The sequence below is a fragment of the Salmo trutta genome, chromosome 3 (assembly GCF_901001165.1).
Source record: "Salmo trutta chromosome 3, fSalTru1.1, whole genome shotgun sequence".
NCBI classification, from domain to species: Eukaryota; Metazoa; Chordata; class Actinopteri; order Salmoniformes; family Salmonidae; genus Salmo; species Salmo trutta.
Window position 1 is genome coordinate 6,783,592 of NC_042959.1, and position 255,956 is coordinate 7,039,547.

Below are 255,956 nucleotides of genomic sequence, written 5' to 3' on the forward strand. Positions count from 1 at the left end.
ATGTAATAATGCTGGTCATTGACTATAACTCTGCATTCAACACCAGAGTACCCTCCAAGCTCATCATTAAGCTCGGGGCCCTGGGTCTGAACCCCGTCCTGTGCAGCTGGGTCCTGGACTTCCTGACGCCCCCAGGTGGGGAAGGTAGAAAACAACACCTCCACTTCACTAATCCTCAACACAGGGGCCCCACAAGGGTGCGTGCTCAGCTCCCTCCTGTACTCCCTGTTCACCCATGACTGCGTGGCCACACATGCCTCCAACTCAATCATCAAGTTTGCAGACAACACAACAGTAGTAGACCTGATTATGAACAATGACAAGACAGCCTACAGGGAGCAGGTGAGGGCCCTGGGAGTGTGGTGCCAGGAAAAAAACCTCTCACTCAACGTCAGCAAAACAGAGGAGCTGATCGTGGAGTTCAGGAAACATCAGAGGGAGCACGCCCCCATCCACATCGACGGGACCGCAGTGGAGAAGGTGGAAAGCTTCAAATTCCTGGGTGTACACATCACTGACGATCTGAAATGGTCCACCCACACAGACAGTGTGGTGAAGAAGGCGCAACAGCGCCTCTTCAACCACAGGAGGCTGAAGAATTTTGGCTTGGCACCTAAAACCCTCACAAACTTTAACAGATGCACAATTGAGAGCATCCTGTCAGGCTGTATCACCGCCTGGTATGGCAACTGCACAGCCTGCATCCGCAGGGCTCTCCAGTGGGTGGTGCGGTCTGCACAACGGGGGCAAACTACATACCCTCCAGGACACCTACAGCACCCGATGTCACAGGAAGGTCAAAAAGATCATCAAGGACAACAACCACCCGAGCCTCTGCCTGTTCACCCCGCAATCATCCAGAAGGCGAGGTCAGTACAGGTTCATCAAAGCTGGGACCGAGAGACTGAAAAACAGCTTCTATCTCAAGGCCATCAGACTGTTAAATAGCCATCAGTAACCGGCTTCCACCTGGTTACGTAACCCTGCACCTTAGAGGCTGCTGCCTTATATAGACTTAGAATCCCTGGGCACGTCAATAACTAGTCACATTAATAATGTTTAAATAATGTTTACATACTGCTTTACTCATCTCATATGTATTGTATTCTACTGTATTTTAGTCAATGCCACTCCGACATTGCTCGATCTAATATTTATATATTTCTTAATTCCATTATTTTATTTTTAGATTAGTGTGTATTGTTATGAACTGTTAGATACCACTGCAGTGTTGGAGCTAGGAAAACAAGCATTTATCTAGATACTACTGCACTGTTGGAGCTGGGAACACAAGCATTTATCTAGATACTACTGCACTGTTGGAGCTGGGAAAACAAGCATTTAACTAGATACTACTGCACTGTTGGAGCTAGGAAAACAAGCATTTCGCTACACCCGCAATAACATCTACTAAATATGTGTATGTGACCAATAAAATTAGATTAGGCTTTTTATAGATTTTTTTTACTCACCTCACTTTGATCGACCAATTGAAAGAAGTTCAACGACAAGTTGAAACTGAAAACATGGTTCTTGTGGGTGTATTATATTGTTATTGATTATTGTTGGGTTTTTTGAGTTGAGTTTGCAAGAAAGGCATTTCACTGTACTTATGCATGTGACATTAAAACTTGAAAGTTGTTTCAAAGCCGAACACAACGAAATGTACAGTGCCTTCTAAGGTGATGATTAATTCAAAACAGCCATACAAATATTATATACTGCTCAAAAAAATAAAGGGAACACTTAAAAAACACATCCTAGATCTGAATGAAAGAAATAATCTTATTAAATACTTTTTTCTTTACATAGTTGAATGTGCTTACAACAAAATCACACAAAAATAATCAATAGAAATGCAATTTATCAACCCATGGAGGTCTGGATTTGGAGTCACACTCAAAATTAAAGTGGAAAACCACACTACAGGCTGATCCAACTTTGATGTAATGTCCTTAAAACAAGTCAAAATGAGGCTCGGGAGTGTGTGTGGCCTCCACGTGCCTGTATGACCTCCCTACAACGCCTGGGCATGCTCCTGATGAGGTGGCGGATGGTCTCCTGAGGGATCTCCTCCCAGACCTGGACTAAAGCATCCGCCAACTCCTGGACAGTCTGTGGTCCAACGTGGCGTTGGTGGATGGAGCGAGACATGATGTCCCAGATGTGCTCAATTGGATTCAGGTCTGGGGAACGGGTGGGCCAGTCCATAGCATAAATGCCTTCCTCTTGCAGGAACTGCTGACACACTCCAGCCACATGAGGTCTAGCATTGTCTTGCATTAGGAGGAACCCAGGGCCAACCGCATCAGCATATGGTCTCACAAGGGGTCTGAGGATCTCATCTCGGTACCTAATGGCAGTCAGGCTACCTCTGGCGAGCACATGGAGGGCTGTGCGGCCCCCCAAAGAAATGCCACCCCACACCATGACTGACCCACCACCAAACCGGTCATGCTGGAGGATGTTGCAGGCAGCAGAACGTTCTCCACGGCATCTCCAGACTCTGTCACGTCTGTCACGTGCTCAGTGTGAACCTGCTTTCATCTCTGAAGAGCACAGGGCGCCAGTGGCGAATTTGCCAATCTTGGTGTTCTCTGGCAAATGCCAAACGTCCTGCACGGTGTTGGGCTGTAAGCACAACCCCCACCTGTGGACGTCGGGCCCTCATACCACCCTCATGGAGTCTGTTTCTGACCGTTTGAGCAAGCACATGCACATTTGTGGCCTGCTGGAGGTCATTTTGCAGGGCTCTGGCAGTGCTTCTCCTGCTCCTCCTTGCACAAAGGCGGAGGTAGCGGTCCTGCTGCTGGGTTGTTGCCCTCCTACGGCCTCCTCCACGTCTCCTGATGTACTGGCCTGTCTCCTGGTAGCGCCTCCATGCTCTGGACACTACGCTGACAGACACAGCAAACCTTCTTGCCACAGCTCGCATTGATGTGCCATCCTGGATGAGCTGCACTACCTGAGCCATTTGTGTGGGTTGTAGACTCCGTCTCATGCTACCACTAGAGTGAAAGCACCGCCAGCATTCAAAAGTGATCAAAACATCAGCCAGGAAGCATAGGAACTGATAAGTGGTCTGTGGTCCCCACCTGCAGAACCACTCCTTTATTGGGGGTGTCTTGCTAATTGCCTATAATTTCCACCTGTTGTCTATTCCATTTGCACAACAGCATGTGAAATTTATTGTCAGTCAGTGTTGCTTCCTAAGTGGACAGTTTGATTTCACAGAAGTGTGATTGACTTGGAGTTACATTGTGTTGTTTAAGTGTTCCCTTTATTTTTTTGAGCAGTGTATATTATAATATAAATAGGCCTATATATGAGACCAAGCCTGAATTTTTTTATTATTAAAATGATTATGCCAATACATCGCATACTGCATATTATGCATGGCAGAAAAATATTTTAAAAAACTGATTTAAGAAGTCTTTGGTACATAATTGGACTGTATTATTATGCATTATTATCTATCTCTCTCTCTCTCTCTTTCGGTGGACCTGTGCCTTAGGACCATGCCTCAGGACTACCTGGCCTGATGATTCCTTCAACTGTTCTGCCTTCGGCAATGGAACCCTGACCTGTTCACCGGACGTGCTGCCTTGTCCCAGACCTGCTGTTTTCAACTCTCTAGAGACAGCAGGATGGGTAGAGATACTCTTAATGATCAGCTATGAAAAGCCAACTGACATTTACTCCTGAGGTGCTGACTTGTTGCACCCTCGACAACTACTGTGATTATTATTACTTGACCCTGCTGGTCATCTATGAACATTTGAACATCTTGGCCATGTTCTGTTATAATCTCTACCCGGCACAGCCAGCAGAGGACAGGACACCCCTCATAGCCTGGTTCCTCTCTAGGTTTCTTCCTAGGTTCTGGCCTTTCTAGGGAGTTTTTCCTAGCCACCGTGCTTCTACACCTGCATTGCTTGCTGTTTGGGGATTTAGGCTGGGTTTCTGTACAGCACTTTGTGACATCAGCTGATGTAAGAAGGGCTTTATAAATACATTTGATTGGTACTGGATGGACTAGTTACCTTATTCTACTCTCCAAACTGTCTATGCATGAGTCTGGGACAGAACATATAGACCTAGGCGATACTGTTGGTTCATTGATTGTGTAGGGCATGTTACAGTTAGCCTACAATTGCAGTGAATTTGTATTTGAAAACCTAGTAATAGGACATGTTTTATATTTTCATTATTAAATAGGCAGACATTACCTTTATTTACAGAATGTCCTCCCCTCTCTCCTTCATTACTTTCTCCAGCGGACAGAGGTGTCAACATTTTTAATTAAACATGTTACTATGGATGTTCCCGAACATTTTTCACTTGGTTTCCCAAGTCCAACCCAGGAAAAAAAAAAACATTTTTTAAAAAATGTTAAGAAAGCCCATAACATGCAGCTACTCCTGTCACGCAGCACAGGCTGTATGCTGCTCAACCTGTGGTTGATGCAGGAGGTAAATATAGAAAGTAGCCTATCTGGTGGGAAAGGCCTCCGTTCGCTATTTGAGTGCATGTGGATAACACTTATTTTTGATCTTGCCCCTTTTCCTGCCCCTTTGATAATGGGCCGTTCTAAATCGAAACAAATGTTACATATTAGCAGTTCTGGAAAAAGTACCCAATTGTGATATTTGAGTAAAAGTATAGATACCTTAATAAAAAAGTTACTCAAGTAAAAGTCAACCAGTAAAATACTACTTGGGTAAAAGTCTAAAAGTATTTTCCTGTCCTGCTAAGCATTCGAAATGTAACGAGTACTTTGGGTTGCCAGGGAAATTGTATGGAGTAAAAAGTACAATATTTTCTGTAGGAATTTAGTGAAGATTAAAAGTTGTCAAAAAATATAAATAGTAAAATAAAGCACAGATACCCCCAAATACAACTTAAGTAGTACTTTAAAGTATTTTTTACTTAAGTACTTTACACCACTGCATATTAGTAAAGACAAGATTAAATTGAAAATAGTCTGATTATATTCTTCTTACTATACAATCATAATATAAAATAATGGCACAGGATTTAAGCATATCTTGTCTGCTAAATGAACAACCCTACGGCATGGCTCAAAGCCAGATAACATACAGTAGACCAACTCTTATTCTGTTCTTTTGAAATACATTTTCATCGTATCGTGTTTCTTTAGAATAGGTATTGTGATGGTGTATATTAAATGGATTTATTTATCTTCCAAAGGTGCGCATCGGCAGCTTGTATGTGAATTATATGTGTGAATTCCTGCCGATGCTTAACGTGTTGATGTTAATTAACGGTCAATTACTGTAAGACCAGCTGGCTTTTGCATGACAAAAAGTCATGACCACCACAGTCCTTGTAGTAAGTAACACACCGTTTCAACCCTAATATACTAAGATACTCTACATGACCAAAAGTATGTGGACATCTGCTCCCTGAACATCTCATTACAAAATCATGGGCATTAATATGGAGTTGGTCCTCCCCTCTGCTGCTATAACAGCCTCCACTCTTCTGGGAAGGATTTCTACTAGATGTTGGAACATTGCTGCTATAACAGCCTCCACTCTTCTGGGAAGGTTTTCCACTAGATGTTGGAACATTGCTGCTATAACAGCCTCCACTCTTCTGGGAAGGTTTTCCACTAGATGTTGGAACATTGCTGCGGGGACTTGCTTCCATTCAGCCACAAGAGCATTAGTGAGGTCAGATCACAGATGTTGGCCGATTAAGTCTGGCTCGCAGTCAGCGGTCCAACGTTGGGGCGGCAGGTAGCCTAGCGGTTAGTGTTGGATCAATAACTGAAAGGTGCTCAGATCGGATCACCGAGCTGACAAGGTAAAAATCTGTCGTTCTGAACAAGGCAGTTAGCCCACTAGGGTGTCATTGTAAATAACAATTTGTTCTTAACTGACTTTCCTAGTTAAATAAAAGTTTAAAAAAATTCATCCCAAAGGTGTTTGATGCGGTTGAGGTCAGGGCTCTGTGCAGGCCAGTCAAGTTCTTCCAAACTCAACAAAACATTTCTCAACAAAGCAACAGTTCTTGTGCTGACGTTGCTTCCAGAGGCAGTTTGGAACTCGGTAGTGAGTGTTGTAACTGAGGACAGATAATTTTTTACTTGCTTCAGCACTCTGCAGTTTCGTTCTGTGAGCTTGTGGCCTACCACTTAGCCGTTGATGCTCCTAGACATTTCCACTCCAAAATAAAAGCACTTACAGTTGACCGGGGCAGCTCCTGCAGGGCAGAAATTCGACAAACTTACTTGTTGGAAAGGTGGCATCCTATGACAGTATCACATTGAAAGTCACAGAACTGTTCAGTATGGTCCATTCTACTGCCAGTGTTTGTCTATGGAGATTGCATGGCGGTGTGCTCGATTTTATACACTTGTCTGCAACGGGTGTGGCTGAAATATATACTTGTGTAAATATAGTGTAGGTTGACTTATTCAATTATAGTCAAGGTAGTCCCAAAGAGGGTGTTGGCCTGACAATGGTGTGCCCTTTGAAACCCTATGATAGATACTGATGCTCCTGAATAGCACTAGAATATACTGTTATAATACTGATTTTAAACCATGCCATGGCTGTAGTGTACTGTACTAAAGCATCTGTCTGTTTTGATGAAGTCTTCCAGAGCCATATGTCGTCCATTGCAGCCGGTAATTTCCTCTTCCGTCTGGTGCCGCTCCTAAACTAGTCCACGTGATCTCTAGTTCACATGACCATGCTGTTAGTATGGAAATCAATGTTAACCCTTTTATCTAGGAAACACCATGCTGACCTACAAGAGAAGGAAAACTACTTGTTGTACATCTGTTTTCCGTCTCATTTACATCTTGGCAATACATTTGCTCGGTGTTAAAGAATGACTTCCTTAATCCTCTTGGTTCCTGTGTGGAACACAAGGCATCGACTACAGGAGTGCCACTGCTTCCAATCTGCTGCCTTTTTTGGGGATGGCATCTCTTTCATGGTTCGTGGCCAGGTTTCCTTTTCTCATAATAAATAAGGGCCAGTTTCCTGGACACAGATTAAGCCTCACGTTGCACTAAAAAGCAAGCTCATTGGACATCTCCAGACATGCTTTATAGTCCAGAAGTAGGACTAATCTGTGTCCAGGAAACCAGCCCATAAAGATCAACTCAATGTATAGACTACAGAAGTCAGGTTCAAAACAGTAAAACATGTTTATTCAGTTCTCTCTCAGCTGATTGGTCATGATGAAGTGCATCAGTAGTGAAAGGCAGACAGGATTTGTTACATGCTCGATAATAACCATTTACAAACATGATTCAACTGCACAATTTAAAATAAAACCATTACTTGCATTTGACCTGAAAAGACAGTGGTGGTAATACACAGGACCGCCCAAGAAGTACATACACGTTCCTTTAAGAAACAGGGAGAGAACGCCAAAACCAAACTGGGTTGTTCCAATTCAAGTAGTTTAAGACCCTTTTTTCAAAAACATTTTTTTTTACTTTCAACAAATTCAAGTTCAGGATGATGTAAAAGACGAGGAGAAAAGTCCAGATCATGTCAACGTCAGGAGAGATTCCACATTCCAGAAACCCAAGGAACAAAACAAAAAGCGAAGGGAGGGAGGGATTGAGAAGCCATCTTTGTTTTACAATACTCAAGAGTCGGGGCAACTGACATCAGTAGTAGTAACTGGCATGGTAGTAGGGCATCAGACCAACTTCAGAGTGACATTCACTGACGAGGTCCCATGTAGCGACCTCCCTCGTTGGGTCCAGTGCCTCGTCCAGAGCCAAAGCTGGGTTTCTGTGCCATGCCACCCCTGGTGGGGGGGCCTCTGGGCCCTCCTATCCTCTCTCGGGGCCCTCCGGGGCCACCTGGACCTCTGGGGCGAATGTCTCGGCGGTCCCCTTCCCGGGCGGAGCGCGTCTTCTTTTCCTCCACGTTCAGTCGGACATCTCCTCTGAACTTAATGGGCTACAAATGAAAGAGGACTGTTAGTATATTAATTCATTTAAATGATCAAAAACAACTAAAGATCAGAGTGGGCTATTAGAAAGGATTGTGTCTGTACATGCATTAAAAAAATGGAATGACATGTACTGCTTCCAAACAAACATTTATGGGACTGTGAAGCACCTTTCTATCATCATCATCATTGAAATGGAGCCGAAGGCTTTGCAAAATGGAGCCGAGTTCATCAAATCAGCATGTTGGTAATTAAAACACTCAGACTTAACATATGTTTAAAATAATTATTACCCGGTTGCTTAGGATTTTCTGTACAGGTTCCGAATCGTCAAACACCACAAATCCAAAGTTAGGAAGCTTTCCTCCGCTGTTGATCCGCAGCTCAAGCACAGTACCATACTCTGTAGGAAGAACCAGATCGTATTAAAATGACTTTCAACCAATCGATTACTTCCATCAGTTGCTGCAAAGCGTTCCGTGTTCTGTTGCAGACCATTTAAAATGAGAAAGATCAATGATGTCTAACTCTTTTACAGGTCATTTGGGGACTATGATCAATTAAGACTAGCCATCTAAATCTGGTACTACTGCACCCCAGTACTGTCAGAGTTGTTGATTACCATGTGCTGTCCCTATTTAATCAATTATTTGCCAGTTGAAACTATAAAGCTATTAATTCAAAAGCTTTTTTGCAGACCATTAAAAAAAAAAAGCGACATACGTTGGAAAAAGTCCTTGAGCTCTGCCTTGTCCACATCATGGGGAACGTTCCCCACAAAGAGCTGGTGAGCGTCTGGATACCTCACCACACGGCCAACCTCCGAAGACTCTCCCTGCTCTCCTTCCCGCACTGCAGACCAAGAGCAGACCCGACAGAGGCATGAGAGGAGATCACTTTATTAACGGTCACGCATACACGTCTGATGTTTCTTTAAAGAATAAGCACTACACACGCACACCACACACCAACCGAGTTCAGACTAACAGACAGGTTTACATCCAACATAGACAGCAAACTGTAGAAAAACATTTTTTACAACGGAAAATTTAAATCTGTGTTCTTATTGGACAAGGTCAGGTAGTACATCCAAGTTGCACTTCATTTCGATACATTTTCTACCTCCTGAACATGATCCAGCTTCCTGGTGGATGGTACCGTGTGTTAGGGTGAGATGCTATCTGGTGGATCATACCTCCTGGTCGGGGTCCTCTGTTGACTGGTGGGGGGCCTGGCCTTGCTTCTCGTGGTCTCTGGTCTCCTCTCGGTTGTGTTCTCTGTGCTGCGGCTTCTGTTTTCACCTCCACCCTGGGCTAAAGCATCAAGACAAGACCCTGAGAAACCAGGCTGGAAGACCAAGACAACAAGACTCCAAGCTAAATCACTAGTTGATTGTGTTCGTTGTCCTTTAAGAGGAACGTTGATTTAAAGTCACATGAAAATGTTAATTATACCGAATCATCAATATAGTACATGTGGTCTTTCAACTGGTAGGATACATGTGTAATAGGTGATTTTATCCCCTTAGTAATCAATATAGTATGTGTAGTTGTTTCTTCTGCTGGTATTTAATACATCATGTAGGCTACAGGAAGAGTGTTTTTGTATGTTAACGTACCGGTGCCGATGGGACTTTGACTACGTGTGGGGGGATGCCTGAGACGGGGACAACTCCGCTAGGGGGAAGGTTCTTACTGGTGACAGACGCCCAGGAGAAAGGCTGGAGCAGAGACGAAACAGACGTTATTAAATCAAGCTGAATGAGGTCTGGTAGCTGTACAGGGAAACCACTAGAAGCTAGGTAAACCTAATGAAGAACAGCAAGGGCCAAAGGAAGGAATTTCTCAGCAATAGTACTTAATCTACAAAATTAGTTATCAAAGCTGATGCAACCAAAATGGTTCTTAAACCAAAATGGAATAACCAGAGGTGTAGTGACCTCGACAGTGGATAACCAGCCAAAACACAGCATCCAGAGAGGAATATAGAGCCAGGTCACACAAGGAATCACAACCACCATGTTGACATGACCACAGCGTAGACAACATAAGGGTTGAGACCTACCCGGTTTTCTTCAGCGGGTGCGGGGGCAGGGTCAGCAGTGGCAGAGGGCAGGGGTGAGGAAACGGGACACTTTTCTCCCTGCTCCTCTGTGGTGTGTTCCTGCTGCTGCTGGGTCTCTGGCTCCAGGTTCCGTTTTCCATCCACCACGTCTGGCTCCGCCTCAGGTTCTGCCTCAGGCTCTGGGGTTAAAGCCACCTCCTCCTCTGGCCTCTTGACCTCGGTGCTGATATAACCCAGACACACATCTAATATTAACCCAAGCATAGACTACAACGAAGTGGTACTAAATAAGTGGCAAGTAATTTATTGGGTAAACCACCAATGTTTCGCATCACAGAAAAGACAAATTAAATTTGACATCCAAATTGTCTGGGGGGGTGCAATGCAAAATGGGTTATCAAAGTTTCCAGTGTACCTGCCGAGAGGGGATTGTTTCTCCAAAACAGTCAAGACTAGAGGTCGACCGATTATGATTTTTCCACACCGATACCGATTATTTGAGGGCCAAAAAAAAAGCCCAAACAGATTCATCTGATTTGTTATATCAATCAATCAATAATGACAATTACAACAATACCAAATGAACACTTAACATAATACATACATAAAAATCTATTTAGTCTCAAATAATGAAACATGTTCAATTTGGTTTAAATAATGCAAAAAACAGTGTTGGAGAAGAAAGTAAAAGTGCAATATGTGCCATGTAAAAAAGCTAACGTTTATGTTCCTTGCTCAGAACCTATGAAAGCTGGTGGTTCCTTTTAACATGAGTCTTCAATATTCCCAGGTAAGAAGTTTTAGGTTGTAGTTATTATAGGAATTATAGGACTATTTCTCTCTATACGATTTGTATTTCATATACCTTTGACTATTGGATGTTCTTATAGGCACTTTAGTATTGCCAGTGTAACAGTATAGCTTCCGTCCCTCTCCTCGCTCCTACCTGGGCTCCTACCTGGGCTCGAACCAGGAACACATCGACAACAGCCACCCTCGAAGCAGCGTTACCCATGTAGAGGAAGGGGAACAACTACTCCAAGTCTCAGCGCGAGTGACGTTTGAAATGCTATTAGCGCGTACCCGGCTAACTAGCTAGCCATTCACATCGGTTACACCAGCCTCATCTTGGGAGTTGATAAGCTTGAAGTCATAAACAGCGCAATACATTGCGAAGGGCTGCTGGCAAAACGCACGAAAGTGCTATTTTGAATGAATGCTTACGAGCCTGCTGCTGCCTACCATCGCTCAGTCAGACTGCACTATTAAATCATAGACTTAACTATAACATAACACACAGAAACACGAGCCTTAGATCATTAATATGGTCGAATCCGGAAACTATCATCTCGAAAACAAAACGTTATTCCTGTTACATTGCACAACCTTCAATGTTATGTCATAATTACGTAAAATTCTGGCAAATTAGTTCGCCCAAACTGTTGCATATACCCTGACTGCGTGCAATGAACGCAAAATGACAATTTTACCTGGTTAATATTGCCTGCTAACCTGGATTTCTTTTAGCTAAATATGCAGGTTTAAAAATATACTTCTGTGTATTGATTTTAAGAAAGGCATTGATGTTTATGGGTAGGTACATTCGTGCAACAATTGTGCTTTTTTCGCAAATGCGCTTTTGTTAAATCATCCCCCGTTTGGCGAAGTCGGCTGTCTTTGTTAGGAAGAAATAGTCTTCACAGTTCACAACGAGCCAGGCGGCCCAAACTGCTGCATATACCCTGACTCTGTTTGCAAGAGAAGTGGCACATTTTCCCTAGTTAAAAGAAATTCATGTTAGCAGGCAATATTAACTAAATATGCAGGTTTAAAATATATACTTGTGTATTGATTTTAAGAAAGGCATTGATGTTTATGGTTGGAGCAATGTGTACCTAAGCAACTATATGCAACGCAGGACAGGCTAGATAAACTAGTAATATCAACCATGTGTAGTTAACTAGTGATTATGATTGATTGATTTTTATAAGATAAGTTTAATGCTAGCTAGCAACTTACCATGGCTTCTTACAGCATTCGCGTAACCTCGTGGAGTGCAATGTAAAGCAGGTGGTTAGAGCGTTGGACTAGTTAACCGTAAGGTTGCAAGATTGAATCCCTGAGCTGACAAGGTAAAAATTTGTCGTTCTGCCCCTGAACAAGGCAGTTAACCCACCGTTCCTAGGCCATCATTGAAAATAAGAATGTGTTCTTAACTGACTTGCCTAGTTAAATAAAGGTTTATATATATATATATTTATATATAAAAACGGCCAAATCGGTGTCCAAAATACCGATTGTTATGAAAACGTGAAATCGGCCATTCCGATTAATCGGTCAACCTCTACTATGGTGGATATGTTTCCTTACCAAGGTGTCTGTTTGTAGAAGGTTGCAGCCTCTTCCTGGACCACCTCAGGTGATGGTACTCTCTCTTCCATCTCCTCCACATCCTCATCAGACTCTGAAACACCAAGAACATGACTGAGTCCCAATTACAGCAGTTTTAGAGCGGAATGAAATACCCGTTACATTTTAGTCATTTAGCAGATACGGTGATATTATTCATAATAGTAGCATTGACCCAGAGGTACAAAGCACCGCAATGGAGTTCAATAAGAGCAACACCTCTAACCATTATGTATTAGTCACGTGACATAAATTACATATGAAACCAAACAAGCCAAATGTAAAGAAGCTTCCTAATCTTTAACATGCTCACCTTCAGGGGGTTCTGAGTCAGAATCCCCAAACACTTCGTCTTGGTAACGGAATACATCGTTGTGAACGTAGAACTTGTTTGTTACAGTGCCCTGAAACAACAACGACATTGAGTTTAAAACAATCAACCCTTTAACTGAACTGGACACTAATACATAAATGAAAACATTTCAAGGACAAATTTCCAATGTCCATCTATACAGTTGAAGGACCTACCTCAGGGGCCAGCACGAATGTCTGCATGAATTTGCGCATGGGCTGCATGTCGTTGGACAGCTCCCCCATCACTTGCACCACCACGCCCTCGTTCAAGGTCGCATGGGCGTCCACATGTCTGATCTTGGTGTGGCAGTCACGAAAGTTCAGCGCCAACACTTTTTTATGGATCTCCTTTATACGGAAATAAAAGACCTTGATGAGAATCTCAAACTTCAAATGTGTTAGCCTTGTATCAGAAAGCCTAACTGACAATATATTACCCATCTTTAATATGAACATACTGAGATCTTCGCCATAAAAATCGTGTGGATGTGTCGCGTTGGATATTTTATAAAGGAAACGTATAATACTGCTTCATGAAGTAATGAAAACTGTATTGCAGTACTCACCGACTGGCCGTAGACTGACTCAACCGGTTTGCCATTGTTGTCCAGACCTCCATGTACATAGGATGAATTTTTCCCATAAAACCTAAAACAAGAGTAAAATCAGTTACTTCTCGTCTTTGTAGTAGAGGCATAGATAGCCTATTAATATATTAAAGCAGATCACAATAGAACAGATAGTGTTTGGGAAGAATTTTCTAGAACTGTACTGGTTTTACCTGTGCAGGTAGTCGGGTGCCTGGTTGAGTAGTGTGTAATACTGTCGGACAAACTCCCGCCCGACGAGCTGGGCACTTGGCTTCTCCATCACCATTTCTTTGGTCAGCTGGAGAAAACTGAAACAAGGTGTGGTTGTCATGGTGTGGATAATGGAGTCTGATTTGTACCAGTCACCATCCGTGTCTGTTCTGTCTGATAAACCCGACAAGCCTTAGCCATATCACCCAGCTATTTATTAAGCCAATCATGGCGACAAGTACCATTAGCGCCAACTTTACAGGAGGCTGTGCAAGAGCACAATTAGCATTCAATCTAATCTGTGGATGACTAGCTCGCTAGATATCTAGTCAATTCTACCAATAATAGGTTTCAGTTCATAGTAGTATGAAATTAAATTGTAGGAGACAAATGAGTCGCCCAGACCCACCCAGATAAACGGTCTAACGTTATTTAGCTAAGTTGTGCTTCAAGGGTCTATGTCTAGAAAGGCCGAATTGCAACACCGGTCACATCATAGACAGAATATCAATTTTATCGAAATGTAACGATTTTGGCATGCCCGTTATGTCGCTGGCTAGACAACTATATCTTATAACCCAATCAACTCGGACAGCTGGAAATAACTAACTACGATAGATTGTATAACCAACACGTGTGGTAAATACAACGCTGGCTAACTAGTTAATTTCCTAGACTAGCCACGTCTCCTTTCCGCTCCGTTAATTTACCGAGCTACCGTTAGTTACCTAACGTAGCAGACTAAACAAACAGTCGACTGATAATCTTCGACATCAAACTGATATCATAAACATTTTTAACAGACAAACAAACATCGCTAACTGGGCAGCCATGGTTCGCTAGCCATTCCAGCTAGTTAGCTAAAGCCGGGAAAAGGCCAGTCTTTTAACCACCCCGTCGGATTAGTTGAACATTTCGACGGTCCACTCGGGCATTAACTGACTGATTTAACCCACATCATCCGATTTAAGTCTCATTCGTGACACATTTAATAATTTAAGGAAATAATTAACTGGCTAGCTAGCACAACTAAAATGACTTAGATTTATCATGCTAACAAGCGTTAGCTTACTAGTTAGCATCAAACAACGGCCTAAGATTACGAATATTACTACAGCGGATATTTATTCAATAATTTCAAACAGGGTAATGTACTTACCAGGAGGCAATCGTTAAAATTATTTATTTATAATAAATTTAAAAAATCCCCTCCGCTCTGCCAGGCGGTAGATAGAAAGATTGTTCTAGCAGGGCAGCGAACAACGTGTTCGGCTGCTCTTTTACCGGTCTCAAACGTGGGACACGGACAACCTAAACACAATTTACAGTCTTAAGATGCATGAACCAATGAATTTACTGCGAGAGGAAATATGTCGCCAATCAAATGTATGTACTCTGAGCAGTTTAGTGTACAACCAATCGTTGTGGAGTATGTGTAGACCTGTCAGTCTAAATGTAGCCAATAGGAAACGAGTGTGGTGGGATTCCGATTGTGGGTATGATTGGTTAAACATTTTACGGAGCGGCCCACGTTGGATCATGCCCCTATCGATATTAATGGGGGCGTTTTTCGTTGCATTGATTTATCACTCCCACCACACATTTATTTATTTATTTATTGAACCTTTATTTTAACAGGAGGTCGTGCTGAAATGAGCCCTGTATACACACCAATACACACCAAACACATCAATATATATTTTATTATATTATATTTTATTATATAATATTTTATATTTTAAAAATGCCTTCCTCTCCATCTTAAATAAGCATGCCCCTTTCAAGAAATTTAGAACCAGGAACAGATATAGCCCTTGGTTCTCCCCAGACCTGACTGCCCTTAACCAACACAAAAATATCCTGTGGCGTTCTGCATTAGCATCGAACTGCCCCCGCGATATGCAACTTTTTAGGGAAGTTAGAAACCAATACACACAGGCAGTTAGAAACGCCAAGGCTAGCTTTTTCAAACAAAAATTTGCTTCGTGCAACTCCAACTCTAAAAAGTTCTGGGACATTGTAAAGTCCATGGAGAATAAGAACACCTCCTCCCAACTGCCCACTGCACTGAGGATAGGAAACTCTGTCACCACCGATAAGCCCACTATAATTGAGAATTTCAATAAGCATTTTTCTACGGCTGGCCATGCTTTCCACCTAACTACCCCTACTGCATTCAACAGCACTGCACCCCCCACAGCTACTCGCCCAAACCTCCCCCATTTCTCCTTCTCCCAAATCCATTCAGCTGATGTTCTGAAAGAGCTGCAAAATCTGGACCCCTACAAATCAGCTGGGCTTGACAATCTGGACCCTTTCTTTCTAAAATTATCTGCCGAAATTATTGCAACCCCTATTACTAGCCTGTTCAACCTCTCTTTCGTGTCGTCTGAGATTCCCATAGATTGGAAAGCAGCTGCTGTCATCCCCCTCTTCAAAGGAGGTGACACTCTTGACCCAAATTGCTACAGACCTATATCCATCCTACCCTGCCTTTCTAAGGTCTTCGAAAGCCAAGTCAACAAACAGATTACCGACTATTTCGAATCCCACCGCACCCTCTCCGCTATGCAATCTGGTTTCAGAGCTGGTCATGGGTGCACCTCAGCCACGCTCAAGGTCCTAAACGACATCGTAACCGCCATCGATAAGAAACAATACTGTGCTGCCGTATTCATTGACCTGGCCAAAGCTTTCGACTCTGTTAATCACCACATCCTCATCGGCAGACTTAGTAGCCTTGGTTTCTCAAACGATTGCGTCGCCTGGTTCACCAACTACTTCTCTGACAGAGTTCAGTGTGTCAAATCGGAGGGCCTACTGTCTGGACCTCTGGCAGTCTCTATGGGGGTACCACAGGGTTCAATTCTTGGGCCAACTCTTTTCTCTGTATACATAAATGATGTCGCTCTTGCTGCTGGTGAATCTCTGATCCACCTCTACGCAGACGACACCATTCTGTATACTTCTGGCCCTTCTTTGGACACTGTGTTAACAACCCTCCAGACGAGCTTCAATGCCATTCAACTCTCCTTCCGTGGCCTCCAACTGCTCCTAAACACAAGTAAAACTAAATGCATGCTCTTCAACCGATCGCTGCCTGCACCTGCCCGCCCATCCAGCATAACTTCTCTGGACGGTTCTAACTTAGAATTTGTGGACAACTACAAATACCTAGGTGTCTGGTTAGACTGCAAACTCTCCTTCCAGACTCACATCAATCATCTCCAATCCAAAGTGAAATCTAGAATTGGCTTCCTATTTCGCAACAAAGCATCCTTCACTCATGCTGCCAAACATACCCTCGTAAAACTGACCATCCTACCAATCCTCGACTTCGGCGATGTCATTTACAAAATAGCCTCCAATACCCTACTCAACAAGCTGGATGCAGTCTATCACAGTGCCATCCGTTTTGTCACCAAAGCCCCATATACAACCCACCACTGCGATCTGTATGCTCTCGTTGGCTGGCCTTCACTTCATAATCGTCGCCAAACACATTGGCTCCAGGTCATCTACAAGACCCTGCTAGGTAAAGTCCCCCCTTATCTCCGCTCACTGGTCACCATAGCAGCACCCACCTGTAGCACGCGCTCCAGCAGGTATATCTCTCTGGTCACCCCTAAAGCCAACTCCTCCTTTGGTCGTCTCTCCTTCCAGTTCTCTGCTGCCAACGACTGGAACGAACTACAAAAATCTCTGAAATTGGAAACACTTATCTCCCTCACTAGCTTTAAGCACCAGCTGTCAGAGCAGCTCACAGATCACTGCACCTGTACATAGCCCATCTATAATTTAGCCCAAACTACTACCTCTTCCCCTACTGTATTTATTTATTTTATTTATTTTGCTCATTTGCACCATATTATTTATATTTGAACTTTGAACTTTCTTCAAACTACAAATCTACCATTCCAGTGTTTTTCTTGCTATACTTTATTTACTTTGCCACCATGGCATTTTTTGCTTTTACCTCCCTTATCTCACATCATTTGCTCACATTGTATATAGTCTTATTTTTTTTCTACTGTATTATTGACTGTATGTTGTTTACTCCATGTGTAACTCTGTGTTGTTGTATGTTGTCGAACTGCTTTGCTTTATCTTGGCCAGGTCGCAATTGTAAATGAGAACTTGTTCTCAACTTGCCTACCTGGTTAAATAAAGGTGAAATAAAAATAAAATAAAAAATAGGCTGGCTATACATTCTGTATATACACATTTAACATTTTAGTCGTGTTAAGATTGCTAGGTGGGACAACCGCATTTCACAGTCATTGTAAGTAAATCTTTCCTCAATAAAGTAACTATCTGCAATGTCTGAGCTGGTAAAGGGGGAAAAAAAGTCAAGTGCAAGTTGTAGACCACAATAATATTTTTGTTTTGGGGGGTGCTGTGGGTTTATTTAAGAGGTAGGGTTTCAGCTGTTTTCAGAGGATGGGCAGGGAGCGTGATAATGCATGAAGGGCACATGAACCTGCAGGAGCGAGTCACTTCTTCAGTGTTTGCATAGAACGACAGGGTGTTTTACAGGTTCACGCCAAAGTTCATTGCACTCTGGGAGTGGGACATCGTGGAGTTGTCAATCATGATGGAAAGGTCTTGGAGCTGGAAGGCCTTCCCCAGGAGGAAGAGCAGCTCTGTTTATTTTAGGTTGAGCTTAAGGTGGTGGGCTGACATCCTAGCTGAGATATCTGCCAGGCACGAAGAGATGCGTGTTGCCACCTGGGCATAGCTGCGTGAAGTAGGAGTGCTGACGGTGCTGCAGCACCCGCTGAAAAATAAGAAATTGCACTGGGCCTTTAATAGTCCTATATTAGTGGACCTATATAGCAGTCTGCAGCGCTGGGCCTTTAATAGTCCTATATTAGTGGACCTACTGTATATAGCAGTCTGCAGCGCTGGGCCTTTAATAGTCCTATATTAGTGGACCTATATAGCAGTCTGCAGCGCTGGGCCTTTAATAGTCCTATATTAGTGGACCTATACAGCAGTCTGCAGCGCTGGGCCTTTAATAGTCCTATATTAGTGGACCTACTGTATATAGCAGTCTGCAGCGCTGGGCCTTTAATAGTCCTATATTAGTGGACCTACTGTATATAGCAGTCTGCAGCGCTGGGCCTTTAATAGTCCTATATTAGTGGACCTACTGTATATAGCAGTCTGCAGCGCTGGGCCTTTAATAGTCCTATATTAGTGGACCTATATAGCAGTCTGCAGCGCTGGGCCTTTAATAGTCCTATATTAGTGGACCTATACAGCAGTCTGCAGCGCTGGGCCTTTAATAGTCCTATATTAGTGGACCTACTGTATATAGCAGTCTGCAGCGCTGGGCCTTTAATAGTCCTATATTAGTGGACCTACTGTATATAGCAGTCTGCAGCGCTGGGCCTTTAATAGTCCTATATTAGTGGACCTAGAAAAGATTCTAACAAAATTTGGAAAGGAGAAAAGTAATTGAGTGTTATCCGCATAGCAATGATCGGAGAGACCATGTGAGGATATGACAGCCGAGTGACTTGGTGTATAGAGAAAAGAGAAGAGGGGGGCCTAGAACCGAGCCCTGAGTATTTGGTGCAGAAAGATCATCTCCATGTCACCTGGTAGGACAGGCCTGCCAGGTAGGATGAAATCCAAGAGTGTGCAGAGCCTGAGACACCCAGCTCTGAGAGGGTGGAGAGGAGGATCTGATGGTTCACGGTGTCGAAGCCAGTGCATAGATTAAGGAGGACGAGGAGATAGGACTCTGCTTTGGCAGAGCCAAGAGCCTCCGTGACCTTGGGAAGAACAGTCTCATCAATATTCACATAAATATTCACATCAATAAATGAAAAAATCAAAACACAATCATAGAAAACAAACACATTCTTCAGTCAAAAAAAAAAAGGTTTTGAATCAGTCTTTTGAATAGTGCTACAGGCACTAAGTCATCCAACTATAGAGATCCTTTGGAGATCATTTTACATATAAGGTGCAAAAAAATCTAAAAGCAGATTTACTCAGATTTCACAGATTTCTCATTGGACATCGTAGGGATCTCCAGAGTTAGCTATCCCTGAGACCAGGTCTAGTATCTCGTACGTCTGTAACGATGTAGTAAGGTACAGCGGAACTTTATGCAGGAGGGCTTTATAAACAAAAAGAGTACAATGGAATGATCTACGAGACTTTAAAGATGGCCAGCCTACTTTCAGAAGAGGACTGGCCACCCCTCATAGCCTGGTTCCTCTCTAGGTTTCTTCCTAGGTTTTTGGCCTTTCTCAGGAGTTTTTCCTAGGGAGTTTTTCCCAGCCACCGTGCTTCTTTCACATGCATTGCTTGCTGTTTGGGGTTTTAGGCTGGGTTTCTGTACAGCACTTTGAGATTTCAGCTGATGTACGAAGGGCTATATAAATAAATTTGATTTGATTTGATTTGATTTCTGATACAGGATACATTGATGTGTTCTGAACCCATCCATTCATTGGCTGAACCCATCACCCGTAATAAAGCGTGTTGCGCAAAGATGAACTGCATCCAATGGCTTCAATACAGTGGCAGCTTCACCTGGTGGGCAGCGTTCTCTTTCAGCACCGATGGAATGAACCCAAAACTGAAACTTCTGACCAACCGGTGCGACAGGCGAGTTAAATCAAGCGTTACCTATATAGTCTAGAGAAGTTATGCGTTCATCCACTAGGGGGCGACACAAATACACACAGACCTCTTCATATCACATGATGTCTGGACTGAATTGTAGCCAGTCGGGGTTATTCTCAATCCCTAATTGCACGATAATGAGTTTGTGTTCATCTGACGGTTGACCACTCATATGGAACCTTACTGTATCAGAACTTTTGCCCAACATCTATCAAATTTTCACTGGTCATCTTCCCTCCATTCTTTTGACTGTCATGATCTAATTCTTGAAGATTTTGCAAAAACGTTATGGGTTGTGTTCAAAACATAGAATTGTCATATGGGGGATACAACCTTCCCAGCTCTGCAGATTTTGCTGCGAAGAGACAGAATCATTAGATAATTTGTTCTGGTACTGTCCATATGTAGCTTGTTTTTGGTCACAGGTCCAGGAATGGCTGAAGAATTGCAACATTTACCTGGAGCTAACCGCAAATAGCAATACTGGGTGATTTAAAAAGTCATAGTCAATCAATCAATAATATAATAATACTTTTAGCAAAAAATGTTCTCTTTCATTTACAATCTGTAGAAACTATGAGAATAGAATGGTTCAGAACTTTTGTGAAACTTCACAGCACAGTTGAAAAATATAGTGCAAAGAGAAATCCAACATGGATGGTGTTCAGAGATAGATTGGAGAGGTTGAATGGATCTGAAGGGTGGGACTAATAACAACAAGATAACTCATGTAAAATGTACTGTGTCCGCAAACTGTATATAGGCTCAGAACTTTTGTGAAACAGCACATTTTAAAATATATGGCAAATTAAAATCTAGCTGGATGGACATGAGAAATAGATGGGAGTGGTTGAAGGTAGTGGAAGGACAGGACTAAAAACAAAACATATATAACTATTGTAAAATAGACTGTCCATAAAATGTATATAGTATGTATAAGCTGGAAGTGTTTACTCCACTAGTGTTTACTCCAATTAAGGGAGGGTTAGTGGAAAATAATAAAGGAAAATATATTTTAAAAAGATATGTATATCTATAAGGTACTAGTCAAAATTTTGGACACACCTACTCATTCCAGGGTTTTTCTTTATTTTTACTTTTTTCTACATTGTAGAATAGCAGTGAAGACATCAAAACTATGAAATAACGCATATGGAATCATACAGTAACCAAAAAAGTGTTAAACAAATAAAAATGTATTTTAGATTTTAGATTCTTCAAAGTAGCCACAATTTGCCTTGATGACAGCTTTGCATACTCTTGGCATTCTCTCAACCAGCTTCATGAGGAATGCTTTTCCACCAGTGTTGAACGAGTTCCCACATATACTGAGCACTTGACGGCTGCTTTTTTGTCACTCTGCGGTCCAACTCATCCCAAACAATGTCAATTAGGTTGAGATCGGGTGATTGTGGAGGCCAGGTCATCTGATGCAGTACTCCATCACTCTTCTTGGTCAAATAGCCCTTACACAGCCTGGAGGTGTGTTTTGGGTCATTGGCCTGTTGAAAAACAAATGATAGAGCAAACCAGATGGGATGGCGTATCGCTGCAGAATCCTGTGGTAGCCATGCTGGTTAAGTGTGCCTTGAATTAAAAATAAATCACAGACAGTGTCACAAGCAAAGCACCCCCACACTATCACACCTCCTCCTCCATGCTTCACGGTGGGAACCACACATGCAGAGATCATCCGTTCACCTACTCTGCATCCCACAAAGACACGGCGGTTGGAACCAAAAATCTCAAATTTGGACTCATCAGACCAAAGGACAGATTTCCACTGGTCTGATGTCCATTGCTCGTGTTTCTTTGCCCAAGCAAGTCTCTTCTTATTATTGGCGTCCTTTAGTAGTGGTTTCTTTGCAGCAATTCGACCATGAAGGCCTGATTCACGCAGTCTCTGAACAGTTGATGTTGAGATGTGTCTGTTACTTGAACTCTGTGAAGCATTTATTTGGGCTGTAATTTCTGAGGCTGGTAACTCTATTGAACTTATCCTCTGAGGCAGAGGTAACTATGGGTCTTCCTTTCCTGTGGCGGTCCTCATGAGAGCCAGTTTCATCATAGCGCTTGATGTTTTTTGCGACTGCAATTGAATAAACTTTTGCCAGATTGACTGCCCTTCATGTCTTTAAGTAATGATGGACTGTCGTTTGTCTTTGCTTATTTGAGCTGTTCTTGCCGTAATATGGACTTGGTCTTTTACCAAATAGGGCTCTATTCTGTATACTAACCCTACCTTGTCACAACACAACTGATTGGCTCAAATGCTTTAAGAAGGAAAGAAATTCCACAAAATAACTTTTAACAAGGCACACTTGTTAATTGAAATGTATTCCAGGTGACTACCTCATGAAGCTGGTTGAGAGAATGCCAAGCGTGTGCAAAGCTGTCATCATGGCAAATGATGGCTACTTTGAAGACTCTAGAATATAAAATATATTTTGATTCATTTAACACTTTTTTTGGTTACTACATGATTCCGTATGTGTTATTTCATAGTTTTGATGTTTTCACTATTATTCTACAATGTAGAAAATAGTACAAATAAAATAAAACCCTTGAATGAGTAGGTGTATCCAAAGTTTTGACTGGTACTGTATATGTATGTATGTATGTATGTATGTATGTATGTATGTATGTATGTATGTATGTATGTATGTATGTATGTATGTGTGTGTGTATGTGTGTGTGTGTGTGTGTGTGTGTGTGTGTGTGTGTGTGTGTGTGTGTGTGTGTGTGTGTGTGTGTGTATGTATGTATGTATGTGTGTGTATATGTATGTATGTATGTATGTATGTATGTATGTATGTATGTATGTATGTATGTATGTATGTATGTATGTATGTGTATATATATATATATATATATATATATATATATATATATATATATATTTACAAAAACATATATGGGGGATTGGAAATGATGCAGACAATCTATTTGCAATATTAATGCTAAAAACACTTTCTGGGTTGTTAGTTCATCGTGTGAACGATCAGTATCTCACCAGAACGATACAAATGATCTGTGGTCGATTCAACACTGAACATCACAATAAAGGTGAACACATTTTCTTCTAGTCAGAGAAATTAAGAATATGCCAAAGCATTTATTTAATTCACGTTGTTTATTAATCCCCCCCAAAACCTGTGAGAATTGTTGTCAAGTGTATCATTGTATTCAACTGTTATTTCCACCGTTTGTCTTGGAGAGAAGGGAAGATATTTTCCCCTTATGGAAGAAGGGGCGGTGCCTCTGGCTGAGTCTTTGTGGGTGAGGCTCTCCAGCTGTCCAGAGTTCCTGCCTCCCTGTACTGTCTGGCTGAACGGGTGGAGATGGTAACAGGGTGCTGTAGTAATGCCCTACAGGCTTCTTTCCTCTCTCTCATGGGACCTTTCTTAGATTCTCTCAAGAGGAAACTCTGAGCTTGTTCTAGTTTTAGACCAAATATGGAAAGTATGGCTATTTGATCTTCTTTCTCTTGCTTTAGAGGATACATTTAATTAACTTCTCTGATTATAATATATAATAATGTTATTATATCTCTAACGATTATAGAAAACTAAACTAGCCTTGTCCTGGCTAATCTATTCATCTGGGTTCACTGGGACAGGGTGTCCAGCTGGTTTTACAAATACAATGCAATTCTATGGTACAGTATTTTTCTCATTGCATGCATGACAACAGAAGCAGACAGGACATTTTATTAACTGCACAAGGTTATTGGTCTAATAAAGAAGTTGTTAGATATGATAGCTTCAAGTGTATGCAAAGTGCTGGTTTGAACTTTTCAAAATAGACTTAAATATAGGGTTAGAAAACGTTTGCTATCTGGTATACCAATGTTTTGACAAAACATACTGGACTCAAGGGCCAGGATTACACTCTGGGTTTCTGAAACTTGAACGTGTTAGTCGTTACCAGATGAGTCATCACAGGATGTTGAGACGTGTACTGAGCCTGTACTCATAAGACTAAGGCGTAGCCTACCATGCAGTACAGAACACCTTGTACATGTGGCTTTTGTTTTTTAGGGATAGGTGATTCTTTAAAAAATGTGAATGAATTGATACTTCATGATGATACGTATCTATGATATGGACACTTTAGAGGTCTTTTTTTCAAAACTACCAGGTAAATACAACTAATTCCCATGAAATGTTCTAAGTCAGTGTTAAGATGTTTTCCATTTGTTCCGGTTGAAATGTTTCAACGTTGTGAGGATTGTGAAGAATTGCAGATATGAAAGCATGCAACAGTGTTGGACATTTCAGATCATTTTTATTTGAGGAAAGAGTTCTATTGTGTTCACACGGTATCAAAAAAGTATCCGAACGTCAGTAAACATGCTACGGTATATAGTGTGAGGAAAAACGCTCAACCTGCAAGATGCTTTCCTCGTAGAGTTTAAACAATATTTCCTTTTATTGTCTCAATCATTTTTCAGTACACTTATGCCCTTGTTGTGTGACAGAATCTATGTCAGAAAACCAACCTGTGGATAGTCAGGCCTTAACTTAAAGCAGTAGTCAAAGTCAATGAACTAACAAACAAAACAATAGAGATGACAAAATGAGTCCACCACCAAAAGAGTGAAAACAACTAAATATGTTTAAAAAGCGAAAGGAGCGTTTATTTAGAATTGATTTGATTTTACAAATTTGTCTCCTTCAAAGAATTTTCAAATTGAAGTTATTAAATCACAGCCCTGATTAAGTGAAAAAAAGATAAATGTTGTGATCAACAACCATTATCACAACCTGTTCAACATACATTTATATCTCCCTCTCGTCACAAGTCTCTTTCTGTTACTAATCTATCTGGTTTAAAAAATGCTTATTTATTAGCCCAAAAACAAGACAAATTTGAAGTTGCATCATGGTCACGTTTTGTGATTGTTAGTTCAGACGGTGCACATCTCTTTTTTCCATCAATGTTAGTGGTATAGGTCGGTCGTTAATTAGTTACAGTTAGCACCGTTACTGTGTTTCTTTCATTTAGGGATCAGTTTAGCACCTCGTCCCAATAGAGACTAGTTTTCATACTGTAGGTCAGCGGGTGAGTTTAGATGACAAGGTCCTTGTTGACATCCTCTGAAAACAGAAAAAACAAGCCCAGCATTAACAAGCAGTAATGAAATGGCCATGCTCTGAACCATTTTTAAAATCAAAAACAGTCAAATTAAAGGACGGGAAGACATGGCTACGTCTGAAATGGCACCCTGTGCCCTATGTAGCCCAAAGGGTGCTGGTCAAAAGTAGTGCACTGTATAGGGAATAGGCTGCAATTTCAGACGCAGACAATGAAGGCATTTTAACAGCCCAAAGTGTGCCTTGGTCCTCCTGGTTTCTTTGAGGCAGTGAAATAACGAGTGTAAACTATGAACGAGGTGTTTTAAAACTACTCACCCTCCTTGATGCTGAAGCAGTTGGCCCACTCCTCCAGGGCGATGTACTTGTCATTGTCAGCGTCGCACTGCTCGAAGAAACGAGTGGTGCAGTGCTCCATGGGGATGAGAGGGGCGCGCAGGGGGGCCAGCTCTGTGTGGGACAGGAACCTACAACACCACAGAAAACATATTACGAAGCATCTATGTAGGCCTTATAAAGGATTTATAAAGGCTTTAGAGAAGACTTTCTAAGATGTAGTTTTAGACCCTAGAAAACCCATATGATCCTTTAAATAGTGTTATGAAGAACGTAGCATTGTCAGGTGCTTTTTTGCTCATAAAACAATAGATTCAGGCATGCTGCCAATATCCTTTCTGAGACGTTGTAGAAATGTTTCATTATTGATGTCCTGACTGGTACAGAGCTGAATCAAAGGTATAGCCCAAGCAAGCCTGTATTTGTGTGATGTTGAAACAATCCAGCTGAAGCAGAAGACAGGAAACTCTTCTTCTTCTTCTCAACCTACCCATCGACGGGGTGCTGGTCCAGCTGACCGAACTGCCAGTGGACGGGGAAAATGTACATGTTGTAGTTCTTCTCAAAGTCGTGGGCCAGCAGGTCCAGGGTGTGCTCTCCAGCCTGCAGTCTCTTCTCATTCTCATAGATCTTCTTCACCTGCAAGGCAATTCACATTTGTTTTGCAAACATTAGTTTGTCTAATATTCTTTCGAATTGAACCAAGTGATAAATAATTCCCAGTAGGATTGGATGCACAAAAGGAGTCAACTTCATAGTGAGAGCAGACCATCAAATCCTATAATCATATTTGACTTGCCTAGTGAAATAAAGGTTAAATGAAGAAAAATAATAATACAAAAAATATATATATATTTTGACCCATCCGCGGAGTTCGTTAAATGAACGCAAGCAAAATTAATTGGTTCTATGCTGTGTTTATTAATGATTTTGACCCATCCTCAGTAGGCAAACAGTAAATGGTTTCTGTGCTGTGTTTATAGAAATTGATAATTGGACTTACTCTGAGCGTCTGCTTCTCAGTCAGGAGGTTGTTCTCCTCATCGCGCTCGTACAAGGAGACAAGAACGTTCTTCAGCCAGTCCCTCATACGCAGGGGGAACTCATTCAGCTCAGCATCCATGCAGGCCTCGATGACTGGAGAATAAACAGGAAGGAGAAAAAGTTATACTATATTTTAGAGCTATTCTGTCCACACAAGCCTCAGTGACTGGAGAATAAACAGGAAGAAACATTAGGTATGGTCAGAGAGAGAAAAAGGAAACGGGGAATACCCAGGAACAATTGGAAAAGGTATGTTCAATGACCTATGGTCCACAAGGAGCCAAAGGGTTTCTTTTAATTAAGTCAAGTAAGTCATGGTCAGAAAGTTGTTTTGCAAGTATGACATTCAAGTCAAAATCCATTCTCAAACCGCCTTTTGTCATGGAACATAAAACCCACAACTCACACAAAATATGACATTTGTGTCCATTGATATGTATGGTTGATGCACACAGCCCCTAAGGCAATGATTTTGTACCTTTTGTTTTATTCCTTGGTTGAATACAGTACCTGACATTTAGAGGCCAATAGTTAAAAGAAAGTGTTATTTTAAGTTTTTGGGTCCACAACATGATCTCCATCTGTGCCCTTCAGTCCTAAGGTACTCATCACCAACAGTGAGAGATGCATGGGCTTGGTTCTGTTATTTAATGACAGACATTTAGCTGCAGATTCAGCGGTAAATCGAGAAGTGCAGCGATGCAGTGAGCATGCTACAGCCTGCCCTCCACTCTATGTGTTGGAGTCCTTAAGGCAAGGTCCCTCTAGTTCAGCCCATTAATCATTCCCTGGAGAAGCTTTCAGCAGGGCTTCAGCTCGAAGACAGCATAACCAATTACACTGGGAACGGAGTCTCAGAGGAAAATATGTCTAAAGGGGATTCTCAAAAAGGTGAGAATTATTGCACTGAATTGAATGGTTGGATTAAAACATTCTCAATGGCCCCTGGGAGGGTTAATACATTGAATTGATATTAATTAAATACAATTTGTAACTATAAAGCATAGCTCACCTTTGCATGGCCCGATGTAGTCCAGGTGCAGCTTGTGGCCCTTCTTGGTTCCCTCCAAACTGCACTTCTGGGCAAAGAAGTGGCAGGAAGAGTCGTAGGTTGTATTGTCGGTGGCGCAAACCTGAGATACACAGATTACATTCATGAATCAGATATAAATCAGAATTTATATCAAGAATGAGCCAATGATGCCTATCAGTAGTAGCGTTACTGTACAGGTCAAGGTTCTACTGTATTAGGAACAGGGTTGTGTATATGTCTAGGACATGTCTAGGACTACTTGATGTTGATCTGAACAGATTAGAATATAATTTCTGTGATGATAACTCACATGCTCAAACTCTCCAACAGCAGCAGGGCAGGTAGTGGGGTCCTGGCAGACACACATGGGGGTGTTCTCCTCATCGACCTCACACACCTTTCCTTTCTTGCAGTGGTGGTTCAAACAGGGGTCTAACAAAGGAAAGTGTTTAAAAAAATTCTGGAACATTAAAAACGGAACATATCAGAAATGTTCTTTTGCCCTTGAATTTCCTGCTCAGCTATTCAACAGATACAGTGCATTTGGAAAGTATTCAAACCCCTTGACTTTTTCCATATTTTGTTACCGTACAGCCTTATTCTAAAATCTCAGCAATCTACACACAATATCCCAAAATGACTAAGCGAAAGCAGGTTTTAGAAATGCAAATTTATTAAAAATAAAAACAGAAATACCTTATTTACATAAATATTCAGACCCTTTGCTATGAGACTCGAAATTGAGCTCAGGTGAATCCTGTCTCCATAGATCATCCTTGATATGTTTCTACAACTTGAGTGAAATCCACCTGTGGTAAATTTAATTGATTGGACATGATTTGGAAAGGCACACACCTGTCTATATAAGGTCCCACAGTTGACAGTGCATGTCAGAGCAAAAATCAAGCCATGAGGTCGAAGGAATTGTCCGAAGAGCTCTGAGGAAAATATCTGGGGAAGGGTACCAAAAATGTTCTGCAGTATTGAAGGTCCCTAAGAACACAGTGGCCTCCATCATTCTTAAATGGAAGAAGTTTGGAACCACCAAAACTTTTCCTAGAGATGGCCGCCCGGCCAAACTGAGTATTCGGGGGAGAAGGGCCTTGGTCAGGGAGGTGACCAAGAACCCGATGGTCACTCTGACAGAGCTCCAGTTCCACTGTAGAGTGGCTAGATGAAAGCCACTCCTCAGTAAAAGAGTTTGCTTGGAGTTTGCCAAAATGCACCTAAAGACTCCCAGCCCATGAGAAACAAGATTCTTTGGTTTGATGAAACCAAGATAGAACTCTTTGGCTGAATGCCAAGCATCATGTCTGGAGGCAACCTGGCACCATCCCTACAGTGAAGCATAGTGATGGCAGCATCATGCTGTGTGGATGTTTTACAGCGGCAGGGACTGGGTGACTAGTCAGGGTCAAGGCAAAGATGAACGGAGCAAAGTACAGAGAGATCCTTGATGGAAACCTGCTCCAGAGCTCTCAGGACATCAGACTGGGGCGAAGGTTCACCTTTCAACAGGACAATGACCCTAAGCACACAGCTAAGACAACGCAGGAGTGGCTTCGGGACAAGTCTCTGAATGTCCTTGAGTGGCCCAGCCAGAGACTTGAACCCGATCAAACATCTCTGGAGAGACCTGAAAATAGCTGTGCAGGGATGCTCCCCATCCAACCAGACAGTGCTTGAGAGGATCTGCAGAGAGGAATGGGACAAACTCCCCAAATACAGATGTGCCAAGCTTGTAGCGTCATACCCAAGAAGACTCAAGGCTTTAACCGCTACCAAAGGGGCTTCAACAAAGTACTGAGTAAAGAGTCTGAATACTTATGTAAATGTGATATTTACATTTTTTATTTTATACATTTGCAAAAATGTCTAAAAAACAGTTTTTGCTTTGTCATTATGGGGTAATGTGTGTAGATTGATCAGGAGAAAAAAAACAATTTCATCCATTTTAGAATACGGCTGTAACATAACAAAATGTGGAAAAAGTCAAGGGGTCTGAATACTTTCCAAATTAATTATATATATATATATATATATTATCCTGGCGGTAGTTAGCAAAGGAGTGTGGCGGAGCCCCTGCCAATTAGGAGAAGGGTTTATTTTCCGTTTCCAGGAAGCTTGGTGGAACCATTGGATGGAACACATAATGATAGGTCTGTCTTTTGAGACAGAAGCACTCTGTCATTACCAACGTGCCCCCCCCCCTCTCTCTCTACCATCTAGCCAACATCTCACAACACAGCTGCTGCAAAGGATTGATGTTGTCACACCTTTACTAAAGCTAATGGCTCCCAAGCAGCTTAAAAGATATACTAGCCCAGGGATCATCATCTACATTCAGCCGCGGGACAATCTTTTCCTGAGCGGATGGTCAGGAGACTGGTACATAATTACAAATCATTTGTAGACTGCAAATTGACCACAAGAAGCCCAAACTGATATAATATTTGACTAAAACATAATCATTTCAAACCTTTCTTACATTTTTAGATGATCACATAGTACCAGTCAAAAGTCATTCAAGGGTTTTTCTTTATTTTTACTATTTTCTACATTGTAGAATAGTAGTGAAGACATCAAAACTATGAAATAACACATATGAAATCATGTAGTAACCAAAAAAGTGTTTGTCAAAAATAAGAGATTCTTCAAAGTAGCCACCCTTTGCCTTGACGACAGCTTTGCACACTCTTGACATTCTCTCAACCAGCTTCTCTCAACCAGCTGCAATGTCTATTTACTCACTCTCAGTGATGTCCTCTTCTTCCTCCACAACATCAATGGCCTCATCAAAGTCTCCGATCTCTACCTGCACTGGGTTGGCTCCCACTTCTGGCTGTGCCTGAGACAAACCAAGTCACAACATGGAGTCAATAGAGACATAGTACTTCCAACAGTTTGACTCATCACATTTAAAGTGAATATACCATATCAAAGATGACAGTATTGTTCGTAAGCTATGGGCAATGGGCATGATTTGGTAGCACAACTTCAGTACCAGAAAATTAACCTGTAGCTAAATATCTTTAGTTATCAAGGTGCAGAAGGAAGTGTAGCCAACGTCTGTACTTCAGACAGGTCTAGAGAGAGGTCTAACAGAGATCTGTACTTCAGACAGGCCTTGAGAGGTCTAGCAGTTGTCTATACTTCAGACAGGTCTAGAGAGAGGTCTAGCAGCCTGCAGCTGGATGGGATGGATAGAGTCTGAGCCACATGTGGTGAAGCCATTAAAACGTCATGGTTTCCTGTCCGCTGTATTTATAACCTGTGGGATTCTACTCTCTCGCTCTTTCTTGTACTCTTTCCACCTCTCTCTCTCGCTTTGGCTTCATTGCAGGAAATGGTCAACATTCAAGAGAAAAGTCCTCTGCCACAAAATGGTGGAGATAAATTATTTTAGTCAAATTGGTACTGTTCTGTTTTAGTTTGTTAATTTGTCAAAAGACACAGAGAGAATAAAGAATATAAATGTAGAGTCATTGCTTTTAATCTGGCTGTGTTTTAATTCCTACACTACAATATTTCTAATCATTTTAATCTGGCTGTGTTTTAATTCCTACACTACAATATTTCTAATCATTTTAATCTGGCTGTGTTTTAATTCCTACACTACAATATTTCTAATCATTTTAATCTGGCTGTGTTTTAATTCCTACACTACAATATTTCTAATCATTTTAATCTGGCTGTGTTTTAATTCCTACACTACAATATTTCTAATCATTTTAATCTGGCTGTGTTTTAATTCCTACACTACAATATTTCTAATCATTTTAATCTGGCTGTGTTTTAATTCCTACACTACAATATTTCTAATCATTTTAATCTGGCTGTGTTTTAATTCCTACACTACAATATTTCTAATCATTTTAATCTGGCTGTGTTTTAATTCCTACACTACAATATTTCTAATCATTTTAATCTGGCTGTGTTTTAATTCCTACACTACAATATTTCTAATCATTTTAATCTGGCTGTGTTTTAATTCCTACACTACAATATTTCTAATCATTTTAATCTGGCTGTGTTTTAATTCCTACACTACAATATTTCTAATCATTTTAATCTGGCTGTGTTTTAATTCCTACACTACAATATTTCTAATCATTTTAATCTGGCTGTGTTTTAATTCATACACTACAATATTCCTAACTATTTTCATCTGGCTGTGTTTTTATTCCTACAGTACACTATTCCTAATTCGCTCCCACTGGGCACAGACATCAATTCAAAATCTAATCCACGTAAATGACGTGGAAACAATGTTGATTCAACCAAACCAGTGTGTGCCCAGTGGGTATGTTCAAGCTGTTTAATGTTGTTTTCCCCTTTATTTAGCACACCTGTCCATAGAATTCTGTAAACAAGTCAATGGCCTTACCTCCTCAACGACATCATCAATGATGGGCTCCTCCTCCGTCTGAAATGGTTATGATGATGGTGTTATTGTGATTGTTTGCAATGCTTTTTCAGTGACAATACAAGTGAACACACACACACACACACGCAGACACACACACGCAGACACACACACACACGCAGACACACACACACACGCAGACACACACACACACACACACACACACACACACCAAAGGGACACTTACAATGGAAGCGGTGAATGCCTGGCCAGCTAGGCACAGGAGGAAGACAATACACACCCTCATCGTTCAGTCTAGAGAGAGACACAAAGATGAACATTTAATACACATTAAACACATTCAATTCAACTGACGTTTGGTTTATAATGAGGTGCAGGTAAGGTCATACTCCTTTCCAGTTTACCGCCTGTCTAGATTGCAGCACTATGTACTTTATTATACACAGTGTATAAAGTGTATGGGCCAGACACAGTCCAGACATTTACTCAGGTGTGGTCAAACAAGTCATGCAGGGACAATACAAGATGCTTCTTCAAGAATCACAAAGACTCATGGGTAGTGTTTGGTTCCAGACAAACCGTTCACTGTCCTGTCTGATTATAGGGAGATGGCTACGTATGACATTCTTTGTGAATAGCTCAAATTTCTCTCTCCAAATTCAATCACCGGAGCTAAATTCAATCTCCTGATCGACAGGCACCTCACTGGGTACACCACGTCATTTGTGGAAATGTGGGTAATATTTGGTTGAGACGTTTCAACCTTTACTCACCCACTCAAAAAGACTGATATTTATCAATGAGATTCCAACCTATTTTCACACACTCAAAAAGACAACCAGAAATGTGTTGAATTCCCAATGTGTTATCACTATGCTTTCAACCATTCCAACGGAAAAACAATTTCAATTTTTTTGGTTTAGTTGTCATTTAAATGTGTTTTCACTGCACTTTCAATGTCAGATATTTTTACATTTTATAACAACAACTTATTGTGTTATTACTGTGCTTCATCTCATAGAACAATCAAATGACCTGGATTCCAGTTGAGATTACATCAATAGTACAGTAAAAGTACATGATCAATGCTGTTTGAGATTCTGCACAGCTTACTATAGCAATTGTGAAGCTCTCCACGGACCTGAAACGTTTCGCATGCTTTCGTAAACATGCACGCCTTCTATGATTACATTTATAGTTACAGTAAACTCCTGACCATGGATGTGTTACTCATTTTAAAGTGAATAAATACATTTGTTGTAAGATAGCCTTAAAGTAATCTTGAATTGTGTTTGGTTGACAACCCAACCAAATATCAACTAGGTATGTAATGCTTGGATAGTTTCAATCCTTTTCTTTAACTTGTATTGTTTGGTTTAGTTGGAGACTTAAATCCAACATATCATTTCTTAACCCTATCAGTCCTGAGATCCCAGCTAAAAATCGGCTTTTCATTGGTCTGCATGTCCAGCCGTTATATTTAGCCTCACAATGAAGTGTTTTACCATTTGATTTTCAGGATAACAAGGGATACAAGTAGAACACAAAATAATTTGACATGAACAGTTGCATTCATGAGTTTTAATGACCAATGTCAATAAAAAAAACAAGTTGTGCCAAAGCAAAAACCTGAAAAAAATGAATTGATATATATATTTTTCTCAGTGGGAAATTATTGTCCAACTAGTCAGTGACAACTGTGTGGAGTTTGGAGTTTGTGACAGCAACTATGTGAGTTTATTACAGTATTATAGACACTCAATGTGTGTTCGTGAGATTCTCAGCTTTTCATAGATAACTTTTAATAGTTTGTAGCTCAAACCATTCAAACTTTACAGACGTTTTTGTAAAAAGACCTGGCCCCTTCGGGATCTATCCTTGTCTCACAAATACCGCTCTAGCTCAGCCCCCCCCCCCCCCCACACACACACACATGCACCCGCACACATGCCCCCCCCACACACACACACACATGCACCTGCACACACACACACACACACACACACACACACACACACACACACACACACACACACACACACACACACACACACACACACACACACACACACACACATCAAAGGGACATTTACAATGGAAGGAGGCCAGCCAGACAGTGAGCCACTAGATCATGGATAAAGGAATAAAAGGGACTATATCTTTGTCCTGTAGAGCAAAACCCCTGTCTTCCCTCTCTCTCTTCCCTCTCTCTCTTCCCTCTCTCTCTTCCCTCTCTCTCTTCCCTCTCTCTCTTCCCTCTCTCTCTTCCCTCTCTCTCTTCCCTCTCTCTCTTCCGTCTCTCTCTTCCCTCTCTCTCTTCCCTCTCTCTCTTCCGTCTCTCTCTCTGTGAAGAGTTTGATCTGTGCTTCAAAACAAGGGCCCTTTGTCTCACAGGTGCACTTTACTGACTTCTCTCTCCATCTCTCTCTGTTTCTCTCTCCATCTCTCTCTCAGTTTCTCTCTCCATCTCTCTCTCAGTTTCTCTCTCCATCTCTCTCTCAGTTTCTCTCTCCATCTCTCTCTCAGTTTCTCTCTCCATCTCTCTCTCAGTTTCTCTCTCCATCTCTCTCTCTGTTTCTCTCTCCATCTCTCTCTCTGTTTCTCTCTCCATCTCTCTCTCTGTTTCTCTCTCCATCTCTCTCTCTGTTTCTCTCTCCATCTCTCTCCATCTCTCTCTGTTTCTCTCAGTTTCTCTCTCCATCTCTCTCAGTTTCTCTCTCCATCTCTCTCTGTTTCTCTCTCCATCTCTCTCTCAGTTTCTCTCTCCATCTCTCTCTGTTTCTCTCTCCATCTCTCTCTCAGTTTCTCTCTCCATCTCTCTCTGTTTCTCTCTCCATCTCTCTCTCAGTTTCTCTCTCCATCTCTCTCTGTTTCTCTCTCCATCTCTCTCTCAGTTTCTCTCTCCATCTCTCTCTCAGTTTCTCTCTCCATCTCTCTCTCAGTTTCTCTCTCCATCTCTCTCTGTTTCTCTCTCCATCTCTCTCTGTTTCTCTCTCTATCTCTCTCTCAGTTTCTCTCTCCATCTCTCTCTGTTTCTCTCTCCATCTCTCTCTGTTTCTCTCTCTATCTCTCTCTCAGTTTCTCTCTCCATCTCTCTCTGTTTCTCTCTCCATCTCTCTCAGTTTCTCTCTCCATCTCTCTCAGTTTCTCTCTCCATCTCTCTCTGTTTCTCTCTCTATCTCTCACTCTCTATCTATTTCTATTTATTCTCATTTCCTAAAGGAAATCAGTCAATTTAAATGAATTCATTAGGTCCTAATCTATGGATTTCACATGACTGAGAACACAGATATCAGGGTTGAAAGTAGATGATATGTCTTCCAGGTACGGGACCTTCTTTGTCTGTGTGCACGTGAACCCCCAAAAAATGGTTGGCAGAACGGCCCTGTTCACCTTCCTATCCCCACTAAACTAGAATAGTGTACAGCAAGGCTCGGCGATAGGTTTGACCTTGGGCAAATATGTTTCTAAAATAGTCGGCAGAACATAACAGCAGTCCAATTCAGAGGCCTACACCGCAAATTAAACACCTTTACCACATCTGGTTAGTAGGCTATATAATCAGTTCAAATGTTAATAACATAGCCTAATATTTTCCTTCTGATTGCATTGATAAAAATCACAATGCCTCAATTAAATTCGTTTTTTATATGAGGACATGTCCCTCTGAGAATGTCTCAAAAGAAAGGTGGACAATGAACATAAAGTTTCAGGGAAGAATGGACGGAGGAATAGGCGTTCTTACCATATTTCTCCATGTCAAACCAGAGAGTCTTGTTTGCAACGAAACGGTTCCTATTAGCAAATAATGAAATATTAGACATCCTTATGGATCTAAGCATGGCACTTCCAAAAGTTATATCTTTCAAACCCAGACAGAGGCTCGATCGACACAGAACATTTTAAGCTTCAACTGCTGACTACTCGTCTGTTGATAAAGCCAACAGCAGAAGTGCTTCCCTAAAAGCTGCCTGGGTTTAAACATCTCTTTTCAGAAAGTGAAAAGCTCAATTAATAGGGACAGAATAGAAAATTCCTTTTTTTTTTGTCTCCTCGAATATTGAAGGCCGCAGCTCAGCTTCAGATTGTTATAGAGATTAATCAATATATCCCCATACGCATCAGAGTCACGTCTTTCGCAGGCATTTTAAAGCTTTTTTGTAGCATAAGGCATCACGGAGTTAAACACAGTTACAGAACACTTTATATTATCTGGATACTTTTTATTTATTTATTTCAAAATATAAAGCTAACAATAGGCATCTCACAGTACAGACATTGCAATTTATTGCCCTGGCCACATCTGCAGTCCTCATGCCTCCTTGCAGCTTGCCTAAGGCACGTTCACGCAGATGAGCAGGGACCCTGGGCATCTTTCTTTTGGTGTTTTTCAGAGTCAGTCGAAAGGCCTCTTTAGTGTCCTAAGTTTTCATAATTGTGACCTTAATTGCCTACCGTCTGTAAGCTGTTAGTGTCTTAAAACGACCGTTCCACAGGTGCATGTTCATTAATTGTTCTTGGTTCATTGAACAAGCATGGGAAACAGTGTTTAAACCCTTTACAATGAAGATCTGTGAAGTTATTTTGATTTTTACGAATTGTCTTTGAAAGACAGGGCCCTGAAAAAGGGAACTTTCTTTTTTTTTGCCGAGTTTAGTAATGATAAAAAGTGGTATAATGGCCTACAGTTTTCTGGACATTTTGTTTGAATTATTGCGATAGGCTCATGTTTTACCGGTATGGCGTACCCCCACTATGTCTTTTGCTCGGATGATGAACCGGACTGTACCGCCTAACTTTTACCCCTGACAGATACTCATGTGTTGGTCACAGATACCTAAAAAAAAAAAGGTCAGGGCGTGGATCAGAAAACCCGTCAGTATCTGGTGTGACCACAATTTGCCTCATGGAGATCCACACATCTCCTTTGCATAGAGTTAATCAGGCTGTTGATTGTGGCCTGTGGAATGTTGTCCCAATCCTATTCAAAGGCTGTGCTAAGTTGCTGGATATTGGTGGGAACTGGAACACACATCGATCCAGAGAATCCCAAACATGCTCAATGGGTGACATGTCTGGTGAGTATGCAGGCCATGGAAGAACTGAGACATTTTCAGCTTCCAGGAATTGTGTACAGATCCTTGAGACATGGGGCCGTACATCATGCTGAAACATGAGGTGATGGCGGTGGATGAATGGCACGATAATGGGCCTCAGGATCTCATCATGGTATCTCTGTGCATTCAAATTGCTATTGGTAAAATGCAATTGTGTTCGTTGTCCGTAGGTTATGCTTGCCCATACCCCCACCCCACCATGGGGCACTGTTCACAACGTTGACATCAGCAAACCGCTAGCCCACATGCAAACCGCTAGCCCACATGCAAACCGCTTCTGCCCAGTACAGTTGAAACCGGGATTCATCCATGAAGATCACACTTCTCCAGCGTGCCAGTGGCCATCGAAGGTGAGCATTTGTCCACTGAAGTCAGTTACTACCACGAACTGCAGTCAGGTCAAGACCCTGGTGAGGACAATGAGCTTCTCTGAGACGGTTTCTGACAGTTTGTGAAGAATTTCTTTGGTTGTGCAAATCCACAGTTTTATCAGCTGTCTTGGGTTGCTGGTCTCAGACGATCCCGCGGGTCAAGAAGCTGGATGTGGAGGTCCTGGGCTGGTGTGGTTTCATGTGCTCTGCGATTTTGAGGCCAGTTGGACGTCCTGACAAATTCTCTAAAGCGATGTTGGAGGCGGCTTATGGTAGAGAAATGAACATTCAATTATCTGGCAACAGCTCTGGTGGACATTTCTGCAGTCAGAATGCCAATTGCACGCTCCCTCAAAACATGAGACATCTGTGGTTGTGTGACAAAACGGCACATTTTAGACTGGCTTTCACAACAGGCTACATTGTGTCAGGGGGTTCACTGCTCTCACAACAGGCTACATTGTGTCAGGAGGGTCACTGCTATCACAACAGGCCACTGCTGATGAGGACCATATGCAGTTTGGGTCATGTTCCCGCAAAAGTTGAGTGACAATGTAAGCAGCCAATCACAATGGCCTAAGATGTCACAACAACCAATCATGCCAAGCCTGTTTAGTCTGTTCAATCCCCATTCACATTTTTGATTGGACAGGGAGGAAAACTACTCAGTAGGAGAAGGGATCAAGGCCCTGGTCTAGAGATGAGCCGTGTCAAGCTATGTGTTCCTCTGCTGCGTCTGGAACTCTGGATGTGGAAAAAACAGTGACTCTGGCAGAAGTTGCGGATGATGACGTCTCAAAATACTGTGCACAAGGAAAGTTCTCTCTGCTTTGAAAAATAAAAAACGTGTTTATTCACTGAGAACTTGGACTACCACCTCTAACAAACATATAGCTAGGTAGTGTCTGAGAGGAAGCTAGAGATGTGAGAACCGACAGTGAAAACAAAGATACTGGTATCATCTCCAAGAAATGTCCATATTTAGCTTGGAGGGCTACTGTGTTCCCAAACTTCCTATTTAATGATATTTTAACATATTCATACTTAGTCTTGTTTTCTTAAATTATGTGGAAGTCAATCAGTTCATTGGGAGGATGACTGACGTAACAGCAAAACAAATTATTTTATTTGGAAAGCGGTGCTCATAATCAAACAGGGTAGAGGTAGAGGAAACTGTGATATAAAGAGGCCCTTTTTCAGCTAGGTATTTCATTTGGATGTTTGTTGGGTAAGCAAGTTGGGTTGGGGCGTAAACTCGACTATGAGGGAAACAGCCCAGGCAGATCTAAACGGTTTTCAAAGAGGATTTAAAGGCTGCAGGATTAGTGAATTCTTTCTGCTTATCCAGGGTGATATAAGCAGTGGTTAAATGTCTTGGAAAAGAAGTCTGGTGGCTAAACGGGGACTAGAGGCTCAGCCTCTGTGCATGTCGGTCAGAAAAGGACCTCAGCATGGTAAATAGACAAACATTTACCGGCATTAAATGTACATTCTGAAAAACACTGGAAAAGTCCCTCTCAAAGACTCAATGCACTTTTGAACTCATGCACTTATTTAGAAATAAAATCTAAAAAGAATTGAATAAATTAATCTAGTCATACGTTGTTAGTCTTGAGAAATATACTAACAAAATATTTTCTGAATTAGCTGTGTTTCTCTGGACAACTAGGTCCAATGAGATACCACCTGTTTCCTGTACTGAATCATGTATCTGTCACAGGACACACATGTCCATTCCATTCCAGAACCTTTACTGCAAATCTCATAACATGTCAAATGTTGAGAACCTATTCCAGAACCTTCGGAATAGGTATGTCCACAATGTATATCACTATCTTGATGTTATCGTTCTTTGAATAGCAAGCTATTTGAATAGCAAGCATATTTTACCATGCTTTAAATGACACCTTTTCACAACAAATCAAAGTGCTCCATCTGAGAAAAAAATCTCAGGAGGGGCAAATAAAATATATTTTGAAAAGGTTTTTATATTGACACACATGGGCCATTCATAACACATGGAACCTCTAAGGTACACAAAAGAGAACGGGAGAAAAGTCAAGGAATGATATACGGAGTCCATGTAACCCAAGTTAAGACTTAGTCACCTGACCCGTTTAAATCATCCCTATCCCACCATCTCTCTCTTTCTTTGTCTCTTTTCTCACAGGGTTAACCTTAAAGCAGTGGGTTGAAACATGTGACTAAGATACATATCTGAATGGAATTTCTGAGTACTATAACTTAAATGTGTGTTAAACCTTTTCTCTGTCATTCTCTCTGGACTTAAATCCTCTCAGTTTGTCTACTGCTCCCAAACTTCAAACACACACCTGTCTCACATTTAAAAAAAAAACTGCAATCAGCTTCCTATTCCTCCAGTTACATCATTTAACAATTTACCACAAGCTGTAACTAATACAACATCTGTGCCAATCAGGTGTTTGAGTTCGTGTTGAGCATGGAGTTTGCTGTACATGTGTTTCTTTAATAAACACATTTCACTCTGAAGTCTGGCATGATGTGGTATGGAGTATGTCAGCCATTTACTATGTAACACAGAAGCTCTTTTGTCATCTACAGTGGGCTAGCCAGTCTGCAACGCTGGATACAGGCCTTCAGACCCTCATCGCTCTAGCTGTACTGGCACGGAGCCAGAAGAGTGTCGCTAGACAATACGCTCCTGCTTCCTGTAAATCTAAACCTCTCTCCTCTCTCCTCCTCTGAGTCGCTCCTGCTCTCTCACAGCCATCCCCTTGTGATTCTGTACATTTGCTCAGTGGTTAAAGAAGTGAAGGAGTGAGATCAGGCATTCCTGGTCTAGCTAAGACTCTATGGTTAATTCCATTGTTTTTTTTTTTTTTAATGCTGACTCGAGTTTAGATTTTCACCATGTCCACGTCAGACTTTTGGTGAAGAGATGGAATGAGGACAATAACTTCCTTCCTGTCGAGGATTAGAGCTTTCTTAGGGTTGCCATGCAGCCAATTCAAAATGTCCACAGTCCTTTCTCTCTTTCTTGAATTGGTTTAAACTTTAAACTCTGCACAACAGTAGCTACCCTTCAGCACATCGAACCAAACAACTAGAGGAGGGAAATGCGACCTCCTCTCATACTAAGTTAGACAATTAAATAGAGTATTTAAATTCACCAAAAGGGAAGAGGATGTGTGAAGAAAAAACCATTCCATTGCGTAAACAGTTTGCCATTCTTTAGTTGTTAACTCAAACCTGAATACTTCATTTAGTTCACTGCTAGACTGAAAAAAAGATAAATAGATATTTTAAGCCAGCTTTGATTTCTCAATGGGTGAAATGTGCTTTTCTTGAAAAGCTGACAACTTCATAACATGAGGAAAAAATATTAAAACATTGACTCATATCCTAATAGAGTTATATCATTGTACAAAAAGGCAATTGAGAATAGATGGTTATCACTTTTCTTTGTTTTAAAAGTATTTATTTGTATTAAAAGTTGCAGTTCTTCTCAGACAGAACAGTGGACAGAGAGTTTGTCAAACCCAGAGTCCATCAGACAGACATCTGCAAGATCTCACAAAGCCCCTAAACAGCTGGTGGGGATTGCCATGGTAACATGCATTCCTTTTGATGGAAGTAATTGGGAGTGGAGGGAGGGATCTGTGTTGAAAATAGCTCCCCTCTCTCTGTCTATTTGTCTCTCTCTCTCTCTGTCTCTCTGTCTCTCGCTCTCTCTCAATTCAATTCAATTTCAATTTCAATGTAAGGGCTTTATTGGCATGGGGAACATATGTTAACATTGCCAAAGCAAGTGAAGTAGAAAATAAACAAAGTGAAATAAACAATAAAAATTAACAGTAAACATCTCTCTCTCTCTCTCTCTCTCTCTCTCTCACTCTCTCTCTGTCTCTCTCTGTCTCTCTGTCTCTCTGTCTCTCTCAGGCTTTGTGGAGCCCCATCCCCCTCCACCACTCCTCCCAGTGACTATGTGGCACACAATAGTTCTGGAACATTGTGCTGTTCCAAAAGAGAATCAATGAAAAAGGATATTAATTGTTTGACTATAACTTTTCTATATTCTGTTGAACTAAATATTCTATTAACAATAGTTTCAAAATAAATATTTACTCATTTCAAATTTTGCACTAAAACCTTAACTTATGCACCATTCAAATATAATAGATATTTTGTCGTGTCATTACTCTCTCACACAATATACTTTAACTTTCAAGGTGTGGTCAAGAAAAAAACTATGATTTTCAAGCATAACTTGAATATAACTGCTCTTTTTTACAACCACAGGAAAGCCTCCAATCACTGTTGTGCATATAAACACTGTGAAAACCCTAACGGAGTTCAAGTATCACAGCAACTCAAAACACTGCACAGCATTTCCACTGCCACGTTAGCTGAGAAGTCCTTACTGGCTAAATCACAGCAAGTCCTTCTGGAGGATACTCAATCTTACCTTCAGAACACCAACAAGCAGAAAAGACAGAAGAGAAGTCAGCTGTGCAGGCTCCTGGGTCAATCTAACTGCTACACAAGTTCACACAGAAGACATTTACAGTGGGCTGGCCCAAGCAGCCCCCCGACCCCCTCCCTTCCTCAGGGGGTAGGAGGGACTGACAGACGCTCCTAAATTTAACTCTATGCTGCCTTCTAGACAGAAGATACTCTGAGGTTTGCTTTTGACTTTCTTTTTTGTTGTTGTTGACATTATTTAGAGACTGGGAGGATATGCATTTTCAGAAGTGATTCCAATGTTTTTATTTTACAGTAAATAGCAGATATTTTACTGTGTATACATTTTACTTGACAGCAATAACGTTTTGAAAAACATGAAACCAGTCCTGTGTTCAGCTTCTATGTTGTCTGACGAAGTGTCTGGGAAACCAGGGAGATGATCTAATGACTGTTATTACTGTGATGTAACCGTCCTGCCCAGGGCCATGTCATCGTGGTTCAACCCTAACCAATTAGGCCTACAGGTTTCCATCCTCGGTATGATATACACAACCACTAGATGACATTTCACAGTGACTCCACAGGGCAAATGATATAACTACTGAAAGAAGCCGCTGAAATACAGAACACACCCATTGTCAAATTGTCATGTGTTTCACTCTCAATTTCAATGTCAGATGAGATTAAATATTGATTTATATTATTGTTTCTATAAGTTTAAAACGTAGTTTCAAATATTTCTCATAAACCTCAAGGGAACAAATTGAGAGGCAACGTGGAGATCAGTAATCTGATTGACCTGCTGCAACAATTTCTCTATTGTTGGGGGAGTCAGTGACTGGTGCAACGTTGAACCATCAGACAGAAATAATCAATCTCAAATCACATTTTTGTGAAGTGGGTTATAGGAGTGTTTTTCCGAACTCCAGTCCTCCAGTACCCTCAACAGACCACATTTGTGTTGTAGCCCTGGACAAACTCACCGGATTGAACTCATTGAGGACTTGACGATTAGTTGACAAGTTGAATCAGGTGTGTCCGGGGCAGAAATAAAAATGTGTACTGTTGGGGGAACTGGAGGACTGGAGTTGGGAAACACTGGGTTACATACAAATGCATATATATCGGATGGTGCCTCTCTATAGTGGATAACTAATGTCTGTTTCCCAGTCAGACCAGTGTGGACGGAGAACAACATCTGGATCAGACAAGGGGAAAATAGTTGCAATGCAACGTGGCATTTTCCATTCTGGCCGGGAACAGATTCTTAAACCCCAGACCCAATGCATGCGATGGAGAGAGAGAGAGAGGAGGCGGTGTAATTATACAGAGTTAAACTGAGTCTCACGGTTCCCTGTAGACGTGGCAGCAGTACTGTCTGTACAGGCTGCTGTGTCTAAAATGGCCCCCTATTCCCTATACGGGCTCTGGTCAAAAGTAGTGCACTATAGGAAATAGGGGGCCATTTAGTACACAGCCGTATCTGAGGCAACAAATCCTCACAGATTTAGTTATACAGAAGGGCTGGAAGATGGAATCTGATGTAGACAGTGGTGATTTTAGCATGTAAATCTTGGTGGGGAAAAAACATAAATATATATTTATATATATATTTTTTGCATTGTTTGCAAACTGATATGTGACGCGTATTAATGCCAAAATAACATGCAAAACAGGCAACCCAGCTGCCTGCCTGCAGTACAGATTACTAGCTGTGTGTGAGCCTCAGATTACTATATACCCCTTCATTCTCAAAATGATTATCTGAGAAAGAAAGAATTAGTTGGAAAAAGTTGGCAGCAATCACTTGTAGACGGACATCTATAGCTAGGTTTCCATCCAATCGGTGACAGATTTTCCTGTGAATATCCTACAATCCAGTGGTAGGTTTTCACAAAATGTACTTATAAAAATCTGTGTGTGATGAGGTAGTCCACATACCGTAAATTGTACTTCTTCGCTAAAATGTTCATGTACCGAAACAAAATCTAAAGTTCGATGTGTTTCCATCGCATTTTCAACTCTACCGATAGTTTTGTCACAAAAACTGTTGTGTTAAATAGCAAATGTATCTACTCTGGTTATGGCACCTGCGCTCTAGCCAACAGCTCGCAGATACAGTGTGGGTAGGCTGTGCGGGTTGTCTAGTTTAGTTTAGTTTATTAGGATCCCCATTTCCTACTGCACATGCAGCAGCTACTCTTCCTGGGACCACATAAAACATACAAATACATGACAAAATACAGAACAGTAATAGACAAGAACAACATACTGTAAGATATTACACTAACTTCTACTATAAAATACTATCTAGTATACAATAAAAATACTATTTAGTATACTATAAAAATTATATCTAGTATCCTATAAAATACTGTCTAGTATACTATAAAAGTACTATGTAGTATACTATAAAAATACTATCTGGTATACTATAAAAATACTATCTATTATACTACAAAAATACTATCTAGTATTACAAAATATAAAAAAATACTATCTAGTATACTATGCAAATACTATCTAGTATACAATAAAAAATTATACCTAGGTAATGAGGTTGCGAACTGGCGGCAGAGTAGTCAGGCGCAGGAGAGCGAAAACTGATTTACAACGGTGTCGTTTTAATAAACATAAAACCACCGTCAACAGAACAATACATGAAATGGGTCAAACAAAACCCGGCAATAACCAGCATACCGTGCACAAGCACTACAAGAAACAATTACGGACAAGTACATGGGGGGGAACAGAGGGTTAAATACACAACATGTAATTGATGGAATTGGAACCAGGTGTGATGGAAGACAAGACAAAACCAATGGAAAATGAAAAGTGGATCGGCGATGGCTAGAAGGTCGGTGACGTCGACCGCCGAACGCCGCCCGAACAAGGAGAGGGACCAACTTCGGCGGAAGTCGTGACAATCTAGTATACTTTAAAAAATACTATCTAGTATACTATAAAAATACTATCTAGTATACTTTAAAAAATACTATCTAGTATACTATAAAAATACTATCTAGTATACTATAAAAAATACTATCTAGTATACTATAAAAAATACTATCTAGTATACTATAAAAAATACTATTTAGTATACTATAAAAATACTATCTAGTATACTATAAAAATACGATATAGCATACTATGAAAATACTATCTAGTATACTATGAAAATACTATCTAGTATAGTATAAAAATACTATCTAGTCTACATGATGAGATTATTATGGACAAAAGAGCAAGATTATTTTTATTTGTCAAATGGCAGCCAAGCATTGATGATCATGTCAACAGAATAAGACCCTCGATATTTATTGAAAAGAGCATCAAGCTCATCACCTTGCTCTTTCACTACCCTGTGAAGTTCATCATCATTTATTTAATCTGTAGCTTAATAAACTGCATGCTTTCCTGAGTCGTAGTGGGAGGACCACACAACATGTCATCGCGTGACTCCAAATTTACTTCAGTATGATGGTTATTATATCAATATTTGTGCATAAAAGCGTTTCCACCGACATTTCTCGCATAATAATTTTTACCAACACAAAAAGATCCCATCTTGTCTAGCATATTTTGTTTTGTCAATATTTGGAAAGTTTACTGACAAATGTTCTGTTTCCATCAAGCCTGTCATTACATTTTTTATTCGACATGTACTTTACATAAAAGGATGGAAACCTGCTTAGTGATGTGATTTTTCAGTTTCTACAGTTTTTATATTTCACTTCTGGCAGACCTGCATGCGAATTAATAAAGTATACTAAATAAATCCTTCAGCATGAGTGAATTAGTAAAGTATACTAAGTAAATCCTTCAGCATGAGGGAATTCGTAAAGTATATAAATAAATCCTTCAGCATGAGGGAATTAGTAAAGTATATAAGTAAATCCTTCAGCATGAGTGAATTAGGAAAGTATACTAAATAAATCCTTCAGCATGAGTGAATTAGTAAAGTATAGTAAGTAAATACTTCAGAATGAGGGAGTAAGTAAAGTATATAAGTCAATTCTTCAGCATGAGTGAATTAGTAAAGTATAGAAGTAAATTCTTCAGCATGAGTGCATACCACGGGGAAGCTGGGAAATCTAAAAAGGGGAGAGGGGAGGTTTGAACATTAAATGGTGCTGGAAAGATCAAACACCTCAGCCTCATTTTCTCTATTAAGCCCCACTGAGTCCTAAAACAATGACTACTGCACTGGGAGGGACAGAGTTCCATTTATATGATAGATGTTTGGCTTTATGCTAACCGCTACAAATGGTCAAAACTGCAACCTATGGGCCCTGGTCAAAAGTAGCGCACTACCCTATGGGTCCTGGTCAAAAGTAGTGCACTACATTGCCATTCGGGATGCAACTCCAACAGCAGCACAAACACGGACTGGAATAAATGAAAGCCTAGTGAGTTAGTTTTGGGTTTTACTCTTTAGTTAAAGTGTAAATTATAGGTTCTTGATTGTCCTCTGCTTGTCCCTCTCTGGTACAATAATCCATAACAAGACTTTTGTGAACACCCACAATGATGGCAGGCTGATGCAGCCCTATGCTAAATCCCTTGTTGTTACCTTAGACTGTACACTGTCATGGTCAAAACATATAGATTCAATGGTTGTAAAGATGGGGAGAGGTCTGTCCGTAATAAAGAGATACTTTGCTTTTTTGACACCACACTCCACAAAGCAAGTCCTGCAGGCAGGAAGAAGTTAGAGGAAAAACTAAAAGAAATGGAGGAACTTATTCAAGAACGATTAAGTGTACTACATTAAAAAAATAGAGCAAACTGGATGGAATATGGGGGAAAATGCACCAAATTAATTTTTAATCTTCAACATAGAAATATAACTGAATCTTTTTACAAATGACGGAGTCACCCATGATTCACCAAATTATATTTTGAAAGAGGAAGCAAAGGACTTTAACCAGTCTCCTCTAACTGAAGCTAATTGTATGGATTTTTTTCTATTAATAATGTAAAATTAACAAAATTACAGAAAGACTCATGTGGAGGCGAAATTACAGAGGGGAAACTTCTTGATGCAATTAAAGCCTTTAAGTTGGGGAAAACTCCAGGGCTGGATGGCATACCAGTTGAGGTATACCAAACTTTTTTTGATATACTCAGAGGACCGTTATTAGCATGTTTTAACCACTCCTATGTAAATGGTAGATTATCAGACACTCAACAAGAAGGTCTGATTTCATTATTACTGAAACAGGATCCAAGCGGGAAATATAAAGATGCAGTCCATTTAAAAAATTGGAGATCCCTTACACTTCAGTGTTGTGATGCAAAAATTCTAGCAAAATGTATAGTGCATAGAATTAAAAATGTATTGTCGGACATTATTCATTCTCATCAGACAGGTTTTTCCATGGACGATGCATTGGAGATACTGCAAGTACTGTAAACAATAGAACACTATGAAAAATCTGGGAAACCAGGCCTGCTATTCAAAGTTTTTGATAAAGTACGACTTGAGTTTATATATAAATGCCTGGAATATTTCAATTTTGAAGAATTTCATAAAATGGGTTAAAATCATGTATAGTACCCCGAGGTGTAAAATAGTAAATAATGGCTACTTCTCAGAAAGTTTTAAACTGTCAAGAGGAGTTAAACAAGGTTGTCCACTATCGGCATATCTTTTTATTATGGCCATCACATTGTTAGCTTTTAAAATCAGATCCAACAATAGAATCAAGGGATTAGAAATCCATGGCTTAAAAACAAAGGTGTCATTGTACGCTGATGATTCATGTTTTCTTTTAAATCCACAATTTGGATCCCTCCAAAGCCTCATAGAGGATCTAGACACATTTTCTAACCTCTCTGGATTACAACCAAATGATGATCAGTGTACTATATTACGTATTGTATCACTAAAAAATACAACTTTTACATTATCGTGTAGTTTAACAATAAAATGGCTGATGGTGATGTGGATATAATCGGTATTCATATTCCAAAATAAATAACTGATCTTACTCCAATACATTTTAATAGAAAGTTAGCAAAAATAGACAAGATCTTGCTACCATGGAAAGGTAAATACCTGTCTATTTTTGGAAAAATCACCCTGTGTCACACCCTGACCTTAGAGAGACGTTTTATTTCCTCTAGTTTGGTTAGGTCAGGGTGTGAGGTGGGGTGGGCAATCTAGTTTTTGTATTTCTTTGTGTTTGGCCGAGTATGGTTCCTAATCAGAGGCAGCTGTCTATCGTTGTCTCTGATTGGGAATCATACTTAGGCAGCCCTTTTTCCCTCCTTCAGTTGTGGGATCTTGTTTTTGTACAGCTCAGTAAAGCCTGCAGAACGTGACGTTCGGTTTCCTTTGTTTGTTGTTTTGATTTAGTGTTCTGAGTTATAATAAATATTAATCATGAGCACTTACCACGCTGCACCTTGGTCTCTACTCTACGACGAACGTCACACCCTGATTAACTCTTTAGTCATATCCAAGTTTACCTATTTGCTCATGATCCTAGTGAACAGTTTTTTTAATTATTTGAGGAAAAATTATTCAATTTTATTTGGAACGGCAAGTCAGACAAAATTAAACTGGCCTATTTATATAATGAATATGAATTCGGAGGGCAGAAATGATATTAAAGCATTAGACATTTCACTAAAGGCTTCAGTCATACAAAAGTTATACTTAAATTCAAACTGGTTCTTTAGCAAATTTATTCAGATTACAACCTCTCACTTTCAGTTATTTGAAAAGGAAATCATCTCCCAAATATCGCAATTTTTAAAACAAGCCATAGAAAGTTGGTTGCAATTTCAATTCAATCCACCAGAAAAGACAGAACAAATATTACAACAAATATTGTGGTTAAACTCAAATATACTAATTGATTAAAAAAACAGTATTTAAAAAAAATCAAAAATAAGGTATAATCTTCATAAATTATATCATAAATAGGACTGATGCAGTTATGTCACACATGCAGCTAACAAAGACATATGGAAATGTCTGCTCTACCCAAAATTACAACCAACATTACTGCAAAAATTACAGCATTACTGCAAAAATGGAAGAGGAAAGTGGAAGGGGGAAAAAGTAGGTAACTGGTCTGTCGGCCCTGCATTAAATGCCATAATTGGTTAAAGAAAATTGTGATAAATAAAAAGTATACCAGTTTCATTTAAGGACCATAAAATTGACAGCTGTGCCATATAGATCGCAAAATAGTTGGGAAGAGATTTTTGATGTACCAATTCCATGACACATGGTTTATGAACTGTTACACAAAATTACGGCGGATTCAAAACGTATAATTTTTTATTTTGCTTATTATACAAAAGGCTTACAATGAATATAATGTTATTTATATGAAGTATACAACCTTCCCAGCTCTGCAGATTTCGCTGCAAAGAGACAGAATCATTAGATCATTTGTTTTGGTACTGTCCATCCATATGTGTTATTTCATAGTTTTGATGTCTTCACTATTATTCTACAATGTAAAAATAAAGAAAAACCCTTGAATGAGTAGGTGGGTCCAAACTTTTGACTGGTACTCTACATATACATACATACATATATATTTATTTATTTATTTATATATATATATATATCAGAACTCAGGATAAGACCCAGATGCAGACAGCTAGAATCACAGATGTTTATTGACCCAAATATGGGGCAGGCAAAAGACAGGTCAAGGGCAGGCAGCGGTCCGTAATCCAGGGCAGAGTCAATAAGGTACAGAACAGCAGGCAGGCTCGGGGTCATGACAGGCAGAATGGTCAGAACCGGGGAAACAGAAACTTGAGAAAGCAGGAAGACGGAAAAGCACACTGGTAAGACCTGACAATACAAGATGAACTGGCAACAGACAAACAGAGAACACAGGTATAAATACACAGGGGATAATGGAGAAGATACGTTACACCTGGACGGGGTGGAGACAAGCACAAAGACAGGTGAAACCAGGAAGACAAAGGACAGTGAGACACAGGTTTTATCTTGGACACATGAAACGTAGGATGGATATGGACTGTGGGGGGCAACAGTTGGCGAACAGCAGAGGGGCTAAGGATTTTAGAGATGGGGAATGGGCCGATGAAACAGGGGAAAGTTTACGGGACTCCACCCGGAGGGGCAGGTCCCAGGTGGAGAGCCTGGGATGTGGTCTTCAAAAGAGTGGCCCGAGCTCTCTTTCAGGTACTGCGACAGCGGCGGATGAACATCTGGGCAGAGGGAATGCTGACTTCTTCCTCTAGCTCAGGGAAGAGCGGTGGCTGATATCCCAAGTAACACTCGAAGAGCGAGAGACCAGTGGCCGAGCAGGGAAGGGTGTTGCGGGCGTATTCCTCCCAAACGAGTTGCTTGCTCCAGGTGGTGGGGTTGGCGGAGACGAGGCAAACCAGAGGACAGGCTGGCCGACAACCCAATAAAGAGACAGAACGTCTTCCAGAATCGGGACGAGAACTGGGGACCCTATCAGAGAGCAAGTTGACTGGAAGTCCATGGATCCGGAAGACGTGCTGCATCATGAGCTGAGCTGTCTCCTTGGCTGAGGGTAACTTGGGAAGTGGAATAAAATGGGCGGCTTTAGAAAACCTATCCACCACCGTCATTATAGTAGTGTTGCCGTCTGACGGGGGAAGCCCAGTAGCAAAGTCCAGGTATATATGGGACCAGGGGCGGTGAGGAACAGAGAGTGGTTGGAGAAAGCCAGCCGGAATCTTTTTTTGTGCACACACCGCGCAGGCAGCGACAAATGCGGAAACATCCGGCACCATTGAAGGCCACCAAATGCTCCATCGAACCCCTCCGGCTGGGAACGCTGCGCCTTACGGACCAGGCTCTCTATACCCCAGACGACTGCAGCTGCCAGACAGGAGGTGGGGAGGATGGTCTTGGGGTCAGACGAAGTAGCAGCGTGGCAACACAACTGTGAGAGTATGTCCGGCTTCAAGTTCTTGGACCTGGCGGTAGGAGAGAGTGAAATTGAATCGGGTAAATAACAGGGCCCAACGAGCCTGCCTAGAGTTGAGGCACTTGGCAGTGCGGAGATATTCCAGGTTCTTATGGTCAGTCCACACTAAGAATGGGTGTTCCGCCCCTTCCAACCAGTGCCTCGACTCCTCCAACGCCAATTTGATGGCGAGGAGTTCTCGATTTCCCACATCATATTTGCGTCTGGGGTCCAGCTTTTGGTCCTGGGCAGAACACTGGGAAAGGACGGCCCCCACTCTGACATCCGAGGCGTCGACCTCCACCACAAACTGATGGGACGGGTCCGGATGGACTAAGATGGGGGCTGTAGTGAATCGACATTTGAGGTCCGAGAACGCCTGGTCAGCTGCTGGCGACCATGTGAAGGGAAACTTGGGAGAGGTGAGTGCTGAAAGGGGGGAAGCCAGGATGCTGTAACCCCGGATGAAGCGGCGGTAGAAGTTAGCAAACCCTAGGAAACGTTGCAGCTGCACTCTGGATGTTGGATGAGGACCTTCCACCACCGCTCTCACCTTGTCTGGATCAATTTGTATATGTCCGGCTGCTATGACGTATCCAAAGAAAGAGATAGTGGAGCGATAGAACTCACACTTCTCAGCTTTAACAAAAAGCTGGTACTCCCGGAGGTGCTGAAGGACTTGGAGGACGTGTTCTTGAGCTGACCGGGAAAAGACCAGGATGTTGTCGAGGTACACAAACACAAACCGGTTCAGCATGTCCTAGAGCGCATCGTTGACCAGGGCCTGGAACACAACGGGAGTGTTGGTCAGCCCAAATGGCATAACTAAGTACTCACAGTGCCCACTAGCCATGTTAAAGGCAGTCTTCCACTCATGTCCTCTGAACCAGATGGTAGGCGTTCTGAAGATCCAACTTGGAGAAGATGGTCGCTCCCTGAAGAGGTTAGAAAGCCGAGGAGATGAGTGGTAGAGAATAACGTTTTTTACCGTGATGTCATTAAGGCCCACTGTAGTCGATACACAGGCACTGGCGGGGGAGGCCGATGGGCAAATACTCCCTGCAACAAGTGAGTTCTCAATGTACTCCTCCATAGCCTTGGTCTCCGGCCCCAACAGGGAGTAAAGTTGCCCGAGGGGGTGTAGTGCCCGGGAGAAGGTCAATGGCGCAGTCATAGGGTCGATACGGAGGGAGAGAAGTAGCACAGGCCTTGTTGAAGACCTCCCTGAATGCGGAGAGGTCCGAGGCCTCTCTCAAGCCTGCAGGTTGACATCCCAAAGCAGGCTGGGCTGACTTGAGACAATGAGCATGGCAGAACGGGATACAACCCACAATAGCACCAATAGCCCAGTTGATCAGGGGATTGTGCTTCTGGAGTCATGAATATCCCAAAACCATGGGTACATGGGGAGATTCGATGAGCAGGAACTGCACACTCTGATTCCCTGATACTCGTAGGTTGATATGAATCGTATTGCGGGTGACTCGGCCAATAGAGCGCCCATCCAGCGCTCTGATGTCCATGGGAATGGAGAGGGGCTGAGTGGTAATACCAAGCTCCGACACCAAGTTAGCATCGATAAAGCTTTCGTCGGCCCCAGAGTCAATGAGCACCCAGAGTGATTTGGCCTGGTCACCCCATATTAGGGTGACTTGGAGAGAGGTGCGAGTAATGGGAGATTGGAAAATCCCCGTACGGGTCACCAGAGTACTCATGCCTACTGATGAGCCTGGTCTTTTCAATGAACACGTGGAAATATAATGTCCTGTAGTGCCACAATACAGACAGCTCCTGGAGTTCAGTCTGCGTAAACGTTCATTCTGAGACAACCGAGCCCTTCCCACAAGCTGGGGCTCTGGAGGAGGCGAGTCGACCACCCTCAGCGATTCCTGTGAGCACTCGGGTGACGTCGGAGTCTCTCGGAAATGCCTTCGGGGGTTGTTGTCGAGGTGGGAATCGAGGGCAAGCGAAGACAACAGGGGACAGATTCCCTCTCCCTCATATGTTCTCATAGCCGCCCATCGATCCGGATGGTCAAGGCTATGAGGGAGTTAAGGTCCATGGGCAACTCCCGGGCTGCGAGCTCATCTTTGATCACCTCTGATAATCCGTGAAGGAACATATCAAACAATGCTTCCGGGTTCCAGGCACTCCGCCAACGTGTGTAATTCCACTGCGTAGTCTGCCACACTACGGGCATCTTGACGTAGCTGGAGCAGTTTATGAGCAGCCTCTCTCCCGGAAAATGGAGACTCAAACACCTTCCGTACTTTCCACGAGCTCCTCCAAACTGACGCAGACAGCGGACTGTAGGGAGCACTGGAAGAGAAAGGCCCAGCAGGATCCAGAATCTCCAGTGTAATGCTCCGGAGAAGGTAAGTGGGGTTCTCGGGACACTGGGCTAGGCTGCGAAGAAGCGCCGCTGGTGGCGGGTTGCTGAGAGTCTGGGGAATTACCGGTGTGGCTTGCCGCCTTATAGGGAATCCATGGAATTGCTCCAGCAATGTATCGAACGCCTGGTCATGGCATTCCGCCAGGGTATGGAGTCCCTCCATAAGGCATTGCGGTAACTCCTCGTGTCTTCCAATGGTGGCTCCTTGCTGGGAGACAACATTGTGGGGCTGGTCTGAGTCTGCTGGGTCACTCATGGCCAGTTCATACTATCAGAACTCAGGATAAGACCCAGATGCAGACAGCTAGAATCACAGATGTTTATTGACCCAAACAGGGGGCAGGCAAAAGACAGGTCAAGGGCAGGCAGAGGTTCGTAATCTGGTCAGAGTCAGGCAGGTACAGAACGGCAGGCAGGCTCGGGGTCATGGCAGGCAGAATGGTCAGAACCGGGGAAACTAGGAAACAGAAACTTGAGAAAGCAGGAAAGCACGCTGGTAAGACCTGACAAGACAAACTGGCAACAGACAAACAGAGAACACAGGTATAAATACACAGGGGATAATGGGGAAGATAGTCGACACCTGGAGGGAGGTGGAGACAAGTACAAAAACAGGTGAAACCGATCAGGGTGTGACAATATGGGGGATTGGAAGTGATGCAGACAATTACATTGATGGAAGCTACAATCTATCTGCAATTGTAACGGTCGTCGTAGTAAGTGGACCAAAGCGCAGCGGGTTGAGTGCTTATTATATATTTATTTAGAACACTTAAGAGAACAAAACAAGAAAAACGTACGAACGAACAGGATTACAGGCTAAACACAGCTATGCAATCACAACTTCCCACAAAGGGACAGGTGAAACAAGGCTCCCTAAGTATGACTCTCAATCAGCAACAACGATGTACAGCTGTTCCTGATTGAGAGCCATACCAGGCCAACACAAAGAAATACACAACATAGAAAACCATAGAAATACAAAACAAGAACATATCCCAAAAACCCCGGAACACATAAATCAAACACCCCTCTTACATAAATACATAGCCCATAAAACCCCGAACCACATAAAACAAATACCCCCTGCCACGTCCTGACCAAACTACAATAACCAATAGCCCCTTATACTGGTCAGGACGTGACAGCAATATTAAAGCTGATCTACCCCCCCCCCCAAAAAAATAAAAAAAAATAAAAAAATATATATATATATATATATATATATATATATATATATATATATATATATACAGTTGAAGTCGGAAGTTTACATACACTTAGGTTGGAGTCATAGAAACTCGTTTTTCAACCACTCCACAAATTTCTTGTTAACAAACTATAGTTTTGGCAAGTTGGTTAGGACATCTACTTTGTGCATGACACAAGTAATTGTTCCAACAATTGTTTATAGAAAGATTATTTCACTTATAATTATCTGTATCACAATTCCAGTGGGTCAGAAGTTTACATACACTAATTTGACTGTGCCTTTAAACAGATTGGAAAATTCCAGAAAATGATGTCATGGCTTTAGAAGCTTCTGCTAGGCTAATTGACATCATTTGAGTCAATTGGAGGTGTACCTGTGGATGTATTTCAAGGCCCACCTTCAAACTCAGTGCCTCTTTGCTTGACATCATGGAAAATCAAAGGAAATCAGCCAAGACCTCAGAAAAAAAATTGTAGACCTCCACAAGTCTGGTTCATCCTTGGGAGCAATTTCCAAACGCCTGAAGGTACTACGTTCATCTGTACAAACAACAGTACGCAAGTATAAACACCATTGGACCATGCAGCCGTCATACCGCTCTGGAAGGAGACGCGTTCTGTCTCCTGGAGATGAACATACTGTCAGGTGGTGGGTAACTGGTGCAGTGAATCAGGAGCAGGAGAGCAGAAATGAGTGTACAAGGTATTTAATTCCACGACAGCACCAGTATACAGACAATACTCAAAGTGCGGAGAAATACCGGTCACTCGAAAATAACGGGCGTAAATACATAACCCGGCAAACATAACCAGCCGACAAGTACCGACATGAACAATCAATAAACACGCACACTAACATGTGGGAAACAGAGGGTTCAATAATGAACATGTAATTGGGGAATAGAAACCAGTTGTGTAGAAAACAAAGACAAAACAAATGGAAATGAAAAGTGGATCGGCGATGGCTAGAAGACCGGTGACGTCGACCGCCGAACGCCGCCCGAACAAGGAGAGGGACCGACTTCGGCAGAAGTCGTGACACGTACTTTGGTGCGAAAAGTGCAAATCAATCCCAGAACAACAGCAAAAGACCTTGTGAAGATGCTGGAGGAAACAAGTACAAAAGTATCTATATCCACATTAAAACGAGTCCTATATCGGCATAACTTGAAAGGCCGCTCAGCAAGGAAGGAGCCACTGTTCCAAAACAGCCATAAAAAAAGCCAGACTACGGTTTGCAACTGCACATGGGGACAAAGATCATACTTTTTGGAGAAATGTCCTCTGGTCTGATGAAACAAAAATAGAACTGTTTGGCTATAATGACCATCGTTATGTTTGGAGGAAAAGGGGGGAGGTTTGCAAGCCGAAGAACACCATCCGAAACCGTGAAGCACGGGGGTGGCAGCATCATGTTGTGGGGGTGCTTTGCTGCAGGATGGACTGGTGCATTTCACAAAATAGATGGCATCATGAGGATGGAAAATTATGTGGATATATTGAAGCAACATCTCAAGACATCATTCAGGAAGTTAAAGCTTGTTGAAGACCTCACACACACACACACACACACACACACACACACACACACACACACACACACACACACACACACACACACACACACACACACACACACACACTATATGTTAATGTTTTAAATATGTGTCAGCTGTAAAGTATTTTGTCTGTAATGTATTTTTTAGTTATGTGTCAGACCCCATTAAGACTAGCTGTCACCATTTGCATCGGCTAATGGGGATCCTAATATATCAAAACAAATCAAATGCATGAATGTTGTTATGCAGAATGTTTTCCCCCACCCCTCATATGTTCTTTGTTCTTGCTCTGTGGCACCAACCTGGTCCCATGTCTGTGTGTGATGTCTTGCACAAACAAATCCAGTCCAGGCTATCGTAACTGTCTGTCTGACCACATGGTAACCCTGGAGATTTATACTGATTGGCAGTTAGTTGTACTCTGTAATTACACAGAGACACACAGAGGACACCAGGTGACGCTGATGGTAATGCCATGTTGTGGAGCAGTTTTTAGGCCCATCCATGATGTCTTTTAGGCTTCACTAGCCTACAGATGTCAAATTGTTAATATTGAGAGAGTAAGTGTATTTGATTATCTTGAAATAAAAGTACCTCTTTTGGCAGGATGCAGAGAAGAAGACCTATTTTGGCAGTATGCAGAGAAGAAGATCTATTTTGGCAGTATGCAGAGAAGAAGACCTATTTTGTCAGGATGCAGAGAAGAAGACCTATTTTGGCAGTATGCAGAGAAGAAGACCTATTTTGGCAGTATGCAGAGAAGAAGACCTATTTTGGCAGGATGCAGAGAAGAAGACCTATTTTGGCAGGATGCAGAGAAGAAGACTTATTTTGCCAGTTCTTTCATTCTCCCATTAACTGACTTTGGGATAATAGCTAGGACGAATACATTACTTAAAATTACTATCAAGGACAGTGAAGTACAGTGAAGGACAGTGAAGGACAGTGAAGGACAGTGAAGAACAGTGAAGGACAGTGAAGAACAGTGAAGGACAGTGCAGAACAGTGAAGCCCTATGAACTGTCTGACAGATCTACTAGCTACATTAATATAGCTAATAGTAGACGTTATCCATTCTTTAAATAGGACAGTATCTTTTACGACAGTCCAACAGGTGAAGAGACCTTTCAACAGGCTATAACTGAAGAATAGCTGCCTGCATGGCAGCCGACTAGTCCCGCTGAGTAGTGAAATGTCTGCAGACGTAGCCCACTGTTTAAAACTCTGATGACGTGGTGTATGGGAGTACTGAATCACAGCCTGTGCTTGGTGTTCTGGTCTGGCCAGGCACTTTGGCTCACATCCTGCCTAGCTGGACAGAGGAGATGAAACAGGGGTGTTCTGGTCTGGCCAGGCACTTTGGCTCACGTCCTGCCTAGCTGGACAGAGGAGATGAAACAGGGATGTTCAGGCCGTAAAGAAGAGTTAAGCACATTGGTCATTATTTGAGTTTCCACAGAAATGTTACTTTACTGAAACTTTCACTAAATCTTAAAAATGGCTTAGTAAATTTGAGCATAAACCTGTCTGTTTATTGTTAACAAAATTAAAGGGTACAGTGTTCTTAATTCCATTTTAGGATGACTCCAATGTCTTTCAGTCACAGAACATGTGGCTTCAACTCTCTCAAATAAACACATCGTCCATTTTGGGTTCATCCTAGAGGGTAGTATTATTTTATTTGAAGGTCTGATAGGGTTTATGTGTCTGTTATGTTAGTGTCTGCATGAGCATGAGAGGATAATCTGTCTGTAGTTGTCTTGTGTCTGAAGGTGTGTTTTTCTATGAGGCTTGGATAGAGGCTGAGTCTGTTACAGTCTTCTGTTTGAGCAGTAGAGCAGTCTGCGTCTCTGTCTGTAAATGTCTCTGTGTCTCTAAATGTCTCTGTCTCTTAATGTCTCTGTGTCTCTAAATGTCTCTGTCTCTTAATGTCTCTGTGTCTCGGGGTCTATAAATGTCTCTGTGTCTGTAAACATCTCTGTCTCTATGTTTCAAAATGTCTCTGTGTCTCTGAATGTCTCTGTGTCTCTAAATTGCTGTCTCTAAATTTCGCTGTGTCTCTAAATGTCACTGTCTCTATGCCGCTAAATGTCTCTGTCTCTAAATGTCTCTGTATCTCCAAATGTCTCTGTCTCAAAATGTCTCCATGTAACTAAATGTCTCTGTCTCAAAATGTCTCCATGTAACTAAATGTCTCTGTGTCTCTAAATGTCTCTATATCTCCAAATGTCTCTGTGTCTCTAAATGTCTTTGTGTCTTTAAATGTCTCGGTCTCTGTGCCTCCAAATGTCCCTGTCTCTGTCTCTAAATACCTCTGTCTCTAAATGTTTCTGTGTCTCTAAATGTCTCTTTGTCTTTAAATGTTGCTTTGTCTCTAAATGTCTATATGTCTCTAAATGTCTCTGTCTCTCTAAATGTCTCTGTCTCTCTAAATGTCTCTGTATCTCTAAATGTCTCTGTATCTCTAAATGTCTCTCTATCTCTAAAAGTCTCTGTGTTTCTAAATTTCTCTGTGTATAAATTTCTCTGTCTCTAAATGTCTCTGTCTCTAAATGTCTCTGTGTCTCTAAATGTCTCTGTGTCTTTAAATGTCTCTGTATCTATGTCTCTAAATGTCTGTCTCTAAATGTCTATATGTCTCAAAATGTCTCTGTCTCTAAATGTCTCTGTGTCTTTAAATGTCTCTGTGTCTCTAAATGTCTCTGTGTCTTTAAATGTCTCTGTGTCTCTAAATGTCTCTTTGTCTCCATATGTCTCTATGTCTATAAATGTCTCTGTCTCTGTTTCAAAATGTCCCTGTGTCTCTAAAAGTCTCGGTGTCAGTGTCTCTGTGTCTCTGTGTCTCTAAATGTCTGTGTCTCTAAATGTCTCCATGTCTCTAAATGTCTCTGTGTCTCTAAATATCACCACGTCTCTAAATGTTTCTGTTTCTCTAAATGTCTCTTTGTCTTTAAATGTTGCTTTGTCTCTAAATGTCTATATGTCTCTAAATGTCTCTGTCTCTGTGTCTCTAAATGTCTCTATCTCTAAATGTCTACGTTACTCTAAATGTCTCTATGTCTCTAAATGTCTATATGTTTCTAAATGTCTCTGTGTCTCCAAATGTCTCTGTGTCTCCAAATGTATCTGTGTCTCTAAATGTATCTGTGTCTCTTAATGTCCCTAAATGTCTCTATGTCTATAAATGTCTCTGTCTCTATGTTTCAAAATGTCTCTGTATATCTAAAAGTCTCTGTGTCAGTGTCTCTGTGTCTCTAAATGTCTGTGTCTCCAAATATCACCACGTCTCTAAATGTCTCTGTATTTCTAAATGTTTCTGTCTCTAAATGTCTCTATGTCTCTAAATGTCTCTGTCTCCAAATGTCATTGTGTCTCTAAATGTCTCTATGTCTCCAAATGTCTTTGTGTCTCTAAATGTCTCTGTCACTAAATGTCTCTGTGCCACTAAATGTCTCTATGTCTCCAAATGTCTCTATGTCTCCAAATGTCTCTATGTCTCCAAATGGTTCTGTGTCTCTAAATGTCGCTGTCTCTAAATGTCTATGTGTCTAAATGTCTCTGTCTCTATGTTTCTAAATGTCTCTGTGTCTCTAAATGTCTCTGTGTCTCTAAATGTCTCTATGTTTCTAAATGTCTCTATGTCTCCAAACGTCTCTATGTTTCCAAATGTTTGTGTCTCGAAATATCACCACGTCTCTAAATGTTTCTGTGCCTCTAAATGTCTCTTTGTCTTTAAATGTCGTTTTGTCTCTAAATGTCTCTGTATCTCTAAATTTCTCTGTCTATAAATGTCTTTGTGTCTCTAAATGTCTCTATGTCTGTAAATGTCTCTAAATTTTACATTACATTTACATTTTAGTCATTTAGCAGATGCTCTTATCCAGAGCAACTTACAGTAGTGAATGCATACATTTCATACATTTTTTTCCCGTACTGGTCCCCTGTGGGAATTGAACCCACAACCCTGGCGTTGCAAACACCATGCTCTACCAACTGAGCCAAATGTCTCTTTATCTCCAAATGTCTGTGTCTCTAAATGTCTGTGTCTCTAAATGTCTCTATGTCTCCAAATGTCTCTGTGCCTCTAAATGTCTCCATGTCTCTAAATATCTCTGTGTCTCTAAATGTCCCTTTGTCTTTAAATGTCGCATTGTCTCTAAATGTCTATATGTCTCTAAATGTCTCTATCTCTAAATGTCTCTGTCTCCAACTGTCTTTGTGTCTCTAAATGTCTCTATGTCTGTAAATGTCTCTGTCTCTAAATGTCGCTGTCTCTAAATGTCTATGTGTCTAAATGTCTCTGTCTCTATGTTTCTAAATGTATCTGTGTCTCTAAATGTCTGTGTCTCTAAATGTCTCTATGTCTCTAAATGGGTCTGTCTCTATGTTTCTAAATGTCTCAATGTCTCTTAATGTTGCTATGTCTACAAATGTCTCTGTCTCTAAATGTCCCTATGTCTCCAAATGTTTCTGTGTCTCTAAATGTTGCTGTCTCTAAATGTCTGTGTCTAAATGTCTCTGTCTCTATGTTTCTAAATGTCTCTGTGTCTCTTAATGTTGCTATGTCTACAAATGTCTCTGTCTCTAAATGTCTCTATGTCTCTAAATGGGTCTGTCTCTATGTTTCTAAATGTCTCTATTTCTCTTAATGTTGCTATGTCTACAAACGTCTCTGTGTCTCTAAATGTCTCTGTGTCTCCAAATTGTTCTGTCTCTAAATGTCTCTGTCTCTATGCCACTAAATGTCTCTGTGACTCTAAATGTCTCCATGTCTCTAAATGTCTCTGTCTCCAAATGTCTCTGTGTCTCTAAATGTCTTTGTCTTTAAATGTCTCTGTGTCTCTTAATGTCTCTGTGTCTGTGTCTCTAAATGTCTTTGTGTCTGTGTCTCTAAATGTCTCTGTCTCTGTGTCTCTAAATGTCTCTGTCTCTGTGTCTCTAAATGTCTCTGTGTCTGTGTCTCAAATGTCTCTGTCTCTGTGTCTCTAAATGTCTCTGTGTCTCTAAATGTCTCTGTTTCTAAATGTCTCTGTGTCTCCAAATGTCTTTGTCTCTAAATGTCTCTGTGTCTCTAAAAGTCTCTGTGTTTCTAAATTGCTCTGTCTCTAAAATTCACTGTGTCTAAATGTGTCAGTCTTTATTCCGCTAAATATCTCTGTCTCCAAATGTCTCTGTGTCTCTAAATGTCTCTGTTTCTAAATGTCTCTGTATCTCTAAATGTGTCTGGTCTCTAAATGTCTCCATGTCACTAAATGTGTCTGTATCTCTAAATGTCTCTATGTCTCTAAATGTCTCTGTCTCGGTGTCGCTAAATGTCTCTGAATCTCTAAATGTCTCTAAATGTCTCTGTCTCTACATTTCTCTTTCTCTAAATGTTTCTGTCTCTAAATGTCTCTGTCTCTGTTTCTGTCTCTAAATGTCTAAAAATTTCTCTGTCTTGAAATGTCTCGAAATGTCTCTGTGTCTTGAAATGTCTCCTTGTCTCTGAATGTCTCTGTGTCTTTAAATGTCTCTGTGTCTCTAAATGTTACTGTCTCTAAATGTCTCCGTGTCTCTAAATGTCTCTGTATCTGTGTCTGTATCCGGCTCTGTGTCATGTCTGCAGGTGAGAGAGCTGCCATTTTTATAGATGGAGCCCTGATTTTAGAAGAGGAGAAGTCTCAACAAACCATAGATGTGTGATAAGTCTATCTGCTCCATGTTATCAGCAGCACTATCAGCCCTCCTGGCCAGAGGAGACATTTCACTTTGGAATGCAATGAAAATCACTGCTGTGAGCTCGTCAAAACAAGCCCGAGCGGTTCTGATGTCGATCATTTCTGCAGCTCCATAATAAATACTGTTTGATTCTTGGTATTTGTTTAAAAAGACAGGCCTCACAGTATCCATCAGCAGCAGCTGATACTGAATTTATGTTGTCTAAAAAGTATTACTAAGTATTCATTCGCTTTATTTTGTGCACCTTCAATCATAATATAAAACGGAATTTAAAGAGGCAAGGCTGCTGTTTGGCTAGTAAACTAATTATAGATTGTGGCTTTAATATCCGGCTCCATTGCGTTCCATTGTTGTCTGTGTAAAGTCAGAGTTTAGACATCAACAATGTATTTTCATTATTTCCTTCAATTTGACATCTGTAGGCTAGTGGAGCCTAAAACACGGCATTGCCCCCCCCCCCTTACACCGCTGCTACTCTCTGTTGTTATCATCTCTGCATAGTCACTTTAATAACTCTACCTACATGTACATGTTACCTCAATTACCTCAACTAACCAGTGCCCCCGCACATTGACTCTATACCGGTACCACCTGTATATAGCCTCCACATTGACTCTGTACCGGTACCCCCTGTATATAGTCTCCACATTGACTCTGTACCGGTACCCCCTGTATATAGCCTCCACATTGTCTCTGTACCGGTACCCCCCTGTATATAGCCTCCACATTGACTCTGTACCGGTACCCCCTGTATATAGCCTCCACATTGACTCTGTACCGGTACCCCCTGTATATAGCCTCCACATTGACTCTGTACCGGTACCCCCTGTATATAGCCTCCACATTGACTCTGTACCGGTAAACCCTCTATATAGCCTCCACATTGACTCTATACCGGTACCCCCTGTATATAGCCTCCACATTGACTCTGTACCGGTACCCCCTGTATATAGCCTCCACATTGACTCTGTACCGGTACCCCCTGTATATAGCCTCCACATTGTCTCTGTACCGGTACCCCCTGTATATAGCCTCCACATTGACTCTGTACCGGTACCCCCTGTATATAGCCTCCACATTGACTCTGTACCGGTACCCCCTGTATATAGCCTCCACATTGACTCTGTACCGGTACCCCCTGTATATAGCCTCCACCTTGACTCTGTACCGGTACCCCCTGTATATAGCCTCCACATTGACTCTGTACCGGTACCCCCTGTATATAGCCTCCACATTGACTCTGTACCGGTACCCCCTGTATATAGCCTCCACATTGACTCTGTACCGGTACCCCCTGTATATAGCCTCCACATTGACTCTGTACCGGTACCCCCTGTATATAGCCTCCACATTGACTCTGTACCGGTACCCCCTGTATATAGCCTCCACATTGACTCTGTACCGGTACCCCTGTATATAGCCTCCACATTGACTCTGTACCGGTACCCCCTGTATATAGCCTCCACATTGACTCTGTACCGGTACCACCTGTATATAGCCTCCACATTGACTCTGTACCGGTACCCCCTGTATATAGCCTCCACATTGACTCTGTACCGGTACTCCCTTTATATAGCCTCCACATTGACTCTGTACCGGTACCCCCTGTATATAGCCTCCACATTGACTCTGTACCGGTACCCCCTGTATATAGCCTCCACATTGACTCTGTACCGGTACCCCCTGTATATAGTCTCACTATTGTTATTTTACTGCTGCTCTTTAATGACTTGTTAATTTTATTTATTTTCTTATTCATATTTTTTCTTATTATTATTATTATTTGTGTATTAATGTTTGTATTTTTTTTAAACTGCATTGTTGGTTAGGGGCTCGTGAGTCAGCATTTCACTGTAAGGTCTACACCTGTTGTTTTCGGCGCATGTGACTAATAAAATGTGATTTGATTTTGATTTGAATTGAATCTAAGGATGTGAGCAGTGCAGAAAATCAATCATATTTCAGCCAATCCAACCATGTCTGTATGCCAACTGTTGCATATTTACTCTCAGCACTCAATATGCACATTTAACTCAATTCTCGGTAACTCAGATTTCTGTTTCCTGTGGCAGGGATCACAGGAGCGTTTTCCTCCCCTCAGGAGGACGACCTCGCTGGTCAACTCAGGAAAGAGTCAGACAGGGTAGTGAGAGGAGGGTGAATTTACTGTGCCTCCCTGGGATTTCCTATCTAAGCTGTTGAGACACCTGATTGAACAGCCAATTATTCAATCATAGCTCATCAATCAGTCTCTATAGTAAACAATCAACAGTCTTGGGTTGCAGGAATTCCAAAAAGTGAAAGATATTTGAATGTCAATTTTAACAACACCTACATTTTAACTTATCTATTACCTAATATCGTGTTTAATTACTGTTTAATTCATTCAGTCACAATTGTATTTATTTATTAATTATTATTATTACTTAAAAAAAATATATTTAGAAATATTTCAAAAAATGTTTGTATGAATTACAAAAAATAAGTCTCCCAGTTTCCGTAGATGTCCCTCTGTAATGAATAAGTTGAGTGAAGCGTTATTATTGTCACTCTAGATAGCCTTCATTATTTTGTGGATGAAAGCAATACAGATTAATTTTACAATAACAAAGTATTTAATATGCATGCGTTCCCAGATATACCTGCCTTATGGTCAACGTTTGCCAAAATCACATAAGCAAACAGACTGTATTTTTGTGACCGTCTAGCTAAAGCCAGTATCATTTGTGATAGAATAAACACGACATCATTGATATAACAGAATACACATCACATTCTGAATGCAGGAACACAAAGATCCAAGGCTGTCATTGGACACAACCATTTCTGAGCCAAAAGAAGCCTAACCATTTCATCAGATAGGCTATAACGTGTAAACTAAAAGGCTATCCCTGATCTTCCAGTAATTACTTCATCTGACTGAGCTGCTTGAAAGAGGACATTTTCAAGAACATCTGAGGAACAGAGAAAGACAAAAACGAGTGGCATGAGGAACCCAGTAACAGTGATGACCGTCATGGTGTCTGTGGAGTTTACGCTCTACACAACGTGCCTGTGTGCCCCACGGTGGCTGGTCCAACCGGAGGGGACCAGCAAGGGCCTGTTCGCCATCTGTAACAGCTACGAAGGCTTCTCCAGTTGCACCACGTTTCCAGCATGGACGGGTGAGCAGCGTTGCCGTTACATGTTGTCCTTTTGTGGAGGGAGTGTGACTACATCCCTAATCGCACCATATTCCCATTATAGTGCACTACTTTTGACCAGAGGCCTATAGGGCACTACACTATCTGGGGAATAGGGTGCTATTCCAAACCACTGTACAAGACAATAATTGGGCCACTGTGACAGTATGTTGGTAGTAGTGTATGTGTGACATACTGTCATCAAACTCAAAGCGTTATTACATCAGCCTCTTTCTTCAGAGTAAGCACATTTTGTCAGGCAGCAGTCTCCCACTCACAAAATGTGATGAATGTGGCTATTCATTAAACTGGGCTACATTGACGTACATATCTGTTTCATTCAAGAGAACGACAACAGGTCAATGTAGCACTACAATTAAAGTATATAACTTAAATTGCAGTATATAACTACAATTACAGTATATTATAACTTGAGGCCTAGTCTCTTTTTAAAATGGTGGATGTTTCTCTCTAAATAACACAACAAATGCACCTGAAATGGCTGACTGTCTGCCTACTACTGTGTGTACAAATGACAACATAGGCTAAGTTGATGGCATGAATGTCAGATACCGACAAGTACCTATTTCATTCATTATCAGGTACATATAGTTTGTCTTGGATCTTCCTCTCTGGCTCCAGTGCTCTCTCCTTCACTGCTCTCTTCACTATCAGGCCAGCTCTCAACAGTGGTAGGAGAGCCATTGCGGAACTACTCCTCAGTATTATCTCAGGTAGGCTATGAAATATCTCAGGTAGGTGCTTGTGCACGCTTAAGGGTTTTTCGCTGCATTAGAGCATTACGACATGGCGTGGAATCCAGATGGATATTAATCAAAACAGATATGCGCCGTATGGTTAAATGGAGTATCAGTTTGTATTCCAGGTTACATAATGCCCAGGATGTCAAAAAAATACTTGCTAGTTTATATGCATGCTGATTTCTGTTGGCTGCAATACATGCCTGGTGGGAATTTGTGTGTGTGATCGGGATGCAAGATCAGCTTTTATATGCCAGATGTTTTTGTTACTTGGAAGGTGTTTTTATCTTCATGTTTTAAAATAATCGTTCTGCATTGTATTACTGCTGCTGTTTAATTATTTGTTACTTTTATTTTCTATTTTTTACCTAAAACCTTTTATTTTTTTTAACTTCTTAATGCATTGTTGGTTAAAGGCTTGTAAGTAAGCATTTCACTGTAGGGTCTACACCTGTTGTATTTGGCGCATGTGACAAATACAATTTTATTTGATTTTCCTCTCTGTCAATATATTATTAAGTTTTCATTGCTTTTTTGTTCTATCTCTACCAGTGGTCCTGTGTACCAGTACTGTAATCCTCTTCCTGGTGTCCATCGAAGAGCAGTCACCACTGACGTTCAGATATCTTGGGTGGTCTTTCTACATCTGCTGTGCCATCCTCTTTTATGCATTGGTAGTGTCCGTCATCCTGGGCCTTGTGGAAGGTCCCAATCGGATTGTACCAACTAACACAGGGCTAAGGGATGGTTCGCCTGTCATAGCACCCTAGACTCAATCGCAAATTGTCTCAGAGATAGTATATACACCATGTCCCAAACCATGTCTTCTTAAAAATTTACATTTCATTCTTTTGTTTTCTAACAAACTACATGATGCTCTCACCCCTTCAGAATGAGCATGAAAAAGCAATATGATTTACAAATCTACTAATTGCAGCTCAATCATGTATCTTTGATGAAAACGGCTGATGTTGGCATTTGCATGGCTGAAGGTACACGACATTGTGCAAGAAACTGAAGTCTTATTCCATGCAATTGATGAAAAAAGGGGGCGGGATCCTCCTGTCAAATTAAACCAAGAACAAACACTACCACCTAGTGGCAGTCACATCATACAATCTGGCAAGACATCTCCAAACTAAAATAATATGTTACTCATCAAAACTCCAAACTAAAATAATATGTTACTCATCAAAACTCCAAACTAAAATAATATGTTACTCATCAAATCTCCAAACTAAAATAATATGTTACTCATCAAAACTCCAAACGAAAATAATATGTTACTCATCAAAACTCCAAACTAAAATAATATGTTACTCATCAAAACTCCAAACTATAATAATATGTTACTCATCAAAACTCCAAACTAAAATAATATGTTACTCATCAAAACTCCAAACGAAAATAATATGTTACTCATCAAAACTCCAAACTAAAATAATATGTTACTCATCAAAACTCCAAACTAAAATAATATGTTACTCATCAAAACTCCAAACTAAAATAATATGTTACTCATCAAATCTCCAAACTAAAATAATATGTTACTCATCAAAACTCCAAACTAAAATAATATGTTACTCATCAAAACTCCAAACTATAATATGTTACTCATCAAAACTCCAAACTAAAATAATATGTTACTTATCAAAACTCCAAACCAAAATAATATGTTACTCATCAAAACTCCAAACTAAAATAATATGTTACTCATCAAAACTCCAAACTAAAATAATATGTTACTCATCAAAACTCCAAACGAAAATAATATGTTACTCATCAAAACTCCAAACTAAAATAATATGTTACTCATCAAAACTCCAAACTATAATATGTTACTCATCAAAACTCCAAACTATAATATGTTACTCATCAAAACTCCAAACTATAATAATATGTTACTCATCAAAACTCCAAACTAAAATAATATGTTACTCATCAAAACTCCAAACTATAATATGTTACTCATCAAAACTCCAAACGAAAATAATATGTTACTCATCAAAACTCCAAACTAAAATAATATGTTACTCATCAAAACTCCAAACTATAATATGTTACTCATCAAAACTCCAAACTATAATATGTTACTCATCAAAACTCCAAACTATAATAATATGTTACTCATCAAAACTCCAAACTAAAATAATATGTTACTCATCAAAACTCCAAACTATAATATGTTACTCATCAAAACTCCAAACTAAAATAATATGTTACTCATCAAAACTCCAAACTATAATATGTTACTCATCAAAACTCCAAACTATAATATGTTACTCATCAAAACTCCAAACTATAATATGTTACTCATCAAAACTCCAAACTAAAATAATATGTTACTCATCAAAACTCCAAACTATAATATGTTACTCATCAAAACTCCAAACTATAATATGTTACTCATCAAAACTCCAAACTATAATATGTTACTCATCAAAACTCCAAACTATAATATGTTACTCATCAAAACTCCAAACTATAATATGTTACTCATCAAAACTCCAAACTAAAATATGTTACTCATCAAAACTTGTATGCGGCCCCCTTTTATTTTATTATTGCATTTGCAAATTAGCAGTATTTTCTTGGGATAACAAACAGCTCTTTAGGACGGCCTTCCGTAGATGGTTTGACTGTGTGTGAAAATAAAAAAGAGCACAGGTGCCTAGAACCACCTTATTTATTTGACATGTGGGTAAACATGAACAATATTCAGACAGTGAAAGGAAACCTGTAATACAGGATGGTTTCCCCCACAAATCAACATGAATTACAATAGGTGCTTTCATTAAGACAAAGCAGAGACAGCGATCTTACATCATTTCATTTCCCTGCAGTAAAGTGAACCCATATAGATACATGATATATTTAATTCTGCGCATCAATCACACTGGATGTTCATAGTGGATGCGTCCCAAAAGGGTACTCTATTCCGTATATAGTGCCCTACTTTGGACCTGGGCCTTTACAGTGCCATTTGGGACACAACAATAATAGTGCTTAATTTAACTGAAAGTGGACAGCTTGGCAGTGCAAGCTCATTCCAGTGGTCCATGAAGACATGCCAGCAAGGGTTCTTTCTTCTCAATGATCATCCTTCATATCAGCACCAACCAACAGCTAACACACAGAGACATGAACACAATTAGGGTAAAACAGGTTGCGTTGGTGAGAAGAGGAAAGAGCTGTAGGGATGGATGGGAAGTTTGGTCAATATTGAATTGATTGTCACTTAATATATTTAGAGAGTTCACCTGTTCTATAAAGAAAAGAGGATGATTCATCACTTGGGGCCGATGTAGTTAGCTGCCTTTCCAGTCTTCTTAAGTGTTTCCAGAAGCACGTCCGTGTCCTTGTCAGACTCAATGAAAACCTTCTTGTTGGGGAGGTCGATGTCAAATTGAACACCACCTTACGCCAACAAATAAGACAGAAAGAGAAAAAACAATTTTAGCAAGCCAGTCAATATGACACAAGTACTCAATATTTGCTGAATTTAGCTAAACCAAAGCACACCATTCTCAACAAAGTGTGTGTGTCTGTTGTTTAACAGATGTTCCAGAAAGCTGGATTTGCTGTGACATTTAGCTACTCACCCAGTTTATTGAGGACTCGGGTGACATTTAGCTTCTCACCCAGTTTAATGAGGACTCGGGTGACATTTAGCTACTCACCCAGTTTAATGAGGACTCGGGTGACATTTAGCTTCTCACCCAGTTTATTGAGGACTCGGGTGACATTTAGCTACTCACCCAGTTTAATGAGGACTCAGGTGTCATTTAGCTACTCACCCAGTTTATTGAGGACTCGGGTGACTGCCCCAGAGCATCCCTCACATGTCATGTCCACAAAGAATTCGTGCTTCTGTGGGAATAATTCACAAAATGATTCATATTCCAGGGGTTGTGTGTCATTCTCATGCTAGTATGGGACAGCTAACCAATTAGCAAGCAATGACTAGCTAAGCTAGCTAGCTATGTATTAGTTTGATTAAATCAGGCTGCAATACACAATTCATTGGCGTATACAGCCTTAAACTAATGCCTACAAAATCATGTAAATGTTCCTTACAAGCCAGAATGTTGAATAAAATCACATTTAAACTTACTCTACATCGGTTGTCTGTGTGGTTTAATTTGTTCTTCAGCTGCTTGAAATTTGAGACAAAATATCTACAGGAAAGTATTGTTTACCTATAGAGCCCCACAATGGAGATGTCATAATACCCATAAAATCTAGCGGTCAAACAGGGAAATGGTTCCAATCGTTTTTCCAATAAGGGATTTTAGAAACACTTAAAATAAGGGCTGTGTTTCGTGTAGGCTTACCCTGGAGTGACGTCTTGATAACCATGTAAATCTCTCTCGGACAAGGTGACTTTTATCAATATATTCGGCTCTATTTACTCTCAGATTTGAACATGCTAATTAGCATCAAAGTAGACATAATTCAAAACTTCAAATTCCTGCAAGCTCCTGCACGTCATCTCTAGCCGACACCTTTGCTAACAGGTATTGTGTCAATTTAAAACTTGCACAAGACAGTTCACAGAATTGTTTATTTAAAGTAATGTAGCCAATTTATTAATTACTACATTTAGCTAACATTAGATAGTTAATCCAGAGATTCTTACCTTTGCCTGATTTGTCAGTCTCGTCCATAGCATCATGGTATTTGTAGTTCTTTATAATAGCCACATTAGCAGCTAATTAGCATTTCATTTTTTGGGGGGTAAATACAGGCGAATATATTTATAAAAGTCGCCTTGTCCTAAAGATATTTGCACGGTCATCAAAACGTCACACCAGGGTAAGCCTACACGAAACACAACCATTTACCTGTTTGACTGTTAGGTTTTATGGGCATTATGACTCATACTGTGGTACTCTATATGGTTCGTTAGGCACCGAGGTAAAATTAGTTTTATATTGGATATTCTGTTCTCTCATCAATAGCTATGGAACCAAGCGTGCCATGCCATGACAACCAAAGTAGTATATTCTGAATAAGCGGAGGATAGAGAATGTTCCACACCTTTTTTTGTGTGAACTTTGAATTAAAATTTGTTTTAGTGGATTTCAATCTTCGAAAACATCTCAATTTCAAAAAGTTTTTTCCCCACAGGAAAGTATACTTTACCTGAACCAGTATGTCTGTTAGAGACATCTCTAATACTCAGAAAGCTCAGATTCAAACTCCCATTCACCAGATCTGCAAGAGTTATGTGAAAATACTTTTGTTGATCACTAAATATGGAGTTTCACTGAGCAACTATCTTCATTTACTCCCTTAAGGCCGGTATGTACTTAAAAAATGTTTTCTAAAAATGCCTATTCGGCACCTCCATTCACTCATTACTGCCACACAAAGGTTGGAAGTCTACAACAGCTGAATAGGTGCAAAATAGGCATTTTTTTCAGTTGCTTGTACACTAAGCAAAAGTATAAACACAACATGTAAAGTGTTGGTCCCATGTTTCATCGGCTGAAATAAAAGATCCGAAAGATTTTCCATACGCACAAAAATATTATTTCTCTCAGATTTTGTGCACAAATGTGTTTACATCCCTGTTAGTGAGCATTTTATCCTTTGTCAAGATAATCCATACACTTGACAGGTGTGGCATATCAAGAAGCTTGTGCTGGGGACAATAAAAGACCACTGTAAAATGGGCAGTTTTGTCACACAGATGTCTCAAGTTGAGGGAGCGCGCCATTGGCATGCTGACTACAGGAATGTCCACCAGAGCTGTACGTTCGCAGACCACGTAACCACGCCAACCCAGGACCTCTACAATTGGCTTCCTCACCTGCGGGATCTTCAGAGGGGGGAGGGGTGCTGAGGAGTATCTATTCTTCTTCTTCTTCTGTCGGTTTTATGGCGGACTACAACCCAAAAACTGGAAGGGTAAAAAAAAAAAAGGTAAAAATAAAATCGATACGTGATAGTGAAGCTAACTTAATCCACCCAAATAAAAATAGCACATTGACAAAACAAATCTCCCACTTCTTCCATCTTTCAATTCTCCATATGTCCCTTCTCAGGGCCTGACAGGGTGGTACGGCTTGTGACAATATTCCATGTAACTCCTCCGCCGAGAAATATTTCAGTTCCAGGAACCGCTCCGCCGCATCCACAATTATATCTATTTTCCTGAACCTTCTCTCCACCTTCGCAGTACCATTAATCACCATAGCTATAAAGGCCACAAAGTCCACCTTCTTAACCTTTAAAACAGGCCTGGGCAACTCCAGTCCTCGGGGACCTGATTGATGTCACACTTTTGTCCCAGCCCAGCTAACACACCTGACTCCAATAATCAACTAATCATGATCTTCAGTTAAAAATGCAATTAGTTTAAATCAGGTGTGTTTGCTAGGGATGGGGGAAAAGTGTGACACGAATCAGGCTCCCGAGGACTGGAGTTGCCCAGGCCTGCTTTTAAATACCTGTTGGTAAAAGGCAACCACTAAAGCCTGCAGTGAAGGTGTCCAACACCATGGACTCTTCAGGAGCACCATTCAAACCCTCAACCCTTTTAACAGCTGTTGCATATGAAATGCTCTGGACAGCCCTGTCTTTGGGCACCTCATTGTCTTTCCTTCTTGTGGGGCATTCCAAAGACGTGTCTTCATGGTTCCCACCACAGTTACGACATGTCACGTTTTCATCACTTTTAAAACACATGACATTATCTTTTCCACAACTTGGACATCTTGGCTTCTCATTCTGCAAACACTTGCTACATAACCAAAAGCTTCACAGTGATCACACTGCAATGGTCTTGGAATAAATGCTTTGACTCTGTAGTTTATAGAGTGCATTCGGAAAGTATTCAGACCCCTTGACTTTTGCCATATTTTGTTACGTTACAGACTTATTCTAACATGGATTAAATTATTTATTTTCCCCTCATCAATCTAAAACACAATAACCCATAATGACAAAGCAAAAACAGGTTTATACAATTTTTTGGCAAGTGTATTACAAATAAAAAAAACGAAATATTCAGACCCTTTACTCAGTACTTTGTTGAAGCACCTTTGGCAGCGATAACAGCCTCAAGTTTCCTTGGGTATGACGCTACAAGCTTGGCACACCTGTATTTGGGGAATTTCTCCCATTCTTCTCTGCAGATCTTCTCAAGCTCTGTCAGGTTGGATGGGGAACGTCGCTGCACAGCTATTTTCAGGTGTTCGATCGGGTTCAAGTCCAGGTACTGGCTGGGTCACTCAAGGACATTCAGAGACTTGTCCTGAAGCCACTCCTGCGTTGTCTTGGTTGTGTGCTTAGGGTCGTTGTCCTATTGGAAGGTGAACCTTCGCCCCAATCTGAGATCCTGAGACCTCTGGAGCAGGTTTTCATCAAGGATCTCTCTGTACTTTGCTCCGTTCATTTTTCCCTCGATCCCGACTAGTCTCCCAGTCCCTTTCGCTGAAAAACGTCTCAGACACGAGACGTATGTGGCAGGGTCTACAGACAATCACGGACTACAAAAGGAAAATTAGCCATGTTGCGGACACCGACGTCTTGCTCCTGGACAAGCTAAACAGTTTATTTGCCTGCTTTGAGGATAACACAGCTCCACCGACGCCGGCCCGCTACCAAGGACTGTGGGCTCTCCTTCTCCGTGGCCGATGCGAGTAAGACATTTAAATGTGTTAACCCTCGCAAGGCTGCTGGCCCAGACGGCATCCCTAGCCACATCCTCAGAGCATGCACAGACCAGCTGGTTGGTGTGTTTACGGATATATTCAATCTCTCCCAATTCCAGTCTGCTGTCTCCACATGCTTCAAGACGGCCACAATTGTTCCTGTACCCAAGAATGCAAAACTGAACTAAATGACTATTGCCCTGTAGCACTCACCTCTGTCATCATGAAGTGCTTTGAGAGACTAGTCAAGGATCAATTCACCTCCATCTTACCTGCCACCCTAGACCCACTTAAATTTGCTTACTGCCCCAATAGGTCCACAGACGATGCAATCGCCATCACACTGCCCTATCCCATGTGGACAAGAGGAATACCTATGTAAGAATGCTGTTCATTGACTATAGCTCAGCATTCAACACAATAGTACTCTCCAAGCTCATCATTAAGCTCGGGGCTCTGGGTCTGAACCCCGCCCTGTGTAACTGGGTCCTGGACTTCCTGATGGGCCGCACCCAGGTGGTGAAGGTAGGAAACAACACCTCCACTTCGCTGATCCTCAACACTGGGGCCCCACAAGAGTGCATGCTCAGCCCCCTTCTGTATTCCGTTCACCCATGACTGCATGGCCACGCATGCCTCCAACTCAATCATCAAGTTTGCAGACGACACAACAGTAGTAGGCTTGATTACCAACAATGACGAGACAGCTTACAGGGAGGAGGTGAGGGTTACGGGAGTGTGGTGCCGTGAAAACAACCTCTCACTCAACATCAACAAAACAAAGACGATCGTGGACTTCAGGAAACAGCAGAGGGAGCATCCCCCCATCCTCATCGACGGAGAAGGTAGAAAGTTAAGTTCCTTGGCGTACACATCACTGACTAACTGAAATGGTCCACCCACACAGACAGTGTGGTGAAGAAGGCGCAACAACGCATCACCGGGGGCAAACTACCTGCCCTCCATGACACCTACAGCACCCGATGTCGCAGGAATGCCAAAAAGATCATCAAGGACAACAACCACCCGAGCCACTGCCTGTTCACCCCGCTATCATCCAGAAGGTGAGGTCAGTACAGGTGCATCAAAGCGGGGACGGAGAGACTGAAAAACAGCTTCTATCTCAAGGCCATCAGATGGAACACTAGTCACTTTAATAATGTTTACATATCTTGCATTACTCATCTCATGTATATACTGTATTCTATTCTACTGTATCTTAGTCTATGCCGCTCTGACATTGCTCCTCCACATATACATATATATATTGTTTATTTTAACCTTTATTTAACTAGGCAAGTCAATTAAGAACAAATTATTATTTACAATTACGGCCTACACCGGCCAAACCCGGACGACGCTGGGCCAATTGTGCGCTGCCCTATGGGACTCCCAATCACGGCCGGTTGTGATACAGCCTGGAATCGAACCAGGGTGTCTGTAGTGACGCCTCAAGCACTGAGATGCAGTGCCTTAGACCGCTGAGAATGGAGCCCCATTTATATATTCTTAATTCCATTCCTTACTTAGATTTGTGTATATTGGGTATATGTTGTGTAATTGTTAGATTACTTATTAGATATTGCTGCACTGTCGGAACTATAAGCACAAGCATTTCGCTACAGGTAAACTAGTTCCTTTCCTGTGGATATTTTGTCTCATGGACAAACCGCACAGACAACCGGTAGACTACGTGTAAATATAATTATATATATATATATATATATATATATATATATATAATATAATTGTATTAAACGTTCTGGCCTGTAAGGAACATTTACACGATTTTGCAGGCATTCGTTTCAGGCTGTATATGTATCAAAGCACTGCAATCTAAGCACCAGCTAGCTACTTAACTATGTAACAATAACATATCTTACGGTCGTCATGTTGCTGTTGCGGTTGAGTGCAAGATCAATTGACTTTCGCCTCTTTCAAAGCTTGCACGACTAACTAGGTAGTGAATGTGTTGCTACCGGGCTAGCAACATCAAAGTTAGGGACCATCAACACTTTGCTAGATATTGGTGAATGTAACTTTGCATTTTGAGGCAAAATTCATATGTATAACGTTAGTGGGATAAGAGCACAATTGTACTGACTAATATCATTATTTTTCAGAACACTTTACAATTAAATTATTTTGGGAGAAGTCATTTTTTTCCCATAGCTACATTGCTACAGGTAACTTATCCAGATCCCTTAATATGTCACACCGGAATGCGGAAGTTGTTTCATTCTGTTTGGAACGTTTTGGAATTCTTTTTTTTTTGTTGAATCTGCTACAATTTATCCAAATATGAAACAATGACAGAGTTCCTAAAAAAGTGACACACGATGTCACAATATCGATAGATTCTGTCGCGGATTTGTATTTTATTTTTCATATTATTAACAAAAAAACTTTAAAAAAACTAGCCCAGCCTTCTCCATGGGCGAACACCGCAGCGCTTACGCTTGTATCAACTTGGCCAATGAAATATTTGTGGTGATGTTTCACACCAGACAATCGGCATCATTTCAGGACTAACGATAATTGACTTAGCTAGTTTTAATGGAAATAGATAGTTTGCGTAACAAAGACAGCTAACAAGCTACAAAATCAAGTGTCCAACATTCGGTCAGCTGACATCCGCCATCTTTCCCAGATCATGTGACCAAACTACCTTTGTTCCGGTAGTGGTCTTCAAATAGCTAGCATTAGCACTTCACTCGTATTGTACAGAGATCGCCTTTTCCCCTCTCACATCAACTACAATATCGACGTGCATAATAGGAAAAATACTGCTCTGCCAAGAGATGCTCCTACAGCGAACTCCTTTGATGTAACACTACCGAGGCAGGAATCACCGTTTTACAGGTGAGTTATCGTGAATTAATCGTAGATAACGAGCTAGTTAACGTTACTTAGACAGGGATTGGAACATGCGAAAACAAACTGATTGGTGTTTTGTCTACTAACGTTAACCAGCTGGAGGTGGTGTAGCTGTAATATGTGATCAAACAATGATGTTGATATAGGCTAGCTTGGCTAACGAATACAGCTCCAAACCGAACGGTTTCTAATGATGGCTTTGAGACCTTGCAACAACAAAAAAACATCACTGTTTTGAAACGGCAGTAAAGGTGTAATGGCTACTTAACTGCAGTCGACTGTGGTATTTTGGACGCAGTAATTGCAGAATGTAATTTTTTTGAGGGGGGTAAGTGCGTCTAAAGTGCCGTACCTAACTAACGTTATACCTATAGCTTATTTTTGTCAGCTAGTAAATTAAGCGGGTAGTTGTGGTTAAGTAGCTAACTGACAGCTACTGTGCCAAAGCCCTTTTGTAGGTACTTCTGTTAATTGATTGATCAATGAATGTCCTTGTTGTGTCCAGATAAATGAGTAATGACGTCTGACGAAATACTGTGCCAGTTTCTTCAACATTTTAGGCTAATCCAGGCATGTTTATATTCAGATGTAAATCAAGGGCTAATGGCATGTCCATGCAGTTTTCAAACAGTGGACAGGTAACTGCTAAAATAGAGGTGTGTTTCTGACACACCAGATCTCAGCTAGGGCTGGGCGATATATCAAATGTAATGTTTTTTTGCACAATATTTCAAATGCCTGTATGCAAGAATCAAAAAATAATTATTATGAGTGTTTATGTCGGCTTGCTCTCATGTTGTGTTTTTGGCCTCGTCTCCTTCCCCTGCCACTCACAAAATCTAATCAAATTTTATTTGCCACATGCCTCGTAAACAACGGGTGTGTAGACTAACAGTGAAACACTGACATACTGGCCCTTTTCCAACAGTGCAGTGTTAAAGGTAAACACAGAGAGAAATAATAATAGGAATAAATCCACACTGAGTAACGATAACTTGGCCATATACACAGGGCACCAGTACTGAGTCCATGTGCAAGGGTACTAGGTCATTGAGATGGATATGTACGTATAAGTAGGGATAAAGTGACTAGGCGACAGGATAGATTTTTATTTTTCACCATTATTTAACCAGGTAGGCAGGTTGAGAACAAGTTCTCATTTACAATTGTGACCTGGCCAAGATAAAGCAAAGCAGTTCGACACATACAACAACACAGAGTTACACATGGAGTAAAACAAACATACAGTCAATAATATAGTAGAAAAATAAGACTATATACAATGTGAGCAAATGAGGTGAGATAAGGGAGGTAAAGGCAAAAAGGCCATGGTGGCAAAGTAAATACAATATAGCAAGTAAAACACTGGAATGGTAGATTTGCAGTGGAAGAAAGTGCAAACTAGAAATAATGGGGTGCAAAATAAATAAATACAGTAGGGGAAGAGGTAGTTATTTGGGCTAAATTATAATAGGCAGTAGCGCATGTTGATGACTCAAAATAGGTATTGCAAAAATGGTCGACACAGATAGTCCGGGTAGCTATTGGTTAAATAGTTAATCAATAGTTAAATCCTTTAGAAATGTTTAATGATCTATAGGCCCATGCTGAATCTTTTCAGCCTCCTGAGGGGGAAGAGGTGTTGTCATGGCCTCTTCATGACTGTTGCATTGAGACTTTTTTTTTTAGGGGGTAGATCAGCTTTAATATTTGTGGCTTTTATCAATGTAATTGTCTGCATCATTTCCAATCCCCCAGATTTAAAAAAATAAAATGGATATTTTATTTATTTTCCCCTAACCACCCTTTCCCTAATTGGAGTAAACTAATGGACAACAACTCTTAAGCTTCTACTTCCAGCTTATACATACTATATACATTTTAAGGACAGTCTATTTTGCAATAGTTATCTTTTGTTAGTTTTTTAGGCCCATTCAGCCTCCCTCAACCCCTCCCATCTCTGAAGACCATCCAGTTTTGATTTTAACTGTGATGTTTCAAAAAGGTTCAGAACCTGTATATATTTTCCATGAGTCCTTTTTATTAGTTTATTTTTAGTCCCACCCTTGAGAAATAATTTTACTGTAATGGAGGAGAAGTTGACCTTTCTACTGATAGCCTTTTTTAAGTCTCAACTCCTCAAATGATGTGCAGAGCAAACACTACTACAACGGGCGTATCAATGAACATTGATTCTGGAAAATGAATCCTCAGTTTGTCTTGCACAGCATTGAGGTAACATGTACCGCTAGCAGCATTTTAGCCAAAGACTGTTATCCTAGCTCTCTAGTCTATTTTTAGAAATGTGCTGTAAGCACAGTTTTATTTAAGGATTTGGCTACTCGTTATCATTCTGAGAAATGTGGTAGGCCACTTGATTTCAACATCTGAACAAAGTGGACAGGTTAGCATTTTGTTCAAACAGTTGGAGATGGCCAGAAGGGTGGCCATAATTCAACTGTTCTTCCTGGTTAACTAGCAAATAGATCCAAGTTGGTTAAACTTGAAATATAAAGATTAGCTGGCTACTTATTAGAAATGGGGCTTGTTTTTGAGAGAGTGTTTATGAGATCTGTGTTAGTTTTCTATAATGCCTGCTATAAGAAGTTAGTAAATATTAGTGAGTGTCCATTATGCATGATTCTGGTTAAATTTATAACATAAAGGGCATTTTCATAGACTTGAAAGTGAGATTAGTAATTATTGCAAAAATGCAGGTTGAACTATTTTGATAAAATAATTTAATTATTGGGTCTTAAGGTTGTGGAAGGCTAATATTTAGCCTAGGTATTACTTCACAAGCGCTGAATTCATTTAGAATTTCGCTGACTGTTTGAAATGCATTATATTTTACCTTTGTTCATTGTATAACAAAGCTTATTTAGAGAGAACATACAAAAAGAGATATTGTAAATTGCCTCTAAATTAGAAAAACTAAAATGTATTATTAGGCCATATCACCCAGCTCTACTCAACCTAGTTGAACACATTTGGGAGATTCTGGAGCAGCACCCGAGACAGCATTCTCCACCACCATGAACAAAACGCAGGTTGTCATTTATTGTCATGAGTCTTGCCTTGGAGGCAGTTCTGCAGAGTTGTCATAAAATCAGATTTTATACCTAAACATGAACTACACTGCTAGCTCTAATGCCTAACCTCAAATTAAGACCAAAAATATAATTTAATGAGTTTTTACAATATAGACCATTTTTGCTTTGCAGTTGGCACATCTAGAAGAAACCGTTCAGTTCTGCTTCCAGGGCAAGAGTTATTACAATAAACATCAACCTGACAATTTCTTGTGGAATAGAGTTCCAGAGGAATACCACCTGTCAGACAGAGACTAGTTAGAGGAATATCACCTGTCAGACAGAGACTAGTTAGAGGAATACCACCTGTCAGTTAGCATACAGAGACTAGTTAGAGGAATACCACCTGTCAGTCAGCATACAGAGACTAGTTAGAGGAATATCACCTGGCAGACAGAGACTAGTTAGAGGAGAGGAATAGTCTTCCACCTATCAGACAGCGTGGAAGTAGCTCTTCAAAAAGTCCGTAGGCTACAGTAGTGTAACCTGCTTTTGTCAGCCCAGTCATTGGTCAGCCCAGTCATTGGTCAGCCCAGTCATAGCGCAACAAATAACAATTCTAAATGTAATTGTGATTTAAACTTTGTTGGCCACAATTTAAAAGGAGCTATTTTTATTTCTTAATTGGAGGAAGGCCCTAAAATTGTCAGTCTCCAGTCACTGTAGTCATAGACTGTTCTCTCTGCTACCGCACAGCAAGCAGTACCGGAGCGCCAAGTCTAGGTCAAAAAGACTTCTTAACAGCTTCTACCCCCCCCCCCCCCCCCCAAGCCATAAGACTCCTTCCTGAACAGCTAATCAAATGGCTACCCAGACTATTTGCATTCCCCCCTCTTTACGCTACTCTCTGTTTATCTTTGCATAGTCACTTTAACTCTACCTACAGTTGAAGTCGGAAGTTTACATACACCTAGGTTGGAGTCATTAAAACTCGTTTTTCAACCACTCCACAAATTTCTTGTTAACAAACTATAGGTTTGGCAAGTCTGTTAGGACATCTACTTTGTGCATGACACAAGTAATTGTTCCAACAATTGTTTACAGACAGATTATTTCACTTATTCACTGTATCACAATTCCAGTGGGTCAGAAGTTTATAAACAGCTTGGGAAATTCCAGAAAGTGATGTCATGGCTTTAGAAGCTTCTGATAGGCTAATTGACATCATTTGAGTCAATTGGAGGTGCACCTGTGGATGTATTTCAAGGCCTACCTTTGAACTCGGTGCCTCTTTGCTTGACATCATGGGAAAATCAAAAGAAATCAGCCAAGACCTCAGAAAAAGTCTGGTTCATCCTTGGTAGCAATTTCCAAATGCCTGAAGGTACCACGTTCATCTGTACAAACAATAGTACGCAAGTATAAACACCATGAAACCATGCAGCCATCATACCGCTCAGGAAGGAGATGGGTTCTGTCTCCTGGAGATGAACGTACTTTGGTGCGAAAAGTGCAAATCTATCCCAGAACAACAGCAAAGGACCTTGTGAAGATGCTGGAGGAAACGGGTACAAAAATATCTATATCCACAGTAAAACGAGTCCTATATCGACATAACCTGAAAGGCCGCTCAACAAAGAAGAAGCCACTTCTCCAAAACCACCATTAAAAAAAGTCAGACTATGATTTGCAACTGCACATGGGGACAAAGATTGTACTTTTTGGAGAAATGTCCTCTGGTCTAATGAAACACAAATAGAACTGTTTGGCTATAATGACTATTGTTATGTTTGGAGGAAAAAGGGGGAGGCTTGCAAGCCGAAGAACACCATCCCAACCGTGAAGCACGGGGGTGGCAGCATCATGTTGTGGGGGTGCTTTGCTGCAGGAGGGACTGGTGCACTTCACAAAATAGATGGCATCATTAGGATGGAAAATGATGTGGATATATTGAAGCAACATCTCAAGACATCAGTCAGGAAATTAAAGCTTGGTCGCAAATGGGTTTTCCAAATGGACAATGACCCCAAGCATACTTCCAAAGTTGTGGCAAAATGGCTTAAGGACAACAAAGTCAATGTATTGGAGTGGCCATCACAAAGCCCTGACCTCAATCCTATGGAACATTTGTGGGCAGAAATGAAAAAGCGTGTGTGAGTAAGGAGGCCTACAAACCTGAGTCAGTTACACCAGCTGTGTCAGGAGGAATGGGCCAAAATTCACCCAACTTATTGGAGAAGCTTGTGGAAGGCTACCCAAAACGTTTGACCCAAGTTAAACAATTTAAAGGCAATGCTACCAAATACTAATTGAGTGTATGTAAACTTCTGACCCACTGGGAATGTGATGAAATAAATAATTATCTCTATTATTCTGACATTTCACATTGTTAAAATTAAGTGGTGATCCTAACTGACCTAAGACAGAGATTTATTACTAGGATTAAATGTCAGGAATTGTGAAACTGAGTTTAAATGTATTTGGCTAAGGTGTATGTAAACTTTCGACATCAACTGTACATATTACTTCGACTAACCGGTGCCCCCGCTCATTGACTCTGTACCGGTACCCCCTGTATATAGCCTCGCTATTGTTATTTTACTGAAGCTCTTTAATTATTTGTTACTTTTATTTTTTACTTATCTTTTTTGTACTGTTCTTTCGTTGCTCAGAAGCCAAAGGCTCAATCCTAGTCATATTAGCAACCCATGCTAGCTGTTTCTAACAGAGATTTTAATCTATCGCAACTGCTCGCATTAGGTTAAGAATGGTGTTTTCCGCGAATTGCATTTTGGTAAATGTTTGAAAATGATGTTTTATTAGCAGCTTCATTACAGGAGTTGCATGTTCAATAACAGGCTATACCCTTTTGAACTGTAAGACGATAGGCTTGTTATTGTTGCATGTTTCCATTTAAGCGCTTAATGAAAAATGTATGTTACTTGTAGGCATGCATAGTATCAGAGAAGAGGCAAAGCGAGAGGTTTCACTCTCGACTAAATTTGTCCAAAATACACCTGCTTGTTGAACATCTCATTCCAAAATCATGGGCATTAATATTTTTGCTGCTATAACAGCCTCCACTCTTCTGGGAAGGCTTTCCACTAGATGTAGGAACATTGCTGCGGGGCCTTGCTTCCATTCAGCCACAAGAGCATTAGTGAGGTGATGTTGGGCGATTAGCCCTGGCTCGCATTTGGCGTTCCAATTTATCCCAAAGGTGTTTGATGTGGTTGAAGTCAGGGCTCTGTGCAGGCCAGTCAAGTTCTTCCACACTGATCTCGAAGAACCATTTCTGTATGGGCCTCGCTTTGTGCGCGGTGGCATTGTCATGCTGAAACAGGAAAGGGCCTTCCTCAAACTATTGCCACAAAGTTGGAAGCACAGAATCGTCCAGAATGTCATTCTATACTATAGCGTTCCCTTCACTTGAAATAAGGGGCCCAAACCATGAAAAACAGCCACAGACCATTATTCCTCTTCCACCAAACTTTACAGTTGGCACTACTATGCATTGGTGCAGGTAGTGTTCTCCTGGCATCCACCAAACCCAGATTCGTCCGTCGGACTGCCAGATGGTGAAGCGTGATTGTCACGCAAGAGAACACATTACTACTGCTCCAGAGTCCAATGGCGGCGAGCTTTATACCAGTCCAGCCGACGCTTGGCATTGCGCATGGTGATCTTAGGCTTGTGTGCGGCTGCTCGGCCATGGAAACGCATTTCATGAAGCTCCCGACGAACAGTTCTTGTGCTGACGTTACTTCCAGAGGCAGTTTGGAACTCGGCAGTGAGTGTTGCAATTGAGGACAGACGGTTTTTACACGCTACGCACTTCAGCACTCAACGGTTCTGTGAGCTTGTGTGGCCTACCACTTCGCGGCTGAGCCATTGTTGCTCCTAGACGTTGGAAAGGTGGCATCATATGACAGTGCCTCGTTGACTGTCACTGAGCTCTTCAGTAAGGCCGTTCTACTGCCAATGTTTGTCTATGGAGATTGCATGGCGGTGTGCTCGATTTTTGTATTTTTTTTTATACACCTGTCAGCAAAGGGTGTTGCTGAAATAGCCGACTCCACTAATTTGATGGGGTGTCCACATACTTTTGTGTATATGTTGAGCCTATCCCAGAGCTGAACCTCTAAACTGTCTGTATAACTGAGTCTATAAGGTCCAGTTCTGTGTTTTAATTGCATCATCTGTAGAACTGTGCAGTTTCCACGTCAGAAGTGACTTTCTTATTTGCATTTCATCATAACCTGCAACAAAGTAAATCATTACTGACAACATTCAGCAAATTGTATTGCTTCATGACCGATAGGTGAGAGGTCACAAGGTTGCATCTATGAATATAGTGTCCTAGCTAAGAAGGGTATCATCTCCTAGCTATGAATCTTCAATGCAAGATCATTTTCTATGTTCCTCCAACCAGGAACAAAAAAAAAGAACTGTTCTTGATTGTCTAAAAAAAATTATAAATATTGATTTAGGTTTAATAGCCAATTTAAAAACTCACTTGACTACTTGTCTAAGTTGTTCTTCATCACACATGGTAGCACATTGTGCTGCTAATAACTTCCTGTCCACCACTCCCCTGAGGGAGGGAACTGATGTATGTACGTAGGCCTACATGTGTTGACAAAGAACTTGACGTTAAAACCAAGCCCTGGAATGTTGTCACATGAGAGAGACAACAAAATATCAAAGTCACACTTTTTTTTAGGAGAACAGAATGTAGCCTGCCTCGTTGCTTTTTCAGAACAGGAGAACAGAATGTAGCCAGCCTCGTTGCTTTTTCAGAACAGGAGAACAGAATGTAGCCAGCCTCGTTGCTTTTTCAGAACAGGAGAACAGAATGTAGCCTGCCTCGTTGCTTTTTCAGAACAGGAGAACAGAATGTAGCCTGCCTCGTTGCTTTTTCAGAACAGGAGAACAGAATGTAGCCAGCCTCGTTGCTTTTTCAGAACAGGAGAACAGAATGTAGCCAGCCTCGTTGCTTTTTCAGAACAGGAGAACAGAATGTAGCCTGCCTCGTTGCTTTTTCAGAACAGGAGAACAGAATGTAGCCTGCCTCGTTGCTTTTTCAGAACAGCAATGGTCATTTCAAGGTTGTTCAGCAGAGGCAGTCAGCTTCTCTGACTGTTCAGTAATATCATTGAACTAGTTGCTGTCAGCATCTGGCTTTGCAATAGTGTTGCATGGTATACTGGTACCACAGTAATATCACGGTACCAAAACGTCATGATACCAAACATTTTAGAATACCGTAGTACTGTTTCAGATGATACTACCAACTGTTTCAGCCTTACCGATCTAAAGAACCTGCTGGCGCCTGGTATAATATGTTATTAAAGTCAGTTTGGTTTATAAATTCAGTTGGATTTCAGCAACAACCTCTAGTCTCTTGTATGCGCCGGTCCAATAATAACCAATTCACTTTCATGCTTATCAGGTGTTGCAGCTGTAATCAGCCAGCAGGCAGCCACATTCCCTACCAGCCCTCACTCAGGCATCCTTGCAGCTTTACAGCAAAGAACTGCTTGCCTCTACTTACAATATCAAAGGGACGTAAAACAATCTGTTTGTGGAACAACCCTCATGCTGAAAAGAAAGTGTCTGTGTCTCTCTCCAGTCTACACAACACAAACCCCCAGAAACCATCTCTCATAGGCCATAATCTGGTTTACAATCACATACTTTGAGAGAGAGTGAGAGAGAGTGAGAGAGAGTGAGAGAGAGTGAGAGAGAGTGAGAGAGAGTGAGAGAGAGTGTGAGAGAGTGTGAGAGAGTGTGAGAGAGTGTGAGAGAGTGTGAGAGAGTGTGAGAGAGTGAGAGAGTGAGAGAGTGAGTGAGTGAGTGAGTGATCTTATTGGGAAAAAAAAAAAATCTAAACAAGAGGAATTAGCAATACAAAATGGTGACATATGGACAACCCATTTCAAAACACTCTACAACACCGTTCAAATTGACACAAACGCAGAACAACGCCAAATCCATGAGAAGTTGAATGGATTAGAAAAAGCTATAAAGGACAATCAAAACCCATTGGACTCCCCAATTACTGACCAGGAGCTCTATAAGAAACTTCAGGCTCTCAAATTTAAAAAAGCCTGCGGACCTGATGGCATCCTAAATGAAATGCTCAAACTCACTAGTGCAAAATTTCAATTGGCTATATTAAAATTGTTTAATTTGATCCTGAGTGTAGGTTATTTCCCTGACATCTGGAATCAAGGACTCATAACCCCAATCTTTAAGAATGGAGACAAATTTGACCCTAACAATTACAGAGGCATTTGTGTGAACAGTAACCTGGGGAAGGTTTTCTGTAGTATCATCAATGTAAGAGTTCTAAACTTCCTTAATAAGCACAATGTCTTGAGTAAAAGCCAAATTGGATTTATACCAAAACATCGCACAACTGATCATATTTACACCTTACACACCCTGATAGATAAACATGTCCACCAAAATATACACTTGCTTTATCGACTTCCAAAAAGCATTTGATTCTATTTGGCATACAGGACTGTTCTACAAAGTTATTGAAAGTGGTGTAGGGGGTAAAACATATGACATAATTAAATCAATGTATACTGGCAATACGTGCAGCATTAAAAGAGATTTGTGGTGGGCATCTTAGAGTGAACAGATCTTCTTTTGGATATAAGTTAAAGTTTCATACCCAAATATGATGATGAAGCCTAGTTTCTGGACTATTAAAATACATGTTTCCAGGGTAAAAAGAAGATACCTTTTGTGATCTCTTATAGCATAGTGATCATAACATCAATATCATCATCTGACTGGAGAGACACCACCTTTTTTGTTGATTAATCCACATTCAACTCCCAAAGACCAGGGTAAGAAGTTGTTCATTATTTTTGTACTAATCTGCATATTTTAAAATATTTAATGTGTTCGTTCTTGTTTTAGTATTGAAATTTCAAATATCACTCACATTAGGCAGAATAATTATAACAATAGTAGTAGTAATAATTTATTGAATTTGTAAATCACTTTTCATTATACAAGAATGAAGTGCATCAGTGTTGCATGGTAGCTGGGATGCAGACCCTGATGAGTCGGCTTTCAGAGGAGCAATGTTGATACATTTGTATCATTTCATCGCCTGTTATAACCAAGAGCACAGACCAGTCTGAGTAGACTGCGCCAATCAGCCATTCTATGCAGGATTCTATTATACACTGACCAGTGGGATGTTAAATTCAATATGTTGCATTGAGTAAAAGTGTGAATTTCCGTGACCGGTATCGTGATACTTGGCCTGGTATCGTTAGTACACTGAACATAAAATATAAAACCCAACATGCAACAATTTCAAAGATTTTATTGAATTACAGTTCATATAAGGAAATCAGTCAATTGAAATAAATAAATTAGGCGCTAATGTACAGATTTCACATCACTGGGAATATCTGTTGGTCACAGATACCTTAAAAAAAAGTCAGAATCTGGAGTGACCCTTTTTGCCCCATGCATCGTGACACATCTCCTTCACATAGAGGTGATCAGGCTGTTGATTGTGGCCTGTGAAATGTTGTCCCACTCTTGAATGGCTGTGCGAAGTTTCTGGATATTGGGGGGAACTGGAACACGCTGTTGTACACGTCAATCCAGAGCATCCCAAACATGCACAATGGGTGACCATGTCTGGTGAGTATGCAGGCCATGGAGGAACTAAGACATTTTCAGCTTCCAGGAATTGTGTACAGCATCATGGGGCTGTGCATTATCATGCTGAAACATGAGGTGATGATGGCGGCGGATGAATGGCACGAAAATGGCCTCAGGATCTCGTCACGGTATCTCTGTGCATTCAAATGACCATCGATAAAATGCATTTGTGTTCGTTGTCCGTAGCTTATACCAGACGCATACCATAACCCCACCGATGGGATTCTCTGTTAACAACGTTGACATCAGCAAACCGCTCGCCAACACGATGTCTGCTATCTGCCCGGTACAGTTGAAACCTGGGATTCATTTGTGAAGACCACACTTCTCCAGCGTGCCAGTGGCCATCAAAGGTGAGCAGTTGCCCATTGACGTTGGTTACGACACTGAACTGCAGTCAGGTCGAGACCCTGGTGAGGGTGACGAGCACGCAGATGCGCTTCCCTGAGACGGTTTCTGACGGTTTGTGCAGAAATTATTTGGTTGTGCAAACCCCCAGTTTCAGCAGCTATCAGGGTGAGGTTGGACGTACTGCCAAATTCTATAAAATGACGTTGGAGGCGGCTTATGGTAGAGAAATTATCTGGCAACAGCTCTATTGGACATTCCGGCTGTGAGCATGCCAATTGCATGCTCCCTCAACTTCAGACATCTGTGGCATTGTCGGACAAAACTGCTTATTTTAGTGGCCTTTTATTGTCCCCAGCACAAGATGCACCTGTGTAACGATCATGCTGGTTAATCAGCTTCTAGATATACCACACCTGTCAGGTGGATGGATTATCTTGGCAAAGGAGAAATGCTCACTAGGGATGTAAACAAATTATTATAACCGCCATCGTTAAAAGACAGTAATGTGCAGCCGTCTTCATCGACCTGGCCAAGGCTTTCGACTCTGTCAATCACCGTATTCTTATTGGCAGACTCAATAGCCTTGGTTTCTCAAATGACTGCCTCGCCTGGTTCACCAACTACTTCGCAGATAGAGTTCAGTGTGTAAAATCGGAGGGCCTGTTGTCCGGACCTCTGGCAGTCTCTATGGGGGTACCACAGGGTTCAATTCTCGGGCCGACTCTTTTCTCTGTATATATCTGCGATGTCGCTCTTGCTGCGGGTGATTCCCTGATCCACCTCTATGCAGACGATACCATTCTGTATACGTCCTGGCCCTTCTTTGGACACTGTGTTAACTAACCTCCAAACAAGCTTCAATGCCATACAACACTCCTTCTGTGGCCTCCAATTGCTCTTAAATGCTAGCAAAACCAAATGCATGCTTTTCAACCGTTCGCTGCCCGCACCGCCCGCCCGACTAGCATCACTACTCTGGACGGTTCTGACCTAGAATACGTGGACAACTACAAATACCTAGGTGTCTGGTTAGACTGTAAACTCTCCTTCCAGACTCATATCAAACATCTCCAATCCAAAATCAAATGTAGAATCGGCTTTCTATTTCACAACAAAGCCTCCTTCACTCACGCCGCCAAACTTACCCTCCTAAAACTGACCATCCTGCCGATCCTCGACTTCGATGTCATCTACAAAATAGCTTCAAATACTCTACTCAGCAAATTGGATGTAGTCTATCACAGTGCCATCCGTTTTGTGACCAAAGCGCCTTATATCACCCACCACTGCGACCTGTACGCTCTAGTCGGCTGGCCTTCGCTACATATTCGTCGCCAGACCCACTGGCTCCAGGTCATCTACAAGTCTATGCTAGGTAAAGCTCCGCCTTATCTCAGCTCACTGGTCACGATAACAACACCCACCCGTAGCACGTGCTCCAGCAGGTATATCTCACTGGTCATCCCCAAAGCCAACACTTCCTTTGGCTGCCTTTCCTTCCAATTCTCTGCTGCCAATGACTGGAACGAATTGCAAAAATCGCTGAAGCTGGAGACTTACATTGCCCTCACTAGCTTTAAGCATCAGCTAACCGATCGCTGCGGCTGTACATAGTCCATCTGTAAATAGCCCACCCAATCTACCTACCTCATCCGTATTGTTTTTATTTACTTTGCTGCTCTTTTGCACACAAGTATCACTACTTACACACCATCTGCTCATCTGTCACTCCAGTGTTAACTTCACTGGGGTAGGGGGCAGCATTTGGAATTTTGGCTGAAAAGCGTGCCCAAATTAAACTGCCTTCTACTCAGGCCCAGAAGCTAGGATATGCATATAATTAGTAGATCTGGATAGAAAACACTCTAAAGTTTCCAAAACGGTTAAAACAATGTTTGTGAGTATAACAGAACTGATATGGCAGGCGAAAATCCGTCCAGGAAGTACTATTATTTTGAAAGAATGTTTTTCCATTGAAAGCCTATCCACCATACAAAGACTTAGGACCCAGTTCACGATCTCTATGGCTTCTTCTACATTTGGCCAGTCTTTAGGCATTGTTTCAGGCTTTTACTCTGAAAAATGAGGGAGATACAGTGGAAATTTCCAGACATGAGTTCACCGCGTGATCGGGAACGCGCTTTTCTTGTTTCTCCTTTTCTATTGAAGCTTTTGTCCGGTTTAAATATTATTTATTATTTATGACAAAAACAACCTGAGGATTGATTTTAAACATTGTTTGACATGTTTCTACGAACTTTTACTGTACTTTTTTACTTTTTGTCTAGATGTTGAGAGCGTGCTTTGTGCCTTTTGGATTACTGAACTAAACGCACCAACAAAACTGAGGTTTTTGGACATAAAGTGGGACATTATTGAACAAAACAAACATTTATTGTGTAACATGGAGTCCTGGGAGTGCCACCAGATGAAGATCATGAAAGGTAAGTGATTCATTTTAACGCTATTTCAGACTTTTGTGACACCTCCTTGGTTGGAAAATGTTTTTCTGTGGCTAGGCTCTGACATAATCGCATGGTGTGCCTTTTTGAAATCTAACACAGCGGCTGGATTAAACGTCTTGTTATCTTTAATCCTGTGCATAAAACTTGTATCTTTCATCAATGTTTATGATGAGTATTCTGTAATTTGATGTGGCTTTTCACCGGAGACAATGATTACTGAACACGCCAATTTCAACAGGTTTTTGGGCATAGAGGGACATTATCGAACAAAACAAACATTTATTGTGTAACATGAAGTCCTGTGAGTGCCATCTGGTGAAGATCGTCAAAGGTTAGTGATTAATTTAATCGCTATTTCTGACTTTAGTGAGCCCTCTCCTTGGTTGGAAAATGGCTGCATGGTTTTCTGTGACTAGGCGCTGACCTAACGTAATCGTATGGTGTGCTTTCGCCGTAAAGCCTTTTTGAAATTGGACACTGGTTGGATTAACAAGAAGTTTATCTATAGAATGGTGTATAATACTTGTGTGTTAGAGGAATTTTAATTATGGGATTTCTGTTTTGAATTTGGCGCCCTGCAATTTCACTGGCTGTTGTCGAGGTGGGACGCTAGGTTTTAATCTGCTAAATTGTAATTACTTTGCTACTATGGCCTATTTATTGCCATGCCTCCTCCATGCCATTTGCACACACTGTATATAGACATTCTTTTTTTTCCTATTATGTTATTGACTGTACGCTTGTTTATTCCATGTAACTCTGTTTGTGTCGCACTGCTTTGCTTTATCTTGGCCAGGTCGCAGTTGTAAATGAGAACTTGTTCTCAACTAGCCTACCTGGTGAAATAAAATAAATAAATAAATAATTGTGTGCACTGTCGTGGATATTGCAAGATTATGTTATAATGCTTGTATTGCATTATAATGGTTGTTTTATTCGACAGAATAGAGTATTCTGTTTAACTAGTGTGTGTGTGTGTGTGTGTGTGTGTGTGTGTGTGTGTGTGTGTGTGTGTGTGTGTGTTCTACTGAGGATGGGCCTCTGAGGTAACACTGACAGAGGAGATTCATGATGTCTTTGGGTAATAAAGCCTAAAGAGCATTCCAGAGGACATGAGCTAATGGTTCTGTTCTATATCGTACCAGGAAGGGACGGTTCCAGTTTGGAGTAGGAGGACCAGACACTGGTCTGTACAATGTAAACTGTTGACACAGCAGATGCTGTCTGCTATGTATTATAGATGCCTTTCATACGAATCTTAACCTTGTGACCATTCTATGTATCTGTTGTTCGTCATGTAGGTTGAAAGGGGTGTATCTTGGTTATAAAAGATCTCAGTAGCCATTGTGGTCACTTTCAACGGTTCATTAGAAATGGTGCATCAGTGAAAGTCATTGCTATTGCAAAGCTCTTATTATTAAAGATGTAGTTTAAGTATAACTCTGACTGGTGTGTGTGAAGTTTGACTCTCCTCATTTGGTAATACAAACATTAACCACCACAGCACACAATTTGAGCGAGAAGGTTTTTATGCACATGGAACATTTCTGGGATATTTTCATTTCAGCTCATGAAACAATGGGACCAACACTTTTATATTTTAGTTTAGTATAAAATGTTGATATCGTGACGACACTACTGTGCAGTAATAACTCTTAACTAGTTGCTGTCAGCGTTTCTGACAGCCTCAACTCCAGCAGTTCTATGTTTCTCCAGATAAGAACACTGCTCATTCTTGAGATCTGGTAACCTAGTATAACATGGAATTCACTACCATTACATTGTCCTTACCACAGTGGCTCTGGAGGAGGAATCCGAGACGACGGCAGCAGGAGGATCCACCCAGCGCCAGTGGACTAACCATGACCTCCAACACTGACAATCGTCCAGACGGTATTTATTTTGAAACCCAGAACAGGACCTGTATTCATAAAATGTAGGACTGCTCATCTAGTATCAGTGTCTCTATATATGAGTAGGAGCGCTGATCTAGTTCTTTTTTTAAATCACAAGGTATACGTTTATATGGACAGGAGACCTGATGCTAGATTAGAAGCTTTAGAATGATGAGCCCTGGGCTGCGTTCAACAGGGCACAACCTTGTGGAATGGCAATATGGACAAACCATATGGACAAAGAATCCCAATAAGGCAAACATGATTCTCTGACATGTAGGAATGAGATCAGGTCTATTCATTACATTTCTACCTACAGCGTTTGCCCCCTGTGAGTAGGATCACACATTTTCCCACATACGCAGGATATCTGTATTTCAATACTTTCCATTCAGTGATTTTCTTTAGATGAGAAGAAGTAGCCTAAAGTGTCTTTGTTTGTGGACGATCATGAGATCATTAGCTAACAGCAATAACCATGCTGCTTTGTTTGTGTCAACAAGCCAAGGCCCAGTCTAACGGACAGATTTATGGCTAGAACTCTGGTCCTTCTGTGGGGATTCTGTGTAGTAGAACTCTATCTACAGTATGAAGTTATGTCATCTCAGCGACAGAATTTAAGACGTTCTTCTGACTGAGGGAGTTGAATTAAGTATTTATTTGACGTTTCCCTTCTACCCACGTAACAACATTGTAGTTACATGGCAACTTAATGTAGACGGACTGTGTGTCCCCGTATTGCAGGCCCAGGTCCAGTTCTCTCCAGGATATCAGCGAGCACCTCTGAGGAGGATGTTCTTTGTCCTACTCCACCTCTGCCCCCGGGACCTGATTCTCAGTACGAGAGAATTGGAGGCCAAACGGGGACTTCGTAAGTACGGTTATGTTACATGCATATATTCTTTCTTCATTCCAGCTCTTGGTCATACAAAACCAAAGAACATAACTCTATTGTATTGAAACAGTCGCTTTTTATTTCCAAAGTAAGTCCCTAGCAGCACAGTTTCCATCCTGAGACCTTCCTCAGGCACCATACAAAGAGCTAATTTTTATATGAGAGCGTGTGAGAGAGCCTACAGTCATACTTGTTTGATTCCATTATTGTGTTGAGTGATGTGATTTGACGCTGATCATGTTTTATTTGTTATGTTGTAGGTTTTTACAGACTCTGATCCACCTCCTGAAGGGGAACATCGGTACAGGGCTGCTAGGCCTACCTCTGGCTGTCAGGAACGCAGGCCTTGTGGTAAGCAAACAGTTACCAATGAAGTAATAATAATTCCTGATAACTTAATAACCAAATACTCAGGCTTAGAACAGTCGCCCTGCCCGAACCACCATTTTATTTAAGTGTTCTCTTGTATTTGTTCAAAACCTTGATCATTATTTAAACTATCTTACTTTGATCTATTCAAGAGCTCCTTAGATGTCCATTGCTAACACATTTATTCTGCAAGTGCAGTGTGAGGGAATGACAGGATCCCAGTGGGGCAACACCTAGTGACAGGGTCCCAGTGGGGCAACACCTAGTGACAGGATCCCAGTGGGGCAACACCTAGTGACAGGATCCCAGTGGGGCAACACCTAGTGACAGGATCCCAGTGGGGCAACACCTAGTGACAGGATCCCAGTGGGGCAACACCTAGTGACAGGATCCCAGTGGGGCAACACCTAGTGACAGGATCCCAGTGGGGCAACACCTAGTGACAGGATCCCAGTAGTGACAGGATCCCAGTGGGGCAACACCTAGTGACAGGATCCCAGTGGGGCAACACCTAGTGACAGGATCCCAGTGGGGCAACACCTAGTGACAGGATCCCAGTGGGGCAACACCTAGTGACAGGATCCCAGTGGGGCAACACCTAGTGACAGGATCCCAGTGGGGCAACACCTAGTGACAGGATCCCAGTGGGGCAACACCTAGTGACAGGATCCCAGTGGGGCAACACCTAGTGACAGGATCCCAGTGGGGCAACACCTAGTGACAGGATCCCAGTGGGGCAACACCTAGTGACAGGATCCCAGTGGGGCAACACCTAGTGACAGGATCCCAGTGGGGCAACACCTAGTGACAGGATCCCAGTGGGGCAACACCTAGTGACAGGATCCCAGTGGGGCAACACCTAGTGACAGGATCCCAGTGACAGGATCCCAGTGGGGCAACACTTAGTGACAGGGTCCCAGTGGGGCAACACCTAGTGACAGGATCCTAGTGACAGGATCCCAGTGACAGGATCCCAGTGGGGCAACACCTAGTGACACTTATCTTCTCTCTTCCTTTCCAGTTAGGACCTCTGAGTCTGTTTGCCATGGGGATAATAGCAGTCCACTGTATGAACCTGCTTGTAATATGTTCCCACCACCTGAGTGTAAAGTAAGTGGAGCCTTTCCCACACCTTTTGTCTGCAGCGCACCTCAGTTGTTCCATAAACAGATCCTATTGTTGTGGATACTGTTGTGCAACTAGTTTTGAGTCAAGCATCAAGAAGAGAAGTACATTACTTTCACATTGTGCACTTCCTTTTTTGAGTTTGACGTCTATGAGTAAATCTCTCACGTTGTCCTTGGAAACTGGAATGGTGAAATGTGTTCAGTTCATAGATTAGCCTAAGTCATAGTCACCAAAATGCAGTTATGCCATCGAGCCTAGTATTGGATAAAGCAGGATGTTTTAATGAAACAAACCAAGCCAGTCATCAGTCCACTGTGTTCTAGTAACACCCTTATGGGACTGCAACTTACGTTGTTGATCTGGTGCGGTTAGTTTCCTTTATAGGAGAAGTGAAAACCATTGTATTTTGTAATACAACCAAACCTAATGAGCACGATGTCAATGCACCCTTCATTTCATTTCTGTAGGATATTCTACATCCATGGTTCACAAGCCTGTTCTCTATTAGACGATTTAAACACGTGATTAACCTGTGTCCTGTACCTCTGTCAGATTCCTCACACCAGTGACCAGGTACCAGGCCCCAGCTGAAGTAATACTGTCACGTTTAGTGAACATGGGGCCAATACCGTGTATGGTCTTTTTTCTCTCTTTTTTTTTGACGCGGTGTTTAGATGGTCGTTGAATTCTGGGCCTATTATTCAGTTTAGCCTTTAAGACCATAATGATTAAGGTTACATGGACAGGGTAGACCTGATCCTAGATCAGATTCCATGGACAGGGTAGACCGGATCCTAGATCAGATTCCATGGGCAGGGTAGACATGATCCTAGATCAGATTCCATGGACAGGGTAGACATGATCCTAGATCAGATTCCATGGACAGGGTAGACATGATCCTAGATCAGATTCCATGGACAGGGTAGACCGGATCCTAGATCAGATTCCATGGACAGGGTAGACCGGATCCTAGATCAGATTCCATGGACAGGGTAGACCGGATCCTAGATCAGATTCCATGGACAGGGTAGACCGGATCCTAGATCAGCACTCTGAGTGATTGTCCCTCTGTTCTAGGTTGAACAAGCCCTTTCTGGACTACGGTGATGCTGTGCAGTATGGTATGGAGAATGTCTCGTGGCTGAGAAGGCATTCAATATGGGGGAGGTAAATATAGAACGTGTCTACAGTAGCATGTGTCTACAGGAAGGTGATGAATCATGAAATGTATTCTTTAATAACAAGTCAAACTCCCTTTATTCTTATATATATATTATGACTTGTGATTTGACCTTATTCAATAAGAGTTCTCAACTCCTCAGTGTTAGGTTTCATATCTTGTGTTTTCAGTCCCCTCTAATGTGTAGAACAGAGGTTGATTTGGGTCCTTGTCCCTGTTTTCCTTCAGGCGGATAGTGAATGTCTTTCTGATCATCACCCAGCTGGGTTTCTGCTGTGTCTACTTCGTCTTCCTCAGTGATAACGTCAAACAGGTAGGGAGCATGGCGTCATGTTTACATTTGGCTAGTACTGTTTCTCACCAAGGTGGCGTTTACTTCTTCCTGAGTAACAGCAGTTTAGATGTTATCACTGGTGTGGACAAGATAACATTTAAACTGCTGGTACTTCTGGTATCATCACTGGAGTGGACAAGATTCCAGCAGTAACAGCAGTGTGGATGTTATCATCACTGTGTGCAGTGATCTTCTCATAATGTTACTCAGCTATACTGTTTGGTCCTCTGTTCGGTCCTCTGTTTGGTCCTCTCATCACAGTTGCTTGAACTTTGCTGGGAAGGGTAATGTGAAGAAAATACAAGATACAGTACAATTTAGGTTGCCACAATAGTGTGAAAAGGATACCCTAACATGTGTTCATCGTTCTGTGGCGTTCTTCCTTAAGGTGGTGGAAGCTTCTAACGGGACGACCGTGAACTGCCACAACAACCAGACGGCTGTCGCCGTCCCCAGCTTTGACTCCCGTCTCTACATGTTGTGTTTCCTCCCAGCTGTTATACTCTTGGTGTTCACCCGCAACCTGAAGTACCTGGCCCCCCTCTCTCTGGTAGCCAACCTGGCCATGTGTACTAGCCTGGTCCTCATCTACTTCTTCTGCTTCACGGTAGGTACTGCAGGACTGTCTTCTCCTTCACGGTGGGTACTGCAGGGCTGTCTTCTGCTTCACGGTGGGTACTGCAGGGCTGTCTTCTGCTTCACGGTGGGTACTGCAGGGCTGTCTTCTGCTTCACGGTGGGTACTGCAGCGCTGTCTTCTGCTTCACGGTGGGTACTGCAGGGCTGTCTTCTGCTTCACGGTGGGTACTGCAGGGCTGTCTTCTGCTTCACGGTGGGTACTGCAGGGCTGTCTTCTGCTTCACGGTGGGTACTGCAGGGCTGTCTTCTGCTTCACGGTGGGTACTGCAGGGCTGTCTTCTGCTTCACGGTGGGTACTGCAGGGCTGTCTTCTGCTTCACGGTGGGTACTGCAGGGCTGTCTTCTGCTTCACGGTGGGTACTGCAGCGCTGTCTTCTGCTTCACGGTGGGTACTGCAGCGCTGTCTTCTGCTTCACGGTGGGTACTGCAGCGCTGTCTTCTGCTTCACGGTGGGTACTGCAGCGCTGTCTTCTGCTTCACGGTGGGTACTGCAGCGCTGTCTTCTGCTTCACGGTGGGTACTGCAGGGCTGTCTTCTGCTTCACGGTGGGTACTGCAGGGCTGTCTTCTGCTTCACGGTGGGTACTGCAGGGCTGTCTTCTGCTTCACGGTGGGTACTGCAGGACTATCTTCTGGGGGAGGGACTAACATCATGCTTAAGTACTCTGACGTGTTACATTTCTAACTCAAAACAGTAGTACAGTATTTCTTCATCAATATCTTTGTTTTCGTTTAATAAAATAAACACTTTCAAAATGTTGTTTATTTAGTTATGAATCCATAACGAATTACTATGGGAATAAATATCAGTGAATTACAGAAATATTGGAATAAAGTAGTCTAATGAAGGTAAACAAATTGTTGCTTACTGGAAAATACTCTTTTAAACACACATGGTCACGTTGTACAGTGTCATTATGGCTATTAGCAGGGCTATATTTTGGCCTTTATGGGCGGTGCACAATTGGCCCAGAGTTTCTCTCCCTCTGAAAATAGAAATACATGTTTTGGCATTTACAAATATTATTTTGGCTTTTATCAAGATTACAATCGCTCTTTTGTTTTATTTAAAACAAAATAAACTCAAATATTATCAAGTTGATGTTAGTCATATAGCAGCACCTACATAAAGCTGAGTGACTCACTCATTCATGGATTTGGATCAAAATAAATAGATGCCAACATTCTTTCTGATTAGTCTTTAATAAAGAAATGTTTTGGTTATCCTGACCTGGACACCAAGTACAGTATTATAATAGCCCATTATGGGCTATTAGCAGGACAATATACCTTTACCAACAACTCTCTGTATTTTGATACTTTGTGGATGGGGACTCCGGAGTGGATGGGGGCTCCCGCAGTGCAAAATGCTTTGCTACAGATACGGGTTCGATACCCATGCCGGCCGCCACCGGGAGACCCATGAGGAGGCTTTTGGTTTTAATTTAGAATCCTCCAATCCTCTATATGTAATTATTGGTGGAGTGTCGTCATATTTTTCGATATACTGTAGGCCTACCGTAGACAACTTGAGTCTCACTAGTGTTGAGTAATGTCCTGTTAAAAGTGGTGTAGGTCTTATTTATTTGAAGAGCATATTGAAGTTAGAAGCAATAGGATTTGAAGCAAAAGCCTACAACTGTTTTAGCATTGTTTTGCGCTGCTCTGAGACAAGTATGGGGACTGGTCTTGATAAATCAATTAGAATTTTATTTTCACTTAATCTCCATTTGGGTATTGGTTAGACTAGAATAAAAAATTAAGTTGCAGAAATGTTATGCTCTTAGTGTTACTTTTATTCAACTAGGCAAGTCGGTTAAGAACAAATTCTTATTTACAAGGACAGCCTACTCTGTCCTCCCCATCGGGGAGGACAGAATCCCGGTCTCCCGTATGCACTACCCGCACCACATGGGGATTCTTCAGCTAAATAGCCCAGTACTGTACTGCTGACCGTCACGTTGTACAGCGCCATATTTTCCGTTCTATCCTAATGGAAACCCAGAGTTTGTTTATTTTTTTTTTTAATAGAAATGCCATAATATTAATCAAATAAATTAATTAAGCAAGTACCAATCAAAAGTTGACACACCTACTCATTCTAGGATTTTTCTTTTCTTTTTTATTTTTTTATACAATGCAGAATAATAGTGACGACATCACAACTATGAAATAACACATATGGAATCAGTTAAGAACAAATTCTTATTTACAAGGACCTACTCTGTCCTCGTCGGGGAATTGAACCCCGGTCTCCCGCATTCCCACATTCTCTATTACAGCCGTTATTGAAAGTACTTGAGGTCACGGAGAAAGTCTGGACATGGCCTGCTCTCCCTTTATGTAAGGAATTAGGCATTTTCCCATGTTTACTACAGTATGTGTTTTAGGCTTTATTACAAATAACTAGGTGTCTGGTTAGACTAAACTCTCCTCTCAGACTCACATTAAGCATCTCCAATCCAAAATTAAATCTAGAATTGGCTTCCTATTTCGCAACAAAGCAGCCTTCACTCATGCTGCCAAACATACCTTCGTAAAACTGACCATCCTATCGATCCTCGACTTTGGCGATGTCATTTACAAAATAGCCTCCAACACTCTACTCAACAAATTGGATGCAGTCTATCACAGTGCCATCTGTTTTGTCACCAAAGCCCCATACACTACCCACCACTGCGACCTGTACGCTCTCGTTGACAGGCCCTCGCTTCATACTCGTCGCCAAACCCACTGGCTACAGGTTATCTACAAGTCTATGCTAGGTAAAGCCCCGCCTTATCTCAGCTGACTGGTCACCATAGCAGCACCCACCCATAGCACGCGTTCCAGCAGGTATATCTCACTGGTCACCCCCAAAGCCAATTCTTCCTTTGGCCGCCTTTCCTTCCAGTTCTCTGCTGCCAATGACTGGAACAAACTTCAATAATCACTGAAGCTGGAGACTTTTACCTCCCTCACTAGCTTTAAGCACCAGCTGTCAGAGCAGCTCACAGATCACTGCACCTGTACATAGCCCATCTGTAAACAGCCCATCCAACTACCTCATCCCCATACTGTATTTATTTATCTTGCTCCTTTGCACCCCAATATCTCTACTTGCACATTCATCTTCTGCACATCTACCATTCCAGTGTTTAATTGCTATATTGTAATGACTTCACCACCATGGCCTATTTATTGCCTTACCTCACTTATCCTACCTCATTTGCACATGCTGTATATAGACTTTTCTACTGTATGTTTGTTTATTCCATGTGTAACTCTATTGTTGTATGTGTCGAACTGCTTTGCTTTATCTTGGCCAGGTCGCAGTTGCAAATGAGAACTTGTTCTCAACTAGCCTACCTGGTTAAATCAAGGTGAAATGAAACAAATAATCCAAATGTAAAAGCATATAATGTACTGTATTTATTCATCAGCATCTTTATGCTTTCGTTAATAAAACAATGATGATAATACTCTTTCAAAATGCAGATGTTGATTTTAGTTATGGTTCCATAACTAATTACTATGGGAATAAATATCACTGAGTTACACAAATATTGGAACAAAGTTGTCTAATGAAGGCAAACAAATTGTTGCTTACTTTCAAACACACATGGTCATGTTGTACAGAGTCATTATGACTATTAGCAGGGCTATATTTTGGCCTTTCAAATATTATTTTGGCCATTATTTTTAAATGAAATACGATCCAAAATATCATTTTTATTTATATATATATATATATATATATGCGCCAGCCTTCCTGCTGTGGACATCTATTTCAGCACCGTTTCGCGCTGCTCTGAGACAGAAACATGTTCAATTATATTCTTAAAATATGTGTTAACTGAATATAAGAACGTGATGTCTGCTAAATGATCAAGTTAGGTTTCTCCAGAAATAAATAATTCTACTGTAGGTCTACCATAGGTGAAATTAATATTGGTTACACTATAATTAAGGTGTGGAAATGTTATACCCCTTAGATATTAACTTAGAATCGTCTTATGCTGTAGCCTACTCTCGACCGTCACGTTGTACAGCGCCATATTTTCCATTCCATCCTAACGGAAACCCTGAGGGTTTAGTTTTTCTCGGAATAGAAACACCATAATATTAATCAAATTGAATTAAGCCAAATTTCTTAATCAAGCCCATGTACTATGTTATTACAAAAAAGGTTTTCAATTATCTAGAAATGCCAATATGGGAGACTATCAAATGCTTCTCAAAGTTGCCCTCTAGTGGTCAAACTTGCATTAACGTAAAACATGGCTGACAATTTAAATAATGTGCCACACAATGCTGCAGCAGCCTGCAAGGTGTGCTGCAGTATGACACAACTTTTAAAGGAGGAACCACTATAAGAGTTCAAAATGTGTAGTATTTCCTTCTTCATATTTCAGAACACCAAATGGATTCTTTAGACCAGGGATAGGCAACTAGGAACTCAGTCGGGGTCTCAACTTCCTGTTGAGAGTTAGAATAGTAGAATACCATTTTGAAATGTGGTTGTGCCTCAGCAGTTTTTCTCTTATGTCAGTCACTGACAGTCACTCAATTAGGCAATGACGGCTAACATTTTGTAGTTAGTCTAGCAGCCAGCTAACTAAACTTATAGTAAGCACGGTCTACCGACCGGGGGCCCTCATTGATCATCAGAGAGATCATGATCAATGAGGGCCCCGGTCGGTAAACCGTGATTACTATAAGTACATTTTTCTGTGACAAATGTTTGCAGTTTTTAATATATATTTATATTATTAAACTGCAAACATTTGTCTCCACCCTATGGCAAAATGTGTAGAATTGCAAGAAATTAGCTGTAAAATTGATAATTTTTTTCTCTCCGTCCATGGCAAAATGAGTAGAATTGCCCCAACAAAATGTTGGTTCGGGCCCCTAAAAGGCTAGGGCCGTCTCTGACCGCATGTGGAGGTATGGATGTAGGTGCAGACCTGTTTTAACGCAATAGACATTCAGAATGGTGAGAAAGAAAAATGGATGCTGAGGGCAAATGGAGAGTAACTGACAAAATAAAGGAAATACTTGAGTAAATGAGCGATACAAAGTATATTGAAAGCAGGCGCTTCCACACGGGTGTGGTTCTGGCTGAAAGACATAATGTTGCAGTTTTTATAGCTAATTTATTATAATAATAATAATAATAATAATAATAATAATAATAATAATAATAATAATAATAATTTAAAAAACATTGATGCTCATGACGTGTTCACATACTATCATGGCAGAAAACCTACAGCAGTAGGCTCTCTGCTGTGGGGCTGTGTGCTTTGCCAGGGTTTCCACCGCATCAACAAAACACCAAATTATGGAATTTTGTGTGAAATAATGGCGTCACATCCCTCCAACAGAGTTCTAGACGAATGTAGAATCTACGCCAAGGCACATTGAAGCTCTTCTGGCGGCTCGTGTTGGACGAGAGCCCTATTATGTTAATTGCTAATTATGTTAACTGCTATGGATTTTAATTCGATTGCCTTACTGTTTCAACCATTTTTTTCCCTGTGATTTCCAGAACATCCCAAATCGTATCAGCCTGCCGAAGGTGGGTCATGCCAAAGACTACCCTCTCTTCTTTGGAACGGCCATCTTTGCTTTCGAGGGGATAGGAGTGGTAACGTATTACTGTTCATGTTGAACATATGCCGCAAAAATATTATTACTGTGTAATTACATGTTAATACTGACATAATTACATGTTATTACAACGTTACTACAGTTAGTACGGTGTAGTTTCATCGGTATAATGGCAACTTAAGGTTAAGTGTTACCTATCGTTGTTCCTCCATATCTCAGGTCCTGCCCCTGGAGAACAAGATGCAGAAGCCTCAGAGTTTCAATATGGTTCTATATCTGGGAATGGGCATCGTCACCTTCCTCTATATCAGCCTGGGGACCATAGGGTACATCACCTTTGGAGAGGCCATAGGGGGAAGTGTCACCCTTAACTTACCCAACTGCTGGTGAGTTCTTCTTACATTGTACTGAAGAGATGGTGCTGTATAGAATCACATAGATGGTGCTGTATAGAATCACATAGATGGTGCTGTATAGAATCACATAGGTACTGAAGAGATGGTGCTGTATAGAATCACATAGATGGTGCTGTATAGAATCACATAGATGGCGCTGTATAGAATCACATAGATGGCGCTGTATAGAATCACATAGATGGCGCTGTATAGAATCACATAGATGGCGCTGTATAGAATCACATAGATGGCGCTGTATAGAATCACATAGATGGCGCTGTATAGAATCACAGAGATGGCGCTGTATAGAATCACAGAGATGGCGCTGTATACAATCACATGGGTACTGAAGAGATGGTGCTGTATAGAATCACATGGGTACTGAAGAGATGGTGCTGTATAGAATCACAAAGCACCTTTATGTACCACTGGTCATAATTGTGTTCATTGATAGGTTTTGGTCATTTATAGATTGCCTGAAGAATGTGTTATCTCGCAGATTTAGGAATGGTGTCTTATTTAGGAGAGAAAATCATGCGTATTTGACCAAGATAGGATCCTCGCTCTCTCTCTGCTGTGGCCCTAAATAGGATCCTCGCTCTCTCTCTGCTGTGGCCCTAAATAGGAGCCTCGCTCTCTCTCTGCTGTGGCCCTAAATAGGAGCCTCGCTCTCTCTCTGCTGTGGCCCTAAATAGGAGCCTCGCTCTCTCTCTGCTGTGGCCCTAAATAGGAGCCTCGCTCTCTCTCTGCTGTGGCCCTAAATAGGAGCCTCGCTCTCTCTCTCTGCTGTGGCCCTAAATAGGAGCCTCGCTCTCTCTCTCTGCTGTGGCCCTAAATAGGAGCCTCGCTCTCTCTCTCTGCTGTGGCCCTAAATAGGAGCCTCGCTCTCTCTCTCTGCTGTGGCCCTAAATAGGAGCCTCGCTCTCTCTCTCTGCTGTGGCCCTAAGTCCAAGTTTAGATTGTTTGCTTGTTTTGTCGTCATAAGCTGCTCATTTAGACGCACAGTCGGGTAGAGGCGGAAGGAACCGGGTCGGGGTAGAGGCGGAAGGAAAGAGACCAGCGAGGAGGCGTGGCTCACGACCAAGTCCACTGTGCTCTCGGAGCTGCTCTCAGCTGTCAATAGGGCGAGCATTGCAGGATAGGATTGGGGCCAAACACCTACAGAAACACACTGACCGCCTGGCTCAAAGTCAGGGGTTCAATCAAATCAGACTACATTAGTGTCATTCAGGGGTTCATTCCCAACTTGAGTTGCAGCCGTCAAAAATGCATAGGATTGTAACCACCGTCTGTTTCTCTGTCTGCATCATTGACAAAATGCTGTAGTGTTAACTATTACTGAAGGTGGTTCCTCATTTTAAAAGTCCAGTCATACTGTAGTACGGCGTGAGGTGTGCTGTGCTTCGGTGAGTCGCAGAGCTTGCTGTTTAATGCTCCTTTGAAACACTAGAGGGCGTCTTTGTGCACATCTACGCCATCTAGTGTTTTATCATTATTTTCTTAAGGAAAACAGATGTTGAACAAGTACTGTTTGGTTCTTTCTATTGGACATACAGTGTATATATAGCATGACCTATTGTAAGGTTGTTTATTTATTATAATCCACATAATAATCAAGACTTATTTGTAGAGGGTTGATGCTTTTTCGTCAGGGCAAATCCAGGTTTGTTATATTGAGTTATAAATGTCTAACTTTATTCTTGTCAGGTGAACTGTTGTCATCTGGTGGTCTGATTTAATTTCCTTAAAGCATTTTAGTTATGAAAATAAGTAACTAAGGGATCCTTGAATAAATTAACTGCAACATGTTGGCTAAAGCAATTGCAATCACAAATGCATGCGGACGTTTTTTAAATCTTGGTTTTTACAATTCTTATTCGCCAATGCCCGTCACGTGATCGGGTCCTTCTTACAGGCATCGCAGCTCCAAACTAGACTACACGTGAAGACAGACAGACAGACAGACAGACAGACAGACAGACAGACAGACAGACAGACAGACAGACAGACAGACAGACAGACAGACAGACAGACAGACAGACAGACAGACAGACAGACAGACAGACAGACAGACAGACAGACAGACAGACAGACAGACAGACAGACAGACAGACAGACAGACAGACAGACAGACAGACAGACGGATGGAATGGTGCACGTCCTTATCGAATTCCAAGGGGCATAATTGAAGATGTTGGAAGAACTGTCCACATTTAACTTTTTGTCTGCCAACAAGATGAGTAGCGTTAATGAACAGCAAAAGCACTAGCCTATGTATGTCAATCTACTATCCCCCCATAGTACAACAGCACTAGCCTATGTATGTCAATCTACTATCCCCCCATAGTACAACAGCACTAGCCTATGTATGTCAATCTACTATCCCCCCCATAGTACAACAGCACTAGCCTATGTATGTCAATCTACTATCCCCCATAGTACAACAGCACTAGCCTACGTATGTCAATCTACTATCCCCCCCATAGTACAACAGCACTAGCCTATGTATGTCAATCTACTATCCCCCATAGTACAACAGCACTAGCCTACGTATGTCAATCTACTATCCCCCCCATAGTACAACAGTTGACCTATTCTATTGGCCAACTTGTTCTTCTTTGCGAGAAATAAATATTGTAAACATACTCTGGGACAGTTGTGGGAGGCGATAGATCCCAAATTAATACAACTGTACATCAAAAAAACCATTTGAAAGCAATGAGTCTGATGTAACAGATCACATCGTTTAGCTTAATGTTAAACTGTTAGGCTTAGAGGTCGACCGATTAATCGGAATGGCCGATTTTAATTAGGGCCGATTTCAAGTTTTCATAACAATCGGTATTTTTGGACACCGATTTGCCATTTAAATTCTATTTTTTTTAACACCTTTATTTAACTAGGCAAGTCAGTTAAGAACACATTCTTATTTTCAATGACGGCCTAGGAACAGTGGGTTAACTGCCTTGTTCAGGGGCAGAACGACAGATTTTTACCTTGTCAGCTCGGGGATTTGTTTTTGCAACCTTCCGGTTACTAGTCCAACGCTCTAACCACCTGCCTTACATTGCACTCCACGAGGAGCCTGCGTGGCAGGCTGACTACGTGTTACGCGAGGGCAGCAAGAAGCCAAGGTAAGTTGCTAGCTAGCATTAAATTTATCAAAAAACAATCAATCTTCACATAATCACTAGTTAACTACACATGGTTGATGATATTACTAGTTTATCTAGCGGGTCCTGCGTTGCATATAATCGATGTGGTGCCTGTTAATTTATCATTGAATCACAGCCTACTTCGCCAAACGGGTGATTTAACAAGCGCATTCGCGAAAAAAAGCACTGTCGTTGCACCAATGTACCTAACCATAAACATCAATGCCTTTCTTTAAAACCAATACACAACTATATATTTTTAAACCTGCATATTTAGTTAATATTGCCTGCTAACATGAATTTCTTATAACTAGGGAAATTGTTACTTCTCTTGCGTTCCGTGCAAGCAGTCAGGGTATATGCAGCAGTTTGGGCCACCTGGCTCATTGAGAACTGTCCATTTATTCCTAACAAAGGCCGTAATTAATTTGCCAGAATTGTACATAATTATGACATAACATTGAAGGTTGTGCAATGTAACAGGAATATTTAGACTTAGGGATGCCACCCGTTAGATAAAATACGGAACGTTTCCGTATTTCACTGAAAGAATAAACGTTTTGTTTTCGAAATGATAGTTTCCGGATTAGACCATTTTAATGACCAAAGGCTCGTATTTCTATGTGTTATTATGTTATAATTAAGTCTGATTTGATAGAGCAGTCTGACTGAACGATGGTAGGCACCAGCAGGCTCGTAAGCATTCATTCAAACAGCACTTTCGTGTGTTTGCCAGCAGCTCTTGGCAATGCTTCAAGCATTGCGCTGTTTTTGACTTCAAGCCTATCAACTCCCAAGATGAGGCTGGTGTAACCGATGTGAAATGGCTAGCTAGTTAGCGGGGTGCGCGCTAATAGCATTTCAAACGTCACTCGCTCTGAGACTTGGAGTAGTTGTTCCCCTTCCTCTACATGGGTAACGCTGCTTCGAGGGTGGCTGTTGTCGACGTGTTCCTGGTTCGAGCCCAGGTAGGAGCGAGGAGAGGCAATACTAAAGTGCCTATAAGAACATCCAATAGTCAAAGGTATATGAAATACAAATCGTATAGAGAGAAATAGTCCTATAATTCCTATAATAACTACAACCTAATACTTCTTACCTGGGAATATTGAAGACTCATGTTAAAAGGAACCACCAGCTTTCATATGTTCTCATGTTCTGAGCAAGGAACTTAAACGTTAGTTTTCTTACATGGCACATATTGCACTTTTACTTTCTTCTCCAACACTTTGTTTTTGCATTATTTAAACCAAATTGAACATGTTTCATTATTTATTTGAGAGTAAATCGATTTTATTGATGTATTATATAAAGTTAATATAAATTTTCATTCAGTATTGTTGTAATTGTCATTATTACAAATAAAAAAATTGGCCGATTTTAATCGGTATCGGCCTTTTCTGGTCCTCCAAGAATCGGTATCGGTGTTGAAAAATCATAATTGGTCGACCTCTAGTTAGGCTATTTCTTCACATTATAAGCACAGCAATACGCACACAGCAGTATGCAGGCTATAAGCACAAATGTTCCAAAATGCAATTAGAGGGAAAACACCATTCTCTAAAGTACACTGCAAATGTGAGCTATTTCATATGACAGAGATTAAAATACCATTCAGAAATGTAGGAGGGAAGATCTAAAGATGCAACAACTATCATGGGTTGTTAATATGGGAAAGAACAGGGGGATCATAGGTGTTTAGTGTTTGTGTGCGTGCTTGCGTAATTAAGTCTCATTAAAGTTTGGCTACATTTGTTCTTGATGCCCTGGCAGATTGGGCACCTCTTGAAGGGCAAATGGCCTTGCCCTGAAATTCCAGGCCTGGTTATACCTAAAACATACATTTCAAGTCCCCCCCCCCCAAAAAAATATAAATCAACTCAGCAAGTCTATTGTCCTGCTGATAGCCCATCAAGGGTGGATGGCGTCTTTTGTATTCCAATAATGGGTTAGGCTGCAGAACGATTTACACCTGGCCCGCAGATGTGGCATCGCCAGCTGTGAACTCTACAGCACGCTTCAGACAACCCAGGTGAATGTGACTGTACATCAAATGTTGCTACGGTAAAACATTTTGATAGCTATAATTTTCACCTGACACGATAACTTCACCTACTATTAATACTTGCATTATATGTTTGGCATGCATAACCTTATTTAACACCATTGTTTTTTTTTTAACGGTGTGGTAGACATTGCACTGAATCATACAGTATTATACCGGTTGATTGAGGAGTTTTGATTTAATATTACCGTTATAGCAACGCTCTCGTTCAACAACTCGAAATGGCTTTTGCATGCCCTTCAAATGGGTAACTTGAAATTACATGAAATGGGTTAGTTAAATTATCAAAAGGAACATGTGATTTATTAGCCTAGTGGATGTAAGTATTTTAGGTATCATGTGAATTAGGCCTCATGTAAAATCATTGTCAAAAGCGCACGAGATCCTGTTGGTCTAGATTATTAAATCAGGGCTGTCCAACCCTCTTCCTGGAGATCTACTGTCCTGTAGGTTTTCAGTCCAACCCTCTTCCTGGAGATCTATACTGTCCTGTAGGTTTTCAGTCCAACCCTCTTCCTGGAGATCTATACTGTCCTGTAGGTTTTCACTCCAACCCTCTTCCTGGAGATCTACTGTGCTGTAGGTTTTCAGCCCAACCCTCTTCCTGGAGATCTACTGTCTGCATATTTCAAGACATGGCATATGAGGGTGCAATTGATGGGTTGGATGATACTTTTCCTGTCAGTCATCTTGAAAAACATATTCTTGAACTGGATATCAACCAATCCTCCATTAACACAATGGAAAGGTCAAATGCTTTAGTATCTAAATGTTGAAAGTGTGTGGGTGACCGAGAGAAACAAAATGGTGCAGTTTGAGCCCATGTGGCAGAGTGATGGGGGTGTGAGCAGATGGGTCTGAGAATGTGTGATGTTGTCATTTGTTTGTATTGGAAAAAAATTGGAAAAATTACAGCTCACAACCATGGTGGCTGTGTGTCTGCTTTTGACTTTAACCTGTCTCTCTGTCTCTCTCTCTCTCTCCAGGATGTATCAGATTGTAAAACTGCTCTACTGTTTTGGTATCTACATCACCTTTGCCCTTCAGTTCTACGTGCCAGCTGAGATCATGATTCCTCCGGTGGTGTCCCGTGTCTCAGAGAGATGGAAACTGCCGGTTGATCTCCTAATCCGCACTGGGCTCGTCGTCTTCACCTGTGAGTATGACCTCTGTCTTTCTGTCTGAAGCCCCCAGGGCAGTTTACCATCCCCATTGCCTCAGTGTGTAGTACTGCATCTGGCTGGAGTCTGAAAACATCACTTCACCTGTGAGTCTGACTGAAGTCTCAAGCCCCTAGGCTGGGGGTAGTCGGGACAATTTTTGTCGGCGCGGATAGTCGGGGGGGGGGGGGGCCTAAACATAATTATATAATAATTTGTAAACTGCAAATTGACTACAACTAAGCCCAATAAGAGATTGCTGACCCCTGCCTGTTGCCGACCCTTGCTCTTGTCAGTGGGAAGTCCCTTGGCATTGCTCAGTTCGGCCTGGTGGCCAGCTCTAGGAAGAGTATTGGTGGTTCCAAACTTCTTCCATTTAAAGCCACTATGTTCTTGGGGACCTTGAATGCTGCAGAAATGTTTTGGTACCCTTCCCCAGATCTGTGCCTAGAAACAATCCTGTCTCTGAGCTCTACGGACAATTCCTTTGACCTCATGGCTTGGTTTTTGCTCTGACATGCACTGTCAACTGTGGGACCTTATATAGACAGGTGTGTGCTTTTCCAAATCATGTCCAATCAATTGAATTTACCACAGATGGACTCCAATCAAGTTCTAGAAACATCTCAAGGATGATCAATGGAAACAGGATGCACCTGAGCTCAATTTCGAGTCTCATAGCAAAGGGTCTGAATACTTTTATGTAAATAAGGTATTTTTGTTTTGAATAAATTTGCAAAAATGTGGCCTTTATCTTTCTTGAATGGAAGAAGTTTGGAACCACCAAGACTCATCCTAGAGCTGGCCGACATGCCGAACTGAGCAATCGGGGGGAGAAGGGCCTTGGTCAGGGAGGTGACCAAAAATGCGATGGTCACTCTGACAGAGCTCTAGAGTTCCTCTGTAGAGATGGAAGAACCTTCCAGAAGGACAAGCAGCACTCCACCAATCAAGCCTTTATGATAGTGGCCAGGTGGAAGCCACTCCTCAGTAAAAGCCACATGACAGCCCGCTTGGAGTTTGCCAAAAGGCATCTAAAGACTCTCAGACCATGAGAAACAAGATTCTCTGGCCTGATGAAACTCTTTGGCCTGAATGCCAAGCATCATGGGGCTGGAAGACTAGTCAGGATCGAGGCATAGATGAACGGAGCAAAGTACAGAGATCCTTGATGAAAACCTGCTCAGGACCTCAGACTGGGGAGAAGGTTCACCTTCCAACAGGACAACGCTCCTATAAGCACACAGCCAAGACAACGCAGGAGTGGCTTCGGGACAAGTCTCTGAATGTCCTTGAGTGGCCCAGCCAGAGCACAGACTTGAAACCGATCAAACCTCTCTGGAGAGACCTGAAAATGGCTGTGCAACAATGCTCCCCATCCAACCGGACAGAGCTTGAGAGGTTCTGCAAAGAAGAATGGGAGAATCTCTCCAAATACCGTGTGCCAAGCTTGTAGCATCATACCCAAGAAGACTTGAGGCTGTAATTGCTGCCAAAGGTGCTTCAATAAAGTACTGAGTAAAGGGTCTGAATACTTATGTAAATGTGGTGTGTATGCATACATACATACATACATACATACATACATACATACATACATACATACATTTTTCAAAAAAAAACTGTTTTTGCTTTGTCAATATGTGGTATTGTGTGGATTGATGGGGGGGACGATTCAATCACTTTTAGAGTAAGGCTGTAACATAACAAAATGTGGAAAAAGTCAAGGGGTGATGCACTGTAAATCAGATCTTTGAAAAACCCTATCGTCTCGGTCTTTCCTCGGCCCCTGACATGTTCCATGCAATGATCAATGTGAACAATAATCACGTTACCTCAATGTTCTCAGCTTCAGGCTCTGTTCTTTCATTCAAAATGGCACTGAACTACATGGCCCTGTTTCCTTAACCTTTTCAATTAACGATCAGTCCATATATCTGAATGGCCAGATGTGACGTCAAGGCTGTGGGAAAATGTCAAGAAGCAACGCTTTTATTCTCGCAGATCCATGGTCATTTCAGACTGCTTCCATTCAGATTGAAGACTTCAAATTAACTTTTTTTTAATGCCACTGAAGTAGGCTGGCCCACTGGACCCCACCACCACTAGCAGTAGACTGGACCCCACCACCACTAGCAGTAGACTGGACCCCGCCGCCACTAGCAGTAGACTGGACCCCGCCGCCACTAGCAGTAGACTGGACCCCGCCGCCACTAGCAGTAGACTGGACCCCGCCGCCACTAGCAGTAGACTGGACCCCGCCGCCGCCAGCAGTAGACTGGACCCCGCCGCCACTAGCAGTAGACTGGACCCCGCCGCCGCCAGCAGTAGACTGGACCCCGCCGCCGCCAGCAGTAGACTGGACCCCGCCGCCGCCGCCGCCAGCAGTAGACTGGACCCCGCCGCCGCCGCCGCCAGCAGTAGACTGGACCCCGCCGCCGCCGCCGCCAGCAGTAGACTGGACCCCGCCGCCGCCGCCGCCAGCAGTAGACTGGACCCCGCCGCCGCCGCCAGCAGTAGACTGGACCCCGCCGCCGCCGCCAGCAGTAGACTGGACCCCGCCGCCGCCGCCAGCAGTAGACTGGACCCCGCCGCCGCTAGCAGTCGACCTCATTCTTATCTTTCTTGTTTGAAGGGAGCTCTCCAGTGCATCATGTATATCTAATGAAGGCTATTTGAACATGCCTCAGTAAGGTTGTTGCTTCGTTCAGCCACAACCGTGTTTAATCATTTATCTAACTCATGTATAGTGATACCTCGTGTTCTGCTGTCAACTAATGCACACTGTCTTAAAGCTATTCTGTTGTCCAAAATGACTGGGGTTTGTAGCCAAAGTAGTGCTGTTAGCAGACGTTAGAAGGGATATTTTCTGATTTGAACAAGGTGGTTCATCACATTTTAAATGAACGAACAAATGGATATATATATATATATATACACACACAAAATAAAAATAACAAATGAACCTGGCTCTGAACCTCATTCAAACTGTTGCTGCTTCTGCCTGTCTTTTCTGTTCTACCCATAGTACCCAAAATGTGTACTTGCAATTATTTCAAATTATGGTTTCACAATGGATGTATATTGATTTATTCATTAAACTAGGCAATAAGCGAGCGCTGAGCAGTGAACATTATTAATTTATTCTTCCTCTCCCTTTTCAGAGTTTTGATAATTTAGCCCAACGCGGTTGCTCTTCTATTGGCACCCTGCAGAAGGTGATGGTTGTGTCCCTGTTTTGTACGTTGTCATTTGGAGCCGCGACATAAGCCATTTGGAGCCGCGACATAAGCCATTTGGAGCCGCGACATAAGCCATTTGGAGCCGCCACATAAGCCATTTGGAGCCGCCACATAAGCCATTTGGAGCCGCCACATAAGCCATTTGGAGCCGCCACATAAGCCATTTGGAGCCGCCACATAAGCCATTTGGAGCCGCCACATAAGCCATTTGGAGCCGCCACATAAGCCATTTGGAGCCGCCACATAAGCCATTTGGAGCCGCCACATAAGCCATTTGGAGCCGCCACATAAGCCATTTGGAGCCGCCACATAAGCCATTTGGAGCCGCCACATAAGCCGTTTGGAGCCGCCACATAAGCCATTTGGAGCCGCCACATAAGCCATTTGGAGCCGCCACATAAGCCATTTGGAGCCGCCACATAAGCCATTTGGAGCCGCCACATAAGCCATTTGGAGCCGCCACATAAGCCATTCGGAGCCGCCACATAAGCCATTCGGAGCCGCCACATAAGCCATTCGGAGCCGCGACATAAGCCATTCGGCGCCGCGACCATTATTCCTGGTTCTTAGCTCAAACGTAGTGTTTATTTTTTTCTGTGGTTTTTGCTTCAGCAACTGTTTTGACATTTTGTTTAGGGCACTTTCTCTGTGATTTCAATTTTTCTTGTTGTTTTTACTGAAATGAACTAGGCTAAAATGTTTTAGGGTGTTTTCACACTTGGTCAACAATTTGTGTGCACTCAGTGCAGTGTGAACACTCAATGAAAATGTAGTGAAATGTCAATCTGGTAGGTTAACATGCTGACTAGACCCGGTCCACACACACCAGACACGATCAGGATACGCAGGTTGAAATATCAAAACAAACTCTTAACCAACTATATTCATTAGGTTGATATTTTACCTGAAAATGCACAAGGTTCCTATACTCTGAGAATTCATCCACAGATAAAAGGGTAAATCAAGTTTCTAGTTCTCTCCTCCTTCAAGCTTCTTCTTCTTTGGACTTTATATGGTGGTTGACAAACAACTTTAAGGTGCAATACCACCATCAACTATGCCAACACTAAGTACATCAACATAGTCAGCCTATCCTTTTTATACAACAGACTTTAAAGGTCCAATGCAGCTGTTTTTATCTCAACATCAAATCATTTGTAGGTAATAATTAAATACCTTACTGTGATTTTGTTTTAAATTTAAAATGGTCAAAAATAGCTTAGCAAAGAGCAATTTCTCAAGCAAGATTTTTGCTAGGACTGTCTGGGAGTGGTTTAACGGGGGAGGAAAACTACAAATTAGCTGTTTTATTGGCAGAGAGATTTGGAACTCTTTCTTATTAGTCTAAATAATTCACTGAATGGTGACGTCACCATGGAAGCTCAACTCCATCCAACCAAAACAGGCTGAAATTTCAGGTGGTCTTTTCAGACAGCTGTAACACTAGAAGGGCATTATCATTTTCCTAATTTCACAGTATTATTCCAACCTCTCTCCCCAGGTGTTCTGGCCATACTGATCCCCCAGCTGGACCTGGTCATCTCTTTAGTGGGGTCCATCAGCAGCAGTTTCCTGGCTCTCATCTTCCCGCCACTCCTCCAGATCCTCACCTACCACAACGAAGGTCTGTCTCCCTGGGTCATCATCAAGAACACCCTGATCTCTGTCATCGGCTTCATCGGCTTCATCACCGGCACCTATATATCCATCACAGAGATCATCAAACGCAACGGCAGACATGACAATCTGGATGTGACCTTCTTCCAGGTCCAGTGAGAGATCTAGTGAGGAAGAGGAGGATATCTGACAGTTGTTGGTCTGGCAAACAGTGGAGGCTGGTGGGTGGAGAAATCTGAGGACGGGTTCATTGTAGAATGGATGGTACCTTCCTCCGATTTAAGGTGTCACCACTGCCTCCACTGCTGTCAAACAATCAAACCCAGAAGTCCTCACCCTGGCTTCAGACATGTTTTTCTCACTTGCTCCGTTGTCCATTGATTACACATTTATTGATATTGTGAGTCTGCTTACTGTTGTGGTTATTGGTTGCTGTGGAACAATTATTTAATGGAATATAACTGTAAATCAACTATTTTCTACAGTAGCTTTATAGCCAAGTAGAGAACATATTCTTCTGACATGAGCTTCATTCTCTCTGTGCCTCATGAGCTTCGATGTTTTTAACTTCTTAATTTTATTACATACTTTTATATTTTAAACTCTGCTATGCCCCAAGAACACCTATCTTACATGTTTTATTATTTTATGTTGAATAATTTACCAAATCATTGAATATTGAGCAATCGCATTCTCGTAACATTTATTGTTAAAACATCCTGGAAGTTGTTCAAGTTGTTTAAGTGATCAAATTAAGCAACAAGGCACTTCTGGGGGGTGTAGTATGTGGCCAATGTACCACGGCTAAGGGCTGTTCTTAGGCACGACGCAACGCGGAGTGTCTGTATACAGCCCTTAGCCGTGGTATATTGGCCATATACTACACCCCCCAGAAGTGCCTTATTGCTATTATAAACTGGTTACCAATGTAATTAGAGCAGTAAAAAAAACATGTTTTGTCAAAACCCGTGGTATACGGTCTGAAATACCACGGCTTTCAGCCAATCAGCATCCGGAGCTCGAACCACCGGGTTAATAATATCATTTAAATAACAGTTAAGTGCCATTTTGAATGATATCTTCATTCTATAGGCCTTACGAAGAGGAAGATATTGTATGTTTTAAGCACAGCCGTGACTAGACTATTTCCAATAGAATGGTAAATGACCGACTGTGTTTAATAAGACAGAACACAACAACCTGTAGTCTGATGATCACCATCGTCATCACTGCTGTATATGTAGCTATGACAATGACAGTTGAATACCGTTTACTGATTGACTACACTTAGAGACAAGATGTAATAGTTGAAAGTTCACTTTTTATTTGGTTTTTAAAAGGTAAAGCTTAATTTACATTTTAAGGCAAGCTGACTGGATCACCTACTGTAATACTGATGAACTTGAGGGACTGTAAAGAGAAAATACAAAACCATGTGTATTATTGTAGAGCTAAAACCATTTTGTTATTTCTCAGTTGATGTTATTTATGTTGGCATTTTTATTTCTTACATTTGTCTCAAGTTGGGCACTGGATTTATTCATCTTACTTAGCTTCCAGATATCACAACGGCTATTTCATTTATCACTTGTCTCGGTTGTACCAACGGTTTGAGTTTTTAGACTGAGTGGGCCCAGATTAGAGTGGGTTGGACTGTGGGCCCAGATTAGAGTGGGTTGGACTGTGGGCCCAGATTAGAGTGGGTTGGACTGAATGGGCCCAGTTTAGAGTGGGTTGGACTGAGTGGGCCCAGATTAGAGTGGGTTGGATTGAGTGGGCCCAGATCAGAGTGGGTTGGACTGATTGGGCGCAGATTAGACTGGGTTGGATATCATGTTGAAGTCACATGGCATTGGGAGAACTTTACTGATAGTTGCTCTCTTCGACTAGCCTTGAGTAATGGCAGGTTTGAACAATTGTTGAGTTTGCGCTTTATTGCTGCTGAAATATAGTATTCTGAATTTCCCATGAGAAAATACTGATCTTGAACATGTATTTCATGTTTTTATTTCATTACAGTCTACATGGAAAAAGTTCACAATTCTGGAAATTATACTAGCTTTGAATAATGGCAGGTTTGAACTATTGTCGAGTTTGCACTTTATTATAAATCAAATATAGTATTCTGAATTTCCCGTGAGAAATACTGCTGAACGTTTAATAAGGGGTCTTTTTGTCGCGATCATGAACGTGTCATTTTATTTTTTCTTTTTTTTATTTCATTACAGCCTAAATGAAAGAAGTTCACACTTATGGGAATTATACGTATGCATTTGTGTTGCTTGTTGTGGTGTTGACGGGAATTCTGATGTTTACATCCCTTAAAAATCGTACTCATCATATAGGTTACGTCCCAAATTGCAGCCTATTCCCTTCATCGTGCACTACTGTTGAGCAGAGTCCTATGGGCCCTTGTCAAATGTAGTGCACTATAAAAGGGAATAGGGTGGAATTTGGGATGCAGGCAGTCTCGTTCACTAGTCTCGTTCACTAGTCTGTCTCTCTGGAAATTAGCTACAGGGGGATGACTTGGAGGTTACCCATCATAGAACTCACTTAAAGGTCCTCTCTGGTACTTTTGCGTACTTGTTAGCCAGTAGTTTTGGACAAAAGTAGTCCCCCGAAAGTGGTGTACTACGTCATATGTCCACCACATTATTGCTCTCGCTCCCTCACTCTACTGTGTGTGTTTTGATAGCTGTCACTCAAATGGCGAGGGGCTGAAACTCTTAATTGCTACGGGGTTGGCCCACATGGGGGTAAATGTAGGGAAAATGGCACTGCACAGTTTCCAGAAAACAGTCGCTTTCAAGCTAGGGATTTAATTTATAATTGAGATTAGACAGTAATTCTGCTCATAGATGATGCGTGTATGAACTACACAGTGACACATCCAGCCCAAAGCGGGAGTAAAAAAATAAAAAATGTGCCATTAGCCAAAGTACCGGAGCATGTCAGATGTTGGTGCGGCAGGTAGCCTAGTGGTTAGAGTGTTGGGCCAGTAACCGAAAGGTTGCTGGATTGAATCCCCCAACTGTCAAGGTAAAAATATGTCTATCTGCCCCTGAACAAGGCAGTTAACCCACTGTTCCCCGTTAGGCCATCATTGTAAATAAGAATTTGTGATTAACTGACATGACTAGTTAAATAAAGGTACATGTTTTTTTTTTTTCTTTTAATGGAAATAAATATTAGCATATCATGAATATCTCAACTATCATCACAGCTTGTCTTGGGGTTTTTACAGATGTATGTTAAGCCAGTGTAATATTGTACATTTTGAGTCACTGAATGTACTGTAATTTCAGCAAAAATAAAAACGAGTGCGTATATAGAAAAGACGAGCATATTTCCTCACGATCTAAAATGCTCTCCACTTAAGTTGTTTGAACTTCTAAGTATGCTTTCTGTTTTATCCTGTTTTGACTGAGCTGATGAGTGCCATGGAGAGAGTGGTTTGGGGTGACTTCTTCTTTAACTTATCTTTAGGCGATATACCAGGGTTCCCCAACTGGCGACCCACAGGTGGTTTTATTTGGCCCCCCCAAGTTTTCGGAGCAAAAATTGCACCCTTTTTTATTTATTTTTTAATTATTTTTTCCCCACTTTTTCCTTGATGGAAATCAGCTCCAAGTGATTTTTAAGAAATATGTTCCCAAGTATTTCCACGCATAATAGAGCAACACGTGATTGTATACAAACGTAAGCTTTGGCTTGAAATTATTTTGTTTTAGTCAAACGTGTTTGGGTTTCTTGCAGTCAATTTGCAAATCTACAAATTATTTTGTAATTACAGTTGAAGTTGGAAGTTTACATACACCTTAGCCAAATGCATTTAAACTCAGTTTTTTACAATTCCTGACATTCAATCCTAGTAAAAATTCCCTGTCTTAGGTCAGTTAGGATCACCACTTTATTTTAAGAATGTGAAATGTCAGAATAATAGTAGAGTGATTTATTTCAGCTTTTATTTCTTTCATCACATTCCTAGTGGGTCAGAAGTTTACATACACTCAATTAGTATTTGGTAGCATTGCCTTTAAATTGTTTAACTTGGATCAAACGTTTTGGGTAGCCTTCCACAAGCTTCCCACAATAAGTTGGGTGACTTTTGGCCCATTCCTCCTGACAGAGCTGGTGTAACTGAATCAGGTTTGTAGGCCTCCTTACTCGCACTTGCTTTTTCATTTCTGCCCACAATTTTTCTATGGGATTGAGGTCAGGGCTTTGTGATGGCCCCTCCAATACCTTGACTTTGTTGTCCTTAAGCCATTTTGCCACAACTTTGTAAGTATGCTTGGGGTCATTGTCCATTTGGAAGACCCATTTGTGATCAAGCTTTAACTTCCTGACTGATGTCTTGGGATGTTGCTTCAATATATCCACATAATTTTCCATCCTAATGATGCCATCTATTTTGTCAAGTGCACCAGTCCCTCCTGCAGCAAAGCAGCCCCACAACAGGATGCTGCCACCCTCGTGCTTCACGGTTGGGATGATGTTCTTCGGCTTGCAAGCCTCCCCCTTTTTCCTCCAAACATAACGATTGTCATTATGGCCAAACAGTTCTATTTTTGTTTCATCAGACCAGAGGACATTTTTCCAAAAAATGTGCAGTTGCAAACTAGTCTGACTTGAGCAGTGGCTTCTTCCTTGCTGAGCGTCCTTGCAGGAAATGTCGATATAGGACTCGTTTTACTGTGGATATAGATACTTTTGTACCTGTTTCCTCCAGCAACTTCACAAGGTCCTTTGCTGTTGTTCTGGGATTGATTTGCACTTTTCGCACCAAAGTACGTTCATCTCTAGGCGTCAGAACGCGTCTCCTTACTGAGCGGTATGACGGCTGCGTGGTCCCATGGTGTTTATACTTGCATACTATTGTTTGTACAGATGAGCGTGGTACCTTCAGGCATTTGGAAATTGCTCCCAAGGATGAACCAGACTTGTGGTGGTCTACAATGTTTTTTCTGAGGTCTTGGCTGATTTCTTTTGATTTTCCCATGATGTCAAGCAAAGAGGCGCTGAGTTTGAAGGTGGGCCTTGAAATGCATCCACAGGTACACCTCCAATTGACGTCAATTAGCCTATCAGAAGCTTCTAAAGCCATGACATCATTTTCTGGAATTTTCCAAGCTGTTTAAAGGCACAGTCAACTTAGTGTATGTAAACTTCTGACCCTCTGGAATTGTGATACAGTGAATTATACGTGAAATAATCTGTCCGTAAACAATTGTTGGAAAAATTACTTGTCATGCACAAAGTAGATGTCCTAACCAACTTGCCAAAACTATAGTTTGTTAACAAGAAATTTGTGGAGTGGTTGAAAAACAAGTTTTAATGACTCCAACCTAAGTGTATGTAAACTTCCGACTTTAACTGTATGTTCCGAGCCCCCGTTGATGATCCCTGCTCTACATTGAAAGAAAACATTCAACCATTTAAAAAATATATATTATATTGTATTTGTGCATCTCTGAGCAATGTTCTATCGATTCCCGGTGTAATCTCATGTGTTCATGTGTATCTGAGCTATTAGCCATTCAAGTAGGCAGAAAAACAGACGGAATGACACGTGTTGTATCATATACAACTGGTTACTCATTATGGGTACGTTTGACATTGCAGCCAACTTGAAAGGCGTGTCGAGACAGTTATTTATGATGCAAGGTGATTTGTAAATCACTCAGTCACAATTTAACCATGATACATCACGATTTTGATGGTCTCGAACACGGCCTATTATTTTGTAGATCAGTCACCATTTACCCGCAACGCATCATAGATTTGATTCTCTCGAACACGGCCGTTGTACAGTTCCATCAGTTAGATGAAAAAACATCAACCTCGCATCCACAGTGGACACTTTATTAAAACCTATTTGAGGTATCTTAGACACTACATTTTCTCATCAAACATATTAAAGTCATAAATAGCATTCATCATCTTTATGATATTTTGTAACAACAAAAAAGCACATGACAACAACCTGTATTTTGTCATAATCATCATATTTTTCACTCAGGACATTCAAATAACTCACAGGATAGATGTACATGTGATACATAAAAAAAATGTAAACAATAAATGTACGCCTGATATGTAAACAATTAAAACATTAAATCATTGCGAATACGCACTTCTTAATCACCACAATGCGTATCAAAGTAGTGTAGTGGATGTATACGCCGTATAAATGAACAATAATTGGTAAAGTCTTATTTCTTCACAGTTTAGGCACAGCAATGTGTGGCCTAAGCGAATATGTTCCAAAATCCATATTTGCGGGAAAATACTGCTCTAAAATGCGCACGTCATAGACGGAGTCAAATATTTATTAAGAGAGATCTAAAGATGTAACAACTGTCATGGGTTGCTAATATGACAATGGTACTGCCTTTTGGCTGCTAGACAACAAAATTAATTTGAAGGAAAACCAATAGAATAGGAACGCATATGACAACAAAATCTTTATAAAAGACTTGCCAAGTTTATATGGTGGGATTTTGGCTACTTTGAAGCAAGGTAAGACGCTAACGATAGACCTGACTGTCTTCTGGTAGATGGAAAGGCATTCCCAAAAAACCTTCTCAATTAAATGTTAGAAGAAGGTTACTTTGTAACTAGTTATCTGGCAAAATGATTATTTACACCAATCCAGTGGCCATCAATCCATCTCGTGCTACAGAAACATCACTAACCAAACAACAGTGCTAGGTGCCTGCGCACTTGAATTAAATGGTAACTACAACTGTGCACTACTCCCAACACCATTAGGTTTGCCGACGCCACAACGGGGCTAGGCCTGATCACCGATGACCATGAGACATTCTATAGGGAGGAGGTCAGAGACCTTGCAGTGTGGTGGAGCTGATCATGGACTATAGGAAACAGCGGGCCGGGCACGCCCCCATTCACATTGACGGGGCTGTAGTGGAGCGGGTCGAGAACTTCAACTTCAGAACGTTCTACAGCTGCACCATTGAGAGCATCTTGACTGCCTACATCACCGCTTGGTATGGGAACTGCTTGGCATCCAACCGTAAGGCGCTAGAGGGTAGTGCGTACGACCCAGTACATCACTGGGGCCGAGCTCTCTGCCATCAAGGACCTCTATATCAAGTGGTGTCAGAGGAAGGCCCTAAAAGTTTTCAAAGACTTCAGCCACCCAAGTCATAGACTGTTCTCTCTGCTACCGCACGGCAAGTAATACCGGAGTGCCAAGTCTGGGACCAAAAGGCTCCTAAACAGCTTCCACCCCCAAGTCATAATACTACTGAACAGTTAATCAAATGGCTACCCAGACTATTTACATTGACTCTCATGCACACTTACTGAACTCTACCCACACACTTGCACATACTACACCGACACACACACACACACTACACTACTATTAACTACTCTAGGTGAAGATGTGTCATGAGGTAAATGCTGCATGAGGTAAATGGTGCACACCAGATACTGACTGGTTTTCTGATCTATGCTTTTTTAATTAGCGTATCTGTGACAAATATCTGTATTCCCAGTCATGTAAAATCCATAGATTAGGGTTCTAATGAATTTGTTTCAATTAACTGATTTCCTTATATGAACTGTAACTCAGTAAAATCTTTGAAATTTATATTTTATATTTTTGTTTAGTATAGTTATGACACTTTAACCAGTGCAGATAGTGCAGGCATTTATTAATACATCAATACATCTGAATCCTTGGATGTGTCCAGGCAGGCAGGGTGTGTATACTGTATACATCCCTGTCTGCTTTACAGTGCACACCAGCTCATTTATAATGCACTATGTGCACTTTGTGCATTATACCTCTCACTGTAATCACTATGGACAGACTGGACAGTAGAGAGACCTCTCACTGTAATCACTATGGACAGACTGGACAGTAGAGAGACCTCTCACTGTAATCACTATGGACAGACTGGACAGTAGAGAGACCTCTCACTGTAATCACTATGGACAGACTGGACAGTAGAGAGACCTCTCACTGTAATCACTATGAACAGACTGGACGGTAGAGAGACCTCTCACTGTAATCACTATGGACAGACTGGACGGTAGAGAGACCTCTCACTGTAATCACTATGGACAGACTGGACGGTAGAGAGACCTCTCACTGTAATCACTATGGACAGACTGGACGGTAGAGAGACCTCTCACTGTAATCACTATGGACAGACTGGACGGTAGAGAGACCTCTCACTGTAATCACTATGGACAGACTGGACGGTAGAGAGACCTCTCACTGTAATCACTATGGACAGACTGGACGGTAGAGAGACCTCTCACTGTAATCACTATGGACAGACTGGACGGTAGAGAGACCTCTCACTGTAATCACTATGGACAGACTGGACGGTAGAGAGACCTCTCACTGTAATCACTATGGACAGACTGGACGGTAGAGAGACCTCTCACTGTAATCACTATGGACAGACTGGACGGTAGAGATACCTCTCACTGTAATCACTATGGACAGACTGGACGGTAGAGAGACCTCTCACTGTAATCACTATGGACAGACTGGACAGTAGAGAGACCTCTCACTGTAATCACTATGGACAGACTGGACAGTAGAGAGACCTCTCACTGTAATCACTATGGACAGACTGGACAGTAGAGAGACCTCTCACTGTAATCACTATGGACAGACTGGACGGTAGAGAGACCTCTCACTGTAATCACTATGGACAGACTGGACGGTAGAGAGACCTCTCACTGTAATCACTATGGACAGACTGGACGGTAGAGAGACCTCTCACTGTAATCACTATGGACAGACTGGACGGTAGAGAGACCTCTCACTGTAATCACTATGGACAGACTGGACGGTAGAGAGACCTCTCACTGTAATCACTATGGACAGACTGGACGGTAGAGAGACCTCTCACTGTAATCACTATGGACAGACTGGACGGTAGAGAGACCTCTCACTGTAATCACTATGGACAGACTGGACGGTAGAGAGACCTCTCACTGTAATCACTATGGACAGACTGGACGGTAGAGAGACCTCTCACTGTAATCACTATGGACAGACTGGACGGTAGAGAGACCTCTCACTGTAATCACTATGGACAGACTGGACGGTAGAGAGACCTCTCACTGTAATCACTATGGACAGACTGGACGGTAGAGAGACCTCTCACTGTAATCACTATGGACAGACTGGACGGTAGAGAGACCTCTCACTGTAATCACTATGGACAGACTGGACGGTAGAGAGACCTCTCACTGTAATCACTATGGACAGACTGGACGGTAGAGAGACCTCTCACTGTAATCACTATGGACAGACTGGACGGTAGAGAGACCTCTCACTGTAATCACTATGGACAGACTGGACGGTAGAGATACCTCTCACTGTAATCACTATGGACAGACTGGACGGTAGAGAGACCTCTCACTGTAATCACTATGGACAGACTGGACGGTAGAGAGACCTCTCACTGTAATCACTATGGACAGACTGGACAGTAGAGAGACCTCTCACTGTAATCACTATGGACAGACTGGACAGTAGAGAGACCTCTCACTGTAATCACTATGGACAGACTGGACAGTAGAGAGACCTCTCACTGTAATCACTATGGACAGACTGGACAGTAGAGAGACCTCTCACTGTAATCACTATGGACAGACTGGACAGTAGAGATACCTCTCACTGTAATCACTATGGACAGACTGGACAGTAGATATTCCTCTCACTGTAATCACTATGGACAGACTGGACAGTAGAGAGACCTCTCACTGTAATCACTATGGACAGAAGATATACCTCTCACTGTAATCACTATGGACAGACTGGACAGTAGGTAATAAGGATTATTCACACTTACATGTGAGAATGAGGGCCGGGGGTTGTTTATTTCTGTATGCGCATCCTAGACTCAGGGGTAACTTAACATAGTAAATGTCAAACCTGGACACTCCATTTTTGTTTTAACTAGGCAAGTCAGTTAAGAACAAATTCTTATTTACAATGACGGCCTAGGAACAGTGGGTTAACTGCCTTGTTCAGGGGCAGAACAACAGATTTTTTACCTTGTCAGCTCGGGGATTCGCTCTAGCAACCTTTCGGTTACTGGCCCAACGCTCTAACCACTAGGCTACCTGCCGCCCAGATTTAATATATGTTATGTTTCAAATGGTATGTTTTCATTTGTGGATGTCCATCATCCATTTCGTATGATATGTTACTAATTACAATTTGTACGATATTTGCTAAACATATGATATGTTATGAATTCCAATTTGTTGTAGCTAACATTAGCTAGGGTTAGGGTTTGGAGTTAGGTTAAAGGGTTAAGGGAATGGTTAGCTAACATGCTAAGTAGTAAGTAGTTGCAAAATGGATAATTAGCTAACATGCTCAAGTTGTCCGTGATAAGATTCCAACACGCAACCTTTGGGTTGCTAGACGTTTACGTTAAATACGCCCACACCTTTCCAATCACCCTACTTTCATTTTTTTACCTTAAGTAACCTGTTTTTATGTAACCATACCAAATGTGACATATCATACTCATTTGGTTGTTACTTTGCTATGTTACGTCTAGTTCTTGAGACCAGGCTGGTATGCGTTGTTTTATTCTGTAATGCATAATGAACATGCCGTCTGAAACACAGGCTACGCAGCCTCAGTGTTTCAGTCAGAGTTTCAGCTGCAGTAGAGACAAGGTGAAGTGGAGTGATGTCTTGGTTCTGAATGACCTAGCCTTAATCATGGGGACACCCTTGTCTGTGCATGCTCACTAAGGAAACCCTACAGCCCTTAGGTAGGAAATGAATACTCCTCATCAGAGTGCCATAAGAGCATTCATCTGACAGGTTGGTGCAACAGACAAGGCTGGAGATGAGATGGATCTTCTGCTGCTTCAGTTGTAGCTGACTCACAACTCATTCACTGCCCGGGTAGTACACATCTCTCTCTCTTAATAATCTTTGTTCATCTCCCTCTCTCTGCCCCACCCCACCTCTGCCTCCTGACCCTTTTCCCGTTATGAACATCCATTAGTTTAATAGCCAGGATCCACAGATATGTCTGATGAGAAGTATTAACTTATGAGGCCCCCGTCCCTTGTACAGAACATGGAGACGTCTCAATCCTCAGTCAACTATCTAAATGATGTCATGCATTTTCCTAGAGAGTGACATTTCCATGGAGCTGTTACTCTGAGTAGGCTTAATGTTGGTAAAACTCTGCTCTTCACAAAGGGAAATTGTTTTGTAAATTTATACGTGTGAATGAGAAGGGAGTTTTATTCTACCAATATGATAATGTATTGTAGAGTATTACGTTGGTAATAAGGGAAGTTGATGAAACATCAAATTGCGTCTCCTTGTGGTCAGCGCTGGTATTGCATGTACATGTTATAGCCATTTATAGACGTCAATCCAACAGCATCAGCACATTACACATACAAGTGTTAAAATAAATACTGACAACATATACTTTGTTAATAATATAAGATCATATTTTATTCATGGCATCTTTACAGTGTTGAAAACAAATTGGCAATACTACATGACTTAAAATCTCTCACAGAGAAACAACTTCAAAACATGGGGTTCATACAGCCCACATTGATACAAAAATAATATACACAAAAACACATTCATGTGAACTCATGGGACTAGCACACACATACACAGCACATATAAACACTTTGGGATATCATGATAACTTTGAATTCAGTAATTTTCCCATAATTCCCTGGTTTTCCAGATTAGATACCACATTGATGTGTTCGGACTCAAAATACTTATTACAAAAGAATATCATCAACTGTTACAACTCCGATTATTTTTTTTGGAGGGGGGGGGGTATCAATCTCATCAAAGAATACTTCCACACTATGCACTATTTACACAATTGGCAATATCAGTGATAAAACTTATATTGAAAAGACAATCTGTTTTATGACAAACACGTAATATTTATGTATATTTATGATCCATTTATTCATGAATTATGGATTTCTTCTTACTGTTAGGATCCAGTCCCCTTCATTATTTTGTCACTTATGACTACGTCTCAAATCGTACCCTATTCCCTATGTAGTGCCCTCCTTTTGACCAGGGCCTATAGGGAACAGGGTGCCATTTGAGACGCAATCCATATGACTACAAACATACTGTACTGAATGGTGAGGTCATACATATTACTGTATGCAATATCTTTTTGGTTATATGGTTATTATTGTACGAAATGTAGCTATTTTCTGCATGACATGTAGACATATTCATTCTTTCTAGGAATTGGGTTTTATACAAAGCCAGTCTCTCTCCCTCAGAGAGTGGTCTAGATGAGTGGGCGTTTGATATTGCTGCAGCGTTTAGTACAGCACATCTTTGTTTGCGAGACCTTGTTGTAATAGTTTCAGATAAACATCCTGTAATACTGCTTAACCCTGAGGAAGAAAATAGGAGGGACTCTTTCATTTACTCTACCGAAGGTCAAGCCCACTTAGAATCACATTCTATGGAGACATTCTAAGAATTGACTGGAGAGAATGTAATTAATTCACATCATAGAATGTTCAAGACTCAAATCTTTCATAGAACGTTGCAGTCTCTCCCTTAAAGAGACCTCTGTTAGGGAGCACTGTATCTGCAACTCTCAGTTTCACTGGGTTCTAGACTAGAACACTCAAACATTCTAGAACATGACCTCCTCACAGCTTCCATAGTCGCTCCCCACCATGTCAGACCCGTTGTAGCAGCGAGAGTTCCGTCCTGCATGCCCAGCCTGTTGTGGTGCAGGGGGAGGAGGAGAGTTACACTCAGCATAGGACGGCATGGCAACGCTGAGGCGCATGCTGAGGCGCTGGTAGCCTGGCGACACATTGTCCATGCTGTGTGCATGTTGCGTCGGATAGTAACTGATGGCAGTGTACTCGTTGGGGCATTGAGAGCTGGGTAAGGGAAGACCATCAGGCCCCAGGAAGTCATCCAGGTTCTGGTTACTGTAGCAGGGGGGTAAGGGAGCGCGGCGGTCACAACGCTCCAGGGGAAACGGGAATCCGCTGAAGCGAGAGTTTCTACGTGAGTCTATTGATGCGGTCACAGAGCCGTATGTGTCCTCCACAATGTCGAACTGGGGAAACTCCTGGACCTGGGGGTACTCTTGGACCGAAGGGTTGGGTCGACCGTAATAGTCAGGATCAGCAGGGTAGACTGAACGGCAGGGAGAAGAGAGTAATACATTATCATTCACTATAGTCCTTCAGTATAAACGCCTTTGTTTTCAGAAGATTTTCACACCAATGTTAAAAGTGTCCTTTCGTTATAAAAGTCCTTAAACTCGTTATACAGTAGGTACAGTATTCTAACCTCTGAGTGATGGAAAAACCTATTCAAATTCGACACCTTAGTAACTTATCCTCTGCAAGAATTGCCTGCCTGACCAGACTATCGCTCACAGCCACACGCTCTGTATGTATCACAACTGATAATAGATTACATTCATGTATGGATGAGTAACCTGCATTGTTTTGATCTAAAGGACAAAGTGAGAAGGAGTATAATATGAATAATGCTTTGTTATATCCTCCAGATCTCCAGATCATTCACCTTCAGACACTTGTCCTTTTAGGTGTCTCATCTGTCAAGTCAATTAAATGCTGTCACTTATTTTTGGATAAAGTGAAGACCGGCACGGCATGTCGGGTAAGCTACTACCACAGTCATCAATAAATGTAAAAACTCAGACAGCTATCATCTACTCCAATTATTCAATGAACTCACCTTCATAGTCCTGATCCCAGTGGTGTTTCCTGATGGACTCATTGTCAGAGATGGATGAAGGTGTAGGAGGGAGGTTGGGGGCCACACTGCACACCACAGGCCCCTGTGGCTTCTGCTTCCCGGCCCTTAGGCTTACCTGGGACCCCAGCCCCAGGTCCATCTGGCTGCGAGGCTTCAGAGATCTGAAGGGACTGTTATCCAGGTCATTACCAGAACCCATCAGCGTGCTCATCTCTATTGGGTTGACCTCTGGAGTGTTGGCCATCGTGGATTTGGCCAGACTGGGTTGGAAGTAACCGTTGGAGTTCTGAACACAGACAGGCTTCTTCTTCTGTTGGACATAGCGTTTGCGGACGCAGACGAAAACACCGACCAGGAAGAAAACCCCTGTTAAGCTGGCGCAGATCTCCACGATCTCGATGTAGCCCAGCCCGGCGGACAGCTGTATTGATGGAAAGATGGGACACTTTTTGGTTAGATTTTAGTTAAGGCCGGGCCAGCCCGATATCTGAGTGACTAACAAAATCAATTGGGCCCCCCTGGAGGTCAGGGCCAATGGGCACGTGCCCTGTTGGTATTCATGACTACAAGTAACTGGCTAGACTAACTTACCAATCTAAAAATTGTTAGCTGACATGGCTAGTTGAGACTGTCAGTGATTGACATAACAAGAGAAAAACTGCTGATGCACAACCAAATTTGTGTCGTACTATTCTAACTCTCAACAAGAAGTTTGAGACCCGACTTTATATATGGGTTGTAGGCCCCCTAATGACCCTGGGGCCCTAAGCGTCCACTTCCGTTGTTTATGCCTGGAGCCGGCCCTGGCTTTACTAAAACACTCCAGGGCTGAAGTTTCCTCTAGGTACAGATCTAGGATCAGCTTCCGCTCCCCGGATTCTAACTTTACCATTACTGGTAAAATGCCAAACTGACCCAAAATCAGCGTCTAGGGCTCAGGTGTCAAACTCATTCCATGGAGGGCCCGAGTGTCTATGTGTTTTTGCTCCTCCCTTGCACTTGGTTGATGAATTAAGGTCACTAATTAGTAAGGAACTCCCTGCACCTGGTTAGCTTAGTCTTAATTGAAAGGAAAAACCTGCAGAGTTTGACACCCCTGTTCTAGGGCAACTTCACCCTACACCTACTAAAACCAGATATGTTACACAGAGCATTATGGGTACTGTAGTTTAGCATGGTACAATACCTGGGGCAGAGCGTTGCAGTGGATGGAGCCCCCAGAGAAGGTACAGTCATACCCTCCTTGACACGGGTTGGGAGAGCATCTGTCAATTAGGCTCTGACACCTAAAGAAGATGAATACTTTATTGTCCATTATCTTGCAGAGAATGGAAATTAGGCTTTTCGCTTTTAGTTCCATTTCCAAGGAAGGAAAGAGGACAAACAGAATTCGGCTTAATCATCCCCTGAGCCAATAAGACTAGGAGCATACCGTGGGTAACATTTTCCATGACTAACCAAAAAGATTCAGAACAACTGAACTATTTGGTCAGTGGAGAGGTCTTAAAGATGAGAGAAACGTGAACACTATTTGTCATTTAATAAATGTGGTATTAGAAGCATAATAGTGTACGTGTCTTTTTGTCCTAGACATGTGAACACTAATTCCATTGTAAATGAAGTTCATTTCTTGACGTCATCGGAGCAAAGTGTGGGGGGAAAACTAACAATGTGTTTATACCGAGGCTGCAGGGATGGGAGGGAGGGACAGCTATGTGAGAGATAGACATACCTGCTTCCAGCCATATTCAGTTGGCAGTTGCAGATGTAACCTTGACTCTTTGGCACACACACCCCACCGTGGGCACAGGGCTGGGAGGCACAGGGATTGCTGTCCAGCTCACAGCGGGGGCCATGGAAGGACTCTGGACAGCTGCAGTGGAACCCTGGAACCAACATATAAACAGGAAGAGAGATCAGCCTATGTTCTAGAACACCATGACAGTTCTCTTACTCTCTCAGTAACAGCAGAGGGATGCTAATGAAGGATAGGATGCAAACTATTTCAAAAAGTGGAATATAGGGTAGAGAGTTTTGTAAAGACAGCTTGGTTCCATCCAGTTTTTGTGAGGTCTGGTTATTCAGTTTGCACCTCACTACTCTAGTTTCAACTTCCTTGTAGAACAATTATGATCATATTTTATAGACTAGATGACTCCTCCAATCTGTTCAAACACTAGTTTGTTCAACATTCTATTTTCATATTGGATATTGAATGTCCACCTTCGCAGATGGAAATTTTCAGATGTTGTTGAAGGGATACTAGACAATATGCCATAAGTATAGTTACATCTCTGAACTAATATCCATAAACAGCAGTGAGGTTTTCTCTAAACCTGTAGGCTTTGTTGCTACCTTGAATGTTGTGGGTAGAGGCTTACAGTATGCTATTTGTGTTGTTTGTAGAGGTTGACACTATTGGGGAGTGATACAGTATGCCAAGGTTAAGAAACTGACCTCCATTTGATTCCTCCTCACAGGTTCCTCCATTCAGACAGGGGTTACTGTCACAGCTGTTCGTCCTGATCTGGTTGACACAGCACTGGTAGACCCCAAACACCCTCCTCCTCCCAGGCCCAGTCCACTCCTTATTCTCTTCTGTCCTGATGGGCTCCCCATTCAGCTCCATAGCCTCCAGGCAGCCCACCAAGCCATGTGCCTGGGTCTGGGCCCTGGTCTGGGTCTCTGTAGAGGTGGTGGTGGTGGTGGTGGTGGGAGAAGAACCAGGACCAGCGAGAATCAGAGCCCCATGGGGCTGCATCAGATGGCAGGGTTTAGAGAGGACGAGCTGAGCTGAGTGACTGTGGTCCAGGGTGAGTCTGAGGATGGTACTGTTGACCTCCAGAAGGACGTGGTGCCACCGCCCGTCTGATACTACTGGGGCTGTGTGGACATGCAGGGAACCCGGGAGTGTGTTGCCACAGAGGTACATGAACCTCAACTCTCCACCCATCAGCTGTGGAAGACAACAGAAGAGAACACATAAGCACAAACGTACAGAACACTGCTCATCCTAACACTGTAGACACACCTAAGACAGTATATATTTTACATGAACATCAACTTTACTTTACATGAACCTTTAAAAAAGGTTGTTCTTGATCTGTTCTTGTCTATTCATGTTCTGTATTATGGCATGTTTCAGGTTTTGTGTGGACCCCAGGAAGAGTTGCTGCTGCTTTTGGAACAGCGAATGAAGATCCTTATAAAATACAAAATATCAAAATTCCTGCCCATCAGCTGTGGAAGATTGTAGAACTCTGCTTATATACACACTGATAAAACTGTCCATCAGCTGTGAAAGATTATATAACACTGTTGGTAAACTTTTATTCCTCAGAGTCCAGTCTGAAGTAGAGACAGTGGAAGAGAACACAACACATCAATCAAATCAAACCAAATCAATTTTTATTCGTCACATACACATGGTTAGCAGATGTTAATGCAAGTGTAGCGAAATGCTTGTGCTTCTAGTTCCGAGTAATATCTAACAAGTAATCTAACAATTTCACAACAACTACCTTATACACACAAGTGTAAAGGAATGAATAAGAATATGTACATATAAATATATGGATGAGCGATGGCTGTGTGGCATAAGCAAGATGCAGTAGATGATACAGAGTACAGTATATATACACTGCTCAAAAAAATAAAGGGAACACTAAAATAACACATCCTAGATCTGAATGAATGAAATAATCTTATTAAATACCTTTTTCTTTACATAGTTGAATGTGCTGACAACAAAATCACACACAAATAATCAATGGAAATCCAATTTATCAACCCATGGAGGTCTGGATTTGGAGTCACACTCAAAATTAAAGTGGAAAACCACACTACAGGCTGATCCAACTTTGATGTAATGTCCTTAAAACAAGTCAAAATGAGGCTCAGTAGTGTGTGTGGCCTCCACGTGCCTGTATGACCTCCCTACAACGCCTGGGCACGCTCCTGATGAGGTGGCGGATGGTCTCCTGAGGGATCTCCTCCCAGACCTGGACTAAAGCATCCGCCAACTCCTGGACAGTCTGTGGTGCAACGTGGCGTTGGTGAATGGAGCGAGACATGATGTCCCAGATGTGCTCAATTGGATTCAGGTCTGGGGAACGGGTGGGCCAGTCCATAGCATCAATGCTTTCCTCTTGCAGGAACTGCTGACACACTCCAGCCACATGAGGTCTAGCATTGTCTTGCATTAGGAGGAACCCAGGGCCAACCGCACCAGCATATGGTCTCACAAGGGGTCTGAGGATCTCATCTCGGTACCTAATGGCAGTCAGGCTACCTCTGGCGAGCACATGGAGGGCTGTGCGGCCCCCCAAAGAAATGCCACCCCACACCATGACTGACCCACCGCCAAACCGGTCATGCTGGAGGATGTTGCAGGCAGCAGAACGTTCTCCATGGCGTCTCCAGACTCTGTCACGTCTGTCACATGTGCTCAGTGTGAACCTGCTTTCATCTGTGAAGAGCACAGGGCACCAGTGGCGAATTTGCCAATCTTGGTGTTCTCTGGCAAATGCCAAACGTCCTGCACGGTGTTGGGCTGTAAGCACAACCCCCACCTGTGGACGTCGGGCCCTCATACCACCCTCATGGAGTCTGTTTCTGACCGTTTGAGCAGACACATGCACATTTGTGGCCTGCTGGAGGTCATTTTGCAGGGCTCTGGCAGTGCTCCTCCTGCTCCTCCTTGCACAAAGGTGGAGGTAGCGGTCCTGCTGCTGGGTTGTTGCCCTCCTACGGCCTCCTCCACGTCTCCTGATGTACTGGCCTGTCTCCTGGTAGCGCCTCCATGCTCTGGACACTACGCTGACAGACACAGCAAACCTTCTTGCCACAGCTCGCATTGATGTGCCATCCTGGATGAGCTGCACTACCTGAGCCACTTGTGTGGGTTGTAAACTCCGTCTCATGCTACCACTAGAGTGAAAGCACCGCCAGCATTCAAAAGTGACCAAAACATCAGCCAGGAAGCATAGGAACTGAGAAGTGGTCTGTGGTCACCACCTGCAGAACCACTCCTTTATTGGGGGTGTCTTGCACAGTACTTCCGGTTTGGAGCGAGCAGTCGCACTTTGCTTCGCTCCACAGGTAATATTACACTTCATTACATTACAACGGTTTGATTTGTTTGATCTGAGCAATTTTTCTTAGCTAGCTACATAGCCGTCTTTGTATCAAAGATAATTGTGTAGTTTAGAGTAATTATCGAGGTTAGCAATCTTCGTCCTCCTAACGTAGTCAACACTGCTAGCTAGCTAGTCAACACTGCTAGCTAGCCAACCAGCCAACTTCTACCGACTAGCAGCACTGTAGAAACTATTACATTACAACGGAACGACTTGATTAGTGTAGTGGTAGTGTTTGTTAGCTAGCTACATAGTTGTCTTTGCTGTCTTTGTATCTAAGATAATTGTGTAGTTTAGAGTAATTATCGAGGTTAGCTAGCCAGCCGCGACGCGACGCCGTTGTCCAGACTTAGTCAACACACCTAGTCATCATTAAACCCATTGCTAGCTAGCCAACCGTTACCGACTAGCAGCGCTGTAGATACTAATACATTACAACGGAACGATTTGACTAGTGCAGTGTTAGCTAGCTAGCTACATAGTTGTCTTTGTCATAGCTTGATAATTGTGTAGTTTAGTAATTATCGAGGTTAGCTAGCCAGCTATTTCCGTCCCCCGCGACGCCATTTTTCCAAACCTAGCCAACTATTACCGACGAGCAGCATTGTAGAAACTAAATACATTACAAAGGAACGTCTTGATTAGTGTTATGTTAGCTAGCTACAAAGTTGCTTTTGTATCATGACAAGGTGTAGTACTGAAACTATCGAGGTAACCTAGCCAGCTACACTGTCACAGTTACCAGCCCTTTCAAGCTTAACATCCTTATCATTTATTGCCCTCCAGGTTCCCTTGGAGAGTTCATCAATGAGCTTGACGCCTTGATATGTTCCTTTCCTGAGGATGGCTCACCTCTCACAGTTCTGGGTGACTTTAACCTCCCCACGTCTACCTTTGACTCATTCCTCTCTGCCTCCTTCTTTCCACTCCTCTCCTCTTTTGACCTCACCCTCTCACCTTCCCCCCCTACTCACAAGGCAGGCAATACGCTTGACCTCATCTTTACTAGATGCTGTTCTTCCACTAATCTCATTGCAACTCCCCTCCAAGTCTCCGACCACTACCTTGTATCCTTTTCCCTCTCGCTCTCATCCAACACTTCTCACTCTGCCCCTACTCGGATGGTATTGTGCCGTCCCAACCTTCGCTCTCTCTCTCCCGCTACTCTCTCCTCTTCCATCCTATCATCTCTTCCCTCTGCTCAAACCTTCTCCAACCTATCTCCTGATTCTGCCTCCTCAACCCTCCTCTCCTCCCTTTCTGCATCCTTTGATTTTCTCTGTCCCCTATCCTTCAGGCCGGCTCGGTCCTCCCCTCCTGCTCCGTGGCTCGATGACTCACTGCGAGCTCACAGAACAGGGCTCCGGGCAGCCGAGCGGAAATGGAGGAAAACTCGCCTCCCTGCGGACCTGGCATCCTTTCACTCCCTCCTCTCTACATTTTCCTCTTCTGTCTCTGCTGCTAAAGCCACTAACCCTGCTGCATCTGCCTCTAACCCTAGGAAGCTCTTTGCTACCTTCTCCTCCCTCCTGAATCCTCCCCCCCCCCCTCCTCCCTCTCTGCGGATGACTTCGTCAACCATTTTGAAAAGAAGGTTGACGACATCCGATCCTCGTTTGCTAAGTCAAACGACACCGCTGGTCCTGCTCACACTGCCCTACCCTGTGCTTTGACCTCTTTCTCCCCTCTCTCTCCAGATGAAATCTCGCGTCTTGTGACGGCCGGCCGCCCAACAACCTGCCCACTTGACCCTATCCCCTCCTCTCTTCTCCAGACCATTTCCGGAGACCTTCTCCCCTACCTCACCTCGCTCATCAACTCATCCTTTACCGCCGGCTACGTCCCTTCCGTCTTCAAGAGAGCGAGAGTTGCACCCCTTCTGAAAAAACCTACACTCGATCCCTCCGATGTCAACAACTACAGACTAGTATCCCTTCTTTCTTTTCTCTCCAAAACTCTTGAACGTGCCGTCCTTGGCCAGCTCTCCTGCTATCTCTCTCAGAATGACTTTCTTGATCCTAATCAGTCAGGTTTCAAGACTGGGCATTCAACTGAGACTGCTCTTCTCTGTGTCACGGAGGCTCTCCGCACTGCTAAAGCTAACTCTCTCTCCTCTGCTCTCATCCTTCTAGACCTATCTGCTGCCTTTGATACTGTGAACCATCAGATCCTCCTCTCCACCCTCTCCGAGCTGGGCATCTCCGGCGCAGCCCACGCTTGGATTGCGTCCTACCTGACAGGTCGCTCCTACCAGGTGGCGTGGCGAGAATCTGTCTCCGCACCACGTGCTCTCACCACTGGTTTCCCCCAGGGCTCTGTTCTAGGCCCTCTCCTATTCTCGCTATACACCAAGTCACTTGGCTCTGTCATATCCTCATATGGTCTCTCCTATCATTGCTATGCAGACGACACACAATTAATCTTCTCCTTTCCCCCTTCTGCCAACCAGGTGGCGAATCGCATCTCTGCATGTCTGGCAGACATATCAGTGTGGATGACGGATCACCACCTCAAGCTGAACCTCGGCAAGACGGAGCTGCTCTTCCTCCTGGGGAAGGACTTCCCGTTCCATGATCTTGCCATCACGGTTGACAACTCCCTTGTGTCCTCCTCCCAGAGTGCTAAGAGCCTCGGCGTGACCCTGGACAACACCCTGTCGTTCTCCACTAACATCAAGGTGGTGACCCGATCCTGTAGGTTCATGCTCTACAACATTCGCAGAGTACGACCCTGCCTCACACAGGAAGCGGCGCAGGTCCTAATCCAGGCACTTGTCATCTCCCGTCTGGATTACTGCAACTCGCTGTTGGCTGGGCTCCCTGCCTGTGCCATTAAACCCCTACAACTCATCCAGAACGCCGCAGCCCATCTGGTGTTCAACCTTCCCAAGTTCTCTCACGTCACCCCACTCCTCCGCTCTCTCCACTGGCTTCCAGTTGAAGCTCGCATCCGCTACAAGACCATGGTGCTTGCCTACGGAGCTGTGAGGGGAATGGCACCTCCGTACCTTCAGACTCTGATCAGGCCCTACACCCAAACAAGGGCACTGCGTTCATCCCCCTCTGGCCTGCTCGCCTACCTACCTCTGAGGAAGCACAGTTCCCGCTCAGCCCAGTCAAAACTGTTCGCTGCTCTGAACAACCCCAGCGGAGTCAATCACCACCTTCCGGAAACACCTGAAACCCCACCTCTTTAAGGAATACCTGGGATAGGATAAAGTAATCCTTCTAACCCCCCCCTCCCCTTAAAAGATTTAGATGCACTATTGTAAAGTGGTTGTTCCACTGGATATCATAAGGTGAATGCACCAATTTGTAAGTCGCTCTGGATAAGAGCGTCTGCTAAATGACTTAAATGTAAATGTAATGTAAATGCCTATAATTTCCACCTGTTGTCTATTCCATTTGCACAACAGCATGTGAAATTTATTGTCAATCAGTGTTGCTTCCTAAGTGAACAGTTTGATTTCACAGAAGTGTGATTGACTTGGAGTTACATTGTGTTGTTTAAGTGTTCCCTTTATTTTTTTGAGCAGTGTATATATATATATATATGAGAAATGTAGGGTATGTAAACATTATATAAAATGGCATTGCTTAAAGTGACTAGTGATACATTTATTACATCCAATTTTTAATTGTAGTTTGATACATTTGGCAGATCATTAGTATAAACTGGCAATAATAGAGGACCAAGACTCGATCCCTGTGGAACACCACATTTGATTTTAGTGTTTGCATTTTTTATTGACCTGTAGTTTATGAAGACAGACAGCTCGTTAGGTCATTTCAAACATCAAGACCATCCACGGCATCATCCAACATTATCACCATCTCAGCTGTTCCAACCTGACATTATCACCATCTCAGCTGTTCCAACCTGACATTATCACCATCTCAGCTGTTCCAACATGACATTATCACCATCTCAGCTGTTCCAACATGACATTATCACCATCTCAGCTGTTCCAACATGACATTATCACCATCTCAGCTGTTCCAACATGACATTATCACCATCTCAGCTGTTCCAACCTGACATTATCACCATCTCAGCTGTTCCAACATGACATTATCACCATCTCAGCTGTTCCAACCCAACATTATCTCCAACTGTTCCGGTTGCATGCATTGTCATTTTTTAAATCAATATATAACATTATCTCCAACAGTTCCGGTGGCATGCATTGTCAAAAAACATTGTCAATATATAACATCACATTAAGGTGTGGGAAGATCACTGTATTACAAGGAACAATAGCAGGTCTATTTCGCTCCAGAGAAGTAGCTCATTGTTCGCTCGTTGGCACAGATGCTAGCCTAGCTTCTAACTAACTTTAGCTAGCTATCAAGCTAGCCAGGTTGCCTTAGCAACTTGTACACAGCCCAGAGCCCTTGAGGCTAGTACCACAGACTGTCTCTGGCTGGAGTGTGACTGTTTGAATCCCTGCTGTTTGTTGCTGTTTCCGTCTGGCCTGCAACCTGCCCTGTCTGGAACTGCGAGGAGTAAGAGCATAGCCTACGTTGCTACCAAAACAAAGACCAAAGACGGTGGGAATACCATTGAGGACAGTGGTGTCTCTTTATCACAGATGAAGGATCTTTCAAACTAACAAAAAGAGTTCTACAAACAGTTGTTACAACAACAAGAAAATAGCTTCAAGTGTTGTGTCCAAATACTGGTGGATTCAACTAATAAATGAATGGACGACCTGACCAGAGAGGTCCAGGACCTGAAGAACAGTTCGCAGTTCTCCCAGGGTGCGCTCGATGAGTTTAAACAGGAGAACAGCAAGATCAGAGCAATCTGTAAGTCATTGAGAGAGGACATCAGTTCTGTAAGATAGCTGTTCTGGAAAGAGACAAGAATTTGAGAGGAACGTACATCTTAGTTAAAGAGGACTATCCTGATGCTGTGCGCCAGAAGAGGAAAGAACTTATCCCAGCAATGAAATGTCCTCTACTTGAGCAAGTGGATTGTACGGTAGTGTCAAACACCGTCAAATGTCACACCCCACTGATGCTGCTACAGTATTGAGTGACTCACCACGCTAATGTAACCCTGTACCAAGCAGGCCTGTCCTGAGTCAAATACATAAGCTATGTCAAACAGTTATACTGTACCTATATTAGAGAGTATTTGAGAAGTGCTTGATTTAGCTCAGAGTTAGCTTTGCTTTTGTGACTTTTCCATTGGTTCAGTTGTTGGCCTACCGGGGAAAAAAAATCGCAGCAAAGTATTTGAAAGTCATTTCACATATGTATTTTACCCAACTCTTGTACCAACCCAAAGCCACACAGGACAGATCTTAATGTGAAATATACCTCTCACTATCTGGTCTAAGAATGTGTTCTTAACTGACTTGCTTAGTTAAATAAAGCTTATATATATATATATATATTTAAATAAGCACACTAGAGTTTACGCTAAACGATACAAGTGGAGCAAATTAAACTACTTGTTTACCATGATGTAAATCTACACGGCATGAAAGTTAAACATCGTACCTGCCGTTAGTGAATAAATTGATTCAGCTGATGCTTCAGTATGGATCTAAGTGGGAATAAAAGGATCCACTTCCCTCTGTTTTTTTTGGTGAGAGGAGGTACGATACTTCAGACTGCCTGACGTACAGACTCTACCAGACGGACCTGACGTACAGACTCTACCAGACGGACCTGACGTACAGACTCTACCAGACGGACCTGACGTACAGACTCTACCAGACGGACCTGACGTACAGACTCTACCAGACGGACCTGACGTACAGACTCTACCAGACGGACCTGACGTACAGACTCTCCCAGACGGACCTGACGTACAGACTCTACCAGACGGACCTGACGTACAGACTCTACCAGACGGACCTGACGTGAATCAACTCCAGTTAGTGAAAAATCGAATTACTGTGTTCAGTGTGTAGACCATCTGCGTCCCAAATGGAACCCTATTTCCTATTTACCTTTTACCAGGGCCCTATGGGGTAGTGCACTACCTTTTACCAGGGCCCTATGGGGTAGTGCACTACTTTTTACCGGAGCCCTATGGGCCCTGGAGGTGGGCTAGCTCCCCGCGGGAGATGTTTATGATCAGAAGGTGTCCTGTACAGCCACTGTGACTAGTAGCATTAAAGACTATCTGCTTTTTTACAGTGTCTTTCTAGCATGCTTCTCCTTGATAATAATAGAGCTAAGCTGTTAAAGGCTACAGTGGTTTTAAACGACAAGTCACCTTTTCTTCTTTCTCCACAGGCTTGTCACGGAGCGCTTTTGTTCAAATGGGCTAAATCATTTCTACTTCAAAAGGTAATTTAGTTAAAAGATGAGGAATACATGAAAAACATTTAGCCGGTGATCGGTGAGTAGGTCCGAAACTGAATTTCCATTCCAGAAGTTTCTAAAGGATGGATGTTGCTTCTCCCGTTTTTCTTTTGGGTCAGAATACTGATGAGATTTGGGAATTGATAAGAATTTGTAGAAGCGAAGACTAACTCTCAAGGGAAACACATCAATTGTGTAATATCTTCTGAGGAAGCCGCTGTGAAGTAAAGGGGGAGGAGAGAAACTAAAAAGAAAAGTCAACTCTTGGATGTTTTCAATTCCATTTGAAGCAATTTTCTTACAATAAAAGGGACTCGTGCCAGGAATGTAAAACCCAGAGGTAAGCCTAAGAATGGAAAAAGTGAATACTACTTTTTATGTTTCAAGCGTGAACAAATTGAATATTCAATCGATTACGTGTATTCAATGTCACACAAATGGAGAGAAATCCATTGGGAGATGTGTTGCATGCGTGTATTTCCAGTGCAGGTCAAGAAGTTTCATCTGAGCACTGAGGACTCTTTATCTATCTCATGAAAATATACAATCATTTAATATTCCCTTTAAACTTTATGTGGTTAACCTATGTCAGCACTAAGCCCAATCTAGCTCAACATTCCAAACCCCAGCAACAATTATCCTACGTACCAAATCTGTTTTTGGGATGTCTTGCCAACTCTTAAACCAAGCATCCGCCCCTTTAAAAAATGTTTTGTCTAAAATGACATACCTAAATCTAACTACCTGTAGCTCAGCAGGAAACACTTTGAAGTTTGTAGAAATTTGAAACATGTCACGTCCTGACCATAGTAAGATGTTATTTTCTATGGTAGAGTAGGTCAGGGTGTGACAGGGGGTGTTTTTCTATGTTTTCTATTTCTATGTTCATGTTCTAGTTTTGTATTTCTATGTTGGTTTTGTTTGGGATGATCTCCCAAAATCAGTGTATGTTTGAGTCAGTGTATGTTTCACCTCTGCGTCACGGTTTGTTGTTTTTGTCATTCAGTTTATTTATGTATTGCATAGTTTCACAGTGCAAATAAAATGTGGAACGACACACACGCTGCACTTTGGTCCGCTTCTCCATTTGACAACCCATTAGATCTGGTAAAAGATAATACAAAGAAAAAACGGTGTTTTTTGGTATATTTTTTGTACCATCATCTCTGAAATGCAAGAGAAAGGCCCTAGTGTATTAGTCTAGCCCAGGTGCAATTTAGATTTTGGCCACTAGATGGCAGCAGTGTATGTGCAATGTTTTAGACTGATCCAATGAACGATTTTGGTTCAAAATTTTGTATCGAGACAGCCCAAATGTGCCTAATTGGTTTATTAATACATTTTCAAGTTCATAACTGTGCACTCTCCTCAAACAATAGCATGGTGTTCTTTCACTGTAATAGCTACTGTAAATTGGACAGTGCAGTTAGATTAACAAGAATTTAAGCTTTCTGCCAATATCAGATATGTCTGTCCTGGGAAATGTTCTTGTTACTTACAACCTCATGCTAATCGCATTAGCCTACATTAGCTCAACTGTCCCGCGGCTGAAGGGGACACGGATCCCGTAGAGGTTAAGTCTTGAACTACATTTCAATTCCAGAAGTGTCTGGTCCTTTTTTTAAATTTAAACTCAGGGTATTGAGTTTGTCAAGGCAGCACACAGATCTGGGACCAGGCTATGAAAGAACTGATGGAAACAGGGACATGAAGATGGAGACAGTCCTCACCACAACGTGGTTGAATCAGTTAAAAGTCCCATTGATCAACCGACACAGACAAAGCCAGCAGAGGGAATAATATGATAAGAGACTACTATGATTGAGCCTGGAATCCACACTGAAATGTTCTCTTCCTTATAAACACAGCCCTCTGATATGCAATCAGGCATTTAGAATGTCTGCTACAGTACAGGGGGGGGGGGACTGCCAAGGGAAAGGAATATGTTGCTTTTATTATCTCTGATAATAATGTAGTGCAATACGTGATACCGTAAAGCACTGATGTACAATGGGCTGTAAATCAAATTGAACTGATTGAATGAGCTACGAGAGACTGCAAAAGCAAATAAGGACGTGTGTTTTTTTTCATCTCTGATAGTACTGAATGCATGTGAGCTTTACAATACCTTCAAACTCCCCCAGTTAGTTGCATTGGTATCCATGACAACGCCTTGTTGCTGGAAGGTCTTGATGCGAAGAGAGAGGCGGAAGTTCTGATTCTCCTCCTCCTCCTCCAGATACAGGTATTTCAGATAGCCCTTCCCGTCAAAACTCACAGCAGACTCTGAAGTTGGAAAAACAGTGGGAAATGTTAAATGCAATTTGTATGATTTCATCAAGAACACATCTAATTAACATGTAGGATTAATATTTAAAAACACACATTTTGGATGACTATCTGTCCGTCAAATTAGGAATAGTCACTCAAATGTGTTCTCATAATGAAATCTGCTTGATCAAAACAGACTTTCATGTAGGAATCGTTCAAAGTTCATACAAATAAAAATAAAAATATCATGTATTTTGTTTCAGCCTCAGATCTTCCACATCGCTTTCCTAGCGATATTTGGTTTGTTGAGGCTTTGGGTTTAGCCAAAACAGGCTAACTAAAGAGGTGATAACCTCAACGGAATACCTCCACTAAATATGTCTGCCAGGCGGACAACAGTAACTAAGAAGACCCACAACAAGCAGATAATCACTATCCTGGAGGCCCCTAGCTCTCAGCTGCACCCAGCTAATCCCCATAGGAATGTGAAGTGAGTTAGATCATGAAGGGGTGACTTCAGGCTCCTACTGTGATCATAGAGAGGTAGGAGACTATTCGACTGATAGGGTTCAATCCCAGGTCTACTGTGATCATAGAGAGGTAGGAGACTATTCAACTGATAGGGTTCAATCCCAGGTCTACTGTGATCATAGAGAGGTAGGAGACTATTCGACTGATAGGGTTCAATCCCAGGTCTACTGTGATCATAGAGAGGTAGGAGACTATTCGACTGATAGGGTTCAATCCCAGGTCTACTGTGATCATAGAGAGGTAGGAGACTATTCGACTGATAGGGTTCAATCCCAGGTCTACTGTGATCATAGAGAGGTAGGAGACTATTCGACTGATAGGGTTCAATCCCAGGTCTACTGTGATCATAGAGAGGTAGGAGACTATTCGACTGATAGGGTTCAATCCCAGGTCTACTGTGATCATAGAGAGGTAGGAAACTATTTGACTGATAGGGTTCAATCCCAGGTCTACTGTGATCATAGAGAGGTAGGAGACTATATGACTGATAGGGTTCAATCCCAGGTCTACTGTGATCATAGAGAGGTAGGAGACTATTCGACTGATAGGGTTCAATCCCAGGTCTACTGTGATCATAGAGAGGTAGGAGACTATTCGACTGATAGGGTTCAATCCCAGGTCTACTGTGATCATAGAGAGGTAGGAGACTATTCGACTGATAGGGTTCAATCCCAGGTCTACTGTGATCATAGAGAGGTAGGAGACTATTCGACTGATAGGGTTCAATCCCAGGTCTACTGTGTGCTCAAAGTACACGTTAGCCAAGTAATCCAAAGCCTAGGCATTGACTTAGCGAGCTAATTCTGCAATTCTTCACGTCTCAGGCACATCTCATACAAGCTTGATAAGTAACCTTGTCTAGCTACCAAACCACCTCAGTTACACCTACCGTTGCAGGGGCAGACACTTTCCCAGGTGTGTTGCGGGGTGATGAAGCCGGCCCTGGCTGTGGCGTAATGGCTCAGCCTCTCCCCTCTCATCTGGACTGAGTTCCTGCATCCTCTAGGAGGGCATTCAGTCCCTAGACACCCATTATGATGCACCTTGAGAACACTCAGTCCCAATGAGTCTTCTATGTCAGCGATGATCCCTGCCAGCCGGTTGGTTGGTAACAGTTCTACAGTTCCACCATGCGGCCTCCATAGCAGCAGAACCTCCAGGACCAGGGAGTTGGGTTGCTGCTGTAGGCTCACCAGGTGGAGGTCTTGCCTGGTTATACCCAGGGCTGTGCTGAGGCTCCTCTGGAGGCCTCTCCAGTGGTCCCCCAGGAACTCCTCCGGGGAAAGCCCAGCCAGCTGCAGAGTGAGCCCAGCGTCCAGTGCCTGCTGGGTGGGTTTCCACACATGGACCTTCACCCCGGCCCACACGCTGAACTTCCCATCGGAGACGCTGACATTGAGGGAGTAGAGACCAGGTTTCAGGTCTTCATCGGCCCAGATCTTCCCATCCACCAGATCCACAGAGAACCTGGAGAGGCCTCCAGAGGGGCCTGAGCTCGGCCCTGGGTCTCCCCCATCAGGAGACTCCGAGACCAGCTTGTAGTTTAGGATGTCGTGCAGGTCCTGGTCGGAGGCATGGAGCTTGCCTATGACTCGGTTGGAGAAAGTGTCTCCTGTGGTGGTGATGAAGACTTCCAGGGGCATCACAGAAGGAGGGTACTTGCTCTGCTCAGTGACGTTGATCTTCACCACGCAGATGGAGGAGAGAGGAGGGTGTCCACTGTCTGTCACCTGAGGTAAGGGCATGAATCAGTATCTGCTAGTACTATGTAGGTATAAAGTTATACTCCATTTCCACATCCCAAATAACCAGTGGGCACGTATAGACGTCAGACAAACAGATTACAACCAGGTAAATATGTTTTGCCTGCAGGGATCCGTTTTATTACAGGAATATTCGTTACCTGTATTTTCAGTAGGTGCTGTGGGATGATCTTCTTCTTCAGAGGGGCAGAGATGGACAACAGACCTCCCTGGTCCACGTGGAAGTGGCGGTCCTCGTTCCCAGACGCGATGTGGAAAGTGAAGGGAGGTCCATTCTGAGGGGTGTCTCTGTCTGTGACCACCAGCTGGAGGATGCTGCTACCGATGGGCTCGCCCTCCTGACAAGGAACATACGGTACCATCGTTAGTTGTGTAGTCATGTTATCATACAAACTAGGTCAAGCCGTCCATGACACCTCGTTCCACAAGGGCCTAAACCAAGACAGCCCCTAATGATTTTACTACATTGCAAAAAACGTGCTTATCGTGATCTTATCTTGAAAAATGTAAAAAGTTTCCAGTGAGTGCAGGAAGTTTCCACCTGGAATGAATGCTACAGTGCTTGACTGAGTGCTGGTATGAGCTCGTCTACACCTGTTGTATTCGGCACATGAACGCAGATGAGCTCACATCAATGTGTTACAATTTGGTAATGTGTTACAATTTGGCAGAACAAGCACAGGTTTCAGGAAACCTAGCCTTCTAGGTAGCCTAGGGGTTAGAGCGTTGGGCCAGTAACCAAAAGGTTGCTGGATCGAATCCCCAAGCTGACAAGGTAAAAATCGGTCGTTCTGCCCCTGAGCAAGGCAGTTAACCCACTGGGCACCGAAGACGTGGATGTTGATTATGGCAGCCCCCCCGCACCTGTCTGATTCAGAGGGGATGGGTTAAATGAGGAAGACATATTTCAGTTGAATGCATTCAGTTATGCAACTGACTAGGTATCCCCCCTTTCTCCTCAGGTCATTCCATTTCAGCTGGGACTGCTGGAACAGGTCACTGACACAGAGAGCCCTGTTGGCAGAGATAGGTGACGTGTTGATTCAATATGGCATTGTCTGGATGGATGGATGTACATTTGCATCTCACACCGTTGCAGTCTCTGGGGTGAGATGTTCCCACGGAAGTCCTGGGGTCACTGACAACATTAAATGTGAATTCAATTGTCGTATTTTGAATTGTTTCAAGAGTTCATAAATAGCTATGAATTTTGATATGATTCATTGTACTGTAAGTGCTATGGATTTATTATTACAGAGAGACGGTGTTATTCTGTTCGTCGGACGGCAGGTAGTTCAAAGAGGAGTGACACAGAGGTGGGCTTCTATTATTTAAATTGAGTTGATTAGATTAGAATCTGGATGTGTTGTTCCTGTCTGTTGTTTTTACTAGCAAAGTGCTACGAAATGTTAATTCAGGTTGGGGGTGACTTCCTGCTTGAATTTGGTTAAAAGGACAGTGAATTTGCTCATATTTTGAGAACTTGTTAGCGGGTTCCTGTGTGTATCAGACATGTGTAACCACGTTAAGTCTTATTTAGTCGAGAGCCATTTACTCAGTGTATTCTGTAATGTGTCATGTGTTTCATGTCATTGTTTGAGTGTTTCATTCTTTCATTACGAATAAATCCTATTAGTTTAATTGGGTAAATGCATTCCTCGTTTCACACAGTAAGTCTTTGAATGACTATAGGCTCATAATTTAGCAGGTCTATTGGTAGTTGTTATATACATTATACACACTGCATATGTCTGGGTTCCACCTTGACATCCCTGATCTACTTGCCTCAATACATTAATGCTAGAACATTGGCCGCCAGGGTTAGCTATTTGTATCTCAACTCAAATGTTATCTGTCACATGTGCCGAATACAACAGGTTTACACTTGCCCATGAAATGCTTAGTTACGAGCACTTTAATCAACAATGCAGAGTTAAAAAGTAAGAACAATCGAGTCCCTTAATAATTGGTACAAGATAGACCCATATTCATTATAGCCACACTACTAAGTGGTGATGGAAGGAAGGCCTTGACTAGAGTCTCTAGATCCACAGGGCCTGTTGCGTTTAGTCACATAATAATGGAGTCAGATTGATGAATGTAGTTTATTATATTCAGCATCATTTTTACACAATAGTACATAGTAGTTTATGTGTCGGGGGGCTAGGATCAGTCTCTTATATCTGGAGTATTTCTCCTGTCTCAGCCTCCAGTATTTATGTTGCAGTAGTTTATGTGTCGGGGGGCTAGGGTCAGTCTGTTATATCTGGAGTATTTCTCCTGTCTTATTCGGTGTCCTGTGTGAATTTAAGTATGCTCTCTCTGATTCTCTCTCTCTATCTTTTTCTTTCTTTCTCTCTCAGAGGAACTGAGCCCCAGGACCATGCCTCAGGACTACCTGGCCTGATGACTCCTTGCTGTCCCCAGTCCACCTGGTCGTGCTGCTGCTCCAGTTTCAACTGTTCTGCCTGCGGCTATGGAACCCTGACCTGTTCACCGGACGTGCTACCTGTCCCAGACCTGCTGTTTTCAACTCTCTATAGACAGCAGGAGCGGTAGAGATACTCTGAATGATCGGCTATGAAAAGCCAACTGACATTTACTCCTGAGGTGCTGACCTGTTGCACCCTCTACAACCACTCTGATTATTATTATCTGACCCTGCTGGTCATCTATGAACATTTGAACATCTTGGCCATGTTCTGTTATAATCTCCACCCGGCACAGCCAGAAGAGGACTGGCCACCCCTCATAGCCTGGTTCCTCTCTAGGTTTCTTCCTAGGTTTTGGCCTTTCTAGGGAGTTTTTCCTAGCCACTGTGCTTCTACACCTGCATTGCTTGCTGTTTGGGGTTTTAGACTGGGTTTCTGTACAGCACTTTGTGACATCGGCTGATGTAAGAAGGGCTTTATAAATACATTTGATTGATTGATAGTGAATTTTCACCAAATACAAGTTCAAATACTATTAAAAATCTTAAATATATTGAACTTTGCTCTAGTCTGTCTGAAGTGCCAGATGGGTGGGGTTTCCGGTTTAGTCCATTAAGCCAGGTAAACTCAATCAAGCCCATATGAAATATTAGAAATGATGCTGAATAGTATTTGAACCCTGGTCTGAAAGAGGATGGACACAAAGAGTGGAGGTAAATGGTGTGTAAAAAACAAAATGTCAGCCGACTTGGACCTTTAATTCGATTTGGGAAAAGTCACACACACACACACACACACACACACACACACACACACACACACACACACACACACACACACACACACACACACACACACACACACACACACACACACACACACACACACACACACAGTTTGAGGTGAGGTGCCTGGGAAACAGACATCCCCTAAAGTACCACATTCCAATATTTACAGTTCTGTTATTGACAGCGCCCTACTTACAGTAGCTATGGTTACAAGCCATCACAAGACCAATAAACTGCTCTCCCTTTCTCCTTTTACGACTCTGAATAGCCCTGAGAAGGTCAGGAGTAGAGTTGAATAGCCCTGAGAAGGTCAGGAGTAGGGTTGAATAGCCCTGAGAAGGTCAGGAGTAGGGTTGAATAGCCCTGAGAAGGTCATGAGTAGGGTTGAATAGCCCTGAGAAGGTCAGGAGTAGGGTTGAATAGCCCTGAGAAGGTCAGGAGTAGGGTTGAATAGCCCTGAGAAGGTCAGGAGTAGGGTTGAATAGCCCTGAGAAGGTCAGGAGTAGGGTTGAATAGCCCTGAGAAGGTCAGGAGTAGAGTTGAATAGCCCTGAGAAGGTCAGGAGTAGGGTTGAATAGCCCTGAGAAGGTCAGGAGTAGGGTTGAATGGTCCTGAGAGGTTAGGAGTAGGGTTGAATAGTCCTGAGAAGGTCAGGAGTAGGGTTGAATAGCCCTGAGAAGGTCAGGAGTAGGGTTGAATAGCCCTGAGAAGGTCAGGAGTAGGGTTGAATAGCCCTGAGAAGGTCAGGAGTAGGGTTGAATAGCCCTGAGAAGGTCAGGAGTAGCGTTGAATAGCCCTGAGAAGGTCAGGAGTAGGGTTGAATAGCCCTGAGAAGGTCATGAGTAGGGTTGAATAGCCCTGAGAAGGTCAGGAGTAGGGTTGAATAGCCCTGAGAAGGTCAGGAGTAAGGTTGAATGGTCCTGAGAGGTTAGGAGTAAGGTTGAATGGTCCTGAGAGGTTAGGAGTAAGGTTGAATAGCCCTGAGAAGGTCAGGAGTAGGCTTGAATGGCGGGGACCCAGATACCAAGATTTACTGCCCAAAACCACTCCCTTTTCCCGGTGAGAAATAGCTGTGAGAAACCGGTAAATTATGATAAAAGTTGTATATAAACAGCATGAAATGGAACTGTTAAATTATAGGCTGTCTAAATCTGGCTTCTCTACGGCCTCTGCATGATGAATCAACGCTCAGGGTGGGGACAGACAGCCCATCTCAGGGTGGGGACAGCCCATCTCAGGGTGGGGACAGACAGCCCATCTCAGGGTGGGGACAGACAGCCCATCTCAGGGTGGGGACAGACAGCCCATCTCAGGGTGGTGACAGACAGGCCATCTCAGGGTGGGGACAGACAGGCCATCTCAGGGTGGGGACAGACAGCCCATCTCAGGGTGGTGACAGACAGGCCATCTCAGGGTGGGGACAGACAGGCCATCTCAGGGTGGGGACAGACAGCCCATCTCAGGGTGGGGACAGCCCGCCCATCTCAGGGTGGGGACAGCCCGCCCATCTCAGGGTGGGGACAGACAGCCCATCTCAGGGTGGGGACAGCCCGCCCATCTCAGGGTGGGGACAGAAAGCCCATCTCAGGGTGGGGACAGACCGCCCATCTCAGGATGGGGACAGACAGCCCATCTCGGTATGGAGCAGCACTTCACAATGCATGTAGATTAATTATCTCATCATGGTAACTTGTGACAGGTAGGCCTACACTTGTTGCAGCATAGTCTATGCTACAGTAATATAAAGACTGAATGTGCATCTCATTTACCCCTCTCAATCTGGCTTTCAGGGGTCACCTTGTTTTTTTAATTGTAACGATTATATCATTTTTTTATCCAGCTGCAGTTTTAAAACAACCTGTCACTCGAATATCGTTCCTTTAAATCAGAGCACAAGTGAGCACTCTCTCTCTCTCTCTCTCTCTCTCTCTCTCTGTCTCTGTCTCTGTCTCTCTCTCTCTGTCTCTCTCTCTGTCTCTCTCAGCCTCTCTCTTTCTCTCTGTCTCTCTCTGTCTCTCTCTGTCTCTCTGTCTCTCTCAGTCTCTCGCTCAGTCTCTCGCTCAGTCTCTCTCTCAGTCTCTCTGTCTCTCTCTGTCTCTCTGTCTCTCTGTCTCTCACTCAGTCTCTCTCTGTCTCTCTGTCTCTCTGTCTCTCACTCTGTCTCTCTCTGTCTCTCTGTCTCTCACTCAGTCTCTCTCTGTCTCTCTCTGTCTCTCTGTCTCTCTGTCTCTCTGTCTCTCACTCAGTCTCTCTCTGTCTCTCTCTGTCTCTCTCTGTCTCTCTCTGTCTCTCTCTGTCTTTCTCTGTCTCTCTCTCAGTCTCTCTCTGTCTCTCTCTCTGTCTCTCTGTCTCTCTCTGTCTCTCTCTCTGTCTTTCACTCTCCATCAACTCCATTCAAATTGCATCCCAAAAAGATAATCCTGTTCTAGATTGATATACAGTACAGACCATATATAGATGTCCTAGCCTACCTTTTTCAGGGAATCAATTCAATGCAGTATTAGCCTTATATTTAGCTAATTAATATAGGGTTATGCTTAATAAGCCTCAAACTCATAGCCTCTGTCTCTTGCGCGATACGTAAGCGCCTGTGCTTCGCTGGCCTCTTCAAAAAAACGCTCCTTAGCTCTTGGAGCCGTGCGGGAAAAGCTGGACATTTATTTATTTTTATTTATTTTTGTAGCATTTCTTATACCAATAAACTATTCGAAGAGGTAGGCAAGCGCTTTCTTGCTGAATGTTAAATACACCAGCCCAATAGAATGGAAAGACTTCTGCGTCTAATTCTAGTCCTATATCGTTCAAGAATGGCATCAGAATGATGAAGATAAGGACAACAAAACGTATTTCATTTAATGGTTGAAAGCGATGGAAGAAATGAAGCAACAATAGAGAGAGAAAGTAGGCTAATAACATTACAGGAAATATTATGAAAGGTATATATGCGTCAGCCTACTAATTATACACAAATAGGCCCTATTATATTTCAATATTAAAATCCAATTCACTAGCCTATATATGTAACTTTATAATCCGCATGTGCTGCACCAGAATCACATGTTCGCTTCTGCTTCATCATGGTTTAAACGATGTAATATAATACAGCATTATACAATACAGTACAGTAATACAGTTCACACTCAAAAAGATTAGCCTACTGGAGCTTCATTTATTTACCCAAGATAGCATATAGCTAGCCACATCTATGGGTTTTTATGTTTTTCTGTCGTGCGTAATGTGCAGTAGCCTATATCATCTAGTATGTATTGTATTTGGGCTTTTTTGGGCTTGGGCTCATAAAATGTATTTAATATATGGCTCATCAGGCTCAGGTAGAGTCAGGTTGGAATTTTCATGCTGATCAAAGCTCTAATCAAATCAAATCCAGACATATTTATATGCTTTATGTTTTTTTTAATGATGAAACTTCCGGTTTTGGTGGGAAATACCGGGTTACCCAGGAGAAAAGTGATTTATTCTCGTGATGGACATTTGTAAAACACCGGGAAAATATTCAACCTTACTCAGGAGACGCCTTCGGCAAGTCAGCAGACTGTCTTATGATCTGCATGTGTTACTGGTGAAACAACCAGCCAAGCTTTTGAGCAACAACAGATTTCTATTTCAAGGGAGAAGAGTCAGGAATTCTACTCTTTGTGACAAAGGAAAGCGGTGCAAGAACATTTAAACACATTTTCCTAACAATATATCAAACTGAAAGACTCATGACATGTTGATATAACTTGAAACATGAGGCAGACAGACAGACAGACAGACAGACAGACAGACAGACAGACAGACAGACAGACAGACAGACAGACAGACAGACAGACAGACAGACAGACAGACAGACAGACAGACAGACAGACAGACAGACAGACAGACAGACAGACAGACAGACAGACAGACAGACAGACAGACCGAGAGGGGGGTAGGAGGGAGTATGAGAGAGAGAGACAAAGAGACAGACAGAGAGAGAGCAGGAGGGAGAGAGTCCTTCGACCGTGAAGTACTCCTACCCACTGCCCTGAGTTAACTGATAGGCTAGCCCATTGTCTATTCCTGGTTGGTGAAGCTCTCTATAGTTTCACGGTTGTGAAAGCCTATGTGGATGATGTAGCCCTCTCATATTTTCTCTTTCAATTGATGAGACCATCTCATCCTCAAAAGTCTTGTGAATATAATATTGGATTTGCCTGAGTTGAGTACGGAAGTTAATTTATATTGACCTGTGGAGTCTCAATAACAGTATTGTATCTGCTAATGACCTCATTATTTAGTCTACTGAATAAAACCTTGAATTCATTATTTGTGGCATTGAGTTCATTGGGTTCTTGAAGTTCCAGAACTTGACGAGGTTCCAGAACTTGACGAGGTTCCAGAACTTGACGAGGTTCCAGAACTTGACAAGGTTCCAGAACTTGACGAGGTTCCAGAACTTGACGAGGTTCCAGAACTTGACAAGGTTCCAGAATGAGAACATAGTAAATTGACTGCTGATTAAGACTATTGTTGATATAGAATGAATGGAATAACAGTTAATGTTAACTCCTGATAGAGTTCATTCAAGGGTCTGTCTATGTCAAAACCCTTAATGGTGCCCCTATTAGATTCATTTGGATAGGATAACCAAATTAAATAAATTAGATACATTCATTATTCAAGTAACTCATCAGTAAATGATCTTGAATACGAATTAGCCAAAAGTCACAGCACACGCCTGATTGGTTCTTCAGCTCTCGATCATTCCACTCATGGTGTGTAGAGCCAGCTGAGGACAGCCAGCTGAGGACAGCCAGCTGAGGACAGCCAGCTGTTAGGATGCTGGTCATGTAGAGGGAGAGTGAGGGAAACAGTGTGTGTGTGTGTGTAAGGGGAAGTGGCCTGTGCTGGTACCTGAAGGACCAGGTTGTGTTTAATCTGGGAGAAGACAGGTGGGTTGTCGTTGACATCGGACACGGTCAAGGTCACTTGGACCGCGGTAGACAGAGGAGGGTCTCCCTCATCAGCTGCTTGGACCGTCAGAGCGTAGTGAGTGATCTGGGACAGGGAGAGAGACCAGTTAGATACAGGATATCAGGGTTCTCCTACTTCCTTCTCTTAGCTCCTAGGAGAGCAAAGGGCTTCAACAGTGCATCTCCAGGGAACCCTGTTCTGAGCAGTTTTTCAACTTTATTCCAGGTGTTTCCTTCCCCATATAAAAGCCCAAACTAAACTCCCCTCACCTCCTCTCTGTCCAGTGTAGCCCTGACTATGACCTCTCCACTCCGAGGGTCGATGCTGAACTGCCCCTGAGGGTCTCCACTGGAGATGGAGTACTGGACAAGGTTGTTCAATGGCCCATCCAGGTCGATGGCTGTCACCTTGGAGTGGGGGAAGGAGATGAAAGGGGGAGAGAAGAGATAAGGGGGAGAGAAGAGGAAAGAGATAAGAGGGAAGAGATAAGGGGGGAGAGAAGAGGAAAGAGATAAGAGGGAAGAGATAAGGGGGGAGAGAAGAGTAAAGAGATAAGAGGGAAGAGATAAGGGGGAGAGAAGAGGAAAGAGATAAGAGGGAAGAGATAAGGGGGGAGAGAAGAGTAAAGAGATAAGAGGGAAGAGATAAGGGGGGAGAGAAGAGGGGGTTGAGAGGACAAAGAGAAGAGGAAACAGTAAGCCTCATTGAACTGAGCTGCTTGGATGAATATCAGTCTGATTATTATTAGCTCAACCAAACTGCAATTTTCTCTAAGTACTTAGATGTGTGTCTGTCCAAATGCCAAATTCAAAACAACTTGATTAGTCCCCTCAGGGAAATGACTTGTCGTTGAACACAATGAATGGTGTATTGCAATAACTGGTTTCTAAAGTGACAGTTGACAGTTGACAGTTGACAGATGAGATTGTCAGCTACCTGCATCACCACATGGCCAGGCGACAGGTCCTCTGAGACGTCAGCTCTGTAGTCTCCCTGTCCGAACACGGGCGTGTTGTCATTGACGTCTGTGATGTTGATAATCACCATGGTGATGTCGCTCAGAGTCGACTTGCTTCTCGTCCCCTCCAATGACAGGTAGTATTCACGACACAGCTCAAAGTCTAAAGAGCCATTCACAGCCAGAACACCTGAAAAACACACAACACAAACTGGATTCATTTCACTGACGGCTGTGTTAACTTGGTCTTGTACACACTAACACAGCCCTGGGTTGACAGCTGTGTTAACTTGGTCTTGTACACACTAACACAGCCCTGGGTTGACAGCTGTGTTAACTTGGTCTTGTACACACTAACACAGCCCTGAGTTGACAGATGTGGGTTTTGAGTATATGTTCTCAGCCTTCATAAAAATAAAAACTACAGCATTTTCCAAAGATGACCACAGCAACAACATATTCAACTCCATCTTGCGGTGCTCTTTTATTAAAAACAAAACTCTGATATGTTTTTGTCAGCGCTATCTGATTGTCTTTCTTCTGTTTCCCAAAAACAAACATGTCGTCAAACAGGTGTTGGGTTCTCCCTGCCTATAGTACCAGGATGTAGAGAAATGAGGACTGTAAAATATACATCTGTTCCAGCCTAAGATAACTACAGTACCAGGATGTAGAGAAATGAGGACTGTAAAATATACATCTGTTCCAGCCTAAGATAACTACAGTACCAGGATGTAGAAATGAGGACTGATATGAAAATGACTGATATGAAACAGACTTGAAAACAAACACCAGAGAATTTTCTGCCGTTAATAATTGAATAATTGTTGTCTCTGTCAAACTCCCTCCTACCCCTCCTCTCTCTCTCTCTCTCTCTTGTTTTCTAACTCTTTCTCTCTCTCATACTCCCTCCCACCCCCTCTCTCTCTCTCTCTCTCTCTCTCTGTCTCTCTCTGTCTCCCGCCTCTTCTTCTTATCCCCTCTCTTTGTCTCTCACTTCCTCCATCTCTCTATCTCTCACTTCCTCCATCTCTCTATCTCTCAGCTGCAGAAACAGACACCTGTAAATGGGGGAGAGGGAGCATTCCTGGATTCCTGGGTCATCTGCCAGTCTGGTTTACACACTTCATTAACATAAGACAAGATAACAACATATCAACGGTCATAACCGCCACCTGCATTCCTTTAAAATACCCACCAGGTTTCAACATGTGCAATAATATCACACAGGTACAATTCTCTGTTTGTAGAGGTAGATGAAGACTTCTAGACCCTCACCTTGTCTGTTTGTTGAGGTAGTTAAGGTTAGGAAAAGGGTTAAGGGTTAACTAACATGCAACAAAAATTGACTTTGACATCAATTTGATAAAATGGCCTATTTATTGCCTTACCTCCCCCAGCTGACAAGATACAAATCTGTCACTCTGTCCCTGAACAAGGCAGTTAACCCACTGTTCCTAGGCCGTCATTGAAAATAAGAATTAGTTCTTAACTGACTTGCCCAGTTAAATAAAGGTAAAATAAAAAAAAATACAAATTTGCACACACTGTATATAGAATTTTTCTACTGTATTATTGACTGTATGTTTTGTTTATTCCATGTGTAACTCTGTTGTTGTTTGTGTCGAACTGCTTTGTTTTATCTTGGCCAGGTCACAGTTGTAATTGAGAACTTGTTCTCAACTAGCCTACCTGGTTAAATAAAAAAATACAAAATAAAAAGCTGTAACCCATCTAGACATGACCATCTGCAAGGGTTTGGGTCAATTCTAATCAAAGTCAGTTATTTCAGCAAGTGATTTGAATTTAATATCCAAAAATAGCTTCCCTTTTACAGTTTATTGAGAAGTCATTGAGAATAATTGAATTGGAATTTCAGTTTACTTCCTGAATTGTTTGATTTCAACCCTGAACTCATGCTGGAACTGAGCTAGTACATTTTTGTAACCGATGTGAAATGGCTAGTTAGTTAGCGGTGGTGCGCGCTAATAGCGTTTCAATCAGTGACGTCCCTCGCTCTGACTTGAAGTAGGGTTTCCCCTTGCGTTGCAAGGGCCGTGGCTTTTGTGGCACGATGGGTAACGATGCTTCGGTGGGTGTCAGTTGTTTATGTGTGCAAGGGTCCCTGGTTCGAGCCCGGGTTGGGGCGAAGAGAGGGACGGAACCTACACTGTTACATATGCAATTGGAAGTGCCATCTGATTTTCGCTGATGTTCCAATGAGAAAAGAGAAAAATAACTGAAGTTAGACTAGCTAAAGAAAACAACCCAATGTACTGCGTTATACTGCAGGGCTCTGCTCCATTGATAAAACATATAATACATAACATTAAGCTTCCAAGTCTGTCTCCATTGATAAAACATATAATACATAACCCTAAGCATCCACGTCTGTCTCCATTGATAAAACATATAATACATAACACTAAGCTTCCAAGTCTGTCTCCATTGATAAAACATATAATACATAACACTAAGCTTCCACGTCTGTCTCCATTGATAAAACCTATAATACATAACATTAAGCTTCCACCTCTGTCTCCATTGATAAAACATATAATACATAACTAAAAAAAACGACTTCCTTACTTTGACAGAATGGTAAGTAAACAGCTGTGTGGAGGGATGATTACTCCTGGGATGGAAGTACACACAAGTGGATTAAGTTGCTGACAAGCCTGGCTATTGAATGGTTTGACAACTGATACAGACATTGGTTAGGCTCAGTCCAACCAACCTCTATTAGACTCTTGCCCTGCTACAGTATATCAAAGAAAGGAGGATTTGTAATGAAGGGACACCAAGAGAAATCAGGGAGAAAAGAAACTCCCTGCGTTTGTGGTGGTGTCACGAGGTACAGTATATAAGACTAGGTGGTATAATACAGTACTGACTAATTTATACTTATTCAGAGTGGCTGATTGCTGTACAGCATACACTACCGGTCAAACTTTTTAGAATACCTGCTCATTCAAGGGTTTTTCTTTATTTTTACTATTTTCTCACAAAGACACGGCGGTTGAAACCAAAAATCTCCAATTTGGACTCCAGACCAAAGGACAAATTTCCACCGGTCTAACGTCTATTGCTCGTGTTTCTTGGCCCAAGCAAGTCTTCTTATTATTGGTGTCTTTTAGTAGTGGTTTCTTTGCAGCAATTCGACCATGAAGGCCTGATTCACACAGTCTCCCCTGAACAGTTGATGTTGATGTGTCCGTTACTTGACCTCTGTGAAGCATTTATTTGGGCTGCAATTTCTGAGGCTGGTAACTTTAATGAACTTATCCTCTGCAGCAGAGGTAACTCTGGGTCTTCCTTTCCTGTGGCGGTCCTCATGAGAGCCAGTTTCATCATAACGCTTGATGGTTTGTGCGACTGCACTTGAAGAAACATTCAAAGTTTTTGAAATGTTCCATATTGACTGACCTTCATGTCTTAAAGTAATGACGGACTGTCATTTATCTTTGCTTATTTGAGCTGTTCTTGCCATAATATGGACTTGGTCTTTTACCAAATAGGGCTATCTTCTGTATACCTCCCCTACCTTGTCACAACACAATGGATTGGCTCAAACGCATTAAGAAGGAAAGAAATTCCACAAATTAACTGTTAAGAAGGCACACCTGTGAATTGAAATGCATTCCAGGTGACTACCTCATGAAGCTGGTTGAGAGAATGCCAAGAGTGTGCAAGGTTGTCATCAAGGCAAAGGATGGCTACTTTGAAGAATCTCAAAATATAAAATATATTTGGATTTGTTTAACACTTTTTTTGGTTACTACATGATTCCATTTGTGTTATTTCATAGTTGTGATGTCTTCACTATTATTCTACATTGTAGAAAATAGTAAAAATAAAGAAAACCCCTGGAATGAGTAGGTGTTATAAAACTTTTGACCGGTAGTGTATATCAACAGGACCTTTACAAAGTCTATCAAAAGTGCACCAGCAGTGACAATGTACTTTCAATCATTTCTCTGCCTCGCTGTGCAATACTGCTCCGATGTCTGACTTCTGAGTATCAAATAGAAAGTAGACCTTCTAACTCTGCCAAAACTGGCACTATAATGCAGTCAGCAACATAACCAGGTGAACAGGTATTTGCTGTACCCTTTAGCTTTCCATCAACCTTATAAGTGGGCTTCTCTGCCTTCTGTCAGTTCTTTCTTGCTGATGTGGGGTTCAAAATGATTGTGCTTCATAAATATATTCATTTGCCCAAATAAACTCAAATAAACTTTATGGAACATTATGGAATCTTATGGAATCTCACAGAACCTTACTAACCCATGGAACTCCTGGAAGTGACGGAACAGAACCTTACTAACCCATGGAACTCCTGGAAGTGACAGAACAGAACCTTACTAACCCATTGAACTCCTGGAAGTGACGGAACAGAACCTTACTAACCCATGGAACTCCTGGAAGTGACGGAACAGAACCTTACTAACCCATGGAACTCCTGGAAGTGACGGAACAGAACCTTACTAACCCATGGAACTCCTGGAAGTGACGGAACAGAACCTTACTAACCCATGGAACTCCTGGAAGTGACAGAACAGAACCTTACCAGTTGCCGGGTGCAGGTAGAACCTTCCCTCCTCGTTGCCGGAGACGATGGAGTAGACGATGGATTCCGTCTCGGTCCCGTCTCTAGTGAGGGCAGAGACGCTGATGACCTCTGACCCTACCAGGGTGGATTCTGGGATGTGGGCGGAGTACTCCTGGCTTAAGAATACCGGCTTGTAGTCGCTCAGGTCAACAACATGCACCGTAACTGTGGCAATGGAGTACAGTTGTTGGGGAAGTCCCCTGTCGGTGGCTTTGACCTTGAGTTCAAAGGTCGACCGAGTGTTTTCTGCCAGCGACCTCTCCAGGCGCAGGATACCAGAGAACTCTTCTAATGAGAAGTGGCCGCTGTTGTCCTCGAGTAGAGAATACTTCACCTCAGAGTTTATACCTGCAGAAGGAGAGGAGAGAATAGGAGTCAGTCTGGTTGGTTTAGCACCACGGGTTTAGGTTTCTTCCAAAGTATGCTAATCCCAACAGTAGGTAGTAACTTAATATACAGCTAGGAGTTAATGGCCTTATCAAAGCTGTATCAAAACAATATGCAAGGTGCAATTATGAAAAAAACTCAACTAATAAACAGTCATAACAAAAACGCCAAACAGCCAGAATAAACAGCCTCAGGATAATACATGATTAGATATGAGTTTCTGCACCTACAGGAATATTCTCTCTCTCTCTCTCTCTCTCTCTCTCTCTCTCTCTCTCTCTCTCTCTCTCTCTCTCTCTCTCTCTCTCTCTCTCTCTCTCTCTCTCTCTCTCTCTCTCTCTCTCTCTCTCTCTCTCTCTCTCTCTCTCTCTCTCTCTCTCTCTCTCTCTCTCTCTCTCTCTCTCTCTCTCAGGAAGGGTTCTCCAGGTTTACCCATCCCTGATTTCAGGTCTGGTAACTTAAACGTCTGAAGGTGAACAATGAGGTAAGGTATGGCAAAAGTTTATGCAAGAGGGCTTTTTAGACAAAAAAAAGAGCGCAATGCATTGCTCTACGAGACTTCAGAGAGGGCCAGTTTCTGATACAGAATGCATGTCCTGAGCCTGATACCCATAACCAAGCCTAGTGCACTGTGGTAAACTACATCTAATGACTTCAGTGAATTGGCTGCTGCATTCATATAGACATTCATATTGCCATAGTCTAAAGCCATCAGAAATGTTGACTGAATTGTTTGTTTTCTGCTATTTAACAAAAGACAGGACCTGTTCTTATAGAATAAAACTATTTGAATTCTTAGTTTCTTAATCAACTTGTCAACATGTTTTTTGAAAGATAGCTTTTCGTCAATCCAGATGCCTAGATCTTTATTTGGCACCATCCAAATTAAATATGCATAAATTACTGATGCACTTGTTGACTCATAACCTGCAGTCCCGTTGGTTATATCCACAGAGAGGGTGGGGTTTAGGGTCATTAAATATTATGTGGAGGTGGGTGGCAGTCAGGAAGTATATAGGAGAATAGTGTCTCTGTTATCACCTGGGGAATAGGAGAATAGTCTCTCTGTTATCACCTGGGGAATAGGAGAATGGTCTCTCTGTTATCACCTGGGGAATAGGAGAATAGTCTCTCTGTTATCACCTGGGGAATAGGAGAATAGTCTCTCTGTTATCACCTGGGGAATAGGAGAATAGTCTCTCTGTTATCACCTGGGGAATAGGAGAATAGTCTCTCTGTTATCACCTGGGAATAGGAGAACAGTCTCTCTGTTATCACCTGGGGAATAGGAGAATAGTCTCTCTGTTATCACCTGGGGAATAGGAGAATAGTCTCTCTGTTATCACCTGGGAATAGGAGAATAGTCTCTCTGTTATCACCTGGGGAATAGGAGAATAGTCTCTCTGTTATCACCTGGGGAATAGGAGAATAGTCTCTCTGTTATCACCTGGGGAATAGGAGAATAGTCTCTCTGTTATCACCTGGGAATAGGAGAACAGTCTCTCTGTTATGACCTGAGGACATATATAGGAGTAGAGCCTCTGCTACATAAAGGGAATATTTAGATTCTACCATAGAAATAGAATTACTAGATCAGACACAGCCCCTCAAACCATACCTCAGAACGCAAATGTCCATTCTAGTCATTCTGATTCTATAGATTTTAGCACATGAAATATAATAACTAGATCAGCAAAGCCCCTTCAGACTCTCCCTCTTTCATTTTATATCAATAATATAACTTACCAGTGTCAGGGTCTTTGGCGTAGATGACAGCGATGGGTGTCCTGACGGTGGTGTTGTCGAACACGGTGACTTCATAGTGGTTGTTGGAGAACTTGGGAGGGTTGTCATTCATATCCTGGATCATGAGTAAGATGTCTGCCTGGCAGGAGCGACCTCCGCCGTCCGTGGCTTTAACTACCAGATCATACTCCGTCACCTTCTCCCGGTCCAACTGGGCCAGGGTGAACAACTCCCCTGTCACAGATAAGAAGAACAGATAATTAGATGAATGTATTAGAGATAACTTATTCCTTCTAAGTCCATCTCCTAGTGGAGCAGAGGGTCTCACATACAGTAAGTATTTAGATGTATAGATTTAGTCTAAGTATAGATGAAAACTGACTGTTGGTGATGGGAAAAAAATCACTGAGATGTACAGTACCAGTCAAAAGTTAGGACACACATACTTATTCAAGGGTTTTTCTTTATTTATAATATGTTCTACATTGTAGAATAATAGTGAAGACATCAAAACTATGAAATAACACATATGGAATCATGTAGTAACCAAAAAAGTGTTAAACAAATCAAAATATATTTTCTATTGAAGATTCTTCAAAGTTCATTAGAGTTAATTGCACCTCTGATTGCAGTACAAATAAATGCTTCAGAGAGTTCCAGTAACAGACATATGTCAACATCAACTGTTCAGAGGAGACTCTGTGAATCAGGCCTTCATGGTCGAATTTCTGCAATGAAACCACTACCAAGAAACACGAGCAATGGACATTAGACCGAGGGAAATCTGTCCTTAAGTCTGATGAGTCCAAATGTTAGATTTTTGGTTCAAACTGCCTTGTCTGTGTGAGACGCAGAGTAGGTGAACGGATGATCTCCGCATGTGTGATTCCCACCATGAAGCATGGAGGAGGAGGTGTGATGGTGTGGGGGTGCTTTGCTGGTGACACTGTCAGTGATTTATTTGGAATCCAAGTCACACTTAACCAGCATGGCTACCACAGCATTCTGCAGCGATTCGCCATCCCGTCTGGTTTGCGCTTAGTGGGACTATCATTTGTTTTTCAACAGGACAATGACCCAACACACCTCCAGGCTGTGTAAGGGCTATTTTACCAAGAAGGAGAGTGATGGTGTGCTGCATCAGATGACCTGGCCTCCACAATCACCCGACCTCACGCCAATTGAGATGGTTTGGGATGAGTCGGACCTCAGAGTGAACAAAACGCAGCTAACAAGGGCTCAGCATATGTGGGAACTCCTTCAAGACTGTTAGAAAAGCATTCCAGGTGAAGTTGGTTGAGAGAATGCCAAGAGGTGTGCAAAGCTGTCATCAAGGCAAAGGGTGGCTACTTTGAAGAATCTAAAATCTAAAACAGATTTTGATTTGTTTAATACTTTTTTGGTTACTACATGATGTGTTTTTTCATAGTTTTGATGTCTTCACTATTACTATACAATGTAGAAAACAGTAAAATAAAGAAAAACCCTTGAATGAGTAGGTGTATCCAAACTTTCGATTGGTACTCTATATCACAATGGTGGGAAAAAACACTGAGATGTACATGTATATCCAAATGGTGGGGGAAAACACTTCCCGCCATGGCCTATTTATTGCCTTACCTCTCTTATCCTACCTAATTTGCGCATGCTGTATATAGATTTTTGTACTGTATTATTGATTGTATGTTTGCTTATTCCATGTGTAACTCTGTGTTGTTGTATGTGTCGAACTGCTTTGCTTTATCTTGGCCAGGTCGCAGTTATAAATGAGAACTTGTTCTCAACTAGCCTACCTGGTTAAATAAAGGTGAAATAAAATGTTTAAAAAACCCTGAGATGTATATCAAAATGGTGGGGAAAAGGGCCAGACAGTAGGCCTATACATTCTTTAAAAACATTTGACAAAATATTTACTGAAATCTATCAAGAACGAAACCGTGAGAAGTACATATAAATCACAAAATGTTTACATTTTTGGTAGTCATTCACCGTGCTACCAGTGTCATAACATTACTTTGGATTGAAGGCCATATCAAAGCGTCTCCTAGCATATATGTAATGTGATAGCACACATTCTTAAGATTATGAGCTCTGTTTGACATACAATAATGAATAGAGATTGGTGATAGGCTAGTGCTACGACAAACAGGGAGTATGGTTGATGAGAAGCCAAAGCACCAAATATAGAAAAAACACCAAACCTTTTTGTTGGTCTGACGGTACACCATCTTGTCTTCTTGAAGACCTCAGATTAAGTATTTTGTAAGAAACGAGATGCTATATCTCAACTCAAACAAAAACAGATTTCAATTAGGGCCTCTTTTTGCTTAGACCCCAAATAAAAGATGTCTCTAACCTGTCTTTTGATCAAGATGGAACTTGTCTGCGTTGGGGCCGTGGAGGGTGTAGGACACTTGTCCGTTGGTGCCGATGTCTGGGTCGGACGCTGAAACCTTCACGATGAACATGCGCGGCGGGGAATTCTCCATGACAACCTCTGTGTACAGCAACTGAAACATTGATAGTTAGCAACATCTTAGGTCAAATTGCAGTTGTTGACACAGGCATTTCATTCATGCTTAGGTAGACCTTCGCTGATGGTGTGTTATGTGTTATGTAGCGTGTCTATGGAAAGTATTCAGACCCCTTGACTTTTTCCGCATTTAGTTATGTTAAAGACTTTTTCTAAAATTGATTACATTGTTTTTTCCCATCATCAATCAACACACAATAACCCATAATGTCAAAGAAAAAACAGGTTTTTAGACATTTTTGCAAATGTAAAATAATAATAATGGAAATAATAATAATAATAAAAAATAATAATAATGGAAATATCACAAATATCAATATCACATACATAAGTATTCAGACCCTTTACTCAGTACTTTGTTGAAGCACATTTGGCATTGATTACAGCCTCGAGTCTTCTTGGGTATGACGCTACAAGCTTGGCACACCTGTATTTGGGGAGTTTCTCCCATTCTTTGGTTTTCATCAAGAATCTCTCTGTACTTTGCTCCGTTCATCTTTGCCTCGATCCTGACTAGTCTCCCAGTTCCTGCCACTGAAAAATAACCCCACAGCATGATGCTGCCACCACCATGCTTCACCGTAGGGATGGTCTCAGGTTTCCTCCAGACATGAAGTTTGGCATTCAGGCCAAAGAGTTCAATCTTTTGGCAAACTCCAATTGGGCTGTCATGTGCCTTTTAATGAGGAGTGGCCATAAAAGCCTGATTGGTGGAGTGCTGCAGAGATGGTTGTCCTTCTGGAAGGTTCTCCCATCTCCACAGATGAACTCTAGAGCTCCACCGATTGCTCAATTTGGCCGGGCGGCCCGCACTAGGAAGAGTCTTGGTGGTTCCAAACTTCTTCTATTTAAGAATGATGGAGGCCACTGTGTTCTTAGGGACCTTCAATGCTGTAGAATTTTCTTTGGTACCCTTCCCCGATCTGTGCCTCGACACAATCCTGTCTCGGAGCTCTACGGACAATTCCTTCCACTTCATGGCTTGGTTTTCGCTCTGACATGCACTGCCAACTGTTGGACCTTTTATAGACAATTGTGTGCCTTTACAAATCATGTCAATCAATTGAATATACCAGAGTTGAACTCCAATCAAGTTGAAGAAACATTTCAAGGATGATCAATGGAAACAGGATGCACCTGAGCTCAATTTTGAGTCTCATACCAAAGGGTGTGAATACTTATGTAAATAAGGTATTTATTTATTTATTATACATTTTCAAAAATGTCAAAACAACTTTTCACTTAATCATTACGGGGTATTGTGTGTAGATTGCTGAATATATATATATATATTTTAATCCATTTTAGAATAAGGATGTAACGTAACATAATTTGGAAAAAGTAGAAGGGTCTGAAAACTCTCCGAAGGAACTGTATGTATGAACTGTTATAAAGTCCTTATGTCGGTACAACGTGTTTAAGATGTTGCATAAGACGTGTAGTATATCATCTATAGGAATCTAAATATATACTGTCGTGTCATGGCTGAGTGACGTACCTGCACACACAGAGGACTGTTATCGTTGATGTCTAGGACATGGACCTCTACAGTGGCAGGGGCCTCGAATCTCCCGTCTGTAGCTGTTATCTTCAGGGAGTACTTATCTTTTGCTTCACGGTCAAGAAACTCTTTGAGGACCAGCCCCCATTCCTCTCCCTCTTGCACAATGGAGAACTGGCCCAATGGGTCTCCATCTAAGGAAAAACATTTGAATGTAATACATGAATGTCAATGCTACCCGGAGGCCTACATGAGTTTGTTCATCACCACCACATTTCTTCCTGTCAATGTAGTCACTTTTACACTTAGAATGAACCATTATAGTAGATATATTGCTCTATTATAATAAGCCATTATAGAAGATATGTTGCTCTGTTAGAATGAGCCATTATTATAGTAGATATATATTGCTCTGTTATAATAAGCCATTATAGTAGATATATTGCTCTGTTATAATAACCCATGACTATAGTATATATATATTGCTCTGTTATAATAAGCCATTATAGTAGATAAATTGCTCTGTTATAATAACCCATGACTATAGTATATATATATATTGCTCTGTTATAATAAGCCATTATAGTAGATATATTGCTCTGTTATAATAACCCATGACTATAGTATATATATATTGCTCTGTTATAATAAGCCAGTATAGAAGATATATTGCTCTGTTATAATAAGCCATTATAGTAGATATATTGCTCTGTTACAATAACCCATGACTATAGTATATATATATTGCTCTGTTATAATAAGCCATTATAGAGATATATTGCTCTGTTATAATAACCCATGACTATAGTATATATATATTGCTCTGTTATAATAAGCCATTATAGTAGATATATTGCTCTGTTATAATAACCCATGACTATAGTATATATATATTGCTCTGTTATAATAAGCCATTATAGTAGATATATTGCTCTGTTATAATAACCCATGACTATAGTATATATATATTGCTCTGTTATAATAAGCCATTATAGTAGATACATTGCTCTGTTATAATAACCCATGACTATAGTATATATATATATATTGCTCTGTTATAATAAGCCATTATAGTAGATAAATTGCTCTGTTATAATAACCCATGACTATAGTATATATATATTGCTCTGTTATAATAAGCCAGTATAGAAGATATGTTGCTCTGTTATAATAAGCCATTATAGTAGATATATTGCTCTGTTATAATAACCCATGACTATAGTATATATATTGCTCTGTTATAATGAGCCATTATAGTAGATATATTGCTCTGTTATAATAACCCATGACTATAGTATATATATATTGCTCTGTTATAATAAGCCATTATAGTATATATATATATTGCTCTGTTATAATAACCCATGACTATAGTATACATATATTGCTCTGTTATAATGAGCCATTATTGTCATGTTCGTCGTATGGAGTGGACCAAAACGCAGCGGGAATGTAAGTGCTCATCTTCTTCTTTATTTATAAAGAAACGTGATACAAAACACTTAAACAAAACAACGACGAAAAAACTATCTCGTAAGGACAAAATGACTATACAGAGAAACAACTACCTACAAATCCCATGACAAAAACACCTCTATTAAATAGGACCTTCAATTAGAGGCAATGAGGAACAGCTGCCTCCAATTGAAGGTCAACCCAATAAACTACACATAGAAATAGAACAAATAGAACGAACATAGAAATACACTAACAAGAACATAAACCAAAACACCCCGAAACACCCTAAACAAACACCCCCTGCCACGCCCTGACCAAACTATAATAACAAACAACCCCTTTTACTGGTCAGGACATGACAGTACCCCCGCCCCCAAAGGTGCAGACCCGGATGCACCTGAAACAATAAAACAAAACCTAATACAATAACCCCAAAAACAAACAAAAAATAATCCCAAACTAAAGGGAGGGAAGGGAGGGTGGCTACCGTCACCGACGGCTCCCGTGCTACACCCCCCTTCCCCAATCCTCCAACTACGGAGGTGGCTCAGGCCCCGGCCTTAGTCCCCAACCTAACCTGTCCACCCCCGCTGAAGACTCAGGGCTAAGGCGCGTCGCTGGAGACCTCGGGCTGGCGCGCGTTGCTGGAGACCTCGGGCTGATGGGTGACCCTGGGAGCTCCGGACTGGAGGGCGACTCTGGCTGCGCCGGTTCCTGACTGTAGGGCGACTCTGGCTGCGCCGGTTCCGGACTGTAGGGCGACTCTGGCTGCGCCGGTTCCGGACTGTAGGCCGTCTCTGCAGGTTCCGGACTGTGGGCCGTCTCTGCAGGCTCCGGACTGTGGGCCGTCTCTGCAGGCTCCGGACTGTGGGCCGTCTCTGCAGGCTCCGGACTGTGGGCCGTCTCTGCAGGCTCCGGACTGTGGGCCGTCTCTGCAGGCTCCGGACTGTGGGCCGTCTCTGCAGGCTCCGGACTGTGGGCCGTCTCTGTCGGTTCCGGACTGTGGGCCGTCTCTGTTGGTTCCGGACTGTGGGCCGTCTCTGTTGGTTCCGGACTGTGGGCCGTCTTTGCAGGCTCCAGACTGTTGGACGTCGCCGGAAGCACTGGACGGGGAACTGTCGCCGGAAGCTCTGGACGGGGAACTGTCTCCGGAAGCTCTGGACTGGGAACTGTCTCCGGAAGCTCTGGACTGGACAGGTGCACTACAGGCGTGGGGCTGGCTTTGGAGGCGCCAGACTGGTAACACGCACCTCAAGGCCAGTGCGAGGAGCAGGAGCAGGACAAACTGTACTGGGCTGACGCACTGGAGGCCTAGTGCGTGGGGCTGGTGCTGGAGGTACCAGACTGGAGACACGCACCTCAAGGCTAGTGCGAGGAGCAGGAACAGGACGTACTGGACTGGGCTGACGCACTGGAGGCCTGGTGCGTGGTGCTGGCTTTGGAGGCGCCAAACTAGAGACACGCACCTCAGGGCTAGTGCGAGGAGCAGGAACTGGATACACCGAGCCATGAACAAGTACTGGAGGTCTGGAGCGCACAGCCTGCACCACCCGTCCTGGCTGGGTAGTCACAGTAGCCCTGCATGGGCGGAGTGCTGGCACAGGGCGAACTGGGCTGTGCAGAGGCCTGATGGCTGCCGTGCGTAGAGCAGGCGCAGGGTAGCCTGGGCCTAGGAGACGTACTGGTGGCCAGATGTACTGCGCAGGCATACTCCTACCTGGCTGGATGCCCACTCTAGCACGGCACTTGCGAGGGGCTGGAATCGCTCGCACCGGACTGTGCGTGCCCATGGGCGAGATCGTGCGCACTTCCGCATAGACCAGCGCTCTTCTGATCCGTTGCTCCCCATAATAGGCACAGGGAGTTGACTTAGGGCTCACCCTTGGCCCAGCCAAACTACCCGTGTGCCCCCCCCAAAAAAATTATTGGGGGTGCCTCTCGTGCTTCCGTCATTGGGCACGCTCTTCATACTGTCGCCGTTCCTCCCTCGCTGTCTCCACCTGTTTCCATGGCAGGGTCTTGTCCCCTGCCATTACCTCCTCCCATGTCCATGATGTCCTCCACTCCCTTCTCTCCCTGGCCCAGGATCCTTGCTCCTCCTAGGCCCGCTGCTTGGTCCGTTGATGGTGGGTAGCTCTGTCATGTTCGTCGTATGGAGTGGACCAAAACGCAGCGGGAATGTAAGTGCTCATCTTCTTCTTTATTTATAAAGAAACGTGATACAAAACACTTAAACAAAACAACGACGATAAAACTATCTCGTAAGGACAAAATGACTATACAGAGAAACAACTACCCACAAATCCCATGACAAAAACACCTCTATTAAATAGGACCTTGAATTAGAGGCAATGAGGAACAGCTGCCTCCAATTGAAGGTCAACCCAATAAACTACGCATAGAAATAGAACAAATAGAACGAACATAGACATACACTAACAAGAACATAAACCAAAACACCCCGAAACACCCTAAACAAACACCCCCTGCCACGCCCTGACCAAACTATAATAACAAACAACCCCTTTCACTGGTCAGGACGTGACAATTATAGAAGATATATTGCTCTGTTATAATGAGCCATTATAGTAGATATATTGCTCTGTTATAATGAGCCATTATTATAGTAGATATATTGCTCTGGAGAAGTACTGTGCCCATCTGTTTCTTATTTAAATATTGTTCATAATGCTGATAGGCCTGAGAAAACAACCAATCAACTACTTCAAAAAAAGTGTATGTGATCAATAATTCAATCAATCAAATGAATCAATAAACAAGACTCACCTGTGATGTAACACGTGATCTGCCTGTTCTCTTTAGTCACATCCATATCCACGGTTGTCAGGCTCATGATAACCTCCCCAGGCCTAGTGTTCTCCATGACAGACCCATGGTACACGTCCTCCGTGAACTGAGCAGGGTTGTCGTTCTCGTCAGTCACCGTCACCTCCACTAGAACTGAGGACGAGAGCTTAACCTCCCCCCCGTGGTCAGTAGCCACCACTGTGAAGCTGTAGTGCTGAGTCATCTCACAGTCCGTTTCTCTCAGAGTAGTTATCCAACCGCTCTCACTGTCGATGGAGAAGACATCGGCGACGTCATCGGGTTCGGCTTCCAAGGTGTAGGTCACCTGTCCATTGGTGTCCTGGTCAGGGTCGTTGGCAGTCACCTGGATGGATGAATGGATGAATTGATAAATGAATTAAAGCTAAACTGCCTCAAAAGGGAATTTGATTTGCACATCTTGAACACAGAAATCATAAAAAATTGCATACAACATTCAAGTACAAAAATATTATATCAATGAAAAAAAGATCTGAAAAAACATACCTGGATGACGGTGGTTCCTGGTGGCATGTTCTCAGCCACGAAGGCCTTGTAAGGGTTGGCCTCGAACACCGGCACATTGTCATTCACATCCTGGACCTGGATGCCGACCGACACCAGCGAGGCTACGTCGGTACCGTTGTGGTTGCCTTGAGCAATAACATCTATCTGATACCACTTGGTCTTCTCGTGGTCAATGCTCTTCTGGACGAGTAGAGTACCGCTCTCTTTATCCAGAGCAAACACTCTGTCTCTGTTACTCTCCACAGTGTTGCCATTGACCAGTCTGTAGATGACTGGCATGTCAGAGTCAGCCTTGATCGTCCCGATCTCTGTTCCGATGGAGATGTCCTCGGCTGCGGAGAAGGTGTACAGTGGCTCGGAGAACTTCGGAAGAGGGACCTCAGGTGGTACTACTTTCACCTGCACCGGAACCGTGGAGTTGTAGAATGGTAATCCGCCGTCCCGAGCCTTGACTTTGAAGTTTAGTATCTTGTTCTCTTGACCTATCAGGCTCTCTTTGACGCTGACTATGCCAGTGAAGGGGTTGATCTCGATGATGTCCTGGGTCACTTCCTCTGCTTCGTCCACGGTGTAGGTGACGTCAGCATTTTTACCGTCGTCTGCATCGAATGCCATTATCTGAATCACGGGAGAACCTTTGTTTACAGTAGACTGGATTGAGACCTGATACTCTGATGCTTTGAACTGAGGGGCATTATCATTTTCATCTGTCAGGATAATCTTCACAGTGCAGAACGCTACTTTCCCTCCTCCATCTTTAGCCATCACCTTGATGGCGATCACTCTTTGAGATGGGTTCTCTCGATCTAAAGGTTGAGATGTTACGATCTGTCCATTCTTGTCTATGGAGAATTTGTCATCTGCCAGTTTGTTGATGATGGTGTAGTCCACACTGCCGTAAGGTCCATCATCAGGATCTATGGCGGCCAGGCGAATCACACGTGTTCCAGCCTCAGCGTTCTCAGCTAGTTCCGCCTCGTAAATGTTTTTGTTGAAATAGGGACTGTGTTTATTAGTGTTCATCATATCAATGTTCACATGGCCTGTGTTCTGGAAAACTCCATCTGACACAGCCACGGTGAGGTTGTAGAATGGGTCCACATTTCTCTTGCAGACGTTAGAAAAGGAGATCATCCCGGAGGATTCGTTGATGGCGAAGTATCGTCCCTCATTACCTGAGAGGATCTTATACTGTAGATTGTTCAAGTCTCTGGTGTCGGGGTCCGAAGCTTGGATTTTTATGACGATGTGGCCACATTTGGCCAATTCATCCAGTGTTGCCTGATAGTGGGTTTTGGAGAAGTTTGGAGGGTTATCGTTGACATCGGTTACGTTAACAATGACATAGGCATCGCTGCTCAACGGGTTCGTGCCATTATCTATGGCTTTGATCTTTAACTGGAAGTGTTTTGTCTTCTCATAGTCCAACACCTGTCTTGTAACAATTAGACCACTCTGGGGGTCTATTTTAAAGAAGTCCGTTTCATTTTCCCCCGTCCCCAAAATATGGAAGGTTAAGTCTTTATTTCTGCCTGAGTCTCTATCTGTGGCTGATATCTGTAATACAGACGTTCCTATGGGTAATCCTTCAGGTATACCCACTGTGTCAGTCAGCTTGGAGAAGACTGGAGCGTTATCGTTAACATCTTCAACCTCTATTTCGACAGCGGCCTCTGAAAAGGAGCCTGTCACAGAGTCAGTGGCTCGTACCGTCAATAGATGCATTGTCTGGCTCTCATAGTCCAATGAATCAGTGACACTCAACACTCCTGTTTTAAAATCTATGTGAAAGTTTTTTGAGGCATTCTTCTCTTCCAGATTGTAAATAAGCCGGTATCCCTCAGGGTTTCTTGCTTGTACATGCAAGATGGTGGTGAAGGGAGATGTGTTTTCAGGGACTTTCAGAAGATAGAGCAAAGTCTGAAAAATGGGGTTGGTGCGATTTCTCACCGTGATACTCAGCTCTGCTGAAGTGGTCCAACTGGGCGAGCCCTCATCTGTGGCCAGGACAGTCAGGGCATATTTATTGGTAGCGTCAAAGTCTATAGGCCGCTGAAGGGACACGTCACCAACATAAGGGTCTATCCTAAAGAGATCAAAATCCTCCTCCAACAAATACATAATAGAGCCATTTTCTCCAAGATCACTGTCGGACGCCATGACTTGAAAGATTACATCTCCTGGGTCCGTGTCTTCAGAGATCATCATGGAGTGAGGCAGGTTCAAGAACCTTGGTGGATTGTCATTGATGTCAACTATGTAAACGTTGACGTGGGTTATTGCCCAATGAGGGGGACTCCTCATGTCTCTCACTACCACCACTATGTCATAGACATCCTGCTCCTCTCTGTCGAAGGGGACGCCGGTGGTCTCAAGCACCCCTGATGTTGGGACTATAGCAAACCGTCCCATTGGGTTCAACACAGAGTAAATCAGAGGCTCGTTCAAGTAACTACCTGAAGCTCTCAACACAGCTAACATTTTGACCGTCATCGAGTTCTCCTCAATGGTGGCTGCATACAATTTCTGCTCAAATTTAAGATGTCCGCATGCTGTTATGTTGGTGACGTTTATCTTAACTGTGGCAAGGTCTTTGTACAGGCCATCAGAGGCTTTGACCAGCAGCTGGTAAAATGATTTAAACTCTGAAACATTGTTTACAGAGATAGTACCAGTGGAAGGATGAATGAGAAAAGCATCTTGAAGGTTGCCCTCTGTGATGCTGTACGAGACAACTGAATCTGCATCTTGTGCCGTGACCCGTACAACTTCCATCTCTCTGATAGGAGGGAAGACGATGGACGACTCGTATACCAGCCTAGCAAATTTGGGGGAACAGTCATTGAAATCCAGGACACGGATTGTGACTCTGGCTGGCTCTGCTGCGTACAGCGCCGGTTCCCCTGAGTCCCGTACCTGAATGCTGAAGCTAAACTCAGGTGTTTCTTCAAAGTCCACCTCCGATATCACAGAGAGTGTACCCATGTTTGGATCTATCTTGAAGACTTTCATCGCTTCTGGTTCCAGGATTTGGAAGACTAGGAGAGAGTTAGAGTCCCTGTCAGCATCAGAGGCTCGTATCACCAGAGGTGTGTTGCTTTCCCCCATCACCATGCTGTTTATGTGAGAAGACTCACTAATCTGGCCATGGAATTTCTCCTGGAGGAACACCGGTGGGTTATCATTCTCATCTATCACATAGACGTAAACAACCGTATCTGACCAGGCTCCTGCCGAGGTGCTGGCACGCACTTTGAGTCTGTATGAGAAACACTCCTCGAAGTTGAGGCTCATTTGGACAGAGAGAACTCCGGACTCTGCATTGATGTGGAACGTCCCGTTAGGGTCTCCATCTTTGATGCTGTAGTGGACTGCGGATGGGCTGGCTGCAGAGACAGTGATCACGGGAGTTCCCAGAGGACTGTCTTCACTGACTTCCGAGAAGTACTCATCAGAGGGGAACCTGGGAGAGAGAAGAGAGAACGTTTTTTAGGAAAGCAGTACATAATATCAATAGTAGCTGACGTTGAATTATTTGATACAATTTACAAATGAAAACATTTAAGAATGATCAAACAACATAATGCTACGTTATATACATATTAACCTGGGAGGGGTTCTGTCTGAGAGCAGGACGGTGATGTAGACAGAACACAGGTCGCTGTGCTGGGGGAAACCCTGGTCTGTGGCCTTCACTGTCAGATGGAACTGCTCCTGGGGTAGGCTGTCCAGAGATTTGGTGATAATGATACTCCCCAGCTCGCCATCAATGTCAAACGTGTTGTCGACATTCCCTGGAAAGATGAACAATGACCAAATAAAAATGAACAAATTATTTTACAAACATATTTTTGGTGTATATAATGTTTTAAATTGTCAACGCATTTGTCTATATGTGAGAGTAAAGTACAAATCTATCTCAAATAATGATTTTAGAATAGAATATACTTCTATAGCACTCTTTTAAAGAAAGCTGAAAACAAATTATCATGCTTGAAGAACATTCACAATTCAAATCCATCATAATCTACCCCCCATAATCTCTGATCTGAGTTGTACCTGAGTGAAGGGAGTAAATAATCTGAGCGTTGCTCCCCATGTCCTTATCCAGAGCCTTGACACGCAGCACCTCTGTCCCAGCCGCAGCCAGATTGGTGATAGTGCCCTCATAGCCGGCTGCCATGAAGGCAGGAGAGTGGTCGTTGCAGTCCTCCACATAAACCACTGCCTTCACAAAGTTTCTTTTCACTGGGATCTTCTGATCTCGAACCTATGGAGTAAAAGGAGATGGTGAGAGCAGGAACAGGAAGTTAACTTAATCCAAATTCAAACTCCTAGATAACCAGAAATGATTGCTATAATCTGACAGAGAGTACTTTGTAAAACTGTTAGATGATAGATACGCTGTACTTTAGATCCTCCATGTTTTCAAATGGTAAGGGAGATGAAAAGGAGACATCACTAAAAACATCAACAACATTACCATCACAATGAGCGTGTGCACAGAAAGCTTCTCACGGTCCAGCTGCTCAGTCATGACCAGAACACCACTCTTAGGGTCCAGATGGAAGTTCTTCAGGCTGTCTGGATGGACGCTGCTGTGGAGCGAGTAGATGAGTTTGCTGTTGCTGTCTCGGTCCTGAGCAGAGATGTGGAGGATGTCCTTCCGTGGAGAGGTGTCTTCCGGTACTCTGACCTCGTAGATGGACTTCGTGAACATGGGTCGATGCTTGTTCATGTCCAGCACATGGATATATGCCTAGGAAACAGACAGACAGTCAGGAAGAGCAACTTAATCAAAAGTTTTACCATAACTACTAATTTACTATGTATTTCATGTGTATCACCTGTGTGGTTGTGACCTGATGCCCGTCTGTAACCTGTACAGTCAGATTATAGTTGGACTTCCTCCCTGCATCCAGAGGCCTGGCGATCACCATGCTGCCTGTGTTCCTCTCAATGTCAAAGTCCCGCTCCTCATCGCCCCCTGGGAACAACACAACAGATAGGAGACGGTATAAATAAATCAATATCATTAAATCTCCTCATACAAGGACAGTTTGAAGTTTGACAGTTCTACATTTTGACTGTTGAAAGGCCTCAATGGAAGCCTGCCCAGAGCCCCTCAGGATGTTTGGCTTTGTATGTGTCTGTCACTGAGACTGGCCCCAATGGCCTTATGGGAGGAGTGAGTGAGAGCCCATACGGCAGTTGTGACACACAGGTGTCTCATCCAGAACCATAATGACTTGGCTGTGATTGGAGGATCATTCTTTCTACAGATGGACGTGTGGGCAGCTGTTTGGAGCGTCCACTGGAAATGGAGTTTGCCCAGTCAGGACAGTTGGAAAGACAAGAACACCAACAAAACATCCCAAAACTACTATTTCACCGCTTTGAATGATGGCCATCGCCCCGAATGAGTGCGTGTGAATACGGAAGATGAGCTAAGAGGCCCTCCCCTCACTGAACATAGGCCACAAACACACGTACTGTATTGCACCCTCAACAGTTAAGAAGCATTACTCCCTGTGCATACTACGCCTCCTTTTACTGAGAGCAAAAAGCAAACAATCTGCCAGTATGGGTCCAAGGAACCACCGTCATCCTCGCATGTTCAGCCATGTATGTATTAATGACAGAAAACAAGGTTGCAGAAAAGGGTTCCCCCCCCCGTGTCCAAGTGTACCAGAATAAGTGTAACACAATTGTTCAAGGTGAAGTATTTGGCAGCGACACAATTTGAACAGACGCCGAGAACAGTAGGGGTAAAGCTCATGCTTGTTCAGCCAGATGGTGTTTATTAAGAAATAGATGCACCTTTTCAAGGCTCACATGACTCCATTTTCAACAAGCTTTGCCTTTTAATTTCCCTGGTGGGGCTACATGAAAATAGGGCATTTTAAAAATGTCACTTCTCCCACAAAATGTTGAGCATTATTGAATAATGAATCATATGTTTAGATATCTAGTTGGTGCTTTTGCAACATTTGAAAAAAAAAAACTCAGGTTGATGTTTATTGGCATGAATCTTCCCACTGGGCACAGACGTCAATTCAACGTCTATTCTAAATTGGTTAAACGTAATTTCATTGAAATGACGTGGAAACGACGTTGTTTCAACCAGTGTGTGCCCAGTGGGTTGTTTGCTTTTTGTCTTAATTTAAGGTTAGGGTTAGGCATTAGGGTTAGCAGTGTGGTTAAGGTTTAGGTTAGTGTCACGTCCTGACCCTTGTAAGAGGTCATTTTCCATAGTAGAGTGGTCAGGGCATGACAGGTGGTTGTTTTGGGTGGTTTTGGGTTTTCTGTTTATATGTGGGCTTTTTCTATTTCTGTGCCTTGAATTATTTCTCTCATTAAAATGCAAATCAATTTGTAACATTTTTGACATGCGTTTTTCAGGATTTTTTTGTTGTTATTCTGTCTCTCACTGTTCAAATAAACCTACCATTAAAATTACAGACTGATCATTTCTTTGTCAGTGGGCAAACGTACAAAATCAGCAAGGGATCAAATACCTTTTTCCCTCACAGTATTCTACAATGTGGAATATAGTAAAAGTAATGAAAAACCCTGGAATGAGTAGCCGTGTCCAAACTTTTGACTGGTACTCTATGTCCCACAACAAAGCCTTGGTTTCATGGGAATATTTTCACAAACATATCTATGCAGCAGAAATGTTAATACCATAGTCTTATTTTAATGTGCTACCATAATTGGTGTTTGGGATCAAACCTTCTTTTTTCCAAGTTAATCCAAGTTAATTTCATTGTCAAAGAGCTAGATGAATACTTTAGCAAAGTGTCAACAACATGTTCTGCCACGTGACCACGTGAGGCAGATCATCCATCAGAGTTAGGCTCTACCTATCCTGTCGTGTCCTGGCCCTTCATCTGAGGAAATATGGCTTTGTTCCCCTCGTGCTGGGGTGTAGGGCACACACACACACACACACACACACACACACACACACACACACACACACACACACACACACACACACACACACACACACACACACACACACACACACACGGGGCCCCTGCCCCTCGCTGAGGTCTTATCTGCCACACCGAGACCAGGCCTGCTGCTCTGTTCAACAGCAGAGTGTCATGAACTCAATCTACTATTATAGTTTACATAGTGCACAGCAAAACACACAGCGCACAGCAAAACACACAGAGCACAGCAAAACACACAGTGCACAGCAAAACACACAGAGCACAGCAAAACACACAGCGCACAGCAAAACACACAGCGCACAGCAAAACACACAGCGCACAGCAAAACACACAGAGCACAGCATAACACACAGCGCACAGCAAAACACACAGCGCACAGCAAAACACACAGAGCACAGCAAAACACAAAGCGCACAGCAAAACACACAGCGCACAGCAAAACACACAGCTCACAGCAAAACACACAGCGCACAGCAAAACATGACTCCATGCCAGATTCTCATCATCTGTCACGCCCTGACCTGAGAGAGCCTTTTTTATGTCTCTATTTAGGTTGGTCAGGGTGTGATTTGGGTGGGCATTCTATGTCCTTTTTTCTATGCTTTGTATTTCTTTGTTTTGGCCTGGTATGGTTCTCAATCAGGGACAGCTGTACATCATTGTCGCTGATTGGGAGTCATACTTAGGCAGCCTGTTTTCCTTTGGGGTTTGTGGGTACCGTAAATGCCGGACTATAAGCCGCAACTTTTTCCCCAGGCTTTGAACCTCGCGGCTTAAACAATGACGCGGCTAATATATGGATTTTTCCCGCTTTCAATTTTTTTTTCAAAAAAAAAAACCACATTCTGTGACGTGCTCAGTTTTTTGGCCGCATGAAGCTTTCATTAGACCAATGAAATTGCCGAACGGGTTAAGGTCAAACAACTTTTTTGTTTACTGTTTAGATTAAATCGAGCGCTCTCAAACTTCCCATCATTCTGATTATGGTAGTCATTTTGTCACCCTCATCATGGCAAAGACACGGAGAAATGCATATGATGCAGCTTTCAAGTTGAAGGCGATTGATCTGGCTGTTGGAAAAGGAAATAGAGCTGCTGCACGGGAGGTTGGTCTTAATGAGTCCATGATAAGACGTTGGAAACAGCAGCGTGAGGAATTGACTCAGTGCAAAAAGACAACTAAAGCTTACTGCTAATTTTGAATTTTTTGTTACAAGCCGTGTTTCGTTAAAGCCTGTGTAAAGTTCATTTGTTTCAATGTACCGGTAGGCACCTGCGGCTTATAGACATGTGCGGCTTATTTATGTTCAAAATAATATATATTTTTTTCAATTCAATGGGTGCGGATTATATTCAGGTGCGCTTAATAGTCCGGAAATTACGGTAGTTAATTTCTGTTTAGTGTGTTAGGATACCTGACAGGACTGTTTGGCTGTCGTTAGTTTTTTCTTTGTGAAGTGCCTTTTTTCATCCAAAATAAAAGATGAACAAATTCCCCGCTGCACCTTGGTCCTCTTCTTCCAAAGACAGCTGTTACATCATCAATAATAATCTATTTTCCTTCACAATCCATTCGCAATCTTCAATGGGTCACGTTTTGACTTGCCTTTAAGTACATCCCAAAAATGTGTGAAATGTTGATAGATCATTTTGACTCATTCCGTTTGGTCAGTTTAATAAAACAACTACTTTTACGGTAACTTTACTCTAAGCTTTTATTGTGTCAAGTAATATAACTTCTGCTATAAAAACATGAAATTATACACATCTGATCATATTTTCCAGGATGTTAGTTTCTATAAAATAGGCTGTAATTCTACACACTAAAAAAACCCCACTTAGCTGTACTTATGCATGGTCCATATCATCAACATACTGCACATCTCCACACATCACTTTAAACACATCTAGTCACTTTAAACAATGCCACTTTATATAATGTTTACATACCCTACATTACTCATCTCATATGTATATACTGTACTCTATACCATCTACTGCATCTTGCCATCTTGATGTAATGTATCACTAGCCACTTTAAACAATGCCACTTCATATAATGTTTACATACCCTACATTACTCATCTCATATGTATATACTGTACTCTATACCATCTACTGCATCTTGCCTATGCCGCTCGGCCAACACTCATCCATATATTTATATGGACATATTCTTATTCATTCCTTTACACTTGTGTGTATAAGGTAGTTGTTGTGAAATTGTTAGATTACTTGTTAGATATTGCTGCACGGTCGGAACTAGAAGCACAAGCATTTCGCTACACTCGCATTAACATCTGCTAACCATGTGTCTGTGACCAATTTGTTTGGATTTGATTTGATTTGAGACTTAACCAGGTTAGAATCAAGTCACTTCCCTGTGTGACCAATAAATAATTTGCTTTGATTTGACGTCAGAGTTACCGATGTAAGTCCTCACCTGTGATGTCGTACCACAGTAGCCTCTGTGTCTCCGTGAGGATGATCCCCACCATGTGAGTGACAGGATCCGTCTCCATGACAGTGAAGGTCAAGTGTGGCTCGTCAAACGTCAGCGGATCGGAGGTGGGCGTCGGCTTGGGGATCCACTCTACGTCGAGGCGGACTGTCGACGATCTCACCGGGCTTCCATGGTCCTCTGCTTTGATCTGACAGGAATGGATGGGATGGAGAGGACAATGCTAATGTTATTGCGCTGGAGTGTGGATCTTTGTGTTACTCACCACACTACACGAGAACATGACAGGGTTGGTGTTCATCACAATGGTGTTCACGTGCAACTTCACATGCAAGTTTACACTCTGCATGTGAACGAGAGTCATGAAAGAAGATGTGATTGTTTTTGTTTTGGGATAGCAGGTGTCCTAAAGAGTGCTCCACCATTGCGTGTGGTTGTGAAAAGCAGAAGAATCTGTGGAACATGTTAACTATGTGGTTATATTATGATCCTGCCCACGTACCGTGAGGATGCTGTAGTTGCCTGCTGCAAAGTCCCCGCGTGCCATCACCACCCCAGTGTCTGGGTGGATCTCAAACCTGTCCTGGTTGTCCTGGAGACTGAAGGTGACCTCAGCATTAGGCCCTTCATCGTCGTCCTGGGCAACCATCCGACACACCTCCGCCTGTGGTTCCGCCCCCTGACCCCTGTGTTGCTCAGGTAGTTTGACCTGGAACCAATCAATGAATTAATCAGTCACATTTATTTATAAAAGCCCATTATTACATTAGCAGTTGACACAAAGTGCTTTAATAGTAAGTAGGGCTGAAAGGCATCCTATTCCCTAATTAGTGCACTAATTTTAACCAGATATGGTCCAAGTCAAAAGTAGTGCAGAATGGCTGCGTTTAAACAGCCAGCCCAACTCAGATATACAGTGGGGGAAAAAAGTATTTGATCCCCTGCTGATTTTGTACGTTTGCCCACTTACAAAGAAATGATCAGTCTATAATTTTAATAGTAGGTTTGTTTGAACATTGAGAGACAGAATAACAACAAAAAAATCCTGAAAAACGCATGTCAAAAATGTTATAAAATTATTTACATTTTAATGGGGGAAAGAAGTATTTGACCCCTCTGCAAAACATGACTTAGTACTTGGTGGCAAAACCCTTGTTGGCAATCACAGAGGTCAGACGTTTCTTGTAGTTAGCCACCAGGTTTGCACACATCTCAGAAGGGATTTTGTCCCACTCCTCTTGCAGATCTTCTCCAAGTCATTAAGGTTTCGAGGCTGACGTTTGGCAACTCGAACCTTCAGCTCCCTCCACAGATTTTCTATGGGATTAAGGTCTGGAGACTGGCTAGGCCACTCCAGGACCTTAATGTGCTTCTTCTTGAGCCACTCCTTTGTTGCCTTGGCCGTGTGTTTTGGATCATTGTCATGCTGGAATACCCATCCACGACCCATTTTCAATGTCCTGGCTGAGGGAAGGAGGTTCTCACTCAAGATTTGACGGTACATGGCCCCGTCCATCGTCCCTTTGATGCGGTGAAGTTGTCCTGTCCCCTTAGCAGAAAAACACCCCCAAAGCATAATGTTTCCACCTCCATGTTTGACGGTGGAGATGGTGTTCTTGGGGTCATAGGCAGCATTCCTCCTCCTCCAAACACGGCGAGTTGAGTTGATGTCAAAGAGCTCCATTTTGGTCTCATCTGACCACAACACTTTCACCAGTTGTCCTCTGAGTCATTCAGATGTTCATTGGCAAACTTCAGACGGGCATGTATATGTATTCTTGAGCAGGGGGACCTTGCGGGCGCTGCAGGATTTCAGTCCTTCACGGCGTAGTGTGTTACCAATTGTTTTCTTGGTGACTATGGTTCCAGCTGCCTTGAGATCATTGACAAGATCCTCCCGTGTAGTTCTGGGCTGATTCCTCACCGTTCTCATGATCATTGCAACTCCAGGAGGTGAGATCTCGCATGGAGCCCCAGGCCGAGGGAGATTGACAGTTCTTTTGTGTTTCTTCCATTTGCGAATAATCACACCAAATGTTGTCACCTTCTTACCAAGCTGCTTGGTGATGGTCTTGTAGCCCATTCCAGCCTTGTGTAGGTCTACAATCTTGTCCCTGACATCCTTGGAGAGCTCTTTGGTCTTGGCCATGGTGGAGAGTTTGGAATCTGATTGATTGATTGCTTCTGTGGACAGGTGTCTTTTTTACAGGTAACAAGCTGCGGTTAGGAGCACTCCCTTTAAGAGTGTGCTCCTAATCTCAGCTCGTTACCTGTATAAAAGACACCTGGGAGCCAGAAATCTTTCTGATTGAGAGGGGGTCAAATACTTATTTCCCTCATTAAAATGCAAATCAATTTATAACATTTTTGACATGCGTTTTTCAGGATTTTTTTGTTGTTATTCTGTCTCTCACTGTTCAAATAAACCTACCATTAAAATTATAGACTGATCTTTTCTTTGTCAGTGGGCAAACGTACAAAATCAGCAGGGGATCAAATACTTTTTTCCCCCACTGTACAGTGCCTTGCAAAAGTATTCATTCCCCTTGGCGTTTTTCCTACTTTGTTGCATTACAACCTGTAATTTAAATGGATTCTTATTTGGATTTCATGTAATGGACATACAAAAAATAGTCCAAATTGGTGAAGTGAAATGAAAAAAATTACTTTTTTCCCCCCAATTTCTTTTTTTTAAATTGGAAAAGGGGTGCGTGCATATGTATTCACCCCCTTTGCTATGAAGCCCCTAAATAAGATCTGGTGCAACCAATTACCTTCAGAAGTCACATATTTAATTAAATAAAGTCCACTTGTGTGCAATCTAAGTATCACATGATCTGTCACATGATCTCAGTATATATACACCTGTTCTGAAAGGCCTCATATTCTGCAACACCACTACGAAAGGGGCACCACCACTAAGCAAGGGGCACCACCAAGCAAGTGACACCATGAAGACCAAGGAGCTCTCCAAACAGGTCAGGGATAAAGTTGTGGATCAGGGTTGGATTATAAAAAAATATCCAAAACTTTGAACATCCCACGGAGCACCATTAAATAAATTATTTAAAAAATGGAAAGAAAATGGCACCACAACAAACCTGCCAAGAGAGGTCCGCCCACCAAAACCCATGGACCAGGCAAGGAGGGTATTAATCAGGGAGGCAACAAAGAGACCAAAGATGACCCTGAAGGAGCTGCAAAGCTCCACAGCGGAAATTGGAGTATCTGTCCATAGGACCACTTTAAGCCGTATACTCCAAAGAGCTGGGCTTTATGGAAGAGTGGCCAGAAAAAAGCCATTGCTTAAAGAAAAAAATAAGCTAACACATTTGGTGTTCGCCAAAAGGTATGTGGGAGACTCCCCAAACATATGGAAGAAGGTACTCTGGTCAGATGAGACTAAAATTTAGCTTTTTGGCCATCAAGGAAGACGCTATGTCTGGCGCAAACCCAACACCTCTCATCACCCCGAGAACACCATCCCCACAGTGAAGCATGGTGGTGGCAGCATCATGCTGTGGAGATGTTTTTCATCGGCAGGGACTGGGAAACTGGTCAGAATTGAAGGAACGATGGATGGCGCTAAATACAGGGAAATTCTTAAGGGAAACCTGTTTCAGTCTTCCAGAGATTTGAGACTGGGACAGAGGTTCACCTTCCAGCAGGATAATGACCCTAAGCATACTGCTAAAGCAACACTCAAGTGTTTTAAGGGGAAACATTGAAATGTCTTGGAATGGCCTAGTCAAAGCCCAGACCTCAATCCAATTGAGAATCTGTGGTACGACTTAAAGATTGCTGTACCCTAGCGGAACCCATCCAACTTGAAGAATGGGCAAAAATCCCAGTGGCTAGATGTGCCAAACTTATAGAGACATGCCCCAAGAGACTTGCAGCTGTTATTTCTGCAAAAGGTGGCTCTACAAAGTATTGACTTTGGGGGGTGAATAGTTATGCATGCTCAAGTTCTGTTTTTTGTCTTATTTCTTGTTGGTTTCACTATAAAAAATATTTTGCATCTTCAAAGTGGTAGGCATGTTGTGTAAATCAAATGATATAAACCCCCCCAAAATATATTTTAATTCTAAGGTGTAAGGCAACAAAATAGGAAAAATGTCAAGTGTGTGAATACTTTCGCAAGCCACCGGTCAAAAGTACCGGTCAAAAGCTTCGACACCCCTACTCATCCCAGGGTTTTTATTTATTTTTACTATTTCTACATTGTAGAATAATAGTGAAGACATCAAAACGATGAAATAACACATATGGAATAATGTAGTAACCAAAAAAGGGACCCCTTTTGGGGTCCCGAGTGGCGCTGTGGTCTAAGGGACTGCATCTCAGTGCAACTGTGCGACTATCATTTGTTTTTCAACAGGACAACGACTCAAAACACACCTCCAGGCTGTGTAAGGGCTATTTGAACAAGGAGTGCTGCATCAAATGACCTGGCCTCCACAATCAACTGACCTCAACCCAACTGAGATGGTTTGGGATGAGTTGGATCAAAGTGAAGGAAAAGCAGCCAACAAGTGCTCAGCATATGTGGGAAATCATTCAAGACTGTTGGAAAAGCATTCCTCATGAAGCTTGTTGAGAGATGTCATCAAAGCAAAGGGTGGCTACTTTGAAGAATCTAAAATCTAAAATATATTTAGATTTGTTTAATTAACACTTTTTTGGTTTCTACATGATTCCATATGTGTTATTTCATAGTTTTGATGTCTTCACTATTTTTCTACAATGTAGAACATAGTACAAATAAAGAAAAACCCTTTAATGAGTAGGTGTGTCCAAACTTTTGACTGGCACTGTATATGTTTTTTTACTTTCACTCAGTGGGATTTAGGTGACATGGGCAGCCGCCCCACAAAAAAAAATCGGAATGGTGACATTTGTGCGATCGTTTTTCTTTCGCTCATTTGCACGTCACGTCAATGATATCATGTCACCGTGTGGGACTGTGGGTCAATTAACCTTGTTGGAGTGGGCGCCCTGATTCTAGTTTGTGAGCTAGGCAGGCTACTGCATGGGAAGGTCTCCCACTCAGAAGTTTGAGATGGGGAGGGGGGCGGGGGTAGGTTGACCTCAGGTCTCCCCACAGGAAGCCCGAGGTAGGGTGAGCAGGAGAATCTATCAAATAGTGCACCTCTAACTTTGTACAGTACTAATGCAATTAGTAAAACCAGTCACACTACGAAATGCTACCAAATAAACCACAATTCATTCACAACACTACAAATATATAAAGTAGTTTCACATACATACTGTTGCATTTTTTTCTGGTTTGGGCAAAATTGTTAAGAATAATATAAATATTATAAACCAGTCAGCACACCACCAAGGAGAATTGGTTTAGTCTTGACTCTTGGTTGACAGTGTTGGGGGATGGGTAATGTATTGATGCTCGAGTGCCAAATCAACACAAATTTGTTTTTATTTGTCTTTGTTACTTCTTTTTTTATATTTGTGAGTCTTATTTTTGTATATATTTTTATAATTATATAGTTTTAAATGTTATAATTATTTATTTGTGTTGTTCCAAACGTCTGAATAAAAATTACAGTTAGTGCAGAATAGTGCTTTTTTTTGTGGGGGCGAGGGGCGCTGAAGAGGGGATTCGCCCAGGAAGCCATACAAGCTAGAACCGCCACTGCTTTCACTAATTGGTATTTTGACCAATTAGATCAGCTCTGAAAAAAAGATCTGATGTTAAAAGATCTGATGTTATTGGACAAAAGACAAATGAGTGGAAAAAATATCAGATTTGGGCTGCCTGTATAAACACAGCCTATGTAGGAAATAGGGTTCTGACCCGAAACCACAAAGAGCCAATAGAATCAGACCTGGAAGAGCTTGTGGTTGAACTGGGGTCTGTTGTCGTTCTCATCTAGCACCTGGATGATCACTGTAGAGGTGGAGCGGAGAGCAGGGGCTCCGTTGTCTGACACTATCACCTGAGAGGAGAAGAGGGTGAAGACGAATTAGTCTAACAGTAGGATATGGAGGTTTGATTGAGAATAAAAAGAAAAAAAAAGAATATGTATCATAAATCACATATATTTTGTGAGAAATGTTCTTTATCAAGACCACACACATTATGGATAATTTATAGACTTGTTTAAGCTCTCATTTCAGGCCTTTTTAACGATCTCATAAAAAATGCACATGTTGTTTAATGACAAGCAGGTCTCTCAGTCTCTCACCTCGATACTGTGCTCAGACTTCTGTTCCCGGTCCAGAGAGGTCAGAGTGTTGATGACGCCTAAGAAAACAGAGAGAGAAGGAAACAGAGAAAAGGAAACAGAGAGTGAAGGAAACAGAGAGAGAAGGAAACAGAGAGTGAGAAGGAAACAGAGGAAAAGGAAACAGAGAGTGAAGGAAACAGAGAGAGAAGGAAACAGAGAGTGAGAAGGAAACAGAGAAAAGGAAACACAGTGATAGAAGGAAACAGAATGAGAAGGAAACAGACGCAGAAGGAAACAGAGAAAGAAGGAAACAGAGAGTGAAGGAAACATAGAGAGAGGGAAACAGAGAGAGAAGGAAACAGAGAGTGAAGGAAACAGAGGGAGAGAGAGAAGGAAACAGAGAGAGAAGGAAACATAGAGAAGGAAACACAGTGAGAGAAGGAAACAGAGAGAGAAGGAAACAGAGGGAGAAGGAAACAGACGCAGAAGGAAACAGAGAAGAAGGAAACAGAGAGAGATGAACACATAGAGAGAGGGAAACAGAGAGAGAAGGAAACAGAGAGTGAAGGAAACAGGGGGAGAGAGAGAAGGAAACAGAGAGAGAAGAAAACAGAGTAAGAAGGAAACACAGAGAGAGAGAGAAGGAAACACAAAGAGAGAAGGAAACAGAGAGAGAAGGAAACAGAGAGAGAGAAGGAAACACAAAGAGAGAAGGAAACAGAGAGAGAAGGAAACAGAGAGAGAGAGAGAAGGAAACACAAAGAGAGAAGGAAACAGAGAGAGAGAAGGAAACAGAGAGAGAGAAGGAAACACAAAGAGAGAAGAAAACAGAGAGAGAAGGAAAAAGAGAGTGAAGGTAACAGAGAGTGAAGGAAACAGAGAGAGAAGGTAACAGAGAGTGAAGGAAAAAGAGAGTGAAGGTAACAGAGAGAGAAGGAAGATGGGAGGGAAGGAGGATGTAGGAACAGGGTAATCAATATGAAGTCTTTCCCACATGGACAGCAGTAGCTGGGTTGTTCCACGAAATGAGTGCCTTTTGGTATTTTATATTGAATTTGAATTTTAAAAGCCTGTTATATTAAATGAAGTGCCATTTCATAAAAACCACATGGAGTTCAATAAATCAGATTTTTATATGAATAAAGGCTTGCTAAATTGATAACATTTAATCGAAATATTTCTCGAAGTTTGCCATCATTGTGAAGTCCTAGTTATTTTTTTACTTTGACAAAGTCATTTCTGGAGATCATTATTTATTTAATGTGATAAGTGATTAATTTATGTCCTTCGCTCCTTTTGAGGTCAACCCTGATAGGGTGGCAGGTAGCCTTGTGGTTAAGAGCATTAGGCCAATAACCAGAAGGTTGCTGGTTTACATCGCAGACCTGATTTGGTGAAAAATCGGATGTGCCCTTGAGCAAGGCACTTAACCCTAATTGCTCTGGATAAAAGTGTCTGCTAAATGACAAAAATGTGAACTGAACTGCTGTTTAAATGGATTGAAACTCTTCCTATTCAAATTCATAGAGTAAAAGCAGGTGAACTGGTTCTTCTCTTTTTGTCTGTTTTCTGGTGGAAAAGTGAGCGGGTGGAGCATAACACATCAACCTTGTTCAATTCAATTCAATTCAAGGGGCTTTATTGACATGGGAAACATATGTTAACATTGCCAAATCAAGTGAAGTAGATAATATACAAAAGTGAAATAAACAATAAAAATGAACAGAAGTTCCCTATAAATAGAGAGGTTAAAAATGTTTTAACAAAAAAAATGAATATTGTGAAGCTTGCGTTCAATTGCCACTCCCTGTTGCACACAACAAGCTTCCATTCCCCCTGTCACAAGGGGATTTATGGATGATTTAAGAATGTTAAAATCAGCTGAAATCAAATGTGGTTTTTTTACGCTTCTCAAAAGGCACCAAATTAGTGGAATGACCCAGCACACCTGTCACTGTCTGAGCCCCATGCAGCTGGTTAACTCTTCTGTCTTCCCACAACACCGACTGTTTTACTAACAGTGCTCATGTGGCTTTACGGTCTAAACAAACAAACCTCTGAGAACTTTCTAGAACCTGTTATTTTTATAAAATACTCAACATTTTAGGACTGTGGATATTTTAATACTCTAATGTGTGTTGCAGGACTTAGCCAATACAATCCAGCAGGTTAACATTTTTCATTATGAATGTTGTTCTGGAGGCAGCTATGCAGAGTGGTCACGAGCTGGCACGGGCACAAAGTTATAAAATCTGATTTTAACCTTAATGCCTAACCATAACCTTAACCACACCACTAACCCTAATGCCTAACCATTTTGCATTTACATTTTAGTCATTTCGCAGACGCTCTTATCCAGAGCGACTTAACCATAACCTTAACCACACCACTAACCCTAATGCCTAACCATAACCTTAACCACACCACTAACCCTAATACCTAATGATAACCTTAAATTAAGACCAAAAAGTAAATGTTTGTTTTCATGAATTTTGACTTTACAGCTGGCCTAAGGGGAAATTGCTCAGCCTCCAGGACAAGTCTTATGACAATAAACATCAACCTGCTATAATCTGACTAGGTATCCCCCTTTCCCTTTCCCCTTTCCCAATCTATCCACTGATACACTATCCACTACTGTATTGTCATTTGGTAAAGATTTCCCATGCTGCTTCTGTTCCTTTAACAGACCAATTCTCCTGCCATGTTGCTTCTGTTCCTTTAACAGACCAATTCTCCTGCCATGTTGCTTCTGTTCCTTTAACAGACCAATTCTCCTGCCATGTTGCTTCTGTTCCTTTAACAGACCAATTATCCTGCCATGTTGCTTCTGTTCCTTTAACAGACCAATTATCCTGCCATGTTGCTTCTGTTATTTTAACAGACCAATTCTCCTGCCATGCTGCTTCTGTTCCTTTAACAGACCAATTCTCCTGCCATGCTGCTTCTGTTCCTTTAACAGACCAATTATCCTGCCATGCTGCTTCTGTTATTTTAACAGACCAATTCTCCTGCCATGCTGCTTCTGTTCCTTTAACAGGCCAATTATAATGACAAATTAAAGGGTCTATGAGATCAGAAAACCTGACAAAACAGGTTACATGACTGGTTTGGCCTTTTTCAGCGGTGTTGAAATCTGGGTGAGGTTGTCTGTGTCACAGCCTGAGTTGATATCAGAGTAGTGGCCTACAGACTAAACATGCCTTAGAAACGTTAGTTTAGTTCACCACTTGACTGCCCAAGTGACACCACAGGGACTGATTACCATGCAAGGGAGTGTGTGTGTGTGTGTGTGTGTGTGTGTGTGTGTGTGTGTGTGTGTGTGTGTGTGTGTGTGTGTGTGTGTGTGTCTGTCTGTCTGTCTCTGTGTGTGTGTGTGTGTGTGTGTGTGTGTGTGTGTGTGTGTGTGCGTGCGTGCGTGCGTGCGTGCGTGCGTGCGTGTGTGTGTGGGGGGGGGGTAGAAGTGAGTGGAGATGATCATTTAAGGGGCATTTAGCTTTTATGTCGCTCAAAACAAATCCTGCTGGGTCTTTAGTGGAGACATTATTTAGACAGGTGAGACACGTTAGAAAGTGTGCTGCTGCTTTTATCATTTAGCTCAGACTTGTTAGTTTACATCCTTTGTCTGTGTTTTTGTAATGAAGTTGCCCTTCTCTGCTAGGCCTCTTGACCTCCATATGTTTTCTTCTGGGGTGGCAGGTAGCCTTGAGGTTAGAGCGTTAGACCAGCAACCTTGTTTGTGTCCCAGTGCAGACCAGGTGAAAAGCTTTCTCTGTGCCCTTGAGCAAGGCAGTTAACCCAATTGCTCTTGGGGTACTTGACGATGTGACCCCACCCCCTGGGGGCGTTGGGATATGTAGAAAACACAATAACAGGACAAATAAAAGCACCTCCAAATTATTAGTATTTTCTAGTTTAGGTTTTTCTGTGTCTTCCAGCTAGTAATACAGCTGTACTGCTTGTATTCAAATGTATTACTGGTTCTTATCTGACTTCCTACTGGGACATCTCTACAGATACTGTACCTTGTGTACTTAGCTGCTACACTCCTGAATTAAGATCTTAGTCAGACTTCTCTGAGTCATGTGTATCCTGTTCAGACATGAGGAGAGCACAGCTCATATCCTCTCAAGGCAGCCATAAATCTACCATGCTGTTGTGTGATAGAAGCTGAGGTTTCACTTCATTGATAGTGTATTATTCACCTACAGTTTATTCAGAAAGTATTCAGACTCCTTGACTTTTTCAAAATGTTGTTATGTTACAGCATTATTCTAAAATAGATTAAATTTTAAAAAAAATCTCATCAATCTACACACAATACTGTACACAATAATAATGACAAAGTAAAAAAATGTTTTTTAGAATTTTTTGCAAATGTATAAAAATGTATTTACATAATTACTCAGACCCTTTGCCATGAGACTCGAAATTGAGCTCAGGTGCATCCTGTTTCTATTGATCGTCCTTGAGATGTTTCTAAAACTTGATTGGGGTCCACCTGTGGAAAATTCAATTGATTGGACATGATTTGGAAAGGTACACACCTGACTATATAAGGTCCCATAGTTGACAGTGCATGTCAGAGCAAAAACCAAGCCATGAGGTCGAAGGAACTGTCCGTAGCGCTCCGAGATAGGATTGTGTCTTGGCACAGATCTGGGGAAGGGTACCAAAACATTTCTGCAGCATTGAAGGTCCCCAAAAACACAGTGGCCTCCATCATTCTTAAATGGAAGAAGTTTGGAACCACCAAGACTCTTCCTAGAGCTGGCCGCCCTGGCAAACTGAGCAATCGGGGGAGGTAACCAAGTCATGGAGGTAACCAAGGACCTGATGGTCACTCTCACAGAGCTCCAGAGTTCCTCTGTGGAGATGGGAGAACCTTCCAGAAGGACAACCATCTCTGCAGCACTCCACCAATCAGGCCTTTGTGGTAGAGTGGTCAGACAGAAGCCACTCCTCAGTAAAAGGCACATGACAGCCCGCTTGGAGTTTGCCAAAAGGCACCTAAAGACTCTCAGACCATGAGAAACAAGATTCTCTGGTCTGATGAAACCAAGATTGAACTCTTTGGACTCAATGCCAAGCGTCACATCTGGAGGAAACCTGTCACCATCCCTACGTTGAAGCATGGTGGTGGCAGCATCATGGCAGCATCATGCTGTGGGGATGTTTTTCAGCGACAGGGACAGAGACTAGTCAGGATCAAGGGATAGATCAACAGAGCAAAAAAATCTAAAAAACAGTTTTTTGCTTTGTCATTATGGGATATTGTGTGTAGATTGAAGAGGGGGAAAAAAGATTTAATCAATTTTAGAATAAGGCTGTAACGTAACACAATTTGGAAAAATTCAAGGGATCTGAATACTTTCCAAATGTAGAAGGACAAGGTCCTTATCATAGTAATGAGTTAAAGGCCCAGTGCAGTCAAAACCCTGATTTCCCTGTGGTTTCTGGTGTTCAACCTTCCCAAGTTCTCTCACGTCACCCCGCTCCTCCGCTCTCTCCACTGGCTTCCAGTTGAAGCTCGCATCCGCTACAAGACCATGGTGCTTGCCTACGGAGCTGTGAGGGGAACGGCACCTCCGTACCTTCAGGCTCTGATCAGGCCCTACACCCAAACAAGGGCACTGCGTTCATCCACCTCTGGCCTGCTCGCCTCCCTACCTCTGAGGAAGCACAGTTCCCGCTCAGCCCAGTCAAAACTGTTCGCCGCTCTGGCACCCCAATGGTGGAACAAGCTCCCTCACGATGCCAGGACAGCGGAGTCAATCACCACCTTCCGGAGACACCTGAAACCCCACCTCTTTAAGGAATACCTGGGATAGGATAAAGTAATCCTTCTAACCCCCCCCCCCCTTTAAAAGATTTAGATGCACTATTGTAAAGTGGTTGTTCTACTGGATATTATAGGTGAATGCACCAATTTGTAAGTCGCTCTGGATAAGAGCGTCTGCTAAATGACTTAAATGTAAAATGTAAATGTAAATGAATTGCACCCCCTTTTGCCCTAAGAACAGCCTCAATTCGTCAGGGCATGGAGTCTACAAGGTGTCGAAAGCATTCCACAGGAATGTTGGCCCATGTTGACACCAATGCTTCCCACAGTTGTGTCAAGTTGGCTGGATGTCCTTTGGGTGGTGGACCATTCTTGATACACATGGGAAACTATTGAGCATGAAAAACCTAGCAGCATTGTAGTTCTTGACACACTCAAACTGGGGTGCCTGGCACCTACTGCCATACCCCGTTCAAAGGCACTTAAATATTTTAACAAGTGACATCAATAAGGGATCATAGATTTCACCTGGATTCACCTGGTCGGTCTATGTCAAGGAAAGAGCAGGTGTTCCTAATGTTTTGTTCACTCAGTGTATATTTACACACTACGAGGTTGTAATAATACTGTGAAATTGTAAAAATGATGATAATACCCTTTTAGTGTTAGAGCTGTTTGAAAAGACTGCTTGAAATTTCTGCATGTTTTAGTGGGAGGAGTTTTGGCCTGCCTGGTGACATCACCAGGAAGTAAATTAGTTAATAGACTAATAAGAAAGAGAGCTGTAAACCTCTCTGCCAATAACAGCTAGTTTTCCCCTCCCCACTCAGACCACTCCCAGGCAGTCTTAGCGAAACTAACCTGTCTCTTGATTACACTGGGTGTTTCTATAAAACATCTAATCTATTGTACGTCTTCCAAGGCATTAATGGAGTGTCTTTTCAGCTTTAATCCTTTGGTGTTAGCCTGGGGGTAAGGAGACAAACACACACACACACACACAGCCCAGCAGAGATTACAAGTCGAGGACGGACAGACTTGTAGGAGCTTGCACGTAGAGCTAATCTGGTTGCAATTTGCCCTGTTTTCAAAGGCCATGCTGTGTTGCTGTGTGACAGACACTCAGCTGCAGGATGAATCTGTCAGAGATTTGGGGTTTAACTTTCTGGTTCGGCAGTTGATCTTTTACACTCACTACCCTCCCAGCTCAGACATGACTGGTTCATTTGTAAAAAAAAAAATGTTTTTAAATTGTACATTTACAGGTAGAAAATAAGTGTAGTTTAACCTTGATCTGGCTTCACGTGATGTGGCACACCCTGGGTGATGCATGTGCTCATTACTGTTGACACATGTTATAATCTACCATTTTCTATTCAACTTGAGAAACCACAAGCCGCCATGTTTTACAGCTAGTTAAACGTTATATTGAGATGTATATTTGATACACATGAACAAGAAAAATAGCAAAAATTAGATGTACATTTGACGAAACTGAATGGATGTTGTAGGTTGTCAGATATGATATGGGCACAATAGAGCAGCCTGCATTTCCTCAAAGGTGTTAGACTAATGATGCAGAAATAAAAACACTTTAAAATCACATCGATCCGTGTTTCCTTGTGAAATGTGTCAGTTACCTGTCTTGGGGTTGATGGTGAAATACATCTGTGATGACTCCAACAGCTGGAAGGTGAGTTTCCCCACAGAGGAGCTGTCCACATCAGTAGCAGTGACCTGAAGCACTGACTTGTCTTTAGGCATGTTTTCCAGGACGGAGCCGAAGTAGACTGGCTGGGACACCTGGGGAGGGTTATCATTGATATCCAGGACTTCCACAAATATGTCTGTCCAGGTCACTAGAGGGATGGTGCCAAGGTCTTTGGCATAGACCGACAGCCAGTAATGTGGGACGGCCTCACGGTCCAACGTCTCAGCCGTGCGGATTACTCCTGCAAAACAGAAGGAGAAATCGTTTATAATGTCATCCATCTGTATTTGTAATTTTTTTGCTGACAGGTGTGGTGGTGAACAACTTGGATAGTTAAATCATCTAGGTTTACACCCAAAAAAGTTGTTATTTGGTTAAAACTGGAGGATACGCTATCAAAATCTAAAAGATTATAAGTAGGAGTAAGATTTTGAAAGGGAGGCCATGTGTATCAGTGCAGGTATTCAGCACCACAATGACACAGCATTGTCTATTTCTATTTCTCTATCTAATTGTCCAACAGGAGGGAACCATGCTAATGGAATGTGATACTCTGTGAGGTCACAGGCTATCCTCTGTAAAGTAGCCAGTATGTAGGAACAGGTCCCAAGCAGCCTCAGGTTATTTTAACATTGCACATCCATTTTCATTTTTTTCTTTTTACTAAAGTCTTTATCAACTGTCATCCCACTTCTCATCTACTGTAACAGCAACACATTCATGCTAAAGAAAATTATATCAAAAAGGGGGAATTTTTACTGTTATCACACACAAAAACAAACACAAACACACACACACAAAAACAAATCCAAAAACACACCCAAACACACACACACACCCACATTTACCTGTTTCCTCATCGATCATGAAAACTCCCAGGCCAGATCCATCGTGAATGTGATACCTGACGACTCCGTCTTTCCCCAGGTCCCTATCTGCTGCTGTCAGTGTGAACACTGAGGTTCCCACAGGAGCGTCCTCCATCACTGAGGCCTCATGGACAAACATGGAGAAGACCGGCTTATTCAGGTTCTCATTCACATCCAGGACCTCCACCTCGATGAAACAGGAGGAGGAGAGTGACCAAGGAAGACCATGGTCAATTGCTTGAACCGTCAGGTTGTAAGACTGTCTCCTCTCGAAGTCCAGTTCTTTCTCAAGGGTTAGAGATCCCGTCGACGCGTCCAGAAAAAAGGCCCCGTTTTCACTGTTCTTCAGGTTGTAGCTGATCTGTCCAGCGCTGCGCAGGTCTAAGTCGTAGCTCTCGACCCACAGTAGCACTGTCCCCAAGGGAAAGTCCTCAGGGACTTTGATGTTGTAGATCTTGGGGACGAACTTGGGAGGATTGTCGTTGATGTCCTCCAACACAACCACCAGATCGGTCAAAGAGAAGAGCTGTGGGTCTTTTTTAGACTGATCTCTAGCCTCTACCTTCAGGTCATGTCTGGGAAAGGCTTCTCTGTCTAAACGACCAGACACCTTCACTTTTCCAGTGAGTTCATTGATCTCGAACAGATTGGTTAGCGTTAGCATCGAATATAGGATGTTTCCATTGCCCTCAGAGTCTAAATCTGTTGCGTGCACTTGGAATATCGTTGTGTCAACCTCTGTGTTCTCTGGGATGTGCACGACATACCTGGATTGGTTGAATACTGGTCGGTTGTCGTTAACATCCAATAGATTCACAGCAAGAAATTTCCATGCAGAGGTTTGTGGGCTTCCTAAATCATAGACAGTTACGTTCAAAATGTAGAACTCTTTGGTTTCTCGGTCTAAAGGACACATAAGCTGAAGCTCCCCAGACCAAATACCAATGGAGAAACACCCGTCTTCATTTCCACTTGAGATGGCGTACACAAGCTTGCTGTTGAATCCGGTGTCATTATCTGAAGCCTTGAAGTGAAGGATAGTAGAATTTAAAGGGAAGTCCTCTCTGATGTCAATAGTACTCGGGATGCCAGAGTTGAACTTAGGAGAGTGGCGGTTGATGATATGAACGTCCGAGAAGGATTCTTCATCCTGGACAGTCAACACTGGCTTTATGGATTCTATCAGTTTGTCTGTGAGCCGTTTGAAAATCCCAGTCTCCTGACAACTGACTGTGGCTTCAATGCTCTGGTTGAAAACAGTAACCGTAACAACAGAGGGATCGGAGTTATGTTTACCGTCGGTTGCTGTGATTCTGAGTCTGAACGAAGGTAATTCAGTCTCTATCGAAACTGTAGGTATCTGTCTGATCAGTGTAATGACTCCTGATACAGCGTCGATGTCAAACAGTTGTTGGTCATTCCCTGACTCGATCACATATCTGAGCTGTTGTAGTTCATCCAGGTCAACAGCAGACAGCTCTGCGATTGGCTCTCCCACTGCTAAATCTACAGGTATGGTGGCGTTGCATCCCACCTGCTCAAACAGAGGGGTGTTGTCGTTGACGTTGCTCATGGTGATCGTCACAGCGCATTCAGAAACATGACTGAAGGGACTGCCGCTGTCCGAAGCCCACACTCTGAGATGATACCACCTCTTCATCAACTCATAGTCCAGATCCTCAGATGTAGAGATCACTCCACTGATTGGGTCTATTGTGAATGGGGAAGGAGCTGAGTTGGCTATGGCATAGGTCACGAAGCCATTTCGACCCCTGTCCACGTCTATTGCAGAGACTGTTAGAACGCTGCTGCCTATAGGTACGTTCTCTGGTAGTGTGGCTTGGTATAAGGGCTTGGTGAACATGGGGGGGTTGTCATTTTCGTCAGTTATCTCAACGACTATATGAGTCTCGGCTTCACCGTGATTCGCTATCACGTCGAATTCATAACGAGACTTTTTCTCAAATTCAAAGGACTCAGAGGTAACAAGTATGCCTGTTTTGGGGTTAATCTTAAATTTGGAGCTATCAGAGTTACTTTTAATGTGGTATGTAACATTCAAATGTGCTGGACTCACACTAACTCTGATCACATGTGTTTTTGGTGGTGAAAACTCACTTAGTGTGAGAATGTAAATGTCTTCCAGAAAGCGAAACAGGCTTTGTTTATATGGAGGGATATGGATTTCTGAAACTGGAGAAACTAAAGGTGGACTGCTCTTGTCTTTAGCTTGGAGGGAGAGGTTAAATCCAAATGGGCTCTGAGACCAGTTCACCCACTTGGTGGAGACCACTTGGAATCCATTGCGTTGCAGGCTGGATGGAATAATCTCAAAATACCTCTGTGGATCCCCACCAACAATACTAACAGACTCAACTGGCTTTACACCCGACTCTATACGGACATCAATAGTTATCTTCTCATCTTCGTCCTTCTGAGCTAGGACAACCAAGAGAGGTTTGATAATGGGGGCGGTTGAAGAGACCTTTTCTATGGTCACTGTAACCCTGGCCACGTTGCCAAACTTATGAACCCCAGATATCTTCTTGGTCCTGTCCTCGGCTAATACAGTGAGATCGTATGTTTCTGCTCGGCTGTGGTTCAGTCTCTTGACGAGGCTGATGGCGCCTGAGAAAGGATCAACGGCGAACGGATGGGCTCTACTCGTAAAGGAGTAATAGAACTCAGCGTTGCAGCCAATATCCGCGTCCGTCGCACTGACCCTGACCACGCCGGACTTCAACGGAGCGTCTTCCCTGATGACTACGTTGTATGAGGCTGGGTAGAAGAGCGGTTTCAGATCATTGGTATCAAGCACCTGAACCAATACCTTGGTCCTGGCCTGGAAGTCGTAAGTGATTTCAGTGGCTTCAATGGTGAGAGTATAACTGTCTCTTACTTCCCTGTTTAGTGATGCAGAAATACTGCTTCGCGTTTTGATTCGCAGGATGCAGAAATCCCCTACTCTGACCTCCTCCGCTTTGAATAGGCCGTCGTCGTCTCCAGAGACGAGTTTGAACTTGATGTCCCAGAAAGGATCGGTCACTACGATGCCCATCTTGATGGGACTCTCCACAGCAGTCCTGGGGGCTGAGTTCTCATTAATGGTGGCATTGTAGAGATGATAAGTGAACCTCATGGGAGAGCTGTCCTTTCCAAGCTCCTTTCCCAAGCGCCAATTGTGGTTCTCGTTACTTGCTACTAGGTTTAGAAAGACTGCTACCACTAAGAGTAGTGTACTTGTGTCTGTTGTAACCATCTTCACTGTCATCAGCAGGATCCTCAGCGCTGAGAGAGAGAGAGAGAGAGAGAGAGAGAGAGAGAGAGAGAGAGAGAGCGAGAAAAAGAGGGACAGTTTTAGTTCATATGCCAGGAACAAATATACATATTTTTTATTTATTTTTATTTTATCAATGCAGTATATAGTTCAATAACTCATGTATAAGTACATACATAATACAGCTCTTTGACCAGATTGTGAACATATCAGTCATTTCCCTAGTACCTGTTCCTGTCTGAACAATACAATGTGAGCGTTAAACACCCAATGACACAGCACCACAGTGAAAGCCTGCTGTGAGGAATTTGTCTCCTGTTCTAACATGCCTTGGCCAAAGCAAAGCAATACATTGTTCGAAGACAAGAAACAGCCTCAGAGCAGCATTAGACAGGTGGTGCCTTTCCCCCCCATGGCATTATTCTTTTCTCTTGAGTGCAACAACTGATAATTAAATCATTATAATAAAGCATTTGTCAACATGTGTTAATAAAACAGGATTTGTTGCATGATGACAGGCCTTCCCTGTAGCTCAGTTGGTAGAGCATGGTGTTTGCAATGCCAGGGTTGTGGGTTCGATTCCCACGGGGGGCCAGTACAAAAAAAAAATAATAATGAAATGAAATGTAACGTATGCATTCACTACTGTAAGTCGCTCTGGATAAGAGCGTCTGCTAAATGACTAAAATGCAAATGTAAAATGTAATCAAACAGGATTTGTTACGTGATGACAGGTATTAAACAGCGTTTGTTACGCGGTGACAGGTATAAAACAGGGTTTGTTGCATGGTGACAGGTATTAAACAGGGTTTGTTACGTGACGACAGGTATTAAACAGGGTTTGTTGCATGGTGACAGGTATTAAACAGGGTTTGTTGCATGGTGACAGGTATTAAACAGGGTTTGTTGCATGGTGACAGGTATTTAAACAGGGTTTGTTGCATGGTGACAGGTATTAAACAGGGTTTAGGTAAGGCATGGTGACAGGTATTAAACAGGTTTGTTGCATGGTGACAGGTATTAAACAGGGTTTGTTGCATGGTGACAGGTATTAAACAGGGTTTGTTGCATGGTGACAGGTATTAAACAGGGTTTGTTGCATGGTGACAGGTATTAAACAGGGTTTGTTGCATGGTGACAGGTATTAAACAGGGTTTGTTGCATGGTGACAGGTATTAACAGGGTTTGTTGCATGGTGACAGGTATTAAACAGGGTTTGTTGCAGTGGTGACAGGTATTAAACAGGGTTTGTTGCATGGTGACAGGTATTAAACAGGGTTTGTTGCATGGTGACAGGTATTAAACAGGGTTTGTTGCATGGTGACAGGTATTAAACAGGGTTTGTTACGTGGTGACAGGTATTAAACAGGGTTTGTTGCATGGTGACAGGTATTAAACAGGGTTTGTTGCATGGTGACAGGTATTAAACAGGGTTTGTTGCGTGGTGACAGGTATTAAACAGGGTTTGTTACGTGGTGACAGGTATTAAACAGGGTTTGTTGCATGGTGACAGGTTTAAAACAGGGTTTGTTGCATGGTGACAGGTTTAAAACAGTGTTTGTTGCATGGTGACAGGTTTAAAACAGGGTTTGTTGCATGGTGACAGGTATTAAACAGGGTTTGTTGCATGGTGACAGGTATTAAACAGGGTTTGTTGCATGGTGACAGGTATTAAACAGGGTTTGTTGCATGGTGACAGGTATTAAACAGGGTTTGTTGCATGGTGACAGGTATTAAACAGGGTTTGTTGCATGGTGACAGGTATTAAACAGGGTTTGGTGGGTTGTCACCACTTTTATCCAAACGTAAATATTGTGACTGTTCGTCTCTGTTCTGAGCTGTCTTCTGCTCAGCGTAGGCTGCTCAGCGTAGGCTGCTCAGCGTAGGCTGCTCAGCGTAGGCTGTTCAGACATTAACCTTTTACTCTTAAATGTAAACAACTTTAAAGCTCAAAAATTCATAAGACTGATAGTGGAATATATACAGTACGGACACTTTTCTCTACTGGATAACAATAAGTTATACATTTGCCAATAAAAACGAAGACTTCAAATATTCAAATTAGTAGGATTATATCCACAACTGTAAATAAATCAAAGGTTAAGTTCTTAAGGTTAAATGCTAAATCTTAAATCTTAAGGTTAAATGTTCTCATTCTTAATGCTGTATCTGGCTACAATAAAGACTCCAGTATTCCTGCATGGTGATTTTATCTTCTCTCGGCACTTTGAATGACCAGAGTTGACGTTTACCAGCTCCATGACTGCTACCTTTTCATTTCTCTAACATCTGAAGATTACCGGAGATGTCAGAGAGATCTGGAGTGAGAGGAACGCTTATGCTGTTCCTTGAAAACTTACATACCTCTCACTCTTTTACTGTAGCTATGAACAAATGATTGTTTATATAACTAACCTTTCACTTCATAGTGTGTCAACCAGTGGAGGCTCCTCAGAGGAGGAAGGGGAGGACCATCCTCCTTAGTGAATGTCATAAAAATAGTGAAACATTTAAAACATTTTTAGATAAAACTATACTAAATATATACACGTCACCAAATAACAGAATAAAACACAGTTTTGCAATGAAGGTCTGCAGTAGCACTCTGTAGGGTAGCAGCATGGTGTAGCCTGAGGACATCTAGTTTCTGTCCTCCTCTGGGAACACTGACTTCAATACAAAAGCTAAGAGACTCATAGTTCTCACCCCCTTCCATATACATATACTGTAATTATGACAACTTCCGGAGGACATCCTCCAATGTATCAGAGCTCTTGCAGCATGAACTGACATGTTGTCCACCTAATCAAAGGATCAGGGCCTGGTTGCATAAAACACCTTAAGTACATTTTCCCCTTATCTTTTCCCTTAATGTTTCCTTAACTTTAATTCAGTTGCACAAAACATTTGAAGGCGAATTTCCCCCTTAAATGAAGTGAACAAGTTCAGGGTGCCCATGAGGTCCCTTAAGTGCTTCAGTTTGGATATCAATGTAAACAACATTTGTAGAGGTGAATGTTGCTTTCTTCTATGCTGGTTTTAAAAGTAAAACATCCACCAGCAAGCTAGCTAAACAATGGAAGGTGCACAGTCCGTGGCTACAAAGCTAGCTAGCTGTCTACTCTGTAAGTTAGCTTGACGTGCTAGAAAGTAATCGAAACAAGTTGAGAAAAAAGTAACTATAATAAACATGTTTTAATATCTTCTGAATCAATTTGTTTCTTCTGTCTAGAATGTAGAAGTTGTATTTTTCTATCTCTAAATAAATGTGATCTCTGACAAGAAGTTCATTCAGTGAACCAGGTTGTCTCTATGGTAACCAGAGACTCTTTCTGCTTACATGCTTTCAAACTACCGTAAAACATTACCTACATAAGAAAATGTGTGAGGGGCTCTATGCAACACCCTTAAAACATTCCCTTAGGTAACGGGACACTTTTCCTTATTATAAACTGGGTGGTTTGAGCCCTGAATGCTGATTGGCTGACAGCCGTGGTATATCAGATCGTATACCATGGGTAGGAGAAAAAGATTTATTTTTACTGCTCTAATTACGTTTATAATCACTGACTGCCTGATTATAAATGTAGATATCCATTTTCCTTCTTAATTATTTGATACTATTATCTCTTATTCTTATCCGTATTTTTTGAAACTGCACTGTCGGTTAGGGGCTCGTAAGTAAGTATTTCACTGTGGTCAAACGTAGTGCGCTACGTAGGGAACAGGAGTTTAACCATTTAATTTCCAGATGTTGGGGTTAAAAGGAAATGTTTGTCTTATAAACAGCTGGCTGGCAGTGCTGTGCTGCTGGGAGGGTAAGATCCTCAGGGAGTCAGTGATAACTGAGGTCTGTCTGCTGTTAGCTGTGGGATGTTCACCTGTTCATGTTCCTGTGTGTTCCTGCCTGTCTTCCTCCTGTGTGTGTGTGTGTGTGTTCCTGTCTGTCCTCCTCCTCCTCATTCAACCCCCGCAGTCATGACCTGTAGGTACACGCTCAGCCATGCTGCTCAGAACAGATCTTCACAGATCACATTTCAACATCACTTGTAAAGGTATTTATTTGGGGCAAAGTTGGCAGCATTTTTTAGCGATGATTTATACCTGCTCATTGATCTCTCCCTCTCTCTTTTTCCCTCTCTCTTACTCTCTCTCTCTTGCACCCTCCCTCTATCTCTCTCTCTCCTCTCTCCCTCTCTCTTTTTCCCTCTCTCTTACTCTCTCTCTCACCCCCTCCCTCTCTCTCTCTCTCTCGCCCCCTCCCTCTAACTCTCTCTCTAGCCTCTCTTTCCCCTCTCTCTCTCTCTCTCTCTCTCTCTCTCTTCTCTCTCTCTGTCTCTCTCTCTCTTCCTCTGTTTTACTATTTTTCTCTGTGAAATGTTATATTGCCTTAAGGCTCTATTCAATCTGTATTGTGGATGTTCAGCGCTAAAGCGAAAATTAAAATGTGAAGGCAATGTTCACATGTTAGCGGAGACTGCACTTACAGTAAACGCTGCATATGTCGGCTCAATCAGAAATGACCTTTGAATTTCTATTGTGCAACCTGTAACGCTTCAGCCATTCAGATTGAAAAGAGCCCTAAACTAAGTGTGCAAAGCACAGGATAAAACTAATCTGTGAGGTCTAATCTCTGAGGTCTAATCTGTGAGGTCTAATCTGTGAGGTCTAATCTGTGAGATCTAAACTGTGAGATCCAATCTGTGAGGTCTAATCTGTGGGATCTAATCTGTGAGCCCCTGATTTTTTTCACACTAAAATTACTGGTGTAAACATTTATTTTGATAATTTGTCTACCAATCCGTGAGGGTTCCTTATTCCCCATTTATATAGTAGAGTTGATGTGAATCTCTCCCCACAATCATCACCAGGCCTTCTACAATCATCATCATCATCATCAGGCCTTCTACAATCATCTTCATCATCAGGCCTTCTACAATCATCATCATCATCATCATCAGGCCTTCTACAATCATCACCAGGCCTTCTACAATCATCATCATCATCATCACCAGGCCTTCTACAATCATCACCAGGCCTTCTACAATCATCACCAGGCCTTCTACAATCATCATCATCACCAGGCCTTCTACAATCATCATCATCATCATCACCAGGCCTTCTACAATCATCACCAGGCCTTCTACAATCATCATCATCACCAGGCCTTCTACAATCATCATCATCATCATCATCATCATCAGGCCTTCTACAATCATCATCATCATCACCAGGCCTTCTACAATCATCATCATCACCAGGCCTTCTACAATCATCATCATCACCAGGCCTTCTACAATCATCATCATCATCATCAGGCCTTCTACAATCATCATCATCACCAGGCCTTATACAATCATCATCATCACCAGGCCTTCTACAATCATCACCAGGCCTTCTACAATCATCACCAGGCCTTCTACAATCATCATCATCATCAGGCCTTCTACAATCATCATCATCACCATCAGGCCTTCTACAATCATCATCATCATCATCATCATCATCATCACCATCAGACCTTCTACAATCATCATCATCACCATCAGGCCTTCTATTATAAACATCAAGATGTGTGGTTAGAAACTAGCTATGAGTCAACATGTCGTCCCACCATCAGTCATGCAGGAAATAAATGAATACCTACATGCATGTTTCTGATGGAAATTCCACTGTGCATTTATGTACATACCTCTATTACAGCTTTGTACTGTGTCTGCCAGGCAACCAGGCTGCTTTGGAACTACATTCTGGCAATTATGAATTCCTTATCCTACTAAATCTTTTCTCAAGTATAACACTTAATGTGAAGTGTTGTTGATTATGGTTATTCTAGAACACAATAAGCACAGCTCACAGTATAATGTATTTCATTATTCAGTATATTGGCTCAACTTTATCAAATGGGGAAGTGGCCAAATGTTCAAGCACAACCTATTTGTGGACTTAGAAAGTAGTTCAGCAGCAGTCAGCCTAAGTTATTCCATAGACCACTACTCTGAACAATGACCCTTTCTGGATCAGTGAGTTACCCCCACACCCAGTATCTTTGGACATCATCCGTTAGTTACGTCTCCCCCCCGGTATCTCTGGATATCATCCGTTAGTTACATCTCCCACCCGGTATCTCTGGATATCATCCGTTAGTTACATCTCCCACCCGGTATCTCTGAACATCATCCGTTAGTTACATCTCCCCCCCAGTATCTCTGGACACCATCCGTTAGCTACATCTCCCCCCCGGTATCTCTGGACATCATCCGTTAGTTACCTCCCCACACCCTGTGCCACAGGCAGATCAATTAACTAAATGACTGGGAGTGGACCAGTCAAATGTCTTCAGTCTAATGTAGTGCGTCACACCTACACATACCTATCTATTGGTAAACCTCCCCTCGCTGTAACATCACTGTGAAGGTTATTCCAGGTTCAGGAATGTGATGTACAACAGGCACTCATCAACTCCTAGATCTTTAGAGCAACAAAAAAGCACTCATTTGTTCAGGCATGCAGGAATATGAACGGGAGGTAAAATGGGAAGACAGGGAAGTCTCCGTAATGGAAATGGATGTGAGGGCTTTCAGGAGGTTATCTGATGGGCCATCCGTCTGTCATAGCTACTTAAGTTAAAAAGTTCAGACCGTCAACTTCTCACAGATTATCACAGGTGGTACGTTGGTAGAGCGTGGTGTTTGCAATGCCAGGGTTGTGGGTTGGATTCTCACAAGGGAACCAGTACGCATGTATTTCAAATCAAATCCAATTTTATTTGTCACATACACGTGGTTAGCAGATGTTAATGTGAGTGTAGCGAAATGCTTGTGCTTCTAGTTCCGACCGTGCAGTAATATCTAACAAGTAATATAACCATTTCACAACAACTACCTTATACACACAAGTGTAAAGGAATGAATAAGAATATGTACATATAAATATATGGATGAGCGATGGCCGAGCGGCATAGGCAAGATGCAGTAGATGGTATAGAGTACAGTATATATTTATTTATTATGCACTACTACTGTAAGTCGCTCTGGATAAGAGTGACTGCTGAATGAGCATCTGTTTTAATGTAAAGTATTAGAGTTAACACATCTCAGTGACAGAAACCAATTGATCCTACTGGGGACAAATTAAGCCACTCTTGGAAAGCTGTTTTTTCTTCAGTAAACAGGGGTCAACTAGGGTAGACAGAAGGAGAAACAACTCAGCAACAACTTATGAACAAAGCAACTTTATATCGAGAGTACTTGAATAATGATTTATTTTTTAAATGAAAAACTAGGGATTTCCTCCACGAACAAGTGTAGCTCAATCCATGCATATTTCACAGCAATTACGTATCTCCTGCACAATGTATACATACAAAACTACAGAAAACTGCTTATAGTGAAATGAAATAGTCCCAAATAGTGCACTAAATGCAAACTGTTACCACATTGTGACATACCCTAAGCCATGCCCAGACATGACGGCACTCAGGATCAACAGTACGTTCACTGTAAGTCACTTGGTAACACTTTGATGAATAATCCTTATTAACTGCATATACATGTTTAGAATAACTTTTGAATGCGTTAGAAATCATTAAAACATGTTAGAAATTCTTAAGACTTTAAGATTTGTAAGGCTAAATGCTTAGAAATGTCAAAAACCTCAGTAGCTAAAGTTAAGCTAGCATCAGTCAACACTGACATGACAGAACAAAAACTTAACCAAGGTCCTCTGAGTTGACCCCTTCTAAAACAACCTGTAACTAGGCAAGTCAGTTAAGAACAAATTCTTATTCACAATGACAGCCTAGGAACAGTGGGTTAACAGCCTTGTTCAGGGGGAGAATGACAGACTTGTACCTTGTCAACTCTGGGATTCAATCTAGCAACCTTTGGGTTACTGGCCCAACGCTCTAACCACTAGGCTACCTGCCGTTGTAGTGTTAACTTACCCAAGGTCCTCTGAGTTAAGCCCTTCTTTTTATTTTCCTCTTACGCTGTAGGGATTTTACAGATCCAGCAAAACGAGAGTGACACGCACTGTTCTTCTTCCATCTCATGGGAATCCCAAAAACCACACGTGCAGTATTGTAAACTCCATCCGTGTCAGTAGCTAGCTAGTGTTACTCACTCCGTTCCACTCAGGAGCTTTGCAGTAGAGTAGAAAGACACTCCTAGTACCCTGAGGAACTCCATGGTCCCCTCCCACTTCTCCCACTGTCTCCTCCCTCCCTCACACACACATACACCACACACACACACTTACACACCACACACACACACTTACACACCACACACTCACACACACATACACCAAACACACATACACTTACACACCACACACACACACACACACACACCCACGGGTGCCTGTGCACAGATTGTGGGCTGGGTTTTTTTCATGTTGGCCTGCTGGGCTGGGGCCAGAGAAGAGCTCAGTACTCTCAGGGTGTGTATTGAAACACTTGTTGTTGGTGTGCCTGTCCTGTTTGGATAGTCTAACTCGCAGGTTTGGGAAATCAAATCCTGTCTTACTCTGGTCAGCTAATTGCCTAACCACCATCAAGCAACGTTATGGACTAAATGTTCAAATGTTCAAATCCTGTTGCTGGTCAAAATAAGATCCCAATGAATTAAGTGTCACCAATAGTATTATATTTAATTCATTTAACCTTTACTTAACTAGGCAGTAGACGTGAATCTATCAAACACTGAGAGACATTTAGCAGGATCATTTATGACAGTATGGCTAAACATTAGCTCTCTGTGGGCTGTAGTGCTGTAGTGCTGCTGTAATGCTGTAGTGCTGTAGTGCTGTAGTGCTGTAGTGATGTAGTGCTGTAGTGATGTAGTGCTGCTGTAGTGCTGTAGTGCTGTAGTGATGTAGTGCTACTGTAGTGCTGTAGTGCTGTAGCGCTGTAGCGCTGTAGTGCTACTGTAGTGATGTAGTGCTGTAGTGCTGCTGTAGTGCTGTAGCGCTGTAGTGCTGTAGTGATGTAGTGCTGTAGTGCTGTAGTGCTGTAGTGATGTAGTGCTGTAGTGCTGTAGTGCTGTAGTGCTGTAGTGATGTAGTGATGTAGTGCTGCTGTAGGGCTGTAGGGTTGTAGTGCTGCTGTAGGGCTGTAGTGATGTAGTGCTACTGTAGTGCTGTAGTGATGTAGTGCTACTGTAGTGCTGTAGTGCTGTAGTGCTGTAGTGCTGTAGTGATGTAGTGCTACTGTAGTGCTGTAGTGCTGTAGTGATGTAGTGATGTAGTGCTGCTGTAGGGCTGTAGGGCTGTAGTGCTGTAGTGCTGTAGTGCTACTGTAGTGCTGTAGTGCTGCTGTAGTGCTGTAGGGCTGTAGTGCTACTGTAGTGCTACAGTGCTGTAATACTTACACACCACACACACACACACACACACACACACCCACGGGTGCCTGTGCACAGATTGTGGGCTGGGTTTTTTTCATGTTGGCCTGCTGGGCTGGGGCCAGAGAAGAGCTCAGTACTCTCAGGGTGTGTATTGAAACACTTGTTGTTGGTGTGCCTGTCCTGTTTGGATAGTCTAACTCGCAGGTTTGGGAAATCAAATCCTGTCTTACTCTGGTCAGCTAATTGCCTAACCACCATCAAGCAACGTTATGGACTAAATGTTCAAATGTTCAAATCCTGTTGCTGGTCAAAATAAGATCCCAATGAATTAAGTGTCACCAATAGTATTATATTTGATTCATTTAACCTTTTACTTAACTAGGCAGTAGACGTGAATCTATCAAACACTGAGAGACATTTAGCAGGATCATTTATGACAGTATGGCTAAACATTAGCTCTCTGTGGGCTGTAGCGCTGTAGTGCTGCTGTAATGCTGTAGTGATGTAGTGATGTAGCGCTGTAGTGCTGCTGTAGTGCTGTAGTGCTGTAGTAGTGCTGTAGCGCTGTAGTAGTGCTGTAGCGCTGTAGCGCTGTAGTGCTGTAGCGCTGTAGCGATGTAGTGATGTAGTGCTGTAGTGCTGCTGTAGTGCTGTAGTAGTGCTGTAGCGCTGTAGTGCTGTAGCGCTGTAGTGCTGTAGTGATGTAGTGCTGCTGTAGTGCTGTAGTGCTGTAGTGCTGTAGGGATGTAGTGCTGTAGTGCTGCAGTGCTGTAGTGCTGCTGTAGTGCTGTAGTGCTGCAGTGCTGTAGTGCTGTAGTGCTGTAGTGCTGTAGTGATGTAGTGCTGTAGTGCTGCAGTGCTGTAGTGCTGCTGTAGTGCTGTAGTGCTGCAGTGCTGTAGCGCTGTAGCGCTGTAGTGATGTAGTGCTGTAGTGCTGTAGTGCTGTAGCGCTGTAGCGCTGTAAAGCTGTAGTGCTGTAGTGCTGCTGTAGCGCTGTAGTGCTGCTGTAGTGCTGTAGTGCTGTAGCGCTGTAGTGCTGTAGTGATGTAGTGCTGCTGTAGTGCTGTAGTGCTGTAGTGCTGCTGTAGTGATGTAGTGCTGTAGTGCTGTAGTGCTGTAGTGATGTAGTGCTGTAGTGCTGTAGTGCTGCTGTAGTGATGTAGTGCTGTAGTGCTGCTGTAGTGCGGTAGTGCGGTAGTGCTGCTGTAGTGTTGTAGTGCTGTAGTGCTACTGTAGTGCTGTAATACTGTAGTGCTGTAGTGCTGTAATACTGTAGTGCTGTAATACTGTAGTGCTGCTGTAGTGCTGTAGTGCTACTGTAGTGCTGTAATACTGTAGTGCTGTAATACTGTACTGCTACTGTAGTGCTGTAATACTGTAGTGCTGTAATACTGTAGTGCTGTAGTGCTGTAGTGCTGTAGTGCTGTAGTGATGTAGTGCTGTAGTGCTGTAGTGCTGTAGTGCTGCTGTAGTGCTGTAATGCTGTAGTACTGTAGTGCTGTAGTGCTGCTGTAGCGCTGTAGTGCTGCTGTAGTGCTGTAGTGCTGTAGTGCTGTAGTGCTACTGTAGTGCTGTAGTGCTACTGTAGTGCTGTAGTGCTGTAATACTGTAGTGCTGTAGTGCTGCTGTAGCGCTGTAGTGCTCCTGTAGTGCTGTAGTGCTGTAGTGCTGTAGTGCTACTGTAGTGCTGTAGTGCTACTGTAGTGCTGTAATACTGTAGTGCTGTAGTGCTGTAGTGCTGTAGTGCTGTAATACTGTAGTGCTGTAATACTGTAGTGCTGTAATACTGTAGTGCTACTGTAGTGCTGTAATACTGTAGTGCTGTAGTGCTGTAATACTGTAGTGCTGTAGTGCTGTAGTGCTGTAATACTGTAGTGCTGTAGTGCTGTAATACTGTAGTGCTGTAGTGCTGTAGTGCTACTGTAGTGCTGTAGTGCTGTAGTGCGGTAGTGCTGTAGTGCTGTAATACTGTAGTGCTGTAATACTGTAGTGCTACTGTAGTGCTGTAGTGCTGTAGTGCTGTAATACTGTAGTGCTGTAGTGCTGTAGTGCTGTAATACTGTAGTGCTGTAATACTGTAGTGCTACTATAGTGCTGTAGTGCTGTAGTGCTGTAGTGCTGCTGTAGTGCTGTAATACTGTAGTGCTGTAGTGCTGTAATACTGTAGTGCTGTAATACTGTAGTGCTACTGTAGTGCTGTAATACTGTAGTGCTACTGTAGTGCTGTAATACTGTAGTGCTGTAGTGCTGTAGTGCTACTGTAGTGCTGTAGTGCTGTAGTGCTGTAATACTGTAGTGCTACTGTAGTGCTGTAGTGCTGCTGTAGTGCTGTAGTGCTGTAGTGCTACTGTAGTGTTGTAGTGCTGTAGTGCTGTAATACTGTAGTGCTGTAGTGCTACTGTAGTGCTGTAGTGCTGCTGTAGTGCTGTAGTGCTGTAGTGCTGCTGTAATACTGTTGTGCTGTAATACTGTAGTGCTGTAGTGCTGCTGTAGTGCTGTAGTGCTGTAGTGCTGCTGTAATACTGTAGTGCTGTAATACTGTAGTGCTGTAGTGCTGCTGTAGTGCTGTAGTGCTGTAGTGCTACTGTAGTGCTGTAGTGCTGCTGTAGTGCTGTAATGCTGTAGTGCTACTGTAGTGCTGTAGTGCTGTAGTGCTGCTGTAGTGCTGTAGTGCTGTAGTGCTGCTGTAGTGCTGTAGTGCTGTAGTAGTGCTGTAGTGCTGTAGTGCTGTAGTAGTGCTGTAGTGCTGTGGTGCTGTAGTGCTGCTGTAGTGCTGTAGTGCTGTAGTGCTACTGTAGTGCTGTAGTGCTGTAGTAGTGCTGTAGTGCTGCTGTAGTGCTGTAGTGCTGCTGTAGTGCTGTAGTGCTACTGTAGTGCTGTAGTGCTGTAGTGCTACTGTAGTGCTGCTGTAGTGCTGTAGTGCTGCTGTAGTGCTGTAGTGCTGTAGTGCTACTGTAGTGCTGCTGTAGTGCTGTAGTGCTGTAGTGCTGCTGTAGTGCTGTAGTGCTGTAGTGCTACTGTAGTGCTGTAGTGCTGTAGTAGTGCTGTAGTGCTGCTGTAGTGCTGTAGTGCTGCTGTAGTGCTGTAGTGCTGTAGTGCTACTGTAGTGCTGTAGTGCTGTAGTAGTGCTGTAGTGCTGTAGTAGTGCTGTAGTGCTGCTGTAGTGCTGTAGTGCTGCTGTAGTGCTGTAGTGCTGTAGTGCTGCTGTAATACTGTAGTGCTGTAGTGCTGCTGTAGTGCTGTAGTGCTGCTGTAGTGCTGTAGTGCTGTAGTGCTGCTGTAGTGCTGTAGTGCTGTAGTGCTGTAGTGCTGTTGTGCTGCTGTAGTGCTGTAGTGCTGTAGTGCTGTAGTGCTGTAGTGCTGCTGTAATACTGTAGTGCTGTAGTGCTACTGTAGTGCTGTAGTGCTGTAGTAGTGCTGTAGTGCTGCTGTAGTGCTGTAGTGCTGCTGTAGTGCTGTAGTTCTGCTGCTGTAGTTCTGCTGATTACTCCCTCAGGTTAACAACCTTTGTCTTTTTGTTTTGTAAACAGTGGCTTACTGCTCATGCTCAGTACAACTCTCAGCAAGTTAACCGAGGGCGTTGAATGAGGTGAACGAGCCAGAGTTAAAGGAGATATTTGATTCCCTCAGGAAGTGAAGCATCTGTCCTCAGTCTTCACCATGGGGTTTAGTGGTACTGTTAGGTGTCAACGTGGTTCAGGACAGAGTAGGGGGAAAAAACTGTCGATATTCACTGTACATCTCTTTCAAACCCAGGTGCAGGAAGAGTGGTGCACACTGAAGATGAAAAAGACAACTCTAGGTAGTAAGACAATTGAAGTGTGCTTTCAAAAGTCTATATTTTATTGTTAGAACAGTTCAGGACACAAGCATCAGAGTGAGGAAGTCAGAACAGAACAGCCTCCTTGGTTCCTCCTCAGTTCCTCCAGGCATTGAGATTCATGTAAGCAGGCCACAAGGACCGTGCCAGAACCTGACCTTTCCAGGGGCACAGTTAACACATGGACGTCAGGGGGAAGAGAGGGAGTCTGTTGGGTATGGCCTACAAAGACAACAGAAGGTGGGTACTGGGCCAGCAGCAGCAGGGGCACCTGTCAGATGAAAAATACTTTCAGATGACGATCAAGAGCAGACATAGCCTTAATACTGGTGAAGAAACACTTGGCATTGCATAGATGTCGGTTTTGCAATGTTTTTAATTTGAATAGCATTTCATTGTGTATTCAGGATTTAGTTTTACAGTCATCCAAAGCAGTAGAAGCAGGACCGGTTTTTTAAATCATGATTCATGAACTGTAGGGCCAGACTGGATAATCTGCAGGGTGGGAATTCTCTCAATCCTGCAGAAACTATTTATATACAGTACCAGTCAAAAGTTTTAGAACACCGACTCATTCCAGGGTTTTTGTTTATTTTTACTATTTTCTACATTGAAGAATAATAGTGAAGACATCAAAACTATGAAATAACAGATATGGAATCATGTAATAACTAAAAAAGTGTTAAACAAATCAAAATACACTGCTCAAAAAAATAAAGGGAACACTTAAACAACACAATGTAACTCCAAGTCAATCACACTTCTGTGAAATCAAACTGTCCAGTTAGGAAGCAACACTGATTGACAATAAATGTCACATGTTGTTGTGCAAATGGAATAGACAACAGGTGGAAATTATAGGCAATTAGCAAGACACCCCCAATAAAGGAGTGGTTCTGCAGGTGGGGACCACAGACCACTTCTCAGTTCCTATGCTTCCTGGCTGATGTTTTGGTCACTTTTGAATGCTGGCGGTGCTTTCACTCTAGTGGTAGCATGAGACGGAGTCTACAACCCACACAAGTGGCTCAGGTAGTGCAGCTCATCCAGGATGGCACATCAATGCGAGCTGTGGCAAGAAGGTTTGCTGTGTCTGTCAGCGTAGTGTCCAGAGCATGGAGGCGCTACCAGGAGACAGGCCAGTACATCAGGAGACGTGGAGGAGGCCGTAGGAGGGCAACAACCCAGCAGCAGGACCGCTACCTCCGCCTTTGTGCAAGGAGGAGCACTGCCAGAGCCCTGCAAAATGACCTCCAGCAGGCCATAAATGTGCATGTGTCTGCCCAAACGGTCAGAAACAGACTCCATGAGGGTGGTATGAGGGCCCGACGTCCACAGGTGGGAGTTGAGCTTACAGCCCAACACCGTGCAGGACGTTTGGCATTTGCCAGAGAACACCAAGATTGGCAAATTCGTCACTGGCGCCCTGTGCACTTCACAGATGAAAGCGGGATTCACACTGAGCACGTGACAGACGTGAAAGAGTCTGGAGATGCCGTAGAGAACGTTCTGCTGCCTGCAACATCTTCCAGCATGACCGGTTTGGCGGTGGGTCAGTCATGGTGTGGGGTGGCATTTCTTTGGGGGGCCGCACAGCCCTCCATGACCCCTTGTGAGACCATATGCTGGTGCGGTTGGCCCTGGGTTCCTCCTAATGCAAGAAAATGCTAGACCTCATGTGGCTGGAGTGTGTCAGCAGTTCCTGCAAGAGGAAGGCATTGATGCTATGGACTGGCCCGCCCGTTCCCCAGACCCGAATCCAATTGAGCTCATCTGGGACATCATGTCTCGCTCCATCCACCAATGCCACGTTGCACCACAGACTGTCCAGGAGTTGGCGGATGCTTTAGTCCAGGTCTGGGAGGAGATCCCTCAGGAGACCATCCGCCACCTCATCAGGAGCATGCCCAGGCGTTGTAGGGAGGTCATACAGGCACATGGAGGCCACACACACTACTGAGCCTCATTTTGACTTGTTTTAAGGACATTACATCAAAGTTGGATCAGCCTGTCGTGTGGTTTTCCACTTTAATTTTGAGTGTGACTCCAAATCCAGAACTCCATGGATTGAAAAATTTGATTTCCATTTATTATTTTCGTGTGATTTTGTTGTCAGCACATTCAACTATGTAAAGAAAAAAGTATTTAATAAGATTATTTCTTTCATTCAGATCTAGGATGCATTGTTTAAGTGTTCCCTTTATTTTCTTGAGCAGTATATATTTTATATTTGAAATTCTTCAAATAGCCACCCTTTGCCTTGACGACAGATTTGCACACTCTTGGCATTCTCTCAACCAGCTTCATGAGGTAGTCACCTGGAATGCATTTAAATTAACAGGTGTGCCTTCTTAAAAGTTCATTGGTGGAATTTAATGAATTCTTAATGTGTTTGAGTCAATTAGTTGTGTTGCAACAAGGTAGGGGTGGTATACAGAAGATAGCCCTCTTTGATAAAAGACCAAGTCCATATTATGGCAAGAACAGCTCAAATAAGCAAAGATAAATGACAGTCCATCATTATTTAAGACATGAAGGCCAGTCAATGCGGAAACTTGACTGGCCTTCATGTCTTTGAAGGTTTCATGCCTTCATGTCTTTGAAACTTTGAACGTTTCTTCAAGTACAGTCGCAGAAACCATCAAGCGTTATGATGAAACTGGCTCTCATGAGGACAGCCACAGGAAAGGAAGACACAGAGTTACCTCTGCTGCAGAGGATAAGTTCATTAAAGTTACCAGCCTCAGAAATTGCAGCCCAAATAAATGCTTCACAGAGGTCAAGTAGCAGACACATCAACATCAACTGTTCAGAGGAGACTGTGTGAATCAGGGCTTCATGGTCGAATTAATGCAAAGAAACCACTACTAAAGGACATCATTAGGAAGAAGAGACTTGCTTGGGCCAAGAAACACAAGCAATGGATATTAGACTGATGGAAATCTGTCCTTTGGTCTGATGAGTCCAAATTTGAGATTTTTGGTTCCAACCGCCATGTCTATACGAGATGCAGAGTAGGTGAACGGATGATCTCCACATGTGGGGTTCCCAACGTGAAGCATGGAGGAGGAGGTGTGATGGTGTGGGGGTGCTTTGCTGGTGACACTGTGATTTATTTAGAATTCAAGGCGCACTTTTCCAGCATTGCTACCACAGCATTCTGCAGTGATACGCCATCCCATCTGGTTTGGGCTTAGTGGGACTATCATTTGTTTTTCAACAGGACAATGACCCAACACACCTCCAGGCTGTGTAAGGGATATTTGACAAGGAAGGAGAGTGATGGTGTGCTGCATCAGATGACCTGGCCTCCACAATCCCCCGACCTCAACCCAATTGAGTTGGTTTGGGATGAGTTGGACTGCAGAGTGAAGGAAAAGCAGCCAACAAGTGGTCAGCATATGTGGGAACTCCAAGACTGTTGGAAAAGCATTCCTCATGAAGCTGGTTGAGAGAATGCCAAAAGTGTCCAAAGCTGTCATCAAGGCAAAGGGTGACTACTTTGAAGAATCTCAAATGTAAAATATATTTAAAGAAATGTAGGTTACTACTATATGTATTATTTCATAGTTTTGATGTCTTCACTATTATTCTACAATGTAGAATAATAGTGAAGGAACTGCTGACACACTCCAGCCACATGAGGTCTAGCATTGTCTTGCATTAGGAGGAACCCAGGGTCAACCGCACCAGCATATGTTCTCACAAGGGGTCTGAGCATCTCGGTACCTAATGGCAGTCAGGCTACCTCTGGCGAGCACATGGAGGGCTGTGCGGCCCCCCAAAGAAATGCCACCCCACACCATGACTGACCCACCGCCAAACCGGTCATGCTGGAAGATGTTGCAGGCAGCAGAACATTCTCCACAGTGTCTCCAGACTCTGTCATGTCTGTCACATGTGCTCAGTGTGAACCTGCTTTCATCTGTGAAGAGCACAGGGCGCCAGTGGCGAATTTGCCAATCTTGGTGTTCTCTGGCAAATGCCAAACGTCCTGCACGGTGTTGGGCTGTAAGCACAACCCCCACCTGTGGATGTCGGGCCCTCATACCACCCTCATGGAGTCTGTTTCTGACCGTTTGAGCAGACACATACATATTTGTGGCCTGCTGGAGGTCATTTTGCAGGGCTCTGGCAGTGCTTCTCCTGCTCCTCCTTGCACAAAGGCGGAGGTAGCGGTCCTGCTGCTGGGTTGTTGCCCTCCTACGGTCTCCTCCACGTCTCCTGATGTACTGGCCTGTCTCCTGGTAGCGCCTCCATGCTCTGGACACTACGCTGACAGACACAGCAAACCTTCTTGCCACAGCTCGCATTGATGTGCCATCCTGGATGAGCTGCACTACCTGAGCCACTTGTGTGGGTTGTAGACTCCGTCTCATGCTACCACTAGAGTGAAAGCACCGCCAGCATTCAAAAGTGACCAAAACATCAGCCAGGAAGCATAGGAACTGAGAAGTGGTCTGTGGTCCCCACCTGCAGAACCACTCCTTTATTGGGGGTGTCTTGCTAATTGCCTATAATTTCCACCTGTTCTCTATTCCATTTGCACAACAGCATGTGAAATTTATTGTCAATCAGTGTTGCTTCCTAACTGGACAGTTTGATTTCACAGAAGTGGGATTGACTTTGAGTTACATTGTGTTGTTTAAGTGTTCCCTTTATTTTTTTGAGCAGTGTATATATATATTGTATATAAAATGAAAATGAATCCAAAAAGATACTTAACACACTTTTATTGAAGTATATACAGACAGTATGGTAATTATTGAAAAATGTTCCCATAGGTTATTCTATCTATCTGTCTCTCAAGTCAATAAAATAGGTAGGAAACAAGTCAATATAACCCATACTGATGTTATCCGGTAGATCAGGTCCCATATCTGACATGTTGGGAACCACTTTCCTCTCTAACCTCTAGACAGACTGCCAGGTAATGGGCAGTGAGGCAGTGAAAGGCATTTTATCAACAGTCAGATAGTAGAATCTATTGACCATACTCTTAAACACGTGAATGATGGATGGATGAAGGTCTCTCTGTTTAACCCCAGTCAGTCATACAACATAAATACTACTTTAACTTTTGTTTAGTGTGTCTGTCAGTACGTTCACTTATTTGCACCCCCTTCCTTTCCCCCAGGGTAAATAGGGTCATGTAACACAAGGACTGGGGGGCAGAATGATGTAGCACATTCTAGAATATTCAGAAAGAGGAGAACATTTAAAGTTAAAATGGAACTCATTTCAAAAGCTAAATTCTAAATTTCACATTGTAAACTCTAAATTCTAAATATCACATTGTAAACTCTAAATTCTAAATTTCACATTGTAAACTCTAAATTCTAAATTTCACATTGTAAACTCTAAATTCTAAATTTCACATTGTAAACTCTAAATTTTAAATTTCACATTGTAAACTCTAAATTCTAAATTCTAGTAAAAAACACTGCAGTGTGTATTAATTTGTTGATAACTTGATTTAGATTTGTGTGACTGTAATATGTTGGAGACATCAACTAACATTAATTACCCCCCATTTGGGGCCAAACTGACTGAAATGTAACATTCCCACTCGCCCGTCCTAACAGATAAGGATCCATCCTGCAGGTAAATACAGGAGTAAGCCTTGTTTTTCTGTCGCCGAGTGAATAGAAAGCACCTCTCCTCGTCCCACAAAGATACAAGATAGAAGATCTTTCTTAAGTCTGTTGGGCTGGGCTGTCAGAGTGGCCAAGGACACACACACACACACACACACACACACACACACACACACACACACACACACACTCTGGGCTTTCAGGTGTCTTCAACAAGTAAACACCAGCCTCCAACCACTGACCACCTGAACAGCGGACACACAAACACACACACACACACACTCACTCATATACACACTGTCTCTGTCTGTGTGGAGTATTTACTTGGTGGTGGCAGTCAGTCAAAGAACAGTGCTTTTAGGAAGACTGTTAGAGCTGTTAGCTTGTTAGGGAGGTTGAACACAGTTTCAGATTACACCATTATTACAGATGTAGGGTCTTAATTTGAGAACCCTGTTGTTGCAGGAAATTTCAACCTGCACTGCAGGAAATGCAAACTTGTACTATATTCAAGGTTTAAAAAGGCTTCTGAAGTTTGTAATTTAATTAAAACAAAACAGTTAACAACCCCTACAAAAATACCCATTAACTATAATCCACACAATAATTCACATTTCCTCTTGGTACAGGATTATTTTCATGCTGTGAGAAACTGGTCAAATTAGGATTCTACATCTGTAGCTTCTCAACTAAGGGTGGAAATGGGAATTCATCGACGATCGAAGAATAACGGTTGTCTTTAGTGTTGTCTTTGACTGCAGTGGAACAGTGGTTGTATTCAGCATTGACTGAAAGGTCAGAACCAGCCAAGAGGGTCTGTTAACACAGCATTCTTTTGGGAATGACTTGACAGAAGGCAAAATAACCATTTAAGATTTTCATAAATATGTTTTAAGTAAAATTTAAGTAAATTCAAAGATTAGTTGTGTTTATATTCCAGTGGATATGTGAAGATCTAATGACAACCTGGGAAAATACTTGAGGCCTCTATTTCACAGCTTGGGACGATCAAAGTTCTGAGACATTCCAAAATCCGCCCAAAAGACCAAAGTGCTACTTTATTGCTCAAATCTAATCAAATCAAATGTTATTTGTCAAATGTGCCGAATACAACAGGTGTAGACCTTACCGTGAAATGCTTACTTAATAGCCCATTACCAACAACGCAGTTTTAAGAAAATATAGTTAAGAAAATATTTACTAAATAAACTAAAGTAACAAAAAAAAAAACATACAAAAAAAGGAACAATAACATAACAATAATGAGGCTATACACAGGGGGTACCGGTACAGAGACAATGTGGAGGCTATATACAGGGGGTACCGGTACAGAGACAATGTGGAGGCTATATACAGGGGGTACCGGTACAGAGTCAATGTGGAGGCTATATACAAGGGGGTACCGGTACAGAGACAATGTGGAGGCTATATACAGGGGGTACCGGTACAGAGTCAATGTGGAGGCTATATACAGGGGGTACCGGTACAGAGACAATGTGGAGGCTATATTACAGGGGGTACCGGTACAGAGACAATGTGGAGGCTATATACAGGGGGTACCGGTACAGAGTCAATGTGTTGGCTATATACAGGGGGTACCGGTACAGAGTCAATGTGGAGGCTATATACAGGGGGTACCGGTACAGAGTCAATGTGGAGGCTATATACAGGGGGGTACCGGTACAGAGTCAATGTGGAGGCTATATACAGGGGGGTACCGGTACAGAGTCTATGTGGAGGCTATATACAGGGGGTACCGGTACAGAGTCAATGTGGAGGCTATATACAGGGGGTACCGGTACAGAGTCAATGTGGAGGCTATATACAGGGGGTACCGGTACCGAGCCAATGTGGAGGCTATATACAGGGGGGTACCGATACCGAGCCAATGTGCGGGGGTACAGGTTAGTCAAGGTAATTTGTACATGTAGGTAGGGGTAAAGTGACCATGTATAGATAATAAACAGCGAGTAGCATCAGTGTACAAAACAAAGGGGAGGGGGGGTGTCAATGCAAATAGTCCTGGTGGCCATTTGATATTGTTCAGGAGTCTTATGGCTTGGGGATAGAAGCGGGATAGAAGCTGTTAAGGAGCCTTTTGGAACTGGATTTGGCCCTCTGGTACCTCTTGCTGTGTGGTAGCAGAGACAACAGTCTATGACTTGCGTGACTGGAGTCTTTGACAATTTTTTGGGCCTTCATCTGACATCGTGTCACGTCCTGACCAGTAAAAGGGGTTGTTTGTTCTTGTAGTTTGGTCAGAGCGTGGCAGGGGGGGTGTTTGTTTTATGTGTTTTGTTTTTTTTGGTTATGGTTCTATGTTAGTATATTTCTATGTTCGTTCTAGTTTTTCTATTTCTATGTTTAGTTTATTGGGTTGACCTTCAATTGGAGGCAGCTGTTCCTCGTTGCCTCTAATTGAAGGTCCTATTTAGTAGAGGTATTCTTTCATGGGTTTTTGTGGGTAGTTGTTCCATGTGTTGCTGTGTGCCTCACAGGACTGTTTTTTCGTCGTCGCTGTTCTTTTGAGTAAGTGTTTTGTTTCGTTTTCTTCTCAATAAACAAGAAGATGAGCATACACATTCCCGCTGCGCCTTGGTTCCATCTTTACGACGAATGTGACACATCACCTAGTATGTAGGTCATAGATGGCAGGAAGCTTGGCCCCGGTGATGTACTGGGCCATACGCAGTGCCCTCTGTTGCGCCTTATGGTGAGATGCCGAGTTGCCATACCAGGCGGTGATGTAACTGGTCAGGATGCTCTCAATGGTGCAGCTGTAGAACTTTTTGAAGATCTGGGGACCCAGCCAGAATCTTTTCAGTCTCCTGATGGGGAAAAGGCGTTATCCACTACAGCCCGTCGATGTGAATGGGGGTGTGTAGTCCACTAACATCTCCTTGGTCTTGCTCATGTTGAGGGAGAGGTTGTTGTCCTGGCACCACACTGACAGGTCTCTGACCTCCTCCCTATAGGCTGTCTCATCATTGTCAGTGACTAAACCTACCACTGTTGTGTCGTCAGCAAACGTAATGATGGTGTTGGAGTCGTGCTTGGCCACGCAGTTGTGGGTGAACAGGGAGCACAGGAGGGGACTAAGTACAGTACATACCCCTGAGGGGCTCCAGTGTTGAGGATCAGCGTGGCAGATGTGTTGTTGCCTAACCTTACCATCTGGGGGCGGCCCGTCAAGAAGTCCAGGATCCAGTTGCAGAGGGAAGTGTTTTGTCACAGGGTCCTTAGCTTAGTGATGAGCTTCGTGGGCACTATGGTGTTGAACGCTGAGCTGTAGTCAATGAACAGCATTCTCACATAGGTGTTCCATTTGTCCAGGTGGGAAAGGGCAGTGTGGAGTGCGATTGAGATTGCATTATCTGTGGATCTGTTGGGGCGGTATGTTAATTGAGTGGGTCTAGGGTTTCCGGGATGATGGTGTTGATGTGAGTCATGACCAGCCTTTCAAAGCACTTCATGGCTACCGACGTAAGTGCTATGGGGCGGTAGTCATTTAAAAGATTGCGTGACTTGCAAATGTGTTTTTATTCAATGCCTGTATGGGCCCTAATTTGTGGTTACAAGGAAATGATGGTATTTAAACACAGTATGATCTCATGAAAGGCAGCATGATAAGAGGTTTATGAGGAGGTGATTGATTTGTTTCTCAGAACTTCTTCACACGGGAAAAAATATGCACGAAAACCAAAACATTGCTATAGCATGGAGATCTCTAGAGGGGTGGTGCTGTCTCACTAGGAACCATGCATCGTTTAGAGATCTCTAGAGGGGTGGTGCTGTCTCACTAGGAACCACGCATTGTTTAGAGATCTCTAGAGGGGTGGTGCTGTCTCACTAGGAACCATGCATTGTGTAGAGATCTCTAGAGGGGTGGTGCTGTCTCACTAGGAACCATGCATTGTGTAGAGATCTCTAGAGGGGTGGTGCTGTCTCACTAGGAACCATGCATCGTTTAGAGATCTCTAGAGGGGTGGTGCTGTCTCACTAGGAACCATGCATTGTGTAGAGATCTCTAGAGGGGTGGTGCTGTCTCACTAGGAACCATGCATTGTGTAGAGATCTCTAGAGGGGTGGTGCTGTCTCACTAGGAACCATGCATTGTTTAGAGATCTCTAGAGGGGTGGTGCTGTCTCACTAGGAACCATGCATTGTTTAGAGATCTCTAGAGGGGTGGTGCTGTCTCACTAGGAACCATGCATTGTTTAGAGATCTCTAGAGGGGTGGTGCTGTCTCACTAGGAACCACGCATTGTTTAGAGATCTCTAGAGGGGTGGTGCTGTCTCACTAGGAACCATGCATTGTTTAGAGATCTCTAGAGGGGTGGTGCTGTCTCACTAGGAACCATGCATTGTGTAGAGATCTCTAGAGGGGTGGTGCTGTCTCACTAGGAACCATGCATTGTGTAGAGATCTCTAGAGGGGTGGTGCTGTCTCACTAGGAACCATGCATTGTTTAGAGATCTCTAGAGGGGTGGTGCTGTCTCACTAGGAACCATGCATTGTGTAGAGATCTCTAGAGGGGTGGTGCTGTCCCACTAGGAACCATGCATTGTGTAGAGATCTCTAGAGGGGTGGTGCTGTCTCACTAGGAACCATGCATTGTGTAGAGATCTCTAGAGGGGTGGTGCTGTCTCACTAGGAACCATGCATTGTGTAGAGATCTCTAGAGGGGTGGTGCTGTCTCACTAGGAACCATGCATTGTTTGAAGATGTTAAAATATTCAACAATAATGTGGGTGACACAAGAAAAAGTAGAATGTATACAAACGTACCATCTTAATTTTACCCATTTCTAACAGGAAAATAATCCTGCAGCAACATGTTAATTATTATGTGGATTTTAATTAATAGGGTTGATAGGTTTTTAATTAGGGCAAATCAAGTCTGATATTTTAAAGTGGAAAAGCATTTTAAACCTTGAATAGCTTACATCTTACATTTCCTTACGTACATGCATTTGAAAAATGTATGTAATCTGAAAAGATCAAGCTGGCTTGCAAGGCTATGGATATACAGCGCATTCAGAAAGTATTCAGACCCCTTGACCTTTTTCACATTTTGTTACATTACAGCCTTATTCTAAAATTCATTTAAAAAAAAAATCCCTTATCAATCTACACACAATACCCCATTATAACAAATCAAAAAAAATAATTGGTTTATGTGCAAATGTATAAATAAAAATTAACTGAAATATCACATTTACATAAGTATTCAGACCCATTGGCCAGTCTGAGGAGAGGTGTCTTATGATGCGCATACACGTGACGTCATCGTTTTTTTATTTTTCCTCTGGTGACTTCCCTGTGGCTCAGTTGGTAGAGCATGGTGTGTGCAATGCCAGGGTTGTGGGTTCGATTCCCACGGGGGGCCAGTAAAAAAAAAAAAAAAAAAAAATTAATGAAATGTATGCATTCACTACTGTAAGTCGCTCTGGATAAGAGCGTCTGCTAAATGACAAAAAAATAAAAAACCTTTACTCAGTACTTTGTTGATTGCAGCCTCGAGTCTTCTTGGGCATGACACTACAAGCTTGTCACACCTGTATTTGGGGAGTTTCTCCCATTCTTCTCTGCAGATCCTCTCAAGCTCTGTCAGGTTGGATGGGGTACGTCGCTGCACAGCTGTTTTCAGGTCTCTCTAGAGATGTTAGATCGTGTTCAAGTCTGGGCTCTGGCTGGGCCACTCAATGACATTCAGAAACTTGTCCCGAAGCCACTCCTGCATTGTCTTCACTGTGTGCTTATTGTCCTGTTGGAAGGTGAACCTTTGCCCCAGTCTGCGATGGGCGGCCATCTCCAAACTTCTTCTATTTAAGAATGATGGAGGCCACTGTCTACTTGGGGACCTTCAATGATGCAGAAATGTTTTGGTATCCTTCAATAGATCTGTGCCTCGACACAATCCTTTTTTTGAGCTTTTCAGACAATTCCTTCGACCTCATGGCTTGGTTTTTGCTCTGACATGCACTGTCAATGGCTGGACCTTACATAGACAGGTGTGTGCCTTTCCAAATCATGTCCAATCATTGAATTTACCACACGTGGACTCCAATCAAGTTGTAGAAACATGAGCTCAATTTTGAGTCTCATAGCAAAGGAACTGAATACTTTATACATTTGCAAACATTTCTAAAAACCTGTTTTCGCTTCGTCAATATGGGATATTGTGTGCAGATTGATGAGGAAAATAATGTAATCCATTTTAGAATAAGGCTGTAAGGTAACAAAATGTGGACAAAGTCTGAATACTTTCCAAATGCACTGTACATTCATTGGCTTAAATGTCTCTCGAATGGTTGAAAGAATTGGTAAAGTTTTCAATAACCATATCTATTTCTTGCTTGAATGCATCTTGATGAATGTAAATTAGACTGTGGCAGACCTGGAGATAATGTAATTGTCAGACTGTTGTTGTTACAGCTGTTTATTATTAGACTTCACCTGAAAGAAACCTGTCTGCTGTCCTGATGACAGGGATATCCAACCTGGCTGCTGTCCTAATGACAGGGATATCCAACCTGTCTGCTGTCCTAATGACAGGGATATCCAACCTGTCTGCTGTCCTGATGACAGGGATATCCAACCTGTCTGCTGTCCTGATGACAGGGATATCCAACCTATCTGCTGTCCTAATGACAGGGATATCCAACCTGTCTGCTGTCCTGATGACAGGGATATCCAACCTGTCTGCTGTCCTAATGACAGGGATATCCAACCTGTCTGCTGTCCTGATGACAGGGATATCCAACCTGTCTGCTGTCCTAATGATAGGGATATCCAACCTGTCTGCTGTCCTAATGATAGGGATATCCAACCTGTCTGCCTGTCTGCTGTCCTAATGACAGGGATATCCAACCTGTCTGCTGTCCTAATGACAGGGATATCCAACCTGTCTGCTGTCCTAATGAGAGGGATATCCAACCTGTCTGCTGTCCTAATGAGAATCACACACTGTGTCCTATTGACAGGGATATCCAACCTGTCTGCTGTCCTAATGACAGGGATATCCAACCTGTCTGCTGTCCTAATGACAGGGATATCCAACCTATCTGCTGTCCTAATGACAGGGATATCCAACCTGTCTGCTGTCCTAATGACAGGGATATCCAACCTGTCTGCTGTCCTGATGACCGTGATATCCAACCAGTCTGCTGTCCTAATGAGAATCACACACTGTGTCCTAATGACAGAGATATCCAACCTGTCTGCTGTCCTAATGACAGGGATATCCAACCTGTCTGCTGTCCTAATGACAGGGATATCCAACCTGGCTACTGTCCTAATGAGAATCACACACTGTGTCCTAATGACAGGGATATCCAACCTGTCTGCTGTCCTAATGACAGGGATATCCAACCTGTCTGCTGTCCTAATGACAGGGATATCCAACCACTCTGCTGTCCTAATGACAGGGATATCCAACCTGTCTGCTGTCCTAATGACAGGGATATCCAACCAGCCTGCTGTCCTAATGAGAATCACACACTGTGTCCTAATGACAGGGATATCCAACCTGGCTGCTGTCCTATTGACAGGGATATCCAACCTGTCTGCTGTCCTAATGACAGGGATATCCAACCACTCTGCTGTCCTAATGACAGGGATATCCAACCTGTCTGCTGTCCTAATGACAGGGATATCCAACCTGTCTGCTGTCCTAATGAGAATCACACACTGTGTCCTAATGACAGGGATATCCAACCTGTCTGCTGTCCTAATGAGAATCAATCACTGTGTCCTAATGACAGGGATATCCAACCTGTCTGCTGTCCTAATGACAGGGATATCCAACCTGCCTGCTGTCCTAATGACAGGGATATCCAACCTGTCTGCTGTCCTAATGACAGGGATATCCAACCTGTCTGCTGTCCTAATGAGAATCACACACTGTGTCCTAATGACAGAGACATCCAACCTGTCTGCTGTCCTAATGACAGGGATATCCAACCTGTCTGCTGTCCTAATGACAGGGATATCCAACCTGTCTGCTGTCCTAATGACAGGGATATCCAACCTGTTTGCTGTCCTAATGACAGGGATATCAAACCAGTCTGCTGTCCTAATGAGAATCACACACTGTGTCCTAATGACAGGGATATCCAACCTGTCTGCTGTCCTATTGACAGGGATTTCCAACCTGTCTGCTGTCCTAATGACAGGGATATCCAACCTGTCTGCTGTCCTAATGACAGGGATATTCAACCCGTCTACTGTCCTAATGACAGGGATATCCAACCTGTCTGCTGTCCTAATGACAGGGATATCCAACCCGTCTACTGTCCTAATGACAGGGATATCCAACCACTCTGCTGTCCTAATGACAGGGATATCCAACCTAATTGCTGTCCTAATGAGAATCACACACATTGTCCTAATGACAGGGATATCCAACCAGGCTGCTGTCCTAATGACAGGGATATCCAACCTGTCTGCTGTCCTAATGACAGGGATATCCAACCTGTCTACTGTCCTAATGAGAGGGATATCCAACCAGTCTACTGTCCTAATGACAGGGATATCCAACTACAGACCAGTTAAGTGATGTTGGAATCATACTGCTTCTGTATTGTAGTTATGATTTTACTCTAACAAATACTTTTAAAACAAACTGCTACTCTCTGTTTATCATATATGCATAGTCACTTTAACTATACATTCATGTACATACTACCTCAATTGGCCCGACCAACCAGTGCTCCCGCACATTGGCTAACCGGGCTCTCTGCATTGTGTCCTGCCACCCACCACCCGCCAACCCCTCTTTTACGCCACTGTTACTCTCTGTTTATCATATATGCATAGTCACTTTAACCATATCTACATGTACATACTACCTCAATCAGCCTGACTAACCGGTGTCTGAATGTAGCCTCGCTACTTTTATAGCCTCGCTACTGTATATAGCCTGTCTTTTAAGTGTTGTTTTTATTTCTTTACTTACCTATTGTTCACCTAATACCTTTTTTGCACTATTGGTTAGAGCCTGTAAGTAAGCATTTCACTGTATGGTCTACAGCTGTTGTATTCGGCGCACGTGACAAATAAACTTTGATTTGATTTGACCTCTTACAACTTTTTTGTAAGTCGCTCTGGATAAGAGCGTCTGCTAAATGACTTAAATGTAAATGTTTTATTTCTAAAAATATTTCTGGAAAATGTCTGAAATATTGTGGATGTGATATTCCATGCTTGCACCATCAAAATATTAACCTATAGATGCTAATCAGACGTCCTTTTAAGTCTGATATGATTATCCAGTTTTCCTACAGTGTTCATGTCAAGCCTCCTGTCTCTGCCCGTATGTGGCCTGTTGAGAGAAATGGGGGTTTGGGGTTTTTTGAAGACAGAAAGAAATCATGCTAAAATGTACCGTACAGGTTTGAACAAAACCCATCATGCCCTGCTGCACTGCGCTGTCAAAATATCTGAAGACTGTATAGTCTTGAAGACTGTGAGTCCCCAATGACACCCTATTCCCTATATAGTGTACTATGGGCCTTGGTCTAATGGAGGGCACAAATATAGGACGCAGATCAATTTAACACGGTAGAATCAGCTCGTTTTAAATCTAAACACCGTTTGCATTAGAGGCTTTAACAAGGAACAATGGATCTCATTTTCATCCTGGGATGAATGTACTTTGATAAGATCCAGAATCGCAGGGTTCTCATTAAGTATGAACCCTGGAACTGTAAGTGGTGATCCTCCTCTCATTCAACCAGTCCAAACCTGTTTACTTGTCTTCCCAAACATGCTTTTGGCTCTTGGTATTTTGTATTTGGTAAGCACAGCAAACCCAGGAAAACCTCAGCTTATAAGCTTAATGCTGACACACATCCATTAATGCTCATCAGATTTACATCAGAGAGGAATATAGTTGGTTATACAGTGGTGTGTGTATTGTTATTGTATTGCTAGATATTACTGTGCTGTTGGAGCTAAAAACATAAGCATTTCGCTGCACCTGCAAAAACATCTGCAAATCTGTTTACGTGACCGACAAAACTTCGATTTGATTTAGATTTCGAGTGATTCTGCCCATAGAAAAACTATGAGTGAACACCATGAAAGACAGAAACACGTTAGGTCTTAACAGAGCCTTACTCATTCTCAACCACTGTGCTTTCTGAAAGGGAAGAATGAGCTTCAGAGAAAAACGTCATAGAGACAGGGTGCTGCGTTTGTGACTCTCTCTACAAACCCAGAGAACCCATTGTATCTCACAAGCAAGCAGCATTTAGACAGACAGGCAGGCAGTCAGGCAGGCGGGCAGGCGGGCAGTCAGTCAGGCAGGCGGGCAGGTGGGCAGTCAGTCAGGCAGGCAGGCGGGCAGTCAGTCAGGCAGGCAGGCAGGCGGGCAGTCAGTCAGGCAGGCGGGCAGGCGGGCAGTCAGTCAGGCAGGCGGGCAGTCAGGCAGGCGGACAGACAGGTAGGCAGTCAGTCCGGCAGTCAGGCAGGCGGGCAGTCAGTCAGGCAGGCGGGCAGGCGGGCAGATAGACAGGCAGGCAGTCAGTCAGTCAGTCAGTCAGGCTGGCGTGTAGTCAGTCTGGCAGGCGGGCAGGCTTCCGTTCCCCTGCGGTGGGACAGATCCTGGGGACGTGGGGAACACTGTCAGCAGCTCTCAATATCACACAGCACACCAACATAGACTGGGGCTGGGATAGGTAAATAGTCATAAAATCTCTAGAATGTACGTGCCCATTCAAGCCAATGTTCCGGTCGGCCATATTGAGTCTATCCAGAGACTTTTCCTTTCTAGTAATTCAATTTCTATGGTTATTTCTACCACCACCATAACATCATAATCTAAGTCACCTATTATTAGAGGGGTTGGGTTAAATGCGTAAGACACATTTCAGTTGAATACATTCAGTTGGACAACTGACTAGGTATCCCCCTTTCCCTTTTCCCATTCCCTTTCCCTATTACCACCTGTTCCTTGGCTTAGCTGTAGTCACAGTGTGGCGTGGGGAAGGGAAGGGGGTGGAAGCTGGATGGACGCTGAAGGGGGCTGGTGGAGGCTGGGTAGAGGTATAAGGCGGCTGGATGAGGGGCCAGATGGAGCAGTGTAAGGGGGAGTGGGACAGGGTTGGACCGTGTCCTCAGCACGCCCAGGAAAACTCTGAACCCGCCTGCCTGACCACACTTCCTGCCGTTACCTCGAGCCTGCCTGCCACTCTAAACCTCCTGGACTCTGACCTTGTTGATGATCTCTTGCCTGTCCACGACCATTCTCTTGCCTGCCCCTTGGATTATAATAAATATCAAAGACTCCAACCATCTGCCTCCTGTGTCTGCATCTGGGTCTCGCCCTGTCATTATAATATGTGTCTCTAATATGGTCATACATTTGGCAGGAGGTTAGGAAGTGCAGCTCAGTTTCCACCTCATTTTGTGGGCAGTGCGCACATAGCCTGTTTTCTCTTGAGAGCCAGGTATGCCTACGGCAGCCTCTCTCAACAGCAAGGCCATGCTCACTGAGTCTGTACAAAGTTAATTTTGGGTCAGTCACAGTGGTCAGGTATTCCATGTGTACTCTCTGTTTAGGGCCAAGTAGCATTCCAGTTTCCAGGGAATTCTTTCCAAAGTGTCAAGTAATTATATTTTCGTTTTCTCATGATTTGGTAAGGTCTGATTGTGTTTCTGTCCTGGGGCTCTGTTCACAAATACAAACAGACTCCACAGAGCCCCAGAACAAGCTTGCTTAGGGGACTCTTCTCCAGGTTCATCTCTCTGTAGGTGATGGCTTTGTTATGGAAGGTTTGGGAATCGCTTCCTTTTAGGTGGTTGTAGAATTTAACGTCTCTTTTTTGGATTTTGATAATTAACGGGTATCGTCCTAATTCTACTCTGCATTATCTGGTGTTTTACGTTGAACACGGAGGATGTTTTTGCAGAATTGTGCATGCAGAGTCTCAATTTGGTGTTTGTCCAATTTTGTGAATTCTTGGTTGGTGAGAGGACCCCAGACCTCACAACCATGAAGGTCAATGGTTGATTTATGTATTTCTAGCCAGATCCTAATTGGGATGTCAATTTTATGTGCAGCAGGTCTGTTAGTCTCTTCAACTCCAGCTGTCCTATTGGTTCAGCAGGTCTGTTAGTCTCTTCAACTCCAGCTGTCCTATTGGTTCAGCAGGTCTGTTAGTCTCTTCAACTCCAGCTGTCCTATTGGTTCAGCAGGTCTGTTAGTCCCTTCAACTCCAGCTGTCCTATTGGTTCAGCAGGTCTGTTAGTCTCTTCAACTCCAGCTGTCCTATTGGTTCAGCAGGTCTGTTAGTCTCTTCAACTCCAGCTGTCCTATTGGTTCAGCAGGTCTGTTAGTCTCTTCAACTCCAGCTGTCCTATTGGTTCAGCAGGTCTGTTAGTCCCTTCAACTCCAGCTGTCCTATTGGATCAGCAGGTCTGTTAGTCCCTTCAACTCCAGCTGTCCTATTGGTTCAGCAGGTCTGTTAGTCTCTTCAACTCCAGCTGTCCTATTGGTTCGGCAGGTCTGTTAGTCTCTTCAACTCCAGCTGTCCTATTGGTTCAGCAGGTCTGTTAGTCCCTTCAACTCCAGCTGTCCTATTGGATCAGCAGGTCTGTTAGTCTCTTCAACTCCAGCTGTCCTATTGGTTCAGCCGGTCTGTGAGTCCCTTCAACTCCAGCTGTCCTATTGGTTCAGCAGGTCTGTTAGTCTCTTCAACTCCAGCTGTCCTATTGGTTCAGCAGGTCTGTTAGTCTCTTCAACTCCAGCTGTCCTATTGGTTCAGCCGGTCTGTTAGTCTCTTCAACTCCAGCTGTCCTATTGGATCAGCAGGTCTGTTAGTCTCTTCAACTCCAGCTGTCCTATTGGTTCAGCCGGTCTGTTAGTCTCTTCAACTCCAGCTGTCCTATTGGTTCAGCAGGTCTGTTAGTCCCTTCAACTCCAGCTGTCCTATTGGTTCAGCAGGTCTGTTAGTCTCTTCAACTCCAGCTGTCCTATTGGTTCAGCCGGTCTGTGAGTCCCTTCAACTCCAGTTGTCCTATTGGTTCAGCAGGTCTGTGAGTCCCTTCAACTCCAGCTGTCCTATTGGTTCAGCAGGTCTGTGAGTCCCTTCAACTCCAGCTGTCCTATTGGTTCAGCAGGTCTGTTAGTCTCTTCAACTCCAGCTGTCCTATTGGTTAATTGCTATCTTGGATCAGTTACAATGATTGACATTATTGAATAAATAATGATGTGGCACAAATAAAAATAAGTTGAACTGCAAAACACTGAAAATAATTCTACTTTGTCCCATTGATAATGATTAGCAAATAATACAGAGTACAGTCTGTCTGGCTGAGAGGTGATGGTGTAACTGGTAATATAGAGAAGAGTCTGTCTGGCTGAGAGGTGATGGTGTAACTGGTAATATAGAGAAGAGTCTGTCTGGCTGAGAGGTGATGGTGTAACTGGTAATATAGAGAAGAGTCTGTCTGGCTGAGAGGTGATGGTGTAACTGGTAATATAGAGAAGAGTCTGTCTGGCTGAGAGGTGATGGTGTAACTGGTAATATAGAGAAGAGTCTGTCTGGCTGAGAGGTGATGGTGTAACTGGTAATATAGAGAAGAGTCTGTCTGGCTGAGAGGTGATGGTGTAACACTGGTAATATAGAGAAGAGTCTGTCTGGCTGAGAGGTGATGGTGTAACTGGTAATATAGAGAAGAGTCTGTCTGGCTGAGAGGTGATGGTGTAACACTGGTAATATAGAGAAGAGTCTGTCTGGCTGAGAGGTGGTGGTGTAACACTGGTAATATAGAGAAGAGTCTGGCTGAGAGGTGATGGTGTAACACTGGTAATATAGAGAAGAGTCTGTCTGGCTGAGAGGTGATGGTGTAACTGGTAATATAGAGAAGAGTCTGTCTGGCTGAGAGGTGATGGTGTAACACTGGTAATATAGAGAAGAGTCTGGCTGAGAGGTGATGGTGTAACACTGGTAATATAGAGAAGAGTCTGTCTGGCTGAGAGGTGATGGTGTAACTGGTAATATAGAGAAGAGTCTGTCTGGCTGAGAGGTGATGGTGTAACTGGTAATATAGAGAAGAGTCTGTCTGGCTGAGAGGTGATGGTGTAACACTGGTAATATAGAGAAGAGTCTGTCTGGCTGAGAGGTGATGGTGTAACACTGGTAATATAGAGAAGAGTCTGGCTGAGAGGTGATGGTGTAACACTGGTAATATAGAGAAGAGTCTGTCTGGCTGAGAGGTGATGGTGTAACACTGGTAATATAGAGAAGAGTCTGTCTGGCTGAGAGGTGATGGTGTAACACTGGTAATATAGAGAAGAGTCTGGCTGAGAGGTGATGGTGTAACACTGGTAATATAGAGAAGAGTCTGTCTGGCTGAGAGGTGGTGGTGTAACTGGTAATATAGAGAAGAGTCTGTCTGGCTGAGAGGTGATGGTGTAACACTGGTAATATAGAGAAGAGTCTGTCTGGCTGAGAGGTGATGGTGTAACTGGTAATATAGAGAAGAGTCTGTCTGGCTGAGAGGTGATGGTGTAACTGGTAATATAGAGAAGAGTCTGTCTGGCTGAGAGGTGATGGTGTAACTCTGGTAATATAGATGGTCAGCACACAACAGATATGAAAGAATGTAGAGAGGGACTTTAGTGTAGATAGACAGACATCCTCCCGAGGCCCCCGGTGGCCATGAACTACACACATATGCATGTGCGCACACGTACGCACACACACGCACACACACACACACACACACACACATGCGCACACAAACACACACACATGCACCCTACACACCTTTGACTCATGAAGTCAATTATAATGAACATGAGATTTATTTACTTATTTTTTTACTTATTCAAGGTTGGGTCAAGTAATATATTTGAACAGTAAAGATATTATCAGGTCAATATTTACACACTTTCACTTATCATGAGATGATAGCATAGGGCCATAAAACGTGTCATAAGAGTTATAAAGTATATTACTCATCCTGACATATCTCATGGAATGTGGAAACAGAGAGGGAGGTAGAGAGCGATAGAGGGGGGAGAGAGGGAGAGAGAGAGATAGATAGATATGGGGGAGAGAGGGAGAGAGAGAGATAGATAGATATGGGGGAGAGAGGGAGAGTGGGAGAGAGCGAGCGAGAGAGAGAGGGAGAGAGAGAGATAGATAGATAGATAGATATGGGGGAGAGAGGGAGAGTGGGAGAGAGCGAGCGAGAGAGAGAGGGAGAGAGAGAGATAGATAGATATGGGGGAGAGAGGGAGAGAGGGAGAGTGGGAGAGAGCGAGAGAGAGAGGGAGAGAGAGAGAGAGAGAGAGAGATGGATAGATATGGGGGAGAGAGGGAGAGTGGGAGAGAGCGAGAGAGAGAGGGAGAGAGAGAGAGAGATAGATATTGGGGAGAGAGGGAGAGTGGGAGAGAGCGAGCGAGAGAGAGAGGGAGAGAGAGAGATAGATAGATATGGGGGAGAGAGGGAGAGTGGGAGAGAGCGAGAGAGCGAGCGAGAGAGAGAGAGATAGATAGATATGGGGGAGAGAGGGAGAGTGGGAGAGAGAGGGTGGACAGGCATGTCCTTTTCGTTTTAATATTTTATCAGTTCATGATTAGTGTCATAGAGTTACATTTTAAGCAAAACTGTATTCAACTCAAAGAAGAAAAGTAATCCAATAAGTCATTTGAAACTTTAGAATGCAATAATTGATTTGAACAAATCATTGAGTTTGACATTGCACGACTGCACAGTGAACACCGTATGAAATGAGAAAAATATTAATTTTAAACAAACTTACAAAAGCAAATGTGTAAAACTACAGTGCTGAAAATGTTACTTCATAAACAGCACTAAAAGACAAGACAGCCTCTGGCAGAAAAAACAGCATTTTGGACCAAACACATCTCTCACTCCTATGGCTTTATCCATCTGGTTTCATAGCCCCTTCTCTTCACTGCACACCAGTCTAGTGGGCTAGATACGTCATATCAAATCAAGTTTATTTATATAGCCCTTCTTACATCAGCTGATATATCAAAGTGCTGTACAGGAACCCAGCCTAAAACCCCAAACAGCAAGCAATGCTGGTGTAGAAACACGGTGGCTAGGAAAAACTCCCTAGAAAGGTCAAAACCTACGAAGAAACCTAGAGAGGAACCAGGCTATGAGTGGTGGCCAGTCCTCTTCTGGCTGTGTCGGGTGGAGACTATCTGAAAGATAGGTAGGAGTCATATCTCAGCTGTTGTACTTTACAGTGCATTTTCTAGTAAAAGGGGAGAGTCTTTCAGACTACACAAAACCAGAAATGTAAATCCTAAAATGATGCCATTGTCATCCCCACTCCTAATGTTTATGGCCTGACCTGTGCCTCAGCTCTAGGGGTAGGAGCTCCTAATGTTTATGGCCTGACCTGTGCCCAGGGTCTAGGGGTAGGAGCTCCTAATGTTTATGGCCTGACCTGTGCCTCAGCTCTAGGGGTAGGAGCTCCTCATGTTTATGGCCTGACCTGTGCCTCAGCTCTAGGGGTAGGAGCTCCTCATGTTTATGGCCTGACCTGTGCCTCAGCTCTAGGGGTAGGAGCTCCTAATGTTTATGGCCTGACCTGTGCCCAGGGTCTAGGGGTAGGAGCTCCTAATGTTTATGGCCTGATCTGTACCTCAGCTCTAGAGGTAGGAGCTCCTAATGTTTATGGCCTGACCTGTGCCTCAGCTCTAGGGGTAGGAGCTCCTCATGTTTATGGCCTGACCTGTGCCTCAGCTCTAGGGGTAGGAGCTCCTCATGTTTATGGCCTGACCTGTGCCTCAGCTCTAGGGGTAGGAGCTCCTAATGTTTATGGCCTGACCTGTGCCTCAGCTCTAGGGGTAGGAGCTCCTCATGTTTATGGCCTGACCTGTGCCCAGGGTCTAGGGGTAGGAGCTCCTAATTTTTATGGCCTGACCTGTGCCTCAGGACTAAATGCTGATCCAACCTGGGCTGTACTGGTCCATTTAACCTACAGTGAGCCATGCTGGTCCAACCTGGGCTGTAATGGAACATTTAACCTGCAGAGAGCCATGCTGGTCCAACCTGGGCTGTACTGGAACATTTAACCTGCAGAGAGACATGCTGGTCCAACCTGGGCTGTACTGGTCCATTTAACCTGCAGAGAGCCATGCTGGTCCAACCTGGGCTGTACTGGTCCATTTAACCTGCAGAGAGCAATGTTGGTCCAACCTGGGCTGTACTGGTCCATTTAACCTGCAGAGAGCCATGCTGGTCCAACCTGGGCTGTACTGGTCCATTTAACCTACAGAGAGCCATGCTGGTCCAACCTGGGCTGTACTGGTCCATTTAACCTGCAGAGAACCATGCTGGTCCAACCTGGGCTGTACTGGTCCATTTAACCTGCAGAGAGCCATGCTGATCCAACCTGGGCTGTACTGGTCCATTTAACCTGCAGAGAACCATGCTGGTCCAACCTGGGCTGTACTGGTCCATTTAACCTACAGAGAGCCATACAAGTCATTATGACCTATCTGTACTCTTGAATTAGAGTGTATTGAATGGCAGACTGCACAATGATACAAGGTTATACAGGTAGCAACATAGGCCTACGTCATAGTTTACCATGATGGCTTGGGGTGGAACTGTTGCCAAAGACAATAGTGGTTCAATATTAGTGCAGATAATAAAACCAAATTAAACATGATTAATTATATCAGACCATTCACACACACACAAACTCTCTCTCACACACGCACACTCACACTGTAACGGCTGTTGCAAGGAGTAGACCAAGGCGCAGCGTGGTGAGTGCTCATCATTAACTTTTAATAGAACACTTTCAACAAAACAAGACCACGAACGACAGCCAAACAGTTCTGTCAGGAACATCAACTAAACAGAAAGTAACCACCCACAAAACCCAAAGGAAAACAGGCTGCCTAAGTATGGCTCCCAATCAGAGACAACGATATACAGCTGTCCCTGATTGAGAACCATACCCGGCCAAAACAAAGAAATACAAAACATAGAAAAAAGGACATAGAATGCCCACCCTAGTCACACCCTGGCCTAACCAAAATAGAGAACAAAACCCTCTCTATGGCCAGGGCGTGACACACACAAACAAACACACACATACAAACTCTCACACACAAACACACAAACTCCCAAACACACACAAACTTTTGCGAGGTCATGACATGGTGCATCACAGTCAGGGCTGCTCATGCATGCAGTCGCCAGTCAGTGACATTTTCTTCAAAATCTTTTTGAACATTTCAGCAAAGGGGAAGGTGAGGGAAATGCAATCAATATTGCTATTTAATTAACAAAAACTATCAATAAACCATATGAATAAATGAACAGTTATCGTCCTCACCAAGCCTTATTGTAATGCGTCTGTGTGTAGCTGGTGAGATGAGTCAGGCGCAGGACAGCAGATATGAGTAATGAAAGCAATTTTACTCAATAATATAACAATACACGTCGTATAAATACAAGGCCACAAATACGGACCGCAATACAATAAATAATTACTCACAAACAAACATGGGGGAACAGAGGGTTAAATAATGAACATGTTATTGGGGAATAGAAACCAGGTGTGTAAAACAAAGACAAAACAAATGGAAAATGAAAAGTGGATTGGCGATGGCTAGAAGGCCGGTGACGTTGACCGCCGAACGCCGCCCGAACAAGGAGAGGGACCGACTTTGGCCGAAGTCGTGACACTTATGATTAGTCACACTGACATTACAGCTAATAAACTATCTGTCTGACTCATGATGTGACATTACAGCTAATAAACTATCTGTCTGACTCATCATGTGACATTACAGTTGATAAACTATCTGAGTCTGACTCATTATGTGACATTACAGTTAATAAACTATCTGTCTGACTCATGATGTGACATTACAGTTAATAAACTATCTGTCTGACTCATCATGTGACATTACAGTTAATAAACTATCTGTCTGACTCATCATGTGACATTACAGTTAATAAACTATCTGAGTCTGACTCATCATGTGACATTACAGTTAATAAACTCTGTCTGACTCATGATGTGACATTACAGTTAATAAACTATCTGAGTCTGACTCATGATGTGACATTACAGTTAATAAACTATCTGAGTCTGACTCATGATGTTACATTACAGTTAATAAACTATCTGAGTCTGACTCATGATGTGACATTACAGTTAATAAACTATCTGAGTCTGACTCATGATGTGACATTACAGTTAATAAACTATCTGTCTGACTCATCATGTGACATTACAGTTAATAAACTATCTGAGTCTGACTTGTCATGTGACATTACAGTTAATAAACTATCTGAGTCTGACTCATCATGTGACATTACAGTTAATAAACTATCTGAGTCTGACTCATGATGTGACATTACAGTTAATAAACTATCTGTCTGACTCATCATGTGACATTACAGTTAATAAACTATCTGAGTCTGACTCATTATGTGACATTACAGTTAATAAACTATCTGTCTGACTCATCATGTGACATTACAGTTAATAAACTATCTGAGTCTGACTCATGATGTGACATTACAGTTAATAAACTATCTGTCTGACTCATGATGTGACATTACAGTTAATAAACTATCTGTCTGACTCATCATGTGACATTACAGTTAATAAACTATCTGTCTGACTCATCATGTGACATTACAGTTAATAAACTATCTGAGTCTGACTCATCATGTGACATTACAGTTAATAAACTCTGTCTGACTCATGATGTGACATTACAGTTAATAAACTATCTGAGTCTGACTCATGATGTGACATTACAGTTAATAAACTATCTGAGTCTGACTCATCATGTGACATTACAGTTAATAAACTATCTGAGTCTGACTTGTCATGTGACATTACAGTTAATAAACTATCTGAGTCTGACTCATCATGTGACATTACAGTTAATAAACTATCTGAGTCTGACTCATGATGTGACATTACAGTTAATAAACTATCTGTCTGACTCATCATGTGACATTACAGTTAATAAACTATCTGAGTCTGACTCATGATGTGACATTACAGTTAATAAACTATCTGAGTCTGACTCATCATGTGACATTACAGTTAATAAACTATCTGTCTGACTCATCATGTGACATTACAGTTAATAAACTATCTGTCTGACTCATGATGTGACATTACAGTTAATAAACTATCTGAGTCTGACTCATCATGTGACATTACAGTTAATAAACTATCTGAGTCTGACTCATGATGTGACATTACAGCTAATAAACTATCTGTCTGACTCATCATGTGACATTACAGTTAATAAACTATCTGAGTCTGACTCATCATGTGACATTACAGTTAATAAACTATCTGTCTGACTCATGATGTGACATTACAGTTAATAAACTATCTGAGTCTGACTCATCATGTGACATTACAGTTAATAAACTATCTGTCTGACTCATGATGTGACATTACAGTTAATAAACTATCTGAGTCTGACTCGTGATGTGACATTACAGTTAATAAACTATCTGAGTCTGACTCATGATGTGACATTACAGTTAATAAACTATCTGTCTGACTCATCATGTTACATTACAGTTAATAAACTATCTGAGTCTGACTCATGATGTGACATTACAGTTAATAAACTATCTCTATGACTCATCATGTGACATTACAGTTAATAAACTATCTGAGTCTGACTCGTGATGTGACATTATCTGTCTGACTCATGATGTGACATTACAGTTAATAAACTATCTGAGTCTGACTTGTCATGTGACATTTCCTCAACAGGTTGATAGTTATACTGTGATTTACTAGCCAATAATATAACAAGAAGTTTCCAACCTCATTATGTTCCATTTTGATATGGAACGACACCAAAACCTCCTTCGTGTACAAAATAATTAACAGGAGGGTTCTATAGATACGTGATAAAATGTGTTTGACATGAGATCTCTGAAACACACAAAGGAAGTTTTCACCACAGTACAGATACAGTGGCGTTCAAGACAGTCAAGGCCACGCTGTAAGGACGCATGGCTTCACAGCCGGAGCCAGGTGGTAGAGACAGGATAGGGTCTAGAGAGATGTTTTGTTAAATCCTCTTCATACAGTTTAGTGTGAGTTTAGCGTGAGTGATTTGCTAATGGCAGAGAGAGGTTGGAAGAGGAGAGACCCGAGTGACGAAAGATCAGCTCAGGCAATCAAGGAAGGTGCAAGATGAGACTTGGTCATGCATCCCAAATGGCACCCCACTCCCTATTTAGTGCACTGCTTTACTTATAGTACTGCACAATATTCGGGAACAGGGTGCCATTTGGGACGCGGTTTGGGGATGACAGAGAGAGGAGCCTGTCTGTTACACCCTGTCCTACCGTCTGTCTGAGTGACTGAGAAAAGAGATGTCTGTTTGATAACATCACAGATGTGCTTACGCTCCAACAGAACTCATACAGGCCTATAGAGGCTGGGAATCTTAATTAGCTCATTTGTTTGTGTTTATTGTAGAGGCTTAGTCCTGCATAAATAGAAAACACAGAACGAACTACTCTTACACTATAGCTAGTCTGGCTACAGCTTTAGCTCATATTGAGAATGAGAACTGACTACAGCAACACCAGGCAGTTGGATGTGTGCCAGACAGCCTTAATCTGTGTCCAAAATGGCACCCAACTTCCAATATAGTGCACTACTGTTGACTAGAGCCCTATGGGGGACGGTCAAAAGTATTACACTATATAGGGAATAGAGTGCCATTTCAGACACAGGCATGGTCTTGTTGGTGTTTGTTGGTGTTTGTAGAGCACATACTCCCTTTTGTGGCGCAGAGGTCTAAGGCACTGCATCTCAATGCAAGAGGCGTCACTGTAGTCCCTGGTTCGAATCCAGGCTGCATTGGGAGTCCCATAGGGTGGCACACAATTGTCCCAGCGTCGTCTGGGTTTGGCCGGGGTAGGCCATCACTGTAAATCATAATTTCTTCTTAACTGACTTGCCTAGTTAAACAAAGGTTAAATTAAAAAAATATATATATAAAAAAATACTCAACATTGAGCTGTGGCATCAGCATACATTCCTACCATCATACAGCCCCACCAGCCTAACCAGCCCCTAGTACATGGTGTTACAGCCCTACCAGCCCCTAGTACACGGTGTTCCAGCCCTAGTACATGGTGTTCCAGCCCTAGAACATGGTGTTACAGCCCTAGAACATGGTGTTCCAGCCCTACCAGCCCCTAGTACATGGTGTTCCAGCCCTAGAACATGATGTTCCAGCCCTAGAACATGGTGTTCCAGCCCTAGAACATGGTGTTCCAGCCCTAGAACATGGTGTTACAGCCCTACCAGCCCCTAGTACATGGTGTTCCAGCCCTAGAACATGGTGTTACAGCCCTACCAGCCCCTAGAACATGGTGTTCCAGCCCTAGAACATGGTGTTCCAGCCCTAGAACATGGTGTTACAGCCCAACCAGCCCTTAGAACATGGTGTTACAGCCCTACCAGCCCCTAACACATGGTGTTCCAGCCCTACCAGCCCTAGTACATGGTGTTACAGCCCTACCAGCCCTAGTACATGGTGTTACAGCCCTACCAGCCCCTAACACATGGTGTTCCAGCCCTACCAGCCCTAGTACATGGTGTTACAGCCCTACCAGCCCCTAGTACATGGTGTTCCAGCCCTAGAACATGGTGTTACAGCCCTACCAGCCCTAGTACATGGTGTTACAGCCCTACCAGCCCTACCAGCCCTGTCACTATGCTGTCTCAGGGTTATTAGCTGTCCCACCAGCCCTGTCACTATGCTGTCCCATCAGCCCTGTCACTATGCTGTCCCACCAGCCCTGTCACCATGCTGTCTCAGGGTTATTAGCTGTCCCACCAGCCCTGTCACCATGCTGTCTCAGGGTTATTAGCTGTCCCACCAGCCCTGTCACTATGCTGTCCCACCAGCCCTGTCACCATGCTGTCTCAGGGTTATTAGCTATCCCACCAAAATACATTTAAATCAGCGAGTGTGTGGAGGTTGGTGCATGTTGCATACATCCAATGGCTGATTGCAAGAAAGAGCGTAATACATCCGCAAAATATTAACATGGACAGAAGGTAGAACTTTACAATCATAAGCCTATCTGGGATAAACTTTGTCAATGCATATAGTTCACATGAAATTCAGGCTATATAACTGACTAATAAGCATAGGCTGACTGACAAGACAAAGGCTATAACGACTAGATATAGGCTAAATGACTGACAAGGCATAGCCAATATGACTGACTATAAATATATGGCAAATAGAAATCCGAAATGGATGATGTTGAGAGATAGATGGGAGGGGTTGAATGGAGCTGAAGGGTGGGACTAATAACAAGATAAACAATGTAAAACATACGGGGTCTGTAAAATGTATATAGGTTCAGAACTTTTGTGAAATAGCACAGTTACAAATAGAAATCAAACTGGATGGACATCAGAAATAGAGGAAGGACTAAAAATAAACAAAAAAGAACTATTGTAAAATAGACTGTGTCTGTAAAATGTGTATAAGATGAATAAATTGAAGGTAAAAGCCGAAGTGTTTATTAGTTTACTCCAATTGGGGGATCGGTGGTAGGGTTTGCAGGGAATAATAATAAAGGTATATTCTTTAAAAAAGTATGTATGTCTATATAGGTATGTGTATTTATATATGTGTATATGTATGCATGCGTGTATGGATACATATATTTACCCAAAAAATATATGGGGGATTGGAAATGATGCAGACAATTACATTGATGGAAGCAATATTCTTTCCACAATATTAAGTTGATCCACCACTAATAAAAATAAAAAAATAAATATGTTTTTTTATTTTTATGACTGACTAGACACAGGCTGACTGACTAGGAATAGGCTATATGACTGACTAGGAATAGGCTATATGACTGACTAGGCACTACTATAAAGCACAACTATAGTGTTATAGCACCTGAAAATAACACTGAAAGAAATTGAAAAGGTCACTTCAACATTTCATTTCAAACAACTTGTGTAAGACACTGTCCTGCTGGACTTAGCCTTCAACATTGTCTACAAGGCTAAAGCTCTGAGGGTACGCCATGCCATGGTGTTCACAGAGAGGTGAGGCCATGCCATGGTGTTCACAGAGAGGTGAGGCCATGCCGTGGTGTTCACAGAGAGGTGAGGCCATGCCGTGGTGTTCACAGAGAGGTGAGGCCATGCCGTGGTGTTCACAGAGAGGTGAGGCCATGCCGTGGTGTTCACAGAGAGGTGAGGCCATGCCGTGGTGCTCACAGAGAGGTGAGGCCATGCCGTGGTGTTCACAGAGAGGTGAGGCCATGCCGTGGTGTTCACAGAGAGGTGAGGCCATGCCGTGGTGTTCACAGGGAGGTGAGGCCATGCCGTGGTGTTCACAGAGAGGTGAGGCCATGCCGTGGTGTTCACAGAGAGGTGAGGCCATGCCGTGGTGTTCACAGGGAGGTGAGGCCATGCCGTGGTGTTCACAGAAAGGTGAGGCCATGCCGTGGTGTTCACAGGGAGGTGAGGCCATGCCGTGGTGTTCACAGAGAGGTGAGGCCATGCCGTGGTGTTCACAGAGAGGTGAGGAAATAAAGACAACATCTCCATCTTGTGGAGAGAAGCAGATCAACAGTACTGTAGAATAAACTGGCCCACAGGCAAGTCCACTACTATAGGCTAGAAAGCCAGTGTAGGCATTCAGAGTGTTGTCTTCAAAATACAGTGCCTCAGGCTAGCAACAAATGAAGCCTATCCCATGGGTTTAGCTGCAATGCTAAATGCTTGTTTTGGAACTTGGATGGAATACTAATGGATGGCAGTTTTTGCTGATATGTGTGGCTACTTGCCGAAGGTATCACAAAATCTGTCAACCACTGCATTTTCTCTATATTGGGGACAGGCTATGGACTAGATTTGTTCACAAAAGCCTGTATGACAATTTGTTAATTTAAAAATGAAAGACCAATTTCCTGATTGTAGGTATCAAGTGAGTGATTAAATTGATTACCAAAACTAATACATCAGGTACGTATGCTTCTGACTGTAGGAAGATCTCACTCGCATAATCTCACTTGCGTCCTCTTTTCTCTCTCCTCGCTTCCTTCTCAAACTCCATTGGATGAGAGAGCCAGAGGTTCCGCCCAATTTGACCTTCTCCTCCAATGGGGTTTGAGAAGGAGGAGATAGATATTGAGATTTTATCATTTGCATTTGAGCCTCCTTTATTTCTATAGGAAATTGGACTTTAATCTCCTTTATTTCTATAAAGGAGGCGCAAATACAAATAGGAAAATCTCAATATCTGCTCCTCGCGAAGTCTGTCACGAGCCTCGGGAGTGATTTGATAAACACGGAAGTGAGACTATTTAGCGCTCGGTGACGCAGTCATTCCCGATTCGTTTTAGCTGTGCACGGTGTTACTTTATGCGCTTTCTGTTGTTATCTTGAATTAACCGTAATTACTTCTAGTTCAGTTGTAGATTAGTTGAGCACAATGAAAAATTGTATTGTTAATGTGATAATGCTATGCATTGTAATACAGGTGAATTGCGCTTTGGATTTCGAGAAAACGCGCACAGCATATTCTGCGAAGGTGAGTGAAGTATCTTTACTTTTATTCAAATATTGTTCATTAACCTACTCTTATCAATTCATTATGTTTAGTACAGTAACATAGACTATTCAATATTCTTGCACAGATCTTTGGGTTCTCATGGGAGAACTGTGGTAAGCCAGACGACCCAGCGGTTCTGAAGACCCTAACCGTGTCCCCGGACCCCATCACAGTTCCAGGGGACGTAAAGGCCAGTGCGTCCGGTAAAACGACGGTCGAGCTGGCCGCTCCCCTCGCTGTGAGTACTAAGCATGCACCAATAGTCTCCTCTTCAAATGCTAAAATGAGATATTGAATTGCTATTTGATTACTTATAAAGTATACTTATTTGTTAAGGTTTGTTAAAGTTTTTGTAATTAACCAACCATTAGTTTTCTATGTAGGCATAAGGTATTGCCTGTCTTTAATATGTATATACATATCCACAGGAAGTGAGTGTGCTGCAGAAACCCCTGAAAATCAGAATAATAACAAAAAAATATTTTAACTAATATATCAATGTTTTTCGATTTTTTTAAATATTTTCTTTTTTTTACAAGTGCAGTGCACTTTACTAGTCCTGTATAAGCTGACATATAGACATCTGTAGCGCTGGACAAAAAAGGTAGTTATATAATTAAGAACACCCCACCCCCAAACTACTTCCTACGCTATACAGTACATATTTATAAAAATAAAAGTCATTTATCAGACTAGGCTATAGTTCACAAGAGAAGGGATGGCATTGGCAGTGGTGATGGCAATGTTCTGATCAAGAATGCACTAATGTAATACTGTTGCGTTTTGAAAGTTTTTGCAACAGACAGATTTCACGTCCTGGACATTCTGTTGTTCCCAACTTGTATTGGTTTAGTTGATGCAATGCAGAGAAGACTGACTGACTTGACTGTTCTTCCTGGGAAATCAATCACTTAGATCAGTGTCAGATTCTTCCTTTCTTTCCTATCCATATTTCTCTCTAACAATCGGTGACATCATTGCAAGGGAGGAATAGAACAATTTCTGCTTTGCTGTAAACAACTTGGGTGCAATGTCCAAGTCAAGAATAGCCTGACATTCGTGTTTTAAAACACCCCGTACTGGTCCTATTTTCTCCTCTTAGGTAACTTGACCAAGCCTGGCGGTACGTCTGTAAAATAGTTTTATTGACATATACTTCGCTTTTCATAACATCCCAGTTAACGTGGTATATGGTCTGATATACCACGGCTGTCAGCCAATCAGCATTTAGGGCTCGAACCACCCAGGTTATAACAGCATTTTTGTCCATTGGTTAAACGTTACCTTGTGATGGCCTACCTTGTGGATAGGCGTACTGTTACTGTAGCCTACTGTGTTGATCCAGACATCCCAGTTAACTGGTCCTGCTAACAGTCAAAAGTTTGGACACGCCGACTCATTCAAGGGTTTTTCTTTATTTGTTTACTATTTCTACATTGTAGAATAATAGTGAAGACATCAAAACTATGAAATAACACATGGAAGGAATCATGTAGTAACCAAAAAAAGTGTTAAACAAATCAAAATATATTTGAGATTCTTCAAAGTAGCCACCTTTTGCCTGGATGAGAGCTTTGCACACTCTTGAAATTCTCTCAACCAGCTTCATGAGGTAGTCACCTGGAAAGCTTTTCCAACAGTCTTGAAGGAGTTCCCACATATGCTGAGTACTTGTTAGCTGCTTTTCCTTCACCCTAAGGTCTAGCTCATCCCAAACCATCTCAATTGAGTTGAGGTCGGGTGATTGTGGAGGCCAAGTCATCTGATGCAGTACTCCATCACTCTCCTTCTTGATCAAATAGCCCTTACACAGCCTGGAAGTGTGTTTTGGGTCATTGCCCTGTTGAAAAACAAATTATAGTCCCACTAAGCACAAACCAGATGGGATGGCGTATCGCTGCAGAATGCTGGTTAAGTGTGCCTTGAATTCTAAATAAATCACTGACAGTGTCACCAGCAAAGCACCCCCACACCATCACACCTCCTCCTCCATGCTTCACAGTGGGAACCACACACCTACTCTGCGTCTCACAAAGCCACGGCGGTTGGAGCCAAAAATTCACATTTGGACTCATCAGACCAAAGGACAGATTTCCACTGGTCTAATGTCGATTGCTCGTGTTTCTTGGCCCATCAAGTCTCTTCTTATTAGTGTCCTTTAGTAGTGGTTTCTTTGCAGCAATTCAACCATGAAGGCCTGATTCACGCCATCTCCTCTGGCTGAAATCTGAGGTGCAGTTAATTGCTGATTTCTGAGGCTGGTAACTAATGACTTTATCCTCTACAGCAGACATAACTCTGGTTCTTCCTTTCCTGTGGCGATCCTCATGAGCGCCAGTTTCATCATAGCGCTTGATGGTTTTTGCGACTGCACTTGATGAAACGTTCAAAGTTCTTGAGATGTTCCATATTGACTGATCTTCATGTCTTAAGTAATGATGGACTGTCATTTCTCTTTGCTTATTTGAGCTGTTCTTGACATAATATGGACTTGGTCTTTTACCAAATAGGGCTATCTTCTGTATACCACCCCTACCTTGTCACAACACAACTGATTGGCTCAAATGCATTAAGAAGGAAAGAAATTCCACAAATTAACTTTTAACAAGGCACACCTGTTAATTGAAATGCATTCCAGGTGACTACCTCATGAAGCTGGTTGAGAGAATGCCAAGAGTATGCAAAGCTGTCATCAAGGCAAAGGGAGGCTACTTGGAAGAATCTCAAATATAAAATATATTTTGATTTGTTTAACACTTTTTTTTGGTTACTCCATGACTCCATATGTGTTATTTCATAGTTGTGATGTCTTCACTATTATTCTATTGCCTTGAATGAGTAGGTGTGTCTAAACTTTTGACTTGTTCTGTATTTCTCTCTTAGGTGAACGTGACACTGGAGAAGGAGGTGGCAGGGTTCTGGGTCAAGGTGCCGTGTGTGGAAGAGATCGGGAGCTGCCACTATGCAGACGGCTGTGACCTGCTCAACCAGCTGATACCGCCAGGACAGGACTGTCCTGAACCTCTACACACCTACGGCATCCCCTGCCACTGTCCCTTTAAAGCTGTGAGTCTATACTGTAGTTCATCCCCTGCCACTGTCCCTTAAAGCTGTGAGTCTATACTGTAGTTCATCCCCTGCCACTGTCCCTTAAAGCTGTGAGTCTATACTGTAGTTCATCCCCTGCCACTGTCCCTTTAAAGCTGTGAGTCTATACTGTAGTTCATCCCCTGCCACTGTCCCTTAAAGCTGTGAGTCTATACTGTAGTTCATCCCCTGCCACTGTCCCTTAAAGCTGTGAGTCTATACTGTAGTTCATCCCCTGCCACTGTCCCTTAAAGCTGTGAGTCTATACTGTAGTTCATCCCCTGCCACTGTCCGTTTAAAGCTGTGAGTCTATACTGTAGTTCATCCCCTGCCACTGTTCCTTTAAAGCCGTGAGTCTATAGTTTATGGTCGTGTTCATTAGGGCACAATCATTTGAAACTGTTTTGCAATGACAAATGATCATGGCTGTTTCTTATTGGACAAGTCCTGTTAGTCCCTCTATAAGCCTGTCTGTCTATTTTCTTCCGTTTGTTGCCTTTTGAACCCACCCCCTAGAAAGAACCTGTTCCTCCAGTGGTTAATGGCTACTTCCCTCTTTCATATTCTGTTCAGTGCAATGTAGTGAATGTCCATTGATAGCACTGTGAGTGATTGGTAACAGAGTGATGTTTGTTGAACAGCAGCTAGCCAAACAACAAAGTGTTAAAAAAAAAACCGTTCTCTGAATGTTTTGAACATGTGCACTTAACATTCTGTTGCTCAGTACTCGTTCTGTTTTTCTCAAAGATAATTTTTTCTGTTTACTCAATTCATGTCTATTGGGCTCAAATGACCTATTTTCTGTCTCCTAAGGGTGCATACCTTTTCTATACAGTAAAACATGTTTCACTCAAAGGCTATGTCCCAAATAACACCCTATCCCTAAATATACAGTACTTTGACCAAGGTGCACTACCCTTGAAAAGAGCCCTATGGGCCTTGGTCATAAGTAGTGCACTATCTAGGGAATAGGATGCCATTCGGGACATAGTGAAAGTGTATTGGTTAAAACCTCTATTTCCTGTCTTTTCTAAGGGGATGTACACGCTACCAGAGTCAGACTTCTACCTCCCTGACATTGAGCTTCCCTATTGGCTGACCAACGGACACTACAGGGTACAGGGAGAGCTGGGAGCTATGGGAAAAGAACTGGGCTGCCTCAAAATCACCTTTGCTGTCCACTCTAATAACTAAACAATGGATAAATCACCTTCTCTTTCCACTCTAATTAAATGGTGGATACAGGGAACATAATGTGCCATTCGGTGAGCTGCGGTACTGAACCTATTGTCTTCTTTATTCTGAAGGGAACTTCTGCTCTCATCTCTTCTCATCTCATTAAACTGCCAATTGAGAACGGGGCCTGTATAGACAAAGTCTCTAGGAGTAGGAGTACTGATCAGTTTTACCGTCACAATCGTAATGAGTAGGAGGGTGGACCTGATCCTAGATCAGCACTCTGAGATACTTTGTGGATACTGGCCCTGTACCAAACAAGCAGTAACTGAGCTGCTACTGTACTTTAGGACACGATTCAGTCGAATTTTCAGGTCAAACGGTTGAGTGATTTGCATGACTACGTACTGGCTTCCTACTGTACTGCTATGAACTTGTCATCAACCTGTTTGATTCTTTTTTTTCAGAATGTTTTACACTGTCTTTTTTTATACAGGATGAATTTGATTAGATTCCTTGTCAAGGGTGAATGGCCGTGGGTATGCTTCTATTGCTCATTGGCTTCTACCCTAGGTAAGGTGCTGGTCACATGACTAGGAGTTTTTATTGTGCCATAGTCATTTCTGGCTGACTCTTACTGTGTCATTTGTTTTTGGTTCTATGGATCGTAATGCTACTTCCTGTTGCTAGTGGTGACACTTCTGATTTTTAGAACCCCAGGGAATATGTTGTTCTTCCTGTTGATTTGTGTATTGATCAGTTTTTTTCTGAAGGTGTTTTGTTGTTGACATATTCAAAGTGCCTAAGTAGACCTGCTGAAATTGAGGTCTACGAATCTGTGTGATGTTTGAAAGGGAAATGGGATTAATACAGGCAATCAATCCCCTCCTTATAATACCAATAGCCTAATCCTATTCTATAACCAGTTAAAGTGTTTTTTTAAATCAAAATTCAAATGAAATGGTAATCAAGTATCAACGTTTTTAGGAATCAACATGAAAAATTGTACCTTGATTATTTCGAAATGACATGCTTACTACTATAACAAATCAGCATTGCTGGCCAATATTTCACTGTAAAACCCTTTTTAAAATAAAAGATTATCCCATGTGTTGGTAAGTCTTTGTTTTCTGAAATGCATGACTGTATTGTGATTGAACGTCTGCAGTTGCACAGGATGGACACAGGATGGAACTAGTGGTTAAATGTTGATAACATCACATTGAGACTTATTCCTGGCTTCAGTCTACCAACTTCTTTGGTAGTTTCTTGAAAAGATGCCATGCAAATGATGTGAAGTACCGTAATTTGATTACTTACTTTAACATTGTGGTGCAAGTTTAGGCTCCCGAGTGGCACAGCGGTCTAAGGCACTGCATCTCAGTGCTAGAGGCGTCACTACAGACCCTGGTTCGATTCCAGGCTGTATCACAACCGGACGTGATTGGGAGTCCCATAGGGCGATGCACAACTGTCCCAGCGTTGTTAGGGTTTGGCCGGGGTAGGCTGTCATTGTAAATTAGAATTTGTTCTTAACTGACTTGTCTAGTTAAATAAAGGTTCAATTAAAATGAATGAATGAATGGAGGGGGGATGTTATGGGTATCTTAGTACCAATCTGTCTGATGTGTTGACCAGCTGGTCTGCAGATGGATACACTGTCCTCCTAGTACAATGCTGCTCAGTCCAGAGTCCAGATTACTCTTCTCAAATTGACAACATTCTCCTCATTCCTGATTGTCCAAGGTGTACTTCAATTCACTTTACACTAACAGATGTCCAGGTGCTCTGTAGTGTTTTTCTCTCAGCCAGGCTATCTCAACAGGGCTTGTTATATCTATCCACTCACTCCTTTAGGCCTCAGCCAGGCTATCTTAACAGGGCTTGTTATATCCACTCACTCCTTTAGGCCTCAACCAGGCTATCTCAACAGGGCTTGTTATATCTATCTATCCACTCACTCCTTTAGGCCTCAGCCAGGCTATCTCAACAGGGCTTGCTGTAGCTCTAAGTGGTCCTGGAGAGATACTGGCTGTGTAGACTTTGGTTACAGCTCCGCAATCACACATCTGATTCAACTAAAGATCCAGACTGAAGATCATGATCGGTTGATTATGTGATAGCTGTGTTAGTGATGGGCAGGAACAAAAGCCTGCACACCCCAGTAACTCTCCTCCAGGACTGGAGCTAGCTGGGGAACCCTGGAACACCCTGTCATATAGCCTGAAAGTGTGTTCTCTACTCTCTTTCCTCTCAACCCTCCTGCTGCAGATTGATCCAGGGCCAAGATACAGTAGAGTACAATCATTTACCCCCCTAGCTAACAATCAGATTTTACAGGCTTGTTATTGAACTGTAAAACAGTGTGTCATCTCTACCTGGTGCTGGAAGATAAAGGTTGTTATGTAAATGCAGCGGTGGATAGATTGCTGGTGTTAAATTTCTGAGGTGGGACATGGCAAGTGGAGGTGATGTATTGTGTCTGATGTTGAGGGAGACAGACTGAGTCTCTCTCTCTCTCTCTCTCTCTGCATCCCTCTTTCTCTCTCCCTTTCCCCACCCCACACTCTCTTTATCTCGCTATCTCTGTACTTCTCTCACTCTCTCTGTTCCTCTCTCTCTTTCTCAAAACATGTCTCAGAGTAGATGTCTCAGTTAAGAAGCCTAGTCTGTCTTGTATAGCTAGCAACTGATCACAGTAATAATACTAATGGTTTCTGTTTGGACTGAAGTAGTGTTTCACCTTCAACTCAGGTATGAAATAGAAAGCAAGATTTGACACGTTCTGTTTGCTTCTGCAAACTGTTTGTTAGTGTTGTGTATTCTTAGACATTTAACAGGTTTATGATTTCCTGTCAGCTCTGCATGTATATTCTCTTTACTGTATGTACCCTCCCCTCATGTCTATAAACTTCCTGTATGTACCGGAAATATAAAGCACTGTGTACAGTATCCTACTGTCCTCTGTTGTGGCTACAGGGAAATATAAAGCACTGTGTACAGTATGTTACTGTCCTCTGTTGTGGCTACAGGGAAATATAAAGCACTGTGTACAGTATGTTACTGTCCTCTGTTGTGGCTACAGGGAGATATAAAGCACTGTGTACAGTATGTTACTGTCCTCTGTTGTGGCTACAGGGAGATATAAAGCACTGTGTTACCCTTCCAGAGAGTTCTCACTCAGTCTCAGAGGACAATGTATGCGTCCCAAATCGCACCCTATTCCCCAATAGACCCTGGTCAAAAGTAGTGCACTATATAGGGAATAGGGTGCCATTTGGGACGCACTGTTGTTGAGAATGTTATCTGTTGGCCAGCAGGGTGGACAGCTACCCTCCTGATGTATGGTCCTCTTACCCTCCTGATGTATGGTCCTCTTACCCTGCTGATGTCTGGTCCTCCTACCCTCCTGATGTATGGTCCTCTTACCCTGCTGATGTCTGGTCCTCCTACCCTGCTGATGTCTGGTCTTCCTGATGTCTGGTCCTCCTACCCTCCTGATGTCTGGTCCTCCTACCCTGTTGCCCTGCGTCCCGTGCCTCAGCTTTATGAGGGTTTATTATATCCAAGACCTTAATGCCTTGACAATCACACACTGTTTATTCTAGGGCTGGGGCATGCTTTTCCCTTTATGTCCCGACAATCACACTCTGTTTATTCTAGGGCTGGGGCATGCATTTCCAAATACCAAGTCCTATAATCATACTCTATACTGCTGATCACTTTGAAGAGAATGTCTATTAGTCTACAGTAGACTACTTCAAAAAGACTACTTCAAAAATCAAAATATTAGAATTTTAAACCCTAATAACTGTTCATCAATGGTGGATAATGGAGTTTCACATATCAAATCAAACTTTATTAGTCACATGCGCCGAATACAACAAGTGTAGACGTTACCGTGAAATGCTTACTTATAAGCCCTTAACCAACAGTGCAGTTCAAGTGTATCATATAAACTCTTTGTAACGGTTGTCGTCAGTGATGGAGGACCAAAACGCAGCAGGTATGTGTATGCTCATCTTGAGAATTTATTAAATACAAAATGAACACCAAAAAAACGAAACCACGAACAACAAAACAGTCTGGCAAAGCCTAAGGCTACACACAGAACAATCACCCACAAATACCAAACACAAACACACCCTACTATATGGGACTCTCAATCAAAGGCAGATAGACAACACCTGCCTTCAACTGAAAGTCCCAACCCCAATTAACCAAACATAGACATACACTCACTAGACTCCACATAGAAATACCTAAACATAAACCACCACCCGGAATTACTAACTCAAACACCCTTTTAACAAAACACACCACCCTGAACCACATAAAACAAATACCCTCTGCCACGTCCTGACCAAACTACAAAACAATTAACCCTTATACTGGCCAGGACGTGACACTCTTACACAAAGGAGAAAATGTATTTTGTGAGTCGGTGTGAAACTTAAGTATCCAGCAGGCATAAACAGTTATTGGCTCTTACGTTAAAAAACCCCGTTCACACATACTATGGACTAGATCGTCGTAGTCTACTGTTCATTCAATAATTGGTAGTCTAGCTCATAAAACACATCGTCTTCAAAGTGATCAGCACTGTAGCATAGGATTATAGGATTGCTTTTAAAAATTGCATGCCCCTATAATCTTATCTTTCCTTTCCACCATCACTTTGAGAGAGTCAAAATGTCCTATCCTACTGACTAGTAACGAAAAGGAAGAATGTGGCCTCCCTCTCCAGTATTCCAGTGTACATCGAGGCCCTCTTTCTCAGATAAATAATTAGGCCTACCAACGACAATGACCCTTCCAGATTATCCCTGTGTTTAGTCAGATTGTGTTGAATAAATGTCAGAATGACAATGACATATTGTTTATCCTGTAGAAAGCATTGCAAACTGGACATTGCATCCGACAGCTTGTCACTCTGATTACAACCAACTGAATTACATGGCCCTGTACACACTTACGTTGTGCAACTGATCTGCAACACATTTGGCACAATGGTTGTGATAAAACAACAATGGTTGTGTAAATGTTTTTAGGTAGACAAACTCTCTGTTGTATCACAAAAAAAATATCAGCTGTGTCACAACCATTGTTACAAATGTGTTGCAGATCAGTTGTATAACCGGAGTGTGTACTGGGCCTATAGGTGCAGTGTTAACTGAGACACTGCAGCTGCTACTGCTATGGAAAGTTTCACTGTTCACACACAGTTCTCAATGAACAACTACTCAATATTTTCATGTGGGATTAGAACTCACTAACCTATATATAAATAGACAGGGTTTTGACCCCCCCCCCCAAAAAAATGAAAGTGTTTGGGATTCCACGGATGATCTGGCCTTTAGTACTGTAGAGGTACCACATCTATGGTCTGGCCTTTAGTACTGTAGAGGTACCACATCTATGATCTGGTCTTTAGTACTGTAGAGGTACCACATCTATGGTCTGGCCTTTAGTACTGTAGAGGTACCACATCTATGATCTGGCCTTTAGTACTGTAGAGGTACCACATATATGGTCTTTAGTACTGTAGAGGTACCACATCTATGATCTGGCCTTTAGTACTGTAGAGGTACCACATCTATGGTCTGGTCTTTAGTACTGTAGAGGTACCACATCTATGGTCTTTAGTACTGTAGAGGTACCACATCTATGGTCTGGTCTTTAGTACTGTAGAGGTACCACATCTATGATCTGGCCTTTAGTACTGTAGAGGTACCACATCTATGATCTGGTCTTTAGTACTGTAGAGGTACCACATCTATGGTCTTTAGTACTGTAGAGGTACCACATCTATGGTCTGGCCTTTAGTACTGTAGAGGTACCACATCTATGATCTGGCCTTTAGTACTGTAGAGGTACCACATCTATGGTCTGGCCTTTAGTACTGTAGAGGTACCACATCTATGGTATTTAGTACTGTAGAGGTACCACATCTATGGTCCGACCTTTAGTACTGTAGAGGTACCACATCTATGGTCTGGTCTTTAGTACTGTAGAGGTACCACATCTATGGTCCGACCTTTAGTACTGTAGAGGTACCACATCTATGGTCTTTAGTACTGTAGAGGTACCACATCTATGATCTGGCCTTTAGTACTGTAGAGGTACCACATCTATGGTCTGACCTTTAGTACTGTAGAAGTACCACATCTATCGTCTGGTCTTTAGTACTGTAGAGGTACCACATCTATGGTCTTTAGTACTGTAGAGGTACCACATCTATGGTCTGGTCTTTAGTACTGTAGAGGTACCACATCTATGGTCTGGTCTTTAGTACTGTAGAGGTACCACATCTATGATCTGGTCTTTAGTACTGTAGAGGTGACACATCTATGGTATTTAGTACTGTAGAGGTACCACATCTATGGTCTTTAGTACTGTAGAGGTACCACATCTATGGTCTTTAGTACTGTAGAGGTACCACATCTATGGTCTGGCCTTTAGTACTGTAGAGGTACCACATCTATGATCTGGCCTTTAGTACTGTAGAGGTACCACATCTATGATCTGGTCTTTAGTACTGTAGAGGTACCACATCTATGGTCTTTAGTACTGTAGAGGTACCACATCTATGATCTGGCCTTTAGTACTGTAGAGGTACCACATCTATGGTCTGGTCTTTAGTACTGTAGAGGTACCACATCTATGATCTGGCCTTGAGTACTGTAGAGGTACCACATCTATGGTCTGGTCTTTAGTACTGTAGAGGTACCACATCTATGGCCTTTTGTACTGTAGAGGTACCACATCTATGGTCTTTAGTACTGTAGAGGTACCACATCTATGGTCTTTAGTACTGTAGAGGTACCACATCTATGGTCTGGTCTTTAGTACTGTAGAGGTACCACATCTATGGCCTTTAGTACTGTAGAGGTACCACATCTATGGTCTGGTCTTTAGTACTGTAGAGGTACCACATCTATGGTCTTTAGTACTGTAGAGGTACCACATCTATGGTCTTTAGTACTGTAGAGGTACCACATCTATGGTCTGGCCTTTAGTACTGTAGAGGTACCACATCTATGGTATTTAGTACTGTAGAGGTACCACATCTATGGTCCGACCTTTAGTACTGTAGAGGTACCACATCTATGGTCTGGTCTTTAGTACTGTAGAGGTACCACATCTATGGTCCGACCTTTAGTACTGTAGAGGTACCACATCTATGGTCTTTAGTACTGTAGAGGTACCACATCTATGATCTGGCCTTTAGTACTGTAGAGGTACCACATCTATGGTCTGACCTTTAGTACTGTAGAAGTACCACATCTATCGTCTGGTCTTTAGTACTGTAGAGGTACCACATCTATGGTCTTTAGTACTGTAGAGGTACCACATCTATGGTCTGGTCTTTAGTACTGTAGAGGTACCACATCTATGGTCTGGTCTTTAGTACTGTAGAGGTACCACATCTATGATCTGGTCTTTAGTACTGTAGAGGTGACACATCTATGGTATTTAGTACTGTAGAGGTACCACATCTATGGTCTTTAGTACTGTAGAGGTACCACATCTATGGTCTTTAGTACTGTAGAGGTACCACATCTATGGTCTTTAGTACTGTAGAGGTGACACATCTATGGTCTGGCCTTTAGTACTGTAGAAGTACCACATCTATGGTCTGGTCTTTAGTACTGTAGAGGTACCACATCTATGGTCTTTAGTAATGTAGAGGTACCACATCTATGGTCTGGTCTTTAGTACTGTAGAGGTGACACATCTATGGTCTGGTCTTTAGTAATGTAGAGGTACCACATCTATGGTCTTTAGTAATGTAGAGGTACCACATCTATGGTCTGGTCTTTAGTACTGTAGAGGTGACACATCTATGGTCTTTAGTACTGTAGAGGTACCACATCTATGGTCTTTAGTACTGTAGAGGTACCACATCTATGATCTGGCCTTTAGTACTGTAGAGGTACCACATCTATGGTCTGGCCTTTAGTACTGTAGAGGTACCACATCTATGGTCTGGCCTTTAGTACTGTAGAGGTACCACATCTATGGTCTGGCCTTTAGTACTGTAGAGGTACCACATCTATGGTCTGGCCTTTAGTACTGTAGAGGTATCACATCTATGGTCTTTAGTACTGTAGAGGTACCACATCTATGATCTGGCCTTTAGTACTGTAGAGGTACCACATCTATGGTCTGGTCTTTAGTACTGTAGAGGTACCACATCTATGGTCTTTAGTACTGTAGAGGTACCACATCTATGGTCTTTAGTACTGTAGAGGTACCACATCTATGGTCTGGCCTTTAGTACTGTAGAGGTACCACATCTATGGCCTTTAGTACTGTAGAGGTACCACATCTATGGTCTGGTCTTTAGTACTGTAGAGGTACCACATCTATGGTCTGGTTTTTAGTACTGTAGAGGTACCACATCTATGGTCTTTAGTACTGTAGAGGTATCACATCTATGGTCTTTAGTACTGTAGAGGAACCACATCTATGGTCTGGTCTTTAGTACTGTAGAGGTACCACATCTATGGTCTGACCTTTAGTACTGTAGAGGTACCACATCTATGGTCTGACCTTTAGTACTGTAGAGGTACCACATCTATGGTCTTTAGTACTGTAGAGGAACCACATCTATGGTCTGGTCTTTAGTACTGTAGAGGTACCACATCTATGGTCTGACCTTTAGTACTGTAGAGGTACCACATCTATGGTCTGACCTTTAGTACTGTAGAGGTACCACATCTATGGTCTTTACTACTGTAGAGGTACCACATCTATGGTCTGGTCTTTAGTACTGTAGAGGTACCACATCTATGGTCTGGCCTTTAGTACTGTAGAGGTACCACATCTATGATCTGGCCTTTAGTACTGTAGAGGTACCACATCTATGGTCTGGCCTTTAGTACTGTAGAGGTGACACATCTATGGCCTTTAGTACTGTAGAGGTACCACATCTATGATCTGGCCTTTAGTACTGTAGAGGTACCACATCTATGGTCTGGTCTTTAGTACTGTAGAGGTACCACATCTATGGTCCGACCTTTAGTACTGTAGAGGTACCACATCTATGGTTTTTAGTACTGTAGAGGTACCACATCTATGGTCTGGCCTTTAGTACTGTAGAGGTACCACATCTATGGTCTGGTCTTTAGTACTGTAGAGGTACCACATCTATGGTCTTTAGTACTGTAGAGGTACCACATCTATGGTCTTTAGTACTGTAGAGGTACCACATCTATGGTCTGGTCTTTAGTACTGTAGAGGTACCACATCTATGGTCTTTAGTACTGTAGAGGTACCACATCTATGGTCTGGTCTTTAGTACTGTAGAGGTACCACATCTATGGTCTGGTCTTTAGTACTGTAGAGGTGACACATCTATGGTCTTTAGTACTGTAGAGGTACCACATCTATGGTCTTTAGTACTGTAGAGGTACCACATCTATGGTCTTTAGTACTGTAGAAGTACCACATCTATTGTCTGGTCTTTGGTACTGTAGAGGTACCACATCTATGGTCTGGTCTTTAGTACTGTAGAGGTACCACATCTATGGTCTTTAGTACTGTAGAGGTACCACATCTATGATCTGGCCTTTAGTACTGTAGAGGTACCACATCTATGGTCTGGCCTTTAGTACTGTAGAGGTACCACATCTATGGTCTGGTCTTTAGTACTGTAGAGGTGACACATCTATGGTCTGGTCTTTAGTACTGTAGAGGTACCACATCTATGGTCTGGCCTTTAGTACTGTAGAGGTACCACATCTATGGTCTGGACTTTAGTACTGTAGAGGTACCACATCTATGGTCTTTAGTACTGTAGAGGTATCACATCTATGATCTGGCCTTTAGTACTGTAGAGGTACCACATCTATGGTCTGGTCTTTAGTACTGTAGAGGTACCACATCTATGGTCTGGCCTTTAGTACTGTAGAGGTGACACATCTATGGTCTTTAGTACTGTAGAGGTACCACATCTATGGTCTGGTCTTTAGTACTGTTGAGGTACCACATCTATGGTCTGGCCTTTAGTACTGTAGAGGTGACACATCTATGGTCTGGCCTTTAGTACTGTAGAGGTACCACATCCATGGTCTTTAGTACTGTAGAGGTACCACATCTATGGTCTGGTCTTTAGTACTGTTGAGGTACCACATCTATGGTCTGGCCTTTAGTACTGTAGAGGTGACACATCTATGGTCTGGCCTTTAGTACTGTAGAGGTACCACATCTATGGTCTGGACTTTAGTACTGTAGAGGTACCACATCTATGGTCTTTAGTACTGTAGAGGTACCACATCTATGATCTGGCCTTTAGTACTGTAGAGGTACCACATCTATGGTCTGGTCTTTAGTACTGTAGAGGTGACACATCTATGGTCTGGTCTTTAGTACTGTAGAGGTACCACATCTATGGTCTGGCCTTTAGTACTGTAGAGGTACCACATCTATGGTCTGGACTTTAGTACTGTAGAGGTACCACATCTATGGTCTTTAGTACTGTAGAGGTATCACATCTATGATCTGGCCTTTAGTACTGTAGAGGTACCACATCTATGGTCTGGTCTTTAGTACTGTAGAGGTACCACATCTATGGTCTGGCCTTTAGTACTGTAGAGGTGACACATCTATGGTCTTTAGTACTGTAGAGGTACCACATCTATGGTCTGGTCTTTAGTACTGTTGAGGTACCACATCTATGGTCTGGCCTTTAGTACTGTAGAGGTGACACATCTATGGTCTGGCCTTTAGTACTGTAGAGGTACCACATCCATGGTCTTTAGTACTGTAGAGGTACCACATCTATGGTCTGGTCTTTAGTACTGTTGAGGTACCACATCTATGGTCTGGCCTTTAGTACTGTAGAGGTGACACATCTATGGTCTGGCCTTTAGTACTGTAGAGGTACCACATCTATGGTCTGGACTTTAGTACTGTAGAGGTACCACATCTATGGTCTTTAGTACTGTAGAGGTACCACATCTATGATCTGGCCTTTAGTACTGTAGAGGTACCACATCTATGGTCTTGCCTTTAGTACTGTAGAGGTACCACATCTATGGTCTTTAGTACTGTAGAGGTACCACATCTATGGTCTTTAGTACTGTAGAGGTACCACATCTATGGTCTTTAGTACTGTAGAGGTACCACATCTATGGTCTGGTCTGGCCTTTAGTACTGTAGAGGTACCACATCTATGGTCTGGCCTTTAGTACTGTAGAGGTACCACATCTATGCTTAGTATAAACTTAACAGAGACCAAGGCCAAAAATAGACTCAGTGTTTCAGTGAACTCATTGCCTGGTTGTGAAGAAGACAGCTGGTGTGTCAGAGTAAAGAACGACACTGAAATACATTGTTCTGTAGTCTTTCGTTTTTATGTTTTTTGTCTTCTATTTTGCAAGAGACTTTCTGTCTCTATTGTTCAAACTTGAAATATTGTAATTGTTGATTGAGATAATATAGGTATTTTGTCAGGGGGGCAACTTTCAGAGTCGTGTCTTGAGTCATATCAATGAGATAAAATATCTTTGTTCACTGTTGAAATTATTGAATGTTAATTGCAGGGAAAGTTATTTTTGCAAGAGGGCCAACTTTCAGAGTCATATCTGTTTTAACCTCTTGTAGTTTAGCATTTTAACCGGTCATCTTTGGGAAATGTGATTGTAAACTAACAGCCACTAACGTTTTTGTCTCATCACATACGCTGCTTCTGTTGTTTATTATCTGTCACTTTATTCCTAGTTATATGTGCATATCTAGCTCCATTTCCTCGTACCCCTGCACATCCACTCTGTACTGGTGCCCCGTGTATTTATTAAAAAGTATTTATTATTACTTTTATTTATTATTACTTTTATTGTTACATGTTTTACTTTTCTATTATTTCTCTATTTTCTTTCTCTCTGCGTTGTTGGAAATTTAAGCAAGCATTTCACTGTTAGTCCTCACCAAATCATGTGACAAATACCATTTGTTGTGATTTGATTTGTAAGTCATGAGGGC

At 42.6% G+C, this 255,956-nt stretch overlaps 6 protein-coding genes across 6 annotated transcripts; 2 read left to right on the forward strand and 4 right to left on the reverse strand.

Annotated features, from left to right (window-relative positions):
* Positions 1 to 7,164: 7,164 nt before the first annotated feature.
* On the reverse strand, positions 7,165 to 14,872 carry LOC115167253 (ras GTPase-activating protein-binding protein 1). Its single transcript, XM_029721479.1, has 12 exons — positions 14,731 to 14,872; positions 13,553 to 13,669; positions 13,338 to 13,419; positions 12,946 to 13,119; positions 12,731 to 12,821; positions 12,379 to 12,472; positions 10,009 to 10,231; positions 9,563 to 9,664; positions 9,140 to 9,257; positions 8,668 to 8,796; positions 8,238 to 8,347; positions 7,165 to 7,952 (listed from the first exon to the last, which is right to left on the reverse strand). Exons 2-12 carry the CDS (start codon positions 13,645 to 13,647, stop codon positions 7,710 to 7,712), a joined length of 1,461 nt encoding a protein of 486 aa, XP_029577339.1. The 5' UTR covers positions 13,648 to 13,669; positions 14,731 to 14,872; the 3' UTR covers positions 7,165 to 7,709.
* Positions 14,873 to 24,483: 9,611 nt separating this feature from the next.
* Positions 24,484 to 42,173, reverse strand: LOC115167257 (SPARC). Its single transcript, XM_029721492.1, has 10 exons — positions 42,045 to 42,173; positions 32,336 to 32,403; positions 32,110 to 32,148; positions 30,474 to 30,570; positions 28,033 to 28,154; positions 27,702 to 27,822; positions 26,649 to 26,782; positions 26,136 to 26,284; positions 25,628 to 25,776; positions 24,484 to 25,312 (listed from the first exon to the last, which is right to left on the reverse strand). Exons 2-10 carry the CDS (start codon positions 32,393 to 32,395, stop codon positions 25,284 to 25,286), a joined length of 900 nt encoding a protein of 299 aa, XP_029577352.1. The 5' UTR covers positions 32,396 to 32,403; positions 42,045 to 42,173; the 3' UTR covers positions 24,484 to 25,283.
* A 26,298-nt stretch (positions 42,174 to 68,471) lies between these two features.
* On the reverse strand, positions 68,472 to 75,501 carry LOC115167269 (copper transport protein ATOX1). The gene is made up of 4 exons (XM_029721518.1): positions 75,348 to 75,501; positions 69,601 to 69,673; positions 69,064 to 69,220; positions 68,472 to 68,929 (listed from the first exon to the last, which is right to left on the reverse strand). The coding sequence occupies exons 1-3, from the start codon at positions 75,354 to 75,356 to the stop codon at positions 69,093 to 69,095; spliced, it is 210 nt and encodes a 69-aa protein (XP_029577378.1). The 5' UTR covers positions 75,357 to 75,501; the 3' UTR covers positions 68,472 to 68,929; positions 69,064 to 69,092.
* Positions 75,502 to 75,649: 148 nt separating this feature from the next.
* Positions 75,650 to 114,172, forward strand: LOC115167262 (proton-coupled amino acid transporter 1). Its single transcript, XM_029721506.1, has 12 exons — positions 75,650 to 76,326; positions 91,684 to 91,780; positions 92,527 to 92,653; positions 92,938 to 93,028; positions 94,068 to 94,156; positions 95,252 to 95,341; positions 95,583 to 95,667; positions 96,077 to 96,295; positions 101,856 to 101,954; positions 102,137 to 102,303; positions 108,519 to 108,688; positions 113,436 to 114,172. Exons 2-12 carry the CDS (start codon positions 91,750 to 91,752, stop codon positions 113,708 to 113,710), a joined length of 1,443 nt encoding a protein of 480 aa, XP_029577366.1. The 5' UTR covers positions 75,650 to 76,326; positions 91,684 to 91,749; the 3' UTR covers positions 113,711 to 114,172.
* Positions 114,173 to 125,015: 10,843 nt separating this feature from the next.
* On the reverse strand, positions 125,016 to 203,535 carry LOC115167276 (protocadherin Fat 2). The gene is made up of 28 exons (XM_029721532.1): positions 203,279 to 203,535; positions 192,036 to 195,344; positions 191,117 to 191,428; positions 183,713 to 183,771; positions 183,353 to 183,463; positions 178,006 to 178,212; positions 177,486 to 177,693; positions 172,929 to 173,068; positions 172,565 to 172,840; positions 172,141 to 172,351; positions 171,689 to 171,875; positions 168,061 to 171,544; positions 167,515 to 167,899; positions 163,267 to 163,463; positions 161,592 to 161,745; positions 159,236 to 159,469; positions 157,061 to 157,450; positions 152,469 to 152,680; positions 151,802 to 151,939; positions 151,473 to 151,616; positions 143,497 to 143,694; positions 142,483 to 143,323; positions 140,920 to 141,077; positions 129,791 to 130,289; positions 129,066 to 129,219; positions 128,520 to 128,619; positions 127,313 to 127,754; positions 125,016 to 126,742 (listed from the first exon to the last, which is right to left on the reverse strand). The coding sequence occupies exons 2-28, from the start codon at positions 195,325 to 195,327 to the stop codon at positions 126,225 to 126,227; spliced, it is 13,251 nt and encodes a 4,416-aa protein (XP_029577392.1). The 5' UTR covers positions 195,328 to 195,344; positions 203,279 to 203,535; the 3' UTR covers positions 125,016 to 126,224.
* Positions 203,536 to 239,322: 35,787 nt separating this feature from the next.
* Positions 239,323 to 245,087, forward strand: LOC115167280 (ganglioside GM2 activator). Its single transcript, XM_029721542.1, has 4 exons — positions 239,323 to 239,684; positions 239,791 to 239,943; positions 242,589 to 242,771; positions 243,828 to 245,087. The coding sequence occupies exons 1-4, from the start codon at positions 239,586 to 239,588 to the stop codon at positions 243,984 to 243,986; spliced, it is 594 nt and encodes a 197-aa protein (XP_029577402.1). The 5' UTR covers positions 239,323 to 239,585; the 3' UTR covers positions 243,987 to 245,087.
* Positions 245,088 to 255,956: the final 10,869 nt, after the last annotated feature.

Bases quoted from the DNA above. Each gene is read 5' to 3' on its own strand.
- LOC115167269 (XM_029721518.1), bottom strand. The intron at 69,221-69,600 runs GTGAGTAGCTAA...TGTTGGCGTAAG, and splicing joins CCGAGTCCTCAATAAACTGG to GTGGTGTTCAATTTGACATC.
- LOC115167262 (XM_029721506.1), top strand. From the start codon at position 91,750: ATGACCTCCAACACTGACAATCGTCCAGACG. The intron at 95,342-95,582 runs GTAAATATAGAA...GTTTTCCTTCAG, and splicing joins AGGCATTCAATATGGGGGAG to GCGGATAGTGAATGTCTTTC. The intron at 102,304-108,518 runs GTGAGTTCTTCT...CTCTCTCTCCAG, and splicing joins CTTAACTTACCCAACTGCTG to GATGTATCAGATTGTAAAAC.
- LOC115167280 (XM_029721542.1), top strand. From the start codon at position 239,586: ATGAAAAATTGTATTGTTAATGTGATAATGCTATGCATTGTAATACAG. The intron at 239,685-239,790 runs GTGAGTGAAGTA...ATTCTTGCACAG, and splicing joins GCACAGCATATTCTGCGAAG to ATCTTTGGGTTCTCATGGGA. The intron at 239,944-242,588 runs GTGAGTACTAAG...TTTCTCTCTTAG, and splicing joins AGCTGGCCGCTCCCCTCGCT to GTGAACGTGACACTGGAGAA.
- LOC115167253 (XM_029721479.1), bottom strand. From the start codon at position 13,647: ATGGTGATGGAGAAGCCAAGTGCCCAGCTCGTCGGGCGGGAGTTTGTC. The intron at 12,473-12,730 runs GTGAGCATGTTA...TTGGTGTTTCAG, and splicing joins TGACTCAGAACCCCCTGAAG to AGTCTGATGAGGATGTGGAG. The intron at 8,797-9,139 runs GTATGATCCACC...CTTGGTCTGCAG, and splicing joins CAGAGGACCCCGACCAGGAG to TGCGGGAAGGAGAGCAGGGA.
- LOC115167276 (XM_029721532.1), bottom strand. From the start codon at position 195,327: ATGACAGTGAAGATGGTTACAACAGACACAAGTACACTACTCTTAGTG. The intron at 183,772-191,116 runs GTAACTGACACA...CTGTTTTCTTAG, and splicing joins CACCATCAACCCCAAGACAG to GCGTCATCAACACTCTGACC. The intron at 172,352-172,564 runs GTAATGTTGTTG...TTTACTCCATAG, and splicing joins TGCACACGCTCATTGTGATG to GTTCGAGATCAGAAGATCCC.
- LOC115167257 (XM_029721492.1), bottom strand. From the start codon at position 32,395: ATGAGGGTGTGTATTGTCTTCCTCCTGTGCCTAGCTGGCCAGGCATTC. The intron at 25,777-26,135 runs GTAGGTTGAGAA...GTGGTGTTGTAG, and splicing joins GACCAGCACCCCGTCGATGG to GTTCCTGTCCCACACAGAGC. The intron at 25,313-25,627 runs GTGAGTAGTTTT...TTCTGTTTTCAG, and splicing joins CTGCTTCAGCATCAAGGAGG to AGGATGTCAACAAGGACCTT.